Source organism: Microcaecilia unicolor, chromosome 10 (assembly GCF_901765095.1).
Source record: "Microcaecilia unicolor chromosome 10, aMicUni1.1, whole genome shotgun sequence".
Classification (NCBI taxonomy): Eukaryota; Metazoa; Chordata; class Amphibia; order Gymnophiona; family Siphonopidae; genus Microcaecilia; species Microcaecilia unicolor.
In genome coordinates this window covers 181,164,060-181,439,107 of record NC_044040.1, presented here as the reverse complement: position 1 = coordinate 181,439,107, position 275,048 = coordinate 181,164,060, and the positions used below count along the sequence as shown (strand labels likewise).

General features: G+C 42.5%; 5 protein-coding genes across 10 annotated transcripts; 4 read left to right on the top strand and 1 right to left on the bottom strand.

Moving 5' to 3' along the window:
* The first annotated feature begins 20,678 nt into the window (after positions 1-20,678).
* P2RY13 (purinergic receptor P2Y13) lies at positions 20,679-24,279 on the top strand. 2 transcript variants are annotated; one of them, XM_030216719.1, is made up of 3 exons: positions 20,679-20,775; positions 20,903-20,985; positions 22,892-24,279. In XM_030216719.1, the coding sequence occupies exons 2-3, from the start codon at positions 20,972-20,974 to the stop codon at positions 23,904-23,906; spliced, it is 1,029 nt and encodes a 342-aa protein (XP_030072579.1). In that variant the 5' UTR covers positions 20,679-20,775; positions 20,903-20,971; the 3' UTR covers positions 23,907-24,279. The 2 variants fall into 2 exon arrangements, with proteins under 2 accessions (XP_030072579.1, XP_030072578.1); XM_030216718.1 differs by having other exon boundaries at positions 20,679-20,805; positions 20,904-20,985.
* A 10,343-nt stretch (positions 24,280-34,622) lies between these two features.
* Positions 34,623-62,526, top strand: GPR87 (G protein-coupled receptor 87). Of its 2 annotated transcripts, none has more exons than XM_030216720.1 (3): positions 34,623-34,846; positions 44,383-44,498; positions 61,448-62,526. In XM_030216720.1, the coding sequence occupies exons 2-3, from the start codon at positions 44,468-44,470 to the stop codon at positions 62,482-62,484; spliced, it is 1,068 nt and encodes a 355-aa protein (XP_030072580.1). In that variant the 5' UTR covers positions 34,623-34,846; positions 44,383-44,467; the 3' UTR covers positions 62,485-62,526. The 2 variants fall into 2 exon arrangements, with proteins under 2 accessions (XP_030072580.1, XP_030072581.1); XM_030216721.1 differs by lacking the exon at positions 34,623-34,846 and adding an exon at positions 37,450-37,526.
* An 18,915-nt stretch (positions 62,527-81,441) lies between these two features.
* P2RY14 (purinergic receptor P2Y14) lies at positions 81,442-111,287 on the top strand. 2 transcript variants are annotated; one of them, XM_030216717.1, is made up of 3 exons: positions 81,645-81,727; positions 107,878-107,933; positions 109,961-111,287. In XM_030216717.1, the coding sequence occupies exon 3, from the start codon at positions 109,968-109,970 to the stop codon at positions 110,979-110,981; it is 1,014 nt and encodes a 337-aa protein (XP_030072577.1). In that variant the 5' UTR covers positions 81,645-81,727; positions 107,878-107,933; positions 109,961-109,967; the 3' UTR covers positions 110,982-111,287. The 2 variants fall into 2 exon arrangements, with proteins under 2 accessions (XP_030072576.1, XP_030072577.1); XM_030216716.1 differs by lacking the exon at positions 107,878-107,933 and having other exon boundaries at positions 81,442-81,727.
* A 1,776-nt stretch (positions 111,288-113,063) lies between these two features.
* Positions 113,064-137,902, top strand: GPR171 (G protein-coupled receptor 171). 3 transcript variants are annotated; one of them, XM_030216727.1, is made up of 3 exons: positions 113,064-113,185; positions 133,515-133,602; positions 136,763-137,902. In XM_030216727.1, the coding sequence occupies exon 3, from the start codon at positions 136,815-136,817 to the stop codon at positions 137,775-137,777; it is 963 nt and encodes a 320-aa protein (XP_030072587.1). In that variant the 5' UTR covers positions 113,064-113,185; positions 133,515-133,602; positions 136,763-136,814; the 3' UTR covers positions 137,778-137,902. The 3 variants fall into 3 exon arrangements, with proteins under 3 accessions (XP_030072587.1, XP_030072586.1, XP_030072588.1); XM_030216726.1 differs by lacking the exon at positions 113,064-113,185 and adding an exon at positions 126,793-126,940; XM_030216728.1 differs by lacking the exons at positions 113,064-113,185; positions 133,515-133,602 and adding an exon at positions 126,922-126,940.
* A 10,515-nt stretch (positions 137,903-148,417) lies between these two features.
* Positions 148,418-270,487, bottom strand: LOC115478360 (mediator of RNA polymerase II transcription subunit 12-like protein). The gene is made up of 15 exons (XM_030215662.1): positions 270,389-270,487; positions 252,187-252,291; positions 240,169-240,360; positions 238,948-239,107; positions 230,965-231,134; positions 228,188-228,298; positions 223,996-224,265; positions 219,263-219,412; positions 211,054-211,153; positions 209,043-209,179; positions 179,122-179,253; positions 163,050-163,176; positions 157,266-157,477; positions 150,609-150,713; positions 148,418-148,618 (listed from the first exon to the last, which is right to left on the bottom strand). Exons 1-15 carry the CDS (start codon positions 270,485-270,487, stop codon positions 148,418-148,420), a joined length of 2,271 nt encoding a protein of 756 aa, XP_030071522.1.
* Between the last annotated feature and the right edge of the window lie 4,561 nt (positions 270,488-275,048).

Sequence of the window (275,048 nt, the reverse complement as noted above, 5' to 3'; positions counted from 1 at the left end):
CAGTAATACCTGAGCAATCATCACCAGTGGACAGGTTATTTACAAGCAGCTATGTTGTGTCTAATAGGAAAGTTTTATTTTTTATGTATTATGTCTTATTAAAACTTGATATACCGCTAATTTTCACAGCGGTAAATCAAGTGTCTTGAATGACTGTCTTGAATGAGTATAGAAAAGATTCAACACTCATTCAAGACACAATCATACAAAACATTAAATATATGTACTATGGAGATACACACAGCCCCCCCTCCCAAAAAAAGTATATATTTTGACTGTAAATTAAATGTCTAGAGGAAAGTAATGCAATATCAAAAAAAAAATGTTATGATCCCTAGAGTGTTTTTTTTGTTTGTTTGTTTAACTTCTGAGATGTGTATCAACAACTTGGAAAGCTAAAGGTGGACAAAGCCATGGGGCCGGACGGGATCCACCCCAGAATACTGAGGGAGCTCAGAGAGGTTCTGGCGGATCCTCTTAAAGACTTGTTTAATAAATCCTTGGAGACAGGAGAGGTTCCGAGGGATTGGAGAATGGCGGAGGTGGTCCCTCTTCACAAAAGTGGGGATAGGGAAGAAGCTGGAAACTACAGGCCGGTAAGCCTCACTTCGGTCATTGGAAAAGTAATGGAAGCCATGCTGAAGGAAAGGATAGTGAATTTCCTGGAAGCCAATAAGTTGCAAGATCCGAGACAACATGGTTTCACCAAAGGGAAATCGTGCCAAACGAATCTCATTGAATTCTTTGACTGGGTGACAGGAGAATTAAATCAAGGACGTGCTATGGACGTCATCTACTTAGATTTCAGCAAGGCTTTCGACACGGTTCCCCACAGGAGGCTCTTAAATAAACTAGACGGCCTGAAGATAGGACCCAAAGTGGTGAACTGGATTAGGAACTGGTTGACGGACAGACGCCAGAGGGTGGTTGTGAATGGAGTTCGCTTGGAGGAAGGAAAGGTGAGTAGTGGAGTGCCTCAGGGATCGGTGCTGGGGCCGATTCTGTTCAATATATTTGTGAGTGACATTGCCGAAGGGTTACAAGGTAAAGTTTGCCTTTTTGCGGATGACACCAAGATTTCCAACAGAGTGGACACCCCGGAGGGTGTGGAAAACATGAAAAAAGATCTGAAGAAGCTAGAAGAATGGTCTAACGTTTGGCAATTAAAATTCAATGCGAAGAAATGCAAAGTGATGCACTTAGGGAGTAGAAATCCAAGGGAGACGTATGTGTTAGGCGGGGAGAGTCTGATAGGCACGGTCGGGGAGAGGGATCTTGGGGTGATAGTATCCGAGGACCTGAAGGCGATGAAACAGTGCGACAAGGCGGTGGCAGTAGCTAGAAGATTGCTAGGCTGTATAGAGAGAGGAGTGACCAGCAGAAGAAAGGAGGTTTTAATGCCCCTGTATAAGACGTTGGTGAGGCCCCACCTGGAGTATTGTGTTCAGTTTTGGAGGCTGTATCTTGCGAAGGATGTTAAAAAAATGGAAGCGGTGCGAAGAAAAGCTACGAGGATGGTATGGGATTTACATTCCAAGACGTATGAAGAGAGGCTTGCTGACCTGAACATGTACACCCTGGAGGAAAGGAGGAACAGGGGTGATATGATACAGACGTTCAAATATTTGAAAGGTATTAATCCGCAAACGAATCTTTTCCGGAGATGGGAAGGCGGTAGAACGAGAGGACATGAAATGAGATTGAAGGGGGGCAGACTCAGGAAAGATGTCAGGAAGTATTTTTTCACGGAGAGGGTGGTAGACGCTTGGAATGCCCTCCCGCGGGAGGTGGTGGAGATGAAAATGGTAACAGAGTTCAAACATGCGTGGGATATGCATAGAGGTATCCTGTGCAGAAGGAATGGATCCTCAGAAGCTTAGCTGAAATTGGGTGGCGGAGCAGGTGGGGGAAGAGGGGGTGGTGGTTGGGAGGGGAGGATAGGGGAGGGCAGACTTATACGGTCTGTACCAGAGCCGGTGATGGGAGGCGGGACTGGTGGTTGGGAGGCGGGAAATACTGCTGGGCAGACTTATATGGTCTGTGCCCTGAAAAGGACAGGTACAAATTCAAGGTAAGGTATACACATATGAGTTTGTCTTGAGCAGACTGGATGGACCATGCAGGTCTTTTTCTGCCGTCATCTACTATGTTACTATGAGATAATCTTGAAGAACTTGACAAACATTCTGGCCAGCAATTGCTGAGATACAACAACAGATGGCACTAAGAGACTAGAGAAGGTATGAACAGAAATATATTTGGAGCCATCAACTTAAAAAGATCATATCACAGTACAGTATGTCTACACTGAAAGATAGCAGGTAAGTTCTTTAAGATGGCCCATTAACATATATATACATGGATATGATTAATGACTGGAATTGCATTTTGTTGGACTGTTGTAATTTGTTATATTTTTGTGGTTTGTTAATTTGATTTTATGTATGCATGTTTATACTCCGCCCTGGATAAGAGTGGATTAGAAATAATAAATTCAAATTCAAATATGCAAATGACACAGGCACTTCTACAGATGGCTAAGTACATACATTAACATTAGCCCACTCAAAAATTGGCTGTCTGTCTGGCTGCCTAAGGAGGAGGAAATCTCCAGCTGGTGGGGTTTGGGGATCCCTGCTAGCTCAGGTACTTAATATTTTGGGCTTGCGGGTGGAAGGATGGATAGCGGAGTGGGTCTGCGGGTGGGATGAATTCTGTGCCCACCCAAAAATTGACTGTCTGGCTACGCCCCTGGTAAAAAACCTCCACACATTTGCAAAACCTGAATGATGGGAAAAGTACAATCCTAGAAGTCTTTGGGTCACTAGTGGGCTCATTATCGAAAGAGGACTTCCATCTTTCGATATAAATCGGAAGATGGACGTCCTTCTCCCAGGGACGTCCAAATCAGTATATTCGAAACCCGATTTTGGATGTCTCCAACTGCAGTCCGTCGCAAGGATGGCGAAAGTTCAAGGAGGTGTGTCGGAGGCGTAGCGAAGAAAGGACTTGGACGTGCCTAACACTTGGATGTCCATGACCCATAATCGAAAAAAAACACGGACATCCCTGACAAACACTTGGACATTTTCACCCGAATGTATTTTTATTACGACTAAGGCACAAAAAGGTGCCCGAAATGACCAGATGACTACCGGAGAGAATCGGGGATAACCTGCCGTTACTCCCCCAGTCGTCACTAACCCCCTCCCACCCTCAAAAAAACATCTGTAAAAATATGTCAGGCCAGCCTCTATGCCAGCCTCAAATGTCATACTCAGGTCCATCACAGCAGTATGCAGGTCCCTGGAGCAGTTTTAGTGGGTGCAGTGCACTTCAGGCAGGCGGACCCAGCCCCATCCCTCCCCCTACCTGTTACGTTTGCGAAGGAAACAGCGAGCCATCCAAAACCCACCAGAAACCCACTGTACCCATTATCTAGGTGCCCCCCTCACCCATAAGGGCTACGTTAGTAGTGTACAGTTGGAGGTAGTGGGTTTTGGGGGGGGCTCAGCACACAAGGTAAGGGAGCTAAGTACCTGGGAGCATTTTATGAAGTCCACTGCAGTGCCCCCTAGGGTGCCCGGCTGGTGTCCTGGCATGTCAGGGGGACCAGTGTACTACAAATGCTGGCTCCTCCCATGATCAAATGGCTTGCATTTGGCTGTTTTTGACATGGACGTCTTTGGTTTCAAAAATCGCCAAAAGTCAGAAATGTCCATGTCTAGGGACGTCCAAATTTAAGGCTTTGGACGTCTCTGACGGTATTTTCCAAAGGAAAGATGGACATCCATCTTTTTTCAAAAATACGGGTTTCCCCGCCCCTGGATTTCGCCGTTTTGCAAGGATGTCCAAATCGCAACTTGGATGTCCCTTTCGAAAATGCCCCTCTACCTAAGTTCATGGTAAGCATTTTATTTGAACACTAACTGTGACTTCTAAAAATACTCATGGATGTTCAGCGCCAGCCGCTATCTGGATACTAACTATGATATCCTATATAATAAAAAGCACCTCCAATGTTCTGAAGCTGACTCCAAGAAAGTGAAGCCTTGAAGCATTCATACTCCTGCTGTATCCATCTCCTGAAATTACATCACATACGTCCGGAACGTGACGTCAAACACATGAGGGTGTCGTCGTGCCTCCCTTCCTCCCTCCTTTCGAGTTCCAGGCCCCCTACCTCCAAATTTTAAAAGTCAAATTCACTTACAAAGTCGGCTTTACGGCAGCCAACAGCAGCAGTAGCGGTAACAGACATGCAGGCTTGGCCCTTCTACTACTACTACTACTATTTAGCATTTCTATAGCGCTACAAGGCGTATGCAGCGCTGCACAAACATAGAAGAAAGACAGTCCCTGCTCAAAGAGCTTACAATCTAATAGACAAAAAATAAATAAAGTAAGCAAATCAAATCAATTAATGTGAGCGGGAAGGAAGAGAGGAGGGTAGGTGGAGGCGAGTGGTTACAAGTGGTTATGAGTCAAAAGCAATGTTAAAGAGGTGGGCTTTCAGTCTAGATTTAAAGGTGGCCAAGGATGGGGCAAGACGTAGGGGCTCAGGAAGTTTATTCCAGGCATAGGGTGCAGCGAGACAGAAGGCATGAAGTCTGGAATTGGCAGTAGTGGAGAAGGGAACAGATAAGAAGGATTTATCCATGGAGCGGAGTGCACGGGAAGGGGTGTAGGGAAGGACGAGTGTGGAGAGATACTGGGGAGCAGCAGAGTGAGTACATTTATAGGTTAGTAGAAGAAGTTTGAACAGGATGCGAAAACAGATAGGGAGCCAGTGAAGGGTCTTGAGGAGAGGGGTAGTATGAGTAAGCGACCCTGGTGGAAGACGAGACGGGCAGCAGCTCTCAGCTCTGGCCCGCCCTTGCGGAAACAGGAAATGAGTGCGGAACCACAGCTGAGAGAGAGAGAAGGGCCAAGCCTGCACGCCTTTTACCACTGCTGCCGGCCGCCGTAAACTCGACTTCGTAAGTGAAGATGACTTTTAAAATTTGGAGGTAGGGGGCCTGGAACTGGAAGGGAGGGACGACGACACCCTCATGCGTGTGACATCGCGTTCTGAGGGGGGGATCCTGGACCTGGGAGGGAGGGGGGACCCAGAAACTCGGAAGGAGTGAGGGAGGGAGGGAGGGAGGGAGGGGGGAACCTGAAACTCAGTCCCCTCCCTCCTGAGGGAGGGGACGACCTGGAACTTGAAGGGAGGGGACAACCCTGGAACTCAGAGGGGGGGATGACCCTGGAACTCAGAGAGGGGGGGACGACCTTGGAACTCGGAGGGAAGGAGGGGGGATGACCCTGGAACTCAGAGGGAGGGGAGATTAACCTGGAACTCGGAGGGAGGGAGCGAGGGGGGACGACCCTGGAGCTGGGAGGGAGGGAAGGGAAGGACAACCCTGGAACTGGGAGGGAGGGGGGGAAGGACAACCCTGGAACTGGGAGGGAGGGGAAAGACAACCCTGGAACTCGGAGGGAGGGAGAGGACAGCCCTGGAACTCGGAGGGAGGGAGAGGACAGCCCTGGAACTCGGAGGGAGGGAGATAGGGGACGGACGACCCTGGAACTCGGAGGGAGGGAGGGGACGGACGACTCTGGAACTCAAAGGGAGAGGATGACCCTGGAACTCAGAGGGAGGGAGGGGATGGACGACCCTAGAACTCGGAGGGAGGGAGGGGACGGACGACTCTGGAACTCGAAGGGAGAGGATGACCCTGGAACTCAGAGGGAGAGAGGAGGGGATGACCCTGGAACTCGGAGGGGGGGATGACCCTGGAACTCAGAGGGAGGGAGGGGGGGCCCATGGCACACACTCTCATTCTCACACACACACTCTCTCTCTCACAGACACACTCGCACCCAGTCTCACTCTCTGTCACACACACACACTCTCACACACACTCTCTCTCTCTCTCACACAGTCACTCTCACACACACTCTCTCAAACAAACACACTCCGAGGAAAACCTTGCTAGCGCCCGTTTCGTTTGTGTCAGAAATGGGCCTTTTTTACTAGTTTAACATAAAATCCAGAGACACAATTGGAAGAGAAAAACAACAACCAATAGACGCATCACCCTGGAGCTCCAGTATGAAGACAAACAAAAGTACACGAAAGATTACTTAAATAAAACTCCAATGCCAAAAACAGGCAAGCAAAAACCACTCAAAAAGATTGCCTAACTAGCCTAAATAACCAAAAGCCTTGAACTACTCAAAGGACTGCCTAAATAGCCAAGTACACCTATTATCTTTCCAGCTCATCTGAGTAATTTACACTACTCGAAAAGAAAGAGAGCACTTCCAGCTGCTACACTACTCACACCCAGAACCAGGCAAGTTGAGCTTCAAGAAAAACCTGATCCACAATGCTCAAAGCATCACTTTCACCTTTCATCAAGCACTGTGCTCCTCATCCACTGTGGGCTCAGTGCAGCAAGCTGTACATTAGAGCCATGTGCCAATGGCTGAATGCACGACTTCTCATGCAAACGAGACAGTATTGCCTGCTGATACAGTAAGCTAATCATATGCAAAATCAAAGCACGCAGAACCTGTGCGCTTACGTTTCTGTGCCAAGAGCTGCTAGTACATGTCCATGCAAAACTAAAGTGTCCACACATCTATGCATGTGCTAGAATGTTATCCTACAAATAAATATCAGCCTCGCCAAAATTTCTTGCAGATAACATTTTGCAATGCCAATACTTAAGCACTGTTAAGAACGTTCTAGTACATACACGGTTACAATTTTTTTTTTCCTGCTCTGATCAGTGGCAGAACTGTCGCTGCCTGTTCTGTCTTAAACGTTGTGTGTGCTGTTTTGCTCATAGCAAAAAAGAAAAAAAAACTGGCATTAAAATCCTCTCAATTAACCCTTCTACACCTCCTCAGACCAGGTGTTCAAGTTCTAGCACTGTGTTTTCCTTAAAGCCTTCTATGTACTTCTCCGTACTGGGGCCAAATAGCTAATAGCCTTATTACAATTCCCTATAATATGCTGTATGCCAGTATCCTACACCCAGATTCATGCTTATCTTCTGTATGAAACAATTCTCTGCATCATGAGCCCATAAAATTGAAAGCAGATCTCTCACTTACCACACACTTCCAACTGTACATCAGCCCTTATGCTTTTGCCAGTGATATCAGCAAAATGCCTTGAATTAAGCAGTCAAGAAATCTGAAAACAATAACAATTCCTGGGTTCTCTCTTTCTCACTTTGTTTGTTGATAATGCTTCCTTATCTACAGCACCTGTGTGCAAGGTCAGCGCATCAAACCCTAGAACAGATTAAGATTACTAACAAACTTGCTGGCAATGTTTTGCCTGTAATCAAAGCTTCTGAGTGGCAGGGATTTTCCTAACTGTTTGGTGAAATCTACATTGCCACATGGTGGGTAAGCATCTTTAAACTGACAGGCCAAAGCTCAGAACCAAATGCAGGTGCAAGAGGTGATTAGCGTCAAACTAGAGCCTACATTAGTGAGCGCAGAATGCTCAGAGGCTCTAGCGCGGGAGATGAGCGCACCAAAGATTAGCATAAATAGCATGCTAATGTAGTCAAATGGATGTTAATGAGGTCATTTCCTATTTCCTACCAATGTTCAGAGAACAGCACACAAAACAAAGCCATCATACTGTACAAACAAATAGTGTCAGCTCAGAGCAGGCGTTAGGGTGTTTGAAGAGAGGATTTTTCATGATTGTTTCTTTAAAATCTGCCAGTTTTTATATAATTTAGAAGCAGAAGGAAGCCTGCGCAAGTCCCTAAGCAATGGTAGGCATGCCCAAGTTCAGCCTTCGCTACACCTCCAACACGCCCTCATGAACTTTGGTCGTCCCTGTGACGGAAAGCAGTAGGGGACGCCCAAAATCGGTTTTCAATTATACCGATTTGGGCAACCCTTTCAGAAGGATGCCCATCTTCCGATTTGTGTCGAAAGATGGGCGTCCAGCTCTTTCGAAAACGAGCCTGATAAGGTGCAGAAAACAGACACCAATGGGTGTTTCACGTTCGGGTTTGCCAGGCGCAAGCGCACAACAGCTAAACTTACTGCAAAACTCTTCTACACATGTGCCAAGCACTGCCCCCCCTTGCTTTCACTTTTACATAATTTGAATTTCATTTTACTGTGAGTATTGATGAGCTAGGTTTCTGTGCTGTTCTGGCAGTATGATTTCTGTGCTCTTGGCTTACTGCGGCAGCTCTGGGCATCGGCCTGTGAGTCAGTCTTGCCTTGTGTTTCTATCCCTCCCTGAGTCCAGCATTATCCCTCTGTCTCTCTATTCTCCCTTTTTCAGCATTGCCCCTCTATGTCCCTGCACCATGCCTCTTCACTGTCCAGCATCTCTTTTCTGTCTCCATCCTTCCCTGTATCCAGTTTCTCCCCTATCCCTTCCCCCCATACCCTGTATCCAGCTTCTCCCCTCTCCCTCCCGTACCAGCACCTCTCCCTCGCCACTCCCCCAAAGTCCAGTATCTCTCATCCTCCCTCTATCCATGGGTCCAGAGTCTCTCCCCCGTCCCGCACACATTCTGTCATCTCTCTCTCTCTCTCTTCTTCCCTTCATCCGTTTCCTCTGCCCTTTGTAGATCTGGCATCTATCCCAACTCCCTTAATCCACCACCCCTCCACAGTCCTCCAAACATCTGTGTCTTTGCTGGCAAAATTGGGGCAGAACCTAAGGGATATAATACTAACTTTTAGGTTTAGCTCTCTGGGAATTTAGAGTTCCGGGTCACAAACAGTTTAACTGGGAGGTCGTTGGCATCCAAATACACTCACTACATTTCACCTCTCCAGTTCTGATAACTCAGTTCAAACCAGGGTTTTTTTTCTGAACCATAATATTTAAAGTCTTTGCTAATATTGATTTGATCTTTAGAATACAAAAAAAAAAAAAAAAGCCCAGAAAAAAATGACATCTTCCTTCTGGCTAGGTCTTCCCTGAGTCAGGAGGACCTTCTCTTTTCCCCACAAGAGGATGCTAGACTCAGATGTGGTCACAAGTGCATCACTTTTGTAGAATCTAGCCTTCTGTCAGATCCCAGGGACGCTCATTAGATCCTCCTCATCAGGGTTTCTGGTTAATACAATGCTTCTTCCTTTTGCTACACCTTCTCCTTAGGAACAGGGCTGTGCTGACAGTCAACCAAAGCACACTTTCAAGGAACCACATCAGCCAAAGCAACCCCTGCCACCTCTCAACAATCCTCTGCTCCCTGTGGTGCAATGGTTGGGTTAGCCAAATACAATTAAGGGTGGAATTTATCAGCGTGGGCTACAGTTTTCAAAGATGGGCTATTTTGTGTTAAACACCCAGTTATTAGGAACTAGGTCTCAATGCATAAAATGACACCTGTGCTAAAATAGCATGAATTAAGGTAAAATAACCTGTCTTAATGGTAGCCCACTTTGATAACCCCTCCCCCCCCTCGAGCTGAGTATTTATACCTGTTCATATTGAGTAGCCTAGTGGTTAGTGCAGCGGACTTTGATCCTGGGGAAATGAGTTCGATTCCCACTGCAGCTCCTTATGACTCTGGGCAAGTCACTTAACCCTCCATTGCCCCTGGTACAAAATAAGTACCTGAATATATGTAAACCGCTTTGAATGTAGTTGCAAAAACCTCAGAAAGGCGGTATATCAAGTCCCATTTCCCTTTCCAAGTACACCAATTCCTACCATTACATCAATGGTGCAGAGAATACTTCCCCGTCCCAGAAACTGTAAGTGGTACAAAAGGTCACAATACAGTACTTTAGTAGAACCAACAGAGGTCTCTGCTACCTGATCAAGGCAGAATCTGATTTTGTACAATTGCTTTCCTGGTGAAGTAACATTCTTGGGAAACATATTGCTATACTTTAGAGAGTCGGCACAACATTTTCTTGAGTTGGGAACCCTACACAGTAGAACCCATGACATGCCGGCATATTCTCTTTCAGTACACCACCAGCTCTCTGGAGTTCAGAGTTTCCCATGATACGACATGGCAGCAGAAGAAACAGTAGTAAAACTTGAAACTTAATAAATGTAGTGAACAGGCCCACATGAGTCATGCCATGTGTCTGCCACCTAGCTATTTATTTAGGTTTTTTAATTTGGTATTTGTCTTATGCCTTTTTAGTAGTAGGTCAAGGAAAATACATTCAAGTATAGTACGTATTTCTCTGTCCCTGAGTGGGCTCAGAATCTTAAGGGCCCCTTTTATTAAGCCGAGTAGGCGCCTACGTGCCCCCATGTACCAAAATGGACTTACCACCCCACTACCGCGTGGCTCTTGTGGAAATTTCATTTTTGGTGCACGTCCGCTACGTAGTCTGAAAAATATTTTTAATTTTCTAGTGCGAATAGTGGACGTGCGCCAAGTGGCATCTGACGTGCGTAGTTCATTACCGCCCAAATTCTTTACCGCTAGGTCTATGGCTGGTAGTAAGGTCTGAGACGCAAAATGGATGCACGGCAATTTTGATTTTGCCACACGTCCATTTTGAGAGGGAAAAAAAAGAGGGCTATTTTACAGGTGCACTGGAAAATGATTCTGCGCGCGCCCAAAAACTGCACCTTCACTACCGCAAGCCTTTGTAAAAGGACCCCTACGTTTGTACTTGAGACAGTGGAGAGTTAAGTGACTTGCCCATGGTCACAAGGAGCCAGTGACATTTCAAACAAGATTCCCTGATTCTCAGCCTACTGTCCTAACCATTACAACACTACGCTTCCACTCCTTTCTTGGCCATAGCAAGCAACAAGGAGTGCTGGCCTTCATGCAGGGAGGAGTGGCCTAGTGGTTAGAGTGGTAGACTTTGGTCCTGGGGAACTGGGTTTGATTCCCACTGCAGGCACAGGCAGCTCCTTGTGACTCTGGGCAAGTCACTTAACCCTCCATTGCCCCAGGTACAAATAAGTACCTGTATATAATATGTAAGCCGCATTGAACCTGCTATGAGTGGGAAAGCGCGGGGTACAAATGTAAGGAAAATAAAAATAAATGAACTCTTACTAGCTAATGATCTGACCTCTTTAAAAAAAAAAAAAAGCAGGCTGGCTGAATACCATTCAGTTGGTAATTTTTAAGCAATAGAACAGTGCTTTTTTAAATATGATTATTTTTGTCCGTGATTTAATTTCAAACTAGCAGCAGATCTCATGTGACCAAATTCCAACTAATCCTTGGAATCACTGATCACATATCTTGGAGGAAGGGAGGGAGACATGGCGGTGAGATGCAAAGGAGCTGTTCCCTCCTGCTGGCAGTTCCAGCTCTACTTCTTTTCCATCTCCTCTCAAGGTAGTGTAGCACAATGCTGAGAGGTAACTCCAGCACAGGGCTGGGCAATCTTTCCACCAGGACAAGGCCAAAACATCTGGTTTCATAAAACTCTGGAGTCCTGCAACTAAATCCTGCAGAGAACGATATGGCAATGACTCAAACCAAATGCACGTTGGCCAAAGAGGCCAAATGTTCCAACTTTCCCTGGTATTTATTTTTGTTACATTTGTACCCCGTGCTTTCCCACTCATGGCAGGCTCAATGTGGCTTACATGGGGCAATGGAGGGTTAAGTGACTTGCCCAGAGTCACAAGGAGCTGCCTGTGCCTGGCCCTTGCAGATCATCAATGTGGCCGCGCAGGCTTCTGCTTCTGTGAGTCTGACGTCCTGCACGTACGTGCAGGACGTCAGACTCACAGAAACAGAAGCCTGCGCAGCCTTCCACATGGAATGTTGCTAGTGGAATAGCAACATTCCATGTAGAATCTCCAATAGTAGCAACATTCCATGTAGAATCTCCAATAGTATCTATTTTATTTTTGTTACATTTGTACCCTGCGCTTTCCCACTCATGGCAGGCTCAATGCGGCTTACATGGGGCAATGGAGGGTTAAGTGACTTGCCCAGAGTCACAAGGAGCTGCCTGTGCCTGAAGTGGGAATCGAAATCAGTTCCCCAGGACCAAAGTCCACCACCCTAACCACTAGGCCACTCCTCCACTCATGCAGGACCTTAAGTATTTTGTGATTGAAACATATTTTGCATTTTAAGATGATGCTTTATGATAAATCACCGAGTCTGATGTTCTACAGTAAGTTTTACTCACCCCATAGGCACAAAATAGAAAAATAAATGCTGTAGTCTATATGACTCTCCGTGACGTGCTGAATGAACTAGTATGAAGCATATAACAGCGCTGTCTATTTATCAAAGAATTAATGAGTCATGCATGAAATTTAAAAAATATAGCCATAAAAATATACTAACGGTAGATATATATAGGCTAAAGGTTTTCAACTCTGTTCACTAGATACACCCGGCCAGTTTGGTTTTCAGGTTATCCACAATGAAAAATGCATGAGATAGATCTGCATGCGTAGCCTACATTAAGGGGTAATTTATAAAAGATGTTTTGCCCATAAACCTTCTTGTATGCATATAGTCTCCTATGAAATTACCCACAAAGACAAGAAAGTGAGCACTTTTATGCAGTCCAAGAGCTGGCACGTTTCAAGGGAAGAGTTTGAACTAGTGCAGGTGGAGTCACAAAGTACACATGTAGGTTATAAAAAATTTTGCACATGTACTTCAGCCTGAGCTGATGCAAATGTACCAGCAGCATAGTCAGAAGTCCTTTTCTGGATGGGCCCACACTAGAGCTGTCCAATTCGCAATTCGAATTGATTCGTTTTGTTTTAAAAATTGATTTTTTTAATAACTACTAGCCAGTTCCTCTGCCACCAGCCACCTTCCCGCCTTTCTCTGCGATTTCTGTCTCTTCATGCAAGATGGATGTCCTGCCCCCCTCCATGCTGCCATGTTCCCACCTTCCCCCACGGCATCCCTCCTAAGATGCGGTGGCTCTCCGTGTGTAGAATTCTGAAACACCGCTTCTTCAAAAGCCTACAAATATCAATGAGTTTTTTTGGCAGATCACAGTTACGTTCCCCAAGCCTAAAAGACACACTCTGCTGGAGGGAAGAAGGGAAGAGTGAGGTTCACTGCACTCAGCTCTCAGTGTGTGGCCAAGATGTGGCAGTGAGCATATATATTGATTCGGTACAAGCACTTATAGTGTATTTCTGCTGCTGGAGGCACGAGTCTCATCAAAAATTGAACTGCAAATCTTGAACACAGCAGGACAAAAGAGATTAAGGGCAGTAACACTTATGGTGTTTAGGGCAGTAACACGAAGCCACTACAGAGGAGCTGAAGGAGCACTAATGGTGTATTTCTGTTGCTGGAGGCACGAGGCATCAATTTCTCAAGAAGGTAAGCGTGAGAGTGAGAACAAGGCATATTTTGGCTTTATTCAGATGTGGATGGCTAAACTTACTACTACTACTACTATTTAGCATTTCTATAGCGCTACAAGGCATACGCAGCGCTGCACAAAAACGTCCAAATCGGTAATTTTAAAATCCATTTTTCAGACATTTTTATATGCTGTTCTGCTGCAATGCATCCAAATCTCAAGGGACGTGTTAAGGGCGGGATATGGGTATTCTGTTTTTCAGCCATAATGGAACAAAATAAAACCATCCAGGAATAAAACTAAGACATTTTAACCTAGACCTGTTTTTATAACAAATAAGGCACAAAAAGGTGCCCTAAATGACCAGATGACCACTGGAGGGAATCAGGGGTGACCCCCCTCCCACCCCCCAAAAAATGTGAATAAAAATATGACTTACCAGTCTCAGACGTTAAAGTTAGGTCTACTAGAGCAGCATGCAGGTCCCTGGTGTAGTGTAGTGGTTGGTGCAGTGCACTATGGCGTGAGGGACTCAGGTCCCTAACTCCCTCCACCTGTCACATTTGTGGTGGAAACTGTAACCCCTCCCAAAGTAATGAAAACTCTACTGTACCCACTTATAGATGTCCCCTTCACCCATATAGGCTATTGTGGTGGTGTATGGTGCGTTTTAGAGGGCTCAGGGGACAAGATATGGGAGCAAAGTTGAGATATGTACCTAGGAGCATTTTTATGAAGTGCACAGAAGTGCCCTCTATGGTGTGCCATTCCTCTCCTGGGATGTCTGGGGGACCAGTCTACTAAATATGTTGGCTGCTCCTACATCCCAATGGCATGAATATCTACGTTTTACACTTATTCATTTTTTTAATGGATCAAAAAAACAAAACAGCCAAAGCACAAAACCTTGTTCGAAACAGTATTTTGGAAAAAAAAAAAAACAGACATTTTTATTTTTCGAAAATTAACTTCTTTCCTATTTGGATTTTGGACGTTTTGTGCAAAATGTCCAACGTCGGACTTAGACGTCATATCGAAAAGGCCCCTCCTAGGCATCTATGTCAAAATAAGCTTCTGACCTAGGTAACCTGTTATAAAGTTACCTTCTACAAACATATCCAGTGTACAGATACTGAAAACCAGACTGGGTTTGTCCCAGGAACTGGATAGAGAGTCACCGATGTATTTCTCCCTTTTTGTGTCTAAGAAAAATTATAACTATTCTGTCCTTAAATGCTCTGCATCTCTGATTTGAAGGGCCTGTTTTGCTAAGGCTTTTTCCTCTATTGAGATTGATTTTCAAAACCTGCTACTATTTGTTTCTCGTTGAACTATATATTAAGCTGTACTTACCCAGCTAATTGTGCAGCTAAAGCACCCACTCAAAATCCGAGCAGAAAAATCACAGCTTGCTATTTGTGCTGCTGGTATCACCCAGAAAACGTTAGCCATTATTGCTAAATGTTACCTTAACTGGCTAAGGGGCCCCTTTTACTAAAGCTTGACGTGTGCCAACTGCTAAGAAGCCCATAGATTTAAAAGCCCATGGCATTTAGCACATGCTAAGCTTTAGTAAAAGGGCCTCAAAGTTTGAAAACCCATCCCAGGAAATCCTCTGACCTGGTCCTTTTTGTACCCAGCTAAGGGGCTCTTTTATTAAAAGTATGCAGGGGGGGGGGCTTTTTTCACAAACCCTAATGCACAGTAAGTGCACAGGCCACAGGCTAATTGTAGGGGGTGTGCCCAGCATGTCCTCTGTAGTTCCTTTCTGCTCCCTTCTCCACCTCCGCTAACTCCAGACTCCGACCTTTCTGCCTCGCTTCACCCTTTGCTTGGAATAGACTTCCTGAACTGATACGTCTGGCCCCACCCCTACCCATCTTCAAATCCTTGCTCAAAGCCCATCTTTTCGACTCTGCTTTTGGCACTTAACCTAACCATTACTCCTCTATTCAATATCACTACCAATCTGTCTGTATTATGCATTTGCATACCTTAATTGGCTTTAGCTGTTTAGATCTATTAGTCTGTCCCTATGTACTATTGTGTAATCAGATGTACTATGCTGTCCTAATTTGATTGTCTCTTTTGTTATGTCCTTTAGATTGTAAGCTCTTTTGAGCCGGGACTGTCTCTCTTCTTGTTTGACTGTACAGCACTGCGTAAGTCTGGCAGCGCTTTAGAAATGTTGAGTAGTAGTAGTAGTTCCCATCCTGAAATGCTCTTTAGCATCTTTAAAACCTGTTTACAATTAGCACGGATGCACATACCACCTCCTCCTGAGTGCACGCGACAGTGCACTGTAAGTACTACATGCTAACTACAGTATGCTGTCTCCGCCCTTTCTCTGCCCGTGACCCACCTAATTCCCTCCCCCTAACACAACGTGCGTTTAATGCATGAATTAGCATGCTCTTATGCCAACATGGCAATAGTAATGTCCTTGTGCAGTAACAATTATCGTGCGCTAATTCACATCTACTGCTTACCACACCTTAATAAAAGGGCCCCTAAGTTTGTATGGATGCATAATATTTGATTATTTTACTATTAATTGCTACTGTGTGTAAATTGTATTTGATCTATTTTTGACACTGTTGATGTATTATTGTTTCATTGTTGCAAGCTGCTTCGAGTTTTTTGTTTTTGTTTTTTTTTTTTGTGGGAAAGGAGTGGGATATAAACCTCATTGTAATGGAACGTAATATTTTTATCCAGTTACACTTACCTGGCTACAACAATCAAGTTACAGCCTGGTACAACATTTCAATATCAGCCCCACCGACTGTATGAGAAAAAAAAACTGTGAATCAGGCCTTTGATGCCAAAGTTCAATTTCAGGCAAAAGCAGAACAACAAAAGGTTAAAAAGTGTGCTAGTCAGTTTCCTTCCACAATTTTGCAGCTGCAGGGAAAGGGAAAAAAATCCCACTACAAAAAATAATAGTGCAAGCAAAATGTTAAGCAAAATGCACCAAAGATAATTTTGTCTGAAAGTGCTGAATTATCAGTTAAACAGGAAACAATCACATGCTTAGATATTTCTAATTCTCCTTTTACACTAAGCAGAAAACTGGCAAAACTGCCTTGAAAACAACATCACTAAGTCATGTTGTCAAAAATAGAGAAATACTCTTTTGCACAATGCCTAGAACATGCACTTTTCAACTTGCTTTTTTTTGAGTGGGTGAGTGACTGGGGCAGGGGAGGGAGATATAGATGGCCAGCTGAGTGCAGAGTGCTAAGAGTAAGCAGGGGAGGGGGTGAGGCTGCAAGAGGGGTGGCTATGGATATCAAGCAAAACTGGGGTACATACGAGTGTTGGGTGTGACTCTAGGTGCAGGGAGAGGAAAAGTCAGTCAGCTCCTCTTTCAATCCCTTTTCAGGGCCACCGAGAGACTAAACAGGGCCCGGGACAAGGCTGCCCCCCCCCCCCAATCGCTACTACTGTCACCTCCCTCTCCTGCTCCCAGGCCACTGGCACCGCAGTCCCCAGTCTCCACCTGCCTACCCTCAGCTCCGTCGACAGCCCCCTTCTGTCTGCCACCGGGCCCCCTGCATTTAAAAAAAAAATCTCTAAATCGGCAGCGCAGCACCTCATGTGTGGAAGTGGCAGATTGCCTTGGGCCGTCCCTCAACTGTGCCCCGCCCTCACGGAAATAGTAAGTTACATCAGATGAGGGCGGGACACAATGAGGGAAGGCCCGAGACAATCTGCCGCTTTCACACAGACGTGAGGCGCTGCGCTGCCTATTTAGAGACTTTTTTTTAAATGCAGGGGGCCTGGTGGCACACAGAAGGGGACTGTCGACGGAGCTGTGGGTAGGCAGGTGGAGACTGGGGACTGCGGCACTGCCAGCCTGGGAGCAAGAGCAGGAGAGAGACCCCGGCGCCGGGCCCCCCTTGGAGGACTGGGCAAATTTGCCCCCCCCCCCTTCTCGGCAGCCCTGTCCCTTTTCCCTTGCTACATTTATTTGCAGCATTTGTATCCCCCATTTTCCCACACAATAGCAGGCTCAATGTGGCTTACAAGTCACCGTATTTGGGAGCTCCAATACGGTCGATGTTAAACAAATACAAATAGAATCAGGGTAAGGGAGAGGTAGAGGTAAATGAGAACAATAAATGACAAAGATATAAGAAATACCATTGTCTTTTAAATCAGTGTAGAGTTGAGGTTGCTAATCAGAAACAGCAGGGTAGGCCTTACAAAACAGATAGGTCTTCAAAGTTCGCCTGAATTGTAGATGGTCATGTATCGTTTTCACTGCTTTTGGTAATGCAATCCACATTTGGGTACTTAAATAGGTGAAATTGGACGCGTAGGTCGTCTTATATTTAAGGCCAATGCAATTAGGATAGTGAAGATTCATATAGGTACGAGATGAGCTGAAACTATTCCTGGCTGGTAGATCAATTAGGCCAATCATATAACCAGGGGATCACCATAGAGTATCTTGTGTACAAAGTTTGAAGGTAATGCGGGACATGATAGGGAACCAATGCAGCTCTTTCAGTTGTGCTGATACAAGTCAGCCAAATCTTCAGCCTGCAAGGTGTGGGAGCCCCCACCTGCTCTCAGTTTGGCCCAAGATGGGGGGGGGGGAGGTAGCCTTAACAGGTGCTATGTCTTTGTACAAAACGGGCTTTAAAAAAACTAAAGAAAGAAAGAAAAGCAACTTTTCAGTTTACAGTAGTAGCATTAACACAAAAGACATTTTGCTATGCTATTCCAGAACTCTGTCATGCATAATGAAAAAAATTCAGTTGATAGGAAATGATATGAATTTTGGAAAGAAAATGAAGACATGGCTTTTTCACTCATCTTTTAACTGGTTTTATTCTTATCGTGATTATTTTATTCTTTTCTTTTTATCTATTTTACCTGCTGTAGAGTTTACTTTCAAATTTAAAGGATTTTTAAATTTATTATGGTTTATGCTGTCAGCTTAGGGTTAACTATATTTGCTGTGAGAAAAAAAGAGAGGATACAAAATATCACCGCGCCGCATCCATCATACCCCGCCCCTGTCACTCCCCCGCCCCATCACACCCTTGCCCCACACCTAGAAAGCCAGATTCCCCTCTCTCTCCCCCCCATGTATATCCGCTCTCCAATCTTTTTTCCAGCCTCCCTCCACCCACATGACTCCATTCACATCCCCTCCCCCTCCTATACCAAGCAGTGACCTTTTAAGACTTCTACAGAAGTCTAGTGAGGACGCCACTTGAACTCTCAGCGCCAGGAACAAAGCAGGTCTGCAGCCACACCGGGCAGGAAAGAGGGGGCTCATTCCCACCCCAAAAAGGTCACTAGACCACTCGGCCACGATAATAAGGTAAAGAAAGGGAGGGGAGGATAGGACACTTTGAGGCCTGCCTGCCCATTCGTCCGCAAAGCCCACCCAGATGCCACACAGTGTCCTCAAAAAGAGGACATGTCCGAGTAAAACCAGACATATGGTAACCTATGTCAGCTGTGACCAGTTGTTTTACTTTTGGGCTTATTTTCGAAAAAGGACGCCCATCTTTCGACATAAATCGTAAGATGGACGTCCTTCTCACAGAAACATCCAAATCAGAATAATCGAAAGCTGGAAGCCACCAACTGCACTCCATCGCAGGGACAGCCAAAGTCCAAGGGGGCGTGTCAGAGGCGTAGCAAAGGCGGGACTTGGGCGTGCCTAACACTTAGACGTCCTTGACCCATAATCGAAAAAAAAGAAGGACGTCCCTGACGAGCACTTGGACGTTTTCACCCGGACCTGTTTTTCTTAAGACTAAGGCACAAAAAGGTGCCCGAAATGACCAGATGATCACCGGAGGGCATCAGGGATGAACTCCCGTTACTCCCCCAGTGGTCACCCTCAAAAAACATCTGTAAAAATATTTTGTGCCAGCTTCAGATGTCATACTCAGGTCCATGACAGCAGTATGCAGGCCCCTGGAGCAGTTTTAGTGGGTGAGTGCACTGCGGACCCAGCACCATCCCCCCCCCCCCTGTTACGTTTGCGCAGGAAACAGCGAGCCCTCCAAAACCCACCACAAACCCACTGTACCCACATCTATGTGCCCCCCTTCACCGTAAGGGCTATGGTAGTAGTGTACAGTTGGGGGTAGTGGGTTTTGGGGGAGTTTTGGGGGGCTCAGCACACAAGGTAAGGGAGCTATGTTCCTGGGAGCATTTTATGAAGTCCACTGCAGTGCCCTCTAGGGTGCCCGGCTGGTGTCCTGGCATGTCAGGGGGACCAGTGCATTACAAATGCTGGCTCCTCCCATGACCAAATGGCTTGCATTTGGTCGCTTCTGAGATAGACGTCCTTGGTTTCGAAAATTGCCAAAAATCAGAAACGTCCATGTCTAGGGACGTCCAAATCTAGGGATGGCGAAATTTAAGGATTTGGACCTCCCTGATGGTATTTTCGAAACGAAAGATGGATGTCCATCTTGATTCGAAAATACGGGTTTCCCTGCCCCTGGATTGGGAATTTTTGCAAGGACGTCCAAATCGAAACTTGGACGTCCCTTTCGAAAATGCCCCTCTTTGTGTCCTTTTTATATTTCTGAATTCCCTTAAATGGCAGACTAGCCCCAACCACTGCATTGGCCTCTCCAGTTGGTGGGCTAAATATCCCTGCTGGAACTGGTTCCACCCTGACACTAACCAATTTGTGCAGTGGCAGTCTGTGCTAATATTTAGAGTTAAGAGCATATCAGTGGCAGAGCCAGCCACTGGGTTTTAACAGATTGAAGCCTTCAAACAAAACAAATTCCAGCAGCAGTATGTCCCCTCCAAGTCTACCAGTTAAAGGCACAGGAACTCAGGGACTGGCAGGTACTCCTATTGCTGGCCTAAAAAAAAGATATTCTTTTTAAGACTCAGAGGGGGATGAAATGTTTGTTTACATCAGTGGACAATGGGGGGGAACATTTTCCAATATCCCCCCCCCCCCCCCCCACACACACACACAAAGAGAACAATCTGCCCAGGTAGGAAGGAAAAGAATGAAGAGACGGTTAAAGAAAGTATAAGCACAAATATATATATATATATTTTTAAAGGCAATATAAGCTAAACATAAAGTGAAAAGAAAAGGCAGGGAAGGGTAAACAAGAGCAAACAGGTAAATAGTAAAGAAATCATTTTTTTTCCCTGGCTCCAAAAAATTCTAGCTGCTGTCCAAGTTTTGAAAATGTATATACAGCTCCACATAAAAACAAACATAAAATGAACCTTGCTGGATTGCCAAACAGTGGTGGACAAGGGATCTGGGAAAGACATAAGAAAGCATTTCTCGAAAAAGAAAACAGGAAAAGAAAAATAAGAAGTGAATCTTCTTCTGTTTGTGAAACTTAGATTATTTTCTAATGCTTAACTAAACTAATGTAATCTCTCCGTTTCCATTACAGGCTTAAAGCATTTTCATCAAACCTCCAAGAACCTCTTCCTAGACATGAAAGACTGCTGACCACATACCACTGGGGTTTTAGACAAGAGGAGCCATTTCAAAACCATAAGTCTAGAAAGCGTTACGAATGCATGGTATGCAACCAACTTGAAAAATAAAGAAGGAATATATTTTAGAAAATCTTCTTAACGTGTATAAAAAGTCTTTTTCTACTCTCATTGGATTACAACAGGGGATGGAGTATCTCTGAAGGTGACAGTAAAGCTCGTTTCACATTTGGCAGATCGTCAGGATATTAACATGAACACAACTAGGTATGTACTCCTTGTAAAAACTGCTATTCATCAGAACGCATTATTGCTTATTAGAATTGTAAGTATTACCTTGACCCTGAGAGCTCACAATCTATTTATTAGGATTTATTAACCGCTTTTTGAACAAATTCACTCAAGGCGGTATACAGTAAGAATAAATCAAACATAAGCAATAAACAATTACAGCAGTAAAAATATTCAAATAACACTACAAAAGCATGGCAAATCTAAGTTTGTATATGAGGCAATGAAGGGTTAAGTAACTTGTCCAAGGTTATAAGGACCTGCTGTGGGATTTGAATTGGGCTTCATTGATTCTCAGCTGCTGCTTTAACCATTAGGCTACTCTTCCACTCAAGAACTGTAAACGTTTTACTATATAAATCATTGTTCTTGGACAAAGATTTGAAGCATTTTTTTTCAGTTTATACATATTATAGATAATATTTTTAGCTATAGCTACAAACACATCCTCCAGTACAAGGGTAAGATGTACAGCTAGTTGAAATGGTCTATGTTTAAATTTGTGTCTTTATTCCCGGATTCTACATAGGTCACTCAAATTTGGGCATGGATCCAAGATCCGTGTACAGACTAATTAGTTAACAAGCCTTTAACAATTATTGACACTATGCGCTATAATGCTGCACACCCTGAGTGTCTTGCATGCAGCCCAAAAGGGGGCATGGCCAAGGGAAAGGCATTGGTAGGTTTCAGCACAGTCTTATAGAATACTGGGGTTACGTGCCCAACTTGTGGGTCAGGATTTTCAGCAGGTTTCAGCAGGCGTTAAGTCCTCGCACCCAAAGGTGGCTGCAGGAAATCGGCGCTAAGCACTATTCTATAAAGAGCACTCAGCCCAAAGCACCCTTTATAGAATAGCACCTGGCACGGATTTTTCCTGGCGCCTAATTCTGAGTGAAGCAACAAAACCACCGAAGTGGACAAAGAACAAAGGTGTCCCACGAATAATCTCAGGAGGAAAAGAGGAGTTTGAACAGAACCAGGCTCTTCAATAAACAGACCGGAGATGGTCTGTTTATTGAACAGCCTGGTTCTGTTCCCACTCCTCTTTTGCGCCTACTTTTGAGTGCCATTTACTTGTAAATCTTTCTAGCTTATCTGCTTTGACATGCCCTGGATTTAATCTTATTTATTGATTTATTTATTGGAATTTATTAACTGCCTTTATGAAGAGAATCACACAAGGCAGTGTACAGCAGGTACAGTTTAATATAAAACTTACAATTTTGTTAACAGAAAAACAATAATAAAAATGACCAGCTATCAACATGAATCCAATAAATGAGGTAAACTTGAGAGCAGCAAATTAAAACCTAATAATAGCACAACCATGAAATAGTATCAAAAATACACACATTTAACAGCACTGAAATTCAAATCACAGAGATGTAATATGATGTCAGCATAATACTAATGAAATCTCTAATAAGCACGCATTAGAACATTCCTATCACATAGATACGATATTAATGCTTTTTCTACATCAAAGCTTACCATGCATTCGAGGGGCCAAGTGCAGATATATAAAAAGGGGACAAGATGGGTGGTACAGAGTCCGTTGGGATAAATAGATGGGTGGCTAAACTCTAGGCAAGTTCTTTGTACAGTTAAATAAGGCATAAGGAACTGGTTAAAGTTACAGTGTGTGTCGCAAGCTAGTCCAGATGCAGAGTGGTGGACAATCAGTCACCTTCTAATTCATATTTGGAAACAGATTTTTTTAAAAATAAGACATAGTAAGAAATTGTTCTACTCAACAGTGGTTATGAGCATACTTATACTGTTCACTTTCATGAAAAAAACAGCATCTCAATGCAATTGTTTCTGCTAAATACTGCCAAATAATATCATATCTGTAATCAGTTCCCTTCTCATATTTCAGTTACTTCCTTCAAACACTGAGCTCAGATATTTTCAATATCTCCAACGGATCGTCATCCAGAAACTGCCAGAGGGACGCCAGCGTTCAAAGGGTTGTATTTCCATGGATGTACACATTCCTATTCTTTGCCGGAATCACACTGAACATTTTATCAGGACTGATATTCTTCAGAATTCCCAGCACCACGATTTTCATTGTCTATTTAAAGAACATACTGATAGCTGACCTTATAATGACGCTCATGCTCCCTTTTAAGATTCTAACCGATTCAGGGCTCGGGCCATGGCAACTCAAAGCTTTTGTATGTCGTTTTTCAGCTGTTCTGTTTTACGAATCCATGTACATTAGTATCACACTGCTTGGACTCATCAGCTTGGACAGATTTCTTAAGATCGTCAAGCCATTTGGGAAGAAGTGGCTGCATAATGTTTCCTTTGCAAAAGTCCTCTCAGTACTTGTCTGGTTATTTCTGTTTGGCCTCTCATTGCCGAACATAATTTTATCAAACCGAACTCCAACACCATTATCTGTGAAGAAATGTGCCTCTCTTAAGAATCAGTTGGGCCTGAAATGGCACGAAGCTGTAAATTACATCTGCCAGTTTATATTCTGGACTGTTCTCATTCTAATGGTTCTGTTCTACACAATTATTACCAAGAAAATATACGACTCCTTTGCAAAATCCAAAAGCAGGAACGTTCAAAAGACGAAAAGAACCAAATGTCGGGTGTTCATTGTTGTAGCTGTGTTTTTCATCTGTTTTGCTCCCTTTCATTTCACTCGAGTGCCTTACACACTCAGTCAGACCGGCGGAGTGGCTGACTGCAAGAGACAAAACCAGTTATTCCTTGCTAAAGAAAGCACGCTGTGGTTAGCAACAACAAATATTTGCATGGATCCTTTGATATACATCTTCCTATGCAAGCCATTTAGAAAGATGCTCCTTACGTTTTCAACAGGAAGAGAGAAAAGTACAACTAAGGAAATCACACACAGTACCCAAACAACTGTGTAGACAACTTGCCAACAATGAGCTCAGAGTGTCTAATGTTTTTAGCCCACACGGGTACATTCTAGGAGAATCGTACTCTGAGGTGCATTCTCATGATTATGAGGAACCATGACAAATGGAGATACATCTACCTGGGCTGGATGGATAACTCAAGAAAGTGACTTGACAAATTATATTAACCTGCAATTTTATTAAAGAAAAAAAACTGCAGAACTGACATAAACGTATTTTAAAACTTCACCACCCGATATTCAGCCACGGTGGAATGTAGCTTCGGAACCGCTCACAGCTGCGGGCTGACCTGACCCTGGATATTCAATGCCGGGGCATGCACGGCTTCCATCACTGAATATCCGGGTATCAGCAGTCACCCAGAAGTTAAAAAGGCACCGGCCAATATTCAGACCAGAGCCCAGTAAACTTTAGCACACAAAGTTAGGACAGCATTATGTGTTTACTTAGTGGACTGAAAATCGCTACTAACTGGCTAAGTAGGTGCCCCACCCATGCTCTGCCCCGGCCTGCCCCTAACCTCACTGGTTAGGATATGGCCAGTTAGCAGCAATATTCAATGAAACTGACCGCCAGTGCAGGGCCCTTTTTCACACAGCTTGGTAAAAGGGTCCCTTTATAACACCAACATAAAAACAGTGGAGGAGACCAAAAACCCACACCAAGAGTGCCCAAAAGGTACTTTATTAAGATCTTTACCAAGACCCAACATGGCTTGTGTTTTAACCTATGTGGCCTGCATCAGGAGTCTAGAAGATCAGTTTGAAACACCAACTGTACCATCAAAACCCTCATTAGAAGACAAAAATTACAACTTCCAAAGAAGTCTGTGATAAAAGCTAAAACAAGAAAGCAAACTATTATCAAAAGGACACTATCAAGTTAACCAAAATGGAGGAGTGGCCTAGTGGTTAGGGTGGTGGACTTTGGTCCTGGGGAACTGAGGAACTGAGTTCATTCCCACTTCAGGCACAGGCAGTTCCTTGTGACTCTGGGCAAGTCACTTAACCCTCCATTGCCCCATGTAAGCCGCATAGAGCCTGCCATGAGTGGGAAAGCGCAGGGTACAAATGTAATAAAAATAAAAATTAAACCCAAGATACCACTAGAACTGAACATTTTGGTTAACTTGATAGTGTCCTTTTTTTTCAATAAGCATTTTGATTAACTTGACAGTTTGAGTTCATTATCCATTGTATTTTGTTTTAGCTTTTATTGCACACTTCTTTGGAAGTTGTCATTTTTGTCTTCTAATAAGGGTTTTGATTGTACAGTTGTTGTATCAAACTGATCTTCTAAACTTCTGATGCAGGCCGCACAGGCCGAAATACGAGTCATGTCGATTTTTGGTGAAGATATTAATAAAGTACCATTTGGACACCCTTGATATGGGTTTTTGGTCACCTCCACTGTTTTTGCGTTGGTGTACTGTATCCATGGAGGACAGTTCTCCTGTGTTTTGTCTTTGATAATTTTATAACTGCATGCATTAGCATAAAGCATGTATTTCACTATGTACATGTTACCAGACTTTCAAACTGAAAAAGTATTTTCAATTTGAAAATTATACCAAAAAAAAATTCCTGCTCACATTTACACCTATTAACCTCTGTGGAAATGTTTTGGGGTTTTTTTTGTTAGTAAAATATGTGCATCCAAGTGCAAATCCTCCCCAACCCTGGGAGCTTTTCTAACAACTATAACTAAACATTTTCACCTACAGGCCTACCCACATTAAGCACATAATTTTGCAGATTCCAGGTCCTCTGCATAAATACTGTTTTACTCATGGAAATGTTTTTTACAATTGCCTTACCTGTGCAATGATCTCCAAATCCATGCCAACATCTGCATGGTTTGCATATACCAGCCCATTTGGGAGGGGTTTTCAAGGCATATTGTACAAAATGTTCTATTATGTATTGTGTTGACATTGTAAGTAGTATACTATCAGGCTCATTTTCAAAAGAGATGGACGTCCAAAAAGTGACATAAATTGGCATTTGGACGTCCACCTCACAGAAATGTCCAAATCGGTATAATCAAAACCTCATTTTGGACGTCTTTCTCCAAAGTCCATAGAAAGGACGTGCAAATCTCAAGGAGGCATATCGGGGGCGTGTTCAAGGCGGGACTTGGGCGTCCCTAAGACTTGGATGTCTTTAAGCCATAATGGAAGAAAACAAAAACATCCAGCACTAAAACTAAGACGTTTTGAGCTAGACCTGTTTTTATTATGAATAAGGCACAAAAAGGTGCCCCAAATTACCAGAGGGAATCAGGGATCACCTCCCCTTACTCCCCCAGTGGTCACTAACCCCCTCCCACCCCCCAAAATTGTGTTGAACAACATTACTTGCCATCCTCAGATGTCATACTCAGGTCCATGACAGCAGCATGCAGGTCCCTGGAGTAGTTTACTGCACTTCAGACAGGTGGACCCAGGCCCATACCCCCACTACCTATTACACTTGTGCAGGAAACTGTGAGCCCTCCAAACCCCACCAGAAACCCACTGTATCCACTGTATAGCTGCCCACTTCACCCGTACGGGCTATGGTAGTGGTATACAGTTGGGGGTAGTGGGTTTTGGGGATTTGGGGGGGGGGGGCTCATCTCACAAGGTAAGGGAGAAGTGTATCAGGGAGCATTTTATGAAGTCCACTGCAGTGCCCCCTAGGGTGCCCGACTGCTGTCCTAGCATTTCAGGGGGACTAGTCTACTAGAAATGCTGGCTCCTCCTACATCCCAATGGCTTGACTTTGGACATTTAGACTTGGACGGGGGGGGGGGGGGTTCGAATATGGCCAAAAATCAAATACATCCAAATCACAAAACGTCCAAATCATAGGATGTTCATGGTATTTTCGAACACAAAAGATGGACATCCATCTTTTTCGAAAACGACCATCTCCCCACTTCGGAATTTGGACATCTTTGTAAAACGTCCAAATTCTGACGTTTCTTTTGAAAATGCTCCTCTATGCCATGCATTGTATTATTTGGATATTTTTACTGCTGTAATTGCTTATTGCTCATGTTTGATTTATTCTTACTGTACACTGCCTTGAGTGAATTCCTTCAAAAAGGCGGTAAATAAATACTAATAAATAAATAAATATTCACCCTCTCTAGAAGTTATAGGGAGTTACTGGAGTTAAGGAAGAGGTAGCAGAATGTTGGCCTACTTAGTGGCCACCAGAAGGAGAGAAAGAGGTGGCTGTCTCAATGTGCTGGGAGGACTCAGGGGGTCTACTAAACCAGTGACCTAGAAATTGTTATTTGGTATCTGCACTGTCTGAGAAGTCTACAGTTTTGAAGAGTGTCCATCTCAGAGTAGAAGCAGGAGCTAAACAATTGCAAAGATCAAGGAGAATCTGATAAATAGATGATCCCACACTTATTTCTGGAGAGGATACAGTGGGAGAGGGCCAAGAACTACCTTCCTGTCAGACTGAATGCTTCTGTATATTCTGTTGAACCATATTCTGTTCAGCTGGATGTTTCAAACAGGAGAATTGTGTTAATGCTTTCATCTCCACCATGTATTTCAATAAAAGTTCAGAGAAAACAACCAACCCAATCCTTAAAAAAATGGTTTTTCGCTGAACTGTACTCTGTGTCTCTAAGGCCCCGGAATGATAGGATTCTTTGAATGGTGTGGAGGGGCTAACAGGTACTGTTCCCTCTAAACTGAGCAAGAGTCCTCCAATCTACAGTCCTGCCAGTGGGGGGTGCTGTTCCACCATCACATTTTCAATAGTGAGGGACAGACAAGCTCTGCAGGAGTTGGGACTCTGCTTGTCCCCAACAACTGAAAACACAATATTGACACACTACCCCCTACTGGCAGCAATGCAGTTAGAGGCCTCCCACTCAGCTTAGAGGGCACAGTGCTACCAAGGTATGCACGTTTACTGAAAGACCACCCCAAATAGTGGGTTGCATGCATCTGAACAGGAACAGAAACTTTACAGGAAATAAAAACTATGAAATGCCTTTGCACTGACTTGCACTCGTTCAAGAAGAAATATGCCAAATAAACTATTGCTTATTGTGAGCTTTATGTACGATTCAAAAAGTTTTTCAAACCAATATATATGCCCATAGTCACTGAATAAAATTTAAAACATATCAAATATGAATGCAAACCTCTTTATTGAGTTTAATGTCAGAGAAGTTGATTGAATAGTTATGGGTTGATTAACAAAAATCAGAGGTACCGTGAGAGTTTTCCATAATTTTTTTTCAGATAATTACCGTCTCAGAAGAATTCACAGCATGAAAACCAGATTTCACAGCATGAATCATATTTTACAGTAAACAATAACATTCCATAATTTGGCTTAACATACTATTTCCATTAAACAAATGGGGAAAGTATACAGAACATGGCTCACTGAATTCTTTCCAACCTCTCTGCACATACACATGTGTGTGTCTGTTTTGTATGTTTAAAAGTAATGGGGCAGTTGTAGGGGAATAGTTAGGAGTTTGAGGGTGGTAAAGCAGTGGTGCTGGCATAGTTTGGGATGTGGACAATTGCAGGGGTCATTTTGGATAAGAATAGAGCACAGGGAGAGGCAGTTTGAAAGGAGCAATTGCTTAATTGCTGTGTTTCGCTTTAACTGGGCCTTTTTTGGGAAGGGGGAGGGGTATTTCTCCAGAATCCTCAGCTGATTTGGCTCATTTTCAAACTCAAAGTGCTTTTTTTTTTTTTAATTTGTCCTACATGCCAAGTTTCATCCCATTCTATTAAATTTGCAGAGAGTTATTTTGCGTCCAGACAGAAGGACAGACATTTCTCAACCCCTTTTGTATAATTCTTTCCAACAACCGTTGGGGTGGGAAGAATGGAGGAAAAAAAAAACATCAACTGGTGAATATTTTTAATATTCAGCTGCTGTGGTCAGAATTTTATTTTTTTTTAAACCAGAAGCAACAGTAAAAAAAAGATATCCAGATAATGAGGTCCTAGGTTATCCAGATAGCAGACTGAATATCGCTGCTTTCTGGGTAAGTTCTGGGACTGCCTTGCTCCACCGGTTACAGCTGCTAAGCAATATGTTCCATGGAATGAACAAAAACACCTCCACAAATTATACAGTTTATTGTGGCCTTATAAAAGTTGTATCTCACTAATCACAGCTATGTGCAATTTAAAAAAAAATTATTTATTAATCTGCTTATTATAACATACAGAAAATTATGTCCTATTACTTACATACCTCTACTCAAACATACTCCACTCACTCATAACTATACAACCTTACACCAATATAAAACATCCAACACAGCCAACAAATACTATAACATCACTTGGAATTCAACATCTCACTGGAGACACTCCTAAGGACTATTGCATATCTCTCAAACTCATTAATAGTAGAATAAATCCTTCTCACTCTCAAAAATTAGCTGATAGACAAACTAGATCATAAACTATAGGGGTGAAAACTCCTAAACTGAAGAATATTTTTAGCCACTGACTTCTGGATTTGGAAATTTGGATTTGTGCATGCATCTGCCCTTGGTGCTATTCTATAATATCTGTGCCCAAATTTTATATTGAATGACCTCAAAAGGACGCACCTATGGGAGGCGCATGGGTAGATCAGGGGCGTTCCCAGAAGTTAGGCACAATGTTATAGAATGCTATAAAATGTGCCCCCAACTGTCGTAAATTGAGTGACAGCATTTACTGCAGTAATCCACACTAAACTTGTATTCAGCAAAGGGTGTTCTGTGCTGAGCACCCTTTCCTGAATAATAGCTTAGCATGGATCTTTCCAGCACCTAACTTTGGGTGCTATTTAACTTTTCTAGGCTATACACATATCTGCAAACCAGTTGCATCTTACATTTCCTGTAAAAAAATAATAATAATAATAAAATAAATAAAATATAATAAAAATAAAATACAGCACTGTAGGGTTCTTTTACAAAGTGGCAGCAAGCCCACCAAGGGCTCACCGCTTACTAAAGGGAAGTACCGCCGGGCTACCGCAGCAGCCTGGTGGTAGTTTCCACCTCCAGCATATGTCATATCCGGTGCTACAAAAATATTTTTATTGTTGTAGCGCAGGTGTATATCCGGTGGTAATCGGGCAGTGCCAATGCTGCCCAGTTACTGCTGAGTTAGTTGCAGGAACCCTTACTGCCACCTCAATGGGTGGCGATTGAGGTGGCGGTAAGTGCTCGCCCCCCGAAATGGCAGCGCGGCAAGTGCTTCACGGCCATTTCCTGAAAAAAAAAGACCCGCCTTTTACCTGCTCCAGTCAAAGGGGGCCTTGGAGCACGGCAAAAACACACACGCCGATGCCAGCGCAGGCCCCCTTTTGCTGCAGCTTCGCAAAAAGGACTCCTGTATGAACCATTATCCTCCAGATTCTATGTATGGTGACTAAAGTTGCGTGTGCAAATCAGTACGCACTGCCAATTTGCGCATGCAACTTAATTGATTAATGAGCTAATCAGCGCCAATTGGCTGCTAACAAATTATTGGCATTAATTAGCCTTAATAGGGATGTCTTATACAATATGACCTACCCACACCTAATTTAGGCACAGGCAACTTAAATAAGGCAGGGATTAGGTGCTTAGGTGCTATTTTATAAAGTGAAGATGCCCTTCATAGAATTCCACTCGACACAATTTTTTTCCATGCCAATTTTTCAACACAATTTACTAATTCTAGTCCTATGTGTATATATCAGGATCATTAAATTTTACGCAGAGTTACAAACCCATTTGAACACAAGTTAATTCTCAACATAACCTGAATGGTACTTCCAATCTCATTTCCTACTGAGGCACTGTTCTGACTGTGCAGTTTTCATGTGAACAGATAGGAGTTACTCATCACTGCTTAAGGGTAATTGCTCTACATCCTATTCATTGACATACAGATGAGTACACATGCAATGTTAGGGGGGGGGAGGCTAATTTACATTAAATGTTCTGCTGAGAACCATGACACAGCTTTACAAGTCTAAGAACTTTTCTCACCAGCCTTCTACTGTTCCCCTTTTTCTTAGTTTGGGCGGGAGCAGCTTTAACAAGCTGCAACTTGAAAACTGGTGCACATTCCAAGATTACAAGAAAGAGACTATTAACTATTAACCTATTCAGGACGGCACAATTTCCTTTCAGGTCCTAAAGTATTAAATAAAGAACAGTGTGGTAAAGCAATGATTTACTGCTACCTCCATGTCCTGATCTATATATTCATACTAGTAAAAAAGGCCTGTTTCGTAAACAAATGAAACGGGCGCTAGCAAGGCTATAGAGAGAGTGAGAGTGTGTATATGTATGTGTGTCTGTGTGACACAGAGAAAGTGTGTGTGTGTCTCTGTGTGAAAGAGAGTGTGCACAGGTAGGGTGAAAATGAAGAGACAGCAGTGAAATTTTACATAGGACAGCTGAACCATTTGAGGCGTGTTTGTGTGTCTGTGTGAGTGTGTATATGTGTGTGGGTGCCTGTGTGTGTGAGATAGAGACAGTGTAAGTGTGTGTGTGTGCGTCTGTGTGAAAGAGAGTGTGAAAGGGTAGGGTCAAAATGAAGAGACAGCATTATAATTGTACATAGCACAGCACAAACATTTGAGGCAGTTATTGCCTTATCTCCCCTGCCGCCCCCTCCATACCCAACAATTCGTTCCTTGTCTTCCATCCCCTCTGTGTCCCGTGTGTATATGTGTGAGAGAGAGAGAGAGAGGGGTGCTAGCAGTCCCTGTGATAGTGGCAGGTCAGTTGCTCATTATAGCCAGTTAAGAGTGAGAGAGAATGTGTGTATGTGCTGTTTTTTTCCCTTCCCTCATATGCCCTCCGTGTCCGTTGTTTATGTGGAGAGCAGAGATCTATATGGTCCTTTTAGCGTTGCTGTTGACGTTGCTTAGCAACTGTGTGCTGCTGGTTTTCATTGTTCCGCGATGTGTCTTATGTCACGTTCCGTCGCTTAGTAACGGGTTCGCGATGCGATTGGTTGAGTGTCATTGGTCCGCCCTCGACGTCATGACGTTTTATGCGGGGGGCGGGGCCAGCACTCATGGGCGAATTCCTGGTTTCACCACCATGCATTTAGAACGTTGGGACTTGTGGAGGCTTCAGAACGTTGGAGGTGCGTTTTATATAGACAGAAGATAGTATAAAACACCCATAAATTGTTACTGAAAGGCTCTATGGCACAACCTTAAGCACCCCCAACTACTCTATCTGCTAGCAGTGATGGTCAGCATTGAAGTATCCATGCTAGACATGTAGATTTTCCTACAGCTGGGAGTGATGAGGCAAGGTCACCAAGCTGTCACAGGCAGAACACACATTTAGGTGAGGAAACATGTTGGCCTGATATAGTTTAATTCGTAACTTTCACACATAAATCTAGGAAGCACTGTAAGGCTTGTTTTTTTTTTATAATCTGACTTTCACTGATGCTGATCAATATTTATTTGCCTTGATATAATATTCTATTTCTAATAGATATTACTTTGTTTCTTTTTAATTGTATGATATGAGAATATGTTATCATTGTTGCACTTTCTAAATTTTGTAACTATGGTACATAACATTTTAATGTTGATAAGCTGTTATCAGCTCTGAGCTGATGGAGATGTGATACAGTGTAGTAAAGGAGTGACTATTTATGCAGCAACCCAGTAAAATTATTAGGATTCTTAGAGTAGATCACCTGGGGAATTGTTCCTCTAGTTCAATGGTAAAGATCCTGGTTTGAGGCCAAGATGCTGAAGTTTTCAAATTTTTGCCAGAAAAAAAACCAGCCAGTCAATATTCAGCCCGCGGCAGTCAGAGTTTTTTAAAATGCTGACTGCCACGGGCAAAATTAGCCCTGGATATTCAGTATAGGGTCATGTCTGGGTCCTGGCACTGAATATCTGGGGCTAAATCATCATAAGGTGACTTCTGGGTCTTATGCGAGTTCCTGGTCAATATTCTCAGCTGCAAGACTGCCATTAGAAGTTGTGGTATCCATTTTAAAGGCGTGGCCATGATGGGCAGAAGCGAGTGGGCATTGCTCCTGCCAATTCCTCCACTAGACCACCAGAAAACAGGCGGGTAGGCTCAGGGGGCTGCAAAGAGGGAGTTAGTAATGTTCCTGGAGGAAGGGGGATCGGGACAGGAGAGGGTTTGTGATGTTCTGGGAGGGAGGATCAGAAGGGGGTGTTGGTGATTTTCCAGGGGTGGGAAGGAGGAAGACCTGTTGGCATTCGGGGAGGGAGAGGGTATTGGAAAGCTTCAGGCTGGTATCCGGAAGTTATGCAGGTACTGGCCGATAGTCGGTGCTGGCACCCACATAGCTACGCAAGGCATATTTAGGACAAATTTTTATGCCGTCCTATACGCCTGCTTAGCTATGTGAGTACCAGCATTTAAATATTGCCAGCGCCCACATAACCAACGGCTCCTCCCCAACTCCACTCTTTGTACCACCCCTGGCCTTCCAATTTTCAAACCCAGCCAGTCACAGCAGATTCAGTGGGACCCCCCAATTCTCAACATGTGCTACTGAATATCGGCAGTTAGGCCTCTCCTGCCCGCTTAAATCATTGAATATTGACCAGTGTGTTTTTTTTTATAATAATATAAAATCAGTGGCTTAGCTAGGACTGAACAGGCCCCGGGCAGAAAAATCAAGATGGGCCCCTATAACACTATCTTGGGGACCAGGGGGAAACCCCCTTAGAGCTCCAGTAATAAAACCCTGTAAAAAAATAAATAAATAAAATCCCGCACATGAAAAATTACTAAAAAGACAGCACAAAAATTAAATGTGCCTGCAAATAATTCTTGGTCCCACCTATCATAATCATATTATTATTGAGGAAATCCAGGGAAAAAGTAACTCGTGAAGGCTAAGCGAAGGGTCCTGATGGCTACATAATTATAGACATCTCACAACTGCAATATGACAGACACCACAACAGGTGGGAAAAGAAAGGAAGGGACACCAAAGACGTGGCATATTCAAAGATGATCTTCAGTACCTGTAAGAGCTGGGAAAAGATGGAGAACTGCTGTGGCCAATCAAACAAGCTAGAGAACACTTAGGGGTAATTTTACAAAGCGGAGGTAAGCCCAACACAAGCTTACCATTCGCTAAAATGGAAGTACCGCTGGGCTACCGCAGCAGCCCGTCAGTAGTTCCCCCCCCCCCCCCCCAGCGTGCGCCATTTCTGGCGTTACAAAAAAAAATATTTATATTTTTGTAGCGCCGGTGTGTACCCGGCGGTAATCGAGCAGCACCACTCACTGCCCGGTTATCACCGGGTTAGCGTGGGAGCCCTTCCACCACCTCAATAAGTAGCGGTGTCCCCCTCCCCCTAATGGCCGTGCAAGTGCTTCACTTGCCATGTGGCCATTTCTTAAATAAATAAAGACCTGCCTTTTACCTGCTGCAGTAAAGGGGGGCCTCGGCACGCATCAAAAACACATGCCGATGCCAGCACAGGCCCCCTTTTCCCCCAGCTTCATAAAAGGACCCCTTACTACCCAATGTGTCCAATATAGAGGCAGTAAGTTCACCTCTCTATGTGCTAACAACTTGCTCTTTTTGAATCGTTGACCAAATCTCCAGCTAATTTAAGTCAAACCGTGTGCAGAGTTCCCTTAGATTTGTCAGTGAGTCATTCCTACTATTGAGAGATGCGGTTTGTCCTGGTTGGGAGTGTTCAGAACCTCTCCCAACAGGTATCTCAAAAAGCAAGCATGCTGAAACAGCAGCGTATTAACTTTCCAAAGTGCAATGGTTAACAAGATTTAGCCAGGTCTATGGCAGAGGAAATTAAGAAGCAAAAGATTCACTTATTAAAATTAGTAGAAAATGTTCTACTGGAAACTGCTTTTAGAGATAATACAAAGGAGTTTTTAATCTCAACATACTACAAAAGACAATGGATTGAACACTGTTACAGGTAAAGATCTTTTTAAATTCTTTGAAAAATCACTCATTGGATATCATAATGCAAATCTGGTAATTACTGTATGTTGGTCTTTATTATATCTCCAAATAGAAATCAAGATAAAGGTAAGCAAACAACGGAGACAAATGAGAGCTAATCACACCAAGAAAAAGTTTTGAATTCTTACTATGTAATTCTTTATTCTACTTTTCTTTGGAGTATTACAAAAAAGATAAACATTTAAAATATGTTTTGCTTTTCTGGCATTACTACTACTACTACTTAACATTTCTAAAGCGCTACTAGGGTTACGCAGCGCTGCACAATTTAACAGAGAAGGACAATCCCTGCTCAAAGGAATTTACAATCTAAAGGACAAAGTGTGCAGTCAGTCAAATTGGGGCAGTCTAGATTTCCTGAATAGGGTACAATGGTTAGGTGCCGAAAGCAACATGGAAGAGGTGGGCTTTGAGTAAGGATTTGAAGATGGGCAGGGAGGGGGCTTGGCGTATGGGCTCAGGAAGTTTATTCCACATTTTAACTGTCAGGCTTTAAGCACTGGATTGTTTTCTTTTAAGGCACTGCATTATGTATAGATTTCATACGTCGAAAATTATGCTTTTTGTGCATTGTACATTCTGTTTTGAATGAGTGCTTCAGTTTTGCAGTGAATTCTGCAGATCTGTTTGGTTATATTTACTCCTGTTGTTCAGGATTCATGTCAAAACCTGTTGAGGAGTAGTCACTGAAAATCATATTGCATGCATCCAGCTTTGCTCAGCTCTTTCACATGCCTTAACCATCCTATAAGTATGCAAAGCTCTGCCAGCAAAACATTCCCCACCCCACAAAAATAAAATACATATTTTTTTGTGTATTTTACAATTTACTACCCCTCTCCCCAAGTCACTTCACTAGCTCCCTATCCGTTTTCGCATCCTGTTCAAACTTCTTCTACTAACCTATAAATGTACTCACTCTGCTGCTCCCCAGTATCTCTCCACACTTGTCCTTCCCTACACCCCTTCCCGTGCACTCCATTCCCTGGATAAATCCTTCTTATCTGTTCCCTTCTCCACTACTGCCAACTCCAGACTTCGCTCCTTCTGTCTTGCTGCGCCCTACGCCTGGAATAGACTTCCTGAGCCCCTACGTCTTGCCCCATCCTTGACCATCTTTAAATCTAGATTGAAAGCTCACCTCTTTAACATTGCTTTTGACTCGTAACCACTTGTATCCACTCGCCTCCACCTACCCTCCTCTCCTCTTTCCTCTACACATTGATTTGTTTGCTTTATTTTTGTCTACTAGATTGTAAGCTCTTTGAGCAGGGACTGTCTTTCTTCTCTGTTTGTGAAGCGCTGCGTACGCTTTGTAGCGCTATAGAAATGCTAAATAGTAGTAGTAGTTATAGATCGCTATCAAAGTAAAGTACCGTTCATATCTGTGGATTAAAAGCTGGTTGAAGGATAGGAAACAGAGAGTGGGGTTAAATGGGCAGTATTCACAATGGAGAAGGATAGTTAGTGGGGTTCCTCAGGGGTCTGTGCTAGGACCGCTGCTTTTTAATATATTTATAAATGGGAGATGGGAGTAACTAGCAAGGTAATTAAATTTGCTGATTACACAAAGTTATTCAAAGTCGTTAACTCGCGACAGGATTGTGAAAAATTACAGAAGGACCTTACGAGACTGGGAGACTAAATGGCAGATGACGTTTAATGTGAGCAAGTGCAAGGTGATGCACGTGGGAAAAAAGAACCCGAATTATAGCCACGTCATGCAAGGCTCCACGTTAGGAGTTACGGACCAAGAAAGGGATCTGGGTGTCGTCATCGATAATATACTGAAACCTTCTGCTCAGTGTGCTGCTGCAGCTAGGAAAGCGAATAGAATGTTGGGTATTATTAGGAAAGGTATGGAAAACAGGTGTGAGGATGTCATAATGCTGTTATATCGCTCCATGGTGCGACCGCACCTTGAATATTGTGTTCAATTCTGGTCGCTGACATTGCAAGAAAGATATAGTAGAATTGGAAAAGGTGCAGCGAAGGGCGACTAAAATGATAGCGGGGGATGGGACGACTTCCCTATGAAGAAAGACTAAGGAGGCTAGGGCTATTCAGCTTGGAGAAGAGACGGCTGAGGGGAGACATGATAGAGGTATGTAAAATAATGAGTGGAGTGGAACAGGTGGATGTGAAGCGTCTGTTCACGCTTTCCAAAAATACTAGGACTAGGGGGCATGCGATGAAACTACAGTGTTGTAAATTTAAAACAAATCGGAGAAAATTTTTCTTCACCCAAAACACAATATTAAACTCTGGAATTCATTGCTGGAGAATGTGGTTAGCTTGACAGAGTTTAAAAAGGGGTCAGACGGTTTCCTAAAGGACAAGTCCATAAACCGCTACTAAATGGACTTGGGAAAAATCCTGAATTCCAGGAATAACATGTATAGAATGTTTGTACATTTGGGAAGCTTGCCAGGTGCCCTTGGCCTAGATTGGCCGCTGTCGTGGACAGCATGCTGGGCTCGATGGACCCTTGGTCTTTTCCCAGTGTGGCATTACTTATGTACTTATGTAATGTTTCTTGTTCCATTTATATCGTATTTGCAGCTCATAAGCTCAGTTGCATCTAAAGAAACATGTTAAGCAGGATTTGGGGACAAACATCCTCAGACTCTAAGGTATTCTAATTTTCTTCTGAAATCCACACAAAGGACTAGATTCTATTTATGGTGCCTAAAAAAACAAAACAGTGCCAAAAAAATGTCCACTTAAGCATATTCTATAAACTGTTTCCCAAGTCCAGTCCTGGAGTACCCCTTGCCAGTCAGGTTTTCAGGATATCTACAATGAATATGAATAAACTTGAATTGCATACACTACCTCCATTATATGCATATTCATTGTGGATATCCTGAAAACCCTACTGGCAAGGGGTACTCCAGGACCAGACTTGGGAAGCACTGGTGCAGACAAACCAAGGACGGAGTTACACTTTCAAACTTCTTCAAATGGAAAATCATTTTAGCCACTGTATTTTGCAAAAGCTATAATTCAGAATAAAGATTTACAGAGATGCTTGAATACAAGCTATTACAATTCTCTAAATGGGATAAGATAAAAGCCTGAACTAATAACTGTTTCTGACTGGTTAAATTGCATTGAATATGGACCCCAAGGTGTCTAACAATATCCTGATAATAACACTGTACATTCATAATGAACCTTGAGATTCATTAACATGACAGCAATATATTATATATATATATATATATATATATATACATACACACACACACCAACTAAGAAGCAACCGTAAAATGCATATCAAAACACTTTAATCTTTTAATCATTTTTTTGAATAGTGGCTAATGTATTTGATATATGTCCACCCTGCTATATGATGGGATTTTAAGCGAATGCTACATACCTGTAGAAGGTATTCTCCGAGGACAGCAGGCTGATTGTTCTCACTGATGGGTGACGTCCACGGCAGCCCCTCCAATCGGAATCTTCACTAGCAAAGTCCTTTGCTAGCCCTCGCGCGCCCGCGCGCACCGCGCATGCGCGGCCGTCTTCCCACCCGAAACCGGCTCGAGCCGGCCAGTCTCATATGTAGCAAAAGAGATACAAGGGAAGACACAACTCCAAAGGGGAGGCGGGCGGGTTTGTGAGAACAATCAGCCTGCTGTCCTCGGAGAATACCTTCTACAGGTATGTAGCATTCGCTTTCTCCGAGGACAAGCAGGCTGCTTGTTCTCACTGATGGGGTATCCCTAGCCCCCAGGCTCACTCAAAACAACAACCATGGTCAATTGGGCCTCGCAACGGCGAGGACATAACTGAGATTGACCTAAAAAATTTACCAACTAACTGAGAGTGCAGCCTGGAACAGAACAAACAGGGCCCTCGGGGGGTGGAGTTGGATCCTAAAGCCCAAACAGGTTCTGAAGAACTGACTGCCCGAACCGACTGTCGCGTCGGGTATCCTGCTGCAGGCAGTAATGAGATGTGAATGTGTGGACCGAAGACCACGTCGCAGCTTTGCAAATTTCTTCAATGGAGGCTGACTTCAAGTGGGCTACCGACGCAGCCATGGCTCTAACATTATGAGCCGTGACATGACCCTCAAGAGCCAGCCCCGCCTGGGCGTAAGTGAAGGAAATGCAATCTGCTAGTCAATTGGATATGGTGCGTTTCCCCACAGCCACTCCCCTCCTATTGGGATCAAAAGAAACAAACAATTGGGCGGACTGTCTGTTGGGCTGTGTCCACTCCAGATAGAAGGCCAATGCTCTCTTGCAGTCCAATGTGTGCAGCTGACGTTCAGCAGGGCAGGAATGAGGACGGGGAAAGAATGTTGGCAAGACAATTGACTGGTTCAGATGGAACTCCGACACGACCTTTGGCAAGAACTTAGGGTGAGTGCGGAGGACTACTCTGTTATGATGAAATGAAGGAAGACCCTCAGACTCCTCGTCAGAGAAATATCTGGGGTCTTCTTCCTCTTCCCACGAGGCCTCACCCTCGGTGTCAGACACAAGTTCACGGACCTGTGTCTGCAACCGTGCCCGACTCGACTCCGTGGAGCCACGTCCACGATGGGGGCGTCGAGAGGTAGACTCCCTCGCCCGCATCGGCGAAGCTCCCTCCGCCGACGTAGTCGGGGAGCCTTCCTGGGAGGCGACGGCAGCCGGCACCGCACGCGGCACCAACGCCGGAGACCTCACCTCGGGCGATGGACCAGCCGGCGCCACGCTCGACGGTACCGGTGGCGCAAGCACCGCCGGTACCGGAGAGGTAGGGCGCAACAGCTCTCCCAGGATCTCTGGGAGAACGGCCCGGAGGCTCTCGTTCAGAGCGGCTGCGGAGAAAGGCATGGAAGTCGATGCAGGCGTCGACGTCAGAACCTGTTCCGGGCGTGGAGGCTGTTCCGGGCTGTCCAGAGTGGAGCGCATCGACACCTCCTGAACAGAGGGTGAGCGGTCCTCTCGGTGCCGATGCCTACTGGGTGCCGACTCCCTCGGCGACCCAGAGCTCTCGGTACCGACACGGGAAGGGGACCGGTGACGATGCTTCTTCGATTTCTTGGAATGAAGCATGTCACCGGAGCTTCCCGGTACCGACGAGGAGGACGTAGAATCCAGTCGTCTCTTCCTCGGGGCCGAGGCCGAAGGAGGTCGGTCTCGGGGGGGCTGTACCGCAGGAGCCCTCAGGGTAGGGGGAGACCCACCCGAAGGCTCACCGCCACCAGCAGGGGAATGGACAGCCCTCACCTGCACTCCCGACGATGCACCACCGTCCGACGACATCAGCAGACGAGGTCCCGGTACCACCGACATCGATGCAGCTATCCGATGTGTCGGCGCCGATGCAGAGAGCCGATGCCTCAATGCACTCGATGCACTGGCGGCCGAGGATGAAGCTCTGGACGCTGAAGACGTCGATGCAGTCGATACCCCCGGTGCCGATGCCGACGAAGAGCCCGAGAACAAAACGTTCCACTGGGCCAATCTCGCTACCTGAGTCCGCTTTTGCAAAAGGGAACACAGACTACAGGCCTGAGGGCGGTGCTCGGCCCCCAGACACTGAAGACACGACGCGTGCCTGTCAGTGAGCGAGATAACCCGGGCGCACTGGGTGCACTTCTTGAAGCCGCTGGAAGGCTTCGATGTCATGGGCGGAAAAATCACGCCGGCGAAATCAAAATCCGAAATGACGAAAATGAGCACCAAAACTTTGAGGGAGAAAAATCTCGACCGAGGCCGAAAAGAGGCCTACCCCGACGACGAAAGAAAACTTACCGGGGCAAAGTCTGAAAATACGGGAAGGGGAAAACGAAACCCGAGGGGGCTTCCGGAGCACTTCCCAACAATTTTGAAAGATTTTCCGAAGAAAAAACAACACGTCGAAGACAAAGGACGCGCGAGGTCGACTTTCCGGGGCTCGACACGGCGAAAACACGACCGTACCGAGTGCGGACAAAAGAAGACTGGCCGGCTCGAGCCGGTTTCGGGCGGGAAGACGGCCGCGCATGCGCGGTGCACGCGGGCGCGTGAGGGCTAGCAAAGGACTTTGCTAGTGAAGATTCCGATTGGAGGGGCTGCCGTGGACGTCACCCATCAGTGAGAACAAGCAGCCTGCTTGTCCTCGGAGAATATAATGTACATGAGGTGTGAATGAGATTGAGTGCAAGTGAGAGGCTGCTAGAATTAAATCATATAATACTTTTGATATGTTAAACATTTGATAAAGATTAAAGTGTTTTGATATGCATTTTATGGTTGCTTCTTAGTTGGTGAGTTTCAGGTGCAACTAGTTGAATTGTTCAGACCTTGTTAGAACTGTGTGTATATATATATATATATATATATATATATATATACAGTGGGGGAAATAAGTATTTGATCCCTTGCTGATTTTGTAAGTTTGCCCACTGACAAAGACATGAGCAGCCCATAATTGAAGGGTAGGTTATTGGTAACAGTGAGAGATAGCACATCACAAATTAAATCCGGAAAATCACATTGTGGAAAGTATATGAATTTATTTGCATTCTGCAGAGGGAAATAAGTATTTGATCCCTCTGGCAAACAAGACCTAATACTTGGTGGCAAAACCCTTGTTGGCAAGCACAGCGGTCAGACGTCTTCTGTAGTTGATGATGAGGTTTGCACACATGTCAGGAGGAATTTTGGTCCACTCCTCTTTGCAGATCATCTCTAAATCATTAAGAGTTCTGGGCTGTCGCTTGGCAACTCGCAGCTTCAGCTCCCTCCATAAGTTTTCAATGGGATTAAGGTCTGGTGACTGGCTAGGCCACTCCATGACCCTAATGTGCTTCTTCCTGAGCCACTCCTTTGTTGCCTTGGCTGTATGTTTTGGGTCATTGTCGTGCTGGAAGACCCAGCCACGACCCATTTTTAAGGCCCTGGCGGAGGGAAGGAGGTTGTCACTCAGAATTGTACGGTACATGGCCCCATCCATTCTCCCATTGATGCGGTGAAGTAGTCCTGTGCCCTTAGCAGAGAAACACCCCCAAAACATAACATTTCCACCTCCATGCTTGACAGTGGGGACGGTGTTCTTTGGGTCATAGGCAGCATTTCTCTTCCTCCAAACACGGCAAGTCGAGTTCATGCCAAAGAGCTCAATTTTTGTCTCATCTGACCACAGCACCTTCTCCCAATCACTCTCGGCATCATCCAGGTGTTCACTGGCAAACTTCAGACGGGCCGTCACATGTGCCTTCCGGAGCAGGGGGACCTTGCGGGCACTGCAGGATTGCAATCCGTTATGTCGTAATGTGTTACCAATGGTTTTCGTGGTGACAGTGGTCCCAGCTGCCTTGAGATCATTGACAAGTTCCCCCCTTGTAGTTGTAGGCTGATTTCTAACCTTCCTCATGATCAAGGATACTCCACGAGGTGAGATTTTGCGTGGAGCCCCAGATCTTTGTCGATTGACAGTCATTTTGTACTTCTTCCATTTTCTTACTATGGCACCAACAGTTGTCTCCTTCTCGCCCAGCGTCTTACTGATGGTTTTGTAGCCCATTCCAGCCTTGTGCAGGTGTATGATCTTGTCCCTGACATCCTTAGACAGCTCCTTGCTCTTGGCCATTTTGTAGAGGTTAGAGTCTGACTGATTCACTGAGTCTGTGGACAGGTGTCTTTCATACAGGTGACCATTGCCGACAGCTGTCTGTCATGCAGGTAACGAGTTGATTTGGAGCATCTACCTGGTCTGTAGGGGCCAGATCTCTTACTGGTTGGTGGGGGATCAAATACTTATTTCCCTCTGCAGAATGCAAATAAATTCATATACTTTCCACAATGTGATTTTACGGATTTAATTTGTGATGTGCTATCTCTCACTGTTACCAATAACCTACCCTTCAATTATGGGCTGCTCATGTCTTTGTCAGTGGGCAAACTTACAAAATCAGCAAGGGATCAAATACTTATTTCCCCCACTGTATATATATATATATATATATATATATATATATATATATATATATATATATATATATATATATGAGACTAGTATTTTGAGAGTCAATTTTCTACACAAAATGTAGCACCTACCAGCTAAGTCATCAGCCTCTCCTTTATTGCCAGCTAAGGATCCCTTTTATTAAGGTATGCTAGTAGATTTAGCGTGCACTAACAATTAGAGCATGCTAAATGCTAAGATGCCTACATGAGTACAATGGGCGTCTTTGCGCACGCTAAATCCGCTAGTGTGCCTTAATAAAAGGGGCCCTAAATGTGGCTACTTCGTGAATTTGGGTGAAATTTAGTCAGTGGCACGATTTGTTTAAAAGCAGAGTTTTAACCAGCCAGCAAAGCTAATCAATTAAATCTTTTAAAAACTGACCTCCTAAGTCAAAGGTTATATCCAGCCACAGCCAATCTTTCAGACAAAGAGTCTAACTGGCACAGTGATATTCTGTCAGAGAGATTAAAGTGGGGGTCATGTCCTTCATTTTTAATTTGTATGTTTCAAAAATGGAAACTTGAGCTCAATTCCCAAGGACCTTACTCTTACTGCAACCAATCATTCTTATAGTGCTACCAAAGATTCCATTCTGTAGCACTGAGTCTCCAGGCCATACTGATTCTGGAGAAAATAATCAAGATAGGTTGTCTTTTATATGACCAATGTAGAACAATTCACAGGACTTGTAAAAATCAATGTGATAAGTTCATATATCAAAATATTTTTTGATTCGTCTTACCACCACGGTAAGACGAATCAAAAAATATTTTGATATATGAACTTATCACATTGATTTTTACAAGTCCTGTGAATTGTTCTACATTGGTCATATAAAAGACAACCTATCTTAAAATCTTCAAAAATCTAGCCTCTACAAAAACAAATTGATTTATTTAGAAGTGTGTATGTATGCTCAAAAAATATGAATTATGCAAATAAAAAAAAGGTCTGGTCAATTTTCAGAAGCATTTATGTGGTCAGCATGGGGTGCTAGCTACTAATATGTTTTGCTTTTCAAATCTGCAGCCAGGTAACAGATATGTTTTGCCCATATGTGTGAATTTCTGGCCAAAATTTATCCATGTAAGTTGATGAGGGGCCAGGGTCATTCAGGGCACTGGGCTAAAAATTGCATGTTTAGCGGCAATATTCAACTGCTACTTGCACAACCATATAAGAAATGCACAAATAAATTATTTATTTAAATTTAGGCCTGTTATCTGTTTTAAGTGTGAACTGCACATTCAGAGATCCTACTTATATGAATATAATGGATGATATTCTACATAACAGTATCCAGATAAGTTATTTTTATACAGCATATATTATCCCCATTATTTTAAGATAGTAACCAAAAATTTAATAAGGAATTTAAGAAAACATCAATACTGATAACTTGGCTTTTTGCACAATAATGTAGCTGCTGGTAATCGGCATCATAGGTTCAGATTCCATCTAAAATGTTGAAAGCTGTTCCTGGTTATGACCCTAACTAAGCATCTACTTATTCTCCCTTATGTGTTCTTGCCTCAGAGATTACTAGTGGTACAGTTTGCTCAGAGGCTGGATCTCAGACAAGGACATCTACAAAATTTCAACTTGAATCAACAAGGAAACAATGGAACTCAACAATGCAAACAAGTTGTCAGGTAAAAAAAAATGTTTTACAGTGCAATCTGCTTAAGTGCAAGGGTCTGGGACCAAAGAAATACATAAAGTTAACCAGAGCGTGCACTTAATCGTTGTGACCCAAAGATGCTTGACATCTGATAAACATATGTACAGTACTGTTTATTATACGTACAGTATACAGTCTCCGTTAACTGACATTATACAGTCTCCGTTAACTGACAATAGGCTTACTTGAAGTAATCAGTCATAGCCCTCTGTACACTCTTGTGTCTGTGAGTTCCATAGACTACGTCTGCCAGACGGTAAAAACTGTCATAGCACTGACATCCAGTGGCCTCCAGATAGGCCCACACGGTGTTGAGACTCTCCAGCGCTCTTACAAAAGTGACAGGAGGTTGTTGAATTTCGTCAGCATGTGCCTCGCTGCTCATTTCATCATCTGTTTCATCATCAGCAGTTGCCAGCATGTAGGCACATATCTGGACATCAGTGTTGTTGTCAGCTGTTTGCAGATCATAATCAACAGCTACGTAGTGATGAAACTCCTCTTCAGTAACACTGGCTGGGATGTCAATAGCCTGTTCATCTGATGCATTTGCAACAGCTGCATCTGTTTTGTCCCTCTCCACATCCTTAACAAAGCTTGCCCGCTTGTAGCAGTTCACAATGGTTGCCTGTGTAACATGATTCCAGGCTTCTTTCTGCATATGTAGGGAATCCAACAGTGATAGATTACAAGCCAGTTCAACAGCACGTTTATCCTTGCCAGTCTGGTCACCCATAATGCTCATCAGACGACATAGCACAAGAGCCCGATAATGTTGTTTGAAATTGGCTATTATGCCCTGATCCATAGGTTGGATCACAGAGGTAGTGTTTGGTGGTAGGAAGACCACCTCGACGTTAGACAGCCTGACATCATCACTGTGTGCAGCACAATTATCACAAAGCAACAAAATCTGACACTTTTGTGTCCGCATTCTAGTGTCTAACTTCTTTAGCCACTGCTTCCAAATTTCCCCAGTCATCCATGAACTTGCGTTAGCCTCGTATGACACAGGAAGTCGCTTACCATTCTTGAAGCAACAGGGTTGTTTGCTCTTTCCAATGACGAGTGGTTCCAACTTCTCACTCCCATCCATATTGCAGCAAAGGAGGATTGTCAGTCAGTCCTTTGACGTTTTACCTCCTGTAGTTTCAGCTTGTTTGAATTCAAGTGTTCCATCAGGAATCGCTCGCCAGTAGAGACCGTTTTCATCAGCATTGAAAATGTCACGAGGTGCAAACTTGTTCAAGATGGTAGGAAGAACTGAAACAACCCAAGTTTCAGCAACAAAGTCATCAGCGTCTTGTTTTTCACCATGCTGTTTCTTGAATTTTATGTTGCTCCTCTCCTTCCATCTTTCCAACCATTCAACGGTGGCTTTGAATTCAGTTAGTCCAAGACTTTCAGCTAGCTGATTAGCTTTCTCCATAAGCAGTGGGCCACTGACAGGAAACTGTCTGCTCCTGACTTGAGAAAACCACCGGAGCATCTTCTACCTCCTCAGCTTTTCCCGCCCGTTTTCGTTTCTGTTGTGGATTTGTATTGTTTTGCCAGTCTTCCAGAAGCTGGTCTTTCTGCTTCAAGATACGTGAAATTTGACTGGGATTGACACCATATTCTTTAGCAATAGATGTTTGACTTTGTTTTCTAATTTTTTAAGAACTTCTATTTGTTCAACCAGTGTTAAAGTCTTACAGTTGTGCGACGCCAAAGCCAGTGTACACTCTAACAACATTCTTTCACTTATTCTGCCTGTGGCAGTTAAAGGGGCGGTAAATTTGAAATCTCATTGGTTGCACTGTATTTTATTTATTTGTTTTCAGCACTTGATATACCGCAAGTGATCCCTGAGGCGACTATGAGATTTACAATTTCTATTACAGGTACTTTGCACTATCCCTAATGGGCTCACAATCTAAGTTATATATTGTACCTGGGGCAATGGAGGGCTAAGGCACTATCAGAAGTAAACGTGGACACTAGAGGCTATTAGCTCCTACCCCATGATCAGAGCCAGCAAGCGGGTGAAACAATGAGCTTGCCAGCTCTAACCACAACTAGCATGCAAATGCATGCTAAACAGGGCATTACATATTCCTCCCCAATGCTCAGCAGGCAGCGCACCAAACAAGGGCACTGCTGTGGAAGCAAACCCTACACAAGAGCTGGCTTTAGGGTTTGCAGAGCATTAGAGAGGAATACGGAGCCCTGCCCAGCATGCATCTGCATGCTAGCAGGCCTCTCCATCCCACCCCAGGCCAAAAAGCCCTCCCCCCCACAAGCCCCACAAGCCACCTGACATGGGGGGGGGGGGCTAGAGATCCGATAGACTTCCAGCCCCCAACCCCCCCCCTAACAGAGAGGGCTAGAGGGCTGGAGGGCTAGAGGGCTGGACCTCCAGCCCTCTCCTGCCAGTAGTCTAGCACCTCGGGAACCTCAACCCACTTGTACCTCGAAGAGACAGTGGAGGAAGTAGCAATCCCTCCCCTTCCAGAACCACCTCCAAAATGGTGGCACCCTGTCCAGTGCATCCTGGGATGCACTGGGCGGGCCTTCCCTACTCTATAAGAGAGAAACTTCTTTATATAGTAGGGAAGCCCATCCCAGGATGCACTGGCCAGGGTGCTGCCATTTTGGAGACAATGCTGGAAGGAGCTCAGTCTCTTCAATGTACCATCAGGTGGGAGGCAAGTGAGGGCTTTTTTTTTTTTACATCCCGGACCTGACAAACAACTCCTGCAGGAGGATCAAGACTAATAGGGTGCATAAATTTGCATGCTATTAGTTTTTATCATCAGGGCTTTAATTCCCCGCGCTGTTCAGAACAGTGTGGGGAAGTTGATCATAGGGGCCTTAGTGACTTGCCCAGGGTCACACGCAGTGGTGTGCTGGAGCCGGCTCGCAAGAGCCGGTTGTTAAATTTTTTAACATCTTGCGAGTTGGTTGTTCTGCAGGGCGAGCCGGCTCCGGTAAACGAGGTAAGCATGGCAGGAGGGCGCCACAAGCCATGCTTACCCTGTTTACCTCAGCTCCCACCACTGCCCTCGTTTGCCTGTGCTGCCCTGGGGGGGGGGGGGGGTTAAATCATTTTTATTACCTCCGTCAAAGCGGCCACATCATTGAAAGCCCTGCCAGTCTCTAGCCTTCCCTTCGTGAGTTCGTTCCCTCAGAGTCCCGCCTTCTAACATCATTTCCTCTTTCCACGAGGGCGGGACTCTAAGGGAACAAACTCATGAAGGGAAGACTAGAGACGGGCAGGGCTTTCAATGACGCGGCCGGACGGCGGTAATAAAAAATATTTAAACCAACTGTGGCAGGAAGAAAAAGGGGGATGTTGGGGGAGAAGAGGGCGGATAGGTGGATATGAATGGGAGGGGAGGGCAGGGGAGAGAAGAGAATCACTGGGTATGGATGGCTGGAGGGGGGGCAGGGGAGAGAAGAGAATCGCTGGGTATGGATGGCTGGAGGGGGGCCAGGGGAGAGAAGAGAATCGCTGGGTATGGATGGCTGGAGGGGGGCCAGGGAAGAGAAGAGAATCGCTGGGTATGGATGGCTGGAGGGGGCAGGGGAGAGAAGAGAATCGCTGGGTATGGATGGCTGGAGGGGGACCAGGGGAGAGAAGAGAATCGCTGGGTATGGATGGATGGAGGGAGGGCAGGGAAGATGAGAGTTGCTGGACATGGGTGGATGGAGGGGAGGGCAGGGGGGAGAGGAGGGTTGCTGGACATGGGTGGGTGGATGAAGGGGATAGGAGAGTTGCTGGACATGGGTGAATGGAGGGGAGGGCAGGGGAGAGGAGGGTTGGTTGACATGGGTGGATGGAAGGGAGGGCAGGGGAGAGGAGGGTTTCTGGACGGGTAGAGGAGAGGGAAGGGAGGCGGAAAGTAAAGAAATGGAAAAGAAGCCCTGAAAACGGAATTAAAAGGACAGATAGCAGCAGAATCAGATACTGGGCCAGAATGATCAGAAAAACAAAGTCACCAGACAACAAAGCTAGAAAAAAACATTTTATTTTCATTATAGTGTTTGGAATATGTCCACTTTGACAATCAGGTGCTCAAGTTTATATTTATTTACTTATTTATGGCATTTTATCCCACATTAAACATGAATTAGATTGGAACCTGGGATCATTTAATTTTTTTTTCCTGGAGAGAGTAAGGCATTGCCCCCCCCCCCCCCAGGCTCTCTCCCCGGCTATAGCCAGCTCTGCAATTTGGTGGGGGGGCGCAGAGGTGGACTGGGGAGAGAGCCTGTTGTTACCAGCACACCACTGGTCACACGTAGCTGCAGAGGGAATTGAACCTGGTTCCTCAGGATCTCAACCATTATGTCTGCATTCTATTTCACTAGCAAGAAAGGGAAAATTCACTATTTTTATAATTTCTGTCTACTATACCAAATAAGCAGCTAAAACATCAACCACAATTACGCACATTATGCCACAAGCAGGCTGGCACACGCAGATGAGCAATCCCATGCTCACCATACCAAAAAATTACATCTTGTCATTACGTGCAGAAAACATGAAATCAAAGTATTTTTCCTTAGTCTTCAGCTGTTAATGCCATTTGTGGTTACTTTTGTCTCATATTTATTACAATGAATAGTTTTTGTGGCCTTATTAGCCCTAGAGAAAACTGGATTCTTTGCAAACCCATTTACAGCTACAAGAATGGTATGGGATTTGCGATACAAGACGTATGAGGAGAGACTTGCTGACCTGAATATGTATACTCTGGAGGAAAACAGAAACAGGGGTGATATGATACAGACGTTCAAATATTTGAAAGGTATTCATCTGCAAACGAACCTTTTCCGAAGATGCGAAGGCGGTAGAACGAGAGGACATGAAATGAGATTCAAGGGGGGCAGACTCAAGAAAAATGTCAGGAAGTATTTTTTCACGGAGAGAGTAGTGGATGCTTGGAATGCTCTCCCACGGGAGGTGGAGATGAAAACGGTAACGGAATTCAAACATGCGTAGGATAAACATAAAGGAATCCTGTTCAGAAGGAATGGATCCTCAGGAGCTTTGCCGAGATTGGGTGGCAGAGCTGGTAGTGGGAGGCGGGGATAGTGCTGGGCAGACTTATACGGTCTGTGCCAGAGCCGGTGGTGGGAGGCGGGGCTGGTGGTTGGGAGGCGAGGATAGTGCTGGGCAGAGTTATAAGGTCTGTGCCCTGAAAAAGACAGGTACAAATCAAGGTAAGGTATGCACAAAAAGTGGCACATATGAGTTTATCTTGTTGGGCAGACTGGATGGACCATGCAGGTCTTTTTCTGCCGTCATCTACTATGTTACTAGCCCAACATCACATATCTAAAGAAGGAGCCTACATAATTTATTTATTTATTTGTTGCATTTGTACCCCACATTTTCCCACCTATTTCAAGGCTCAATGTGGCTTACATAGTACCGTCAAAGGCGTCTGCCCAGTCGGTGGATAACAAATACAAAGTTGTATAGTGATCGTATGAGGTATAAGTGGAGGGTCGGAATGGATGAAGATTGCGTGATGTCCTGTTCGATCATAGTCATGCTGTGTTGGTAGGTGAAGAGGGTTACGTGGGGTCGTTGGGGTGGGCCTTTTTGAAGAGGTAGGTTTTTAGTGATTTCCTGAAGTTCAAGTGGTCGTGGATTGTTTTCACAGCTTTGGGGAGCCCATTCCATAGTTGTGCGCTTATGTAGGAGAAGCCGGCTGCGTAAGTTGTTTTGTATTTCAGTCCTTTACAATTTGGGTAGTGTAGGTTTAGGTAGGATCTTGACGATTTGTGTTTCTTATTGGTAAGTCTATAAGGTCTGTCATGTATCCTGGGACTACACCGTACATGATTTTGTGGACTAAGGTGCAGATTTTGAAGATGATCCGTTCTTTGATTGGGAGCCAATGCAAAAATCTCAAAAACTTGTGTGAATCACCATCATCTAATATAAAGGGTATTTTTCAAGGTAACACTGAAGCCACTTTACTGGTTTAGTTTGGCTCACACAGGCTTCTCTCAAGAGGCTGAATAATTTTCAGCTCCCAATGAACAATGCACACAACATCACTGTACAACCTTAACTTCAACTTTCAGGAAATTAGAAAAAAGTAACTGAGCAGCTATTGGGCAAGGGTAAAACATTCTAAGGCCCATATAAATGAGCACTGATAAGAAACAAGTCTTAAAGTTTCCACCCAATGGAACTCATTCACATTTTGGCAGCAGCGCTGTTCACATCTATCATGCTGTAAGAACACAGGGTACTGAATTTACCCTAGATATTCAATGCCAAAAGCATGTCTGGCCTTCGGCACTGAATATCTGGGTTACGGTGACAACCTGAAACTCCACTGGGCACTGGCAGATATTCAGATTTTTTGCTGTCCTCACTATCTGAATATTTGGCTGGTATTTTATCAGAATACTTAGAGTGAATAACAACGCTAACTGGCTAAGTAGCAGCTCTACCCCAGGGCTGCTGAGATGGAGGGGCCGGGGGGGGGGGGGAATTCCCCGGGCCCAGGCCTCCAAGGGGGATCCAGCGCCTGGGTCTCTCTCTCTCCTGCGTCCCGACAGGAGCAGGAGAGAAAACCGGCGCCGGCCCCCCTTGGGGCTGGGGAGGACCCGGAGGAGCAGACACTGCAGGTCTTCTTCCAGAGCTGCTCTTCACTCTGCCCATTGTTTGCTAAGCGGCTGCTTTTCCTCTCACATGCATATGCTCGTTTTTGAAACCAAGCATGCCCTGAGAGAAAAAGCAGCCGCAGGGGCAGGCAATCGGCAGAGTGAAGTGTCAACACTGGAGGAAGACCTCTTCTGCCTCGAGATCCCTGCTAGCCAAGGTATTTAAATTGCAGTAGCAGCAGCGATCTGAGGGGCCAGGGGCGGCAGCGGCAACGATAGTGGTGAGAGGCAGCAGCGGTGATGATCGTGGGGGGGGTGGCGCCCCGGGCCCAGCAGTGGCCCTGACCCAGGCCCAGTTCAGTCTCTTGGCGGCCCTGCTCTACCCCTAACCTAGCTGGTTAGGGAATGGCAAGTTAGAGCCTATATTCAGCGACACTTCTTGTTAAGCATTACTGAATATCAGCAGCAGCCAGCTCGGTGGGGTTTAACCAGGCAGGAGCCTCTTCTGCATGGTTAAACCCCTGAGAATATTGGCCCAATAAGATTTTATCATTTTCTTCTAAAGCAAATTCAAAACAATGAATCTGTATAAAGACAGAGTTTCTCATTGCAATTAAAAAATTCAAAAGTCTATATTTTTGTACCTATCTTATCTGAATTAACTGTAACTACCAATTTAGACTCTCAAACATAAACATGGGGTCTTCTCTATGAAAACAAATCAATAAAATATCCATTATTGAATTTGATAAAGTAACTTTGATGCTATTTACTTCAAAATTCACTTTAGGCTATTGAATAAAACCTTGCCTCAGTAAACTGTTGGCTTCCACATGTCAGAGAAAATAAAATTAATTCAACTGACATACAATACAAGGATATGGTAAACACTAAAACAGACTAAACATCAAAAACTATGGGCCCTTTTTACTAAGGTGCATTAGTGTTTTTAACATTCCTACAATTAGCGCACGCGCTAACCGTGTAAGCGTCTATAGGGATATTGTAGGCGCATACACGGTTAATGCATGTACATGGTTAATGAACGTTAAAGACGCTAACGCACCGGGGAGAGTTCAAAATGGCCGCCATGTAGGTCGGACGCATTTTTAGAGCTCCTGCAAATTTTCCTTTTTTGCGGGTTTATCCTAGCAAACTTATAGAAATGCCGAAGAGGAGAGGGAAGGCAGCTGCCGTGGCCCACCAGCGCCCGATAACCCCTACCCGAAGCGGCCCACTTGATGTTTTTTTGCAGAGCGCTCAACAAGATGCGAGTACGCCGGTGAGCAGCTCGCTGGGATCATCCGCCGGTGGTGAAGGTGCGCGGGAATCCCTTGAGCTTGAAATATCTTTGAGCCCCGACACTCGAACACCTCCTCCCCCTCCAATACAACGCGGGTTTGCTCTTCCACAGGCGGCGTCAGTGAATCCTAACCCGGAAAGGGAAATGGACGAAGGTAGACCGAGGGCAAGAGAAGAACACGAAGGAGAGAGGACCGTGCTGACTGGGATACCAACGGAGGGAGAAATTAACCCCAATTGGGCTGGAAGTTCCCTGCAACAGGAGGTAGGAAGCTTTTCAATTGCTCGATTTCAGCATAAACCTCCCGAAGTTACACTTGACTGTTTATGGAATTTGATAGCAGATCTCGGCAAAGCTCTGCTTCCACAGATACATAAACTTAAACAAGATGTCGAAAATGTTGAGGATAAAGTTAAATGCTTAAACACACAGGTGGAAAATCAAGCCAAGGAAATACAGCAGATACAAGAGGCTCAAAATGTAATGTTGAAGGATTTAATTAGTTTAAGGAAAAAAGCTGAAAACATGGAAAATTTTACCAGAAATAATAACCTGCGGTTTGTGAATTTTCCGTATTTGCCTAATGTGGCCCCCAGAGAGATTTTAAAAAATTACCTTAAGGAAATTCTTCAAATTGAATAAGATAATATACCTCCTTTTACCCAAATATTCTATATTCCCTCTGGGACCATAAGGCAGCAACAACAACAACAAGAGAATCAACCCTTAGATGTGTCTGCATTATTAGAGACCTCCGATACTTTGGTGGCGACAGTAACTTTATTACCCGATAAGAACTGGATTTTGAGACTATTTTATAAACATCGTGATAAAGTATTTAAGGGATTAAAGATTAATATTTTCCCAGATGTGTCAAGAGAAACACAGCTACACCGACGGAAATTTCTGCAGAAGAAACAAGAAGTGATTAACATGGGAGCCACTTTTTTCCTAAAATTTCCATGCAAGTGTTTAGTAACCTACCAACAAGAAAAATTTATCTTTTTTGACCCATCCCAATTGGAGTTGTTTATTACAGCAAGAAAGACTGATGGAACAGCAGTTCCAATTAGAATTAAAGCGTCTTAAATGGGTCCGACCCACCATTTGTTAGAGTTTTTTCCTGTTAAGCTTCACTTATTGCACACTTTGAACTCCCAGTTTGTGGACTTTTGACTGAGACAAGAAATTATTATGTAAAATGTCTTGCTTTATGAAGTTTTTTTTCTTTCTTGATCAGTCTTTCCTGTTACAAGATTGATATGCTTATTTAATTAAAATTCAATAAATAAATAAAATTTTTTAAAAAAAAAGACGCTAACGCGCCTATAACGTGGCTTAGTAAACAGGGCCCTATAAGTTTTAAAACCAGAAGACTAAACCAGCATGATGGAATTAATTAAATAGGATTTCCCCACTACTAGATGATAGCTAAAAACAATCTGAGAGAAAAACTGATAAAGTGCCCAATTCTTCTTTAACAATGAGCTCATTCATGACATTCTGCAACCTTCTAAGATCAAGTTACTATCAAACATATAAACGGCGAGTGACCGTACTCACTCGCAAATGTGCAGTAGAGACTTCCCTCTCTGCCCCGCCCCGCTTCAATACGTGATGATGGGGGCGGGACAGAGAGGGAAGTCTCTACTGGCATGCTGCAGACATCTGAACCCCTCCCCCTCCCCCGGAGTCGCCGCCGCCCCTCCATCTGGCCCGAGCACTGTGAACTTACATCACCACACAGCAGCAGGCACATCAGCAAAGCTGCCATTGGGCTTCCTTCTCTGCCTTTGTCCCACCCTCGCCAACGTTATGTCACACGAGGGCGGGACACAGGCAGAGAAGGAAGCCCGCCCCGACGGCAGCTTTGCTGATGTGCCTGCTGCTGCGTGCTGATGTAAGTTTACAGTGCTGCTCGGGCCGGATGGAGGGGCGGCGGCGGCGACTCCGGGGGGGGGGCTCGGAAACCCCCCCATTTCAAAAGTAGCCCATTTTCATGGGCTCAACGGCTAGTCATCTTAGAAAACGTGTGATAAAAACATAACACGAAATTATTTTTAACCCTCCTCCAAGTGAGCAAAAGCTGACACAGGGCAGACAGAGACAAAAAAACTCTCAGACATTATCATTTGGCACACATTGGAAATAAAATACAATTCCTGACATCATTTAGGAGCCCTTTTACTCAATTATGGCAGCCCACCGTGGTCTTGCCGCATAACGATCCGGCACTACCACCAGGCTACCACAGGAGCCCAGCAGTAGTGCCTGCCCCCACCGTGCACCATTTCCGGCACATCAGAATTTTTTTTTTTGGGGGGGGTAGCACCAGGGGTTTACCTGGTGGTAATCGGGCAGCACCCGGTTAGCGTGAAATGCCTTAACACCTCCTAAATAGGTGACAGTAAGGGCTCCCCTCAAGAAATGGCTACACAGCAAGAGGTTAACTTACTGCAAGGGGGCCTCGGCACATGGCAAACCCATGCACTGACACCACTGCCAGAGTCCTCTTACTGCAGCTTAGTCCCAAAGCCCTCAGCTGAATTTTAGCAAAATACGTGTGGGAGTTTTCACGTTCCAACAAGAGTACCAATGGACAAATGGACTTGCCACCGACAATAAGCACTCTTACACCAGCAAAGCATGCCTAAAATCTAATTTGTAATCCAAAACTTAATAAGAGAAGTACAGATTTTAAATGGCTGCTATAATACTAAGTGATGCCATCTGACAACATTTGTTGATGACATCAAAAACACCATATCTGGGTTTAAAAAAGGTTTGGAGAAGTTCTTGGAGGAAAAGTCCATAGTCTGCTATTGAGATAGACATTGGGAAGAAACTGCTTGCCGTAGGATTGTTAGCATGGAATATTGCTACTATTTGGGGTTCCAGAACCTTATTGTTTGGGATTCCAGAATGTGGCTACTATTTGGGTTTCTGCCAAGTACTTGTGACACAGATTGGCCACTGCTTCAAATAAGATACTGGGCTAGATGGACCACTGGTCTGACCCAATATGGCTATTCTTATGCTCTCTTCCTTGTGACTCTGGGCAAGTCACTTAACCCTCCATTGCCCCTGGTACAAAATAAGTACCTGAATATATGTAAACCGCTTTGAATGTATTTGCAAAAACCTCAGAAAGGCGGTATAGCAAGTCCCATTTCCCTTTAAGACATCGAATGAAGAAATCTCTAAAATGGGAACCCGGTTTGAAATTTATGCTCTAGAACCAGACAAAATTTTGACTTATTTTTAAGTGTAGGGATGCATGATTTCTGGGTCAAAAATTGTTAGTATTCCTGATGTATGTAAGGTCTTCCAAGCAAGGCGTAGATTATTCCTGGCTAAGGACAGAACTGGTTGCCCTTAGTGCCACAATCAGTTTTAGGTATCCTTGTTTGTGTAAAACTGTATATCAAAGCAACAAGTATGGGTTCAACTACAGAATTTTATTTAATAGTAAGGCTGCTCCAGGTTAAGCAATACCTACAGCGATTAATGCAAAGTTAGACTGAGGGTCTATCTATAATATTTTGAATGTCTCTAGTCATCTCCTTTCTTGGTTATACTTTTTCCTCTCTTTAACTTCTCTTAATTACTCCTTTTGTGAAGTGGCCTCTCTCATCTGTGGTGTAACACAAATTACAATGTATTGCGGAGGAGTGGCCCAATGGTTAGTGCAGCAGGCTTTGAACCTGGCAACCTGGGTTCAATTCCCACTGCAGCTCCATATGACCTTGGCCAAGTCACTTAAACCTCCACTGCCCCAGGTACAAAAACTTAAATTGTGAGCTCTCTAGGGACAGAGAAAGTACCTGCATATAATGTGTACAGTGCTGCATATATCTAGTAGCACTATAGAAATGATTAATAGTAGTAGTATTTCATTTGAATTTTGGCTGATGCAGTTTCTCTACCATGTCATAGTTTTTCTTTCTAGCATTTCAGCTACTTAAAAAAAAAAAAACAGTAACCACTGGCTACAGTACTCAAAAAACAGAAGTTTTTTTTATCTTGTGGGAAAATGTTCTCTGTGCTAATGGTTAGAAAGCTGAACTGAAAGTCTGTCAGTCTCTGGAAATAAGTGTCTACGTGATCCAAGATTACAGCATATTCAACCATGGGAATGATTTACACAATATTTAATACAAATACCATTGAAAGTATTTCTTCAACATAGCCAAGTTAAAAGTCACCAAGGCTCAAAGGTCCCCTCTTCTTCCCCCTCCACCAAAACTGGTATATACAGCTACGTCATACAGCTAGAAAATGAAACCACCTATTAAATGAAATGCATGCCTTCCAAGAAAAGACCAAGTGCTACACAGCCACTGTCTCTTCAGAGTCATTCAGTAAAGCACATCATCCAGCTTTTTTCACAGGGTATACAAAGCCCCTAGTTAGCTAGTTAAAATTTTTATATCCTGCTATGGCAGTCCTAGGTGGGTAACATCTTTAACATGCATACATTTCAAAATAAAATTGTGCATGAATAAAAATACAAACATGACCACAAATGACATTCTAACATTTAATTAGATGCATGAAAATGTCTAAATGTTTGGACAATGGTCACAGATCACACCAGTGAAGGATGATGTATATTAGCTTATGCAGCACAAGTGCAATTCTTTTCTGTTGGGGAGGGGACACACCACATTCTTGCTTTACTCCACTCATTGCAGACACAGCCCCCAGCCAGGGGCAACGCACCACGGCACTTTCCAGAAAACTGCAATCATGGTCCCTACCTCTAGCCATTAGGTTTTGTCATTGCACAATGACAGCAACTTCCTCCTTTATGCAAAAGAAGAGATGGTAAACACTTCCTCCATGGAGATCCAGCTGATACAGAGAATGGAAAACCTGAGTTAGTTATTTTATTTATTTATTACATTTGTATCCCACATTTTCCCACCTATTTGCAGGCTCAATGTGGCTTACATAGTACCGGAGAGGCGTTTGCAGACTCCGGTGTGAACAAATACAATGTGATGTTGTGGTAAGATACAGCTCGTGTGGTACATCCACATTAGAAATCGTAGAGCAGTAGAGTTGTGTTATGTCCATTACATGCACTAGTTTTGTTGTGTGGCCGAGGTCAGGCATTTAAGTTGGATTGGTAGGGTATGCCTTTATAAAAACAGTTTCGTTTTTAGTGTTTTCCGTTTCTAGGGAAAACTCATAGAACAAACAGTCTGTGCTCAAGTTAATGAATGGCTAGAAAAGAGTAACTGGCTAGATCCATGTCAATCTAGATTGAGACCTGGTTATGGAACAGAAACGGTCCTCGTATCCCTGCTAGATGATCTTCACAGAAACCGAGACAAGGGATTTGCCTCGATGTTAGTACTGCTCGATTTTTCAGCAGCTTTTGACACTGTGGATCATGATATCTTGCTAACACGACTGACAGAAACAGGTATCAATGGAACAGTACTTGCCTGGTTCAGATCCTATCTATCAGACATGCAGCAATCCATAATGATTGGCAGCAACTTATCAGCACCATGGACACTGACCTGCCAGGTACCACAAGGATCAATACTGTCACCTATTATTAAATTCTGGTCCCTTACATAGTAGTACAAAGCACTACCATTGAGCCACCAAACTAGCCCAATGATTTAAACAATTAGGATGCTATTAATTTTCATCAAAACATTACACCAGTGCCTAAATATTTTAACAGGCTTATTCTTGCAAACAATTTACAGTACAAGCATAAACTCTGACACTATGAAGGGCACTTTAGAAAGGAAGTGCAGAGGGCAATTCCAACATCCAAGTCAGGGTGTATAATTCTCACGCTATTTTACAAGAAGCTCTGCAAACGTAAAGCCTCTTGTAAAACAGAAGCAGAGCTGCACATCCAAGCCCCTCCATATCCAGAAGCAGTGATTTTAGAAAGCTGGACACGGGGAGAAAAATAAAGGAACCTCTCCTCCCCACCAATGTGGGAGCAGTAATATGGGAGGGGTGGCCTCTCTTTGCTGGACCTGGGATTTAGAACTGAGCCTACAGCAGGCACTTAGTCGTGCCACGGAGCAGGTCTAAATCCCAATGACTGGGTTTCTCCATGCAGGCATGCATTCCCTATACAAAATAGGGAATGCACATCTCTTTTGGTGTCCCGCTCAGAACTTCTTCTCCCTGCCCTCCCCATGCCCCCTTGCCATTTAGACATAGTGAGCTTCCACTTGTCTGAATAGCCCCCGCTTTGAAATGCCACATCTCGACTACTGCAACATTCTATTTTTTGGCATTTAGTCACATTATTTATTTATTTATTGCACTTGTATCCCACATTTTCCCACCTATTTGCAGGCTCAATGTGGCTTACAAAGACCCGTTATGGCACCGCCATATCAGGGTAAAGAGTACATTCGGTGTTACAAAGAAATCAAGTAAAACAAGCGTATCTGGTCAAGCAGCTATAGAACAAGACATTCTGAATAAAGGTAGGTATTGTGTTATAGTTAGTTATGAGTTATCGTGGTAGGCCTTTTTAAAGAGATAGGTTTTCAGAGATTTGCGGAAGTTAGTTAATTCGTTGATCATTTTCAAGTGTGTTGGTAGACCATTCCAAAGCTGTGTGCTCATGTAGGAGAAGCTGGTCACATGTATTAGTTTGTATTTTAAACCTTTACAGCTAGGGAAGTGTAGGTTAAGAAAGGTGCGAGAAGATCTTTCATCTAAAGAAACTGCAAATAATACCAAACACCACAGCAAGACTAATTTTCAAATTAAATAAACACAACAGTGTTTCATTATATCTGACAAAACTACACTGGCTCCCTGTAACCGACAGAAATCAGGTTTAAAGTCGCCTGCATCAGTTTTCAAATTTTACACAGCAACACATCCGGCTTGCTGATGAAAATATCATCACTATATCTGGCCCAATCCAAGAGACTGAAAGACCAGATGTTCTCATCCTCTCGGTCTTCTTACAAGGGCATTAGATTTCAAAAGACCTTCAACTCGCTTTTCTCAATGGTTGGAACTTCCCTGCGGAACCTCTTGCCTATCGCTACCAGAACAGATAAAGTCTACCTTAGCTTTAGGAGGAAGCTAAAACATTTCTTTTCCCAAAAACGGTTGCCTGAACTTCCATTACCGCACTGTATTCATGAGTCTTCCTACCTAATTTATCTCCCACTCCTTCTGCCTGGTTTCTTCATGCCATGTTCTAACTAATGTGTTCTAATTGTTGTAAACCATACTGAACCCTGAAATGGGGATATTAGCAATATATAAGACCTAATTTGAATTGAATTGTGCTGATATCATATCACATTTTTTAATGTTCTTCCATGCTGCCTACTATTATATCATTCTTATTCTGATGGCATTTACAGATGGTTTTACAGTGCTGTTAAATGTGTATATTTTTGATATTGCATCATGTTAGTCCTATTAATAGTATTCAGTTTTCTGTCTCCAAGTTTGATTCATTGATTTAATTTATACTTACAATTTTTTTAAACATAACAATAGTAAAATGACCAAATATAAGTTTATGTCAAGCTTAGGTGAATCTCTTCATTAAAGGTGGTAAATAAATCCCAATAAACAAATATTTTATTGCAATATAGAACAGATGGCTAATAGTTTTATAACGCATACATGTTTTCTCTTTCCATATTCAAGATCCAATATTAAAATCTGTATTTACTAAAGTGAATTAAGCTTTTGCCATTAATGTGCTTTAACTTACCCAAGTTAAGGTGTGTTAGGTGCAGACATCTGAGGTAACTCCTGAGGACACTCCCAATATTTTGGGGAGGGTCGCCATGCAGTTAATGCAAAATTCACCTGCATGCATTAATTGCATGCCAGATAATACAGAATAAAGTTAATGTAGTGTAGTTAAGAGGGGTACTATCACCATGATAGAGGTTAATACATGGTAGTGACTGCCATGTTAACTGAAAGCAGGGGCGTATCTGCGTGGGGCCACAGGGGCCTGGGCCCCCGCAGATTTCGCCCTGGCCCCCCTCCCACCGCCAGCCCTCCCCCGCTGCCATTTCTTCAGCGTCTGAATCCAGTTCGGAGTCTGACGTCAGACTCCGAACTGGATTCAGACGCTTTCAACTCCAGCATGTTGGCCACGGCGGAGGAAGAACCTGCAAGTTGTCATCTCGGGTTGGCTGGCGGGGGTTGGGGTCCCCCGCCAGCTGAAGAAATATTTTTAAAGGCGCAGGAGGAAGCGGACGCAAAAGTAAGAAATGGCAGCGGGGGAGGGCTGGCGGCGGGAGGGGGGTGGAGAGAGTCGTTGGTGGGGGGGGGGGGTCCGGTAATGGCGGAGGGGGGGTCGGTGGCGGCGGGGGGGGGGGTAAAATGTGCCCCCTCCCTCTGGCTCTGGGCCCCCTACCGCCGGAGGCCAGATACGCCCCTGACTGAAAGAAGCAACTCTTGCACATTCCATGCCCCAAAATGGCATTTTCCATATCAGCATGAGCTATTTGTTGCAGCAATTAATTCAGTTAACATGCTTAGATAACTGTTAATGCACATTAGCTGTTTAGTAATTATAGGGACATATGTACAGTACAGTCTCGATTATCCGACCTTCACTAATCTGACCATCTAGCGTATCCGACAGACTCCCCTAACCCATCAGTGACATCATTGTGTGTCTTTCCTTTTTCCAGAATAGCACAGAGAGACGTTTTGCACCTGAGACAATTTGTTTCAGACCTGGGACCCTGCATTTACAGCAAAACAGCACCATTGTGACCCGCTATCCCGATTTTACAGCCTTTGTTTGTGTATTGTTTGAGGGGTTACCATTGTTTATCATATTATCTGACTTTTTACTTATCTGACAACGGGTCAGTTCCATTTACGTCAGATAATTGAGACTTTACTGTAATTAAGCCCACATATTTCTGAATAACTTATCAGGTTTGGAAAACTGCAAAGAGATGCTTTCATGCTCTTGCCAAACCAGTTATAACAGCTTATCTAAACAATTTATTTGTATCACCTCACAGAATACCAGCTGGATCAAGAGGACATATTACTGAATTCTACAACAAATCTACAAATTAATTCTACCCATGGCAGTGAACTCATAAGAATTGGCCTCCCAGTCCTTTATCTGATCATATTTCTGGGGAGCATCATACTAAATACCTTAGCTCTATGGATTTTCTTCCACATCAGAAGCACTACAAGCTTCATTTTCTACCTCAAAAACATTATGGTGGCAGATCTTCTAATGACGCTGACTTTCCCATTCAAAATCATCCAAGCTTCAGGACTTGGACCATGGAACTTTAACTTCTTCCTCTGTCGATACTCAATGGTTTTGTTTTATACTAATATGTACATTAGTATTGCATTTCTTGGATTAATTAGCATTGACCGATACCTCAAAGTGGTCAAACCATTTGGGAGTTCTAAAATGTACAGTATAAAATTTACGAAGAGTTTGTCCGCAGGAATATGGATTGGTATGGCCACGTTGGCCTTGCCTAATATAATTCTTACAAATGTTCAACCAACAAGAGACAATGTAGCGGAGTGCATAAAACTTAAAAACCCCTTGGGAGTAAAATGGCATGAAGCAGTCATTTATGCTGACATGTGTTTGTTTGTAGTTGTGTTGATTGTACTCATTGTATGTTACATTTCAATATCCAAGCACATATATAAATCCAGTAAACAATTTATTAGTCCATCAAGTAGAAGAAGAAAACATAATCAAAGTATACGTGCTGTTGTGGCTGTATTTTTCACCTGTTTTCTACCATATCATTTATGCAGAATCCCTTTTACGTTTATCCAGTTAGATAAGAACTTGAATGAGCCTGCAAACAGAGTTTTGTACTACTGCAAGGAGTCTACCCTCTTTCTCTCTGCATGCAATGTATGTCTTGATCCAATCATCTACTTTTTTATGTGTAAATCATTTTCACAAAGGCTGTTCAACAGATCAGGTATAAGATCTAGAAGTGAAAGTATTCGATCACTTCAGAGCATCAGAAAATCGGAGGTACGCATGTACTGTGAATACACGGAAGTATAAAGACCATTACATCCCCATTTTCTTTGTATGAATAAGTTTGTACAGCATATATATATATATATATATATATATATGTATATAAAATGTAAATATTAAATAAATATGTGTTACGTTTGATGGACTACATATTTAAACCAAACTCCACACTTATTTTGGGGTGAACTTATTTTTTCAAGACAGCCAAAGAAAACATTCTTATAAATAGTGCCTTTCATTTACAAGGAGATTAATGTATAAGAATTTAAAATCTATCAAACATCTTACTTTGTCTATTCAAAATCAGGCCCCCTTTTACTAAGGTGCACTCATGTTTTTAGCGCTAAAAACTGTAGGCACGCTAAATGTTAAAGATGCTAATACATTGCTATGGGCGTCTCTAACATTTAGCACGCCTACAATTTTAATGCATGCTAAAAACGTGAGCGCGCCTTAGTAAAAGGGGGCCTCAGTTAGCTAACCTCTGGAACCAACTTCCACTGTCTTTGAGGTCTTGTACTCGTTATCTTGAATTCAGAAAGTACCTAAAAACCTTTTTATTTTGTAAGGCAACTATAACTAAATGTTTAGTTTATGGTTTGTGAAGGCAGGTTTATTTAATGTTTAATATATGTTATTTGTTTGTTTTAATTACTTGTAGCTTCTGGACTGATTAGTCCAGCTGTTGTTTACTACAATCTGTCCTTGAACTGATGGAATACAAGAACTGGTATAACATTTCATCAAACAAATACAGCTGGTTTCTTAGCCATGTCATTTAATCATAAAACTCAACGGTTTCATCCACTTTATTAGAATTATCATATCATCAAATACCAAAAGCCAGAAAACCATTCATTAGTGGCTTAAAAATGACAGAGAAACATACAGCCATCCTCTAGATGGCAGCTTTGGCTAAATTCAATGCCTGAACATTACATGGTCACTTCCAAAAGGGCTTTCATTATAACACATCTGCTAAAAGGTAAACCCACATACACTAAGCTTTTTGCTCATAGACATAGGCGCCCCGTATAAGAGGCTTGGGGAGGCTAGCCCGCCACTGCCCCGCCCCGCCGTACCTTTAAATATTATAGTTTTGCTGGAGTCGCGGGCAGCCGGCATTGAAGACATGGGCAGGCTTACGCCGGTTCCAGCAGCCTTCCCTTCCCTCGTTGCTTGCAAGTCGGATGATGGCTCCGCCCTCTTCTGACGTATTTCCTGTTTCTACGAGGGCGGAGCCATCATCTAACTTGCAACGAGGGAAGGGAAGGCTGCTGGAAGCGGCGTAAGCCTGCCGATGTCTTCAATGCCGGCTGCCCGCGACTCCAGCAAAACTATAATATTTAAAGGTACGGGGGGGGCAGGAAGGAAACAGGGCAGACGGGAAAGGAGAGGAGGGTTGCTGCACATGGTGGAAGAAGGGGAGAGGAGAGGGCAGGGGAGAAGAGAGTTGCTGGATAGGGAAGGGGAGAGGAGGGTTGCTGGACATGGTGGAAGAAGGGGAGAGGAGGGTTGCTGGATGGAGGGAAGGGGAGAGGAGGGTTGCTGGACATGGTGGAAGAAGGGGAGAGGAGGGTTGCTGGATGGAGGGAAGGGGAGAGGAGGGTTGCTAGACATGGTGGAAGAAGGGGAGAGGAAGGTTGCTGGATGGAGGGAAGGGGAGAGGAGGGTTGCTGGACATGGTGGAAGAAGGGGAGAGGAGGGTTGCTGGATGGAGGGAAGGGGAGAGGAGGGTTGCTGGACATGGTGGAAGAAGGAGAGAGGAGGGTTGCTGGACATGGTGGAAGAAGGGGAGAGGAAGGTTGCTGGATGGAGGGAAGGGGAGAGGAGGGTTGCTGGACATGGTGGAAGAAGGGGAGAGGAGAGGGCAGGGGAGAGGAGAGTTGCTGGATATGGGTAGATGGAGGGGAGGGTAGGGGGGGAGAGGAGGGTTGCTGGACATGGAGGGGGAGGGAGGAGTGAGGAAGGAGATGAGATAACAGAAAAGGAAGAGAGTAGAAAAACTGCACATGGATGAAGAAAATAGGCAAAAGCTGGATCCACTGGACAGTCAAGTTTGCGGAGGACCCAGATTTTACTTACGGATGTAGGACAAGAAATGAAGAAGAAAGGCGGAAAGTAAACAAATAAATGGAAAGGAAGCCCTGGAAACGGAGTTAAGAGGACAGATAGCAGCAGAATCGGATACTGGGCCAGCACAATCAGAAAAAACAAAGTCACCAGACAACAAAGGTAGAAAAGATCATTTTATTTTCATTATAGTGTTTGGAATATGTCCACTTTGAGAATTAGGTGTTCAACATTAAAAGTTTATTTACTTATTTATGACATTTTATCCCACATTAAACATGAATTAGGATGTTTTGTGGCTCTACATGAGAATTGTGATATTATGATCCCTTGTTTCAATATTGTTGACGGTCTACATTTTCCGTATGGGTGGTATATTGGTGTATTAGGTTCTGCCCAGTGTAATATTTATGGTACAGTAAGGTTCTGAGTGTGTTTTTGCACAAAGTTGTGCATAGTGTTTTGCAGTTGAGCGATTGTGGTTAGTATATGCTTTGAGCAACCACTTTATTCTTTGACATATGATACATAGCTAATATCTAAATTTAATAAAAGGTATTAATTGAGACATTTATTTTTTTTTCTGTGTGTGATCAGACAATTATGGATTTAAGCTCCACCCCCTGGCTCCACCCTAACCCCGCCCCCTTTAGCCTCCCCAAACAGTTGGGCCACCGACCGCCTATGCTCATAGACTCATAACAGGAAAAGCGTTTCAATATATATAACCCTAAAACCCAAAGCACAGAAAGGGCCAGAGTCTCAAGTCTCAGGATCTCTCAATTTTAATTGTAATAGAGTGCAATATTCCCTGTAAATTGTGCGCGTGTCTTACACCCACATTCCTACCAGTGGAGGGTGCCGATTCAGATTCACATTTTCAATAGCCAGGAAGCTCTGCAGGGCTCCAGGGAACCTGCCCAGTGGTTCCCAAACCTGATCCTGGAGGCACCCCAGTCAGGTTTTCAGGATACCCACAATGAATATTCATGAGAGAGATTTGAATGCAATGGAGGCAGTGCATGCAAATCTCTCTCATGAATATTCATTGTGGATATCCCAAAAACCTGACTGGCTGAGGTGCCTCCAGGATCAGGTTTGGGAACCACTGAACCTGCCTGTCCCTAGCGATTTAAAACACGATATTGAAGCACCATCCTCCACTGGCAGGAAGGCGCATGGAGGACTCCCACACAATTTAGAGGGAACACTGGTACAAGCTCAAAACATACTGAAAGCAGAAAACAAGCTACTGTGTAACAGCATTTGCACCCCTGACCCAGTACCCTCAGGAAATAAATAGCATATTTGAATGTAGCTCATCTTTAGCTACTACTGAAAAGGTTTGGCTAAATCAAAATCCCTTTGGAGTAAATAGATTCATTAAAATTTCTTCTGGCTTTTGCTTGTTGGAACCTCAACTCTCAGTTATGTTGCGTATATGCAAAAAGCCAGAAAATACTGCATTTAAATTAAGGTAAAGCTAAACCACAGACTTTCACAACACTATGACAAACTGAGCATTCACCAGTTACAGTCCCCTATCCTACATGACCACAAACACTGTTGTTGTTGTTCCTCCTGCTCTCTTTGGTAGAAGAAAGATTAAGGTTGTAGCTTAGGTGACGTAATGCATCTTAACACCATAATATCTTCATGAAAGCTACAGCTTATGGTAATTACTACTCAAAACATCAAAGGTTTATGTTTAAAGTTTATTGCATCCATTTGACTTACTGCTTCTGTTAGCCAGGTCTAAGTGATTTACAAAGAGTAAAGCTATTCTGTACAAGTTATGATTACTTGACTTTGTTATCGTACAATTGCTTAGACATAAATGTTTTTTAAAAATCGAAGGTATTTTAGAAAATTATGCTTCCTTTCTACTGAAGTCCAGTAAAACATTTCCAGTTACTACATGGGAATTGCCAAAATGAACATGCTTTAAAAGTAACGCTTCTGTGTTAACTGTTGAAGCCACGCCCATTATCTGCCCATGCAGTTAACACAGAGACAATACACCCATCATGCATTAATGAGGTAATTCTATAAAGTAAGTGCTTATTTATGTATTTATTTATTTATTTGGATTTATTAACCGCCTTTATGAAGAGATTCGCCTAAGACGGTGTACAGCAGGTACAGTTTAACATAAAACTTACAATTTTTTTAACAACATAATAATAAAATAACCAAGAACGGACATAAACACAAAAAAAATGAGGTGAACTTGGAAACAGTAAATTGAAACCTAATAATAGAACTACCATGAAACAGTATAAAAACTGCACACATTTAACAGCACTGGAATTCAAATACCAGAGATATAATACAGTGTTTGCACAATACTAATAATACTAATTATAGACCGGTGAGTCTGACGTCGGTGCCGGGCAAGATGGTGGAGGCTATTAAGAATAAAATTGCAGAGCATATACAAAAACATGGACTGATGAGACAAAGTCAGCACGGATTTAGTGAAGGGAAGTCTTGCCTCACCAATCTAATGCATTTTTTTGAGGGGGTAAGCAAACATGTGGACAATGGGGAGCCGGTTGATATTGTATATCTGGATTTTCAGAAGGCGTTTGACAAAGTGCCGCACGAAAGACTCCTGAAGAAATTGCAGAGTCATGGAATCGGAGGTAGGGTATTATTATGGATTAAGAACTGGTTGAAAGATAGGAAGCAGAGAGTAGGATTGCGTGGCCAGTATTCTCAGTGGAGGAGGGTAGTTAGTGGGGTCCCGCAGGGGTCTGTGCTGGGTCCGTTGCTTTTTAATGTATTTATAAATGACCTAGAGATGGGAATAACTAGTGAGGTAATTAAATTCGCCGATGACACAAAATTATTCAGGGTCGTCAAGTCGCAGGAGGAATGTGAACGATTACAGGAGGACCTTGCGAGACTGGGAGAATGGGCGTGCAAGTGGCAGATGAAGTTCAATGTTGACAAGTGCAAAGTGATGCATGTGGGTAAGAGGAACCCGAATTATAGCTACGTCTTGCAAGGTTCCGCGTTAGGAGTTACGGATCAAGAAAGGGATCTGGGTGTCGTCGTCGATGATACGCTGAAACCTTCTGCTCAGTGTGCTGCTGCGGCTAGGAAAGCGAATAGAATGTTGGGTGTTATTAGGAAGGGTATGGAGTCCAGGTGTGCGGATGTTATAATGCCGTTGTATCGCTCCATGGTGCGACCGCACCTGGAGTATTGTGTTCAGTACTGGTCTCCGTATCTCAAAAAAGATATAGTAGAATTGGAAAAGGTACAGCGAAGGGCGACGAAAATGATAGTGGGGATGGGACGACTTTCCTATGAAGAGAGGCTGAGAAGGCTAGGGCTTTTCAGCTTGGAGAAGAGACGGCTGAGGGGAGATATGATAGAAGTGTATAAAATAATGAGTGGAATGGATCGGGTGGATGTGAAGCGACTGTTCACGCTATCCAAAAATACTAGGACTAGAGGGCATGAATTGAAGCTACAGTGTGGTAAATTTAAAACGAATCGGAGAAACTTTTTCTTCACCCAACGTGTAATTAGACTCTGGAATTCGTTGCCGGAGAACGTGGTACGGGCGGTTAGCTTGACGGAGTTTAAAAAGGGGTTAGATAGATTCCTAAAGGACAAGTCCATAGACCGCTATTAAATGGACTTGGAAAAATTCCGCATTTTTAGGTATAACTTGTCTGGAATGTTTTTACGTTTGGGGAGCGTGCCAGGTGCCCTTGACCTGGATTGGCCACTGTCGGTGACAGGATGCTGGGCTAGATGGACCTTTGGTCTTTCCCAGTATGGCACTACTTATGTACTTATGTACTTATGTACACCTAATAAGTATGTATTAGAATAGTGGTTCTCAAACCTGGTCCTGGAGGCACCCCAGCCAGTCAGGTTTTCAGGATGTCCTCTCAATGAATAGTCATAAGACATTCATTGTGGATATCCTGAAAACCTGACTGGCTGGGGTGCCTCCAGGACCAGGTTTGGGAACCACTGCATTAGAACATTCAACTAACAGATATGATGCTAAAGATTTTCTACAATATGGCTTTACCACATAGCTATGGGATCAACAGCAGATATATGATGGTAATAAGATGAGTGGTACAGAATCAGTTAGGATAATTTAATCAGAGGCGTATCTGAACTGCAGCGGTAGGGGGGCCAGAGCCAGAATGAGGGGGCACATTATAGCCCCCCCCCGCCGTTGCCGCCGTCGTCACCGACCCCCCCCCCCCCCCCGCCGCCGTCACCTACCTTTGCTGGCGGGGGAACCCAACCCCCGCCAGCCGAGGTCCGCTTCCTCCTGCCGCTGCCTTTAAAAATATTCTTTCAGCTGGCTGTTCAAAGCTGCATCCAGTTTCGGAGTCTGACGTCGCAGCACGTCGCAGCACCAAAGGTTGGTGATGGCAACGGCGGGGGAGGGTTGATGGCGGTAGGGAGGTCCAGGGCGAAATCTGCGGGGGCCCAGGCCCCTGTGGCCCCACACAGATACGCCCCTTATTTAGTGGTTAGCTAAAATTAAGGCAAGTTACAGTGTGTGTAGCAAGCTAGTCCAGGTGCTAACAGTTATCTGCTGAAAATGCATTCAATTCATTAGAAGAACGGCATATACACAGGTATGTGTGTACATATCATACACATGCCAAAATTCTGCCTAAGTTCTATTCTGTAAATATGTGCATATCTTACATAGTGTGTATTTTACAGGTGGGTGCACAAATAGGTGGAGTTTGGGCAGAGCATGGACGGGACTCACACGTGTGTAGCTTATAGAATAAGTTACATGCATATTTCTGGCACTTAGGTGCATACAAGTACACTAGCTCTATAGGCTACATTCCTTTATAGAATAGGCTCCAATCAGGCACCCTCTGAGTGTCTATTTATAGGCACCCAGTTATAGAATTGTCCCCTTGTGTACATGACAGATCATGGAGATGCACTTAATGCCACCAAAACACAAACAAATATTTGGAACAAAATCTAGAAAACACAAATACAAGCTTTGGTTCCAAGAAACCTCAAGTTCATCCACTGGTCACTGGACTATCATCAGCTATTTCTGTTTTAAAATCTTTGCACGTACTACTGATGCCAAAACATTTTGAATTGTGCTATAATTGCTTTCATCTCTGAAATCAAGTTATTCCTTTATTTTTGTAACAAAGATTTGTCCCTTTATCTGTTGGTCTTGTGCTTCTTTGGCTGATAGCAATATAAAAGGGTAAAGGGTAATAGATTTGATATACTTTTTTTCTGTGGTACAACCAAAGCACTTTACATATATTATATTCAGGTACTTTTTCTGTCCCTAGTGGGCTCATAATCTAAGTCTGTACTTGGGGCAAAGGAGGGTTAAGTAACTTGTACAGGGTCACAAGGAGCTGCAGTTGGAGTTGAATCCAGTTCTCCAGGTTCTGATCCCACTGAACTAACCATTAGTCTACTCTTCCAACAGGAAGACAAGTAACGTACATCTGCAGATGATCAAATTTCTGAAAACATTTTTGTCAGGACTGGTCCTGCTATTAGGTGAACTAGGCATCCAACGAGGGCAGGAGATTTTTTCTGGGGAGGGGCAGCATGACTCTGGAGCAGCAGGTAAGCAACTCTTCAGAGGTACCTACAGCACAGAGGGACTGATGCAGAAACCTACTGCAAGCTGCAGTGCGCCCTTAACAAGCATTTTACCTGCCCATTAATGGTTGCTGAATTCAAAAAATGTTTCTGCGCTGAAGTTTACTCCCATGGTAGACATCAGCATACAGCATATTAAAATGTATTCTAAAGAGCCTATTATTATGTACCCCACAGCAATGCAGGGCTGTACACTGTCTACCGTGGGGGCTCAATGCCAGACACGTACTGGATAGACCCCCTGCGGTCAACATTTGCCCCATCTCTCTCCCTCTCTTCTGACCTAATATTGCCCTGGTGTCTAGTGGCAGCACTCCCCACCCAATATGAATAAAAAAAAAAAAGTCCCTTGTGGTCTGATGGGCCCTCTTGCCTCCCCCAACTGTAAAACAAAACAAAAAACAAAAAAAAAACCACACTCCCTGGTGACTACTGGCATCCACCCACCTCCAACCCCTTTGCAAGGCCCCCAGACCCTCGGAGCTGACAATGCAGGAATGATGCTCACTCACCCCTGCCTCCAGCACCATAATCTAAGAAATGGCAGTGCTCTGCCCTGAGTGGTGCATTCTGGGATGCACCAGGTGGGGCCGGTCTACCATATAAGGGAATTTCTAACAGGAAGAATGACTGTCATGAAAGGTGTAATTTTGAGGCCTTTTCCAAACTGTGGTAAAAAAATATATATTCCTGTGCGCTAAGGCCATTTTTACTGCAGGTGGAAAATGGCTGATTTTTACATTTTTCTGTATTAATGGCCACACGCTAATTTTCCCATTAGCACGTAGCCATCAGTGTATGAGCACCTACCGCCACCTATTTTGTACGCAGTAAGGACTCACGTGCTAACGATGTGGTAATCGGTTAGCTCAGGGCAAGAAAGCTGTGCTAATCAATTAGTGCAGATCATACCCACTCTCCGCCCTCAGACCCATCCCCAGTGCTAACAAACAAATTTTATTTATTAGTGCATCAGTAGCATAAGCCGATCCCAAAATCACCGCAGGATGCCTGAGGAATAAGACCTAATGATGTGGTGTCAGTTCTATAGATAACCAGGTGACTTTAAGAGTTGAACTAGTACGGAAGTTCCTTTTAACAGAGATAGGCTACCACATTCTACTCTGCCAGACGACGACAAGCACGTGTTGGATAACACGTTCATCTGGAGGATACATTAAATGCTATAGCATAAAACTTCAGGTAATATAGTAACATAGTAAATGACGGCAGATAAAGACCTGAACAGGTCCATCCAGTCTGCCCAACAAGATAAACCCATTTTACATGGTATGTGTTACTTTATATGTATACCCGAGTTTGATTTGTCCCTGCCTTTCTCAGGACACACACCGTAAAAGTTTGCCCATCACTGTTCCTGTACTAAAAGTTCTGAAGCAAACGTCGAAGCCCCTTAAAATTTACATTCCAGTCCATCCATATCTATTCAGTCACGATCAGGGCACAGACCGTAGAAGTCCACCCTGCACCAGTTTTACTCTCCACATACCGGCGTCGCCACCCAATCTCCGCTAAGATTCCCTTGGCCTGGATTGGCCGCTGTCGTGGACAGGATGCTGGGCTCGATGGACCCTTGGTATTTTCCCAGTGTGGCATTACTTATGTACTTAGATCCATTCCTTCTAAACAGGATTCCTTTGCATTTATCCCACGCATGTTTGAATTCCATTACCATTTTCATCTCCACCACCTCCCACGGGAGGGCATTCCACGTATCTACCACCCTTTCTGTGAAAAAATACTTCCTGACATTACTCCTAAGTCTGCCCCCCTTCAACCTCAATTCACGTCCTCTAGTTCTACCACCTTCCCGTCTCTGGAAAAGGTTAATTTGCGGATTAATACCTTTCAAATATTTGAACGTCTGTATCAGATCACCCGTTTCTCCTGTCCTCCAAGGTATTTTAGCAACTCTTTATAGAAGATCTAGCACCATAGCTCCTATACTTCTATCCTGAAAAATAGAGCAGAAAGGATCTTTCTATAGGTTATGCTTACTTTACAAAAACCCAATAAATAAGGATTCCTTATATCCATGGAATTACAGGCACATATCTATCTTTAATGTAAGGTGTTTGCAAAGATTCTGGCAACTAGATTGTTCCTTATTTTTATCACCAAAACCAAACAGGTTTTATGAAAGGGAGATGTTCATAAGATTACACACAAATTCTTTGTAATGTCTTTCAATATGCCCTTATGGTGAATTACTGTCTGGCAACTCTCTCAGTAGATGCTGCAAAGGCTTTTGACACAGTAGAATGAAGTTATAGTTTATAGATTATTCCATTTACTATACTGGTTGGCTTATACAAGAACACAGCGATGAACAATATAAATAAATAAATAAAATTTAAAAAAAAGAACTACAATATCAATAAGAAAGAACAAACATACAAGATCAATCAATCCAACCCATACACACAAGAAGCAAAACACAAAGATTAAAAACCACAGACCCGCAGGTACCTAAACCCAGCCACCAGAAATGTGAAAACCAAAGCAGTCACAGAAAGCAGGCTTTAAGTAAGCAGTTAGGGTCCCTTTTACCAAGCTACAGCAAAAGGGGGCCTGCACTGGCATTAGCTCGAGGCTCCCCTTTTACCACAGCTGGTAAAAGGTAGCGCTGTGTATGCCTTGTAGCGCTATAGAAATGCTAAATAGTAGTAGTAGTAGTAGGTCTTTCTTTTTTTGAGGAAATGGCCATGCGGCAATTAGCGCACTTGACACACAGCCATTTTGGAGGGGAGCCCTTACCGCCACCCACTGAGTTGGCATAAGGGCTCTCGCACTAACCCAACGGTAACTGGGCAGCATGTGGCACTGCCCAATTACCACCAGGTACACACTGTCACTACAAAAATTAATATATTTTTGTAGCGTCGAATATGATGGCATGCTGGGGGTGGAAACTACCGTGGTAACCTGGCAGTACTTTCTTTTTAGCAAGCGGTAAGCCCGTGTTGGGCTTACCGCTGCTTTGTAAAAGGGGCCTTTAAAGCACTTCAACAACCCTTATGTATATACTAAAAACGGCAACACATTCCATAAGGTAAGACTCAAATTTACAAAAGTACCCTTTCTGGTTAACTACAAATGTGTGAAACTCAAAAAAGGTTTTCAACATAAAAGCATTCTGACTTCGCAAGGAATGAAGGGGAACATAGGGCACAACCAAAGCCGCCAAAGGAGCAGTGCTATGCGTCAGTACCAAAACCTTAAACAAAACCATATACTTATGTTCTAAAATAGGTGGGGATCAATTTATTCAATGCACATATATTACATACTTCCCTCCAAGCTTCCCTTTGGATAAATACCAGTAACACTTTTTCAGAGTAGTTTGCATGAGCCAGTGACACACATCAAACCTGACTCCCTTCATCACCCTCTTTTTAATACTACAATTGAACTTCAAGCCTTTGTCATTAAGTGTAACATTAAAGAAATGATGATTAGTGATTACAAATCTAAAACAACATTATATGCAGATGATACCTTGCTCTACATTAGAGACATTAGTTTTCTTCTGACCCTAATATACATGGACTTGCTGCTTTGGTTACAATAGATAAACTAGGACAAATCCAGCTTTCTTCCTCTAAATTTGTTCTGTGTCCGGGAGGCTCTTTCTGCCATCCCTTCTCAATGAACATAGTAACATAACATAGTAGATGATGGCATAGTAGATGATGACGTCAAGGGCTGAAGGGGATAAAGTACTTTGGTGGATTTTGTTTCAGGACAATTTGGAGTAATGGAGAAACATAATGCAGCTCAGCTGGTGATCCTCGTACAGAAGAGATGTCCCCTAAACATGTTTTGGAGGGGTAACATAGTAACATAGTAGATGACGGCAGAAAAAGACCTGCACGGTCCATCCAGTCTGCCCAACAAGATAACTCATATTTGTTGCTTTTTGTGTATACCCTACTTTGATTTGTACCTGTGCTCTTCAGGGCACAGACCGTATAAGTCTGCCCAGCACTATCCCTGCCTCCCAACCACCAGCCCCGCCTCCCGATCTTGACTAAGCTCCTGAGGATCCATTCCTTCGGCACAGGATTCCTTTATGCTTATCCCATGCATGTTTGAATTCCGTTACCGTTTTCATTTCCACCACCTCCCACGGGAGGGCATTCCAAGCATCCATTACTCTCTCCGTGAAAAAATACTTCCTGACATTTTTCTTGAGTCTGCCACCCTTCAATCTCATTTCATGTCCTTCAATCTCATTTCATGTCCTCTCGTTCTACCACCTTCCCATCTCCGGAAAAGGTTTGTTTGCGAATTAATACCTTTCAAATATTTGAACGTCTGTATCATATCACCCCTGTTTCTCCTTTCCTCCAGAGTATACATGTTTAGTTCAGCAAGTCTCTCCTCATACGTCTTGTAACGCAAATCCCATACCATTCTCGTAGCTTTTCTTTGCACTGCTTCAATTCTTTTTACATCCTTAACAAGATACGGCCTCCAAAACTGAACACAATACTCCAGGTGGGGCCTCACCAACGACTTATACAGGAGCATCAACACCCCCTTTCTTCTGCTGGTCACACCTCTCTCTATACAGCCTAACAACCTTCTAGCTACGGCCACCGCCTTGTCACACTGTTTCGTCGCCTTCAAATCCTCAGATACTATCACCCCAAGATCCCTTTCTCCGCCCGTACCTATCAGACTCTCCCTGCCTAACACATACGTCTCCCGTGGATTTCTATTCCCTAAGTGCATCACTTTGCATTTCTTCACATTGAATTTTAATTGCCAAACCTTAGACCATTCTTCTAGCTTCCTCAGATCCTTTTTCATGTATTCCACTCCCTCCTTGGTGTCCACTCTGTTACAGATCTTAGCATCATCCGCAAATAGGCAAACTTTACTGTGATAAAATATTATAGTGCTGTGATGACCAGGTATTTTCCCCAAACAATGGCATAAACACTGGAATTCTCCTTGGCAAAATTCTTCTGGAGGCAACCTAGGATAGCGCTGAAAAATTGAAACGCTCTACAGAGGACAATGGGGTTAACTTTCCTAGTTGTTATGAGGAGCACAAAGCCATGTGTGAGGTAATGTGGAAAAAGGCTCTTAGACTCCCCTGCTGAGGATTCCTCAGGGTAGATATTTCAGGGGAGAGTTCTTGTAGGGAAGCTTGATCTTAAATATCCACCTGGTACAGTACTTCTCCGAACAGTGATTGACCATTTGGTATTGGTCACTTATTTTACAGCCTTGGAAGTGGACAAACAATTGCAGAACCTTTGGAATTACTCTTTGTGGAGCAACTTGGCCTTCTTTGATATTAAGGGAGCGTACACACTAGGTTATGTTTGGAATACATTGGAAATTTCAATCATCAAGTCTGGCTACAAATGAAGCTTTCTATCAGCAAAAGTACACTAGATCTAATACAAGTGATCGACACCCCAGATCTAACTATTTGATCTCAGTAGCAACACTACTGAAATGAGCTTCTTGTATTCTGTACTACAGTGTGTGTTCTATTTTACTATGTACCTCACAGGGATGTATAATGTGCAATTGCCAAACTCAATAAAGAGAAGAGGCAAAATGATTTTGCTGTTTATGGTTAAATATGAATCAAATACAACAGCACCATCTTGTGGTAAAACCTATTCTCATTACTTTTCAGTAGCAGTAGCATGCATGTAGGCAAGGCTCTGTTCAGTTAAGTTCAAAAAAATGCTACAATTTGAGTAATTTTAAAACTATGTAGGTTGCTTGCAACAAATAATTTTCCCCTTGGACTTTTCTTCTGAAAATGTTAGTGGACCACAAAAAAAACCCCCACACACTGACAGCTGATGAAAATTGCATAGTAAAACATGGAATTTCCAAATGAAATCCCCACGAAAACTTCATTACCTCATACCTGCCCACACCTCCACCTCTATTATACAGTTAAAAATACTCAGGCCATTACAAAGTGCTTACCTGTTAAGCCACATATATGAGACAATTTTCTAAAAAGGTAAAGGGATACTAGTATGGAAACTCTGTTGCCACCCGCTAGATGATAAGGTGACCTCTAGCCAAACATATACACCAAGTTTAGCACAAGGAGAGGGCAACAGAGTAGGAGAAGACAAGAGAAAGAATCAACAAAGGTATCATATAAGGAATAAAAAGCAATTTTTGCAATTTCTGGGAATGAGAGATTACAACATTGGAGTTTGAAGTACATGAAACTACTCAAAGAAGACTAGAGCTTTAAGGACAATTTGTCTTTCACTTATTCTACTTTTGTACATAATTATTCATTACGGGAGTTCTTATTTTAAAGACAACTATTGCCTGCTTCCTTATTGTGCCTATTATTAATATTCTAGCCATAAAAGTAAGGGGGACCCTCTACAGTCTGTGTGCCATCAGTTTAAGTTAAAGGGGCAGAAGAGTAAATTTGGCCATAGATACCACATACTGATTATGTGCACACCTGAAGGGCAACCCTCAGCCTCAACTAACAAGGAGGCTGCTTCATTGTCAAAACAAGCATTTTCAGAGAGCTGGCAGGAAAGAAACAACCAATAAGACACTAAGGGGCCCTTTTACTAAGTTGCATAGGCGCCTACACGTGCTCAATTTGCAACAATTTGGAACTACCGCCTGGCTACCATGTGGCCCGGACAGTAATATTTTTTATGCACGCCCACTACACACGTAGGAACTTTTCTGGCACACGGTGCTAACCGGGCGGTAATCGGCATTGTATATGCGCTAACGATTACCGCCCGGTTAACGCACGAGACCTTACCGCTAAGTCAATGGGTGGCACTAAGGTCTCAGGCCCCAAAATGGACATGCACCAATTTTCATTTTGCAGCATCCTGCCAATAAAAGGGACAATTCTACCAATTGTTGGAAGCAATAAGAACATCCTGATGAAATTATTACTAGGACCTTCTGGAGACAAGTTGGGTTTAGCTCTTCAGTCCTCGAAGGATGCAAACAAGCCAAGTTTTCAGGATCTTGCTTATGAATATGCATGAATGCCCACTACATCCATTATTTGCAGATTCTCTCATGCATACTCATGAGCAATAGCCTGAAAATCTTGCAGCCCTTGAGGACTAAACTTGGAAAAGCCTGGACTATTTGGATACATTTTCATGTTTGCATACTTCTCAATTCTGTTTTAGACCAGGTCATAACACGGAATCTTTTTTTTGCTATTGACTTCTTTTGTTAAATAGCAATTACGTCTTGGGAAATAAATTATTTTACTTCCATTTGATATATCTGCTGCGTTTAACACAGTAGATCATAATTTGCTTTTAAAAGGACTGAGTGATATTGGCATTGGATGTTGCTTTGAAATGGTTTAAGGACTTTTTAGTAAACCAGTGTTACAGTGTTTGGCACAATAATATTTTCTCTGTTTTGGTCTCCAGAATGGGGAGTGCCACGAGGCTCTCCTTTATTTCCACTTTTTTTTAAATTTGTTTATGGCCTCATCAGGTAATATTCAACTGGAAGTAGGTGAGTTGTTGTTATTCTATGTCGATGACATTCTAATGTTGGTTCCAGTGTCCGATGATTTGAAGGACACTGTAGACCAACTCTCTCTTTTTATATGATAAGATTTATTTATTTGTTACATTTGTACCCCACATTTTTCCACCTATTTGCAGGCTCAATGTGGCTTACATAGTACCGTGAGGCGCTAACCACCTCCGGTGATGAAACAAATACAAACCAGCTTATAATCGAAAGACAAAAACGCCTATATTGCGACCTAAATCGGGAGATAGGCGTTTATCTCCCAAAAACGAATAACGCGGTATAATCGAAAGCCGAACTTGGACGTTTTCAACTGCACTGCATTGCGGAAGCGTACAAAGTTGACGGGGGCGTGTCGGAGGTGTGGTGAAGGCGGGACTGGGGCGTGGTTATCACCCGAACAGAGATGGGCGCCTTTCGCCGATAATGGAAAAATAGTATGCGTTTGTAGCTACAATTTAGGGCACTTTTCCTGGACCCTGTTTTTTCATGAATAAGGCCCCAAAAAGTGCCCTAAATGACCAGATTACCACCAGAGGGAATCGGGGATGACGTCCCCTTACTCCCCCCAGTGGTCACTAACCCCCTCCCACCACAAAACATGATGTTTCACAACTTTTTATTTTCACCCTCAAATGTCATACCCACCTCCCTGGCAGCAGTATGCAGGTCCCTGGAGCAGTTGTTAGGGGGTGCAGTGGACTTCAGGCAGGTGGACCCAGGCCCATCCCCCCCTACCTGTTACAATTGTGCTGCTTAATGCTTAGTCGTCCAACCCCCCAAACCCACTGTACCCACATGTAGGTGCCCCCCTTCACCCCTTAGGGCTATAGTAATGGTGTAGACTTGTGGGCAGTGGGTTTTGAGGGCAATTTGGGGGGCTCAACACACAAGGGAAGGGTGCTATGCACCTGGGAGCTCTTTTACCTTTTTTTTTTTGTTTTTGTAAAAGTGCCCCTAGGGTGCCCGGTTGGTGTCCTGGCCTGTGAGGGGGACAAGTGCACTACGACTCCTGGCCCCTCCCACGAACAAATGCCTTGGATTTATTGGTTTTTGAGCTGGGCGCTTTCATTTTCCATTATCACTGAAAAACAAAAACGCCCAGCTCACAAATTGTCGAATAAAACATGGACGTCTATTTTTTTCGAAAATACGGTTCGGTCCGCCCCTTCACGGACCCATTCTCGGAGATAAACGCCCATGGAGATAGACGTTTTCGTTCAATTATGCCCCTCAAAGTGATGTTATTGTCGAATAAGAATCATGTGTTAGAAAGAGATGTGTTTTGCGACTCTTCCTGAACAACAATAAACTGGCGCATTGTTGTAGACATAAAGGCAGTTTATTCAAATACTCGTGTGTGACAAACTAAGGGCCCTGTTTACTAAGCAGTATTATAGGCATATTAACATTTTTAATGCGCGTTAACCATGCATGTGCCTATCCCTATAAGCGCCTACATGGTTAGCGTGCACGTTAAGTGTAGGCGCACTAAAAACACTAATGCACCTTAGTAAACAGAGCCCTAAGGATTGTGAAAAGACTGTCCTTGAGAGTGCCAAGGGCAGTCTTTTCAAGGTGATAGTGGTAAAGGTTTGCTTTGATAATAAAGATAGATGCAGACTATTTTATTTATTTGAATTATTTAACATTTTATTACAAGTTAAACACTTGTGAAAAGAAAACACAGCTTAAGATAAAGAAAGACAAATGTTATTTAACATATATAAGAAAAAAAAAAAGATCAGCTTCCTTAGACCACTAATGTTAAGGGGACGCAGCAGGATTAAAAGGAGTCATTTAGGTATAGTCTAAACAATTCACCAAAAAGGCTTACATGTGATTACCCTCCCCAATTATCAATCTTTAACCCAACAAAATTACAGCTTTTTCAAATCCAAAAATGCCCTTAATTGTTCAGGTGAATAGAACATGTACTTTACATCCAAATATCTGATCAAACATTTACACGGATAGGCTAAGAAGAAAGTGCCCCCCAAGTCCAGAATCTCCTTTTTCATAATCAAAACATTTTTCCTTCTCTCTTGAGTGGACTTCGTGACATCTGGATATATCCAGATCCTATTTCTTCCAAAAGGAATTTTTGATTGTTTAAAGTATAATCTTAAAACGGTATTGAGGTCCTGTTCAAAAACAAATATCACCAAAAGAGTGGCTCTCTCTTGACAATTTTCTAGCGATTGTTCTGACTATTTTATTTATTTGTGACTTGACATACTGCCATTAACTGACAAGCAGAGCAAAGCAGTTTACATTACTTACAATAAATTTGAAATTAAAAGAACTACAATAATTTTGATACAATAATTTTGACAGGAAAGATAATACAAAAAGTCATAAAAGAGACATATTATATCAAAACACAGCAATACAATTAAGGGTATGTTTACTAAGGTGCATTAGTGTTTTTAATGTGCCTTTAATGTTAATGCGCGTTAAACGCTAAGGTGCCTATACATTTCTATGGGTGCATTAACATTTGACGAGCGTTAACCAAGCTAACGCGCCTATAGCGTACCTTAGTAAACATAGTGTTAATTTCTTTTTACTTTCTATCCCAGATACCACAATCCTAATGTGCCTCCTCAATCACCCATAAATGCCTGTTGAAAAAAGCATGTCTCCAGCAAGGATTTAAAGGTCTTTAAGTTGAATTCACCATGCAGGGATAAAGATCAAGAATTCCACAGATGAGGATCGGCAAAGAAAAAAGCACTCTGACAAGTAACTTCAAGATGTGCAAAGCAAGGTCCTGGCAGGACCATTCAATAATCAATTCCTGCTCAAAGAATCCTTACAGGCGAATATGGGATTGTGTCGACTGTGTCGAAACATGTCGAGCTGCTAATGATATAAAGAATTTTCCTTTGAATACACTTGCTTTAGAATGCCTTTTGGTGCCTTTTGCTTTTATATTTATTGACATTTTAAAATAAAATAGTGGTTTTCACAATCCCGCTAGTTTTGGTGCTGCTCCCATATTTTGCTTCTCAGTTTTTGCAGTACTTTTTCAGCATCTCCAATTTAGAGTTGCATCTAAACATAACTTTTACTGAAAAATACAGGGTCGGTTACAAACAGGTGGATCTGTCAAGCCCCAATTTAAAAAGAAATAACACCATAATTCCAATAGTGGGCCAAGGACTTATAGAAATATGATCCCTAAAGATGTAACAGTTCGGACCAGTAACACACAAGAATGTGTGAGCACTCTGGGAAATATCCATAAATGCAAATTGTTAAATAAAATATTAATTTGCTTATGAAATGCATGTACTAGAATGATAATCATTACATTTTTTTTTTTTATTTAATAGTACAGAAACCAGTGAAAATTCTCAGAACAAAATTTATATGTTGAAACACCCAGCACACCTCAGACTGTAATACATAATCATTAAGACTATATACTAACTAGCCCCTTCTCTAATACAGAAGCTATTAATACATCCTTAAGAAACAAGGTCACAGATTAGCATGGGAAAAGAGTTTGGTGTTTTTTCATTCTCTTTTTGACTCAGCTAAGGCTTTTTTGTTCTTTTGCCAAATATTACAGACCTTTAACTCCGAGAAGGCGTCAGACTGGACACTTGTGTACAGCAGAATAGTTCTGCACATCTGACATACTTAGCATCTGCCAAGGTTTAAACATTCTGCAAATGTGCTTCGAGTATTTAAGTTTTGGAGATGAAGTGGGAGATGCACTCTAATAGGCAATGCAGAAGTTCAGATGCTGTTATAGGGTTATTGTACATCAGCCACAGCTTCTGGAAACTATTCAGCACTTTACTGCCGGATACCACATCTGGAAGGGGGGACTTTTATGCTTTGAAGAATTCAAGATTTGTTTTTTTGTTGTTGTTGTTGTTGTTGTTTTATGTTTTTACTCTTTGAAAGGTGTGAAAACCTACACAGACTCCAGTTTTCTCCAGCACCAATGCTGCAACCAAAACTGCACATCAAAGGAAAAGATTTGCAGTATCTGGTAAGTAGCTATAATTGGATCACATATATATATAACAAATAATAAGAAGTTTCCCTAAGATGTACACAAATATTGGAGCCCAAGATTATTCCTAGAGTTTTCCCTCATTTTCTACCAAAAAAGCAAAATAATTGTAATGGCCTGATGATTGCTATAAGCTGTTGTAGCACTCTCTGTTTGGGGATTAGGATATTTGCTAGTTAGACACATATGTTGTAAAGCATAACAGTTTTTGCCAGGAAATAAGTGGTGGGTCTTTAAAAATTACTATTATATGTGGATGATCACATTGACTGACTAATATCTCATCCAGCTATACCGATCTCCTCAAAACAAGGTGGGGGTGGGAGGTAAGTAAACGATCAAGACCCTAAAGAGGTCCCCTAAAGAATCATTCTGTATTTCCACCTCGGTAAAAAATTACCGATTTGGAAATAAACATTCTCAAAGCGAATTGCATGCAAATGAGCTGTGCGCTGCTATTGTGATGAACTCATTTGCATGCAATAGGGGGGGGAGCCAGCCAGCCAGCTGAGCAAGTGCAGAACAGCCAATCGTTAAGCGTGGCTACTCTGTGCAATGCTACAGACGGCTTTCCTACACACAGACAAGCTGCCTGTAAGAAAGCCGGCATAGCTTTTTTTTTTTATTGCAGTCATGTTGCTGATGCCCGGGAGCATAGGCGCCCCGTATAAGAGGCTTGGGGAGGCAAAGAGGCATATTTTCAAAGCACTTAGTCAGTCCGCAGCTGTGACAGCTCTAGCCAGGCAATACCGGCAGCTCCTGACCACCCGTTAAATTTTCCAGGTAAAGGTAGGAGCTGCTTCTGTGCATCACTGGGAAAATGGCTGTGCATCGCTTTGCATGCACATTTGTATAGTAATTATCTCATTATAATATCTTTGCATACAATATTCGTTAGCTGCTATTCTGACAGGAAAAGAGCTCGGAGAAACCTTTTGTGCATGTCTTGTTTTACTCCTTGCTCGCTAAACCAGCTAGAACCAGTGTCAAAACCATGTTGCTGGCTCGTTAGATTTTGTGCATCTGGGCCCAAGTGATTCAATCACAATTTGAAAGACTAAGGGGTGTAGGCTACCACGAGAGCTGGGTGGTAATTCCATTTTTTACGTGCGTCCGATATGAATGGCAGAAAATATTTTTTTTATTTTCTACTGCGTAGCGCTAACCGGGCGATAATCAGCAGTGTACGTGCACTGATGATTAAAGCCCGGTTAATACGCGAGACCTTACCGCTAAGTCAATGCGTGGCAGTAAGGTCTGTGGCCCAAAATGGACATGCGCTAATTTTTATTTTGCCGCATGTCCATTTTTGCCCCCCCCCCCCCAAAAAAGGCCTTTTTTGCAGGTTGCTGAAAAATGGACCTGCGTGCGTCCAATACACGTCTACAACAGCACAAGCCATTTTTCAGCGCACCTTAGTAAAAGGACCCCTAAAAAGGGCAGAGCATCTCTTCCTTTGCAAAATGAAGTGTACCAGATAGCTATTTACAAAGAATGCCACAAAAGGTTATGGTACTTATAGTCTGCCAGTTCCCACATACAGGTTCAAAACAGATAGCATAAGATCTAAATACAATCTTGTAAAACAACAGAGTGAAGAAAGAAAATGATGCAAATTTATAACCTAATAAAAAAAATTTCAAACAAATAAGCTTTTAGATGCTTACACAAGAGCAAATATGAAGGGATTGTGCTAAATTTCATAGGTAAAGAGCACCACACTGAAACTGCTTGATAAGGAAAAAACACAGCTTTTTTATATATATAACGAGAATGGAGATAAAGGAAAAGAAAACAAATGCTCTGGGCATGTACCTCTAAACATCTTATAAACCCAACATGCTAATGTTTAAAAAATATGGGCATTAATAGGCAACCAAAAAAGTTCCATCAAGGTAGGAGTGACATTATCGGACCTCTTTTGTCCCACCATCATCCTAACTATACAGTGTTCTATGTCACCTGTAGTCTAAATTCTAGAGTAGCTGAAAAAAAGACAATATAAACCATTACAATAGTCTAGAAAATCACCACTTGAACCAAAACTAAAAAATGTTTTCTTTCAAAAAGAGAATGAATTTTTCTAAGACAGTATAATTTCTAAAATGTAGATTTAACAACCTAAATTTCCTACTTCAACAAGGCTCCTTCCCCTCTGAACACGGCAATATTCTACTCACGCCTATACCAAAAAATCCCCAAAAAACCAGGAAAGACATCACTAACTATCGACCTGTGGCCTCCATCCCTCTTATAACCAAACTAATGGAAAATAGAGTGACCTCCCAACTCAATGAATTCATACAAAAATTCTCCATACTACATGAGTCACAATCGGGTTTTGGACCTGCACACAGCACTGAAACAGTACTACTCACCCTAATATCCAAATTCAAACAAGAAATTTCATTTGGCAACAACATACTTCTTCTGTAGTTCAACCTATCCAGCGCATTTGACATGGTAAACCATGATATTCTTACAAAACTACTGGACAAACTAGGGATCGGCGGAAACATTATTAAATGGATAAAAAGTTTCATCACCACCAGATCCTATCAAGTCAAATCAACCTCATCTGTATCATCTGCGTGGTCCTCACAATGCGGAGTCCTCCAAGGATCGCCTCTATCCCCGATCCTCTTCAATCTTATAATCCCTATCCAAAGCTGGTCTAAACCCCTTCATCTATGCAGATGACGTCACCATATTTATCCCTTTCCAATCCAACCTCGCAGAAATCTCTGAAAAAATAATCACTGGAATGAACATCTTAGCCTCCTTGGCCAATGCCTTCAAAATGAAATTGAACAAAGAAAAAGCTCAATGCTTAATCCTCTCATCAAGACACTCCAATCTACTCCCAACCACCTTGACCACCCCCGACATTACTATCCCCATATCTGACAACCTAAAAATCCTAGGAGTAACGTTAGACAACCACCTAACTCATGCAAAAGCCATGATGAAGAAGATGTTCAACATGATGTGGGTACTGAAAAGAGTAAAACCATTCCTCCCCCAAAAACCTTTCCGCAATCTGGTGCAATCCACAGTACTCACCCACGCTGACTACTGCAACAGCATCTTTATTGGTTGCAAAGCCCAAATCCTAAAAAAAAACTCCAAACCGCCCAAAACACGGCAGCCAGACTTATTCTTTGTAAATCACGATTCGAAAGTGCAACACCAGTCCGTGAAAAACTCCACTGGCTCCCTATCAAGGAACAAATAAACTTCAAAGTCCACACTTTGATCCACAAGATACTCCACAGAGAATCTCCAAGTTACATGACCAATTTAATTGACCTTCCAGCCAGGAACAGGTCCATGTCTTCTCGTACTTATCTCAATCTTCACCTTCCAAATTGCAAAGGTCTCAAATACAAAACCTACTATGCATCCAACTTCTCCGTTCTAGGCAGCCAACTCTGGAACGCCATACCAAGATACATCCGTACAACCAACAAACATCTATCCTTCCAAAAGCTGCTGAAAACATACCTCTTCAAACAAGCCTATCCAAACGGCCCTACCTAAATTAAGAACATATCCACCAACTACATTAACCATATCTCAATCCTTTCCCCCTCATCTCTTCCTCTTATCCCTCTTTATACAATTGTGTTATCTCTGTGATACTTTTACCCAAACATTATGTTGCCTCTGTGATGTCTTGTACCCATACATTGTATTATCTCTGTAATACTTTATACCAATACATTGTAAGCCACACTGAACCTGCTATAGAGCGGGAAAGAGCAGGGTATAAATGCTACAAATAAATAAATAAATCAATATGGAACTTCAAGGATAAGGATGTATATAAACAGACACCAAGAGGCGTATTTTCAAAGCACTTAGACTTAAAGGTACACAGAGGTATATTTTCAAGTACTTAGACTTACAAAGAGGTGTATTTTCAAAGCAAAGTTACATTGTAATCTATGGAACTTTGTAAGTCTAAATCCTTTGAAAATACGCCTCTATGTAACTATTGGGTTCATTTTCAAAGCACACTCTAGTGTTATGTGGTCTTGATTACTACAATGCCATCTATGTAGACTTACAAAGTTCCATAGAAAATGAGCTCCCAAGTATATTAGATGCATTATCAACCTTTAACTTTAGTTCATCAGAAAGACGGGTCTCTCACAGAGAACCAAATATAACTAAAATCTGATTTAAAACACTCCACTCTACATATCAATAGCCTACTTGGTACCAGTTGAAAATACATTTCTCCAGTGATCTGTGAAATATATCTTCCAAATTACATCTGAAATTGTCATAATATGGCCTGATGATGATATTAACCTAATAAATCCCATTTGATCACAAAGAGGGGCATAATTGAACGGGGACACCTAAGTTTTCCTGAGGACGTCCTCGCAGGAATCTCAACATTTAGGTCGACCTTAGAGATGGTCGTCCCTAGTGATGGTCGTCCCCGATTTTCGTCGATAATGGAAACCGAGGACGCCCATCTCAGAAACGACCAAATCCAAGCCATTTGGTCGTGGGAGGAGCCAGCATTCATAGTGCACTGGTCCCCCTAACATGCCAGGACACCAACCGGGCACCCTAGGGGGCACTGCAGTGGGCTTCATAAAATGCTCCCAGGTGCATAGCTCCCTTACCTTGTGTGCTGAGCCTTCCCCCCCCCCCCAAAACCCACTCCCCACAACTGTACTCCACTACCATAACCCTTAGGGTTGAAGGGGGGCACACCTAGATGTGGATACAGTGGGTTTGTGGTGGGGTTTGGAGGGCTCACATTTACCACCACAAGTATAACAGGTAGGGGGAGGATGGGCCTGGGTCCGCCTGCCTGAAGTGCACTGCAGTACCCACTAAAACTGCTCCAGGGACCTGTATACTGCTGTCATGGAGCTGGGTATGATATTTGAGGCTGGCATAGAGGCTAGAAAAAATATTTTAAAAATGTTTTTTAGGGTGGGAGGGTGTTAGTGACCACTGGGGGAGTAGAGGGAGGTTATCCCCGATTCCCTCCAGTGGTCATCTGGTCATTTAGGGCACATTTTTGTGGCTTGGTCTTAAAAAAAAAAAAAAGGACCAAGTCGGCCGAGTCTTCGTCAGGGACGCCCTTCTTTTTTCCATTATCAGCTGAGGAAATCCATCTGTTAAGCACGCCCCAGTCCCGCCTACGCTATGCTTCCAACACGCCTCCATGAACTTTGGTCGTCCCCGCGACGGAAAGCAGTTCAGGACGCCCAAAAATGGCTTTCGATTATGCCGATTTGGGCGACCCTGGGAGAAGGACGCCCATCTCCAGATTTGCGTCGAAAGATGAGCACCCTTCTCTTTCGAAAATAAGCCTGAAAGTCTGAAATATGATTTTATAATCTCAAGGCTAATGCATTTGTCAAGACTCTCACATCAATATTGATTAATATGGGCCCATAAGAATATACATGAGGATTTGGGGGGGGGGGGATTCTTTGAATCAAAGCAATGATAGTTCAAATCCAGGAATGTGCTTTACCATTAAAAACCTTTCTTAACTAGGGAACTAATCACCTCACAGAGGGGAATAGTTACTAATGTGCACTAAGGGAACAATACTTGCTATTTAACATGAGTTAAAAGGCAAAACTATACATTATTTTACTATAATGAATTTTAGTTTACTGCAATATACGTTACCTAATAATGGGTTGCAAAGCAGGTAATTGTACGCAAAGCACCTCATTACTATACAAATGATGCCGCTTGTGTTGAACCTTGTAAGCGGCATTATTAATGGAAAAATAACACAGACTTTACGCAAGTTTTATTTTCTTACTACCCAGGGCGTCAGTCTGTCAGCACAGAGCCCGAACCTCCCAGGGGCATCTTATAACTGCTAATGAAAGTAGAATATGGTCCACCTCCCCCCCTCCCAAGGCTCTCCCACACCAGTTTTTACCAAAAAAAGGGCTTTTTTTTTTTAATGGGAAGGGAAAAGGGGCATAGAGTAAAACTGAAACCGGCGTGCATCAAAAACCGGCCTGAGCCCTTAACACCACCCGTTGATCTAGCAGTAAGGGCTCACGCACGACACAAGTGGTGATGGGTCAGCATGCGCCAACTGCCGATTACCACCAGAAATGACAAGCATGGGGGAAAATAAATAAATCATCCATCCAGGCGTGGGCGCACACCAAATCTAAAATTATCACCAAAGGGAAATAGAATGTAGAGGGGAGGGGAGGGGTGGGATAAATAGTTAAAAGATTGATGACGGACTGCAAGACCCTGTCATATGGAGTGTACTTTCAAGTTGGAATTTTTTTAAATAAGATTGTGGAATATGTTGTTTTTCTCTGATATGTCATCAATAAAAAAAATGTTGAACCATAAAATTATCACCAAAGGGGTGCGGTAGCCTAGCAATAGTCTCATTTAGGTGCGTGCTGCATGCGCATAGCAACTAACATGCCTTTGTAAAAGAGCCCCTGAATGTTTAGCTGTTGGTTAGATATTGAACATGCCACCCTGTTTCTGGACTACACAGCTCTTTAGTTCTTTGTTTACTGGATGCTATAAGGCTGCTCTTTGATGTTTTGATGTTAGTATATACATATTTACTTCTTTACCAGTTCTATTTGTTGGTTGGTTGGTTGTTTTTTTTCCCTTCATATGCCATCTTGATATAAAAAAAAAAACAAGGTTCTATGAGGATTAATCATTCTTCACCTGCCAACTTATAATAATTTAAAGCCTGATGTTTCTCTTCCCCTTTTCTCTGCCCTTTTGGTGTTTTTTTTTTCCCAATCTCAGCTTACATTTTGTGAACAAGTGGATGCAGAATGTACTTTAGCCGCATAGCTAATGGATTTACAGTTGAACTACACTCTAGTGTTATGTGGTCTTGATTACTACAATGCCATCTATGTAGACTTTCTCTGCTATAATGCTGAACATTTTACAGCTTATTCAAAATTTTGCAGTCTGCTCTATTGGTAATAGATACCACAATCAGATTTCTCCTAATTGGAAGGTGCATGGCCCAGATAATTAAATTTCAACTGTGTTCAATGGGTTTAGGGAACTTAAAGGAGAGGGGTCTACCTTCCTTAAAGAGATCATGGTACCTTATATAATGTCTTGCTTCCTGGATCTATAGGAAATTCATTCTTGCCCATTATGCTCTAATTCACAGTTGTACACATTCAATTGCTGTTCTTATGCTGTAGAATGCCCTTCCCATCTGTCTTAGGATGCAGAATAATTGTTCTAATGCCTCTGTTTCAGAGACCTGGGCTTGTGCTTTTAACTTGTATAGCAGGCTGCCAAAATGGACTTTCCTATGCAGTAGCAGGAAGAACATTCTAGACCCCTGCTCCAGAAAGGTGCCAATCAAATCTGAATAGTGGGTGGTCCATTCTGAAAGAGTGACTCAATAGTACTGAAGCTTAAGCTTTTCGAGTGAAAGATAAAACTCTTGAAGTCAGGGAGAAACCTTGTCTTCCTTCCCTGGATGGGGTCCACAGCAAAAATCATGTGGAGCTACAGAAGGTAGGATACCCCACTCTGGGGCTCACAGCAATGTTCCCTCTAAGCTGTGTGGAGTCCTCTACATTTCTGCCAATGGCAGTGCTCTCTCTAAATCACTTTTTTTAATATCACTTTTTATGAAGTGCCTTTTCTTTTTGTTTAATTTTTTGTATTGAATTGTAAACTGCTTAGAATTGCCTGGCAAAGAGAAGCGGGTATATTAAAACAAATGATACACGATAAACAGGCAAGTTCTGCAGGACTCTAGAGTCCTGCCTGTCCCTACCAGGGTTGCCAGGTGGAAAATTTTTTTCCCACCCAAACCAGCCTAAATCCAGCCCAAAACCCACCCAAACTCAAACCCCACCCCTGACACCCCCACCCCCGCGTCATCACCCCCGCCCCCGCCGTCATCAACCCCGCCTCCCCCATCATCGCCCCCGCCCAGAACGTCACTAACCCCGCCCAAAATGTCACTAACCCCGCCCCCCCGCAGCCGAAAAAAAACGCCTAAAAACCGCCCAAAAGACAAAAAAAAGAAGCCCAAAAAAACGCAACCCGCCGCTGGCAAAAATTTCCCGCGGCAGGTCGCAGAAAACCGCCCAATTGGGCAGTAAAACCGCCCACCTGGCAACACTGGTCCCTACTGATAAAAACACAATATTGTAGCATCACCCCCCCCCCCCCACACACACACACACAGTGGCAGGAATGCAGTTGGAGGAGTCACACACAGCGTAAAGGGTACATTGGCCCACAGGAATCTTAGCTCTAGAGGCTGAAGAGGATAGAGAAGCACAAGGGTTGCCAGCCAGGTCCACAGCTGACCCTGGTGCATAATGAAAGGAGAGAGACCTGTTCCCAGAAACACTGAATTAACCAGGTTTGCCAGTCTAATCTACAACTATCCCCTGAGACACACAGTGACACACTTAGGAAAAGGGATAGGGTTATAGTAGGGCAGGATTAGCCGTTTGGTGGGCCCCAGATATATATATATATATATATATATATATATATATATATATATACATACACATACACACACATTTTAAAACTTCTACAAATGGGCTCCTCGTGATTCTGGTTATAGAAGAAAGCAGTAGATGAGAAAGCAGCAGATGAGAAGTACTGGTGACTGACGACTTTGCCTTACTGGAACGCAGGGATAGTGTTCCCCTCCTCCCCCTCCCCCTCCCCCCCCCCCCCCCAGTCCCTGCTCTGCAACAAGACAAAAATCTGCCTTGATCTTGATTGTCTTTGAAGAGGGACCCTCCTAAATATGTGGGCTCTAGGCATGTGCCTATATTGCCTATGCCTTAATCTTGCTCATCTTGATCCTCTGAAAGAGAAAGAGCAACAGAGTGAAGCTGGTGACGAAAGAAAGTCCTATCAGGGAAAGGACCTCAAAGCTGGAAGCAGTGGAACTGGTGAGTGCTGATACCTTAAGGCAGGAAACAGAACCCACCCTTATTAACTTACCAGTCCTGATAGAAAAATAAGCCCTGTGGAACACAGAGAAATGACAGAGTAGATGCAAAAGTAATTGGAGCACAGAGGAACTAGTTGCTTATCAAGAGAGAGAGAGGGGGAAAAAATCACTGGGCTTAAACACTGCCCAAAAAAGATCATAGTAACTGATAAAGAAGAGGACTACTGACCAACATAGAGGAGGATAAAGGTGCTGGAAAGTAAATATTTGTTACAACTATTCAGTCTGCAAGGAGGTGAGAAAGATGCATGAGTTTGAAGCGAAGAGCACTGTTCACAGGAGACCAAGAATTACCAATCCATTGAGATTTTTTGATTCATTTGACTCATTCACTTTGATATATTTCATTCATTCACTTTGATTCATTTGGTTCACTCACTATGTTTTTATAGACTGTCTTTTCTATCCCTACTTTCCATAGACATGTACATTTTTGGAGAGTCTGGTAAAAAGGAATTCTATTGTACTGTAATTAAGAACATGTACTGCAATTAAGAACAATCTCCCTATTACCTTTTTTTGCCTTTGACTTTATTGTCTAGTTAATATTAAGTATTTGTTTTAAGCCTGTATTTTGCTTTGAGGGAGAATGTTATTAAGAGATTTGAGCAGTTTTGAACCACAGACACTAACTGAATTGGCACCAGCCTTAAGGGTAACCCTTAGCCCCTCTAAGAAGTTTGCTATACTTGTTAAGCTATCTATTGGTTTTAATTAGGAAAGGGTTTAAATTTTTTTTTTTTTGCTATTGCTGCGAATTCTTTTACTGTCATGTTTCATGCTCAATTAAAGTCCCTCTGTGAAGACTTTCACAGAACTGTCAAGTTACCCATTCCAGGAGGGAGACTTTTTGGCAGGGCTTTTTTTGAGGGGGTACTGAGTACCGGCACCTTTTCCATTGTGTGCTAAAATTGACCGATGGTCCCCAAGTTTTAACGAAAGAGCTCAGGCTCTAGACACAAATTCTGCCTTGTCATGGACTCTGTAAATGTTTGCAGAGGGCCTGGCTATTGTGGGGTGGGTCCCTCATTGATCACCCCACCCCTGAAGGGTGGCCTGCCATTTGAGTACCGGCACTTTTTGCGCTAGAAAAAAATCCACTGCTTTTTGGCCAGTCCTGGTTTTAAACTTGCATCCCAAAGCAGTGTAGTATTTGTAGTCCATGATTATATCCATAGAAACCAGTGCTGACGTTGCCAGAAATCTAGGACCGGGCAAAAAATCTCCCTCCTAGAATGGATAACTTGGCGGCTCTGCTTTAACACTTTATAATGTTCACTCAATGGTGCTCAATTCGCACTCTTTACTCCATAGTGTCCAGCGCTCCCAGAGGGTTCTAGAAAACTGTCACAAACACAGTTTGGCACCTCACAGTTAGAGAATGTTTCCTTAATCCACTTGGCAAGTTATAGCTCAAATCAGTTTCTTTATCCTTTTCACATGAAACACAGAGTTTTGTGTCTTACAGTTGATAGAATCCTAGTTCAAAGCCTTCTCTAGAAGCCTCTTCTCCAAAAATAAAACATCATCTTTCTAAGGATCTTCCTGACACCATACCACACAATTTAAGTGTGCTAGGATCTTTTACCCTCCTCCTTTTCAGAGGCCCCTTTCCCCAGGACTCCAAGACTTTTATCAACTGACTTCCTTCCCCAACTGGATGATGGGAAAATGAAGTTGCTCACCTGTAACAGTAGTTCTCCTTGGATAGTTGATCATCTAGCCATACAGCTGAAGCAACATCTGGGTGACATTACTGACCCGGACTTCTAATAACACAGAAAGCTCTAAAGAGCTCTCCATGCATGCCCTAACCTTCCCATCTCTGGAATACAGCATAAACATCGTACACATCCCCTGTCAACTCAGTTAATACTCAAGCTGGCAAAAAGTCAGGGTGAGAAAGTGAGTCTATGTGGCTAGATGATCAACTGTCCAAGGAAAATTACAGTTACAGGTAAGCAACTTCTTTTTCTCCATGGACAGTGTGATCTTCTAGCCACACAACTGAAGACTCCCAAGCTAAAGAAAATCACATAGTAACAGTTAAGTGCAGACATATATGTAAGCTATGAAACTGTTACCTGAGTTGGTGGAGGTGGTGGTGGTGACGAGTCAGCTGCTTTATCATGAAGGATCCATAAGTATGGAGAGTAATGGACTAGGGCTTATATCTCTCCTATCCTACATGTGGAACTGAATGTGATTAAAAAAAAAAAAAAGTCTTCCATTAAAGATACTTAAAAGTAGCTCTCTCTAAATATTCAAATGGAGGATTCATAAGAACAAAGTTGAGATCCCAAGCAGTTATTAGAGTTTGTATCGGTGGTCTACAATGCAGCAAACCTCTCATAAATCTTTTTGCTACTGGATGTCGAATAAGTGTAAAATCATCCACCGTATTCTGTAGGACAGACAATGCAGCCAGATGAACTTTGACAGAAGAATACGATAATCCTGTATTGGAAAGATGCAAGAGATAGTCGAGAATTCGAGACATGGAACACAGATTTGGCTAATAAAACTTCTTCATGCACCATAAAACAAAGCGGTGCCATGTAGAAGCATACAGCCATCATGTGGAATCTTTATGAGCCACCAGAAGCACTTGTAGAACAGCTGAAGAAAATGGATTAGAGCTGTCTACTTCTTTTAGATGAGCCATGCAGCAAAATGCCAGGAACGTAGATTTGGATGATAAAGGCTGCTATTGTTTTGAGAAATGAGGTCTGGTACAAGTGGTAAACTGACTGGGGGACTTTGGACGAGAGACAGAAGTATGGAGAACCACAGTTGACTTGGCCAATGAGGAGCAATAAGGATCATCCAAGCTGAGTCGGCTATCACTTTTTGCTTGCAATGAGAGGAAGAGGAGGATAAGCGTAAGGGAGTTCCTGATCATCTGATGAGGAAAGCATCTGATGTTAGCCTGTTGCAAATGAGCCACTTTGAGCAATATCTTTGACACTTCTTGTTCTGAGGGGATGCAAATAGGTCTAGTGCAGGGAAACCCCATGTCCTGAAAAGGTCTCATAATTGTGATCTTCAGAGACCATTCATGTGGCTATAATTTGTGACTGAATGAATCTGCCAGCAAATTTAAACAGCCCAGCAGATAAGTTGCTGTTATAGATGAGCCCACATTGAGAACCAGATGCTAGAGTTGGATCGCTTCTTGACACAAGAGCCGAGATCCCACTCCGCCTTGCTTGCTGGCATAGTACATAGCAACCTGGTTGTCCATCTGGACATGAATGATCTGATTAATAAGATGATGATAGAAAGCTATCATTGCTAGATGGATGGCTCTGAATTTGAGGAGATTGATACTGTGATTCTTCTCTGCCTGAATCCACACTCCTAGAGTCAATTGGTTCTGGCAATATGCACCCCATCCCATCCCATCTTGAAAGCATTCATTGTCAATACTACTGTTGGCTTTGGAGGCTGAAAAGGAGCCCCTTCGGTAAGGTAAGGTAGATGAGTCCAGAATTTTAAATATTCTCTGATGTAAGGAGTCACCGGTATTTTTGTGGAGAGTGATCAATGACCAATAAGTGACCAATGAGCTCTCAAACATCATTGGAGGGGGCGCATCCTTAACCTTGATTGGGGGCAGACATGCTCTAGTGCAGCCATGTGACCTAGTAAAACTAACATTGTCCTGGCTGTTGTTGCTCAGCGTCTCAACATATTCTTAGCCAAGTGAATGAGAGTGTGCACTCCGGGTAGGGACAAGCGTGCCAGAGCTAACAGAATGATCAATAATGCCCCTATATACTGTGTGGGTTGCAAAAGTGACTTTTCTGAGTTGATGTTGAACCCCAATGAATTTAGAAGAGCTACTGTCATCTGTAATGCTTGAAGGACCATTTGTGGAATGCAACCGATAAGCCAGTTGTCTAGATAAGAAAAAATGATATGACCTTTCTGACAAAAGAGGGGCTATCACAGCAATTACACATTTGGTGAAGACTCTGGGTGCAGAAGCGAGACAGAACAGGAGAACTTTGTACTGATAATGAACATTTTGCACTGTGAATCGAAGGTACTGGCATGAACTTGGACATATCGGAATATGTAGATAAGCTCCTTGATTTAAAAACAGCAGAATATTTGCTGTAGTACACATGCAGAATTTTTTTTGATGAATTTGTTGAGCAGTCTCGGGTCTAGGATGGCTTGAAATCCCTTCAGTTTTTTTTGGTAAGAGGAAATATTTGGAATAGAATCTGCTTCCTTTCTGATCTGGAGGTACCAATTCAATCACTTGAACTTGCAGCAACCTGTTCACCTCTACCTGTAGGAGGAGACAATGCATATCAAACTTTCCACATTTTGTCGGTCCATTGGTTGGTGGATAATGGTGAAAACTGAGCTGATAACCTTGTTCTATCACTTGTATCACCCAAGAGTCAGTTATAATCCTCCAAGCATTGCTGAAAAATGACAAACAACATCCGAATGAAGATTGGATTGGAACTGCAGATCAAAACTAGGATTTGACTTTTGCTGCTAAGAAGCGGTACAACAAGCTTGTTTTCTATCAGAACTGTATGGTTTTTGTCTAGACTGCTTATTGTGGTAAGCAGATTTCTGATAATGATAAGATCTCTTATTAGAAAGCCTTGATTTAGATTGATAGTATGGGAGACGCTTATAAGCAGTCTTGGAACTCTTTGACTGGTCTTCTTCCAAAGTGTCCAGTGGTAATCATCTCTGCCACTTTCGGTCTAAAAAGGCCATCTCCTAAACAGGGGAGATCCACCACATTATCAAACAGATCTTCAGCCAGAGCAGTAGAGTGTAACCAAGTAATACGTCTTGTACCTATGGCAATAGCTGAACACGCACAGCTGTCTCATAATGTCAAATGCTGCCCATATCATGAATTGAGAACAAAGTTCTAGATCCTGCATAATGGTAGGCAGCAAAGTGGTACTGTTTGGACCTGAAGTATCTTGTAGCTTAGCAATATTATCCATTACAGTATATAAACATTGCATGTAGTGGAATGAATGTACTGCAATCCTGGCCTGCAGCATGGTATTCTGATAAGATTTCTTGCCTAAAAGATCCATGCATTTGAGATCTTTATTTTGGGGATGGAATGCACTCTCCCTTCTCCGTCTTTTGCTTCCTCATCGTCAATTTGACTACTACAAACTGATGTGGAAGCTGGTGGTTGCCATGTCCTAAATACTCTGGACTCTGAATTTATTATCTAAAGAGTAACTTGTAGAGTGAATAGTAAAAGGAGTGGACCAAATCAGTTTGTGTTGTTCCTGCAATAAGTTGTCAATGGGAAGAAGCACTGTTTCTTTATTAGTAGTTAGGTATTTCAAGACAGGACGCTTCTCAGGTTCTATGAATGAAAAATGAGAAGTATCCTGTAATTGAAGGGCTTTGGTCTTCTTTAGCAGAGACTGAGGGTATGCATAATCCTCCTTGTGATGCTGACTAGCTGTACTTTCAGGAAGCCCATTGTTCAAGTCTGTGAGATATGATCTTTTCCCCAGAAACTCATATATGTCAAGAGAAGAATTTCTATAGCACGATCTGATAACTGTTTTTGAATGTGACTCAAGTGGTTTAGAGGTTGATGGAGAAACTGACCATGTTCTCTTTCTAGATGATTACATTGTGAAGTGTGATCTGACCGATGTCTGTTGATGAATAGGGGGTTGAGCAGTATCAACCATCAGTGAATTTACTGAAGCAGGTGGCATGTATTGCTTGAAAGATTGAGCCATTAACTGGAAAAAATTGGAAGGTACATGTTCAAGGCTTAAACTTGATGGCAAAGGGGCTGTCTGAATTGTTACAGACAGGTTCTGTAAATTGGGAGCATAGCTCTTATGTATGACATCTACCAATGTAGACTGTACCGATTTTGTGTGTCTGCTATGATCAGAACAGCACTGACAGCATCTACCTTGACTGTAGTGGCTCAAATGACTTCTTTTATAGGAGATTGATATATTGCTCTTGGAACAAGAAGAGCAGTGACTCTTTCGCTTCCTTTTAGGAGAGGGAGAGGGGCTCTGAGAAGTAGAAGAGGTTGACGACATGTTACTTACCCAATGTCGGATTGATGCGAAGAAGCGTTTATTAATCTGCACTGAGGCCTCCGCTGGTCTGAGCGTAGCAGTGACTTAATCAGCTGTCAGCTCCTCTCTCCCTTGATGTCCATCCTGCAGGGTCCCAACAGTACTGGAATCAGTGCTGTAAGAAGCAGTTTGGGAATACCCTGATCCTGTCCCCTGGTCACAGAAGCAGGGGGGGAAACAGAATCTGCAGGCGTAGGGTTTGGTGGAATGAATGATATCGCCATTGGCTTTACTGTATACTTTGTCTTTTTCTTTAACGTGGTAGAAGAGTCAGAAAAAGGCTTAGAGCGGCAAAGGTCTTTTAATTTGAGCAGCCGAATCTGTAAAGATTTTTCTGACATCTTTTGACAGTCGGGACAGTCTTCCAGTGTATGTAGCTACCCAAGATTGTGAAAACATTTTACATGAAGATCTGCGACTGACATTTTTTTAAATTACAGGAACTGCTGTCTTTAAACCCCGGCTTTTGAGACATAACTCAAAGAAAACATTTTTTTTTTTAACTAATTCGAACTAAAAGATCAAAGAAAATCTAAAATAATCTAAGTTTAACTAGACAACTAGTTGTGAAGAGAATGAGAAGTGCAGTGGGTCGTAACTAAAACACGAACAAAATAAAACTGAGTTGACAGGGGTTGTGTACAATATTTATACTGTATTCCAGCGGCGGGAAGGTTAGGGCATCCGCAGAGAGCTCTTTACAGTTTTTGGTGCTACTGGAAGGCCAGGTCAGTAACATCACCCAGATGTCACACTGTCCATGGAGAAATGCAGTTCCCTCTGATTTCCTGTTCTGGGAAACCTATAGGGCAGATATACCTCATCACAATGTTTTTATTGTTACTGCTTGCAGGTTTGCAGTCTACATACAACAATGGTGTACTGAAATAAAAATAAATACAGTTCTGTATTCTTTTCACATCAGATGGCAGCATTAGGCATTTCCTAGAATTTCCCTGTCCTAATCTGTTACATACTTCCTCTGAATAAGACAAGCATTGTTAAATTACTCTAAACTAGCAGAAGCAAAGATCAATTTAAGTATAACATACATGCCTTTCCAAATAACTTTCAATATAAAATATTGCCTTAATGACAAGTACAGCCCCAGGATATCATGTAGCATCTAGGAACAACTTATAAGATAAAGCTTATACAGATAACCAAGTAGCTCAGTGCATACATCCTTTTCCTTAGTTTGGTATGACAGATTGTAATCTAACCTCTTACTATAGCAGTTCAGTTTGTAAAACCTCCAGTCAAGAAAATGAAAGTTTGGTAGTGATGATGGAGCCCTCGCATTCCTAACCACACAAGGATTATTATTCTAAAAACGAAACGTAAGTTGGCTTTTAATGTCTTTTCTCTTACTTAAAAAGCTGTCCAATTAAACTGTTGTTATCAGAGATAAGTTCCCATCGCATGATCAAGAATAATTATATGCACTATTAAGATTATTCTCATTATTTTAGCTTATTCATCGTGTATTTCAAATTTAGTTAGACCTAGTCACATTTTAAAATGTGATGAAATTCATAACTTGGACTGCTCCCTAAAGCCCTGGTGCTTTGCAAAAATGGAATTACACCAGGACCAGATGCACTTATTAGATCTTTTCATAGGTTTGAAGACAGTGGAAAGGTGAAGAGAATAAGTCAAACTGTCTTTTAGCTGCGTTTTTAATAAGTAATTCATTCTGTAGCATTTCTGCACCTTGATTACATTTTTTTATATAAATATGTAACGGAAGTAATGGAAAGAACCAATGATCTTTTTTAAACACATTAAAAACACACACACACAAGAATTCCACATTTTCTTAGGTATGTGACCTTCCTTCTAGTTCTAAATGTTCACAAAAAAAATGCATTTATTAAAAAAAAAAAAATGTTATAGGAAATCTTCAACAATGTCAGCCATGTACTGCATCAATGGATGCCCCATAAGTGTATGCTACCATAATCTCTCTATATAAAACGCACCTCCAACGTTCTAATGAAGCCGGAAGGATGCCTGAAACCGGAAAATGTAGTTGTGTAGATCGCTTTTCCCCATGAGTGTCTGCCCCACCCTCGCGTCACAACGTGATGACGTCGAGGGCGGAGCACTGACCCTCACCGAAAGCTTCATTACAACGCTGGAGGTGCGAGGAGGAGTGGCGAAAGGGACAAGGCACAGGGGCGGAGGCGGAGCTAGACAGAAAAACAGAGCGTCACGACCAATACAACAACATGGGTACGGGCACAGGGGTGGAGGCGTAGCGTCAAAGAAAAACAGAGCATCGCGAACAATAGAAGAACCCGGGTAGGAACGCACGGCTAACGGGAACGTTTCACTGAAACTGGGAGAAAGCGAGGGAGGAAAGCAGCCTGAACGTGGGAGGGAGAGAGGGAGGGAGCCATGGGCGTAGACTGGGGGGGGCGAGGGGGGGAAATGCCCCCCCCCAAACGACGACGACGTGACGGCGCCAGTAGTAAAAAAAAAAAATTTTTTTAAAAGCAGGCACGCGCTCGTTTCCGTCCGCTTCGCTTCCCTGCCCCCTCTGTCTGCGTCCCGCCCGAAAGGAAATGTCATCAGAGGAAGGCGGAAGGCGGGACGCAGACAAAGAGGGCAGGGAAGCGAAGCGGACGGAGACGAGCACGTGTCTGTCTACTTCCTCTCTTCCTCCCTCCCTTCGGCGCAGGCAGCAGTCTTCTTCAGCTTTTCTGTGTTCATGGCAGCGGTAGCGACATACACGATGCCTTCGGCTCTGCCCCGAAGCCTTCTCTTCAAGTTCCTGTTCCCGCATAGGTGGGAACAGGAACTTGAAGAGAAGGCTTCCAGGGCAGACCGATGGCAGAGTGTACGTCGCTACAGCTGCCAGGAACACAGAAAAGCTGAAGAAGACTGTTGCCTGCGCCAGAGGGAGGAAGAGAGGGGGTAAACGGAGTCACGATCCTGGACCTCATGGGGGGGGCAGCAGAAGGAAGATGGATGGGACTGGGAGGGGTGGGGAGGAGCAAGAGATGGATGGGACTGGAAGGGGTGGGGAGCAGAGGGAAGGAGCAGGAGATGGATGGGACTGGGAGGGGTGGGGAGCAGAGGGAAGGAGCAGGAGATGGATGGGACTGGGAGGGGTGGGGAGCAGAGGGAAGGGAGCAGGAGATGGATGGGACTGGGAGGGGTGGGGAGCAGAGGGAAGGAGCAGGAGATGGATGGGACTGGGAGGGTGGGGAGCACAGAGAAGCCTACTGGAAAGAAGACACTGCATAAAACAGAAGACACTGGGACCAAAGCGAATAGAAAAACTAAATGATCGGACAACAAAGGTAGAAAAAAGTATTTTATTCAGAATTTATTAATTGAAATATGTCAGCTTTTGGAAATGTGCATCTGTGATATTTTGCATGTAAGTTTCAATTTTTCTGGTATTGCTGCATGCTGAGTCTAACTTCTTGAGTTAACTTTCCAATTCAGTATTTTGCCTTCATACTTTTTTATTTCTAGTTCCTTGTGTCATGTCTGTTGTGTCATGTGTTTTTCATGTGTGATTAAGGTGCAGTATTCTGCTAGCGTGTAGTATTTGCAGCCCTTTTTGTTTTGCTTTTTTTCACGAGGTAGTGTATTGGTGTTTTAGAGCCTGGTGTAATTACAGTCCTGCCTTTTCACGCATAAGGTTGTAGCTCAACCTGTCCTTGGAATTAGTGTTATGGTTTAGTAAGGATATGAGTGTGTTTTTGCACAAGTTTGTGTATAGCGTTTTGCAGTGAAGAGATTGTGTGTTGGCCTTACTGAGGTGGCACCAAAACATCAGAAAGGGTGTAGAGCCTAAATCATGACACACTACCTCTTGAAGGATCTACATAAAGAGCCTATGCATTTCTAAGGTCAACACTGGTATGGTATGGGAAAGGGGGTGGGGAACTACTACTGGAGATGAAGAGGGAGTGCTGGGTAAGGAGGAAAGAAGGAAGGAAGGGAGAAAGAGCTGGCTTGATATCTCATACATATTCATTATGGTTATTCCTCAAAAAAGCCAGCTCTTTTTCCCTTCCTTCCTCCATATTAGCATATTCATTTGCATATGTATATATGCAAATGAATATGCTAATATGCTCCGCCCCATCCTTTGCCCCCCCCCCAAATGAAACAGTCAAACTACGCCTATGGAGGGAGCCAGCCTGAACTTGGGAGTGGGAGGGAGGGGGAGCCACGACCCTGAAAGGCGGAGGGGGGGCCATGACCCTGAAGCTGGGAGGGGGGAGGGGAAGGAAGGGGGGAGGGAAGACAGGGGGGAGGGAGAAGGAGGGCGGGAGACGGAGGGGGGCCCCTGCGGCACACTCTCATTCTTTCTCACACACACACTGACATACGGCGTCAGAAACAGCTGATCACACCAGGAACTGCATTGAATGAAGGCGCTACTCCGGCGCCGAAGAACTAGATTCTCTTTGGCGGGGCCAGCAAACAACAAGGTATTTGAAGCGGCGGGGCGGGTGGCGACGGCAGGGGGAGGGTTGGTGGCGGGAGGGGGGTTCAAGGGGATCGTCGGGGGGGGGTTCGCGGCGGGAGGGGGCTAAACAGTGCCCTCCCCCACCTAGGGCTGTGGCCCCCGCTCCTGGTGAAGTCTGGCTACGCCCCTGCTGGAAACGGAGTTAAGAGGACAGATAGCAGCAGAATCAGATACTGGGCCAGCATGATCAGAAAAACAAAGTCACCAGACAACAAAGGTAGAAAAAATCATCCTATTTTCATTACAGTGTTTGGAATATGTTCACTTTAAGAATCAGGTGCTCAACATTAAAAGTTTTTAAATAATAAATTTATTTATTTATTTATGGCATTTTATCCCACATTAAACATGAATTAGATTGGAACCTGGTGGAGAGAGTAATGCATTGCCCCCCCCCCCCCCCAGGCTCTCTCCCCGGCTATAGCCAGCTCTGCAATTTTGAGGGGGGGGGCGCAGAAGTGGACAAGGGGCGCAGAGGTGGACCGGTTAGAGAGCCTGTTGTTAAACATTTACCAGCACACCACTGGGAGTAGGTGATAGTGGATGGTGTGGATTGGACTGCCAGACTGAATGGGCCATTTGGCCTTTATCTGCCATAATGTATCTATATTTCTATAACCAAAATAATTCCTTCTCCAGAACACAAACAACTCTTAAGCTTAAAAAATTCCTTAAAATATTTTCCTCTTTATAATTTGGTATTCCTCCACCATCTCTCTCCTACTTCACTCACTCGGGGGATTATCTACAGGGACAAATGAGGCGGAGGAACCTTGCACCCTTTTAAAAATCAGCATTGGTACTGAGCAGATTGCTTGTTTTCAAGTCCTATCTACAATTTTGAAACAGAGAAAAGCATATCCTTTAGAATTTGGTATTAAGGAATTTAAGCTTAAAATATTTTTGGTGAAGTGATTATTTTGGTCACCATACTGTAACCCGGCACTATGCCATATTCAAAAGAACCAATACATTTTTTTTCCAAAAACTTTTATTGTAAAACATGGCAGAAATACAAAACGAAAAAGAGACCACAACAACAATATGCAATCAAATCTTCTACCACATCCAACCCCTGCCCCAAATCTCTCCCTTGTTCTTCCCCCCCCCCCCCCCCCCACCCTCAACAGAGCATGTGAACTTCACAAACTCTTCCTCCCCAACACTCTCCAGCAAAGTGTTAAATGAATAGCTTTATTTTGATGAATCTTCTAACACTTTTCCTCAGTTGTGCCTTCCTGTTTTTCACTTGAACTGTCTTAATATTCTGGGATTTGTCCTGCTAACTTGCCAATAAGTTAAGAAAAATTAGACTCTTACTAGTAAAAGTTTCAGAGAATAACAGTTTCTTAAATTGCTTCCTGAACTACAGGAAGTCCAGTGTAAAGCAGACTTACACAACAGACTGTTGCACAAAATGGAACTCATGCAAGAGGAGGTCTGGTTCCTTGAATAAGATAACCTTATCTGAGAAAAAGCAGGAACTGTTAGAAAACAAGCAATCCTCGAGTTAGTTGGTAATACACAAAGGAGTGGAGGAATGGCCTAGTGCAGGGGTAGGCAACTCCGGTCCTCGTGAGCCGCAGGCAGGTCAGGTTTTCAGGATATCCACAATGAATATGCAGGAGATAGATTTGCATACCATGGAGGCAGTGTATGCAAATCAAGTTCATGCATATTCATTGTGGATATCCTGAAAACCTGACCTGCCTGCAGCTCTCAAGGACCGGAGTTGCCTACCCCTGGCCTAGTGGTTAGAGCATTGGTCTTGACATCCAGAGGTGCCCGGTTCAAATCCTGCTGCTGCTCCTTGTGATCTTGGGCAAGTCACTTAACCCTCCATTGCCTCAGGTGAAAACTATTGTGAGCCCTCTTGCGACAGGGAAATACCCAGTGTACATGAATTTTGAGCTACTACTGAAAAAGGTGTGGGCAAAATCCAAATCTAATATAATAAAACGCACCGTGAACGTTCTGAAGACAACGTTCTGAAGTCACTCAAACACTCCCTGAAGGGTTCGTGGATTTATGTGGTGAAGCCAGCCAGCCGTCTCTGCCCCGCCCTCGCGTCAAACGTCATGACGTCGAGGGCGGAAAAAAAAAACAAACGGATCGCACCCACGCACGGGGAGGAGTACTACTCCTCCCCCTGCTGACCCACCCGCGGAAAGGAAAAACACCTCCAAAGCTCCGGAGTCCACAGTCCCGACATCCAACACCCCCCCCCCCCCCCGCCCGCCAAACGTCAAAAACTAGAAGCCCCACCCATATAATGGTAGATCCGTCCACCTCCGCCCCGACCCGACCCCCCCCAAAGCTGCAGGTCAAAGGGAGGAGGTCCAACACCCCCCCCCCCCCCCGCAACAACCCCCTACTAAGCCACCCACCTTCGCGTTGCTTTGTCGGCGGGGGACCCGAAACCCCGCCAGCACAAGTCATGTCTGCTGACTACGGCGTCATCTTCAGCGTTGCTAGCCTGTGCAGGCAGACAGGGCTTCTGTGCATCTGATGTCCTGCACGTGCAGGACGTCAGATGCAAAGAACCCCGCCCTGCACAGGCTAGCAACGCCGAAGATCGCTGGAGGAGTCTGACTCACTCAGCACACACACAAGACTTCTGCTGGCGGGATTTTGGGTCCCCCCGCCAGCAAAACTATGCGATGGTGGGTGCGATGGCCACGGTGGGTGGGATGGCAGCGACCGGGTGCATCGCTGTGGGTGGGATGGCGGCGGGAGGGGGGGGGGCATCGCACGGAGGACACGCTTCATTACTTCTTCTTCTAAAAAGCAGGATCCTCCCTCCCCCCCAAAAACTGAACCATACAACACACACACACACACACACACACACAAACACATCCTCATCTGGCACCGCTTCCTTACCCCCCCCCCCCCCCCCCCACACACACACTTACTCACTCACTCTCATTTGGCCACACTTCCTCAACGCCCCCCCCCCCCCCAACACACACACACTCTCATCTGCCAGCGCTTCCTGAAACCCCTGCCCCCCCCACACTCACTCATCTGGCTGTGTTTCCTGACCCCCCCCCCCAAACACACACACTCACTCTCATTTGGCCACACTTCAACGCCCCCGCCCCCAACACACACACACTCAGTCTCTCTCTCTCTCATCTGGCAGCGCTTCCTGAAATCCCTGCCCCCCACATACACACTCATTCACTCATATGGCAACCCCCCCCCCCCCACCACACACACACACACACACACACACTCAGTCTCTCATATCGCAGCGCTTCCTGAACCCCCCCCCCCACACACACACACATACTCTCGCTCATCTGGCAGCGCTTCCTGAAGCCCCCCCCACCACACACACACACTCATGTGGAAACACTTGATAAACCGCCCCCCCACACACTCACTCACTCATCTCGCAGCACTTACAGACACCCCCACACACCCCTCCTCTTCCAAGCTGAAACCCCCAACACACACCCCCCACACAAACCCTCCAACACACACACACACACACTCTTTCTCACTCTCATCTGCCAGCACTTCCGGAAACCCCGTACACACACACACACAGACACTCACTCTCTCTCATCTGGCAGCGCTTCCTGAACCCCCCCACCCCCCCACACACTCTCTCACTCATCTTGCAGCGCTTCCTGAAACCCCATACACACACACTCACTCTCTCTCTCATTTGCCAGCGCTTCCTGAACCCACTGCCCTCCCCCCCCCCACACACACTCAGTCATCTGGCATCGCTTCCTGAACCCCCCCCACACACACACACACACACTCTCTCACTCGCATCTGGTAGCGCTTCCTGAACCCCCCCGCACCCCTCTTCTTCCAACCTGAAACCCCCCCAACACATCCCCCCTCCCCCTCCTCCAGCACACCAATTGCTTGGGTGCAGTGGCGGGAATCTCAGACACCACAGACAGAGGGGAGGGGGCCTGACACCAGAGAGACACAGGAAGGGAGGTATCTCTGTCACACACACACTCTCTCTCTCATATACAATGTCTTTCTGACTCTCACTCTCACACACTCTGTCTCACACTGATCACATTCACTCTCTATGTGCCACACAGTCACTCACACACTCGCTTGGTCTCATAAATCTGTGTCTCACACACACTCTCTCTCACACTGTGTCTCACATACACACTTGCACACACTCTCATTCTCACACACACACTCTCACAAACACACTCACACCCAGACTCACTCTCTCTCTCACACACACACACTCACACTTTCACTCTGTCTCTCACACAGTCACTCTCACATACACTCTCCCAAACATACACACTCCGAGGAAAACCTTGCTAGCGCCCGTTTCATTTGTGTCAGAAACGGGCCTTTTTTACTAGTACATAAATAAACTTGAGATTTCAAGTATAGCGGGGTTTTGCAAGTGACAAGTGTTTTAAAAACTGAAACAAGAATCCTAAACATAGCATATATTGAGGCCAAAATTCAAAAGCAGTTTTGCAGTCAGCAGTGGTGCAGATCACATAAGTGGTTTTTTTTTTTTTTTTAATCTCCAGCAGCTCTACATAAAACTTTTGACTGTTTTACTCACAAAATGGCCAAAGTTATACATCAGAAAAGGGGAGTAGTTTAGGCAGAGAAAGGAAGGGGGAAAAAAATCGTACACATTTTAGAGGAGTAGTTATTAAGAAATAGTAACGTCAGGCTTTTACTGCACCTTAGTTTTTTTTTGTTTTTTTTTATTTGTACCCCGCGCTTTCCCACTCATGGCAGGCTCAATGCGGCTTAGGTACTTATTTGTACCTGGGGCAATGGCGGGTTAAGTGACTTGCCCAGAGTCACAAGGAGCTGCCTGTGCCTGCAGTGGGAATCGAACCCAGTTCCCCAGGACCAAAGTCCACCACTCTAACCACTAGGCCACTCCTCCACTCAGCATGGGAGTTACTAACCTGCTTGTGAAAAACCATATGGCAGCTTGACCCCTTATAAGACTACTGCTAGGGAGTGCCAGAAGGAGCAGGAGCAACTGAGGATCGCTCCTGCCCTGTACCCTCTAGACTCCTACAGAGGTAGGCCGGGGGGGGGGGGGGGGAGTCATCTTCGGAGGAGAGGGGTTTTCATGGGAGGCTTCAGAGGAAGGGAAATATTATTTATTAGTGCCTAGCCCACTGGTCCTAGAGGCACCACAGCTAGTTAGGTTTTCAGGATAACTACAATGAATAGCCATAAGATAGATTTGCATGCAGTGGAAGCAACACATGAAAATCTCTCACATGGATATTCGTTGTGGATATCCTTAAACCCTGACTAGCTGGGATGCCTCCAGGACCAGATTTGGTCTAGCCCCTTTAGAATGCAGCTCAGGAGCATTTGTGGCCTGATGCTCCCAGCCAAGAAAAATAAGGCCAGCATTATTTTTCCAGGAATACAGCTTGTGGGGTTCACCACAAGCTGCACTATTCAATTACATAATAATGAAATGCTTTGCATCTAATTACTATGTAGCCCACAGTAGCAAATAATATAATGTGCATTATGGTAATATAATAGATGTTATTGCCATTTAATGAATGTTAGGGGGCAAATAACATGAGTTATGGTCATAATGCATCTTAATAACTACCTCACGTAGTGACAAAATGCATAAGTAGTGACAGAAAAATAGCTGATTGAACTTTAAGCATATCTGTTTAAAATTATACGTAGATTTTCAATGGTAGCACTTGCATATATTTAAAGCAGAACTATTTGTATAACTTTAAATGAATTTTATATACATTTGTGACCATCTCTGGGAAAAGGTGACTAGATCCAAAATGTTTGAGAATGGCTGACTTTTTATGGCACAGGTCCAAAAGAAGTCTGCAAAAGTTTTATGCTTGAATTTCTCTAACTTTTTTTTATTTTTTTTCACATAAAAGAATGGGGATTGAACTGTGTCTGGTAGTGTAGCTCAGAGGTTGAAACTTGAAGGCTGATATTTAGTGCTGTGGCAAGTATCAGATAACTTTAACAGAATGTGTCTAGATACATAGCGGCAGTAACTGGATCAAGTTGACTGGATAAACATCCCCACTACTTTAAAGCAGCTGGTTAACCCAACCAAACTTGTCCCATGAATTTTATGGACAGTACTACATGTCAGAGCTGTCTGAGAGAAGTTGAACTGTGCCCTTATTGGGACTAGCATTGCTTCTTTGGCACAGCCTATGTTTTGTTGGGCTAACTCTTTAAATCCTGAGTAGGAGACTAAAGTTCAGTCCTTCTACTTACAGGTCACTGTGTGTCTGTGAATAAAATCTAAATATTTGTGTCCTCAAGCTGAGACTAAGCTCTTTTGAAAAACATACACTATAACTGTATGAAATATTTTATATAATGGTTTACTTTTATAATGTCATAAACAACCAATATGTGGTTACCATAATTAATCATTAAGCATAACTGAGGGAAAGTTATAGCAGGGCCACCCACATGATACTGAAGTAGGTTATACCACACAAAAACTTGACTCATGAACTATTACTCAGCCTCATTCTCCATTCTTACATTGTAGGTTTGCTAAACTGTGAAGATAAGCCTAAATCCACAAGTATCAACCAGTTAACTGAGGTAAGATCATGATTCTTGACGAACAAAAAAAACCAAAACCCTGAAACTTGGCCTAACAAAAAAATAATTCCCCTGGGGAACATTTCCTCTTGGGTGTTCCAACCAGTCATGTTCTTTCCTGGTATCCTGTATGACATTTTCATTTGCACAGTGCTAAGATGTTTGAGGAAGTCATCAGCCTCTATTCTACAAGGAATCTTAGCAGACACAAAACTTATATAACAATAGTAAAATTGCCAAATATAAACATCAATTCAATCAATGAGGTAAACTTGGAGGTGGCAAACTGAATCTTACTGATAGGACTAACATGATGTGGTATCAGAAATATACACATTTAACAGCACTATAAAACAATCATATAACAGAAATTTGATAAATGTCAGTACAATACAAATGATACCACAATAGGCACCATGGAAAAATATTCATATAACAGATATGATACTCACGATGGCAGCACAATATAAATGAAACACCTTAATAGGTACCCATTAAAATATTCAAATAACATAAGATACCAATGCTGTTTGTACAATATAATGAAACATCTTAACACGTAGCAGAGGGAGCAAATGCAGATCAGATATATATAGAAGAGCGGAATAGACAAGATGGGTAGTACAAATAAATAGATAAGTGACGAAACCGAAGGCAAATTATATGTACAGTTGAAAAAGATATGAGGAACTGGTCTAAGTTACAGGGTATGCAGTAAGCCAGTCCAGGTGTGGAGTGACTGGATAGTCAGTCACCACGTGTATTAAACGCTTGGGAGAAGAGACAGGCTTTCACCTGCTTCCTTAAGTACACAGTCTGGAGTTCAGCGTAGCCCCTCTGGGAGCAAGTTCCAGTGTGGGGGATACTCCTAAGAAGGCTCACTGGCAGGTATCATATCATTACTAAACCAATACACTTAAGCAGTGCATTTTTTCTAGTGAAAAAGGTGCCGGTACTCAAACGGTAGGCCATTCTTTAAGGGTGGGGTGATCACTGAGGGACCCACCCCACAATAGCCAGGCCCCCTGCAACCAGTCACAGAATCTATGACAAGGCAGAATTGTTGTGTAGAGCCTGAGCTCTTTCATTAAAACTTGGGGACCATGAGTCAATTTTAGCAGACAATAGAAAAGGTGCCGGTATCAGTACCCCCTCAAAAAAAGCCCTGCACTTAAGTATCTTAAGTTTCACTGAAACAATTCTGAGTATATGGCTACTCCCATTCTTGTGTTATTTTAAATGACTATTTTAAATGTGGTGGGGGGAAGACCAGTAAAACAGTTGCCTATTTAATTTAAAAGCTCAACTGTGATTACCATCATCAGTCTCAAAAACCTCCACCTCCTTCATTTCACAAGTCTTTAAAACTCTACTCTTTTTATTATTTTTACTTTATATCTTCTCATCTACCCCTCGTCTAGAAAACAGCACAAAACGGCATAAAAATAGCAACTTAGCTTCACCGGGCTGAGCTCTACGGAGTTTCTCCATTTCACTCAGAATTGTTTCAGTGAAAGTTAAGAGACTTATATGGATTGTTTTAATAGTGAATACAGGTAATAAATCTATTAGCCAAGTAAGTGTGAGTAGGTATCGCATCATGCAATTTCTTTTGAGAAGGATACACATAATGATACTCCTTGAGAGAACCTTAGAGAATCCAAAGGTGTGCAGAGAGCTAGCTTGTTCTTTAGGTACTCTAGTTCCAATTCAGGCTCAGGTTTTACATTGCAGTATTCCTTTCACAATAGTATTAATGCCCCTTAAAGTGTAAACAACTGAAGTATACAAAAGAAACCTGAAATATCTTATTTCCTGCAATGTCCTCATTGCTTGTCTCTTCTAAGTAATAGCACTTTCCTACTAGTCAGAGTACATATATATTGGTCTCAACTGGAGTCCTAAGTAAGAGAGAATGTAGTGTCTAGTAGCACTAATCTCAGCTACTGTAGGATACAAATAGCGCTAGTTTATGGTGTTAAAAGTTGCATTCCTATGTTAACTTTCATTTTTATTATCTGTTTTAGGAACAAAATGAATTTTTCAGAAAACAACTCTAGCACAAACCACTGTGACCCCAATCCTACCATAACCCAGTTAATCTTACCAGGATCATATTGCATCATCTTCATCGTAGGAATCCTGCTCAATGTTCCAACTGCATGGATTTTCCTCCACATTTCTAGCAATAGAAGCTTTGTTGTCTATCTCAAGAATGTCATCATTGCTGACCTCCTAATGAGTTTCACGTTCCCCTTCAAGATCATTAATGATTTTGCCATTGGGCCATGGCAAATGCGAGTGGTCATATGTCGGTATTCTGCTGTGATTTTTTATCTGAATATGTACATTGGAATCATATTCTTGGGGCTAATAAGTTTCGACAGGTACTATAAAATTGTAAAACCTTTACTTGCCTCATTCTTACAAAGTATTACTTACACAAAGATTCTTTCTGGAGCTGTATGGGTTACTGTGATCATTCTATTCATTCCAAACATGATTTTAACCAATAAAACTCCTACAGAGGAAAATTCATCTAAATGCACAAACCTCAAGAGTAAGCTTGGTATAAAGTGGCATGAAGCCTCAAGTTACATCGCTGTAAGTATTTTTTGGATCGTGTTCTTTTTGCTCATCTTCTTTTATAGCGCCATAGCAAGAAAAATATATAACTCCTACCGGAAGTTCCGCAAAAACTCAAAGGAAGCCAAGAAAAAATCCAGCCGCAACATTTTCAGCATTATGCTTGTATTCTGCGTTTCCTTCGTGCCTTATCACATCTGCAGAATTCCATATACTACAAGTCAGACTGGAGCCCAGTTCAACTGCCAGGCAAAAATGGTGCTTTACTACTTCAAAGAATTCACGTTGCTGCTGTCTGCCATAAACGTGTGTCTTGACCCTATTATTTATTTCCTCTTATGCAAGCCGTTTCGGAGAATGTTATTTAAGAAACTGTCCATTAGATATGGAAAAGCAAATATTAAAGAGGATTCTAAATCCAAAAGATCACCCACACCTGAGGGAAGTGTGTACAGTTCATGAACTATGTCGTTTATCATTGTTCATTAATTGTTGACTGAGAAAGCCAAATTAAGACCATCCCTTTTTCATCATGCTCCCAAAGGTATGGAGAAATAAAGTGAATTGTGCGATGTCATTCAGTAGCAAAGAGGACTCAGACTCATGAAACAGGATTTCTCTGTAATCCAATGAGATTAAGGGGCTCAATTTCGAAACAGAAAAATGTACAAAAAGCGGCTTTTGTCCAAAACGACCAGATCGCTAATTTTGAAACCCATTTTTAAGATGTTTTTTATGCAGTTCATTTGCAGTGTTTCCAAATCACAAGGGGGCTTATGTTGAGGATGGGATCTGGGCATTCCCAAAACGGCGTTCTTCTGCCATAATGGAACAAAGCAAAAACATCCAGGGCTAGAAGTTAGACGGTTTGGTCTAGACCTGTTTCAATCACAGCTAAGTCATAAACAAGGTGTCCTAAATGACCAGATGACCACTGGAGGGATTAAAGCATGACCCCCCCTTACTCCCACAGTGTTCACTGATCCCCCCCTACCCCCTAAAGAAAAGTACACACCAGCCTCTCTGAAAGCTTCAGATATAGCCAGTCCTATTAAAGCAGCAAGCAGGGCCATGGAGTGGCCTAGCGGTTGGTGCAATGCACTGTACAGAAGGTGGACCCAGGCCTATATCCCACTCTGTAATAGCTGAGCCCTCCAAAACCCACCAAAAACCTACTCTACCCACATATAGGTGACACCTGCAGATATAAGGGTTATAGCAGAGGTGTATAGTGGGGTAAAGTAAGACTCCCCATACAATATAAGGGAGTAATGGTGAGATGTGTACCTAGGACCTTTTATGTGAGGTCCACTGCAATGCACCCTAGGGTATCCCACTGCTCTGCTGAGATGTCTGTGTGGCCAGTCTACTAAGAATGCTGGTCCCAACCCCCGCCCCCACCCCATATGTCCCAATGCCTTCTTTCTGTGCATTTTCCCCTTGGATTTTTTTTCTTTTTTTTTTTTTAATGGTCACAAGAGAAAAACGCACTGAGTACAAAACATCTAGAAAATGGTCATTTTTGAAATAAAAAGATAGCAATTTTTGAACCAGAAAAATGGCTATGTTCACCACTTGATTTAGGCCATTTTCAGCAAAACATCCAAAATCGGATTTTGAAGTCATATCAAAAATGGCCCTCTAATATCTCTTCACTTTATTGACATTATTTAAAAATATGAACCAACCAATAGCCCTTGGCACTAAGCTGCAAAGAAGATTATTTATTGGGCATTATATTTCATAATAGAAACAATCTACTGTATTTTAAAGTACCTTTAATCCATGAACAACAAACTCAGCCACCAACTTCACATGCATCAGAAAATGTATTGCTATCCGAACCCCATGCGCTGGAGTGGAGGAGTAGCCTAATGGTTAGTGCAGTGGCCTGAGAACTACATGGTCTTTATCGGCCTTCATGTTTTTCTGTTTTCTATTTTTCTTGCTTGTGTGGGGAGTTTCTCAATGACTGATTTCAATATCACTGCTTTCCTCATCAGTAAACCTATTGCTGCACTATTTCACGTTGCAATGTGTAATAAGGTCTTATTGGGGTGTGCCGTACAACTGCAGCGGCAAAACAATTTTCTGCGCCTGGGTGTGGCAATAATTCATGAGACCTGATAGCATATGGAGCATCTGTTGGGAAAGATTGCAGAGCATATAGCTCCAGCTAAGCACTTCTTTTCTCTCCCCCTTCTGCCACCCCCGAAGCTCCCCAGCAAAGGAAAAAAATAAGCTGCTCGTGTTTCCCAACTTTGCAGCAGGTACCAGCTGGCTGCTTCCTTGTTCCTGTCTGGGGGCTGAGGCTCAAGCCCCTTAGGAAGCAGTGGTGGTGGGCAAGGCTGGCAGGTATAGCCAGAATTGCCGTGGGGAATCCTGGGCTGGCCGAGCAAAGGCTTGAAAGAATTCTGTGGAGAGAAGAGGCATGTTGAAGTGAAGAATGTGTACGCGGTGCTTTCTGATGCAGAAGCCATCCCCTGGCGATATACCATTCTCAAAATAATCACGTATGCCAGTCTGTGACAGAATATAGGCCTCCTGACAGCAGACTGGGAAGCAAGAGCACATATCACTTATGACAGCTGTGCCACTACAAACCACATGTCTGTTGAGGAAGTAAAAGGCGTTTTGGTTTCTGTAGATGTCCTCACTCACCACAGGTAACAGAGTGCAATGTGTTTGTGCAATATGAAACAGATGGAAAGTGAGCCAGCTCATAAAAGTTTGTGATGGTCTGATGTGCCTACAGTTCCTCCTCATGGGAAGCAATATATTGGTTGGCTATTCTGAAATAAAGTACTCAAATTTAGTGATGCAGAATGAGAGACTGATCAGCTTATGTCCACTGGGTCACCTAAAGCGTACCTGGAAGCTTCCAGTATTGAGGGAGGCAAGGGCTATCATGACCTTCAGATCCAATTTTGCAGTTTCCTTTTCTTTCCAAAATGACTGAAAAACTAGTGTCTGAACGATTAACTTCATTCCTTATCAAATACTTCTGCACTGTATCCACATCAAACTAGTTTCAGAGAACATTTGCTTACAGAACATGCTCTCCTAAGTATTACAGATTTCATACATACCTCCCTAGGCAGGGGTGAGTTTTATTATTTTATTTATTGCATTTGTATCCCGCATTTTCCCACCCATTGGTAGTTTCGATGTGGCATACGTGATTCAAGAGTAAAATGGTTAAATTTGTTGTCAGACATGGTTACAATTTGAATAAAACAATGAGAGATTGTGCTATCGAACAAGGCTTCAGTTTGAATAAAACAGTGAGAGATTGTGTAGGATTGAATACAGGATTGAAGTACTCCTTTTCCCTGGATCTGAGAGCTGCTTTTTTATCTTGTCCATCATTTCTTATTGCTTCAACTTTTAGGAAAACTCTAACAATACCTGGAGAACTCAAGCTCTCAATAAATAATTACAAACTACTAAGTGGAGCTTGAAATAGAAATAGAAATGTAGCAAGTTTTGAAGTGTCCCTTAAACAGGAGGAAAAATCAAACCTCTACAAACTTTATCTAACCAATGGAACCTCAAAACTCCAACAAGGGACCATACCACGGTATTTATAAATCCTTGTATATACTGGAGTAAATTCCTATCATTGGTTCCCCTTAAGAAAGGAGAACAGAAAAAAAGCCCAAACGAAAAAACTCATCCTAAATGAGAAAACCGTATGGGTTAAAAAACTGTCCTCCCCTCTTATATATGTACACACTGTAAAAGGAACACCCAAAACCTAACCTACCTCAACTATCCCCCACCCAGAACCAGACTATTTATTAGGAAACCCCTCGAGGTAAAAGAGCCCCAAGTAAACTAATATAGCACTAGAGCAGTGGGAAAAAAACCCCGAACCTGCCCACTATTGCAAACACCTGGAGGTGTTTGCAATAGTGGGCAGGTTCGGGGTTTTTTTCCCACTGCTCTAGTGCTATATTAGTTTACTTGGGGCTCTTTTACCTCGAGGGGTTTCCTAATAAATAGTCTGGTTCTGGGTGGGGGATAGTTGAGGTAGGTTAGGTTTTGGGTGTTCCTTTTACAGTGTGTACATATATAAGAGGGGAGGACAGTTTTTTAACCCATACGGTTTTCTCATTTAGGATGAGTTTTTTCGTTTGGGCTTTTTTTCTGTTCTCCTTTCTTAAGGGGAACCAATGATAGGAATTTACTCCAGTATATACAAGGATTTATAAATACCGTGGTATGGTCCCTTGTTGGAGTTTTGAGGTTCCATTGGTTAGATAAAGTTTGTAGAGGTTTGATTTTTCCTCCTGTTTAAGGGACACTTCAAAACTTGCTACATTTCTATTTCTATTTCAAGCTCCACTTAGTAGTTTTCAACTTTTAGGAGAAATAAGGTCTCAGGCATAGGAGACAACTTTTCAAAATTATTGGGGGGGTGCTAAGCCCAGTGGAAATAACCCTTCCTTGGACACATACAAGGATCTTTCTCAATACTGGGGGTGCTCAAGCACCCATAGCACCCACAGAGTCGGCTCCTATGGTCTCAGGGACAGTTCTTTCTTGGTTGCAGTCTTGCTTGCATGACATGATGCTTCAAGTTCATTGGTCAGATTCTATCTCTCCCCTGCTGTGTTTCATGTGGTGTACCACAGGGTTTAGTGCTCGGACCTACATTGTTTAATATATTTGTAGCACCACTTGCTCTTTTCATTAGGAATAAGTTTCTATTTCTATGCAGGTGACATTCAATTACTGTGCTGGGACCACTGCTTTTTAACATATTTATAAATGATCTAGATATGGGAATAACTAGTGAGATAATTAAATTTGCTGATGACACAAAGTTATTCAAAGTTGTTAAATCGCAAGAGGATTGTCAAAAATTGTAAGAGGACCTTAAGATATTGGGCATCCAAATGGCAGATGACGTTTAATGTGAGCAAGTGCAAAGTTATGCATATGGGAAAGAGGAACCCGAACTATAGCTATGTGATGCAGGGTTCCACATTAGGAGTCACCGACCAGGAAAGGGATCTAGGTGTCATCGTTGGCGATACACTGAAACCCTCTGCTCAGTGTGAAGAGGTGGCAAAGAAAGCAAATAGAATGTTAGGTATTATTAGGAAAGGAATGGAAAATTAGGATGTTATAATGCCTTTGTATCATTCCATGGTGCAACCGCACCTCAAATAATGTGTGCAATTCTGGCCACCACATCTCAAAAAAGATATAGTAGAATTAGAAAAGGTACAGAGAAAGGTGTCAAAAATGATAAAAGAGATGGGACGACTTCCCTATGAGGAAAGGCTGAAGTGGCTAGAGCTCTTCAGCTTGGAGAAAAGACAGCTGAGGTGAGATATGATAGAGGTCTATAAAATAAGTGGAATGGAATGGGTAGACATGAATCAATGTTTACTCTTTCCAAAGATATTAGGACTAGTATCTTTCCAAAAATACTGAAGGGCACGCAATGAAGCTACAAAGTAGTAAATTTAAAACAAATCAGATAAAATATTTCTTCATTCAATGTGTAATTAAACTCTGGAATTCGTTACCAGAGAATGTGGTGAAAGCAGTTAGCTTAGCAGGGTTTAAGAAAGGGTTGGATAAGATGGACTTGGGAAAATCCACTGCTTTTTCTAGGATAAGCAACATAAAATGTATTGCATTGTTTTGGGATCTTACCAGATACTTGTGACCTGGATTGGCCACTGTTGTAAAGAGGATACTGGGCTTGATGAACCTTTGGTCTGTCCCAGTATGCCAACTCTTCCCTCTTTACCCACAATACATTGGGTCCAAATCCCACTGAATGATTCTATTAAGATTTAAGGGCAACTTTGAACAATCATTTAAACTTTTACCAGTCACATCTCCACACTAGTGCAGAAATCTTTCTATACCTTGTGACTAATTCGATCAGCTTGCTCACTTTTTTATATCTCAGCCCTTCAATTATTGATTCACTCCTTGGTGATATCTCGAATCAATTACTGCAATTTACTGCTCAGGGGTCTTCCCCAGAGCCAACTAAGGAGACTGCATATCATACAAAACACTGCAGTAAAAGTGATGATTCATGGCACAAAGAAATGTGAGTTATACTACTTCTCATTGCCGAGTCATGGTTCCTAATTTTTTTTGTATAGCCTTTAAAATTCTAGCATAAGCCTATCATATTATACATACTTGCGCACCTTCTTTTCTATATTCCCTGCCACAAATTCTTAGTTCTGCCCATCAACACCTATTTGTTACCCTTACATTTCTCCAAATCCAATAACATTCTGCCAGATCGTCTGCTTTTAGTGTCATCGCCCCCAAAACCTTTGTAATTCTATTCCTCTAAAGCTCAGATTGGAAATGTAAAGCCCTGCTCAAAACTTGCTACTATTCCCAAGAATTTCTCCCTAATATATTTAACCTGAGCCCCACTCGCCCAGCTCAGTTCATTCGGACCAGGGCCACAGGGACAAACACTATTCCTCACAGTACTTTTACCTTTCTCCACTCAACTCACCAATCACACATTCACTGCCATCCAATACGAGCTTGGGAATAGGACAATGGTCCAGAATAGCGATCCAGGAGGGTTGGATTTTGAGAGCCTTCAGTAGGGGTCCCTTTCTCAGTCTCAGAGCAAGCGCTCTCGCTCTCTTGCAAAAGAACCACTCCACACTCCAGGAATTTCTCAGAATGCAAAACAACTTTACTGGAACTTCTGCAACCAGTAGTTGAACACTTTAGAACTTTTTAGATATATTATACATCTAAGACCATCCGTGGTAATCTGGACTATTTCCCTTCTCTATTTACTTAACTCGATGCTGTACATATTTACATAGACTCCTGTCCTTCACCCCTCCCATTGTGTCAGGGCTGCTCCTGTTAATATCAATCCAACTCCTCCAGGCACAGACCCTTTAGGTTGTCCTTCTTCCAGCAGTGCACCTCGCAGGGCTACACTCCAGCCTTAGACAGGATTCCCCTGCCCTAGTCCCAATTTCAGGCTGGATTCCCCTATCCCCCCTGAAGCTCTGTCTCCTTCTCAGTTGCCACTTAGAGGGAGCAGCAACCACTCCTTTGCTCAGCCTGCATTTCTCTCACTCCACGATCTCCCAATGTTCCCAAGGGTCCTAGCAGGGGTACATGCAACCAAAGACCTTGTGCACCTCCTTGCAAGTCCTTTGTTATTTCCCAAACTCTATCCCTGCTATCATTCACTACAGGGGAACCACTTTATTTCCTCAACTACTCTCCAACCCCTCCCCTGGGCAAGTTTCAACACCTAGCCCACTGGCAGGGGATCTCCCTCCTCCCAAGGCTTCTGGAAACAACCAACACTACTGTCTTAGTAATACCCATATCATGGAGTATTACATATAGATTAATTTTAGTTTGACTTGATTGCCACCATTGTGGTCCCACCACAGCATCTCCACCTATGTTGTGTTTCTCTATCACTCCCTTTCTTCCTACTGTATCTTATACCAATAGTTGTTCATTTCAAACTCATTTTTTTAACTTTCTATATTATTTTTAATATGAATTTTAATGTAAATTAGCCATCTTTATGTGCCTTCCTTTTTATCCCCCTTCTACTTAATTGAGAATGTTAAACCGCATAGATGTTTTATTATATGTAATATATCAAATAAAGATAAAATGTGAAATGTGCTCTGGCATGGCGTATTCTCCCCATGCAGCACATTGGAGCTGAGTCTCTAGGTGGTCATGTAGGTAGAGAATGGTATCCTTGCCAAACCTAAATCAGCATATACATTGCTCCTCAGACAAATCAAGGAACAGAATTCCAGGGCCTGAAGATCCTGTATCTACATGCACTACTTCGATTGTATGCAAATTTGTCATGCATATTCATTGAGGTTATCCTAAATACCTGACTGGCTAGTTGCACCCCAAGGACTGGGTTAAAAATCATGGTTTTAGACAGATCATTCTAAGAAAAGACGAGTATTTTTTGTTTGTTTTTTTAAATGAGAAATGTGACCCTCCATGTTTGGTCAGAATCTACAAATTTTGTGTTATCAAATGAGACCGAGTGCTTCGGTAGCAGGCCATCATAGCCCCTTTCCCCCTAATTATGCAGGTTCTCCATCTCGGCCAAAATAAGGGACATCCTCTGATTTGATCTCAGCCAAAAAGAAGCTTTGGGGGAGGGAGTTATCAACGTGGGCTACAGTTAAGACATAAGTACATAAGTATTGCCATACCGGGAAAGACCAAAGGTCCATCAAGCCCAGCATCCTGTTCCAACAGTGGCCAATCCAGATCACAAATATCTGGCAAGATCCCAAAACAGTACAAAACATTTTATACTGCTTATCCCAGAAATAGTGGATTTTCCCCAAGTCCATTTAATAATGCTCTATGGACTTTTCCTTTAGGAAGCCGTCCAAACCTTTTTTAAACTCCGCTAAACTAACCACCTTTACCACATTCTCTGGCAACGAATTCCAGTTTAAGAAGAGTGAAGAAAAATTTTCTACGATTCGTTTTAAATTTACTACATTGTAGCTTCATCGCATGCCCCCTAGTCCTAGTATTTTTGGAAAGCGTGAACAGACGCTTCACATCTACCCGTTCAACTCCACTCATTATTTTATAGACCTCTATCATATCTCCCCTCAGCCGCCTTTTCTCCAAGCTGAAGAGCCCTAGCCACTTTAGCCTTTCCTCATAGGGAAGTTGTCCCATCCCCTTTATCATTTTCGTCGCCCTTCTCTGCACCTTTTCTAATTCCACTATATCTTTTTTGAGATACGGCGACCAGAACTGAACACAATATTCGAGGTGTGGTCGCACCATGGAGCGATACATGTTATTTTACTATTAACCCCAGTTATTAGTAACTAGGATTCATTGTATAAAATGGGACCTTTGCTAAAATAGCACAAGTTAGTGCTAAAATAACCCATCATAACAGTAGCCCAAGTTGATAACTTCCCCCAAGTGATACTTTTCAGATTTTTTTTTTTTTTAAAGCAGGTGGTTAATCTTCTCCACTGGGGGTTGGATGGCAGGAAGTTTAATCACCCATATTGTGCAGATTCTGCATCTCAGTCAAAGGGCTATAAAAGGGCCATCCTCACTTCATCTCCCGGATCCTGAACTTAGATCTTTGCCGAAAGACCAGTAACTGAAGTTAATATCCCAGAGACTCATAAGCACATTATGATGGGATCTTTTATACCTTTTTAAACAAAACAGGCCAAAAAGAGAGAGACAGAGAAAGTAATACTGTGTGTGTGGGGGGGGGGGGGGGGGTTAATGTTAGTCCACTTAAATATGTAGCAACAAATCAATACACTATGGAAGATATATTGTTTGTCGTCTAACTAAAAAGTATCAGTGAAAGAAATATTCCCTGCTCCTAGCTCTCTAGCATCCACCTCATCAGAAACACGAACACTAGAAAAGGAGAAAAGGGCACAAAAAGTTGCAAGATACCATGATGTAAACTATACTAGCACAGTGCACAGGACACCCCAAATACCCACATGAGGAAGAGAGTCAGCATAAAGGATTGACATTAAAGCTCCTCTATGAACCTAATACTGATGATCCAAAGCAAAAATAATAGGAAGAGAGATGAAACATCCATGAAATAAACCAAAAATTAAGGACAAAAATAAACTTCCATAAACACTACGGGGGTAGTTTTATAGAGGTTTTTGCAACATGTAAAGGCTATTTTACATGTACCAAAAGCCTTTTATAAAATCATCCACAGTGTGACTGCAGATGCCTAAACACATCAAGGATGTGTGTAACTTATAGAATATTATAAGTTAAGGGGGGAAATTCAATAAATTGTGTCCAAAGTTAGGCACTGGGATGATCTGTGCTAACATGCTGTTCTGCAAAAGGCAGAGCTACTACTGAAAAAGGTGTGAGCAAAATAATCTAAATAAATGGACTTGGGAAAAATCCACAATTCCAGGAATAACATGTATAGAATGTTTGTACGTTTGGGAAGCTCACCAGGTGCCCTTGGCCTGGATTGGCCGCTGTCGTGGACAGGATGCTGGGCTCGATGGACCCTTGGTCTTTTCCCAGTGTGGCATTACTTATGTACTAATAACCTTTACAGAATGCTACCGTGTTTCCACGAAAATAAGACACTGTCTTATATTAATTTTTGCCCCCCAAAATGCGCTAGGTCTTATTTTCAGGGGCTGTCTTATTTTTCGGGGAAACATCGGGGTTGGATCGGGGTTGGCCCGCCTGCCCTCCATCGCTCCCGGAACTAACCTTAAACACCCCCTTTCACCTTTGCAGCAAGCAGCAGCAGGGCAGGCCACTCCTTCCTTCCGTGTCCCACCCTCGCCTGACATAACGTCCGTGAGGGCGGGGCACGGAAGGAAGGAGAGGTCTGCCCTGCTGCTGCTTGCTGCGAAGATGAAAGGAGGCGTTTAAGGTTAGTTCCGGGAGCGACAGAGGGTGGGTGGAGGGAGGCCCGGCGACCTCGGGTGGGGGGGCGGCCTTGTCCGGCTCTCGGCGGCCCTACTTTCAAACAAAAATTTGCTAGGTCTTAATTTCGGGGGAGGCCTTATATCTACCAATTCAGGAAAACCTCTAGTAGGTCTTATTTTGGGGGGGATGTCTTACTTTCGGGGAAACAGGGTAGTTTAGCTTGCATTTCCCGTCTAACTTTGAGAGCAAGCAAATACCCCTGCCAAAGGCTGGTCTAAATGCTGGCACCCAAATAATCACAAAAAAAAAAAACCTAAAGGGAAAGGTATTAACTAAACCCTGCGCCACAAAACCAAACTATATAAAAATGGTGTCCACAACTGGCATAAACCAACAATGCTAGAATCAACTACTAAACCAAAAGTAGGGTGAGAACTCACTTGCTACTTACAACTATAAATAACAAAATTATTCTCAAAATGAGCAAAATAATTATGCAGCAATCATTAAGCACTGAAAGAAAAAAACCTAAATGAGCTCCATGGGTATATTTTGAAACTTTATTCAAGACTGGCTTACTGGTAGTGCAACTGGAAAGTTAAGTAAAAATGTTTAAGTTGGCATAAAAATATTGGGGGTTGCTGCTGCATTGATCATATTTTCAAGTTTTGCGCACTGAAAGATGTTTTATGCCGATGAACAACTCTTAGGCAGTCTTTCACTAAAGCTTAGCTCGAGTCATCTGCAGCAAGGCCCAGAGGAATAAAATGGGCTCTGCTGCATATAACTCGAGCTAAGCTTTAGTAAAAGACCCCCTTAGTTCCATAGTGTGCTATTGCCTGGAGCTCGTTCAGGATTTTTCCTTTCAGTGCTTAATGTATGATTGCTGCATGATTATTTTGCTCATTTTGAGATCAATTTTGCTATGTATAGCTGTGATAAATGAATAATGCCCAATAAGGAACAGATAAATAAATCCTAATAATAATAACTGTGCTTGTTTTGGGAAGTATGAACTCCTCCTAAAATCACAGGTCAGGAATATTGGGATACTGCTAGACTCATCATTCACTCTAATCCCACAAATTCAAACAATCATCAAAAACTGTCTCTATCAACTAAGGCAGCTATGGAATCTCTCTCCATATATTGAAAAGACAAGTCTGACCATAGTGGTCCAAGCCATGATAAAATCATTAACTTCCTTGTGTACTGGCCAAACCAAAAAGAGATTGTATCAGCTCCAACTAATTCAGAATGCTGCAGCATAGGAGCCAACTTTTCAAAATTATTGGGGGTGCTAAGCCCAATGGAAATAATCCCTCCCTGGACACATACAAGGAATGTTTCCAATATTGGGGGTGCTCAAGCACCCACAGCACCCACAGAGTCGGCTCCAATGTGCTGCAGCATGACATTTTGAAGGCAGCGCAGGAAGAACAGCAAGTGTGCTACTCCCTGCTATATTATTCTACATTATCCGATAACATCGCTCCTAAATTCTGGAAACCCCTCTAACCCGCTCATGTGGAGTAGCACATATGAAATTTAAGTATGCATGTTACAGAACAGGGCATAGAGCAGATCTGCATGAAACTCCTAATTACTGCCAATTAAGTGCCTAACACCAATTATTGACTGTCAATACCTAATTAGCTAATTAGTTTATGGGCGGATCTGCCATTCCCACCCAAATTTGCACACTCAACTTTGGGCCACCTATACAGAATCCAGTGGAAGGCGGGGTTCCCACTTACTCGCATGTGTCCCACCCATGCTCTGCCCTTTTGTACGTCCCCTTGCAAGTACACGCTAAGATAAGCAGGTATTTGCAGAATAGTGCTTTAGCATGCCCACCTACATGCATATATGCTAGAATTCTAAACATTTACGCATGCAATGGGTGCGTGAATGTTAGCACCTAGTTTATAGAATTTCGCTTATAAGATGCCCACACACATTTCCACCTGCACGAATAAGACTTCTGCGTTGGCGTTCATATGCTACAGCAGCTGGTTCTGGGAAGCCTATATTGCCTTTATAGAAATGGCTTCAAATAGGCACCTTCTGGGCTACACATAGGCATCCTCTTATAAAATGTGGCCCAAAATACCATACTGAAGAGAAAAGCAAAGCTACACCTTCTAAGAGGAACATTTCTTAAGGGAAGATCATACCCATAATGGCCTCACACTTAGGGTATTATGAAGAATACTGTGGGGAAAATTCTACCTTAGAAACATACTTATTAATGTAGTATTAGTATTCAGTCTAGGATTCGAGAATTTAGTAAGCTCATGTGTATAACCCCTTTGCTAGATGTGCATTACTTCACCATCTTAAACATGAATAGCAGGTTATACTGTTATTTGACGTGGAGGGGAATAATCGAAGGTCGCCGGCGAAATAGGTCGCCGGCGATCTATTTTGGCGGCGGCGCAACAGCTGGCCGGAACCGTATTTTCAAAAAAGATGGCCGGCCATCTTTTTTTTCGATAATACGGTGTGGGCCCGCCGGGTTTGAGAGCGCCAGTTTTGTTTTTCCGCGATAATGGAAAAAACTGCCGGTGATCTCAAACCCGATGAAATCCAAGGCATTTCGCCGTGGGAGGAGCCAGCATTTGTAGTGCAATGGTCCCCCTCACATGCCAGGACACCAACCGGGCACCCTAGGGGGCACTTCAAACATCTTTTATAAACAACCAAATTAGCTTCCAGGTGCATAGCACCCTTCCCTTGTGTGCTGAGTCCCCCAAATCCCCCCCAAAACCCACTGCCCACAAGTGTGCACCATTACCCTAGCCCTAAGGGCTGAAGGGGGGCACCTACATATGGGTACAGTGGGTTTTGGGGGGGTTTGGGAGGGCTCAACATTACCCACCACAAGTGGAACAGGTAGGGGGGGGATGGGCCTGGCTCTGCCTTTCTGCAGTCCACTGCAACCAACAACAACTGTTCCAGGGACCTGCATACTGCTGTCAGGGTGCTGGGTATGACATTTGAGGCTGGCATACAGGCTGGCAAAAAAGGTTTGTATTTTAATAATTTTAGTGTGGGAGGGGGTTGGCGACCACTGGGGGAGTAAGGGAAGGTCATCCCCCATTCCCTCCAGTGGTCATCTGGTCAGTTGGGGCACCTTTTTGAGGCTTGGTCGTGAAAATAAAAGGACCAAGTAAACCCGGCAAAATACTGCTTATCGCCGGGTTTTATTTTTCCATTATCCGCGAAAGTCGGCCATCTGGTAGCCACGCCCAAGCCTGCCCATATCCCACCTTCGCTTCGCCGCCAACACGCCCCTTTGAACTTTCGCCAGCAAGGCGAAGGGAAAGCGGCAAAGCTATCACAAATGTAGCTTTCGATTATACGCTTTTCGCCGCTTTTGCGAAATCGCCGGCCATATCCCGATTTGTGTCAGGAAATAGCCGGCGATTACTTTCGATTATAAGCTGGATAGAGACCTTCAGGAAAGAAAAACATTGTAAGTCATGGAAAGACAAACATTGCAAAAGTCATTCGTATTTTGATTAGTAACCAATTTAACATTCCAATAAATACTGGGTAATCAGATGGTCAAGGGGTGAAGAAGACTATCATGGAAAGTATGAAGTCATTAGTAAACTAACCTGTGCACCTGTAATAATGAAACTTTTTATTATTTTAATCCTTTGTCATCAAGAAACCAAATTCCCTATATAAGGAGTTGGCCTATGTTCAGAATTTAGAACATACCTTGTCTGAAATTAAGACTTGTCTGTCCTCATATATCGATATATTAATAAACAAATGTTGATTTTGAGAAAAGGCTAGTGTTTCTTTTTTTAATTTTTATTTACAACTCTACAATGCCAGATGCATAAGAACACACAAAACATTGAAAGTTAAGATGATCAAATACACTGCAACTAACAAACAGCATGCCTTAATGTTTGCCCCTCAGAAGTGTAACGTTTTGCTGCCTTCATCACCTCTGTTAAGCCCTCTTCCCCATCCCATCCCCTTACTAAGCTGCAAATGTAGCATAACCAGCAACTTCCTGCTGTGTGCAGACTAATTCATGCCTAACTACACTGTTTAAACTAGAGAATGACATGGGGACGAGGACCTGCAGTAACTGTGGGGACAGGGACAGAGACAGAGCCTGTGGGGATGGGGACAAACTTTGTCCCCGTGTCAATTTCTACTTTGAAGCCTGTTAATGAACTGGACAGTTATTTTTGAGTGATGCAGACTACACTATTCAGATCCTGTACATGCCTGATACCAGCACATCTTCTAAGAAGACAAGTTGCTTGTTTTTATTATTTCTTTGTGATTTATAAACAACAGCTGAACAGCATATTGTTCCTTTTTATACTTTAATAAAAAGATTTAAATATAAAATCATAAGTGTTCCGAGGCTTCTGCAGATGATAACAGAGACAGGTCCCACGGGGATGGAGACAGAACCTGTGGGGATGGGGTGGAAGTGGTCGTTTGTGAGAAATAGTGGAGAGTTGCTGAGTGCTTTGTTATTTTGCGTGTTTGCCCCAGTCTGAACCTTTTGACCCTCACATTTCCTGCCTTGCCTATTCTCTCTCTCACCTCCCTCAACACCTTGCCCACACCTTACAACCACCCAGCCACAACCATCCCTTCCTCAGTATCTTGCCCACTTCCCTCGCCAAACCCTCATTGTCCCCAAACAACCACATCTCACATTATACCTCCCTACACCTACTTGTCCTCTGTCTGTCCATTCCTAGTTTGTCATTGTGCTCTGTGCTGCGGCTAAGTGTGTGTGACCACTATTTGCTGGTGGTGAAAGAGTGAGTGCTTAGTGCTGCAGCTGTGCGTGTCTGGACTGTTTGTTGGTGGTGGGAGAGGGAGTATTTTGGGCAGCTGATGCATGTGTCACAACTGTGTGCTGGTGCAGATCTTCCTGCTCTCACGGAGACATTTTGGAGGGGGGGGTGGCAGGTGGTGGTTGTGCTTAAAAATGTCTCTCCAGTGCCTGAGGCACAGGAGGACTAGGAACTCTGTCTCTGGAACACTGGAATTTTGCTCCCTGTGCAGAGAAACGACTATGTACATTGATGAACATTCGTCCGTGTGCATTTTGCATGTGCAGGGCGTCCTGCAGTTGCCGTGGACATTTTCTTGACCGCTACCATCATTGCATATTTTGCATAGTGCATTTTCGATTGGCACAGATGTTTTTCTCCAAACGTCTATGACGTTTGCAGTGTCTTCTTTCTAAACTTTTTTTTCTGTATTTTCAAACATCAGAAAACATTTACTGCATCTTTTACTAAGGTGCACTCACGCTTTTAACCTGCCTACAATTTTAGCGCGCACTAAAAATGTGAGCGCGCCTTAGTTCTTTCATTTATTTTGCCATTTGAACATCATATCGAAAATGTCCCTCTAAACCAACAAAGAGCAGAATACTGGTCCAGACTGTCATTAGTATGCAAATTAATATGGTTATAGACCAGATGTGTAGAAAATATCTGATGCATATTAATTGTAGATACTGTGGAACTGAAAAGGACTGGCTTATAGCGATGTGTATATTTCCCATAGTGAAAACATGTTTTGGTATTTCATACAAAATGGTGATATTAATTGTAAAAAGTCTTCTTTACCATAGGTTATAGCAACCTATGACAAACCCATGCAATAACACTAAAGCTAAAGCCAGACTTGATACTATTAATGGCTGTTTCCTGCCATTAATCTTCTGTTATGACAAATATAGTGTCATTGTATTTTTTTCTGTAGTAACATTTGGTATATATTTTTTTAAAAGGTATTTAGTTTCATTTTTAGGAGACTTTCCAGTCAGTAATGTTCCTAGCTCTGGTTTCAAATGCGTCACTCTGCTCAAAGAAAAACCACTCACACCACCACCACTTGTAAAAGAAGGAGGTGCAAGCAACATCATCAGAAATTAAACAGTGAAGAACAAGACTAAAAATATTTTTTTTCAGAGCGCCGTGAAGAAGCCAAGGACATCGCAGGTACAGTACTGGAGGCTTTACTTGTTCAGTTGTTTAAATTTATATGCTTAAATATAAGTTTATAGCTCTACAAACAAGAAGGTGTGATACTGATCACCAAAACATAATTGAGAGGCACAATAACAAATGAAAGTATGATAGCCTTCCGTCCAAAAAAAAATAAAGCCCAGTAAATCAAAGTCGTCTTTGCTGCACAGAAAGACAGAATTTGGGGCTTTATAAAAATATTTTAAAATATAGGTAGGACAGTAAATATACATTTGCAGTTCAAGCGTTTACTTATTGTTGTGTTAACCATGGAGGTTTCATGTGTAACTAGCCAGACATGGGTTTCTTAGCATTATGAAAAAAAAAAAAAGTACCTGCAAAGGGGGAAAAAAAATAAAATGACATTAACAGAATCAGAACAATGCATGAAATTAGTAAAAGGTACATGCAGAAACATTACATATAAAAACAACAACAAAAAAAACACCATAGCAATGTCAAGGAACTACTACCAATAAAAAAAGACTTGAGGCTTATAAGAATATCAAAACTGTATGAAGCACTTCACCACATGTCACCACATCAGATCCAGTTCACATTGGTACTAGAAACTTTAAAAAGTGGTTTATGATATACAAAATGATAGCCCAATTCAGAGAGACAGGTACTCACATCACTAAAATCACTATCACAGTTTGTCACTGGCCTTTTCAACAGAAAGATCAAAGATGACACAGTCATGGAGATTAATCTTTTGCTATGAGAGAGACTCTAGCACAGGCTTTAGTTATGTTGGAAGGCCTTATGGAGAAACCTATATTGTTGCTGCCCATGCTGTACCTCTGATGGATAAATGGAGGAACTTGGGGATCTTTTATTAAGCCGCAGTAGCGTTTTTAGATCGTGGTAGGAATCAGCTGGCGGTAAACACCGAGACGCCCATAGGAATATAATGGGCATCTCGGTATTTACCGCCAGCTGATTTCTACTGCAAGCTAAAAACGCTACCGCGGCTTAGAAAAAGACCCACTTAATTTCCAGTGATGCAGTTTGGAGCCTTCTACATTAAATTCACTTCAAAAACATTTTAAAAACATACACAAACAAATTTTATGCATTTGTTAAACAAAAGATTTTGTCGCATTTGCCGCATGGGAATTGCTGGTGCAGTTTAGTAAAAGGGGCCTTTTACTTGATTAGTATTTCATATAAAAAAAAGCCACCAGAAAAAATGTCATCTTAAAAATTGCAAAACCTTTTTCATTTGTGAACGACGAATATATTTCTCTTCCTCATAATCAGTACACTTTACAACTCAGTTGGTTACTTTTGAACATCTGTTGCCTTGTGAAGGAGTAAGGAAAAGGTCTAACAGAAAACCAATATGCAATCCAGTTAATTGTTTTTTTAAGACAGTGAAATTAACACATGCAAAGGGTTAATAGTTAGATATTATTTCAAGCAAGTTTTTTGTGTCTAACTTTCAGAATGCTTTTGTGATGTCATCAATTGCTGTAAACTGCTTACTGATGTTCATCACACCTCACTTGTCAGTTTACAACATTTTACAATATTATGGCCTAATTCAAGAACACTGCTTAAAGTGCTAAAAACAAAATTAGTACTTTCGATCATTCCTGCAAGAAAATGTAATGGTTGAAAAATGTAAGTGGTTATATTGTAGTTACTGGTAACTATCATTATACATATCCACACTATGGGACAATTCTGTGAAGCTTTTTCCATGTATGAAGCATATAGATGGTTTATAAAACTACATAGGGTGTGCATGCATGAAAAGTGGTGCACTGAACTGAAAGGACTGGCTTATCGTGATGTGTATATTTCCCATAGTGAAAACATGGTTTGGTATTTCATACAAAATGCTGATATTATTGTAAGAAGACTTCTTTACCATAGGTTATAGCAACCTATGACAAACCCATGCAATCACACTAAAGCTAATGCCAGACTTGATACTATTAATGGCTATTTCCTGCCATTAATCTTCTGTTATGGCAAATATAGTGTCGTATTTTTTCTGTAGTAACATTTGGTATATTTTATTTTTAAAGGTAGTTAGTTTCATTTTTAGGAGACTCATATCTGCCTGTAGATGCTTCCAGGAGTGTGTTTTGGGCAGAGTTGCATTATGCATGCATATTTTATAATGGAGCATGCAGAGAATACATGCACACATTTACACCTTTGGAACAGGTGTAAACTTATATCCCACTGGGGGTATGAAGCAGGTACTACACCTTTGAAAAAGTTTTAGGTGGCCCTCTTATAACTATACGAGTTTCATATGCAAGCAGATTAAAAAAAAAACAAGTATTTCCTGTCGAAGTTTCAGAGAGAGGAAATGGGTCTTTTAAACGGTTGCTTGGTTATTGGCAGACAACTTCATTGTTTGTACAATGTTTGCTTTAGTATCTGTGGGTTATTTTATGAAAAAAAATTCATGCTTCGTGATCAAATGCTTTCTATCTGCAGCATCTCTACTGCACTCAAAGGCCTTTTGTTTCACTTTAACTGCAAACAGGCTCAGTTAATATAGAACAATATATATTACAGTGCTCACCATTATTTGATCTCTATGCAAGAGCAGAATCGCCAGAGAACTCCATGTCATCTAAAACAAACTAAGCCATTTCTGGTTTTTACTCCACTACTTTTAAAGATGATAACAGAACTTAAAAAATCTGGTTTCCCAATCCTTGTAATGCCATCTGTAAGACACATACGCAGTGCTTTAGGTGCCAATAACCTTGTCTTAGGAAAATTTTAAAGTCTTGGATTCTCACGTCTAGTCATGTTCTCAAGAGCCTCCATTTCTAAATGTAAAGCCAGATTGTCTTTTTTTTTTAATTATTTATGATTTTTCAAAATATATGACAAGTTTCAGTATACATTGTCAAAGCAATACAGCAGTAACAAACTTAAAAAGAAAATATAGGGACTACTTCCTATAATATCAGAATAAGGAAAATTTATAAGAATTATTTCCCTTAACAACAAGAAAATATGAAATGCTTCCCCAGACCACTAACAAAGGAGGGGGGTGCTCATACATATTAGAGAAGATTTCCATTTATCATATAAATCGTACAAAACAAGCTTAATGCTACCCCCCTCCCCCAATCTTATTCTTTTAGCTTCACTTGTTTAGGATCTATGAAGGATTTTAAATGGTCTGGGGAGAAGAAAACATATTTTGTTAACCCTAAACGGACTATACATTTGCAAGGGTAGGCCAAAAAAGAGTTCCACCCACTTCTAGGGTTTTCTGTTTCATTTCAAGAAAAAGTTTCCTTCTCATCTGTGTGGATTTAGTAACATCGGGGAAGATCCAGATCTTTGCCCCCGCAAATAGCATAGATGAATTTCTGAAGTATAATTTTAACACTGCATTTAAGTCTTGTTCAAATACGAACGACACTAAAAGCATCGCTCTCTCAGAAATATTTTCCATAGATTGTTCCAGTATTGCAGATAAATCATTAAGATCCAAACTCTTATCTTCTATAATTCCTTCAACTCCCTTCTCCCTGCCTTTTCGTTGAGGCAAATAGAAAATCTTATTTATCGGAGGGAAAGCTTCTGATGGCATCTTTAAAATGTCCTTCAGATATCTTTTGAACATCTCTAGAGGCAGAGTTCCGGGAGATTTGGGGAAATTTAGGATTCTTAAATTTAAGCGTCTATTAAAATTTTCCATTTGTTCTTATGAAGAAAAATTTTGTCTTAACAGCAGCTACTTTAAATTCACACAGATTATCCACTTCTTGCTGCAAAGTTTTAACTTTTGTGGAAAACTCTTCTTTCACAGTTTCGACCAAACCTTGCACTTCTCCAAATCTAGAGGCTAGAACTTTTATCTCACCTCGGGATTCCTGTATTGAGGTATCCATTTTCTTCAGCATTAACCATATCCTTTCCAGGTTCACCTCTGTAGATTTTCCTGAGTCTCCCGAATCTGGGGACTCTAGTTCCAGAGATTTATACAGCATGTTTTTTTTTTTGTTACATTTGTACCCCGCACTTTCCCACTCATGGCAGGCTCAATGCGGCTTACATGGGACAATGGAGGGTTAAGTGACTTGCCCAGAGTCACAAGGAGCTGCCTGTGCCGGGAATCAAACTCAGTTCCTCAGTTCCCCAGGACCAAAGTCCACCACCCTAACCACTAGGCCACTCCTCCACTCCCGACCTGGGGGCTCACTCAGCGCTTCTGGAGGAGCTCGCCACTCCCTTCCTTAGTGCTGTCTCTGCTGGACACGGAGGCACTTTCAAAGCCGATGGAGGAGATAAAGATATTTCATTTTCCCGTAGAGACTCCTCTTCTCCGGTTGACTCTACTGCGGGAGCCCTCACCCTCATTCCCAATTGGGGGCCTCCGGTCAGGAAACTTTCCAGAGTTGGCTGTAACAGTGACGAGGATGAGGTAGGCGGGATTCCCACTCTCGTCGATCCTTTCCTTTTCGTGTGTGGCATCTGGACATCAAAATACTAACTTTCTGGAGGTAAAAGTGCACGAAAAGGGATCAGCGTTCTCGAAGCGTCTCGCAACACGACCGAGTGCACCGCCATCTTGACACGCCCCCCCCCCACTCCCAGATTGTCTTTTATAAAGGTAGGTCCAGCCTTCTGAATCATAGCCAGTCATGTGCCCAAATTCCCAACCCTGCCTTCTAGCTCTTACAGCTTCGCATTATGCTCACTAGGGCTTATTTTTAGTTTGTTTTGCACACTCTGAAGTCCCAAGCATACAATTAAGAATAGTGGCTTCTGTTCTAATTATTCCTATTCAAATGTCCTCCAAAATTACTTTCCTTTTTTCTAAGCTCTTCTGGTTTATGACCACCCTGACCGGACATCACCTTGGGAAGAGGAACTGAAACTCTAAGTGAAGAAACAGCACTAGTTAAAGATTCCCATACTTAACTGCCCACTCACCTCAGGAATGCCTTGCTCACCAACAAATCCCGTATAAAGATCCATGCTGGCAGGCAAATCATTCTGAGTCATCCATGTTCGGCATCTCCCATCCTATAACTGACCTGACCTTCAATCTCTCCCAAGGTCAGAATCCAAGAATTGTCCAGACTGAAGAGGGATATAATGACCAATTAAATGTAACAATATTTCCTGCTCCATAGGGGTGTGCTCTGCTCCTCCTCATTAGGCCCTAATGGCCAATGTGCAGGGGATCACATACCCTAATCCATCAGTCCCTGAGCTATCGGCGGAGGTACCAAAAGAAACCTGAAAATGTTTGACCTTCCTTTTCCCTATCTCTGGAACTGCACGTATAGACAAGATGGAAACAAGTGGAGGAAATTAAAAAATGATCCCATTGACACAGAGCAACTTCTCACATGTCCTCATGCAACACCATCTGGGCATCTGGGATCTCCATAAATGCTAAATTTGTCTTAAAAATTGATCTAACAGTTGAGCTTCATCCTTAAAATTTTAAAAACTACAGGTCACAACTTTCAATAACATATTTGGGAACATTAAGGCCTTTGTTTTAGATAGATTTCAGAGACTGGAATCAAGACATCCAGATCAGGACATTCCCAACTTCTTTTACAAAAAAGGCTCTGCCGAACATGAAGCCTTTTGTAAAATATGTATAAGGATGTGCAAGAGTGAATGTGTATTTGCTGGTGCATGAAAAAAGCAGCATCACTTACATGATTTTGCAACCTCCTTATGTAAGTGCCTGTATATAAGTGCCACTAGTTAAATAACGAGGCCACAATTTTTTGGAGGCAGAAATAAACAAGAGAGGGATAAAGGAGAACTACTCCTTTAATTCCTCATTTCAAACCATGGCCAAAATGAGCACATTTTAAAAATCTGTGCAAGCCTCTGAGCTGGCACAAAATACAATAAGGATATTTTTTTTTAAGACAAGTATTCTCTATTTAGGATGCAGAATAGATCGTAAATTTTTGGGTCACCCAAACCATACCCACCTGAACTTTACGCATCATGTGGATCTCTGTATAAATACTAGATTTCCAAAATTAACATTCACATGTGCATGCTATCTACTAATTATCTCAGGGGCCCTTTTACAGAGCAGAAGTAAGCCCAATGCAGGCTTACCGCTTGCTCTTCCGTGACTAACGCCAGCCCAACTTGGCTGCCGGCAGTAGTCCCATCCCGACTGTGCACCATTTCCAGGGGAAAAAGAAAACCCCCGGAAATGGCTTGCATAGCGGTAACCCAGTGGTATTCAGGCAATTCCGAGTGCTGCCTGGTTGGCGAGGGAATCCTTATTGCCACCTCAATGGGTGGCGTAAGGGCTCCCTGTCACATGGCCATGCGGTAAGAGTTCTCTTACCGCATGGCCATGTGTCTCTGGGGGCTTTTTTACCCACTGCAGTAAAAAGGGCCTGGTGCGCAGGAAAAAAAAACGGGCCCTGCCACTAGCACAGGCCCTTTTTCCCGCAACTTGGTAAAAGGATCCCTCAATGTGGTATATTTATTCAAAATTATTTTGTATTCATCATTCAAAGCGTTATTTGTGACTTACAACAGAACAGGTCTGTGTCAAACTTGTGTTTTCCAGGTGAAGAAGCAAAAGCAAAAAGTAACATTCATGCCTATATAAATCAAGTCAGCCTATCATTTCCAACCCATCCTTAACCTGACACAAGGTGAGCTATACAGAAAAGACCTGGTCAAACAACATCATCTCCAGCCTCTTCCTGAATATCTGCCTATTTTTCTTTATAAAATACTAGTACATGTTGCATAACCTGTGCCTACATTGCAAGTGCATGCATTTACACCAGCTGGTGTAAATGCCTGCCCCTAGATTTCAAAAGAATGCACATAAATTTTGTGTAATTGAACACCCCACCTATGCTTTGCCCAAACTCCTATATGCTACTACTACTACTACTTAGCATTTCTATAGCGCTGCCAGGGTTACGCAGCGCTGTACAAGTTTAAACATGGGGAAGGACAGTCCCTGCTCAAGAGAGCTTACAATCTAAAGGTAAAAACTATGTAGTCAGTGTAGGTATCAGGAATGGGAAGGTGGTTAGGCACCAAAAGCAAGGGAGAAGAGATGGGCCTTGAGTAAGGACTTGAAAATGGGCAGGGAGGGCACATGGCGTATGGGCTCAGGAAGTCTGTTCCAGGCATAAGGTGATGCGAGGAAGAAGGGGCGGAGTCTGGAGTTAGCGATGGTGGAGAAGGGTACAGAAAGGCCACCCACTAGCAAAGTATGCACCATTATTTCTGTTTTTACAAAGATTTATAATCAACCACCAAGTGGAAGAACGTTGAACACTACGAAAGGTGGTCAGGACAGGAGTAGTGTAGTCAACAGGACACTTTCAGAAAAAAACAAGTGGGAGATGAGGATGTATCAAACACAAGTTTATTTCATGAAAAGGACTCAACATGGTACCATGTTTCGGCTAGTGTGCCTACCTCAGGAGTCTCATGAAATTGTTGATGGTTATGAAAGTAACTTAAAGTTTGAAGATTAAGTTGTATAACGCAGTCTTAAAAAAAAGACTTTTAAATGCTTTTGCATGCAGCTCTAGTTATTTCTGTTTGACAGAATTTCATACTGCTTTGTCAGCGTGTTTCTACAACTTCAGTATTCTGGCATTTAAAAGTCTTTTTTAAGACTAGTTTACACAACTTGATTTTCAAACATCAAGTTACTTTCAAAACCATCAATGGTGCCATATTGAGTCCCTTTCATGAAATAAATTTGTGTTTGATACATCCTCATCTCCACATGTTTCTGTTGGAAGTGTCTGTTGAGTACACTACTCCTTCTGTCCTTACTAAGATTTATGGCAATTCTATTGAAGACACCTATTCCTCAACAGATATAAACAACTCTGATTAAGGGGATCTTGCTCCAACAGATTTAAACAAGCCTGATTAAGGGGATCTTTTAGAAAGGTGCGCTAACATTTTTAGTGAGCACTAGAGACACCCATATATTCCTATGGGTATCTCTAGCGTTTTACCGCATGCTTATTTTTAGCACACATTAAAAATACTAGTGTGTCTTTGTAACAGGGGTGTGTAGCCAGACAACAGATTTTGGGTGGGCCTAGGCAAGAATTGGGTGGGCACCAAGTGTTCCCCCATCTCAGCTGGTGGGAAAACACTTACTTCCACCTTGGCAGCAGGCATGCACTGAAAACTGAGCATGCGCAGGTCCCTGTGTCATGGAGAGTAGCGTTTTCATTACCATCAGGGGAAAATCTTCAGCTGGTGGAGCTTGGGATTCCCACCAGTTACCACTAAACATGTGCTACTGTTGGATGGGCCTGAGCCATAAATGGGTGGGCCCTGGCTCACCCAAGCCCACCTGTGGCTACGCCACTGCTTTGTAAAAAGACCCCTAAGTGAATCCAACACTGGAAAAAGCAGTTGAATGCCCATTATCACTTATATGCTGATGAAAATCAAGTGGAAAGCAGGCTATATATTGGTGTTAAACATAAAACAAAAAGCACAACCAAAAGTGCAGAACCCTGAGATTCCCCTGTCAGTCATAGTTGACATGAAAAAAAAAAGACATTGCTTGCTTGCTAAGTACTACCTACATAATTCATGAATATGCATTGAATAGATTTTATATAATGGAAGCAGTGCATGCAAATCTCTCTCATGCATACTCATTATGAATATATTGAAAATCTAAACAGCAGGGGGTCTTCCAGAACAGGTTTAGGAACAACGGGTATAGAAACAAAAAGGTCAAACAAGTTGTAGGTGATTGCCCATTTTACTGAACTTAGTACATCTGTGACCTAGTATATGAGATTAGTACAAAGTGATCACATATACAATAATCCAGTGGTTCCCAAACCTGGTCCTGGAGGCACCCCAGCCAGTCAGGTTTTCTGGATATCCATAATGAATATCACGAGAGAGATTTACATGCACCGCTTCCTTGGTATGCAAATTTCTCTCATGAATATTCATTGTGGATATCATGAAAATCAGAATGGCTGGGGTGCCTCGACCAGGACCAGATTTGGGAACCACTGCAATAATCCATAGAGCAGATTACAGCATTAGTATTTGAAACAGAGGCTTTGGTTTTCCATGTTTCTTACCAGATGTACAGCTTTGCTCAAAAAGGACTTTGCCTGTTGTGTGGCAACAGAAAAATATTTATTGAATGACCGGTTTTGTCTGTCACCCTCAACTTTATCACCTTTTTAAAATTTATATTTATTGATACAAATTTTAAAAAATCTTTCAAAGAAAAAACACCTAGGTATATACATAAACAATACAAGAAAATATTAAAGAAATAAAAGTTACAAGCATATAAAAGCCCTGTCCCCTCAGTTTTACTTTACAACTCTTCACAAAGCTAGGTCACAAATGTATTGTAAATCTAAGAATAAAGCTATCACTTGCAGCTTGATGACCTGTATTTCTCTACATATACATAAACAAGGAACCCATATCACATTAGTCAAACTACACTTTCCTGCACCAAGAGGAGAAGCCGTACTACAAAAATGGCCACAAAGCACAAAAGACAACACAACATAACTAATTTCACACTGGTTCAAGCACCCCATGATATTTCTGATTCATGTCAAAAGTATGCATTAATTGTTGCCAATGACAATTTGAAAGTCCCTTTTATGGGTTCAAGAACTTTAAACAAATAAATAAAAAGCAAACCTTCCACTAGCATCCTGCAAGTATTGCTGCCTGCCCTCTAATTTCCAAATACTGCACAGTTTATAGTTTTTGTCTCAAGAACATAAATGCTATCTTTCTTCAGAAAGCTAAAATTTCCCCCCTTTCAATCTTTTATAGGTCTCGCTTATCAAAAATATCTCTCTCACATCTTTCCTATGTTTTCAACAAGATGATGCCAGCACCTTCAAGCAACGTTTCACAATGCTCAGTCTATGGCCAAATGGAACCATTTACATATTTTTACTACTTAGTTTTCCTGGTTGGATTTATTGGAAGTTGTGTTGCACTCTGGGCTTTCACTCGAGGAGACACGAGCCGAAAGTGCATAAGCATCTACCTTATTAACCTACTAACTGCCGACTTCTTATTGACGCTAGCCTTGCCATTTAAGATTGCTGTTGACTTGGGCATTGCTCCTTGGAAACTGAAGATATTTCACTGCCAGGTCACGGCCTGCATCATCTACATTAATATGTATTTATCAATCACGTTTCTGGCTTTTGTCAGCATGGACCGCTGCCTTCAGATAATAAATAGTTCCAAGTTTTATCAAATACAAAAGCATGGGTTCGCCAAAATGATATCTACAGTAGTGTGGGCGCTCATTCTTCTTATCATGGTTCCAAACATGTTAATTCCTATCAAAAGTATTACAGAAAAACCAACTGTGGGTTGCATGGAATTCAAACAGAAGCTTGGACGAGACTGGCATGTGTTGACTAACTTCATAAGCATTGCAATATTCTTTAACTTCTCAGCAATTATTTTAGCTTCAAATTTTCTAGCTATCAAACAACTGTACAAACACAAAGATACAGATGATTATCAAAATACAAAACAAGCTCTGGTGAATATCCTGTTAGTGACTGCAGGGTACATCATATGTTTCCTACCTTACCACATTGTTCGCATTCCATATACTTTAAGCCAGAATGATGTGATTACAGACTGTGCTTTGAAACAATACCTCTTTAAAGCAAAGGAGTCTACCTTGCTGCTGTCTGTGTCAAACTTGTGTTTTGATCCGATTTTATATTTTTACCTCTCTAAACCTTTCAGATCAAATGTAACTAGGACATTCACAGCACAGAAGAAAGTAAGACAGAAGGACACGGAAGAACTAAATTTATAAAGCATGATGGGCAAGATATACTGTATGTAAATACTGTGCTGCATTCACTGTAAATTAAAATAAACACAGAAATGTTCTAGTGAAGCTCTTTTTGCCAGGCATTTGAAACTACCACATGCAAAAAAATTACAAAACCAAAACCTCATAACTGAAGCATGGTCAATAGAAAAAAAAATGCTTATCATTCCACAATCATATATACAGGAAGCCAGGGATAAACCATCAGACTTATTCAGCTGCAGCAATTGCACATTGCACGGAAGACCATCTCTCTATATAAAACGCACCTCCAACGTTCGAATGAAGCCTCTGTTAGCCAAAAGTGAAGGGGGTGAGATCGCATTGTGTCTGCCCCGCCCAAGCGTCAAACGTGATGACGTCGAGAGCGGAGCAATGACACTCATCCAATCGCAACGCTCGGCAGCGAAGCGTCAGGGAAGGAGGCGGCGCTCTCAACGTCTAGCCTTCCCTTCGCTGTGTTCCGCCTTCTTCTGACGTCAAGGATGACGTCAAAAGAAGGCGGAACACAGCGAGCGAAGGGAAACCTAGACGTCGGGAGCACCGCCTCCTTCCCTGACGCTTCGCTGCCGGAACCACGGAGGTACATTTAAAAACAAGAAAAAAAAATAAAAACCATGTTGGGGGGAGCGAAGAGGGTGGCCACAAAACAAAAACAATGGGAGCGGGAGGGCAGGGGAGAAACGACACCATGGATGCGAAGGGGTGGGGGGGAGAAGAGGGCGGCCCAGGCTGGGACATGGGAGAGAGAGGAGCATGGATGCAAGGGGGGGTCATGGAAGGGAGACAGGGGACTTGCTGGAAAAGGATGAATGGAGGCGGCAGGGGACAGAGGAGCATGGATGGGCATGGATTGGGAGGGCAGGGCTCAGGGAGAGAGGGCAATTGCTGGAAAGGGATGAATGGAGGGGGCAGGGGACAGAGGAGCATGGATGGGCATGGATTGGGAGGGCAGGACTCAGGGAGAGAGGGAAATTGCTGGATAGGGATGAATAGAGGGGACAGATGGGCATGGATGGATATGGATTGCAGGGCAGGCCTCAGGGAGACAGGGCAATTGCTGGATAGGGAAAATGGAGGGGCCAGGTGACAGATGAGCATGGATGGGCATGGATTGTAGGGCAGGACTCAGGGAGACGGAATTGCTGAATAGGGATGAATGGAGGGGACAGATGGCCATGGATGGATATTGGATTGCAGGGCAGGCTCAGGCAGAGAGGGGAAATGCTGGATAGGGAAAAATGGAGGGGCCAGGTGACAGACGAGCATGGATGGGCATGGATGGAAGGCAGGACTCAGGGAGAGGGGAATTGCTGGATAGGATGAATGGAGGGCACAGATGGCATGGATGCATATGGATTGCAGGGCAGACCTCAGGCAGAGAGGGGAATTGCTGGATAGGGATGAATGGAGGGGCCAGGTGAAAGAGGAGCATGGATTGGAAGGGCAGGACTCAGGGAGAGGGGAATTGCTGGATAGGGATGAATGGAGGGGACAGATGGCCATGGATGGATATGGATTGCAGGGCAGGCCTCAGGCAGAGAGGGGAAATGCTGGATAGGGAAAAATGGAGGGGCCAGGTGACAAAGGAGCATGGATTGGAAGGGCAGGACTCATGAGAGGGAATTGCTGGATACGGATGAATGGAAGGGACAGATGGCCATGGATGCATATGGATTGCAGGGCAGGCCTCAGGGAGACAGCGGAATGCTGGATAGGGATGAATGGAGGGGCCAGGTGACAGAGGAGCATGGATTGGACTCACACTTTCACTCTGACTCTCAAACACTCACTCTCACATACACTCTCCCAAACACACACACTCCGAGGAAAACCTTGCTAGCGCCCGTTTCATTTGTGTCAGAAAACGGGCCTTTTTTACTAGTTTTAAATAAAACATTCCACAGTGATTCAGCTCTACAGGAAATGAAGCCACGGCCAGCAAGGTTCACAGCATGTTACTGCGTAACGTGCAAAACATCCAATAAAATAACCTAAATTCCACTCTGTGACCAGTGGCCAAGTCACTTCTAAATGAGATGTTCTATGAGAATTGGTAAAGGCCACCAATAAGGTAAATACAGAGGCAACATCCATTATGTACATAGCTTCACGGAAAACATATCAGACTGTAGAGATTTATGATGGGAAACCATAAGAATAGCCATACAGGGTCCATCTAGCCCAGTATCCTGTTTCCAACAGTGGCCAATCCAGGTCATAAGTACCTGGCAGAAACCCAAATAATAGCAATGTTCCATGCTACCAATCCCGCAAGCAGTGACTTCCCCATATCTGTCTCAATAACAGCCTATGGACTTTTCCTCCAGGAACTTTTCCAAGTTTTTTTAGATCCAAATACTACATTTTCCGGAAAAGAGTTCCAAAGCTTAACTATTCGTTGAGTGAAAACATATTTCCTCCTATTTTCCATGTAACTTCATTGAATGTCCCCTAGTCTTTATACTTTTTGAAAGAATAAAAAAAATTGATTTACTTCTACTCATTCTACACCACACAGGATTGTGTAGACTCAATCATATCCCCCCCCCCCCCCAAAGCCGTCTCTTTTCCAAATTGAAGAGCCCTAACCTCTTTAGCCTTTCCTCATATGCAAGGAGTTCCATCCCCTTTATCATTTTGATGATCTTCTTTGAACCTTTTCTAATTCCACTATATCTTTTTTGAGATAAGGTGACTAGAACTGAATGCAATACACAAGGTGAGGTCACACCATTGAGTGATAGAGGCATTATAGTATTCTCAGTCTTATTTACTATCCTTTTCCCAATAATTCCTAGCATCCTGTTTGCTTTTTTGGCCACCATCGCACACTGGGCAGAAGATTTCAGTGTATTGTCTATTTTCTTGGATGTTGACCCCCCCCCCCCCCCCCCCCCCCCCCCCCCCAAGCTGTACCTTAGCATCAGGAGCTATGATTTAGATTATTCTTCCCAATGTGCATCACTTTGCATTTGTCAACGTAAATTTCATCTGCCATTTGGATGCCCAGTCTTCCAATTTCCTAAGGTCTTGCTGCAATTTTTCACAGTCCACATGTGTTTTAACAACCATGAATAGTTTTGTGTCATCTGCAATTTAATCATCTCACCCATTGTTCCGATTTCCAGATCATTTATCAACATGTTAAATAGCACCAGTCCCAGTACAGATTCCTGTGGCACTCCACTAGTCACCCTCCTCCATTGAGAGAAATGGCCATTTAACCCTACCTTCTGCTTTCTGTCCAATAACTAATTCCTAATCCACAACAGAACACTGCCTCCTATCCCACAACTCTTTAATTTTCTCAAGAGTCTCTCATGAGGAAATTTGTCAAAAATCTTGCTGAAAATCTAGATATACTACATCAACTGGGCTCACCTTTAGCCACATGTTTAGTCACGTCTTCATAAGTACATATAAGTACATAAGTAATGCAACACTGGGAAAAGACCAAAGGTCCATCGAGCCCAGCATCCTGTCCACAACAGCGGCCAATCCAGGCCAAGGGCACCTGGCGAGCTTCCCAAACGTAAAAATATTCTATACGTGTTATTCCTGGAATTGTGGATTTTTCCCCAAGTCCATTTAGTAGTAGTTTATGGACTTGTCCTTTAGGAAACCGTCTAAACCCTTTATAAACTCTGCTAAGCTAACTGCCTTCACCACGTTCTCCGGCAACGAATTCCAGAGTTTAATTATGCGTTGGGCAAAAACTTTTCTCCGATTTGTTTTAAATTTACTACACTGTAGTTTCATCACATGACCCCTAGTCCTAGTATTTTTGGAAAGCGTGAACAGACGCTTCACAACCACCTGTTGCAGTAGATCCTGGGGAACTGAGTTCGATTCCCACTGCAGCTCCTTGTGACTCTGGGCAAGTCACTTAACCCTCCATTGCCCCTGGTACAAAATAAGTACCTGGATATATGTAAACCGCTTTGAATGTAGTTGCAAAAACCTCAGAAAGGCGGTATATCAAGTCCCATTTCCCTTTCCCCCTTTACCTGTTGTGACAATCCCATACTATTTTGTGCTTTGCGTTTTTCAGTAGAAGATTAAGCCAGAAAGCTCCTTTGTCCCTCCTGTTGGATGTGGAATACATATTCTGGACTGCACATATATCGTTTCCAGTCCGCCCTCCTATGCTTCATGTTTGATAACTATCACACACAGAATGAGGTTGGGGAGGAACCCTTGTACCAGTGGCGTAGCTAGGTGGAACCCAGGGGGAGCGGTTGCTCCCCCAAACAGACTTTTAGAAAAAATGGCGCCTATGCGCCGCTGCCACATGCCAATATCGTTCTCTACCTCTGTCCTCTTCCCTCCCTTGCGAGCTTCTCCTGTCTCTTCTGCCTCTTTCATCTGCGAGGCCATTTTTACAGCCCTGAAGCGTTCTCCGTCCAGCACCGGCAATTCAGATAGTCAGCCTTCTTGCCAGCGCCGGGGCCTCTCCTCAGGCGCGTCCCACCTCTACGGAAAACAGGACGTTGCATTACAGTAGGCGGGACGTGCTTGAGGAGAGGCCCCGACGCTGGCAAGAAGGCTGACTATCTGAATCACCGGTGCCGGACGGACAACGCTTCAGGGCACTGAACATGACCACGCGGACTGTAGAGAGGCTGTGGGCAAAACGCGAAAGATGTAAGACTCAGGGAGGGGGTGGAGAAGGGAGAAAGAGCTGCCCAAGGAGGTTTTAATAGGAGTGGAAATGAGCCTATCTAGTCCATTGTAAGCAAGGAAGCCGGTTTGGTTAATCTGTTTCCACTCCCCCGCGCAGCCGTAATTGCCGTTCACTCGAAACAAAGCAAGCAAACATGAGCTGCTGCCTCTACCTTGTCATTTTTTATTGTTGGTCCATCTGTAGCAAGTCTAAAGCTGTTTCAGTTAGATAGGCAGTGCCTTAAAAGCGGGCGGAGAAAAGAAATAACAATTGAATATCACTAAAACAGCTTCAAAAAATATTGTAGCCGGTAGAAACCGCAATTATAAACTCTATAGGTTGAGCTCATTTTTCTTTACTGTTCTTGTTCTATACAATACAGATGTCCAGATTTCAGTGAGGATATCCTGTTTCCTGATGGGTTCACCTTAACTGTTGTTGTAATCTGCCTTGGGAAGCCTGGTGTTTTAAAGGTGATAGAATATATTGAAATTAAATGGAAGTAGAATTAAACTCTCCTTTCATTGGGGCACATGGAATCATATCATCTATTTTGTAGAACTTTCTTTTAGATACACAAATGGATTATTCTGTTTTGAACGTGTTTCAAGGGCAAGTGGTTTTATAAGTCAAAATAAAAAGAAATAGTTTGTTTCATCAGATCTCTTTTGTTTAAACATAAATGGGCTAAAAGCCCCTAATGCAGTCAATTGGTTTTCTTATATTTTTTGCTTGTGATGACTGTGCCAAAACTGAAAACTCTTATCTCTATCTGGTCGATAATAAAAGGAACACTATCCACCCTTAAAAGTTGCTTTGTGGCTCTGCATGAGGACTTGTGATATTGAATAAATAAATGTATATTTGTGTCCCTAGTCTTGCATCTTTTGTTTATATAATCCTTTCAAGAAATCCAGTTAATCATTTAACATTAGTGGAACATAGCCAAAGAGGCATAGTATGGTCGCGTTTTAATAATGGTAATCCTAGGGCCCATAAGGAACAGGTTATTTTGAGTTAGTCTTCACTAGACCAAACTTGCTTTCCTTGTGCCATCACTATCCAGCAGGATAGGCAGTGTCTTAAAAAGTGGAGGATAAAGGATTTTTTTTTACACATTTATATCACACATTATCCCAAGCAAAGTCGGATTAAATATGGCTTACATTTGAAAATACAAATACCTGTTTTGTAAAAGGTACATTTTTTTTTCAATTTTTATTTTGCAAAGTACAGGAGAAAATGCATTTCTGTTTCTTTTTTACCAATATTGCACTGTTTATAGAGTCTGGCTTCCTTGAGCAGAGAGGAGGGGGTCTCTATTTCAATTTTTTTTTCTTTTGTAGCTCCTTATTTTGTATTTGATTGTTATCGTGGAATGTTGTCACAATTTGGGTTTCTGCCAGGTGCTTGTGACCTGGGTTGGCCATTGTTGGAAACAGGGTAATGGGCTAGATGGACCATTGGTCTGACCAAGTATGGCTACTCTAATGTTAACAAGGTATCTAGCAGTGGAATAAATGTGTGTGCTAGGTAGTTAAGAAGACAGGTTGCCTGCTCTGGACAGTCCAGGGACCTCTTCTGCATCCTGCCTCCTGATGTAACTTACTGTTTCCTTGTAGGCAGGACACAACAGAGACAGCCTGTATTAATCAGTGCCCGCAACAGCCCTTGAGCAACAACACAGGCACTGCTGTCTAGCTGACCCCAACCGGCGCCTATTTTATAAAAGTCTGCTCCCCCTGAGATCAAAACCTGGCTACGCCTCTGCCTTGTACCCATATTTTCTTGTACCCTTGTACCCATATGCTGCTGTAGTCCTCATGTACAGCTTCTTAATGTGGGAGAGTATACCGCTGAATTCTAGTTACTGCTTCTCCTGGCAGGGTAATGAACTCCTTACCATTACTGCAGCTACAGTTAAGAAAAGTGATGCATTCTTTTCCCTAAACAGTGACAGTCACTGCTTGAGGCACCCAGTGTGCCCTGCTGCAGTTTCACTGCTGTTGGACTAAGGACGAGAAACTCTAAGAAAAGTCAGGAACCATGCTGCAGTTGCTGCCCTATGTCTGGATGTGTGCCAGGAAAAGGTCAATCTTCTGCATCTCTAGAACACTGAGCAGCTTCCAAAGATCTTCATCACCAGCCTCCAGCACCGATTTCCTCCCTACAGCAGTAGCTCAGGGGCAGCCCACTTTCCAGATTCTGGAGTTTGGGCTAGTGCTCTGTTTCTGGCTGCCCCACAACGGCCTGGGCATTAACACCCAAAAACATGTGGTTTGGAGAGCTTGGGAAGACAAATAGGGTCTTCTTTGCATAAGAGATCCCAAGCCCCATCAACCTACTACTACTACTTAACATTTCTAAGCGCTACTAGGGTTACGCAGCGCTGTACAATTTAACATAGAAGGACAGTCCCTGCTCAAGGAGCTTACAATCTAAAGGACAAATGTACAGACAATCAAATAGGGGCAGTCAAATTGGGGCAGTCTAGATTTCCTGAATAGGTATAAAGGTGCAACATTGAAGCGGTGGGCTTTGAGCAAGGATTTGAAGATGGGTAGGAGGGGGGCTTGGCGTAAGGGCTCAGGAAGTTTATTCCAAGCCTAGGGTGAGGCGAGGCAGAAAGGGCGGAGCCTGGAGTTGGCGATGGTGGAGAAGGGTACTGAGAGGAGGGATTTGTCCTGTGAGCGGAGGTTACGGGTGTCAGTTTGACTTCAGGTGTCAGCAGCTCAGAAGCTGTTGAGAGAGGGCTGGGACTTGTAGTGAAAGTGGTGCTGCAGGGTGCGAGCAGGGTATACTCATCCAGTGGCAAAGGGACAATGATCACACAGCTGGCGGCAGCAAAACAGCAGCAGTATTTTTTTTCAAAAAGGAAAGGGGATTAGACCAAAAACTTCTTTTAAAAAAACACTAGGTTTACTGTTCATTATTCATCGCTAAGCTTTAGAACAGTGATAGTTCAATCATTTTGTTCTGAGAAGGCTTAGCTTCCCTAAGCCTCTTATACACACACACACCAAGACTTGCAGTAAGTTTGCTTTTCATAATTACCATGTCCCTGATATTCAAAACTATTTAACCGGCCAGAAACAGCTCCTGGCTGGTTAAATAGCATTTAAGCACCCAACCACAGATATTCAGCGGGAGATAACCAGTTATCTCCCGTTGAATGTCCCACGTGGCGGCTAACCGGAATTGAATATCTGGGGGTCCAGCGGCCGATCATGGCACTTATGAGGGCTGCCTTCTGTAGGCTGAATATAGGCCCTCATATGTTCCCTGTACTATAAATGAAAGGAAAGGGGAAACGATCATTTAACATCAATATGACCAAAACCGAGCTTCTCATTTTCCCCCCAAACCCACCTCCCCGCTCCCCCCGTTTTCTATTTCTGTTGATGGCTCTCTCATTCTCCCTGTCTCCTCAGCTCAAAACCTTGGGGTCATCTTTGACTCTTCTCTCTCCTTCTCTGCTCATATCCAGCAGATTGCCAAGACCTGTCGTTTCTTTCTTTACAACATCCGTAAAATCCGCCCCTTTCTTTCCGAGCACTCTACCAAAAACCCTCATCCACACCCTTGTCACCTCTCGTTTAGACTACTGCAATCTGCTTTTTGCTGGCCTCCCACTTAGTCACCTCTCCCCTCTCCAGTCGGTTCAAAACTCTGCTGCCCGTCTCATCTTCCGCCAGGGTCGCTTTACTCATATTACCCCTCTCCTCAAGACCCTTCACTGGCTCCCTATCCATTTTCGCATCCTGTTCAAACTTCTTTTACTAACCTATAAATGTACTCACTCTGCTGCTCCCCAGTATCTCTCCACACTCGTCCTTCCCTACACCCCTTCCCGTGCACTCCGCTCCATGGATAAATCCTTCTTATCTGTTCCCTTCTCCACTACTGCCAACTCCAGACTTCGCGCCTTCTGTCTCGCTGCACCCTACACCTTCCTGAGCCCCTACATCTTGCCCCATCCTTGGCCACCTTTAAATCTAGACTGAAAGCCCACCTCTTTAACATTGCTTTTGACTCGTAACCACTTGTAACCACTCGCCTCCACCTACCCTCCTCTCTTCCTTCCCGTTCACATTAATTGATTGATTTGCTTACTTTATTTATTTTTTGTCTATTAGATTGTAAGCTCTTTGAGCAGGGACTGTCTTTCTTCTATGTTTGTGCAGCGCTGCGTATGCTTTGTAGCGCTATAGAAATGCTAAATAGTAGTAGTAGTAGTAGTAGTAATATCAGCAAAGATACTGGCCCCAGCCCACTATCACTGTTTTACAATAGAAAAACACCACTTAATATATGAAGAGAATGTAAAATGTATTTATATGGTACAAGCCATAGAACTTCCTAAATTTCAGCAAAAAATAGAAGCGTACACTTTCTGTGTAGTCCTTGAAATACTCTTACTTCTGTGGCACAATGACTTAATACATCTCCTTCCCCTTCTTTAACAAAAAAAAACATTTTTGAGACAAATTCTTTAGAATTGTACAGTTCATATTCATCAACTCTCACAGGGTGGCTGAAAGACTTGCTCATGCTGTTTCATTATTTTTAACCACTGTTTGAAGTCACAGCTAATGCTGGATCATTCATCAACCACTGACTGAAGCCGACATTGCTTATGAAGGTCTAAAGTGGTTTACATCTGCAGATTAAAGCAATGGTGAATTTATTGATTCTAACATGGTGAAATGCCCTATTTTTAACTCTACTGAAAAGGTCGTTTCCTATAAAAGCAATGAGATATAGCAAGTGACAAGCTGTATCCCAGAAAATGTTACACTAAAATAGAAAAATGCTGTAGATAGATGAGAAGTAATTCACAGGCTGATGGGAAACTGTGGGATTTGCAAACAGTGATACTGAAACCTGGTGATGCACGGAACAGTAAGGCTTGAATAGGTCAGTGAGATATTCTGATACAAACACCAGATGTGACCTCATTTACTTTAAGTAGATACACACTGAATGCAACAACTGGCTCGAGATTTGGAAAACCAAAGACCAAACATATATTTAACATTAACCTTCTGTATTAGTCACCCAACAAGCACATTTTCAAAATAAGTCAAACTTTGTCCCAATGCAATAACTATAATCGATTGTGCACTACAGTTACCCCCAGCCCTCAAAAAATTAGGATGTGCTTCCTTTGCACAACAGAATATTAATGGAATTTTGGAAATGAATCAAAAGAATAACAATTTAAATTTGTTTTTCATTCCTAAATCCATGATCCCCCTCTTCCTGCTCCCCACCCCTGCACTGCCGCCTAAGTATCCCAATTTTCTTTTTTAAAGAAAAGCTCCTCCAGTGATTGTTCCCCTGCTTACTAACTGTCCCCTAGGGGTCCTTCATAAGACAGAAGCAACTCTCAATCATTCCTGCCTAAGTAGTCCACACACTGAGAAAACTGTTAGTAATATTCAGCCCGAATTGGTCAGCTTTTGAGGGTTTTTTTTTTAAACACAATCCATCATGAGCTTTTTATACCCACATATTTAATATCTGGCTGTTTACAAATACTGATTATTCAGGTATGATGTGGCCGCCGGAACTTATTCGGGTACCAATGATATTCAGACTGGAACCCGGATGAAGTTGACAAATGTCGTTGTCCTAACCTTTAACTGGATATACAGTTAGTGGACAGAATACTTGCCACTAACCTGGTAACGTACAGTTCCACCCAGACTCTACCTCCAGATTGTCCCTGGCACTCCCAGAATAATGCCAAGGCTGTCTGACTGGATTTTCAGCAACACTATTCCACTGAAAATCCAGGTATGACCCAGTGAAGAGGGCTTATTTGGGCAGAAGCCATGCTTTCCCAGGAAAGTCTTGCTGAATATCCAGCCTTATGAATTCAATAAAGTATATCACTGGAGAAAAAGATATGATTTTTAAGAACCAAATAAAACAGCAGCACAGTATGTGAAAGCTAAGCAAGTTTACTCACCAGCGGTAAAGGGAAGTGCGCTGCATACTGTAAGTGACGCAGGAGGTCATAATTAGATGGAAATATTAATTCTTTCTGCTTTTCCCTTTTAACTGATTTTTCACCATTGGTGGAGATCCCGCTATCCAGAGCGAGGCTCACATTCTCACATGGAAGACAATCCCCAGGCACTGGAGAAAAAATCTGAAACAGAACAGAATGCGCATGTAAAAATCACCTTACTTCCTAAGCCAGTGCTTCTCAACCCTCACCTAGCCAGTCGGGTTTTCAGGATTACCACAAAGAATATACAAGAGATTGGAGGCCCGTTGTAGTCAAACCTACTTAAGCTAATTTATCTCATGCATATTTATTCTGGTGATCCTGAAAACCTGACCGGTTTGAAATGCCTCCAGGGGAGGGTTCAGAAGCACTGTCCTAAGCCACACACACACACTACACAAAAACTAAGTCCTAAAGGTCCAAGCAAATATATCATAATTAGCAGCAGGAGGAAAAAAGGAGAGACTGACAGGGAGTGTTGTATGCAACACACGCAGCTTGAATGGATACATCACTGGAGATCATGATTTGGTATTGTGGAAGTTTTTCAGATGCAAACAGGAACTGTTTTGTAATATTAAGGTTTGGGTTTTCTAAGATGTGGCCAGGGTCACACAGACACGGCGTAGAAAGATCTTGTTACTTAGACAAAATTTTTGCAAATTGGGGCTCAGTATCTTTTGACATTTTCCTGCAAATGTACAGTATGATATAATATGAAATATATATATTTTTGAGTCATCACAAATATTTTTGAGCCTTCAAAAGCGGTCTTCAGTTCACTAGGCTTGGGGATACGTATTTATATTTTGAGTTGGGGATGCTGGGAGAGGGGAAACAGAGAGAATTTTGTGCCCACACTTTTTGGGCTCAAGCCCATCCAAACTTAGCTGTTTTGCTATGCCACCAACCCCAGCATAAAAATATGAAACAGAACAGAAGAGACTAGGCCTAGAAAGCCTACTAGTGGAGGTAACAGATTCAAATATTCATAATGAAATCTAGACATGCTTAGATCAGATATGAAAGGCAATGATAGGAAAAGCATTGAAGTGTCAAGTAAACCTGAAGATGTAAGTAAGTCATGGGGGCTCCAAGGATGACACTGGCAGTTCTCATCTCTTCTGACTCCAACCTGGTCAGTGAAAGCTGGGTATTGCTGCCCAGATGTTGACCAGTAGGGTGAAGGAAAGAATAAGGAGCAAATATAGAAAATATGGGCTGGCAATATCATGGTTAATGGGGTAACTAGGCTGCTACTAGCAGGTTACCTCTCCTCAGAGGCCAGCTGGGTCAGTGTTTGTGGGGTTGTGGTGACAGACTGCCATCCAGCAAGCACCTGGGTGCCGGGATATTTGTATAGCAGCCTTGCTGGATTAGGAGGCTACATGATTATGATAAGGCTCACTAGTGAGATTGGGGCGAAAGCAGGCTACCAGGCTCCTGCATTCAGGCATGATCTACTATGCTATTAAGAGAGACATGTCTAACCTGATCTTAAAAACCTCCAGTAAGTTCTCAGCATCCCTAGGTAATATTCAAGTACATCCCAACTCTACCTAATTTCAGTTTGTTATTCATTACCACACATTAGCCATCACCCTGTTATCCAATAAGCAAAAATGTGAGGTGCTTTATATGAGGGGGAAAGAGACACAATGGAAAATGCAATGATTCCTTTAGCCACCAAGTATCCTTAATGCTCCGTTCCCTTTCTACTGAACAGGAAGAAGAACCCTTACCACTATTAGCCCACAGCAGTACCACCACCACCAAAACCATTCTCTTCCTGGTTATTCTCAAGCCAAATGAAAAGCAACCTCTCTCATAAGAGTCAAGATCTATCTTTATCTTCAAAACACACCAAACTACATATTTCAGCTGGTATCCTAATTCTTCCTCATGTTAAGGCATGGGATGAGTTTTCTTCACATTTCGTTATGTTCTAGCTACATTAGCTTGATGTTCACAGATGAAACCTTTTACGGAACTTGACAGTGTGATTTTCATAGTAACCTGTTTAAACAAATGGTTGTTTAACATTGAATAAAACAGGAGGGATTGATCGATAAAATTGGGTTTAAATTAAAAAAAAAAAAAACCTCCTCCCAAAACAGAAATTCGAACTTACTGGAAATTCAGAACTGAAGTCTGTTTTGAAGTCATTCTTGTCTACATCATCAAAAATATTAGTAGTTCCTGAGTCAATGTCTAGGTGTTCTCCAATACCATGTTCCTAGTAACAAGAAGAAAAAAAAAAAGTAAACCAGTGCCACAGTCCAGAAAGAGAAACTGCATCTTCCAATACAGAACACAGAATCAAAAATCTCACAAATCCACCATGGTAGAAAGCACGATATTTGGAATTCCAAATACAGAAAAGACTATGGGGGTCCTTTTAGTAAGCTGCACTAATAGATTTAACTCACACTAATGATTAGCATGCGCTAAATGATAAGATGACCATTATGGGTGTCCTATCATTTAGCAAATGCTAATCATTAGTGTGCACTTAAAACCATTAGCGCACCTAAGTAATAGAACCCCTATATAACTCCCTCTTCTACCAGAAGATCCTTCAAAAGTAAAAGACCATTCAACCCCAGAGTTCATAAGACTGACAGCAGTTAGCCAGACACAGTCAATTAAAATTTAAAAAAAAAAAAGAAGATTAGGGCCCAATTAAACATATTATTTAAAAAAAAATTTAATATGGTACCAGACAAGTTTTACACACCTTCATTTTCTGTAGGAGTGAAAGAAAATAGAGATGGAAACAAGAGGGTGCCAAAAAAAAGGCATCAGGAATTAAAAGCCCCAGTTCCTTTGTGTCAGCCTCTGGTCCGAATTCTTCCCAATCTTTTTGTCATCCAAGTAAGATACTTAAGATTGGTGCTCAGCAAATAAAATGAGGCAGCAATATTACAGTGAAATACCAGTGAAATACCAGAGCAAAGCCTCCAGTAAAAAGATTTCTTTAAAATAACTAAGGGGTCCTTTTAATAAGCTGCGGTAAAAAGTGGCCTTAGCACACCCTTATGTGGGTTTTCCCATGCTAAGGCCATTTTTACAGCACCAGAAAAAAGGCCGATTTTCCATTTTTTCCATTAATGGCCTTGCGCTAATATTGTCATTAGCATTCCATCATTTAAAAAATTACCATGTTAGCACTTATCAACACCTATTTTGTCAGCAGCAATGTCTCACAGGCAATCCTGTGCTAATCAGTTAACACACGGTAATGTACCTGTGCTGATTAGAGCACCCTTATCTGCACCCTTCTCTTCCACCGCTAACTCCAGACTCCGTTCCTTTTATCTTGCTGCACCATATGCCTGGAATAGACTTCCTGAGCCGGTACATCAAGCTCCATCTCTGACCGTCTTCAAATCTAAGCTAAAAGCCCACCTTTTTGATGCTGCTTTTAACTCCTAACCCTTATTCAATTGTTCAGAACCCTTATTTTATTATGCTCACTTTAATATTCCCTTATCTCTTGTTTGTCCTGTTTGTCTGTCCTAATTAGATTGTAAGCTCTGTTGAGCAGAGCTATGTTCTTATACAGTGTTTTAAGATCTTAACAAACGTTCTCTAGAGCGTAGGCTATATGGTTCAGATGCCATGTGCAATGAAATACATTGTCTGATACTCAATTGTTGCATACTTTGCAATTCTGGACATAAGGTCTTACTTCCTTTCAGCAATTTTCTTTCATGGCTATGCGTTCTCTTTGGCATAGCAGATGACAGCTGCATAGGCTACATGGTTCAGATGGGGCCCAAGAACATCCAGAGAAAACAGAAAGTGGGACGCTTGTAGAGAAGACAAAAACAGTCTGCGCCAACTTGACTAAACAATGAGAGAAAAAATAGAAACATGCTATGAAATCTAATGAGATCACACGAGAGCTCAAAAGAGATCTCAAATGAGAGACCTGGCTACATGCACCCCATAACCTAGGGTGTGCCCGAAATGCACCACCCGTTGCTTGACCTGACAACTCTGCCAATAAGACTGTCTGTAATGAACCAGACATCTATGGAAAGGATGAAACGACGAGACGTAGTTTCATGAGCGCCGCTGCTACTACGACCATAACTTAAGAAAAAAGTGCGCGGAGCCGACGCGAGACCGAAGAGCAGGGCAAGAAAACTGGTAATGAGGACCTTATCATCCTCGTATCACGGACATTACTCCTCCCCAACTGAGCTGCACTTTAATTGAACTTCATGTTCAAGTGTACAGTGCTGCGTACATCTAGTAGCGCATTAGAAATGATAAGTAGTAGTAGTAGAAGAAGAAACGCCCACTTACTGCTCCTCCCAGGCATGCCCCTTCCACACAAAAATAAAACAATTTTTTTAACACATGAAAGTTACTGTAGGATATCCGAGCACGTCCCAGGTAAGTCCTTTTAAGCTGCGGTAAGCATACACTAGCGCTTATTGCATCTAGTAAAAGGACCCCATAAAGCTTCTATTCTTAGGCTTTATAAATTATACATTAAGTAAGTTTACTTTCCAGCTAATTAGTAGTTCTTTGAAGATACAAAAGAATTAGTATTTATCAGTCATTTCATGCCTCAGGTACTACCATCAATACCTTTTCTGGTGGAACTAAATATGTACATTTGTGTCACTTAGAAGTAATCAGTACAAAAAAGGCACTGAAACCAAGTGGAGGATACAAGACCAACCAGGGTAGGGGTAAGAGTACTAGGGGAAGTGGTATTTTCCAGTGTTTATATCTATTTTAAGTTTTTTTATCATTGCGAGCATTTCAGTTAAAATCAAAAATCAAAAGCCTTAAATTAGCCCAGAGACATCACTCAGCTATAATTTCAGCCTGTCACACTGCCCTTCAGATCCAGAATAGCCCATGACTATATATGCTGAATACACGTCTCTTGCCTATCAAATACTCTACCCCCCCCCCCCAGACAATATAATTTAGGATACATTTTTCAGAATACAAAATTGCTTGATTATTTTGTAATTGTAATTTTCTATAACTGTTTTATGTTTCTTTTTAGATGATTATTGTTGCACTGTAAGCCAGATTGTTTACTGAAAGTTTTTTTTTTAATCTAACAAATGCCAGGTCACTACAATCCAAAATATTCAATATGTTAATGCATGCTCCCCAACACGACCTAACACATTTAAACAATACACCTAGGTTTGAAAATAATAAAAGCAATAGATTAACTGTTAAAATTTGGCTGTAACGTTTAGTCTTCCACCTTCCTTGAACATCAAATTAAGCCCATTAAAGGGGGAGGGGGAGGGTGTTATCAAGAAGCAGTAAAAGGAGAGCTTTTACCATAAGAACATAAGAATAGCCATAATGGGTCAGACCAATGGTCTATCTAACCTAGTATCTTGCTTAAAACAACAGTGACCAATTCAGGCCACAAGTACCTGGCAGAAACCCAATTAGTAGCAACATTCCATACTGCCAATCCCAGTGGATTACCCCATGTCCATCTCAATAAGAAACCATGGGCGTTTCCACCAGGTACTTGTCCAAACCTTTTTTTAAACCTAGATATGCTAACCACTGTTACCACATCCTCTGGCAGCGAGTTCCATAGCTTAACTATTCTTTGAGTGAAAAAATATTTCCAACTATTTGTTTTAAAAGTATTTCCATGTAATTTCATTGTGTCCCCTGGTCTTTGTACTTTTTTGAAAGAGTGAAAAATCAATTCATTTTTACCTGCTCTACACTACTCAGGATTTTATAGACCTCAATCATATCCCACCCCCCCCCCCCCTCCCAATCAGCCAACTCTTTTCCAAGCTGAAGAGCCCTAACCTCTTTAGCGCTTCCTGATATGGGAGGAGTTCCATCTCCTTTATCAATTTGGTTGCTCTTCTTTGAACCTTTTCTAATTCCGCTATATCTTTTTTGAGATATGGCAACCAGAACTGAACGCAAGACTCAAGGTCAGGTCACATCATGGAGTGATACAGAGGCATTATAATATTCTTGGTCTTATTTTGCATCCCCGTTCTAATAATTCCTAGCATCCTGTTTGCTTTTTTGGCCGCAACACACTGCAGAAGATTTCAGCATATTTTCTACAAATGACACCTAGATCTTTTTCTTGAGTGTCGACTCCTAAGGTGGACCCTAACATCAGGTAACTATGATTCTTCCCAATGTGCATCACTTTGCATTTCTCCACATTAAATTTCATCTGCCTTTTGGATGCCCAGTCTTCCAGTTTCCTAAGGTCTTCCTGCAGTTTTTCACAATCCACATATGTTTTGACACCTTTGAATAGTTTTGTGTCAACTGTAAATTCATTCCGATTTGTTAAATAGCACCAGTCCCAGTACAGATCCCTGTGGCACTCCACTATTCACCCTTCTCCATTAAGAAAAATGGCCATTTAACCCTAACCTCTGTTTTCTGTCCAATAACCAATTCCTAATCCATAGAAGGACATTGCCTCCTTTCCCATGACTTTTTAATTTTCTCAGGGGTCTCGTGAGGAACTTTGTCAAAAGGTTTCGGAAAATCTAAATACACTACATTAACCGGCTCACCTTTATCCACATGTTTATTCAAGCCTTCAAAGAAATGAAGCAAATTGGTGAGGCAAGGCTTCTGTTGGCTGAACCTATGCTAACTCTCTCCCATTAAACCATGTATGTCTATGTGTTCCATAATTTTATTCTTTATAATAGTTTCCACTATTTTACCTGGCACTGAAATCAGGTTCATAGGTCTGTAATTTCCCAGATCACTCCTGGAACCCTTTTTAAAAATCAGAATTACATTGGCCACCCTCCAACCTTAAGATAATATAGATGATTTTAACAGCAGATTACAGATCACTAAGCAAATCTGCAATTTCATATTTGAGTTCTTTCAGTACCACACCTTGAATGACCAAGAGGGGCATAATCGACCAGAAACGCCTATCTCCATGGGCGTTAATCTCCGAGAACGGGTCCGTGAAGGGGCGGAGTGAACCGTATTTTTTAAAAAAAATAGACGCCCATGCTTTATTCGCCAAGGTGTGAGCTGGGCGTTTTTGCTTTTCACCGATAATGGAAAATGAAATCGCCCAGCTCAAAAACGAATAAATGCAAGGCATTTGTTCGTGGGAGGGGCCAGGATTCATAGTGCACTGGTCCCCCTCACATGCCAGGACACCAACCGGGCACCCTAGGGGGCACTTTTACAAATAGAAAAAAAAAGGTAAAAGAGCTCCCAGGTGCATAGCACCCTTCCCTTGGGTGTTGAGCCCCCCAAATCCCCCTCAAAACCCACTGCCCACAAGTCTACACCAGTACTATAGCCCTAAGCGGTGAAGGGGGGCACCTACATGTGGGTACAGGGGGTTTGGGGGGGTTGGACGACTAGTAGCATTAAGCAGCACAATTGTAACAGGTAGGGGGGGGATGGGCCTGGGTCCACCTGCCTGACGTCCACTGCACCCCCTAACAACTGTTCCAGGGACCTGCATACTGCTGCTTGGGAGGAGGGTATGACATTTGAGGGTGAAAGTAAAAAGTTGTGAAACATCATTTGTTGTGGTGGGAGGGGGTTAGTGACCACTGGGGGAGTCAGGGGAGGTCATCCCCGACTCCCTCTGGGGGTCATCTGGTCATTTAGGGCACTTTTTGGGGCCTTATTCGTCAAAAAACAGGGTCCAGGAAAAGTGCCCTAAATTCTAGCTACAAACGCATCCATTATCGGCGAAGGGCGCCCATCTCTGTTCGGGTGATAACCACGCCCCAGTTCCGCCTTCACCACGCCTCCGACACTCCCCCGTCAACTTTGTCCGCATCCGCGACGGAGTGCAGTTGAAAGCGTCCAAAGTTCGGCTTTCGATTATGCCGCTTTATTTGTTTTTGTGAGAAGAACGCCCATCTCCCGATTTAGGTCGGAACTTGGGCGTTATTCTCGTTCGATTATAAGCTGGCAAGAGTATCAACAACCTGTGGTATTTCAATACTGCAAGTTGCTGACTCTCATGGCAAATAAATAACACTGCTTGCGAGCCACCTCACAAACAGCATTATTTCAGCAGCCAAGGAGCGTTGGACCGCAAAGACATGGTCCGATGCTCTTGGACCGCTGTGTAAGAGCCATTTAGCTGGCAACCACCACCCCTCTGATCCTTAAATCTGATCTTTACTAACACTGCCATCCCCAAGGCTCCCCCAGCCCTGGAAGTCCTATGGCCCTCTTAAGTTGGGGGGGGCCGGGAAGGATTGAGGATTGGGTGGGACTGCCAACTGAATGGCCCTTTAAGCAGTGGCCCCAGAAGAGAGCATCAGGCCACAGCTTTGAGTTCCACTGCCCCCAGGCAATAAAATAACCCCCGTTTATTTTACAGGCTATATCACTGCTTGCAGTGTGCACTTGGTGCACACCATAAGCCACAGAGTAGTATTTACATAGTAAGGAGCTGCTTTACACGCATTTGCATGTTTTGCCCCTCATTATTATGTAACCTGCAGTGACCTAAATATCCTTGCAATAGTCCAAGACAAGCTGCATTAGAACCCTTTAAGTCACATTTAGGGGCAAATAACATGACTTAAGGCCCTAACAGCTTGATAACTTCCCCCTCCCCCCCAGAACAGGAAGTGAATGGCATGTACAGTAGTATATTCTTTGAGATACCAAAGTCCCAGAAATATTGAGGCAGAACTCCTTGCCAATTTATCATCACTGTTCTGCATGCCCACACAGTCTATAGATTTGACTAATCACCTATCATTAACAAACCCAACCTGAAAAGACAGCTGAATATCATTCGCCCTACCTCCAGTTTAATATCATGGTCCTTTGCAAAGTCCTCCAGGTTTTCCCCACTGGGTGAGCGAGCTCTAGTAGTGGTGTTGACTGACAGATCCCCACGTGATATCAAGGTGCACATGTAAGCATCATGTGAGAAAACATCATGTCGAATAAACTCACTAAATAGCAACACCAGATTCACAAACTCCGTCTTCTCATATTCACTGCTGGGGTCAGCTAGCAACAAAACAAAATAACCAGCTATTAATTATACATTTTCAGCAGTAAATCACATTTAGGACAATTCTACAACTTGGCGCCTCAATGCCACGTGCAGAGCACCAATTCAATAACATCATCTTGGCGCCAAGATTCCATTGTAGAACACTGGTGCAAGTCGGCATCGACACTCCTATATTTAAGCTCAACTCCTTACACCAGGTCTAAGTCTGGCACAAGTCTGTGTGCCTAAGTGTGCATAAACTTATAGCATTCAATAAGTTGGCGCCACATTGTTAGCACCACCCATTATCTGCTCGTGTGTACACCCCCTCAAATGCTACCTTACAGAATAGTGCATACTGCATTCATGAGCGGAAAATTTTATTTTATTGAAAAACATTTTGGTAATTTCATGTTGTCTGATTCAGATAAGTACAAGGTTTTATAAGAACCTATTCTCTTTCTCGCTCTGTTGGGTGCTGTTGATGCCGCATGGTGACTCCATGGGAGCACTTGTCGCTCAGCAATAGGTTGTGTGGGCACATTTGTATAATGTAGTGCCAGGCAGGAGATGCAAAGGGAGAGGAATCACCAGTAGAAAAAAAGGAGGTGACAAAACCCCTGTATAGGACCCTGGTGAGGCCTCATTTAGAATACAGTGAAATCTAGGTTTTCGTTGACGTCGGTTTTCATTGATTTTTCGACTAGAAATTTGTCTCGGTTTTCGTCAGTTGCCTCGGATTTCGTTGAAAAAGAAGGACGTCCATCTCCCAATTTGTAGCGGAAGATAGACGTCTTTCTCCCGATTTTGGGCGTCCTCGTTAATTGCCCCGGTTTTCGTTGGTTTCGGATTTCGCCGATTGTTTTCGGACGGATTATCGACGAAAACCTTCACTGTATTGTGTACAAATCTGGAGACTGCACCTTCAAAAAGATATAAACAGGATGGAGTCAGTCCAGAAGGCGGGTACTAAAATGGTCTGTGGTCTTTCTCATAAAGAGTATGGGGATGAACTTAAAGATCCTCAATATGTATTCTTTGGAAGAAAGGCAGGAGATAGATATGACAGACATTTAAATGCCTATGCGGCATAAATGCACACAAGGCAGGTCTTTTTCTACTGAAAAGAAGCTCTGGAACAAGGGGGCATAGGAGAATGAAACTATCCCTTTTCACCTTCTCCTATGCCACCTTGTTCCAGAACTTCCTTTCAATTGAAAATTAACATGAGGAAAGGGTAGTGAATTTGTGGAACGGCCACCCGATACAAGTGGTGGACACAAAAACAGTGTCTGAATTCAAAAGAGCATGGGACAAGTACATAGGAGTGATAGGGAAAGTAGATGGCATGGATAGGCAGACTGGATAGGCCATATGGTCTTTATCTGCCAACATTTTTCTATGTGTCAGTTAAAGAATTGCCTTTATTGTGTATACCCCCTGATGCTTATATTGGAGCCTGGATAGAAAAATCTTATTCCCAAGATTTTTCTATCCAGGCTGCAATATAAGCATCAATTAAAAAAAAATTAAGAGAGATTCTACAGGATGTTAAGTTGGAAACTATTAATGTGGAATCTGCCAAACAAAGCCAAAGAAACAGGCTTAAATTTCAGGTTATTAGAAAGCAAAATTTATATTACTTGCACAGTTTAGAAACAGCACATTTTTCCAGGAATTATTTTCCTGCAACTTCACCCACGGTAAAGTAAAATACTGGGCTCAACCACTGCCCAAAATTACAAATGTAACTAGTAAAGAAGGGAGGCTATCGACTTGGAGGATAAAGGCACCATTCAGGAAAGTAAAAATAGTTACAACTATACAGTCTGCAGGGAGGTGAGAAAGAAGTAGAGAGTACTGTTCAGAGGAGTCACCAATCCGTTGAGACTTTTTGATTCTTTTTCAACTACTTTTTTTCATTGTTTTCTTATCCTTTCTTTTGTATATACTTTGAGAGCCCAATAGATGTGAATGTTATTATAATGAAGAAACAGTCTCACATTTACCTTTTTGCTTTTGATTTTACTGTGCCTGTCTAATTGAAGAGCTTAGTTCCAAAACCTGTTAAGAACAATCTATTCAGAAATGAGTTTATACCGGAACCAGACTGTCTTCATAGATAGACATTAAAAATGAGTAAAAATTGTAATAAAAGAGGCCTTTATCTGTAAGGAATATGATACTCAGTGAAAACATTTTTATGTCGACTAAAATTCTTGAAAATAAAAATGTTCATTTATCCAGGAAACAGGTTTTGGAACTAAGCTCTTCAAATACTAAATTTTAGCCAGTCATTAGTTTAATTTATTTAAGCTTAATACACTGCCTTTCATAAAATCAAAGCAGTTTATAATCCACTATAAAAACAACACGAGTGAAAGGAAATAGGAACTCCAACTTAAATAGGAAAGGAAATAAGAAAAGCCAAGAAAAGAGCAAGGATCATATAAAATAAAATATGAGCACACACAGCTGCTCATACGCCAGACAGTACATCACAAGTCAAAAGCTAAAGGGAAAGGCAACAGTAAATAAGTGTGTCTTTAAGGCAATCTTAAAACACCAGTAAGCTTGTTCAGTGCGAAGGGCAAAAGGTCAAGCATTCCATAAAGATAGACTCAAAGAGGAGAAAGCTGAATGGTGATATGATTGAAGTCTGGTACAAGCCACTGCAGGGTTAACGAATTGATTTTGTGTTGACGAGCGAAGAGAGCGTAATAGGTCTACATGGGATGATTCAAGGCGATATATATAAGGTGGGATCTGCGTGTAAAGTATTTTCTGGGTAAGGAAAAGTGAATGGAAGCCAGTGATGTTGATTACGCACAGGACAGATATGATAAAAACACCTAAAACCTAAGATGATGCGCATGAAAGTGTTCTGAACTACCTAATCTTTTTTTTTCTTCATTTAAATTTTTATTGAAACTTTTTCCAGCAAAGGGTCACAAAGTGAAAACAATAAGAACCAACAATAAAACCACTATCAACAGCAAAAAACAACAGTTCAAGCAGCATCCCCTTGCCTAAACCCACCTTCCCTCTCCCGTCCTCCCCCATCATCCGCAAAACTAAGATAAGCATCATACACTGTGAAGGCTACCACAAATCATCAATAATATCAACAACTTGTAGTGAAATAGGAGTGCAATGGTGCCCACAAGCAGTCAAATTGCTTTTCCTTATCATGTTTAATAGCCATTAATTTTTTTCATCAAGTACAGATATCGCAAACAAGTCCTCCAGTCCACCAAAGTAGGAGTGTGAGGTGCCTTCCACAGCCTAGCAATTGCACATCTGGCAGCTGCTAAACAGTAAAAGAGGATCCAAATGTGAAGAAGCATTATTTTTAAAAGACATACATCTGGGGTAAAGGACCAGGACGATTCAGTTTAGAAATAATCTCCTTTCCGACTGCTGACCAGAATAGCGCACTCTCATCACATATGAAGATCTAACTGTAATCTTTTAAGGTGGATAGATGGTAGACCTGCATAAATGGTATTACAGTAGTCAAGTTTTGAAATTATTAATGCATCGAGGAGTATGGAAGAAACTGGGAAGAGAATGCAAATTGAAAAACTGGATTCTCCCCTCAAATTTCATCTGTTGGTCAAAGAGAGATGGGAATCAATAATGACTCCCAAGTACCTAAAGGAGTCAACCAGTTTAAGAGGGAAGCCTCAAATAGTAGGGGCTAAATTAGGTCCTGTGTATGCTTGGAAACCCAGAGAGATAGAGGTCTGGAGGGATTCAGAACCAAATGGTTCGAAGATAACCAATGATCCATAGAATCAATCTTGCAAATCAAAATAATTAGGAGAACCAACATCATAAAAGGAAACCAAAAGTATATCAGTAGCGTAAATGTAATATTTCAGTCCAGAAGTCTGAATCGGTAGAGCTAGAAGGGTCAGGAAGATATTAAAAAGAAGAAGTGAAACGATAGAACCTTGTAGACCACACTGTGTTATAGTGGACAAGGAGCAGAAATTCCTTGAGGAGTGTAACCACAAACTGGTGATCAGAGAAAAAAGATGTAATCTTTGGGGGATCTTTATTAGTCTGTGTGCGCATGGTGAGAGATGTTTCGGGAGACCTACAAGCTCATTTTCAAAGCACTTAGCCTCCCAAAGTTCCATAGAAACCTATAGAACTTAGCCTCCCAAAGTGCTTTGAAAATATGCCTCTTTGTGTGAATTTTGAACACAGACCTTAAATAAATTGTTTGTGCAATGGCCTTAATATTTGTGTATAGTGTGTTAATAAATTTATAACCATGTGAAAAAGGCAAAATGTTACAATAAAAACCATTGTAATAGCTGAAGGAAATCACAGGCCTATGTTTTCTGTTATTATAAATTGTGCAGTCAGTCATTGACGGAAAGCGGAGGAGTACGGTAGAAAGTACTCAGTGATACACACCGAAGGCCGTGGCAAGCATATAGAAGGGGAGTGATCTGCTCAGAAATTAAGTAATATGATCACGTAGAAGTTATGTAAATAAAAGGGCTGTGTCTTACGTAAAATCCCTGGCACATAGTATAGCCCTTTCATACAGGTAGAAACTGGTTTTGGGCAGAATTTGTTTTCATCAAGAGTGTGTAAAGACGTGAGAGGTCAGACATTGACCTCTTCAAGCTATCTCTTGACCACCTTTTGCTAAATACGCATGTCTGGACTGTATCCTTTTATGCAACTTCTGCCAAAATAGGTAGTGCTAAAAGGCATTACTCATTAAGTGAGGGGCAGTTAACAAGATTACTGTTATGTTACTAATCAGTATTACGTGTATGCCCTAACAAGCTTTGTATGTATTATCCTGGTTTGTACTTATGGAAATCACAATATTAGAACGCTACATAAGGTGCAGCACAAAGCTTTGTAATTCAGACAGAGAATCTGATTGTTGAATCCCGGTCTCTCAGCGCTGATACAATAAACACTTTCTTATAATGCTATGGGAACTCGTTATTTAGTTCTCTACCAGTGTTGAATGGGAATCTGTAGATTTTGAATTGAACTGTTTTGGATTGCTTGGGGATACCAGTTACCGCCAGGCAAGAGAATTTATTCTTGCTACAGTGCTGGGTTTTCTCTGTGGTCCCTTCAATGCCTCTTGATCTCTCACTTTTCTTTCTTCCTACCAGTATAAAGCCAATATAGCGTTATAGAACCTTTGAAGGTAGTTTAAGTGAATAATTTGGCCAAATATTTCAGCTTGCACTTTTGTTTCTTCCATCTCACAGCTGGGAATTTTTCTGTTCTTATCTCAGTGTTTCACTCTCAGGGTTGGTTTCAGGGATACTCTTCTTTTCAGTTTTGAAGGATCCTTGAACCCCTTCTGGGTGATGCCCCTCTTTCCTGGTTGAGGGGCTCCCATGTCTGTCCCATCATAGCCAGCGAGATTCATATTAAATCAAGCATACATTTCTGCTATTTTTCCAACATAAGATTAAATCTATGTAACTACGCTGGTACAAAGTACTTGACTTAGATCCCTACTATTTCTATCCGTTTCCTGCTCATTAACAGTCTTGTATCATCTACTCTGAAGCAAAGCTGAAGGAACACAATACTTACTTAATGAAGGGGCCTGCGAATTCAAAAACCTCAGAAGAACATTCTGAAAAACAGGAAGGTTGGATCCAGGAAGGGATGCAGATGAAATTGACTCCTTTTCATCTAGAACTTCTAATTCACCACATCTCTATGAACAGAGCAAATGAAAAATAAAATTAGTGCACCAGACAATCGTACTTTTTTTCATTAGTTTTCTTTTTCAGTTGTAAGTACCATCAAGAACTCTGGACTCCACCACGAACAACAGATAAAGAGCATGAAAAACCTCTTTTCACAAATTATTTTACAAGAATTCATTAATTTTCAGCAAAGCTTTCACATGTTTTTGTATCACAAATTTATATGAAAAGCAGTGAAATCATGCAAAGTTAGAGGCCCTTCTACTAAAATGCATTGCTTTGGGCTCAATGCGATATAGCAAAGAATTTGAACATGCTGCAAGCCCAGAACTAATGCTGCATCAAGGAGCATTGACACTATTTTTTTTTTTGTATTGCAAGTCGTGTGTTAACACTCAAATTATTGCATGGTACCTACTCCAGGTTAATGCGAAAGCACTTAACGCCTCCTAAATAGTAGGCAGTAAGTAATCTTATGCTAATGCTGCATTAGTTAGTTAGCACCTGGTAAGTTAACATGCTAGGTAACGCTCCAACAATGCCATACCCCATGATGGAGATTCTGAAAAGTTTTGATAAAACATAGTTAAACACACAAACTGGCAAACTACAGCAAAACCCCTTAATGCCATTGCGCAGTAGCCAGTTTCTGCATGTTAACTGTGTGTTAAGCGTTTAACACCCTGTTAGTAAAAGGGTCCATTAATGTGAAATCAGTGGCATATTCTTCCAAAAATAATGTATAAAATAGTATGGTAGTTGTGTTAGTCCACTTTTAAAGGTAATAAACAGAAATAAAACAAAACAAGACAATAGATAAAGATGATAAGTTTATCCAATAAAAATACTTTTTTAATGCATTTTTTTTTGACTAGCTAGTCCAAAATGTATAAAGTTAATACAATACAAAAAAGGTATCAACAAAGACTATGCAAAAATCAAAAATTGATGCATCATTAATAAATGCTTTTTTGGATATGAAGAAAATCAAACTTTTGTATCATAAAATGCTTATTAAAAAGGTTAAAAATGCACATTTATAAATATAAGCCACAGTGGTATGGCACAGCAGAGGCACTGAGAGCAATACAACGTAGACATGAAAGCAGCTACAATATCATCTACTGCTTAAACACTTTCAGAAGAATGTGTAGGACAAACTTTGCAGGCTATATTGGGCCTTGAAAAAAAGACAGCAGAAGTCAATACAGGGGAAACCAAGAAGTTATTTTGGACCTCATACAATCAGAAGGGATCTTTATTTCCTTTACCAGATACTTATGCATCCCCACTGTAAAGCGTATGGAATGTCCAATAATACAGACTGAGATCAGGAGGGACTAAACCGGGTGTTCTGCCCCTACTGCATGGGGCAGCTTGTGCTGTCTGTATGTGACAGATTATATGTTTCTATATTGATTAGGTTAGGTATATGAATCAGATCCTGCATTTCTGCGGTCCTCTGTGATTAGCTCTCATGAACACCTGTGTTTTGCTCTTTTGGAGCTTTGTAGTTACTGCTTGCCTCAGGTAATGCAGGGAGAACCAGAATTTTCCCCTCCCTCAGATTTCTCTCTTGAGAGAATTGAGAGAGATGAAAGCTTTATCTAGGTCTTAGATCCAGTGTGTAGAGAACATGAACCCTACACAACGAGGCAGTAAACTACTTCTTGATTTCTTCCTCTCAGGGTAGCAATTCATAGTGATTTTTTTTACATTATTTATTGCATTTGTATCCCACATTTTCCCACCTTTTTGCGGGTTCAGTGTGGCTTACAATATGAGTTGAATATTGGAAATACAATTGTTACAGATAGTTGTGGATAATATTATGCAGGGTTATGCGAAACAATTGGGGTGTCGTTAAGGGATGTAATAATGGAACATAGGCATTGCAACTTTGGAAGGAAACAATGGGAGCTTAGAGGCGATAGAAAGGCATGAAGTCATATGGTATATAACTTTCTGTGAGAAAAGGTATGAGTGATGTGATAATACGGGGATTGGAGTTCCGAGGTGAATGTACGATGCATTAGTGAACAGTAAGTGTGGACTTTATGTGTTTTGTTTCTTTCCGTAGACTTGTTCGAAAAGATGAGTCTTCAATAATCTGCGGAAGGAAGCTTGCTCGTTGGTTGTTCTTAGGTTGCGCGGCAGTGTATTCCAATACTGCGTGCTCATGTGAGAAAAGGTTGACGCGTGTAATGTTTTGTATTTCACGCCTTTGCTATTGGGGAAGTGGAGGTTAAGGAAGGTTCGGGATGATCTTTTGGCATTTCTGGTTGTGGTTGTGCAGTTACCTGTGCTTGTGGTATTATTAGTGCTGTGTTTCAGTATTTCAAGCACCTGTTACTGACAGTTCTCCCTACTGGAGAGGGGCTGATCACAGACTCAGACTTAATCTGTACGTACAGCATCCTAATCCATCTCAGCGCAACTGTAAGTGATTGAGTTGTTTATCTCATCATCAATTGTATTAAATAAAGAATGGAATTGAGAGGATTGGATACAATTCTTGGTAACAAGCAGTCCAGGTTTGCACCTCTGGGATATACAGAGCTAAAGTTAATGCTTTGTAGAAACCAGAAGAGTAAAAATTCAATTCATTATAGTGTTTGAGAGGATTCTTCATCATAAACCCTCAGTATTCAGATTGGCTTCAGTGAGAGCTAACTGCTACAGACATCAGTCAATTTGTGGAAGATTACTTGCTGATTAACTATGATAACTGTGTGGGAACTGTCAGGATTGAAATGTGATCAGTATAAATTAATCTGATGGTTCAAAATTGGGAAAATAAGCGTGTGATCAGAAGATGACAGGAAAGCTTTAGACTGCAGAAGCTGAACAGTGTTAATAGCTAAGTGTGCCATATAAGGAAATCTGTGAGCAACCCACTGCACTACGTTGGAAGCAAACGTACCAATTCTGACACAGCTAAGCTAGGTCAGTGCTCAGAGCTTGTAAGGAAAAAAAAAAAGGTTTACTTTTGTCAGTGTGATTGTATATAATGGAACAGCTCAGCAAAAAGGCAGAAAGTGAGCTGGCTGAACAGCAAGTTCAGAGTGAAATGGATGAGGCCTCACACACAATAAAAGAAACCCATGGGAGTAAAAAGGAGTGTTTCTAGACCTCACATACTATATAAACTCACAGAAAATATGTGGGAAATATACACTTCAGACACGATGTGACATCTGACTGAATTAAGTAGACAATGGCTCAAGGTACAGCAACTTACAAAGAAAGTGTCTGAATCTCCTGTGAACATTAGTTACCATTATAAAACAATTACAGTCTACTTTTAAGGCCTATCTTAAATTCTTAGTAAAGGCTAACAGTGCAGAAAGCCTGCATGAGTACAGTCTTCAAGAGAGCCTGCATTAAATGAATCACAGAGTAGTAACACGCAATTCAAAAGGCAGAATCAAATAGAGAGACTGTCAGAGATGACACATCAATATTCTGGTACTTCAAGGCATACCTCCAGTCACTCTTTAAGGTCACATAGATCAAGTCACTCAGTTTAGTTCACAGCCAACTCAACTGCCATTCAGGTATGGGCAAAAGAAGAGGCCGCTAAATTCTATGCACTCTACAGCAACAGGAAATAGCCATGAAGCTGCAGAAGATTAGAATAGCTAGTGGCACGTAAAAAGACCAATCTGGATGTTAATTTGGAGATACGATGCAGCAAGAAATGGAAGTCATTCTGGAAATACTGAAACAAGAGAAAGAAGCAGCTACAATTGAGGCCGAAGCTAAGGCGCTTAAGCAGCTACAAGACAGTATGGCAGGAACAGCCAGCTTAGCCCCATTACCTCTGTAGATCCTGCTCAGTGAACCGAAGCCTATGTGACAACCCATGTCTCAGCATGCAATAACGCACAGTCCAAGCCGACTCAGAGGGGTCCTCAGATTCTGAGGAAGCATGGCCCCTTTCTCCAGGGGCTATCTTCCCTGCAAGAAGCAAGCCTATGGTGCAACATGCCATGGAAACTAACCGCCAGCATAGAGATCCACACACTCAGACACATTACACTGGCTCACACTCTAGGTATACGCAACAAGAAAGATGCTTCACTTCAGCCACTGAGTCCAGTGCGAGTACAGTGCTACATGGCAACTAGGCACAAAAGAGAGTCAGGAAGTTGCTCTGAGAGACAGCACCAGATAAATGCCCTTTGCTCAAGCAGGAGGCACCTGAGCAGCCACACCCCACTGTTCAGAGAAACCCAAGCAAATAACCAGTCAAACAGCAAGTCTCCACCTGAAACTTCAGAAAGTGAAGATCTAGTAAGGTATCTGCCTTGCAAAGACTTGGGAGGTACAAAAGCTTACGCAATTCAAAAACGGTCCCAAGCTCTACAGGAGGTGGAAATCTGACTTCTACTACTACTTAACATTTCTAGAGCGCTACTAGGGTTACGCAGCGCTGTACAAAATAAACAAAGAAGGACGGTCCCTGCTCAAAGGAGCTTACAATCTAAAGAACGAAATGTCAAGTTGGGCAGTCTAGATTTCCTGGGTAGAGGTGTAGAGGTTAGGTGCCGAAGGCGACGTTGAAGAGGTGGGCTTTAAGCAGAGATTTGAAGATGGGCAGGGAGGGGGCCTGGCGTATGGCCTCGGGGAGTTTGTTCCACACGTTGGGTGAGGCGAGACAGAAAGGGCGGAGCCTGGAGTTGGCGGTGGTGGAGAAGGGTACTGAAAGGAGGGATTTGTCTTGAGAGCGGAGGTTACGGGTAGGAACGTAAGGGGAGATGAGGGTTGAGAGGTAAGGAGGGGCTGCAGATCGAGTACATTTGTAGGTTAGTAGCAGAAGCTTGAATTGAATGCGGTACCTGATCGGAAGCCAATGAAGTGACTTGAGGAGAGGGGTGATATGAGTGCATCGGTTCAGGCGGAAGATAAGACGTGCAGCAAGAGTTCTGAACGGATTAAAGGGGGGATAGGTGGCTAAGTGGGAGACCAGTGAGGAGTAGGTTGCAGTAGTCAAGGCGAGAGGTAACGAGAGTGTGGATGAGAGTTCGGGTGGTGTGCTCAGAGAGGAAAGGGCGGATTTTGCTAATGTTATAGAGGAAGAAGCGACAGGTCTTGGCTATCTGTTGGATATGCGCAGAGAAGGAGAGGGAGGAGTCAAAGATGACACCGAGGTTGCGGGCAGATGAGACGGGAACGATGAGGGTGTTATCAACCGAAATAGAGAGTGGAGGTAGAGGGGAAGTGGGTTTGGGTGGGAAGACAAGAAGTTCGGTCTTGGCCATGTTCAGTTTCAGGTGGCGGTTGGACATCCATGCAGCAATGTCGGATAAGCAGGCCGAAACATTGGCCTGGGTTTCCGCAGTGATGTCAGGTGTGGAGAGATAAAGCTGGGTGTCGTCAGCATAGAGATGATACTGGAAGCCATGAGACGAGATCAGGGAGCCCAGGGAAGAGGTGTAGATAGAGAAAAGAAGGGGTCCAAGGACAGAACCCTGAGGGACTCCAACAGAGAGCGGGATAGGTGTGGAGGAAGAACCATGAGAGTATACTCTGAAGGTACGATGAGAGAGATAAGAGGAGAACCAGGAGAGGACAGAGCCCTGGAACCCAAAAGAGGACAGTGTGTCAAGAAGTAAGTTGTGATTGACAGTGTCAAAAGCGGCGGATAGGTCGAGGAGAATGAGGATGGAGTAATGACCTTTGGATTTGGCAAGGAACAGGTCATTACAGACTTTGGATAATGCCGTTTCTGTCGAGTGAAGTGGGCGAAAGCCAGATTGAAGCGGATCGAGGATGGTATGATAGGCGAGAAAATCAATGCAACGGCTGTGAATGGCGCGTTCAAGTATTTTGGAGAGGAAGGGTAAGAGGTAGATGGAGCGGTAGTTGGAGGGACAAGTAGGGTCAAGTGAACGTTTTTTGAGGAGAGGTGTGACAACAGCATGCTTGAAGGTGTCAGGGACAGTTGCGGTGGCGAGAGAGAGAGGTTGAGGATATGACAGATGGGAGGGGTGATAGTGGGAGAGATGGTGGTAAGTAAGTTGGTGGGGATGGGGTCTGAGGAACAGGTGGTGCATTTCGAGGAGGAGAGAAGATGGGCAGTTTCCTCTTCGGTGATATCGGGAAAAGAGGAGAAGGAGGCCTTGGTTGATTTGTTGAGGGAGTGGGAGATAGGATGAAGGGGAGGAGAAGGTTTAGTGGTGAATTCGAGGTTGATCTTCTGGACCTTGTCGCGGAAGTAGTCAGCCAGTGATTGAGGAGAGAGTGAAGGGGGGGTGGGAGCGGAGGGCACTTTGAGGAGGGAGTTGAGGGTGGCGAAGAGACGACGAGGGTTAGAGCTGAGGGAATTAGTCAAGTGAGTGTAGTAGTCCTGTTTGGCGAGGAATAGGGAGGACTGAAAGGAGGATAGCATGAATTTGTAGTGAATGAAGTCAGTATGGGTGCGAGATTTCCTCCATAGGCGTTCAGCCGATCGGGAGCAGGAGCGAAGGTAACGGGTGCAAGGGTTAAGCCAGGGCTGGGGATTAGTGCGCCTAGTGGGACGGGAAACAGACGGTGCAAGGGTTTCAAGGGCGGAGGAGAGAGTGGCATTGTAGTTGGAGACAGCCTTGTTGACGGACTCGGAGGACGTGATGGACGGGAGGAGGCCAGAGATACTAGCGGATAAGGTGGGGGGGTCAACTGCCTGGAGATTCCTGGAAGTAGTAGTTAGGGTTGGGCGGGACTGAGGGGGAGGGTGATGAAGTGTGAATGTGATCAGGTGATGGTCAGAAATGGGAAGAGCGGAGACGCAGAGATTAGAGGGCGTGCAGGTAGAAGAGAGGACGAGATCAAGACAGTGACCAGATTTGTGAGTAGGGGTGGTGGAGCTCAGTTGGAGGTTGAAGGAGGAGGTTAGGGTGAGGAATTGAGAAGTGTATGAGTCAGAGGGGTTATCAGTGTGTATGTTGAAGTCACCAAGAATGAGGGATGGGGATGAGGGCTCGAGGAAAACGGAGAGCCAGGCATCGAAGTCAGTAAGGAAGGAAGGGAGGGACTTATCAGGGGGACGGTAGATGACTGCAACACGGAGTGGCAGCGGGTAGAATAGACGAATGGAATGGACTTCAAAGGATGAGAAGCAGTGAGACTGTGGTAGGAGGAGGGGTTGAAAACTGCAGGAGGGCGAAAGTAGTATGCCAACGCCGCCGCCGCGGCTAGCTGTGCAGGGCGAATGGGAGAAAAGGTAGCCTCTGTGGCAAAGGGCTGCGACTGAGGCAGAGTTGTCGGGGGTGAGCCAGGTTTCGGTTAGGGCGAGCAGATGGAGGGAATGGGAGATGAAGAGATCATGGGTGAAGGTAAGTTTGTTGCAGATTGAGTGGGCATTCCACAGGGCACACGAGAAGGGGAGGGAGGAAGGGGGGGAGGAGGGGAATGGAGATGAGATTGGAGATATCGTGGGAATGCTTGCATAGATGAGACTTCTAGGATGCTACCGCAGTTATGAAGCTTATTCCAAAGCAATAAACGAATATGATACTGAATTGGCTAGGAAAGGAATCAGCTAAACATGTGAAAGGGTTGAAACATGTATATCTGAATGACCCTGCAAAGGATTAAGAGATATGTGAGGAAGACTTGAACAGTACTATGTCAGCCCAGATGCTACAGAAGACTCACTGTTCAAAAGAATGGACAACTTTCCAAAAATATCTGGTAAGGACAACCATAAGCTGCTGGAGTTAGGAGACCTCCTTCAAGAGCTAGAAGCAGTCAAAGCAGAACAGAGCTTCCCAGGCCTTGATCAATTGGAATCAGCTTGAGGCACAAAGTCCATCTTAGAAAAGCTACCATATGACATGAGAGAGAAATGTTCAGCAGTGGATGTGCAGTTACCTGTGCTGTGCTATGGTAGTGTTAGTGATGTGTTTCAGTATTTCAAGCACCAGTCGCTAACAGTTCTCCCTGCTGAAGAGGGGCTGATCACAGACTCGGACTCAATCTGTATGTACAGAATCCTAACCCATCTCAGCACAACTGTAAGTAACTGAGATGTTTATCTTGTCATCAACTGTATTAAAAAAAGAATGGAATTGAGAGGACTGTACTCAATTCTTGGTAATAAGCAGCCCCGGGTTTAAGTCTACGAATAGACTCAGTATTTAAAACTAACTTGAGGTCATAAGACCACAGGTGTCCAACCTCGGTTCTCGAGGGCTGAACCCAGTCGGGTTTTTAGGATTTCCCCAATGAATATGCATGAGATTTATTTGCCAGCACTACCTCCACTATATGCGAACAGATCTCATGCATATTTATTTTGGAAATCCTGAGAAACCAACCAGGCAAGGGCCAAGGTTGGATACCCCTAGATTAAAATGCTTGCTAAGCTGCACCCCACAGAAATCACTACTACAAAGTTTTAGTCTGTTTGACAAAGTCTGAGAAAGGCGTGGGAAGGAGCAGGGGTGTGTCCTGTACATTCTGCCTTGAGCGGTCAGTTGGGAGGGGCTGTAATCTACAGGCCTGCTCCAAGTTCTCCCCAAATAGACCAGCAATGAAGCCAGGGAAGAATGGAGCTGGTCTTTGGTTTTGAGTCCCTGTGGTGGTGGAAGCAGAGAACTCGATAGAGGAGTTTTCAGGAGCAATTCTGACTTTTGGATTAGTCTAAAGCTGAATTTCTAAAGGTGTCTAATAAAAGAGGAGAAGGGAAAAAGCTGCCCACATGGTTCTGCATCCAGAGATCCAAGGGATTCTAGGAAAAGTAAAGGACAGGAGTTTCTAAGGAAAAATATTCAAACACAGGACCCCGTTTAGGGTCCTTAAACTTTAGGAAGTCCAACGAGGAAAGAGAACCTCAGATACACAGAGGGGTTTGCTACAGTAACAAAAGAGTAAAGGAGACTAAATCTAACACCAATTCTACTTTACAGCACTAATACCAGATTTCATGTTATTAAATTTTGGTCAGAGACTCTGGGCTTGATATTTCTCCCACCATCAAAGAATCCGTGAAGGTTTCGAAAGCTCACAGAGTGTAGACCTGGAACCTAGTAAACCCTCCAAGTAAATGCACACCCAGAAACGGGGCTACAATTATTTGAAATTCTAATCCACTAACAGTTCTTGTGCACCAGTATTGACCATTCCCTGAAGTCTAAAAGTATGCATTGTGCAAGATGATGCATATTTATACAGTAGGCATGCAAAGGGGCAGAGTTTGGACATAGCATGGGATGTCACACTTTACCTGTGTATTTTATAAAATACACATGTAAAGTACATGGTAACATTTGCATCTACTCTCAAGCAGGCATAATGTCTGTGTCTTGAACGTAGGTGTTATTGTGGCTGGATTTGCACTAGTATTTTTTAAAGTCATAAGTGCTTATGTTTCTTTATAAAACACAGCCAAAATAGGTGCCTTCCTACTCACTTAACCAAGGCACCACATTATAAAATTACTCACTTTGCCCATGCTGAAATCAATATATCTTGTGTTCACTTCTGGCAGTTAGCATAGAAAGGGCCTCATCTATATTAAAGGTGCATGATAATATTTTCTCCATTATAAAAGAGTAGCCTAATGGTTAGTAGAGCAGCTACTAACCCAAGGAAGCCAGGGGTTCAAATCCTAATGGTACTCCCTCCTCCCCCACTTTTCACCCTGGTATGTTATACCCAAGTTCTTTCCCTTCCCTTTTCACTTAAGGTTACCAAATTGAAAGAGGGCCTTATGAGAATGGGAAACTGGGCATCCAAATGGCAGATGACATTTAATGTGAGCAAGTGATGCATGTAGGAAAAGAGAAACCCAACTTTAGATACATGATGCAAGTTTCCACATTAGGAGTCACTGCCCAGAAAAAGGATCTAGGTGTCATCGTTAATGATGTATTGAAACCCTCCACTCAAAAGACAGAAAGGAATTGATAACAGAACTGAGATTATAATAATTCCTTTGTATCACTACTACTACTACTACTATTTAGCATTTCTATAGCGCTACAAGGCGTACGCAGCGCTGCACAAACATAGAAGAAAGACAGTCCCTGCTCAAAGAGCTTACAATCTAATAGACAAAAAATAAAGTAAGCAAATCAAATCAATTAATGTGTACAGGAAGGAGGCGAGGAGGGTAGGTGGAGGCGAGTGGTTACAAGCGATTGCACCTCGATTACTGTGTGCAATCCTGGTTACCACATCTCAGAAAAAATATAGTTCAATTAGTGGAGAAGTGGCCTAGTGGTTAGGGTGGTGGACTTTGATCCTGAGGAACTGAGTTCGATTCCCACTTCAGGCACAGGCAGCTCCTTGTGACTCTGGGCAAGTCACTTAACCCTCCATTGCCCCATGTAAGCCGCATTGAGCCTGCCATGAGTGGAAAAGCACGAGGTACAAATGTAACAAAATAAATAAAAATAAATAAAAGGTACAGAAAATGGCAACAAAAATGATAAAGAGGATAAGATGACTACTCTATCAGGAATAGCTAAAAAGGCTCGGGCTCTTCAGTCTGGAGAAGAGACAGCTAAGGAGAGATAATATAGAGATCTATAAAATACTGAGTGGACTGGAATGGGTAGACATGAATTGCTTGTTTAGGAGGTCTTTTACTAAGCCACTGTAGTGTTTTTAGACCACAGTAGAAATCAGCTGGCGGAAAACGCCGAGATGCCCATAGGGATATAATGGACGTCTCAGTGTTTACTGCCAGATGATTTCTACCAAGTCTTAGTAAAAGACCTCCCCCTTACTATTTCTAAAAATACAAGGACTAGGGGGCATGCAATGAAGGCACTAAAGTAGTGCATTTAAAACAAATCAAAGAAAATATTTCTTCTCTCAACCTGCAATTAAACTCTGGAATCTGTTGCCAGAGAATGTGGTAAAAGCAGTTAGCATGGCAAGGTTTAAAAATGGTTTAGGCAATTTCCTAAACCAAAAATCTAAAAGCCATTATTAAGATGGACTTGGGAAAATCCACTGCTTATTTCCGAGTGTCTTTATGCAGAGTTCTGTGTTATTTTACAAAGTGTCTGGCAGTGGAAGGAGATCATTACTGTTCCAGAGGCAACCTCAAAATTTGAATATTATTTGTATAGTGAGTTGTGAGGGGAATCCTAGTTCCATTGCTGGGGGAATGTGTATTACTGAACTGAAGGTTCAGATTTTGTGATTCTGTGTAATCCTGTATAGATTCTAGACTACTCCCATAAAGAATAATTGGTTGAATTTATTTTATTTATTTGTAACATTTGTATCCCACATTTTCCCACATATTAGCAGGCTCAATGTGGCTTACAAAATACCGTAATGGTGAATGCCAAATGATGCTATAAACTAGGAGTGGGCTTTCTCATAAACAAGAAATTTGCCAAAGCCATTTGAAAGTTATCAGACACTGGGTGACCGAATAATGGCCATCCGAATCAAAGGAAAGCCCCATAACGTCACAGTCCTGCAAATATGTGCCCCAACAGCAGATGCACCTGAGGAAGAAATGGAAGAGTTCTATGGTGAACTTCAGGATGCTTTAAGCCAAACACCCAATAAGGACATTATCTACATTACTGGTGATTTCAGCTCCAAAGTGGAAACTATGCAGAACCCAAAATTGTTGAAAGATTTGGTTTTAGGAGAGCGGAATGAGGCAGATTGACTGGTTCAGTTCTGCCAAAAACATCAGCTAATGATCACCAACACTTGGTTTGAACAACCCAAACAGCAGTTATACACCTGAACATCATCAAGTGGAGAGCATAGAAACCAAATCAACTATATCCTTTGTTAGGAAAGGTGGCAGAGTTCAATCTTGACAGTGAAGACATACCTTGGTGCTGATTGTGGATCAGATCACCAGTTACCGGCACCCACAGTTAAACTCAGATTCTGCAATACCAATCGGCAGCTGCGTGCATCTGGTAGCGCTATATAAATGCTATTAGTAGTAGTAAAGAGACTTGATACAGACAAGAACAGCGCCAGCTACACAGTTGAAATAAGGAACAGATTTGACCATCTCCCCATGGAAGAAACACACCCAAATAAACTGTGAGAAGAAGTGAAAATGCACATCCTCGAAACAGCATTAGAACATATATCATACAAGAAACCAGTGGATTTCTGACTCAACCATCAGCACTGCAGAAGAGAGAAGGAATGTCAAAGCTACTGGGAACAGAAAAGATTTCAGAAGGTTAAATGCAGAATTCCAAAGAGAGGCCAGAAAGGGCAAAGAGCACTATTGGAATGGATCGTGTCAGAAGATGGAGGAAGCGAATAGGAAAGGTCACATGCGACAAATCTACACCCATGTGAAGAGGGCATGGTCAACATTCATGGCCCACAAGGCAACAGTTTGTGGGACAAATGGCCAGGAACTGTATGACCAACTAGCAAAATGTGATCGGTGGAAATAATATACAAAGAAGTTACATGAAGATGAACAACAGAATCATCTGATAGACAAGGATGAGACACTGGAGCAGAACCAAATATTCTGGAGGAAGAAGTCATGTGGGCAATGAAGCAATTAGCCAACTAAAAAGCCCATAAATTAATGGTATATCAACAGAATTGTTCAAGCCCATACGATTGGCAGCATTAACAGCATTATGCTAATGTATATGGAACACATGTGAGTGGCCAAAAGAATGGAAAAGATCAGTTTTCATCCGAATTCCAAAGAAGGGGGATACAAAGGACTGCACAAATTACTGCACCACAGCTCTGATACCACATGCAAGCAAAATCCTGCTGAAGATCATTCAACAGTGGTTCAATATAACCATCGACAGGGAGTTGTCAGACGTGCAAGCTGGCTTCAAGAAAGGCAGAGGCACTTGTGATCATATTGCAAACCTTCGATGGATTATGGAAAAAGCTAGGGAGTACCAGGATGATCTCTACATGTGTTTTATTGATTATTCGAAGGCATTTGATGTGATTGAGCACAGCAAGCTCTGGACCTGTCTGAAGGAGATGGGCACACCACCACACCTGATTGAACTCATAAGATCACTCTATCAAGATCAACAAGCTACAGTCCAAATGCCATATACAGACACAGATTGGTTCAAGATTGGAAAGGGCACATGACAAGGATGCATCCTGTCACCAGCTGCTTTCAACATATATGCTGAAACGGTCATGCGACAAGCAAGCCTGGATGAGTCCAAGATTGGCTTGAAAATAGATGGCAGAAACATCAACAATCTCCGATATGCTGATAATAACACCCTGCTGGCTGAAAATACGAAGGATCCTGAACATCTGATCAGGAAAGTCAAAGAAGAAAGTGAGAAGTTTGGACTGCACCTAAACATCAAAAAAAACAAAGATCATGACATTAGCAAAAAAAGTGAATGTTGACATCAAGATCAACAATGAAGAAATTGAAGTTGTCAAAAGATTTCATCTTTCTTGGCTCCAAAATTAATCACGATGGTGAGTGCACCTCTGAGATCAAGAGACGGCTGACACTTGGAAGAAGTGCTATAGTCAGCGTGAACAACATCTGGAAGAGCAAGGGCATCAGCCTGGCAACCAAATGTAGATTGTAGATAGGTCAGTGCAATAATCTTCCCAACTGCAACATATGGCTGTGAATCTTGGACGCTGAGAAAGGTAGACAGGCAAAAATTTCATACATTTGAATTATGGTGCTGGAGACGACTGTTACACATCCCATGGACAGCCAAAATAACAGACCAAGTAGTTCTGGAACATATCAAACCAAAAATCTCGCTGAAGGCCAAGGTAGCAAAACAAAAGCTCTCCTATTTTGGTCATATCATGCAAAGCAAGTCCCTTGAAAAAGACATCATGCTTGGAATGGTTAGTGGCAAAAGAAAAAGAGGCCGCCCAAGAATTTGCTGGATAGATACTATCAAGGAAGATACTGGAATGAACACAGCAGAACTGAAAGAAGCTGTGAGAGATCAGAAGGCATGGCAAACACTGATCCATTGAGTGACAGAGTCGTACTCAACTGACTGGATAAGGAAAGAAGGCTATAAGCTAGAATGGTAGGTTTTACTGGATGGACAATACTGGCTGGAGGGGGGGGGGGGTTCTTTACACATAGAAGTCCCTTAGTACTTTTTCATGTACTGTCTTTTACAACTAAGGAGAGAAGGGACTGTGATGCAGTCTGTGTGATGTATGGAAACGTCACTTTGACCTGTGAGCCTATTGCAAACCCAAATACTTCTGACTAGAGATGCCACTTTCTTGCTGGCTTCTCCGTTTCCACCCTGAGAAAATCATGCAGTTCCAGAAAGTGCTGAAGAGCACCAATGCCAGTACTCCTGAAGACCCTGATAACATTTATGAGAATAGGATCCCCCTATCTAGAGAGGAGTATCAAGGATTAAGAATGTAAGCAGAAAATAGAAAAGAATGGCCTAAGCAGCTTGTAAGGTTGCCTGTGATAAACATATCCAGTACAGTTGTTAGGGACAAGAACACTGAGCCAAGTATGTGATAAGCCCATCCTTGTATTAAGTACAAATCCTTCTACGCATCCAATTTTTCCTTTTCAGGTACCCAGCTTTGGAATGCTCTACCAAGACCCATCCGTACCATTAACGGCCGTTTGCCCTTCAGAAAAGCACTGAAGACCCATTTCTTCAAGATAGCCTACCCTAACGATTCAAACTAACCAAATCCTGCCCACATGATTCTTATTGACGATTGTTATACATTGACCATGTTTCCCATTATCCTTATTGCTATCCCATATCCATTCCTCTCCCTCTTCCTACGCCTACCTCCCAACGCTCATTTCCTTCTGCACCCTGTTCCTCCCATGTTCAATTTACTTATCCGTTAACCCCATTAATGTTGCGTTTACCACAAATTGTATATTCTTCTTATGACTTTGTAATTATTTATATTGTTACTATGTAAGCCGCATTGAGCCTGCCATGCGTGGGAAAGCGCAGGGTATAAATGTAATAAATAAATAATATAATTTTTTGCTTAGCCTTGACCTAATGCAATAAATGTACAGGTAATCAGTATCTATTTCCTGTTATTGCTTGCTTGCCTCACAATAACAATAGCTGAACTGCAAATGTATGTGGAACAAATGTCACAGATGTTCAAATAAAAGGAACAGAAGCGAAGTAGAGGGCTGAAGAGCTCAGGTGAATGTCTCTAGTTGGGAGAATACCATGAACCTCTTCCCAAAAGCTTTTGCCAATTAACCAACAGTTGTCTCTATGTGTGATATTCTCTCTCTTGGCCTGGGAGGCAAAGAGCTGAGCAGGGATCACAAGCAAACATTCCATGTGATCCTTCTCTACCCTTATAACTAAAGTGAGTTCAAATTTTTTGAAAAAAGAAAAAAAAAAAGTAGAGGGCAGAGGGTGTTATTCTGAATATCCACTCTGGGTGCAGAAACAGTCAGTCCCAGCTCTGCTGTTAAGTTTAAACTGTACAGAATGTTCAATATGCTACTTCCTGCCATCTAGGTGGACAGGACCAGACAGCTGTTCACATACAAGACACCGTCCTTTTGGAATGATATTAGCAATAGAAACACTTTCCTTGCTGTGGTTTTTAAGCACTAAAACCCTCTTCACTAACAGTTTAGACAGAAGATTGTAAGACCAAGGTTCCGTGCATACAGTCTACTATTTTTAACTTTTAAGTACAATGACTTAAATAAATAAAGAGTCAGCAAACACTAAACAGGTGTCAAAAATGCTCCGGGATTCAACTTTGCACAGTGCCAGGTGACACAGCTGCTTTAACACGATTGCAATTGGTATATGAAAATACCATGACACCTAAACCGTGGAAAGAATGACAAAGTAATTTGCTGTCTAGTTTTCAGTACAAACTTACTAGGAATCCAATGGGCCACTTATTGATCCAGCAGTATAGATGCTGTTACATTAACAGAAAAGACATTTTGGGGTTTGTTCAGACTGGAGATCACGGCTCTGAATATTGCTCCAAGGCTAGACAATGACAGTACGTACTTCTGCCTCGATTTCTGCTTGCCTCTTCTCCAGGAGTTTTGCCACAGCCATTGCTCTGTGCTTGCCAGAGCGTTTGCAGCTGACAGCCCACTCACAAAGCAGGGTTACCACAGCCTCATCGTTGGGGGCAACCTGTTGAAGAAGAAGAAAAGAAACTTGTGATTACCAACCAAATGCAATTATGCAAATGAAAATTGGCACCTACTATGAATAGCAGCTCTCACAGGCTACTATAGTGATTCACAGGCAGAGTACTGGAGTTTTCGTTTGCAGAAATGCACCACAGTTTCTTGTTACTCCTAAAATACCATTTCCATTTATGAAAAACAGCACGTCCTGATAATCTACTCACTACCAACATGCTTAGTTTTCTATTAAACCATACACCACCGTTTCTTCAAGTATATTAAATGTTACCCAAAAAACAACAAGGCAAACGATCTGCAAAATCCAATATGGGAAAGAAAGCCAGCAGATCAATTTCACAACAAAAAGATTTTAATGAAGATACCGTGTATGAACAAATCGGCCGACACAGGCCGTGTTTCGCCCACCTAGGGCTGCGTCAGGGGCTACAATGAACAAATATATAATAATTATCATAGATCATAATAAATAAATTATAACACACATACGAGCATAATATATCAAATATATAAATTGACAAAAAACAAATAATAAAATATGGAATATTATTAAATATATATAGAGAGTATACTAGAATAATTACATGAATAAGCATATCGCTACACACTGTCCAATATAATATATATATATATATATATATATATATATATATATATATATATATATATATATATATATATACACATGTACATAAAAGAGCATATATATAAGAAAATATATATATATATATTATATATATGTTTATATGCACTGTCACACAATTGTTGCATTACATACACTTCTTTTATATATATATTTTCTTATATATGCTCTTTTATGTACATGTGTGTATATATATATATATATATATATATATATATATATATTATTTATATTGGACAGTGCGTAGCGATATGCTTATTCATGTAATTATTCTAGTATACTCTCTATGTATATTTAGTAATATTCCATATTTTATTATGTTTTTTGTCAATTTATATATTTGATATATTATGCTCGTATGTGTGTTATATTTTATTTATTATGATCTATGATAATTATTATATATTTGTTCATTGTAGCCCCTGAAGCAGCCCAAGGTGGGTGAAACACGGCCTGTGTCGGGCGATTTGTTCATACACGGTATCTTCAATAAAATCTTTTTGTTGTGAAATTGATCTGCTGGCTTTCTTTCCCATATTAAATGTTACCGCAATAAATGGCTTTTGGGCTAAGCATGTTCAATAATTGCATCCTTAACCACTGGTTGGCATATCTTTATTAATTTTTTTGTTTTGGACTTGGCAGTTTCTTTCTGCTCCTTACGACCTCCAGCTAGGATCCTAGCACTACAAAGCCTTTATTGGTAACTAGCCAGTGATTCCCTCCCCTATCTCATTTTACAATTCTTCTCACCTTCCACCAGTTTAACCTGTAGCCAGTCATCAAAACAAAATTATCTAGATATTGCAGAAGCAGTCCTCCAGAAGGGACACACACTGGAATCCTGCAACCCTAAGTTTTAATTCCAGCCACTAGATGTCACTACTGAGCGATGACCATGACTCAGTAGTATCTCCTCACCTATAACCAGGCTTTTGCAGTACCCATAACCCTCAGCCAATCTGTGGAATGGAAGGCGTGATTTGAGGATCAAACCAAGGATCTTCTGCATGATGTGAGCTAATGATGAAACTACTTCACATCTGAAGCACACCAGTGTTTGAGGCGGAACAGAACAGTCTTTCCTTTAAAAACTAGAAATAGGAAATGGGCTAGTACCAGTCATTCCTCCTCTGATGACTAATTTAGATATATATGGGCTACCATAAAAAGGTACCCAAAAAGGTAATCTCAGATTTTTTTTAAATAATTTTATAATTATAATTTATAAAGATAATTCATTACAGCATAATGGAACAATAATGATTAGAGAAGACGGCTGTGAACCAAGGAAACCAGGGTTCAAATAGCATATTTGTTAGTTGCTGAGGTTGATAGGTTATACATTTTTAAAATAAATATCTTCCACTGACCTGGGTGGTGGGGGAGGGAATGGAAGGGAGAGGGTACATTAAAATAAAAAGTCCCCATGTAGGTGTGATTAAAGGCTTATGGTTTTAGCATATTGGGTTTCTGCCAGGTACTTGTGACCTGTTTTAGCCACTGTTGGAAACAAGATACTGGGATAGATGGACCATTGATCTGACCCAATATGGCTATTCTTATATTCTAAGGGGAAGGAATCCCCAACAACATAATTATCATTAAAATAATAAACTTTGGATAAGAAATGTCCATGAAAACAAGACCTCCAATGGGGAAAAAGAACAAAAAAAAACCCATCAGCATAGAAAAGTTAATGTGGGCAAACCACTTCAATCTCCATTGCCTCAGGTATGACTAGACTGTAAGCCAATTTGGGCAGGGGAAAAATGTGTGTAACTATAATTCAGCTTGTGTTTGGAAAGACAAGAAATAAATCTAAAATCCCCTACCCATTCATCCATTAGAGATTTCAATGGTAGTGCACACGTCATCTGATTCTGGGGCAGCAAACCCCTAAATCAAGCTGCATTTGTATTATACCACATACAATAGTACAATGCAACTGTTTTGCTGGGTTTTTTGTTTTGTTTTTTGGTTGTTCTTTTTTTTAATGTTGTGGGATAGGTGAAATCATACCAAACCATTTTATACTGCACTGTTACACAAATGGCATTCTCCCTACCTCAATCATCCTTCACTACTTTTTCCCCAAATAGATTCAGTTTCCATAACAGACAAAATATGTATGAGATACATCTGCAACATGAACCACCAAAAATTTACATTCACTGGGCACCCTGAAAACCAGACCTGATTGGGGGCCACATGGACCAGGGCAAATGAGAATTGGTCCTTGGAACTGTTCCCTGTGGGTTGTAAGGAGTGACAAGGCAAATGGTAAAAGAAATACAAAGGAAGCCTTGCAATAAGGAAGGAGATTCATGTTTTTCCTTGCAAGTTAATTTTTCCATCTTTGGGTAAGGATGCATAGCTCTGTGACAAAGCTGTATCCAGAACAAAAAGGGGAAGGAAGGAGAGTCAGTCCTCAACAAGTGTGACTTCTGGATTTAATGCCTATGATATGACAACTAATAAAAGTCCACACAACACCAAAAACAGAAGACCCATTCCAAACAATCCAAGTGGGCTACGTCAACACCAGATCCGCTGTAAATAAAACAGCAATACAAACAGACTGGATCATGTCAGAAAACCTTGACCTACTCTTCATCTATGAAACCTGGATCCATGACCAACAGGACTCTATAATCCTAGACCTGTGCCCTCCAGGATACAAAATCACACACTGGACCAGAAAAGAAAAGAGAGGCAGAGGCACAGCACTAATCTATCGATCCCACTTTACCACCGAAACCACTGCCGAATCCATAACACCTCAACTTGAAATTGCCTCAATCAGAATCCACAACAAAATCCTACGCGATCATTTGAATTATGTCTTGTTTTACAGACCTTCAGGTAATTGGAACGAAGGCCAGACTAACTTCATGGACTTCATTTCAAACACATGTGTAACCAACTTCAATATACTAGTAATAGGAGACATCAACCTTCACTTAGAAGACCCAAACTCTATCAACGCACGAGAATATAAGGAATTCCTCCGTTTATGGGATCTCAAATCGTCACAAAAGCAAGCAACCCACGTCAAAGGGCACACACTCGATCTCATCTCACATAAACTTTCAACAGACCAGAACCTAACAACAACCACTACAAACTAAACTTATCCCTACATTGGTGGAAGAAGGGTTTACAACGAATACAAGAACACACATCCTACAGCACAAGAGGTCAAGTAGACAAGAAAAATATTCTGGCAACTGATATACAATAACGAATGGACAGCACAGCAGACTCCATATACTACCTCATAGAATGGGATAAAAGATGCAAAAGCATACTAGATGAAATTGCACCCTTACGAACAAGAACCTCACGCAAGCATAACTCAACACCATGGTTCAACGATAAACTGAAAAAGCTAAAAACACAATCCAGGAAGCTCAAACGAGCATGGAGTAAAACAAAAGATAAGCATACACTCAACACATGGAAACAAATACAAAGAAAATACAAATACGCAATAAGACAGACCAAAAGATCATACTATAACACTAAAATAGGGACAGATTACAAAGACACGAAGAAATTATAACAACTCGTGAACAAACTCCTAGACACCAACTTGGTCACTACCACAAATACAGACATCCCATCTGCAGATAAACTTGCTAAGTATTTCAATGAAAAAATTGTAAACCTACACAACTCGCTACCTCAGAACAACACTGACATTGAAAACTTCCTTATACCCGGCAGACCGGACCTGGTTAAACTTCGCCCTCCTTACCGTCGAAACAGTTACTCAGGCGATTAGTAGGTTCTTCAACACTCACTGCAAACTAGATACCTGTCCCAGCTACCTAATGAAATCCACCCCTGACCGCTTCATAGCAGACCTCACATCCCACCTAAATTACATGCTTCAGCAAGGCCTCTTCCCTAAGGAAAATGGCAATATCCTACTCACCCTGATACCAAAAAGATACCAAGAAAAAAAACAAACGAAATCACTAACTACCGTCCAGTAGCATCTATCCCGTTGGTGGTCAAACTAATGGAAAGCATGGTAACCAAACAACTTACAGATTATATAAACAAATTTTCAATATTACACGAATCACAGTCAGGTTTTCACCACCTCCACAGCACTAAAACAGTATTACTCACTCTTCTAGCCAAATTCAAGCAGGAAATAGCAATAGGCAAAAACATCCTTCTCCTCCAATTCGACATGGTAAACCATAATATATTAATAAGATTACTAGATAAGTTCGGGATTGGTGGAAACATACTTAGCTGGATCAAGGGCTTCCTAACCACAAGAACATATCAAGTAAAATCAAATTCAAACATATCATCACCATGGAAAGCAGACTGTGAAGTACCACAAGGATCACCGCTATCACCAATCCTATTCAACTTAATGATGACCCCACTTGCCAAGTCCTTATCCACCCAAGGCCTTAACCCTTTCATATATGCAGACAATGTCACAATATACATTCATTACAAAACCAAACTGACAGAAATCACCAACGAAATCAAGCTCAGCTTGAACATCATGGACTCATGGGTAAATGCATTTCAACTAAAACTCAACAAAGAAAAAACACATTGACTCATCCTCTCATCCCAACACAACGAGGACAACCCCACAAGTATCAACACCCCAGATCACACCCTTCCTCTCAGACCGCCTGAAAATCCTTGGCGTTTCAATGGACAGTAATTTAAACACTAGAGAGTCAAGTGGCATCCACAACAAAGAAAATGTTCCATTCAATGTGGAAACTCAAACGCGTGAAACAATTCTTCCCGAGGGAAACATTTCACAACCTGATACAATCAATGGTACTAAGCCATGTAGACTACTGCAATGGAATTTATGCGGGATGTAAAGAACAAACCTTAAAGAAACTTCAGACCGCTCAAAACACGGCAGCTAGGCTTATATTTGGAAAAACGCGATTTGAAAGCGCAAAACCTCTCCGTGAAAAACTACACTGGCTCCCAATTAAAGAACGCATTGCCTTCAAAATCTGCACCCTGGTTCACAAAATCATCTATGGTGAAGCCTCGAGATACTTGTTCGACTTACCAATTAGAAACAAATTCGAATCAACATGAACTTATCTAAATCTGCACTACCCAAGCTGCAAAGGACTTAAACACAAATCAACTTACGCATCCAGTTTTTCCTGCATAAGCACACAACTGTGGAATGCATTGCCAAAAGCCTTGAAAACGATGTACGACCACCTAAACGTCCGGAAATCACTCAAAACTAACCTGTTTAAAAAGGCATATCCTACCGATCCAACTTAAATGCCTGATCTCTGCAACACAACCAAACTAAAACACCTAATGGACATAACACAACTCTTCCGTTCTACAATTCCCTAATGTGGCTGTGCCACATGAACTTTATCTTACCACAACATCACTTTGTATTTGTTCACACCGGAGTCTGCAAGTGCCTCTCCAGTACTATGTAAGCCACATTGAGCCTACAAATAGGTGGGAAAATATGGGATACAAATGTAACAAATAAATAAAAATAAATAAAGATTCTGAAGAAGCTCCTGTGCCAGGCTCTTGCCTCAGGGTTGTTAAAGAAATGACCAGGCTAGGGACGATGGTGGCAGGGCCAATGCTAAACATGATGGGGCCCAAGGCAGATGCTACGGAGAGGGGCCCAAAGCTTACTTGCAGAATGTCCCTCTTTCAACTTCAGGCAGATTTGTGGCCCCCAGTGACATGGGGGCCCATGGCAGTTGCCCTATTTGCCCACCCCTAACACCAGCCCTGGGAGGTGGTGGTGGAAGGGAGAGGGTATATTAAAATAAAAAGTCCCCATGTAGGTGCAGATAAAGGCTTATGGTTTTACATATTGAGTTTCTGCCAGGTACTTGTGACCTGTTTTGGTCACTGTTGGAACCAGGATACTGGGCTAGATGGACTATTGGTTTGACCCAGTATGGCTATTCTTATATTCTAAGCAGAAGGAATTCCCAACATACAACATAATTTTCATTAAGAATAATAAACTTTGGATATGAAAATCAAGCCACTAAAGTCTGATTTCAAAATGTCCATGAAAACAAGACCTCCAATGGGGAAAAAGAACAAAAGAAAACCATTGGCACAGAAAAGTTTTCCAAGTCAATGTGCACAGCATAGACAACAAATTAAAGATAATTAGAACACTTTCCCACTCCAGCTGTGGAGCTTCATGTGGTTTCTTATTACAAACAGCAGCATTTCCTGTAAAGAGCTCAATACTCAGGAATGTTTCAATGGGGGGGGGGGGGAGTCATTCCTATCAAAATTCAGTGTTTTTTCATATCAAAGCTATTTGCGTAGGAAATAGCTTGCTTTTTCCTTGCAAATGAATTAATAGAAACGTATACAACTGAATAACACAATGAGCAGCCAATAAAAACAAAATCTTCTAAAGAAATTCAGCGTCAACTAGTAGAAAGCCTGTTGTGTTGCAATGGATGAAGAACGACACTAAGGACCCTGTTTACTAAGTCACATTATCGGCGCATTAGTGTTTTTAACGCGCATTAACCAAATATGCACGTTAACAGTGTATGCGCCTACAATATCCTTATAGGCATCTACACAGTTAACACACGCGCCAATTGTAGGCAAGTTAAAAATGCTAACATGCCTTAGTAAACAGGGCCCTAAGAGTAGTGGGCCATGTGGATGCTGATGTGGAAAGAAACTGTAGGAAATTTTAAACCCCATTCCAGAGGAGGAGGGAGAAGATTTGATGAAACATTAGTGAACCAAAGACTGAGTGATTATTTCAATCAACCCTCAAGCTTTGGAGGATGTGTTTAATAAGACCAGGCTCATAGTTAGACATAGGCCACTAGTGCAAAATTCTGAGAGGTGCTGGAGCATTGCTGCTGTTCTCACACCTTGATCTGAATCTAGTACCACAGTACCTTAGGATCACACCACTGCAGCCAGCATTGCTGTAACTCACTCTCCAGTAACAGGCCCTGTGATGCCCCCACCTCTTCTCCTGACTGGATTCCTTTCACCATAAGAACTCATGCCAGAGGCGAGGTACCACAGGACCTGTCAATGTGTGAGTGTTTGAAGACCCCACACTGGAGAGACACTTAGAGAAGTGTTGCTGGCTTCTGCATGGTAATCTGAGATATAGTTGCAGAGGTAAGAGGGCACCATGAAAAAAGGGAGGACCTGATCAAACGTGAAGGGGACCCTTCCAGTAATTTAAGAAGGGGAATCATTCTCCACCCCACCCCTTTACCCTTTGGGTGCCAGTAAGTAAAATCCAGGCCTGGATAAGATATGGTTGCTACGAAAAGTACAACCACAGGAGCCAGGTTTAAAAAAAAAAAAAAAAAAAAAGCAGAAGTGCTAAATTCAACACAAATTATACCTCTCTGGACATAGAGGAGACTGCTCAACATCAGACAGCTGGTAAATATGATGTTCATGACAGACTTAATCATCAGCAGCAGAGACACCAAACAATCTTATAGATATGACTATTTCTATACAGAAAGAAGGGAAGAGAAGGGATAAATCTGAAGAAATAATTCAAATATAATTAAAGCAGACTGGTTTCCCCAAGGTCAGGGCCAAGTTAACATTGTATTGAGTCCTCAGCAAACATAATTTATGGGCTCCTACCATGCACTCCTATTTACTTCTCTTCTCAAGCCTTCCCTCCTCTTCCCCCCTCCCCCCGTCACATTCACCCTTTTCATCCCACCCTAGGATCTTCATTCATGGCCTTCTCCATCCACCTATAATTCGCCTCTCCAGAAATAGTGCAAGAAAATCTGCAAAGCCTAGTTCTGTAGCAATACTAGCAGGATAAACAAGAATGACATCTGTTCAAGCACATGCTTCAAGAGGCCTAGTGGTTACAGCATGGGCTGAAAACCAGGGAAGATGGGCAAGTCATTTTCACCTTCTAATGCCTTTGGTACATTTATTTATTTATTTATTACATTTGTATCCCGCACTTTCCCACTAAAAGCAGACTCAATGCGGCTTACATAGTAATAGGTAACACAGAATTTTGTTATATAAAGTAGGAAATTAAGTATAACACAATAGAAGGATGGATGGGTAGTAAATGGATGGGTAGGTAGGTAGAGACAGGTGATAGAGAGAGGAGGGTAAGGTGGGAGATAGATTCTGGGTCAATGTCGTTTTCTCTTCAGTATATGTAAGGTAGATGGGTTCATGAGATTAATCTGGGTCTTTTGGGTAGGCTTCTTTGAATAGATGGCAAGGATGGACCACCCAAAGGAGTAAGATCAAAGGCCAAAGTGTGAGATTTATAGGCATCATATCCAAGGTACAAACCTAGAAAGACTTAAGAACCAAAAGGGCTTCAAAACTGTTAAAAAACAATAGAAAATCATATTTAGCATTCTTTGGCACTTCTGAAAGGTTATGCCAAATGCAAGCACAATATACCTATAGCACCAAAAACAATGAAATAATTTGTTTTGAAATTATTTGCATACTTAAGTCCCTGCAATATGATAAACAGGAGATGTCGGAAACAAAGAGTTTCACTCTCAGCTAAACAACGTGCTGTCTATCAGCAGATCTCCATTTTAATTATCAGTTTTATACAACAGTTTATCTTTATTTTTAGTTTTTTGTATACAATAAATTTTACCTAAACGTTCTGTGTCAAAGAGCATTTATTGATAAGCTGTAGCAAAAATAAATCAAAGCACTGCATGTTACATTGCAGCATACTAAAAGAACATTTCCAAAGAAAAATATTCTGCTCTTCAGTTAAAACTCAACTGCAACAACTCAACTGCAACATGCTATAATTTTTTTTATTTAAGTATTCATTGATTGGGATTTATTAACTGCCTTTATGAAGACATTCGCCCAAGGCAGTATACAACAGCTATAGTTTAAGATAAAGTTTACATTATACTGTTAACAAAATTGTAGCACCCCCTTGTGGTGGAGTATGATATTATACTTTTTAAATCACTACTTATGTCATGGTAGGTGACGTTAGGGTTTCCCAACTAAACTCAACGCCAAATCAGAGGATGTCTTCGGGGGGTTCGGGGAACATAACCTCTTGAGGGCAGTGCCCACAACAGGATCAGTCTTGTGGGGGGAAGGGGTGGGAAGTGCATGGAAGACTATCAATTTACCAGGTGCTGGCCCCTTTAAGCGGCAGCCTAGAAGCATGAGGCCATGGCTTGATGGCTCAATGTTAACCCCAGCTTTTAGCTGTGTGTATTTTACATGCTATGCTGCAGCTTGCGTTGTGCACCCGGTACACAGTGCAAGCCACAGTATGATATTTACATAGTAAAGAACTGCTTTATATGCATTTGCATATTTTGCATCTCATTACTATGTAGCTTGAGTGCCTTAAGTCATTGTTGCATTAGGGCACTGCACCCAGTGCTAGTGCCCTGTAAGTTTCAAGTTTATTATAGGTTTACTATTCCGCCCTTTGGGGTGCCTTCAGGGCAGCTTACAATCTAAAAGATCATTGAAAAGGAACAAAGAAAACAAAACAAAAGGAATTTTAGACAAGACTATTAGGGTAGGGAGAGAACTACAAAAGGACATGACAGAGAGGGGAGGAAGAATGAGAGGGATAGCTACAGGTGTCTTCCAGGTACCTCCTGGTCTGCTCGCTGCAGATAGAGACTCATTTATATGCATCCTTGAAAAGGTGCATTTTAAGGTCAGTTTTAAACTGATCTAGTGATTTCTGAAGGAGAAGAGAAGCTGGGAGTGAATTCTAGAGACACAGCCCCTGCACATTAAATATGACATGGCTTGTGTGCTCATGGTTTCTCGATAGCTTATTAAGGAGCAAATAACACAAGTTAGCAGTTTGATAACGTCCCCCCTAAATAAGATGCAGAAAACATATACAAATGATCATTCTTACATAGATTTCAATTACAACTATATAATTTCAGATTCTAGGCGAGAACTGTCACAGATCAACTTGTCTCCGATTTACAGCAACAATGTATACAAATTCAAGATCTCTCAAAAAAAAGTAGGACAGCTTGTTAATCGCGATCATTCAGGAAAGGAAGGTTGGATCACATGGAAAGGCGTTGTGCAGGCCATGGCTGCCACTGGCACTTCAGGGCAGAAGACTTGCCTGTATTTGGAAAAGGTACTGAATGTACAGGTGCAGAGGGGACCTAGGAGAGAGCTGCCCATGTGGGAGAAGGGAGAGGGAACTGAACGAGGATCACAGTCAGGGTCAGGAGGGACAGCTGGTGGACTTTGTGGGGGGAGGGGATGAAGAGGAGAGATGCTGGAATTTGGTGGGTGGGAGGAAGGGATTTTAAGAGAGAACTGCAGGGCCAAGGGTGGGGAACGGGGAGAGAGAGAGAGAAAACGGACCTGGGGTGAAAAGGGTGGAAGAAAGGAAGAAAAAGAGAGAGGTGTTGAACTCGGGGTGGGGTGTGAGAAAGGGAAGAGAGAGATAATGGGCATAGGGGTACAGGAAAGGGAGAGAGAGTTGGACCTGGGGGCAGGAAAAAGGCACATACTGAGCCTTTAAATCAGTGGCCTAGCCACGGGAGGGGGGGACTTTGGAGACCTGGGCCCACACTTTGGGCTCTGGCTGTCTCCAAAGTTGCAGAACCTGTTCATTGGCTGGTAGAGTAGCTGAATCCCTGCCAGCCAAAGAAATCTGCTGCCTGAGTTGCCCCTTTCTTCCTCGTACTGCCTCAAGAGGGAGGAAGTTAGCAGTATGCCTCTAGCCACTGATGCTTGTATTCCCCAAGCATGCTCAGGGAGAGCTGGCATCAGCAGCTGAAGACACCCCATTGACTTCCTCGCTCCTGAGGCAGTATAAGGAAGAAGGGGTTGGCTTTGGCAGTGGATTTCTTCGACTGTCAGGGCTTAGGCATCCCCATCAGCAAAGTTATGACACCTAATGTGGTTGGGGGGGAGGGAGAGGAAGCACGTGGGCCCCCCAATGAATTGTTGGCTATGCCCTAACTTTAATCACGTGATTAAAAATTTTAATCAAAATGCAGCACCAGAAAAAAGAACTTTGGATAAATATTTACATTCTTACACAAATTTATTTACTTGAATTAGTTCTGTTAAAACTAGACATTTTAAATTTTTATTTACTTTGGTTTTACAGGTTCTACAGAATATCTCTCTCAAAAGCTCTTAATCAGGTAAGTACTTCTTACATTTGCTTCCTTCCTTCTTTTCTATTCTCTATCTCTTTTTTCCTCCCTCTCTCTCTCTCTCTGTTCTGTGTGCACGCTCTTGTTTATTCACTCCGTCATTTATCTTTTATTTTGTTTCCTCTTCCCAGGTCTTTCTTGCATTAGCTAGCTGAAGAACAACTTTACAAAGGATGTCTCCTAGGTAGGTATCTTCTTTCTTCTTCTCTGCACCTACTCCCTGTCTTTATTAAATAGATAAGAGAACCTATTTCCCTATAGCATGAATTCTTTTTCTGTTAAGTGTGTCATCCTTCATGTTTCTATTTGTTTTTCTATCTACCCCTTTAAAAGTAAAGCATAATCAGTTTTGCCTTTACTATCACAAAAGAATGAGGCCTTGGTCCCAACAAGCTTTTGGGCCTCGCAGCTTCAACAGGTGCTCACAGAAATAGCAGCCAGTGCCACCAAAACACACATTCAGATCCCCATTCCAGCCACAACACCACAGCTTTGCCCCAGGTGAACACCTCTTTTTTTTTTTAACCATATTTACAATAACAAAAGTAAAATGACCAAATATAAGCAGAAATACAATCAATGAGAAAGTTGGAGGTTGGACCTGCCTGTCAGGCACAGGGTAAGTGGAGTTCCTTCTCCAAATTGGAAGAAACTGTAAAAAGGCCTTGCCTAAAAGAACCCATGTCTTCTTTCTAGCAAAAAGGTAGGACAGGCTAGGGGGGGGTCTATCTGGTACTGAACAATCTGGGGTGCTGCATCTAATGTGAACTACTCACACAAAGATAGTTGGCTAGGCTTAATCCATCTAAACAGAACAGAAGCAAAAAGGGAACAAGGGAAGTCCAAGAGGATGAGAGAAACCAGCAACACAAGAAACTGTTTGATCTTGAGTTGCATTTGGTGGTTATGTGACTGACAGAGCCTCCCGAACAGTGATGAATGTATATTATATTGTTGGTATTTCTACTGTTTATAACTGCTTTTATGTAATTCACTCAGGATTTAATTGATACAGTATTAAAATTAAGTTTAATAAAATAAATTTTTTGGTGCCTGCAGAGAAAAGAAAACAAAAAAACATTTGAAACTGCAGCTATCTCTGGCCTTTACAAGGTGGTCTTACCAAGTATGTCCAGATAGGTAAACCTGTGACTGTACTGAAGCTGTTTTCTATCAAATAAGGGAGACTTCAGTCCTTTATCCAAATTTACATTGAATGTAACTGATGACAAATGAATAAATCAAATGAACCGCTTTTTAAGATGGATTAGGATTCTACCCATACAGAACTTCAATCTGGCTTTCGCCCCCTTCATTCAACTGAAACAGCACTTGCTAAAGTCTCCAATGATCTGTTCCTGGCCAGATCCAAAGGTCTCTATTCTATCCTCATCCTTCTCAATCTATCTGCTGCTTTTGACAATGTTGATCACAGCCTACTCCTTGAGACGCTGTCCTCACTTGGATTTCAGGGCTCTGTTCATTCCTGGTTTTCTTCTTATCTCTCCAAACGTACCTTTAGTGTATACGCTAATGGATCCTCCTCTACTTCTATCCCACTGTCAGTTGGTGTACCTCAGGGATCTGTCCTGGGACCTCTTCTTTTCTCCATCTATACTTCTTCCCTTGGTACTCTGATCTCATCCCATGGTTTTAGTATCATCTTTATGCTGATGACTCCCAGATCTACCTCTCCACACCAGAAATCTCAGCCAAAATCCTGGCCAAAGTATCAGCCTGCCTGTCTGACATTGCTGCCTGAATGTCTCAGTGCCATCTGAAACTAAGCATGACCAAGACTGAGCTTCTTATCTTTCCCCCTAACCCAACCTCTCCTCTTCCCCCATTCTCGATTTCTATAGATAACACTCTCATCCTTCCTGTCTCATCAGCTCATAACCTTGGGGTCATCTTCGACTCCTCCCTCTCCTTCTCTGCACATATTCAGCAGACTGCTAAAACCTGTTGTTTCTTTCTCTATAATATCAGCAAAATTCACCCTTTCCTTTCCAGAACCCTCATCCACGCTCTTACCACTTCTCGCTTAGACTATTGCAACTTGCGTCTCACAGGTCTCCCACTTAGCCATCTCTCTCCTCTTCAATCTGTTCAAAATTCTGCTGCACGACTAATATTCCACCAGTGTCGTTATGCTCATATTAGCCCTCTCCTCAAGTCACTTCACTGGCTTCCTATCCGTTTCCGCATATTGACTTATAAGTGCATTCACTCTGCAGCTCCTCAGTACCTCTCCACTCTCATCTCTCCCCGGGAACTCCGTTCACTGGGTAAATCTCTCTTATCTGCACCCTTCTCCTCCACCGCTAACTCCAGACTCCGTTCCTTTTATCTTGCTGCACCATATGCCTGGAATAGACTTCCTGAGCCAGTACGTCAAGCTCCATCTCTGGCCATCTTCAAATCTAAGCTACAAGCCCTACTTTTTGATGTAGCTTTTAACTCCTAACCCTTATTCACTTGTTCAGAACCCTTATTTTATCATCCTCACATTAATATTCCCTTATCTCTTGTTTGTCCTGTTTGTCTGTCCTAATTAGATTGTAAACTCTGTCGAGCAGGGACTCTCTCTTCATGTTCAAGTGTACAGCGCTGCGTACGTCTAGTAGCGCTATAGAAATGATAATTAGTAGTAGTAGTCTAACTTAATCCTCTCCCAGAGAGAACTGTCAAATGGCAGATCAGAACCAAACAACAGGTTAAAAAAAAACATTCTGGCTTTCTATGTCTGAGATGAAAATAAACAGCTGTGGCTGCCTCAGTGTAGCAAGTGCCGGCTCTCTACACACTGGATTATTACTTAAGGGACAGCTCTAACATGTCCATCTACTTTTCAGAGATCACTCAGAGGGAGTGAGGCAAACCCTGCTCTTCCCAGCATGCCCAGAGGCAAGCATCAACAATGAACTGCAAGTACTGAAAACAGCACAGGTGCTTATAAAGGCTAATCACTGAGGACCACCGAAATGCATGGACCTGGTCCATTTTACACAAATCAAACATACAGACCTGAAGTCCATCACACATATATACAGCAAAGGCTGCCCCATGCAATATAATATACAGTGGGGGAAATAAGTATTTGATCCCTTGCTGATTTTGTAAGTTTGCCCACTGACAAAGACATGAGCAGCCCATAATTGAAGGGTAGGTTATTGGTAACAGTGAGAGATAGCACATCACAAATTAAATCCGGAAAATCACATTGTGGAAAGCATATGAATTTATTTGCATTCTGCAGAGGGAAATAAGTATTTGATCCCCCACCAACCAGTAAGAGATCTGGCCCCTACAGACCAGGTAGATGCTCCAAATCAACTCGTTACCTGCATGACAGACAGCTGTCGGCAATGGTCACCTGTATGAAAGACACCTGTCCACAGACTCAGTGAATCAGTCAGACTCTAACCTCTACAAAATGGCCAAGAACAAGGAGCTGTCTAAGGATGTCAGGGACAAGATCATACACCTGCACAAGGCTGGAATGGGCTACAAAACCATCAGTAAGACGCTGGGCGAGAAGGAGACAACTGTTGGTGCCATAGTAAGAAAATGGAAGAAGTACAAAATGACTGTCAATCGACAAAGATCTGGGGCTCCACGCAAAATCTCACCTCGTGGGGTATCCTTGATCATGAGGAAGGTTAGAAATCAGCCTACAACTACAAGGGGGGAACTTGTCAATGATCTCAAGGCAGCTGGGACCGCTGTCACCACGAAAACCATTGGTAACACATTACGACATAACGGATTGCAATCCTGCAGTGCCCGCAAGGTCCCCCTGCTCCGGAAGGCACATGTGACGGCCCGTCTGAAGTTTGCCAGTGAACACCTGGATGATGCCGAGAGTGATTGGGAGAAGGTGCTGTGGTCAGATGAGACAAAAATTGAGCTCTTTGGCATGAACTCAACTCGCCGTGTTTGGAGGAAGAGAAATGCTGCCTATGACCCAAAGAACACCGTCCCCACTGTCAAGCATGGAGGTGGAAATGTTATGTTTTGGGGGTGTTTCTCTGCTAAGGGCACAGGACTACTTCACCGCATCAATGGGAGAATGGATGGGGCCATGTACCGTACAATTCTGAGTGACAACCTCCTTCCCTCCGCCAGGGCCTTAAAAATGGGTCGTGGCTGGGTCTTCCAGCACGACAATGACCCAAAACATACAGCCAAGGCAACAAAGGAGTGGCTCAGGAAGAAGCACATTAGGGTCGTGGAGTGGCCTAGCCAGTCACCAGACCTTAATCCCATTGAAAACTTATGGAGGGAGCTGAAGCTGCGAGTTGCCAAGCGACAGCCCAGAACTCTTAATGATTTAGAGATGATCTGCAAAGAGGAGTGGACCAAAATTCCTCCTGACATGTGTGCAAACCTCATCATCAACTACAGAAGACGTCTGACCGCTGTGCTTGCCAACAAGGGTTTTGCCACCAAGTATTAGGTCTTGTTTGCCAGAGGGATTAAATACTTATTTCCCTCTGCAGAATGCAAATAAATTCATATACTTTCCACAATGTGATTTTCCGGATTTAATTTGTGATGTGCTATCTCTCACTGTTACCAATAACCTACCCTTCAATTATGGGCTGCTCATGTCTTTGTCAGTGGGCAAACTTACAAAATCAGCAAGGGATCAAATACTTATTTCCCCCACTGTATATTAAATAACTAAATAAATAAAGCAGCACAAAAGAAAAGTAATACAACTCGCTAAACATATTCTCCAACTACTTGTCAAACATTTACAAGGCACAAATAAAGAACTTCCTGAGTCACAGACTTCAGTTAAAATGATGTAACTACAGTACTAAGAAATATCAAAAGAAGGAAACCAATCAATTACCACAAAGGAACAAGATGATAGGCTGTAGCATCCTCTCTCGGACAATATCAAGACAACCCCCCCCCCCCACCCCCCCACACACACACACATACTTGCATTTTCTATTTGGGAAGCAAAACTATCCAGATGTGTGGCAAATCCTTCCTAAAGCAATCAAATACTGTCTCACATACTTCTAACACAGAAGACTAGGCCATGAGCTACAGCACTTTGTCAGAACTACCTAAGGCAGTGCTGACCAATCTTTCTCGTGGCTGTAACCCCATGATTGTGGCCAAATAAAATTGTGCGACACCCTTGGTTCCCTCCAAGTGCAGAATAATGATGCATCTATGGAGAGACTACTGAGGTCATGATCCCAAATACAGGTTTTGTGATCCCATTTGGGGTCCTGACCCACAGTTCGGGAAGTTCTGACCTAAGGGCATCCACATCAGAGGAGTTAGGACTTATAAGACTTCACATGAAGGTGGATTTTTGACAGAATGTAAAATCAGAATGGAGACATCCAGATCAGGATGTCTCAAATTCTGGTAGTACTTTAGAAAAGGAGCTGTCAACATACAGCCTTTTCTAAAGTACACGGAGGAATAGATGTGTAAATGTCAGCTATGTCCAGTAACACTCATTTTTTAACTGTCAATGTCTGCAATATCAATGGAGGCAACTCGGCAACATATACATCTAAGTGTCGGCACTTACACTTGTACGTTGGTATTTCAGAAAATGCAAGAGTTAAGTAACAACACTTGGAGCCATATGTCTGCCATTTTAGAAAAACAACATGACTATCGTTATGAGCGACAGAGCCCAAAACCATTTAGCAATATCGCATTGGTGGGGGGGAGGAATTCACTGAGGGATAACGGGGATAACCTCCCCTAATCCCTCCTGAAAAAAACAACAAAAAATCCTTGATGTCCCCGGGAGTAGGTATAAATCCCAACATGGACTTCTCAAGTCAGATGTATCTTCTCCTTCCAAAATGGGGAATACACAATTTTTTAGCCTCATCCAAAACACACCAAGACCACATACCCTTGCCATATGCACATATTGAAGGTTTGCAGGTATAAAATTAGTTTTTCTAGATTTATTTGGCATAGAGGTATATATGCTGGTATTTATATGTGCAAATCCTGATTAGAGCTCATCAATATATATAATTTTTATTTTATATATTATGATGGTTATTTTTAGAATTGCTTTTCAAATAATGTTCAAGACAGCTTGCATTATTTAGCAGCTGGGTCCAATAAGTCCTTTCCCCCATGCAATCTAAGCACCTGAGGCAACTGTGTTTTTGTGCATGCACGGGCATGGGTCTATATTTTTGCATGTTTCTATGTCTTTCTCCCTATGCATAAAGACATACAGACCAACACAGACTCTCTAGCAGGCACCACTGCTTGCACACACATTTTCGAAAGAGATGGACATCCAAAAAGTGACATAAATCGGCACTTGGACGTCCAAATCTCAAGGGGGCGTATCAGAGGCGTGTTCAAGGCGGGACTTCGGCGTTCCTAAGACTCGGACGTCTTTGAGCCATAATGGTACAAAGCAAAAACGTCCAGCACTAAAATTTGGACGTTTTGAGCTAGACCTGTTTTTATTACGAATAAGGCACAAAAAGGTGCCCCAAATGACTAGATGATCACTGGAGAAAATCAGGGATGACCTCCCCTTACTCCCCCTCCCCAGTGGTCACTAACCCCCTCCCACCCCCAAAAAGTGTGGTGCAGAACATTACGTGCCAGCTTCTATGCCAGCCTCAGATGTCATATTGAGGTCCATAACAGCAGCATGCAGGTCCCTAGAGTAGTTTAGTGGACTTCAGACAGGTGGACCAGGCCCATCCCCCTACCTGTTACACTTGTGGTGGAAACTGAGTCTCCAAAACCCACCAGAAACCCACATATAGGTGCCCCCTTCATCCGTAACGACTATGGTAGTGGTGTACAGTTGGGGGTGGTGGGTTTGGGGGGGCTCAGCACACAAGGTAAGGGAGCTGTGTATCTGGAAGCATTTTATGAAGTTCAATGCAGTGCCCCCTAGGGTGCCAGAGTGCTGTCCTGGCATGTCAGGGGGACCAGTCTACTAAAAGTGCTGGCTCCTCCCACGTCCAAATAGCTTGACTTTGGACATCTTAGACTTGGACGTCTTTGTTTCGAAAATGGCCAAAAATCAAAGACGTCCAAATCGCAAAACGTCCAAATCCAAGGATGTCCATGGTATTTTTGAACACAAAAGATAGATGTCCATCTTTTTCGAAAATGACCTTCTCCCTGCCTCGGAATTTGGACGTCTTCGTAAAACGTCCAAATTCCAACTTAGACGTTTCTTTTGAAAATGCCCCTCGATGCAACTAAAAATTAAAAGTACTGCATACATCACAGGTATTCTATGAAAAAGCAGTGCCACACATATCAAAACACATGCAGTCTGGTAATAAGATGATGTGTTCATGAAAGAAGTTATCTATAATATATCTCACTGCCATCTAGCAGCCAAGATAACTGCATAACACATACTGATTCAAGGCAGCAGTACTCCAGGAACATACACTCCCCAAAATATCAACTTATTATTTTTTAATGCCACTCTTCTGTTTGTCCTGTCTCCCCCCCCCCCCCCCCCCCTTTCCTTTTTTTGTCTAGAGACATGCCATTTCTGAGAATTGCACATTTGTATTGAATAAAACTTATGTATTCTCTATTAAATAAAATCCCCTCCCATAAGGTAACTCCTCAACTGTTGATCCTGAATTTATATATTTTTGAAGTTGAAGGTGACATCAGTACAGGTTTCTGAAAACAGGCAAGACATCAATGCCTCCCAATCTACTTCAATCCACACTGATGGTTACACCTGGGGGAGGGGTGAAAAACATAATGCAACAGATCTGTGATACTTCAGTGTTAATTAAGATTATGAAATTTAAGTCACAGTGACGCGAAGGTGTATTTTCAAAACACGTTTACAAAATTCCATAGATTACTACAAGTGCTTTGAAAACGAGCCCCTTAACATACTACTGATTTTCAGACCAAAGTTTAATTTGGGCTGTGCTTAAGGACAAGGACAAAGTTGAAGAGGAAGAGAGAAGGGTTCAGAAGAAATGTGAGAAAATACTTTTTTTTTAATACTAACAGGGAAACCAGTGGCGTAGCAAGGAGGGCTGCCACCTGGGGCGGTTCGCCGTTGCACCCCCCCCCCCCCCGGGTGCAGCACGATGACACTCCCCCTCGGTGCATCAACACCCCCCCCCCCCGACCCAGTGCCTACCCTCATCAGCACCCTACCTTTAAAAAAAATTTCGGAAGCCATGAAGAGGCGAGGTGCAGCACCTCGCGCCTGCATGTAAAAGAAGCGTGGATCCTCATCGGGCCTTCCCTCACGCTGTCTGTCCTGCCCTTGCGGAAATAGGAAGTTGCGTCAGCGGAAGGCGGGACAAACAGCGTGAGGGAAGGCCCGATGAGGATCCACGCTTCTTTTACATGCAGGCGCGAGGCACTGCACCTCGCCTCTCCACGGATTCCGAAATTTCTTTAAAGGTGGGTGCGGGAGCTGGTTGGAGCCGGAGGGAGCTGAGGAGGATAGGCACTGGTCGGGGGGGGGGGGGGTCATCGTGCTGCACCCGGGGGGGGAGCTGGCAGGGAGCACACACCCCCCCCCCCCCCGCGAGCTGACACCCGGGGCGGACCGGCCACCCGCCCCCCCCCCCTTGCTATGCCACTGAGGGAAACAGATGAACCAGCACCATGACAAAATTCAAGCTCGCCTGCTACAGACAGGAGAATAGTAGTAGGAACAAGGTTTGGAGGTTGCAAAATTGGAAAGAATTTGTTGCCTTGAAAATAGATGCAAAGGAAGGGGTGACCACAAGATAAGGCAAGACAAAGAAAGCATGGTCTACCAGTACTACAGGTCAAAAGATATCCATATTGAAGTCAGCAGGGTAAAGCTCACCAGAAAGCAACCTGATCAATGCCTGCAAGGTGCTGGTGCCTGTATACCATCCAGAAAGGTGACAAGAAAAAAAATAAGAGAAATCAAGCACAATCTAGCAACATCACAGATCCTAGAGTGGCTGGGTTGGAACTAGCAGGCTAATTAGGTCAATGTCAGATGGCAAGTGGTGGCTGGCTGCCATCCAGCAAGATGACAGGTACCCAGGCTGGCTAGATATCCAGGCAACAGCCTCATTCGCTGTCACAGCTATTTGGATTATTAGAAAGCTTAGTGGAGTGGCGAGATGTGAAATAGCATGATTGTTGGTAAAATAAAGGAAGCCCCGGGAATAATTCAATGGAAATCAAGATTGGATGTGATGGTGTTGATGGAGAAATGAACAACTATGTGTTATAAAGTTAAATAAATTTGATGAAGACAGGGAACCTCTTTCTTCCAATGTGAAGACTGAAAGAGGGCAGATAGAGAGGATGTACAAGGGAGGAGATGATGACAGAGGCAGGGAGAACTGAGAAGCAGATTTTGTGTCTGGTAAGGGGGGACATCTGGGGATGGTATTATCTAAAAACATCTGTATCAATGGTTAATGTATTTGAGGCTAGTACACTGAAGAAACAACTGGATACCAGCAGTACTTTGCTATGTTGTCAAAAACGTCTTAAAGTACTAAAAAAAAATGCTTAGTGGTAAAACACTGGCAGCAGGGGTGAGATGTTGGATTAAGTATGGAAACCTGTATGCTAATTTACTAAGAATGGTAAAGTATTAAAAATAAAGAAAAGAAAATAACACAAATTAACTTGAATAAGGTCTGTCCTATAAATAGTTAAGTTGCTACAACTGGCAGCTGGGATATATTCTTAGCATTGTACATCAAAATAAATAAGCAGACCAGATGAGCCAATTGCTCTTTATCTCCCACCAGCTGCTATGTTACGATTTTTGTCTTTCTTACGCAGATGGAACCAAGAGGGAGAAAGATGTCTTTTCAGGCTGACTGAGGTCACCCTAGCTCAATGTGCCTATAGATCTTTGCCATTAGGATATTTTTGTTCTCATTCGTTCTGCAATTTTGATATGTTGTCCTCACTTTCTGATCGATCAGATGTTACATAGTAACATAGTAGATGACGGCAGAAAAAGACCTGCACGGTCCATCCAGTCTGCCCAACAAGATAAACTCATATGTGTATACCTTACCTTGATTTGTACCTGCCTTTTTCAGGGCACAGCCCGTACAAGTCTGCCCAGCAGTATTTCCCGCCTCCCAACCACCAGTCCCGCCTCCCATCTCCGGCTCTGGCACAGACCGTATAAGTCTGCCCTCCACTATCCTCGCCTCCCAACTACCTACCTCTCTTCCCCCACCTGCTCCACCACCCAATTTTGGCTAAGCTTCTGAAGATCCATTCCTACTGCACAGGATTCCTTTATGCACATCCCACGCATGTTTGAATTCCGTTACCGTTTTCATCTCCACCACCTCCCGCGGGAGAGCATTCCAAGCATCCACCACCCTCTCCATGAAAAAATACTTCCTGACATCTTTTTTGAGTCTGCCCCCCTTCAATCTCATTTCATGTCCTCTCGTTCTACCGCCTTCCCATCTCCGGAAAAGAATTGTTTTGCGGATTAATACCTTTCAAGTATTTGAACGTCTGTATCATATCACCCCTGTTCCTCCTTTCCTCCAGGGTTCAATCTTATTCCTAAGAAAGCATATTCTGGTACTGAAGAGAGAAAAAACAGCAGCTGTTGTAAGTACAGTAGAGTCGCGGTTATCCAACCTTCGGTTCTGCGATTTTCTAGATTATCCAATGTCCAGTAATATGGGCTTTGTCCCCTCCCTCCTGAACAGGATTAGATCCCTCTCCTGGAAATCATTAAGGAATGTTTAAGGACATGTGAGCTACATAACAGAATCCCTACTGATTACATTGTTGAATTGGCTAGTATAGACCTGAAAGAAAATTGTTTTACATTCCAAAGTAAATTTTATAAGAAAATCAAGGGCACAGCCAAGGGTGCATCTATGGCAGCATCAATTTATACATATCTAGTTTTGAAGAGAAATTTTTATCCGACAATGCTTTTAAAGAGCAGTTGTTTATTTGGAAGAGATATATTGATTACATTTTTATAATTTGGAAAAGAACTGTGGATGAGTTGCAAGCATTTCATAAACCTTAACTTAAAGTTTCAGATGAGTTTTGATAGAAAGGAGATCCCTTATTTAGATATCTTGATTAAAATTAATATTAGAATTTTTTAACCAGTATATATACGAAACCAACAGATGTAAATACGTTTCTACATTACACTAGATGTCATAGTAGAGCCTTGAAAGACAACTTACTATATACCCAATTTTTAAGGTTGAAAAGGTTATGTTCCACTAATGACTTTATCGAAAAGTTTAGACATGAAGAGACTTTTTTTTTAGAAAGAGGCTATCCTAACAAGCATGTTTCAAAATGTTTTTCAAGGACAGTGGATTTAGAGAAGAAGAAGCTATTGCAGAAGAAAAATAAGGAAAGAGAAAACAGAATTGTGTGTATACACGATTTCAATCATTTATCAAAAGATATTGTTGCCATTCTTTAAAAACATTGGCACATAATACAGAGGTATTGATGCATTCAGTAGTAAAGATCTCCTAATTGCTTATAAAAGGAATCACAATCTGGAGGAATCTATTAGCTCCTTCTGCATTCCCACAACCAAAACTATTATTGAGAAATAGTTTACACGGACATTTTCCTTATGGGAGTTGCTCGATTTGTAGCATGAATCGTAAAACTAAATATTCTTGTCATCCTAAAACAAATAAACGCTATGAACTGAGACATTTCTCAAACTGTAGGACAGAGAAGGTAGCTTAATTGGCACTTGGTCTCTGTAATATGATTTATATTGGGAAAAACTAGGAGACCTCTTAACAAGAGGCTAATTGAGCATAGAAGTGCAATCCGTAGAAAAGTGATGGATAAACCTCTAGTGGAACATTCAGTAGAAACACATCATTGTTTTGAAGATTATAAATTTTTAGTTACCTCAAAACCATCTATTCCTTGAAGTGGGGAGATATTGGTTTTACTCCAGATTGAACAACGGTTAATTTTTAGATATTGTACACTAATCCCCATGGTCTTAATCAAGATATTGATTTCCCTTTTTCCTGTAATTATAATTTACTGTGTTACTTTTCTTACAGTGGTTTTTACATTATGTATGTATACGTATTTATTATTTCTATGGATGTGATTTATTTTTATTTTTAATAACAATATCGCGGTTGGTTATCTATTATTAACCCTATCCCCTCTTTAAGGGTTTTATGATTTTATGGAATTGTTTTTTGTTGACTAACGTTATTTTAGTGAGTAAATATATTTTTAACATGCTTTTATACTTTCTTTTAGTTGGTTTATATTATTGCTTTTGTTATTCTTTTTTTTCTCAGCGATTTCTCTATTTGCTTACATGCAAAGAATACCTTAAAATGCTATGTGGTGCCCCTTCTATTGAGGTGTATTGTAAGTGACATCGTTGAAACCCATGTGCAGGTGATTAACACGTGTCCAGTGTGGAACATGTCGCATTTCAGCATTTTTTGGTTGTTTTTAAGTGAATTTCAATGCGATCTTTATACATTTTAGTTGGGCTATGCTAGTTAGCTAGTGTTCTTTTTGTAGTTTCAAATGTTTAAGTTTGACCAATAAAGTTGTTGGTCTTGTGAGTCATTTCCTGTAGTCTTTTATTGATTATTTTTTCTTTTAAACATTTTTTTTATTTATGCCTATTTTGTTCTGATATACATTCAGGGCAAGATTCTATATATGGCACCTAAAAAATCCGCACAGTAAAGATGTCCACCTAAGCACAGGCTATTTAAGTGGCACCTAGATTTAGGCACGGTATACAGAATACATTTAGGCGGAAATTCTAGCGCCTAAAACAATGTGCATCCATTTAGGCCAGCAAAAATGTGGCCCAAATACCTGCACGTAGATTTACATCCACTAGGTCATATTCTATAACCGTACGTGTAAATTTTGGGTCACCCACAAAACGCTCATTTCCCCACTCATAGCTATGCCCCTTTGGAACTGCGCGCATTAGAATTTAGGCGCAATTCATTACAGAATACGCTTACTGAGTTGTGTGCGTAAATTCTAATTATTGCCAATTAGTGGTCATTATTGCTTGTAAAGCACTATTATCAACACTGATTAGCCTGTTAAGCCAATTAAGTTACATGAATTATAGAATACTCCTAGATTTTGATGCAGATCTCTAGGCACGCTATACAGAATAAGGTGGAGGGGGTCAGTTTTTAGTTTTTATTTATTTATGTTTGTTCTTTAACTTTTATTCTTTGACCCTAAAAGAGGATGTGTATAAAAGCATGTTCCTTGAAGACTATCCATAATTTTCTGTGATTACTGAGGGGATGCTGCCACCTGTATGCCATTCTGGAGTGTTACTTGGTGAATTTAGTTTGGTCTCCGTTTACTTACGTTAATAATATGATTTAATGTTACCCTTATATAATTTGTATGTTAATTTACTTACTCTGTTTATTCATAATATTGACTCTATGAGATTTGTTTTTTAAAAAATTGTTCTTACTGGGTTGCTATAGTTCAAGACTAAACAATTATTTGTTGTTTATTTGGGGCCCTGTTTACCAAAGCGTGTTATCGTTTTTGGCGCATGCTAAAATTTAGTGCCTGCTTATGCTAGAGACACCCATATATTCCTATGGGTGTTTCTAGTGTTAGCGTGCGCTAATTTTTAGAGTGCGCTAAAAATGTTAGTGCGCCTACAACGCAGCTTAGCAAACAGCGCCCTTAGTTTGTTGTATAGTTGCTGTTTATAATTTTTAGATATTTATAACATATTTTCTTTTTAATTGGTTTGAACTTTTTGCTGTTCTTTTATGTGACTGATTCTTTGTAAATATGTTTTTACTCATATTACAGATTTTTGGTTTTTGTTTAATTTAAAACAAAATAATAAATAACTCATAATATGCAATAGTTGCCACTGATGCAACCTGTTGCCAGGGCGAAATGTGATCCACATTGGGCTATCTGTATAATGTGAGATCTACAGTGCTGAATAAAGTTTTTATTATCTGATCTGCTCCATCTGTTCACTTTTTCAATGCCTGAAGAGACCCCCACAATTTTGAGTGTGTTCCAATTGGATTCTAAGGTGGCCCTTTTCCTAAAGCTTAGCATGCAAAAATGAATATTAGTGTGCACTAAGTGGGGGGTTGTTTTTGCTACAGCAGGTTAAAAAAAAAAGGCTGAAAATAGCCACGGCCATGTGGTAAGATTGCTTTCACCTTGTGGCCATGCGGGGGGAGAATTTACCGCCACCCACTGAGCTGAAGGTAAGGGCTCCCGCGCTAACCTGACAGTAATCAAGTAGCGTGCGGTGCTGTCCAATTACCGCCAGGTTAGAGCTGCACTAAAAAAGCATGGGCCGATTTTCCCTAGCGCAGAAAATGGCACATGCTGGGGCTAAAACTGCCGCCTGCGCCCATGTTGAGCCGGCGGTAGTTCCAGAATAGCATGCGGTAAACCTGCGTTGGGCTTACTGCCATTTTGTAAAAGGACCCCTAAGTGCTGCACATCCTATTTTATACCTATGAGCCATGTGGCACTTAGCGTACGAAGTCTGTCAGCGCAGTAAAAGGGGGCCTAAACTTTTTTTTTTCTGCTGACAGATATGTTTGGCTTGGCTCTTCAACCAGGCTTTTAATGGAAGAAGTAACTAACTCGTTGTGTACACACAAGGAGTAACTCAGGCTGCATATACTGCAGCAGGACATGTTTATCCACTTCTACCCTAGCTGAGATAATATTTAACCATTTCTCTGACCTCATGTGCAACTTTCTTTAAATCAATCACCTTACTTTCTAACTCTTCCTACTTTCTTACCTATCTATATGTTACAACTTTGCTTTACCATTCGCTATCAATTATGATCTATTACGTACTGTGTTGACGTTGTAAGTAGTATACTATGCCATACTTTGTATTGTTTTTTAATATTTTTACTGCTGTAATTGTCTATTGCTCATGATTGACCTATTCTTACTGTACACTGCCTTGAGTGAATTCCTTCAAAAAGGCGGTAAATAAATCCTAATAAATAAATAAAATAAACAAAATGTTGAATGTGCTTGAAATTAAGGGAGAAACAGAACCTTTACCAAGTTTTCACAATCAGGACAGTGAAAGAAAGCAGGGTTTTATGAAGCTAAGAGAAGTGATAATGTAAATAAGTTTGGGAGCTGTGCACTAAAACATCCTCTGCTGCTACTGTTCTAAGAAATTAAAGGCCCTTTTACTAAAGCTTACTATCTGCTAACAGACATTAGCATGCACTAAGAGCCATGTGGCCCATAGGTATAATAGGACACACAGCATTTACCACATACTAATGTCTATTAGCACGCACTAAGCTTTAACAAAAGGACCTGCGAGGGAGTGAGTGGTATGGGATAGAGACCTGCATGGGAATGGGGTTCGTGGGGTTCCCGTGGGGATGGAAGCGGTTCTGTGGGGTTCCCGTGGGGATGGAAGCGGTTCTGCGGGATTCCCATGGGGATGGAAGTAGTTCTGCGGGGTTCCCATGGGGATGGAAGCAGTTCTGCGGGGTTCCCATGGGGATGGAAGCAATTCCTGTGGGATTCCTATGGAAGTGTAAGCTGCACCTGCACCAGCCTCTCATCTACCGAGCATCAAGTTCTTTGAGTGCTGTCTCCTCCTACTTGCTTTAACAGCACAAATGCGGAAAGTCTTCCGTTTATGAGGTGGTAAAGACACAAATGATGACGGAATTCAAAAAGGAAAGGGATGAACACAGAGGATCTCTAAATAAAAAATGAAAGTTATAAAAAAATCTAACCTTAAATGGCTGCATGTGTATGGATGTGTCAAGTGACGCTTAGATGGCGACTTTGGCTGTGATGAACTAGGGCCGATACCGGGCAGACTTGTATGGCCTGTGTCTCATATATGGCAAACTGGTTTAGGATAGAGTGGAAAGGGCTTAGACAGCAACTTCAGTGGCTGGAACATGAGGACAGTGCTAGACAGACTTTTACGGTCTGTGTCCCATAAATGAGAAGGAGAAAAGACTGGAGCGTGCTTCGACGGCAACTCCAGCAGTCGGAACATAAGGATAGGGCGGACAGACTTCTATAGTCTATGGTCTTTCTTTGGTGTTTCTAGGACATAATCGAGTACATAATATCGTACTCGTTGATTTAATCATGAATTGATATTGAGTGTGACTACTGAGCAGATTGGATGGACTGTCACTATGTTACTATTAATCCTCTTTGCTCCCGGGCTGATGCGCAGACCTCAGCTCTGACACAGGCACGAGCATCAGATGTCACCTGACCTTCTGGCGCATGCACGTGGCGATCTCTCAGCCTACAGTGCCAGTGAATCAGAGACAAATCTTACATGTGCGCACCAGAGTATTCCAAGTTCCAAAATCCATTCCTTCCTTGCCTGAAGTGCTGTTGCTCAAATCCAGAGACAGGCTGAGACAGCTAACCGGAATTTTCTTTTATGAACCATAAATTCTTGTGGAGATGGATGGGGATGGGTTAAATTCTTGCGGGAATGGGTAGAGACAGTTTGGGACAGGTTAAATTCTTGAGGGGATAGGTAAGATTCCACTGAGGATGGGTAAGATTCCAGCAGGGAAAGGTGGGGATGGGTAAGATTTCTGTCCCCATGCAACTCTCTAGTATGGCGTCAGGTGTCCCTAGGAACACTCCTTCACTGAGGTTGCAGTTTAGCCACCTTACAGTAGGGTAGCGCTAAACCTGTCATGTCAGAGGGGTGGGGCTCAGTCAAAGAGGTGGTTAAATTCCCTGAGCCAGAACAGTTCAGAGAGATCCCAAAGCAAGAGGCTTCTCAGGTTGAGACTCTTAGGCAAGAGGTCTTTGGAAGGGAAGGTCCTGAGGGCAATGATCCTTCCAGAATATCCTGTTCGCTATAGTACCTGGGAAAGGTCTGGGGAAGTGGAGTGGTTTTCAGTGGACGTTGTTACCCTGAGTGTGTGAAGAGGTTCTAGTATGGCAGCATAAATTCCTTGGAACCTAAGTTAAGAGGCTCTGAGAAGTGGCTGTTCAACCTGAGAGAGTTGTGTCTGCGACAAGCTAAGGGGCCCTGATTCATGAGGGAAAACAGTGCATGGTGAAGTATGAAACCTACTGGGGCAAAGTACAAGGATTGTATTTGAGAGACTTTTTTTGATAATGCAGAACGTGCGGAGAAACAAGCCTGCTTATTTTTCCCTTGTACAGAAATAAAGCTTTCCTTTTGACCTTTTCACTACCCGCTGTCTGTAGTTTATGAGTCCAAGCTTTCCGCTTGCTCAGGCAACCACAGGGCCCCTAAGTGACAAAGAATTTCAGTAAATGCTGTTTGGGTCAGAGTACATCCCACAGTGTAGTCTGCATTATTGAAAAAAGAGCACATGGTATATGTGTGATAATCAAATCCAGAGCCCTGGTCCCAAATTAAGAATTTCATTGTGTACTGGGAGAAAAGATCTGACCTCAAGCTTAATTAGGCAGCCGGCTAGGCAAACTGTGCATCCTGCTAAGACATTTAGAATACACAATTAGGCTCTGAAAAATGCCTATGACCTACCAGTACAAGGCCACCGTATTTATGTTGTCATGTTTTTAAATTACTATCAAACGTACGATCCACCTACTGTTTAAGCATAAGTGGAAAGGAAATATAGAAAAACACAAGGGTTCCTGCAATTGGTACGACTTAAAAGATAGACTTCCCCCACAGCTAGAAACAGTTACCAGCATGATGACCATATTAAAACATTTATCAATGCCTGAATGTTTGAGCCTGTGCATATGCCACAATGATACTTCAACATTGCCATAGTGGTGTATACTTTAATAACAGTGCCCACTAGTGGCTGCCATTGTGTGAATAACTGCAGTAGATAAAGCAAAAGGTGGGAAAAGGCGAGGACCTGAATATCAGAGGAAAATATTGTTACCAAAATAAATGGTCCCTGCTGCCTCTGTCATCTGTGCATTCATTACCTCCTGGCTATCCTTAGTTTGGTTTGGCCAGAAAATCTTGTGATACAGCGTCTCCATCGAATTGCTGGAATCCGATCTGTCAAAGCAGTGTCGATCCAAGACTTCCAATGTGTGCAAAACTCTACTGATAGTAACACCTAGAAGAAGTGAGATCCAGTTACCCCAAACAGCCACAGAAAATTCTTTGAACATCGTGCAAATAAAACACAATCAGTATGAACATGGTTTAATATTTAAAAATAAAAATTTCCCCAAATTCATTGGAAGAAAATGCTTAAGAGCCTGGTATACAGTGACAAAAACAAAAGTAATGGTCAAGCTACCTGTGGTCTGACAAATCCTCCCGGTCTGGCCACAATAAACAAAAGCAAACTATGTGGGTAGGTTTGCTTTCATTATTGCAGAAGGAAAAAAAATTACCTGCCAAGATCTGCACCTACTTTCTCTGTGGTTAATTTTTCCAAACTGGGATCAATCCCTCTGTTTACTTCAAGCATCAACTGCCACATTTAAATTTATAACCAGATATTCAGTGTCAGGCCATACTCAGATACTGGTGCTGAATATCCAGAACAAGGTGACTGCTAGAAGTTATACAGGTATAGTTGACATTCAGTACCGCTATCTAGAAAACTTGTGGCTCTGGCCCCAGCCTATCCCAATACTATGGTGTCAATTCAAGAAAGCTCATCTGGAGAAGCACCAAATCTATAATAGCAATTATGTGCATAATTGCTGTTCTAGAATACTAGCGTGTTGGCCTTTACGCGCCTAACTTTAGGTGCAAACACGCCAACTCACTGGCTGGTGTAAATGCGCATGACTAAATATTGGCAGTTGTGCATGTGATAGTACTCTATAACTTAAGCGCCCAACTGCAAGACTCCCCGACCCACGCACATGCATGCCCCCATTGGAGTTGGGTGCTATAGCATTTAGGCACTACCCCCTAATTCTATAAAAGACAGGCGCCTAAGGCGAAAATCGGCAATTTAGGCACCAAAACCGCTAAGCATGATTCTATAAAAGGCCAAGGAGCTAACTTCAGTGCATTACTTGGCAATTGAGGGCAGTTTTACGTGCCCCCCAAAAAAAGGATATGGAGAATGGGAAGTGTGGGCATTCCTAGAATTTCCATGGGGAAAGCATATTCCACAAATGGCACAGATGCTGATGACGCCAAAGATCCACGCCAAGTTTTTCACCTGCTATAAATAGTACTCAAATGCAGCCGTGGCTGTCTTTTGGGACTCAAGAGTGTGCTGGCATGTTCTACTGTATTTCCGGTGATATCTTGCGATATTGGTGTATGCCTTGATCCTACCTTAAATCCTACTCACCTGCATTTTGTCCTTTCTACTCCTATGTCCTCCTTCCTACTCTTTTTCCCACTCACATGCTGTCCCTTACCCTCCATGAGCAGTCATTTTACTGATGGCTGCCCAGGCTACTCCACTTGACTATGAGGATCATACAGTAGGCTCGTGGGGGAGGGGAGGTCCTGATCTATGGCATGAGTTTGAGAAAGGGATTGAAAAATCAGCAGGAGGGGGGAACTGAGATCTACTTATGCAGGTCCCAGTTGACATTCAGCCGGGACATACATAATTCCAGTCAGGCCTAGATTTTTAACGCCTGTGTCCAGACATGACCCAGTATCAAATATCAAAGTGCAACTTAGCCAGCTACAGTCAGCGTTTTAAAAAACGCCAACTATTGCCTGCTGAATATTGACTGGTCAGTGGTTAGCAAAATTATCTTCCAAGGAATTCCTATACCAACACAAGGTGAAAAAAGGAAAAGTGTCATCCTCTCCCTCAAGTATACACAACAGAATTACTACCAGCACAAAAAAAAAAGTCTTCTTCCATTAAAACACTTTTGAGAGGTTACCTGAAAAGAGAATTTAAGCTGCACTGATTAGACCAAGAGAGGCTTTCAAGCTTGCTTAAAATCAACAGGAAAGAAAACTGCCACCGATACATTTGCTTTACATTTTTACTGTCTTTACCTGCAGTTGTCTCCTGGCATTTATCAAAAGACCATCGCACTTCCACGGCCTGCCCTCTTTGTTTTATTTGCTGTTCCACCTCATAAATCTTTCCACGAACCTTGAAATTACATAAATTATTAAAAAATAAAAATAAAAAAAGTTAAAACTCTTTAGTTACATACAAGGAAAAGCAATTATATCATCAGAAGAAATACCAACCCCAAAACCTTTTTTTTTTGTTAAATCTCAGGCACTTAAAAGGATAATTTTGGCCATTCAATGGGCCCTTTAACAACGCCGAAGTAGAGCTACCACAGTGTTGGCGCATGACAATCCGGCACTACTGCCAGCCTACCACAGGAGCCGGCGGTAGCACTGCCTCCAGCACGCACCATTTTTGGCATGACAGAAAATATATTTTCTTTTTGCACCGGAGGCTTACACAGTGGTAACTGGGTGGCACCATGCACTGCCTAGTTACCACGGGAGCCCTTATTGCCTTCCGGAAATGGCCACACGACAAGTGTGCACTTACAGCACAGCCATTTCCCTTTTTTGCCTTTTACACGCTGCAGTAAAAGCACCATCTGCATGTGGCAAATCCACGTGCCAACGCTACCACAGGGTCTCTTTTACTGCAGCTTTATAATAGGGGCCCTAAGTTATTATACAGCCAAAGCTATCCTAGAATCGTGGTATAACAAATATATGGAGTCTAGCAAAATTCCGTCAAACACAAAAATATCAGATACAACTTTAAATGCCCAAGAGACAGGCAGAGCTCCGGAGTCTCAATGCGTGGATGAAACAATGGTGCAGGGAGGAGGGTTTTAGATTTGTTAGGAACTGGGCAACATTCTGGGGAAGGGGGAGCATATTCTGAAAGGATGGGCTCCACCTTAACCAACTTGGGACCAGGCTGCTGGCATCGGCATTTAAAAAGGAGATAGAGCAGCTTTTAAACTAGAAACGGTGGGAAGGCCGACAGTCGCTCAAAAGCGCATGGTTCGGGATAAGGTATCTTTCAAAGATATCACTAAAACAGGGAAGATAGGGTATCCTGATAGTGAGGTTGCAAAAGAGACCGTAGTAGATCAGGTGACCTTAAATAAAAAATAAAAATCAGACAAAAGATTACAAATTAATACTGTCAAGTACTAAGCATCATGTAAATAGGAACAACAAACATACTTTGAAATGTCTATATGCGAATGCCAGGAGCCTAAGAAATAAGATGGGAGAGTTAGAATATATTGCACTAAATGAAAAATTTGATAATAGGCATCTCTGAGACCTGGTGGAAGGAGGATAATCAGTGGGACACTGTCATACCGGGGTACAAATTATATCGTAGTGATAGGGTGGGTCGAATTGGTGGAGGGGTAGCATTGTATATTAACGAGAGCCTTGAATCAAATAGATTGAAAATTCTACAGGAAACAAAACACTTCTTGGAATCACTGTGGATTGAAATTCCATGTGTAAAGGAGAAAAGGATAGAAGTGTACTACCGTCCGCCTGGCCAGGATGAACAGACGGATGCAGAAATGTTAAAGGAAATTAGGGACACAAACAAACTGGGCAACACAATAATAATGGGTGATTTCAATTACTCCAATATTGACTGGGTAAATGTAACATCGGGGCACGCTAGGGAGGTAAACTTCCTTGATGAAATCAAGGACTGCTTTATGGAGAAGCTGGTACAGGAGCCGATGAGAGAAGGAAAAATTCTAGACCTAGTCCTTAGTGGAGTGCATGATCTGGTGCGGGAGGTAATGGTGCTGGGGCCGCTTGATAACAGTGATAATATGATCGGATTTGATATTAGCTTTAAAGTAAGTATACATAGGAAATCAATACTTTAGCGTTTAACTTTAAAAAAGGAGACTCTGATAAAATGAGAAGATCAGTGAAAAGAAAACATAGAGGAGCGACTGTGAGGGTCAAAACTTATATCAGGCGTGATTGCTGTTCAAAAACACCATCCTGGAAGCCTAGGCCAAATATATTCCGCATATTAAAAAAGGAAGACGGAAGACCAAACGACAGCCGGCGTGGTTAAAAAGTGAGGTGAAGGAAGCTATTAGAGCTAAAAGAAAATCCTTCAGAAAATGGAAGAAGGAACAGACTGAAAATAATAAGAAACAGCATAAGGAATGTCAAGTCAAATGCAAAGCACTGATAAGGAAGGCTAAGAGGGACTTCGAAAAAAAGATTGCGTTGGAGGCAAAAATACATAGTAAAAATATTTTTAGGTATATTAAAAGCAGGAAGCTGGCAAAAGAATCGGTTGGACTGCTAGATGACCGAGGAGTAAAAGGGGCGATCAGGGAAGACAAAGCCATAGCGGAGAGATTAAATGAATTCTTTGCTTCGGTCTTCACCGAGGAAAATTTGGGTGGGATACCGGTGCCAGAAATGGTATTCGAAGCTGACGAGTCACAGAAACTTAATGAATTCTCTGTAAACCTGGAGGATGTAATGGGGCAGTTCTACAAACTGAAGAGTAGCAAATCTCCTGGACCGGATGGTATTCATCCCAGAGTACTGATAGAACTGAAAAATGAGCTTGCGAAGCTATTGTTAGTAATATGTAATTTATCCTTAAAAATCGAGCGTGGTACCGGAAGATTGGAGGGTGGTCAATGTAACGCCAATTTTTAAAAAAGGTTCCAGAGGAGATCCGGGAAATTATAGACTGGTGAGAGTTTGATGTCTGTGCCGGGCAAAATGGTAGAGACTATTATTAACAACAAAATTACAGAGCATATTCAAAAGCATGGATGAGACAAAGTCAACATAGATTTAGTGAAGGGAAATCCTATCTCACCAATCTACTACATTTTTTTGAAGGGGTGAATAAACATGGATAAAGGTGAGCCAGTTGATATTGTGTATCTGGATTTTCAGAAGGCGTTGACAAAGTACCTCATGAAAGACTCCAGAAGAAATTGGAGAGTCATGGGATAGGAGGTAGTGTTCTATTGTGGATTAAAAACTGGTTAAAAGATAGAAAACAGAGTGTAGAGTTAAATGGTCAGTATTCTCAATGGAGAAGGGTAGTTAGTGGGGTTCCCCAGGGGTCTGTGCTGGGACTGCTGCTTTTTAACATATTTATAAATAACCTAGAGATGGGAGTAATTAGTGAGGTAATTAAATTTGCTGATGACACAAAGTTATTCAATGTCGTTAAATCGCGGGAGGATTATGAAAAATTACAAGAGGACCTTACAAGACTGGGAGTCTAAATGGCAGATGACATTTAATGTGAGCAAGTGCAAAGTGATGCATGTGGGAAAGAGGAATCCGAATAGCTACGTCATGCAAGGTTCCATGTTAGGAGTCACGGACCAAGAAAGGGATCTAGGTGTCATCATTGATGATACGTTGAAACCTTCTGCTCAGTGTGCTGCTGCAGCTAAGAAAGCTGAGGGGAAATATGATAGAGGTCTACATAAGTACATATGTATTGCCATACTGGAAAAGACCAAAGGTCCATCGAGCCTAGCATCCTGTTTCCAACAGTGGCCAATCCAGGTCACAAATACCTGGCAAGATCCCAAAAATGTAGAAAACATTTTATACTGCTTATCCCAGAAATAGTGAATTTTCCCCAAGTCCATTCAATAACGGTCTATGGACTTTTCCTTTAGGAAGCCGTCCAAACCTTTTTTAAACTCCACTAAGCTAACCGCCTTTACAACATTCTCTGGCAACGAATTCCAGAGTTTAATTACACATTGAATGAAGAAACATTTTCTCCGATTTGTTTTAAATTTACTACATTGTAGCTTCATCGCATGCCCCCTAGTCCCAGTATTTTTGGAAAGCGTGAACAGATGCTTCACATCTACCCGTTCAACTCCACTCATTATTTTATAGACCTCTATCATATCTCCCCTCAGCCACCTTTTCTCCAAGCTGAAAAGCCCTAGTCGCTTTAGCCTTTCCTCATAGGGAAGTCGTCCCATCCCCTTTATCATTTTCGTCGCCCTTCTCTGCACCTTTTCTAATTCCACTATATCTTTATTGAGATGCGGCGACCAGAATTGAACACAGTATTCGAGGTGCGGTCGCACCATGGAGCAATACAAAACATTCTATTTGCTTTCTTAGCTGCAGCAGCACACTGAGCAGAAGGTTTCAACGCATCATCATCGACAACACCTAGATCCCTTTCTTGGTCCATGACTCCTAACGCGGAACCTTGCATGACATAGCCATAATTCGGGTTCCTCTTTCCCACATGCATCACTTTGCACTTGCTCACATTAAACGTCATCTGCCATTTAGACGCCCAGTCTCGTAAGGTCCTCTTGTAATGAGTGGAGTTGAACGGGTTAATGTGAAGTGTCTGTTTACACCTTCCAAAAATACTAGGACTAGGGGGCATGCGATGAAGCTATAATGTAGTAAATTTAAAATGAATCTGAGAAACTTTTTCTTCACTCAATGTGTAAATAAACTCTGGAACTCATAGCTGGAGAATGTGGTAAAGGCGGTTAGCTTAGCGGAGTTTAAAAAAAGGTTTGGCCGGCTTCCTAAAGGAAAAGTCCATAGACCATTATTAAATGGACTTGGGGAAAATCCACTATTTCTGGGATAAGCAGTATAAAATGTTTTGTACGTGGGATCTTGCCAGGTATTTGTGACCTGGATTGGCCAATGTTGGAAACAGGATGCTGGGCTTGATGGACCTTTGGTCTTTCCCAGTATGGCAATACTTATGTAATTATGAAGAGATTCACCCAAAGTGGTGTACAACAGGTATAGCATGACAAACAACTCACATTGTATTAACAGAACAATAGTAAAATGTCAGTAGTACCACACTTTGAACAATGAGGTAAACTTGAAGATAGACAAATTAAATCCTATTAAGAGCAATACCCATATCAGACAGGCCTCTGAGGAGAAACCAGACAAAGAGTGTCCCAAACTGGAGGATCCAAGATGGTGTCAAGGGAGGATGTACGTTAGTTGAGTTCCCGTTTTACACCAGAATACCTGAAGAAGTAGGCGCGCTCCCCAGAGAATGGGGAAGAAGAAAGGCAAAGCCGTGGTGTTGCCCTCCTCGAACACAGCTGGGGTTCCCACCACTTCTCAGTCTACTTTGGAGAGATTCGGGGTCATAACGTCGGGGATATCGGTTCCTGCTTCGGGGAACAGCAAGGCTTTATTGCTGAATCTCAGTGGAAAAGGAGTGACTTTGAGTCCCCCTGTTGGCATGACCTCTCCAAGACCCGGAAACAGTAACGCTTCGCTATGGAGGTCAACAGTGGAAACACGCCCAAAGTGGGTTAGGATTTTCACGCGATCCGAGGAGGTCCTGGCGCAGCACTGACTCCGGATAATAAACCAACTGGGGGATTGGAGAGTGAGCTCTTCCCCCCGAAGATATCTGGAGCAGTTTCTGTGGAGAAATTGGACCTGGTGAAGCCAAACAATGTCACAATGGACGCACTATGGGAAGTGCTGCAGAGTGTGAATAACTCTCTTCTTCAGATGTCAAAAATTTTTTAGGAATAAATATGTGATTATATCAATACTTATCTAAGAAAGTGGAAGTCCAAGATAAAAAAAATAAAGACTTTGATTTCGGAAATGATTTCTCTATGAAAATCAGTTAATCTGGTAATGAAGGACAATTTATGTTTCTTGTAAAAAATTGGAACTTCTGGAGAACCAATTAAGGAAAAATAACTTGAGAAAGATAAATTTTCCTAAAATACCCTGTATATAGAGTTATATTATTAGTGACTTTTGCCTTTGATTTAGATAGGAACAATGTTTTGAAATTGTATTTCCGACATATGGCTGATAGTTTTTTTGGGTTCAAAGATAAATATATTTCCTGACATATCAAGGGAATTGCAGACTAGGAGGTGTGAACTCTTGGCTTTTAAGCCAAGAATCATTGCCCTGGGTGGGACCTTCCTAGAGCGATTCCCTTGTAAGTGTTTTATTTCCTGATTACTTATTTGTTGAACCCAGGAAATTACAAGAGTTTGTGGAGTTAAAAGAACAGATGAAGAATCCTCTGCAGCAACTTCCTTTAAGTTACCACTGTACCGGCTGCAATTACCGATTAACCTTCCTCCCTCAGAAAATATGAATTGTAAGATTAACCATTCCGTGTTTTTCTTATTTTCTTTCAGATTGTTTTTCCTGATCTTGGATCCCCCAATTGTGGACTAACAAAGATGATATTTTCCTTAATGTTTGTTTTAATTGATATTTTCTCTTTTCTTTCCCATTTATGTATTGGACATAAATGTAATATAAAATGAATAAATAAAATAATTTAACAAGAGCAATAACATGATACGGTGTCAATAACGTGCACATTAAAACAGCACAGAACAGAAATTTGATAATTGTATCATGTATTCTATGGATACCATAATAGGTAATATGACAAAACATTCATGAATTATCAGTGATCCTACTTGCCCTGAAAAAGAGTAAATTATCTTGGATTCTCCTTGGCTCAATAATCATGTATACAGAAATACTGCTTCAACAAGAACTGTAAACAAAATGCATACTTACAACGTGACACAGTGGCTTGTTCCCCTTTTTTCTTTTCTCACACTCGGGCAATTCTATGTGGTGGGGGGGAAATGAGTGGGACACACAAGCTGGCGATGGTTGTATATTAGGACAGGGGAGGTATGAGGAATGTGTATTTACTTGTATTTATGGGAAGATTGTAGGTTTGTGTCTGTGTGAATGTATGTTGTGAGAAGGTGTGCATGGAATGTGTTTGGGAAGGGAAGTCGGTGGTTTTGGGGGCATTAAGGTATATGTGGGGGTGGAGGGGGTAAGTATAGATGTGCAGAAGGAAAGGTCTCTCCTTCCTCTCCCATGTTCTTTTTCTTGCTCTTCCTTCCTTTCCTCCAAGTTCAACCCCTTCCCCAAGACTCCCTCCTCCACTCTATAGAGGTCAATAAAATAATGAGTGGAGTGGAACGAACAGATGTGAATCGCTTGTTTACTCTTTCCAAAAATGCTAGGACTAGGAGGCACGCAATCAAGCTACAAAAGTAGTACAATTTAAAACGAGTAGAAGAGAGTATTTATTCACTCAATGTGTAATTAAACTCTAGAATTCGCTACCAGAGAATGCAGTAAAAGCAGTTAGCTTAGCTGGGTTTAAAAAGGTTTGAGTGGCTTCCTAAAAGTCCATAAGCCATTATTAAAATTACTTAGGGAAAATCCACTGCTTATTTCTAGGATAAGCAGCATAAAATGAATTTAACTGTTTTGGGATCTTGCCAGCCTCATGTGACCTGGATTGGTCACTGTTGGAAACAGGATGCTAGGCTTGATGGACCTTTGGTCTGTCCCAGTATGGCAATACTTATGTACTTATGCCATGCACCCTTTTTCTTCTCACTCTCAGTTGCATGCAGTCCCTACCCATTCCCTCTCTGGTACTTTTTCTACTACTTAACATTCCTACAGTGGTATTAGACGTACAAAGCAAGCGCTGTACACTCGAAAGAGCTTATAATCTAATCAGGACAGACAAACAGGAGAAATAAGGGATAAGAGAATTAATAAGGTGGGAAGGATAAAACATACAAGGGTACTGTACAAGTGAATAGGGATTAGGAGTTAAAAGCAGAATCAAAAAGGTGGGCTTTTAGCCTAGATTTGAAGATGGCCAGAGATGAAGCTTGACGTTACTGGCTCCGGAAGTCTATTCCAGACATATGGTGCAGCAAGATAAAAGGAAAGGAGTCTGGAGTTGGCAGTGGAAGAGAAGGGTACAGATAAGAGAGATTTACCTAATGAACAGAGTTCACGTGGAGGATAGTATGGAGAGATAAGAGTGGAGAATACTGAGGAGCAACAGAGTGAATGAACTTGTAAGTCAATAAGAGGAGTTTGAACTGTATGCGGAAATGGATAGGGAATCAGTGAAGTGACTTGAGGAGAGGGCTAATATGAGCACAGCGACACTGGCAGAATACAAGTCGTGCAGCAAAATTCTGAACAGATTGTAGGGTTGTCTGCTCTACCCCCATAGCCCGGGCAGCATTTTCTTCATCTTCCGGTGGTAAGGCTCAGATACCCTGCTACCATGCCACTTCTTCCAGCCCAATCAGATGCATACTAACACTCAGATGCGTATAGACATAAAAACTTACTATCAACAGGCATCACACTTACGTGAAACGTGCCAATTTTTTAAAGGCTTTTAAGTGGTACTACCTACCTGTTGATTGAATGCTGAATTTCCACCTGGCATTGGTAAACTAGATGGAGCTATCTGAAGTAAATCCAAAGGAGATCCTGGATTGATACTCTTATTTTCATTTGTGGAATAATTCCACACCAAGGCACTTGGACAGCAAAGAGTTACAGTCTGCAAAAAAAACACAATATGAATAAAAAAAAGTTAAATATCTTTTTCTCAGGAAGAGATGCAACAGAACACAAACACCATTCACTGGGCAATGCCTGAACAAATGAGCATGGTTTCATTAATGCAAATTAAATCATTTCACCTATCAGCAACAAAATCCAATGAGCAATGCTGGACAATACACAAAAATCACTGGAAGGGAAGGAAAGGGAATGGGACTTGATAGATATACCACCTTTCTGTGGTTTTTGCAACTACATTCAAAGTGGTTTACATACATCCTGATGGGAGTAAATAAAAAATACTGTAATAAAAAATTCAAGAACAAGATGGCGTCCGAGGAGGATGTTGGTCTCTGAGCTCCTGACTCTCGTTAAGCTCTAGGTTGAGATTACCCTACCCGACGGACATCATGGGTAAGAGGAAAGGGAAGACGGCGATGCTAACCTCCTCAGCTCCCGTAAGCTCTACTCCCCGGCAGCTGACACTTGAGAGTTGCGGAGTACAGAGAATCGAGCTGCAGACACACACGAAGGCCAGCTCCGACGTTGGATCGCCGGACTGCAGTATCGAGGGGGCATCGTTAAGCCCGCCATTACTCTCTGCCCCTCCACGACCCGGAAGCAGTTTGCTTGCAGCGGGATTCCAACCTGTTGAGCCGTCCGAAGAGGCAGGCCGACAGACTGTGAGAGGAGGGCCCTCTACAATGGCGACCCCAGTTGTGACTACTACCTGGAAAGAAGGGGTAGTAAACCCTTTCTACACCAGCGAAACGGGAAGTGCCTCCGGAGGTATTCGTGGACCAGTAAAACCTGCAGTGATTACTCTTGAGAGCCTATGGGACGCCATTCAGGCTATGAACAACAACCTACTCCAGGTAACTGATGTTATGAAAGACGATATAAATTCCCTTAAAATTTTTCAGAATCTTACTGCTTCTCAAGCACAGAAAAATGAAGAACAAATTGGGACAATGAGCGGTGAAATTAAATTTCTCCATAATTTAACAACTACAATGCTTAAGGATAAGGAGATACTGGTTAAAAAAGTTGAATACCTTGACAACCAAGCAAGAAGGAATAACCTTAGACTTCTTAATTTTCCTAAAATACCGTTAATTCCGCCAGTTGACATGTTTAAAAGATATTTGGAAGAAGTCTTAAATATTCCTAAGGAAGCTTTACCACCAGTTGCCAAGGCGCAGTATATTTTTGGAGTTAAATCTGGTTCACCAGAACCTCCACCTGACTTAAATATAACTGCTTTTTTGGAGAACTCTCTAGAGATAGTGACACAAAGATTGACTCTTATAGTTTCTTTTGCTTTTGAAGTAGATAGAAATAATATTTTCCGTTTGTATTTCAAGCATATGCAAGCCAAATTTTTTGGGGATAAAATTCAGATTTATCCAGACCTCAACAGGGACACTCAGAAAAGACGTCGTGATTTTTTAATTTTAAAGCCAAGGATTACTGCCTTAGGCGGATTGTATATGCTGAAGTTTCCCTGCAGATGCCTGGTTACACTTGAAAATGTGAGTTACGTTTTCTTAGACCCTCAAAAAATGGCGGTATTTATAAAAGCCAAGGAAGAGGGGAAGGTTCAACCCTGAATGACAACATAGGAAACGATACTGTTAATGCCTGCTTGTGTGTGGACAAAGCTTTCCACCTTGGTTGATTGAATTTATTTCCTTTCTAATTTTCTGATATCTTGTTCTCCCAAATATGGTGGTCATTATGTATATGATTTAATTTCCATTTTCATTGATATGACAAAACTGTTTAATTTAATCTTAAACCTTGCATTTATAGTGATATGAATGTATTATTTTCAAAAGCTATAAATAAAAAAATAAAAAAAAATAAAAAAAAAAAAATTCAAAAATGATACATGTTCATTAACAAATGGTTGTATAGTTTGATCGAGGTTTGATGAATGTTATATGCAGTGTCTTATATGACAATGTTTCTGTTGCTGCAATATCAATAAAAACCGTTTAAACATAAAGTGGTTTACATAGTATATACAGATGCTTATTTGTACCTGGGGCATTGGAGGGTTAAGTGACTTGCCCAGAGTCACAAGGAGCTGCAGTGGGAATTGAACCCAGTTCCACAGGATCAAAGTCCACTGCACTAACCACTAGGCTACTCCTGGATTTTGCCAGTAATGCAGTAATTAAGAAAAAAAGGTGTTAATTGTTCTATTCTATTTTCTAAGCAACCTGCCCCCCCCCCCCCCCCCCCCCATGTAGGATCTACCACCAAAAACACTGCTTAAGATTCTATAATAAATGCCCTTGACTGCCCCCTTGAGGTACACAACCTCTGGAACAGGCAAGTCACAGCTAGAAGGGACCCTTACGTGGATAACCTCAGACGTTTAGATTTTCACTGGATTTCAGTAGTATAGTTGGCAAATGGCTGTAGAAAAACATTCCCTATAATATTACAGTTATCTAATCTACTTTAGGAAACAACTGTCACTTCCTCACAAAGCTTATGGACCTGTGTGTATTTTATGCATGCAGGCCTGAATACCAATTCTTAAAAGAGAAATCCGTGCAGATATTCCCTTTGGAAAAAAAAAACACTTTCTCTATCTTTCTTTACCCATGAGAATCCCCTTTAAAAAGTACTCACTTATTTTTTGGTTTTGTGCTATGTTGTCAGTAATGACTGAACACTAAAAAGTGTCCTCTTAACTGCTAGTACATTACAGTTGGCATCTGTAAACAAAAATCATATACTGCCGAGAAAATCCATCAGCCGCATAATGCCGAGAAATACAAATGGTTGCTCTGTTCTCACAGTAAAAGAAACTTAATTTTCCCATGTGCCACGCACTTAATGCTATGTATTACTGAGAAACTATTTCATCAACAATCTACCTCCATCTGTGCCTTTGGTGAAATATTCTCAATGTGGCCCGCAGACAAATCTTTACACTACCACAATGTGCTGTGTGCGTATATTACCCCCAAGAATTAGTCAATTCAATAGCTTGATTCAAGGCTTTCTGTCAAGGAAAAAATTAGGTATGAAATGTTCTTCCAGCTAATAAAAATATCACTTTATTAATAACATCCCATTATAAAAATAGACAATACACCAAATATGATTTTAAAGGAGTTAGTTAAGGAAGCCAAGATGTCCAGAAGCCACGAGACAGTTTCAAGCTCCTCACAGGTATGCTACACAAAAAAAAAAAAAAAAAAACACAACACAGGCAGATGTATAAATGCCCTGGAATGTCTATAAAATAATGAGTGGAGTTGAACGGATAGATGTGAAGCGTCTGTTTACGCTTTCCAAAAATATTAGGACTAGGGGGCGTGCGATGAAGCTACAATGTAGTAAATTTAAAACGAACTGGAGAAAATGTTTCTTCACTCAACGTGTAATTAAACTCTGGAATTCTTTGCCAGAGAATGTGGTAAAGGCGGTTAGCTTAGCGGAGTTTTTAAAAGGTTTGGACGGCTTCCTAAAGGAAAAGTCCATAGACCATTATTAAATGGACTTGGGGAAAATCCACTATTTCTGGGATAAGCAGTATAAAATGTTTTGTACTTTTTTGGGATCTTGCCAGGTATTTGTGACCTGGATTGGCCACTGTTGGAAACAGGATGCTGGGCTTGATGGACCTTTGGTCTTTCCCAGTACGGCGATACTTATGTACCATTTCCAATTTGATTCTCCAATTACAATAATCCAACCTCCAAGAAACTCAGAAGATCCTTAGGGCCTTGTTTACTAAGCCGACCTGTAGGCACGCCAACACGTGCTAACACTAGAGACACCCACAGGAATTAGCGCGCCTTAGTAAACAGGGCCCTTATTTTGCAGCCAGATTCTCTCTCACATTGCTCCAAAAAAACAACTATTTTATATAATAAAAAAATACTATATATAAATATATTTTTTAAAAACTTTGTTTTCAATTTAACCCATTTTACATCTTAAAGGAAGCAAAACATAATCAACTGTTAAAATACTGTGCAGTCCATTTTTAACTGAGGCCCCTTACTAATCTGCATTAGGGCCCTGCTTACTAAGGTGCGGTAGCATTTTTATCACATGCTAAAAATTAGCACGCGCTAACCGTATAGATGCCTATAGGAATATTATGGGCGTCTATATAGTTAGAAAACGCTAACGCACCTCTAGTGCAGCTTAGTAAACAGGGCCCTAGGTGTTTAACAGAGAATTACTACATGCTAGCAAGTAAACTCTGAAGATTTTTACCAAAAAATGCTGAAAATTAACAAGCATTTTCCCAACTTCTCAACATGTAATTAAATTTTTTTTGTACCTTTACAATCACAAAATGAGGAATATCAAATGAACATAAATAAGCCTTTTAAATCATAAGATACTTAGACCACACATATTCTGTACAAAATTCAAATGAAAAGATGCTTACAAGGTAGAATATTGCCCCTCTAAAATATTTTAATAGAAATGGAAAAGGAAAAAGAACGTAACTGAACAAATCACTCAGTCAAGACAAAATTCTGAAAATACCACCATCAGAAATCTGTTTTCTTTTTATATACAGAACATTTAAAACATTTTATTTACCTGAAGCATACAACTAAGTCCATAAACCAATGGACGGTGTTGAGGGCAGGAATGGAAATCTGAGCAGGCCAGCTGCACTGGACTTACTACAGGACCACTGGTAGTGGGGCTGGGGGTGGCTAGAGCTGGATTATTTGATCCCATGATCATATGAGGTGAATGTGCAGGCAAAAGGTTAGGACTATCACTGAGCAATAAGGAAAGGCGTCTGGCACAAAAGTAAGCAAGGCGGCGAGACAGGTAGGTGGACTGGACAAACTCTTCTGAATGCTGAAACACATAATTATGAGTCAAGGTCAGCCATCAAACATTTCAAACACATAATTGTACAACTATTATTAGTCAAGGTCAGCCATCAAACATTTCAGATTGTTACCAACTTGATATGTAGCAGAGCAGGGAGCAGGGATGTAAAAGCACAACAGCTAAAGAAAGCAGCATTCGTGCTGACATATAGCCAGGATCAGAGGTGAAATGTGCTAATGAGTGTCTGCTCTCTACCTTATGGACAGGGGTGTAGAGCACACTGATCCATCATACATAGAATGAGTGGGCATGGTAGGGAGCCTCCACTCAAGAAAAGCCAAACAATGGAATGCCTCTCACATAGGAGGAAAAAGAAGTTCTCTGGGGTCAAGGCACATGAGGTAAATTGCTTTTGCAACTGCTCTTCTACTTACGGGATGCAAATTTAGAAATAAAATGTCTTCAGCTTCAGCACTGCTCTGCCCTAGCCACTGACCTCACTGTGCACAACTATTCCTAACAACACCAGCAGACACAAGGATTAAGTACTGCTCTGAAGTGATTTAGTCTAATGATACAAGCAGAGGATTAGTGAAATGAAGGGGTAGAAGGAGTGGAAAGAAGCCTCAAGAGTTCCTTTCAAAGCAACTTCTCTCTCGCCTGCTGATCTCCACTGTGCTGGGACCAGTGGGACAAGGAAAAGACTGCAGCTCAGAGATCAGAGCCTCTAGCAACCGAGAACAGAAACAGAATGTGCACAATGAGTCCAGTAATTCTCAGCTGGCATTTGCCAATCATTTTAAAATTAAGCAACTCAAAAAATAGCAAAAGCATCTTTTTTTTATAACAAGGTAAGTGGTAGAACTGAAGAATCTAAAAAGGTCATTGTTAAGTTTTTTGGGGTTTTTTTTTTTTTTTTACATACTCTTTTAAGATAATACTCTTAGAAATGTCACTTCCCCCATACGGCACACAGGAAAACAAAATCCCAGGATGAAGCGGAAAGGTTTATTCCATTCATCATATGCCTTCTGGGGACTAAACAATTTCAAAACAGGTTTTTGAATACTTTTTTCTGAGAGCATCTCCTACCTCTTATACACTGCATAAAAAAAGGTACAAAAGGAAATTAGCAAAAGGCAAAACCATACTAATCTGACTCTCCTCCCATCCCCACACATGGAATCATTAGAAATGGCATCATCGGGAGGGGGAGGGCTTTATACAGGGTGTCCTTATATAATGAAGGTTTTCACATTTCTATACTGATTTTTGTTGTTAATCTATCCTATCACCGTATTTGTTGTTTCAGGGGCTATATTGCATATGGATTTGTACAAATATAATAGACAATAAAAGAAATTTGGGCACCTCAGGTCATTAGCGACATCAGGTCACAGCCAATGTGTGTCAGAAATTCATTCACTCCCTTGGCATTCACTCCCAGTTCTTGAGGGCCACCAATGGATAAGTTTTTCAGAATGTCCCTTAATGAGTGTGCATATGAGAGATTTCTGTACAATGGAGGTAGTAGGCATAGTCAGAAAAATTGACCCTTTGGTGGCACTTGAAGACTGGCACTGAATACCACAGACATAATCCCTTTTTTAAAAAAATTAAGGAAGTCCTTTACTAAAGTTTGCTAAGTTTTTGAAGTTACAACGCCTTAACAGCAAAAAAAATTAAAACGCACTAAGTGAAAAGGCTGTGTGATAACTATTGGGTAGTCAAAATAAAAAAGGATAAGATCCCCATGGGAAAACAAAGAACCACAACAGTGGATCAACACTCTTGAAGAACCAAAATCATTTTATTCCAACCAGCATCTGTGGCACATACAAAAAGGACCCAACACGGCCGAGTTTTGACAAACAATGCCTGCGTCAGGGGTCAATAACATCACAAAAGCCTGGTCGTCTGACCAGTGGCGTAGCTATCATGCGCCCACGGGGGCATGGGCCCCCGTAGATTTTGCCCTGGACCCCCCTGCCACGACCCTCTTGACCCCCCCTTCCCGCCGCCAACCCTCCCCCGCCGCGTACCTTTGCTGGCAGGGGACCCCAACCCCCACCAGCCGAAGTCCTCTTCTCGGCCGCGCGGCGTTGCTTGTTGAATGATCTGATCAAGTTTCTGTGCATGTGTCTGATGTTCTGCACGTTGTACGTGCAGGACACCAGACGCACGCACAGAAACAGATTCAAACTTGATCAGATCATTCAGCAACGCCGCAAGGCTGAGAAGAGGACTTCGGCTGGTGGGGGTTGGGGTCCCCCGCCTGCAAAGGTACGCGGCGGGAGAGGGTTGGCGGCGGGAAGGGGGGAGTCAGCAACGCTGCACGGCCGAGAAGAGGACTTCGGCTGGCAGGGGTTGGGGTCCCCCACCAGCAAACGTACGGGGCGGGAGAGGGTTGGTAGCGGGAAGGGGGGGGGGGGTCGAGAGGGTTGTGGCAGCGGGGTGAAAGTTGGCGGCAGGCGGGGGGGTTCGGTGGTGCCGGGGAGGGCTAAAATGTGCCCCCTCACCTCGGGCTCTGGACCCCCCTCTCGTCGAAGTCTGGCTACGACCCTGCGTCTGACACAGAGTGTATTGGTAGTGTTGCAATAAACGATGTCAAAAACTAGCTCTTCTTGCTGTGCTCATTGTTGGCATTTGTTTATTGCTGGTTGGAATAAAATGATTTTGTTTCTTCAAGGGTGTCGATCCACTGTTGTGTTGCCTTTCTCTGATAACTGTTGGGAACAGGCCCAGCATGTCCTCAGCAATTAAGACACTGAAAATTGCACTAGCGCACGTAAACCTGGTTCACTTAGCACCTCCTACTGAAGAGGCACTAGCAGGCAGATGATCAAAAGCAAACGCCGGCGCTAGAGGCTGTTAGCGCCATACTAGCGCCGGCGTTTGCTACCACAAAACAGGGCTCTTAGCGCAAGTAGCTTGCAAATACATGCTAATCAGCGCTTAACACATTCATCCCCAATGATCAGCGGCCAGTGCGCCAAAGATTTTGGACGTCCTTAACTGCCCATTGCAGAAATGTCCAAAATTTGGACGTCCTCAACTGCCCCGTCACAGAACCATCCAAATTTTGGACGTCCTCAACTGCCCCGTCGCTATACCTCCGAAACCCCCTTGAAATTTGGCCGTCCCTGCAACAGGGCAGTTGAGGACATCCATCTTCTGATTTATAGATGGGCGTCCTTCTCTTTTCACTGGTCTCCAGCCCAGACCTGTCAAACAAGTGTGGGAGGATTGTTCTGAGCGCATGCTCAGGCACAATTCTCCCATACTTCTACCCCATGATCAGAGATAATTGCGCTGCTTAAATTTACATGCATTATCTCTGATCATAGGTCTAATAGCACCCTGCTTTTGATCATCTGCCTGTAGGCGAAACAGCACTAACTGCAAAAGTGACAATTAGCACGCGGTATGAACAGCATGCTAACTGCAGTATACAGTCCATGCCCATTCTCCTTCCCATGACCCACCTAGGGGCCCTTTTACTAAGCTGCGTAGGTGCCTACGCATGCCCAACACTCTCCAATTTGGAACTACCAACTGGTTACCGCGTGGCCCGAGTGGTAATTTTATTTTTTTACGTGCGCCAGAAAATGTCTGGTGCACGGCGCGAACCAGGCAATAATCAGCATTGTATGCATGCTGATGATTACCGCCCAGTTAATGCATAAGACCTTACCGCTAAGTCAATGGGTGCAATACATGCATCTACACCGGCGCAGGCCACTTTTCGGTGCACCTTAGTAAAAGGACCCCTTAGTTCTCACCCCTAACCCAACATGCAGTTAATGTGCAAATTAGTGCATGCAACCCACCATGATAACAGCTGGTGCAGCTGTTAACATGCACTAATTCGCACGTTAACTGCTTAGCACACTTTAGTAAATTGATTTATGGTAACTGCAAAATCAGAAAATTCTGAATGGTGTACCTGCAGCATGAGTGGTAACAAGAGTTTCAGCAGCTCATCATCAGCTGGTCGGAGTTTTTCCAAAACATCAAGAATCCAGGTCAAGTATTCATGCCTTTCCAGCATTCCTTCCTAGGGCAAATATCAAGCAAAGTATGAACACAACTGCAATTACACCACAAATCACAACCGGAAACAGAGAATCTCTAAAGCCAAGCAATAATTTTAGAGTCATTCTGACACCTACATCAGCACATGCAGTTTCACATTTTTTCATATGCATATCAGCGCTTTTGAATATTATACATATGCACACTGACGCACATTTTCACAGCACTTAGACTTACGAAGTTATGTGGAGGCATATTTTCAAACCACTTAGGCTTACACAGTTACAGACTAACCTATGGAACTTTGCAAGTCTAAGGGTCCTGTTTACTAAGGTGTGCTAGCGTTTTTAGCGTGCACTAAAAATTAGTGAATGCCAACTCTAGAGACACTTTGAAAATGAGCCCCATTACATAATTAAGACAAATTTGTCTCAAAAATAATTTCTATTTTCCAAGTAGCACTTTTTACATTACATGCAATTTTACTGTTTTTTTTTTGTATTCTTATATTCAAGATAATTAAGTTGATGTACTCATACCTTGTGTTTGATGTGCAGGGGCAGTTTCGATACGATATCTAAATTTGATTTTGGAGCTTTCATGTCCTATATATTGTCACGAAGGATACTGGGCAACCCGCTACAGCTCGTGTTAGATTGTCCGGGTGCTTTTGCTGGGATGTCAGAGGCGGACACTCTATTGAGTCGCAAACTTACTTTGGTAGCACGGAAGTGCATATTACAGGTTTGGACCTCTGCAAGTCCACCCGAGTATTGGCACTGGCGCAATCAGATACATCAGCTGATGGCATGGGAGGCAAGAGAAGCAAAAGGCTCATACCGCGGAAAACAAAAATTCTTAAAAATCTGGGGATGTCTGCTAGAGACATTAACACAGAGAGGCAGAAGCCTTATCTTAAACACTTTATGACTTGGACATTGAATGGATTTTACAGGGAAATCACACAGAGGAGTATGTATGGAAACACGCACACATACACAATAATGAACATTGTCTCGAGGCGGGGAGGGAGGGAGGGAGGTGGGCTTGGGGGGGGGGGAGGGAACGAGGATACCGGGGGGGGGGGGAATATGAAAATAAACAAATGGACATATAATGTTATGGGATACTACTGTTATATGGTTGTATTATGCTATTTGTAACATGTGAGACATGTTAACCTTTGGATACCTTGTTTGGATGTGTTTATTTGTTAATAAAAAACTTTTAAACATAAAATTTGATTTTGGACATTTTGCTGAAAACATCCAAAAATGAAGTGGTGAACATCCGAGTTCTGAGAGCGCCCAAATCCCATCCCCGACATGCCCCCTTTTGATTTGGATACACTGCAGATGAACTGAATAGAAAACAAATGGGGTTCGAAAATAGCAATTTGGACATTTTGGCATAAAAAAAATTCATCTGCCGCTTTTTGGACGTTTTTCCGTTTCAAAAATGAGCCCCTTATTGTCACTTATTCCACGTTTGGCCTATATGTTTAACATATGTTTATGTTGATGAATCATGTAAAATAACTTTTTCATTTTTAATCCAGTATGGTATTTGAATCAATTCTTTCAGCAAGATTTTCCTGTTTCACAGAATTATATTGATATATATGTATATTATATATATGTTTGTTGCAGATTTGTCATTCCCCTGTTATACACATTCACCAAAAAATGGCCCTGTCAGGTTTTTATATAAGAAGTTTTACCAATAAAGCTGATTTTACCATACTGATGTACTTCTTTGATTTTGGTTGGGACCCATTCCCTCTGATCCACCTCCCTATCTCGGGTACAGTCTCCTTCTCCTCAACCCCACCATAGGGCTACAGGTTATCTGGAATAGGTTGAGTCAAACCTGAAGTAAAGCCAGGACTGGCTTAACCTTTCACCAGTGTGCTGCAGTTCATTTCTGTACCAATGGTGTGAGCAAATGGCTTTCTTAATTCTTCACTCTCTTTGGTTTTTTTTTTACTGTACTTCTTTTTCAAGCTACTGGTTTGGAATTAGTTGAAGCTTAAGTTTTTGTAATTTTGATACCATAGCTTTAAATAAGGCATTTCAGGAAGTGGCTGAAACAGTGCAATTGCCAGTACTCAGTGGCGTACCAAGGGGGGGGGTGAGGGCGGTCCGCCCCGGGTGCACGCCGCTGGGGGGTGCCACAGCGCGCGCCTGTGGGCTCCGATTTCACGAACTTCGCTCGTTCGCTGCAGCTCCCTCTGCCCCGGAACAGGTTACTTCCTGTTCCAGGGCAGAGGGAGCTGCAGTGAACGAGCGAAGTTCGCAAAGTCAGAGCCCACAGGCGCGCGCCGCAGCACCCCCCCCCCAGCGGCGTGCACCCGGAGGGGGGGTGTCATTTCACAGGCGGGGGGGGCGTGCTGCACCCGGGGGGGGGGCGCATCGGCGATCCGCCCAAGGTGCCATCCACGCTAGGAACGCCACTGCCAGTACTTAGTTCCGTGTTTGATTATATCATGCTGGAGCATTGTAAAGCTACATGAGGGCTAGCATTCATGCTTTTCCTACATCTTCAACAGTCTTTTTAAGAAATGCAGAGCAAAATCATTTCAGTCCTGTTAAGATATTGCTTTCAAATGCATGATAAGAGTTTTATGCTTTGTTGATTCCAATGATTAAGCTCCATGCCAAGTCAAAAATGCGCCTGGGGAAAGTTTACCTGAAACATATAGAAAGCCAGTTTTTCATTGTACTCCCATTCCTTCATGGCTTGCTCTACCTCCTGAGGCACGGTTGCACCACTGCTGCCCTGGTTCGAGGTTGCATGGTAAAACTCTGCTATCTTTGCCAGTTGCTCTCGAAGGTACCTCGTTAAAATCTGTGTCCATTCTGTGAAATATGTTCAGAAACACACACACAAAGAGCATTTTAGAAGTCATGGCCACTCCTGTATAAATGTATGGATCTTACTAGCTATGTTTCAAAATAACAAGAAAACAGTGGAAAACGAGGTTCATTGGGTCCTGTGCATTTGTTAAATCCAACAGTTAACTCCTGACAAGGGATTTTCTGTTTCTGACAGATAGAGGGTAGAAAAGTGGAGGGAAGGTGGCATATACATTAATGCATGCTCTCAATCTTAGATGGCTGTATTCTTGTCGGTGCATATTATATATTGAGTATAAGTTCCACAGTGGGATATATAAATTCTCGTCAACTAAACTGTTGACACTAATGCATGTTACTATAAAATGTGTTAAGAGCAAGGTGGGCTGTTACTATGGAAATGTAAGTACACTCCCAAAATGTGTCATTAACTGCTTCCATGGTAATAGCCACTGCACTAATGCCCATGCCATGGCTTCTCTCCATACCCTTTAACGAGTAAAAGATTATTGCAGAAGTGTGTTAGACTTCTATACTGAGATGCATTAATAGCAAAACCTTACTGTATGACAAATGGATATGAACAATAAGGAGTTAATTTTGTAAAGTAATTCCCGTGCATACAAGGCCACATATGTGCAGAAATGACCTTTTACACAACACAGAATGGCATAAGAAGACATGCCATGACATGGTAGTGCATATTCTACCAGTAGGCATGCACAGGAATGGATTCTGGCTGGATTTAAGCACGTACACACATAGATTTTGAAACATCTTAGTCTACACACACATGTAAACAAAGGTCCACACTTTATATGCGCAACTGCTCTCAAGTGGGTTTAAATGATTGCGCCAGCATTACAGACATGATCTCTGCCACATATGATAGTATTTTATAAAGACAAATAAGTGCCTGCATGTTGACAACACACCTGCTCGTGGAGCCCTGGAGAGGAGTAATCTGAAAAAGACTCCTAAAGACAGGCGTCGGGATGATATCCGTTAAGCATTAATTCTATATTGGCAATTGCACACACAAGTGCCATTATAGAATACTAATGTAAGGCTGCTGTCACGACTGTGGTCGGGATCCCTCTCTGACTCACCTTATGTCCCGATTGTCAGCTGCTGTGCTGGCTACTGTCTGTAGGGTTTCTTTTCTGTGTGTTTCAAGCCTCACTTTGGGTTCTGTGTACTGCCTGCCTCTGTCCTGTAGGGTTTCCACTTCCTCTGTGTTTCAAGCCTCACTTTGGTGTTCAGTGTGTATTTCCTGCCTCTGTCCTGTTTATAAGGAAGTGGTGCACTTTCATTCAGTGCCTTTGCAATGTCAAAGGTCTCCAGGTTAGTCGGTGTGCAGGGTAGCACTTCTGCCTTGATTTCTTGTTGCTTTGTTCATAGCCTGTGTGCCCGTGGGCACTTCTGTCTTGATTCATTGTTTAGGGTGCCTGTGTGCACTTCTGCTTCTGTTCTTCTCAGTCTGTTTGTGTACTAAGTTCAGCCTTCAGCCATAGTTCTGTTCTTTGTCTGTGTGGGTCAGCTTTGTGTCCTGCCTAGTCTGCCTTGCTTGTTCTAGTCCCCTCTACCTTTTCAGCCTTAGTTCTGTTGTTTGTCTGTGTGGGTCAGCTTTGTATCCTGCTTGTGTCTGCCATGTTTGTCTTCAGCTCCAGTCCCCTTCCTGCTTGTCTCTGCCCTGTTTGCTTTCAGTCCCAGTCCCCTTCCTGCTTGTCTCTGCCCTGCTTGCTTTCAGCTTCTGTTCCTGCCAAGCTTGTTTGAAAATCCTGAATCCTGCTTGAGTATCCTGAAACCTGTTCCTGCCAAGCTTGTTTGAAAATCCTGAATCCTGCTTGAGTATCCGGAAACCTGTTCCTGCCAAGCTTGTTTGAAAATCCTGAATCCTGCTTGAGTATCCTGAATCCTGTTCCTGCCAAGCTTGTTCCAGTATCCAGAATCCTGTTCCTGCCAAGCTTGTTCCAGTCAAGCCAAGTCCATCCCAGCATCCGGTTCCAGCCAAGCCAAGCTTCTTAGTCTAGTTCTGCATGGGAGGTTTTGCCTCCTGCTGCCGCTCGACGACAGTAGGCCAAGGGCTCACGTTGTTCCAGAGTTCGTGACTGTTGTTTAAAGCCTAGGACCATGACACCTGCATTTACGTGCGCAACTTTAGGAGTGAGCATTTATACTACTTCAGTAGCTGGTGTGAATGCTCACACCAAAATACAGGCAGTTAAACACATAACTGCAAGTATTCTATCATTTGAGCATGAAAGAGCTGGACACGCCCCTAACATGCCCATGCCCCTCCCCAGTCCACGCCCCCTTGCATTTATGTGCTTTGGATTTTGTGCGCACAGTTTATAGAATACCAACTCAGGGCAGTTACACTAATAAGTAGTAATTAGTGCCAGTTAGCACCAATTAGTTAATACCAATTAGCAGCTAAGTTATGCATGTAACTAACACTTCTATAATTTATGCATGCAAATTTGGGCACTAACCCCTGGATTCTATATAGTGCAACTTAAGTCACACACAAAAATACAGTAGTAATTCACTGCATTCTTGAAACTATATATATATATATATATAACATTTATGCAGCACCATTTAGCAGCTGAAATATTATCATTTAATAAAGATGTGCACATGACAAAATGTTTCAATTCATTTATGGTCTGCTTGGGCTTTTTTTCACCCCAGGTTTTGGACTTTTCAAGTTCATTTGACACATTAATTTTAATTTAAAAAATGTAAAAATGATTAAGGGGTCCTTTTACGAAGCTGAGGCAAAAGGGGGCCTGCGTTGGCATGTGTGTTTGACGCACACCAAGGTCCCCTTTTACCGCAGCGGGTAAAAGGTGGGGTCCTTTTACGAAGCTGAGGCAAAAGGGGGCCTGCGTTGGCGTGCGTGTTTGATGCACACCAAGGCCCCCTTTTACCGCAGCAGGTACAAGGTAGGTATTTGGGGGTTTTTCAGGAAATGGCCGCGGCCATTTCGGGGGGGGGGGGGGGGGGGGGGAAGAGAGCCAGATATGACATGTGATGGGGTTGGGAACCATCGCCGGGCTGCTGCAGTAGCCCGGAGGTACTTCCCTTTTAGCGAGTGGTAAGCCCGCGTTGGGCTTACTGCCATTTTGTAAAAGGACTCCTAAATTTGCAGATGACACAAAACTATTCAAGGTTGTTAAAACACATACAGACTGTGAAAAATTGCAGGAAGACCTTAGGAAACAGGAAGACTGGGCATCCAAATGGCAGATGAAATTTAATGTGGACAAATGCAAAGTGATGCACATTGGAAAGAATAATCCGAACCATAGTTACCTGATGCTAGGGTCCACCTTGGGGGTCAGCATTCAAGAAAAAGATCTAGGTGTCATCGTAGATAATACGTGAAATCTTAAGCTCAGCGTGCAGCAGCATCCAAAAAAGCAAACCGGATGCTAGGAATTATTAGGAATGGGAAGGTGAATAAGATCTATAATACCTTTGTATCGCTCCATGGTGCAACCACACTTGAGTACTGCGTTCAGTTCTGGTCGCCGTATCTCAAAAAAGATATAGTGGAATTAGAAAAGGTTCAAAGAAGAGCGACCAAAATGATAAAGAGGATGGAACTCCTCTCATATGAGGAAAAGCTAAAGAGCCCTAACCACTTTAGCCTGGAAAAGAGCCGACAATGATCCTCACAGGCTTGCTCCAGGACCCGGCAGAGAGAAGGTCCTGGAGCAAGCCTGTGAGGATCATTGTTGGCTCTACTGGCCTAGCTGCATAAGACATCATAGGAGACTTGGCTGCAATCTAATTGTTCTAGGAATATATACTGTTTGACGAATTCCTAGACCCCTGATGCAGGCCGATAGGGCCGAAACACGACTCGCGTCGGGTCGCTTTTTTTTACTGATTTGAATAAAGAATTTGCTGCGGACACCATCTGAGGGAGGTCTTTTATGCTCCATCTTCTTTGCTTGGCGTTTCAAAATGGCCACCATGCCACATTTTTTTGCAACGTTCCCGCACTAATCTCCCCATTAGCACGTGGCCATTACCATAGGAGCCATTACTGCCACCTATTTAGGAGGCAGCAAGGGTTCCTGAGCTAATCGGGTAGTGCGCAGTAATGTGCTCAATTAGAGCAGGTATGCCAATTAGAGCAGGTACGCCTACTCTCTGCCCATAGGCACACCATCCCACGCTGAAAAGTAAAAAAATATATTTTCCAGTGTGGGATTAGCACTCGGTGATCAAGAAACTTCTGTGGGACGCCACGGCACCTAACATGGTAGTGACCTAGCAAAAAGGCCCCTTAGTTGCATATGTAAATGAAATCTGCATGTCCAACTGCACATCCAATTTTAGTGCCCTTTAAAGAATTTGAGGGATAGTGTATGGAAGATGTATTAATTTTGTGCTGTCAGCAGATGGCAGTACATAGAAACAGATTGATGCCGTATTGAGGATTCATCTTCCTGCTCTTCTGGAGGATGAAGGGGAAGGGACCTGGCCACAAAGTTACCCCCTTGCTACTTCCAGGAAGGAGCAGAAACAACAGAGAACCAGAAATCTGTAAAGACTACACAGCAAAAGGTGACAACTCAAGGTTTATATCAAGAAGTGGTATAGAGATCTGTTCTCACACAATATTTTATTGCTTCCTTGAGATAACTGAGGAATCAAGGAGTGAAAGAGCAAGTGAATGAAGAAACTTAGTTGGAGAGATCAAGAAACTTCAGCTTGTCTTCTGAAGTCATGAGTAATGTTTGCCAGGTTCCCTTGTGAAAGGAAGAATCCTTGGGAGACTCAAGAACCTTCCTGCAAGCTTCAGGGACAGCTGCGTGAGTCTTTTCCAAAGAAAACTACAGAGTATGAGTTGGAATGTTGACATTTAAGACAGTAAATAGTTATGTTCTGGACACATATCAAAGACATTTTCTGGAAGACCTAATTACTTGTCTGAAACTTCAAGTGAAGCTTCAATTTTTCCTGGGAACCATAAAAGTATCTAAGTTGCCCTATTACTGGATTTTGGGAAATTGCACAGATACTAGGGGACCGAACAGAGAATTCTGTACCCTCAGAAAGAACCCCTGCTTGAAATGTGAGTGTTTGCACGGCCTGGGTAACTGAGGAGCGGAGTGAGGAGCTACAAAAAGTATCTGGTGAAAAGGAAGGAAGGGCTGTTAATGACTTTACATTTGATTTTCCACAATTAGCTTCAAAAGTGGAAAGGCTCAGAGAGAAATTATCAAACTACTTGTTACACCATAAACTGCCCTATATACCAAAAAATACGACTACTAAAGTTTGTTCAGTTTTGGATTCCTGACTGTGGTATAGAATACAGCTACCAGAAAGCATTGGTTTTATAGATGTAGTAATGCACAAATGTTTGACTCAGCAGAATTCAATCTTGTACTGTACATTATGGGATTTATTAAAATGCACTACTGCATTAAAGTGTTATCTCTCTATATAAAACGCACCTCCAACGTTCTATGAGGCCAAGTTTCCCAGCATTCCAAGCAGTTGGTCATGGTGTAGATCAGTTTTCCACCATGAGTGCCTGCCCCGCCCTCGCGTCACAACGTGATGATATAGAGGGCGGAGCACATACACTCTGCAAAACAAAAAGCACACCCGCTCCCATACCACACATGATGACGTCACATGCAACGCAAATGCAAACAACAACCAAGAAAGAGAGCGAGGGACCGAGCCAGCCACACTGACCGTCACAGAAGGGAGAGACACAACCAAAACGTAAGAGGGACGGAGGGAAGCAGGCAGGCACGCAAGCAGGCAGGCAGCCTGAACGTCGGAGGGAGGGAAGGAGGGAGGGAGGGAGGGAGGAAACGAACGAACCAGCCAGCCAGCCAGCCACAACGTGGTGGGAGACAGGGAGCCAGCCAGCCACCCTGCTTCATCATGGCAGTGGGAGGGATGCAGCCAGCTACAACAACACAGTGGGAGGGAGGGAGCCAGCTTCAACAACACACTGGGAGGGAGGGAGGGGGACTCCCCTAAATTCGGAGGGAGGGGGACTCAGGACCCTGAAGCAGGGAAGGGGAGGGAGAGAAAAGAAAAAAGAAAAGGGGAAAGGACAGGGGAAGGAATACAGGGGGGAGAAGGAAAGAGGGCGGGAGGCGGAGGGGGGCACCTGCCACACACACTCCCTCTAACACACACACAAACTCTCTCTCATTCTGACACACACAGCCTCACTCTATGGCAAACAAACACACATAATTGCACATTCACTCTGTCTCTCTCTCACACACACTCACTCACACACACACACATGAAGAAAACCTTGCTAGCGCCCGTTTCATTGGTCTCAGAAATGGGCCATTTTTACTAGTTTACCATAAAGCCCTATTTACATTAACTGCATCAGCATGCACCAACATAGTACTGCTTAAATCTAGCCCCATACTAGAAGCAAACAGGATGATAGGAATTATTAGGAAAGTGATGCAAAATAAGACCAAGAATATTACAATGCCTCTGTATTGCTCCATGGTGTGACCTCACCTTGGGCATTACGTTCAATTCTGGTACCCGTATCTCAAAAGAACATAAAGCAGAATTAGATAAAGGTTCAAAGAAAAGTGACCAAAATGATACAGGGGATGGAACTCCTGCCTTATGAGGAAAGGCTAAAGAGGTTAAGGCTCTTTAGCATGGAAAAGACAGCTGAGGGGGGGGATATGATTAAGGTCTATAAAATCCTGAATGGTGTAGAATGGGTAAAAGTGAATCAATTTTTCACTCTTTCAAAAAGTACAAGGACCAGGGGACACTCAATGAAGTTATATGGAAATACCTTTAAAACAAATAGAAGGAAATATTTTTTCACTCAAAACATATTGGAGGTGACCAGCAGCATAATTCAGCTTTAGGCCCATTTACTCATGGTCTTGGAAAATGTGTCAAAGCTGCAATGCCACACCCCAAAATAGGTGGTTCTCTAGTCCACCACCTCCTATTTTACCCAACGGTAAAGCCAGCCCTGTGTACCAGATTGCCTAGATGCTTAAAAATTGGCAGCTGGCACTGGCCAAAAGGATCTGCCTTCATTGCCACTACCTTCTGCTGCAATCAGCCCTAGGTCTTAAAAGCTGATTCTATGGGCCTAGCAAACAGCTGCTTGTGTTGCAGCAAGTCTAAGAGGACACACTACCATTGGGTTTCTGTGCCCTGAGCTGGCTCAACTTATGGACCAGGTGAGAACTGGCTGAGGGCGCCGGTGATAAAGGGTACCAAAATCCCAGTCCAGCATCTCTTCCTCTATTTTCCCTCCCCTGCACCCCCAGTCTGGCATCACCCCAGGAAACCTTCATACTCCTAAAAGGCACCAGCAGCAACCCACACACACTGTCTGCATCTCACTTGGAACCTTCCCTCTTCCAGGTTCAGCCCTCTGACATAACTTCATGCTTCCAGCACACGGCAGACGGAAGGCTCCAGGCAGCCTCAGGCAGTGTGTGGATTGCTGCTGCTTATGGTACACGATAAGAATGTACCGTAAGACTGTATGGGGAGTAGAGGGGATGGATCATAGGCAGGACGGGAGCACAGCCATGGGAGGTTGAGGGAGAGGGAGGGGAAAACGAATCAATTTCTGCCCCCATCCCCCAAGTTTTGCAGTTGTTAATGCTGTGTGCGTGCAAAAAGTTGATTGGGCCATGGCCCCTGTAGCCTATCCCATTTCACTGCTTATATTTTGAACAGTTATTTTCATGGATAATAAAAGATTATCACAGCCTAACTTTTTCCAGGACCAGACACATCTCCATATGATGTAAACAATACACATTACCAATATTTGGATCTGCTGCTTGACGTTTCTTGATTTTTGCTTCCGAAATGGCAGAATAGTATGCGCAGGTCATCTTGATCAGCCATGCTGCTCGCAGTAGTGGCACCGAGTACTTGGCCAAATAAGCAAACGCGTCTTCTTTTTTACTTAGGATAGGAACCTGGAAATGCAAGAACAGCAACACTCACCATGCATATAAATTTAAGAAACGGCTTCATTTCTGGCAATTAGCAATGCCATAATTCTCTCTGCAATCAACAATAAGATGCAAGGACCCAAGACTGGAAGACTGCTCTATAGGATCCTCCTCTCCTCTTCCAGTCTATGCACCGACTGCATAGTTTATAGGGCAAGGATATAGCTGACAAAAGAAACCTATATAAAACAAATACTCTGCCTTTATGAGACCAAAGAAAAGAGCTACTGCAGAAACAGGAAATATTCATCCACAGATCTCTCCTTTGCAGAGAGACTATAGCAGCATAAAGCTTAGCACAAGCATAAAGAAAAAACAAACTTAAATGGAAGAAAACAGCCTCTCAGCTTGTAAATCACAGGCTGTTAAACTGGATTCTTTGCTTGGGTTATTCATTTAAAAAGGACAGCAAGAATTAAAGGTACTGTGTGCTTTAAGCCATATGTAGGATCTTGTCAAATCACGTCCCCTACCAGAAATCCTGAAATGTTCACCATCTGACTCCTTCCTAGCCCTGTGAATGCAATGCATTCACGCAGGGGTGGGGATGGGAGATTTGGTGGGCCTTCCACTTATAAGTCTCTGCCATAGTCTAATGGGCGAGAACAGCTTTGGCCAAGGAGTTGAACTGGAAGGCTCCATATCATTGGGACAGAATTAACCCAAGCCTGCTTTTAAGTTGTAGTCACGTTTCAATTAGAAAAACCAGAATACCAAAGCCAAGTCCGTCTCAGCCTGCTTAAAGTGCCGATATAGTGGTATCATTTATGTGAGGCAGCTTCATATCCAGGCAAAAGAGCCTCATTCATAGTTTACATAGAGTGATACACTAGCAGTGGAATAGGAGTTTACTAGCTAAAATACAGTCAGCCTGTCGATTTTAATTCTTCCCCTCTAAAAACAAAGGTCACGATACGAAGCTGCCTTGAATGTTTCAACCGTGACAAAACCTGGCTTGAAAAAAAAAGGACTGCAAATGTTTGCACGGAAGTGAAATACAACACGATGCGTGGACACTGCAATACCTTTTTAACCAGCGCAGTCAATGGCTTGTTCCCTGCTAAATCCATAAACCAGTTGTGTATTGCACTCTGAGAGCGAGCCGTGACCAGCCAGTAGTTGTCTTTGGCATTGACTTGTGGCTTCTTTTTCCCTGTATCCTGGAAAGTGTTGAGTTTAAGCTTTTCTGCCAAAATGCTGCTAAAATAGGCACCAATCTGGGGAAAGAAAATGAGGAAACATGTGAATGCTCACACACCGGATGCAATTTAAAGGGGCTGGGATTTAAAAACAGTAAAATCAAAATCCTAAAAAAAAAACCACCCCCTCATTGTATAACTTGACACCAACTTGACACCTATATTTACATTGTTTTTTCCAATTACACCAGAATATCCTATGTATGATCAAATCAATCACAATACATATTTTTTCTATTTTAATTTGCAGTACTCAGTAGTGCTGTAGTGCCTTTTTAACCATAAATATTTATTTATTACATTTGTATCCCACATTTTCCCACCTATTTGCAGGCTCAATGTGGCTTACAGAGTTTGGTTATGACATAATCATTCCATAATATCAGATACAATTAGTGATGTATAAAGATTGAGTAAGGGAAGAGAGAAGAAAGGTGTTAGGCAGGATAGAAGGTGGACTTTAATGATTGGGTGGATTGGTGGGTTAGTTGTGTAAGGCTAGTTGTGTAAGGCTAAGACATCATTTGCCAAACATCACAGCACTTATCCTTCCTTCCTCTCCTCGTTATTCAATTGAAATAAATCTTGTGCTGACCCAGAAAGATTTCTATTAGCTAACAGTCCATAAAAATGTCTTTAAAACTTCTTCACTTATCTTTTCTGGGTGGATGAATGGGCTGAGGTTTCGCCATATTTCCCCGTGAATTGTGTTTTGTGTTTTAAAATCCTCTTCTCCTGTCTCTATTCTATATTTACATGCCAAGTGCGCATATAAGTTATAGAATACGAACACTCACATACGTAACTGTTACAATTATGCATGTCAGTGTTACTTAGGCACTAAGCAGTATTCTAGAACTCTAGCACATAACTAGGTAATTACCTCAATTAGATTACTGTACTCATTATATTTCCAGATCTCGAGTAAACTGCATAACCATTTGCGCCGTTAGGTTGGTTTGTGGGCTGGGTTGTTTTGATAGCGTGTCATCTTCTAGGTGTGATCTCTATTGGTTGCCAATACATCAACCTATACATTTTAAAGTGATTTGTTTAATTTTTAAATTGGTATTTGGATTGAATTCAGAAGGGTTAGGAAAATTGCTTATTATTCCATCTTTTAACAGAAACTTGGGATTTGTAACAGCTCTGAAACTGGGATTTTCCTCGTTGAAGAGCATTCGTTTTAAGACAATTATTGAAAATTCTTTTCCTTTTTCCAATTATGGAATATGTTGCCAACTGATCTAAGTTCAACCTGAGGAGAAGCTCACCTGTGTATTGCTTTTTTATCATCCTTCAAAATGATTTGTTCAAAGTATGAAGGTTCACTGGCATGTCATGACATTATTCCCCTGTTTTGAAGAATTTCCAGTGGTAGCGTTCATGCGAGGTAAAACTTTAGGTGAGTATTTGGCCCCGCAGCAGTATAAAAAGGGAAGATGTATAAAGATGGAAGGCACTCATACCCCTTTTGGTAACTGCCAGTGGTGCCATTGTATCATATCAGGGCCAGTGTGGGTAACCCCAGATCAAAACTATGAACTTAGGGCAAATCAATCTACCATATGTGTTAGTAAGAATGTTATTTATTGTATAGTGTGCCCATGTGATCTGATATACGCTGGACGGAGTAGCCGTCAGATTAAGATTAGATTAAATGAACATAAATCTCGAGTACATACAGAGTCCTTTTAGGCCCCTTCAGTGTAACATTGGGTGTAGAAAGGGCACTCGCTGCAGGATTTTAGGTGGCGGGTTATTGATCAGATAAATGTAGGGTGGGAGGGAGGAGATATAGAGAGGGTGCTTAACTATTGGAAACAGAACTGAATTTTTAAATTGAAAACAGTGACTCCTGCGAGGCTTAACCTAGAGATCGAGTGGCTGACGATGTTGTGATCAGGAGCTCTGTGACTGGTCTCTCGTCTGTATCACATGATCAGTTTGAGGGCGTTAAAAACTACAGGGAAAAAAACACCACCGCCATTGCAAAGCAGTATGTATAAGGGGCTGAGAAATGCCAGATCTGTTTAAATCAGGAAACTTTAAGATTACCTTTTGATGATGATAATAGGGTGGGGATATATATTAATCTCCGTCTTTATTATTGTAGGAGGTGTTCCTTGAAACAGCTCCAGGGTCAAACATAGTCTACATCGGAATAAAATAATCCCCCAATTGACTGATAATGCAACTTGAGAGATGTATTCTAACTATTCTAATACTTTACTGTAATTGAATTGTTTAAAAGAATTTTGAAAAAATGTTATACGAAGGGCCGATGAGGAGGTGGGTGCATAAATCTTACTGGTTTAAACTCAATATTCATTAAGTGGCACCGCTGAGGTCCATGGTATATTTGAACTATATTGGAGGTAGTGTATATACTGGGCCAACTGATCTAAGACATATCTTCTTATTTTTCTTTTAGGAAGGTTTTAAAGACTTCCTCGTTCAATCAATAGTTGGAATTTTGTTGTTTCTGTTTTATGTTTGAATTAATTTTTTATTAGGATGTCACAAAACGCCTAGCCACATGCCTGGGGTTACCCCACGGCCACTTAGAGGGTCTATCCCCAGCACAGCTCAGGTCAGCCAGCATCTGCCTCCCACCGACTAGGTCACAACCACTTCTGGGCGAGTCTCCTGCTCTCAAATTATTCCCAGTGATGTCTAGGTTACTGAAGCCACACTCCCAGTGGTCCCACAGTTCCCAGAAAGCACTCACAGACCCAACACACAAACCACCAGGATTCTTTATCAGTCCAGACAGGCAGAGTCAACAAACTAAACAGGTTTATTGTCAAACTTGAACAAAAAAAAAAATGAGCAATCGGCAAAACAATAACACGTAACTGAAATATGGATCAATTATAACAGTAACTAACAATTTGGTTTCTCTGTCTCTCTCTCTCCTTTCACTCCCCCCCCCCAAACTGAAGCAACAGCCAGCAACTGCTACATAATTTCAAACTCCAGGCCAATCAGAGTCCAGAATAGTCAAGTTTCAAATAAAAACTGGTTACATCATTACAGGTATTTCCTTTATCTGTGTGCTAACTAAGGCCCAGATGCACTAAACCTAATAAGCCAGCAACATGTTTTTTTAAACCAATTCTAGCCTGTATGTCAGGAAGCACTCAATAACAAAATCCGACAACCACGTCCTCTCTCCAGTCACTGAAACACTCAAAGTGAGCGAGAAGGAATAACATATGGAACAAGAAAAAAACACAACAAAAAAACATACAATACCCTGGCACTTTTAGTACTTCTGTCACAATTCGTTTCTACTTAATCAGAACAAGCATAATCTTTTAGCACAATTTAAGTTTTTCTTAAAATAGTCTAGTGAATTATTTTTAAGCAGTAAACAATTTTTCTCTTCCCAGTGTTCCGTTAAGTAACACATTTACTAGCGCACAGTTAAGGATTCCAGGAACCCACTGTAGAGCACAGCTAAAAATTACTTATGGTTGTTTAACAGTAAATAGTGCCACAAAATGATTAATGTATTCATTTTGGTTGAATAACTCTAAATAAAATTTAGTTTGGTAAAATTGGTGAAATACCATTACACCACTGCTGCCTTCGTCAAGTAACATATCCTGCTGAATAACTGATAGCTAAGTGCTGTGAACTCTGACTTTGGATACATTGCAACGTTTGCCTTGCTATATTGTCATTTGATTTTATTATTTTTTACATTTTCTATTTCTTAAACTGTAACCCCTTGCTGCCGTGCAAGCAGGTTCTAATCCCTGCCTGGGTTACTAGGATCTTGGGTTGAGTACATAGGGCGGAGGACCTCTTAAGGTGATTCTCTGGTTTGGATAGGGTTGACTAGTCTCTCTCTGAATGGTACAGTGTTCAGTCACTGCATCTCAAAAAAAAGATATAGCAGAATTAGAAAAGGTGCAGAGAAGGGCAACGAAAATGATAAAGGGGATGGGACGACTTTCCTATTATTATTATTACATTTGTACCCCGCGCTTTCCCACTCAAAGCAGGTTCAATGCGGCTCACATAGTAATGGGGATTACATAATATTGGTAGAGAAAAATATAAGTATAACAGAATAAAAAGAGATAGGCAAGTAGAGATGGGCAAGGGAGTAGTAAGGTGAGAGATATAGGAATATGAGGAAAGGCTGAAGCAGCTAGGGCTCTTCAGCTTGGAGAAAAGATGGCTGAGGGGAGATATAATAGGGGTCTATAAAATAATGAGTGGAGTGGAACAGGTAGACCTGAAGGACTAGGGGGAGAACACTTAACTATGCAAGATCTCTCCTTGACCCAGATAAAGCCATGTAAACTGTTCAAGAACACACAAAACCCACCTCACACTTCATTGCAATTCACAAGCAACACTTCTCCACAACTAACAAAAATCAGAACAGTATTCTTCAAGTGTCTTCCGAGACCTCCAAAACTCAAACAAAATAACTACCATTCCCAATCTGTCCTCTACTTTCAGCTTAAAGTATTACATTTTAATAGAGGTTAAAAGAGACTAATAACACTACTGACTACACTCTTTCAAAATATAGCTTCCAGTACTTATATGTATATCAAACAACCAACCACTAGAGTACAAAAAGCTCGAAGGGAAAAAGCCTCAGAGCCCTCCCCCCACTTCTGTAAATCAGAAAATACTTTGTGGTAGGATTAGTGAGGGTCAGTTTGCTTCACAGGCATTAAAAAAAACCTTTGATAAATAATTGTTATACCACTAGAGTTTTAACAATTATTATGTCTGTGAAGTAAAAACTGACCCTTGCTAATCCTACCACAAATAATTTTCTGATTTACATAAGTGGGAGGGAGGGCTCTGCGGCTTTTTGTACTCTAGTCGTTGTTTGATATGCATACAAGTAATACAAGCTATAGTTCAAAAGTTGTACACATCCTTAAATTAAAGCCAGACTACGGTATTTCAAACTGAGGGCAATGAGATTCTCTATGGATGAACATTCCTCCTTGGCCATTTGCATGGCTCTCCTAGGGATTTTTTTGGGGGGTTTCTTGTTTATTTCCCTCAGTGACCTCCAGTGGCTCCACAAGAATACTGAAATTTTATTTCCACCTTAACAGTTTCCAGAAAGGAGCAGTTCCTTGACCAGTATTATAAAAGAAAGATTAGTTTAGAGGAATCTTGAGTACAATTCAAGTATTTGTGTTTGGCTCCTGCCTCCCCGGTCACTGACCTGCATATGAGGCGAGAGCCCATCCAGCCCCAAAGCCCTAGCCAACTAGCTACAGCAGAAGAGTTCTGGCTGCCTTAGCCAAAACATCTAATTAGGAGAATCCTTGGAGCCTTCAACAATAACAGCAGCAGCTTAAGCTTTGTGCTGTGTCAGACAGTGGGAACAGGGAATTCAATGGGCCCACTCTAGGGGCAAAGGAGAACGGGAGAAGCTTGGTAGAGCTGTGTATATTTAGCAGGGCACCCAGGACTACCTTTCATCTGCACAACATCCTGGACAGCATCAGAAGCTGGGGAAATCAGAACCACATACAGCTACATGTTTCCTGAGGACCATCTCACCTCCAACCAGGACCAAGTGATCCACAGTGCTGCTTTGGAGCCTCAGAATCCTCAAGTCTCTCAGCACATCTAATACAGACTGTAAGTGGAAATCTTTTGAAACCAATTATATCATCTATATCCCTTACCAGAGAAAGTTAAGGGAAGAGTAATTACAGATAGAAAAAAAAAGAAAGGAGTAGAGAAAACTAGAGAGACTTTATGAATACTGCTTCTAACAAATTAATTGCTTCACCTGTTATTATTGTCCCTGCTAATTGCCTAAAGAGACTTATAAGTAAATTTGCTGGTTCAGAACACCAACTCCCCCTGTTTACTAAGCCGAGCAGCAGTGCGGACACAACCCATTCAAAGTGGTCTGGGGACGGCAACACTCTTCACTCTAGGTTGAGCAGAATCCTCCAACTGCATTGCTCCCAGTAGGGCATATGCTTCAATACTGTGCTTTCAATTGCTAGAGACAGGCAGGTTCCCTGGAGTCCTGCACAGCTTGCCTGCCCCTCACTATTGAAAAAAGCAAGGCGTAGTGCCCCGCGGGTGCACGGAGCCGAATATAACATGGCGCCGTGCCCCGACAGGCATGCGTGCCGAGGACAGTGAGAGCATGCGAGGCGCAAGGGGCAGGAGCCCGGCGCATGGTGTACCCCACGCTGACCAATTGGAAGCGTGCGAGCGGGGTTTAAAAGCCCCTGGAAGGAACCGGACAACCTCTTCAGGTGTCTGGGCAAGCAGACCTCACCCGGCCCTCCCTCCCCAACATATGTGTGAGGTATACATGTATATATTTGTCGCAGCTTTGGCGGGGTACCCAAGCCGAATGGTTATTAGCATAGGCAGCTGGTAGCTGCGCTTATGGTACAGCCCCCTTGCTGTGCGGCGGGGAGCGCTGTTTACAACTGACAAGTCTTGCTAGGGCAGCGGACTTGGAGGAGGTAATGAGCCAGAGGCTGGAGCGGCTTGGGTATGGCCCAGGGTTTTGAGATTTTTGTATCTAAAATAAAGCTGCAGCCTAGTTATGCCACATTAAAAATTATAATATGTGTAGTGTCTTTATTAAAGGATGGTAAGAATTAGTAATTGCTAGGCCCGAGGGGTCTCGGGTGCCTATGTTATGTTATAGTGAAATAGCACTCTCCACTGGGACTGTAGGTGAAGGACTCCTGCTCAGCTCAGAGGGAACAGTGGGTGGCAATGCATTCCCTCTTCCCCCTCCTTCTCCCCCCTCCCTCACCGGGGCACCAAATATAATACCTTCCCCAGCAGGGATGCCAAAGCCCTGCCAGCCAAGCCTTGCCCTCAGGCTGCTGTAGTACAGAAGAAAAAGTCCACGGTGTGACGCCAGGACTCCCCAAGCATGCTCAGTTCTTGTGCTAACTGAGCATTTGGGGAGGATTTCCAGCGTCAGCAGCTAGACACTTGCCACCAACTTCTTCTGTACTGCATCAGTGTGAGGAGGAGGGGAGCAGCTTGGCAATGAATTTCTTTGGCTGGCAGGTCTTCGGCAACCCCGCCAGCCACTTAATGGGAGCTGCTTGTTTGGAAGGGGCCTGATCCAAAGTAGGGGGCCCAGGCTCTTAAGGCCCTTACCCTAGTGGCTACACCACTGCTGGGAGCCCAGTTTCCAAGGCTCTCCTGCAACGTTTCACAATACATAAGAACATAATAGTCATACTGGGTCAGCCCAATGGTCCATCAAGCCCAGTATCCTGTTTCCAGCAGTTGCGAAGCCAGGTCACACGTACCTGACAGAAAACCAAACAGTGGCAATCTGCATTCAAATTTAACACCTTTGATCACTTCACTTGTTGTTCCTATTCTAAATCATTTGTAGGAGTTGCTGGGGGGGGGTGGGCACTGTCTTTCAAGCCTTACAATGAACACTGATGCAGAGTGCCAAGAATAATTAAAATGTAGCTCAAAAGACTTTCTACGCAAAAAAAATATCCTGGTTTTGAACTACACTTCCCATGACCACTTTCTTAGAGAATGAATTGATCATTTAATCTGGCAAGAGTAGTGGTTCTGAACACATACAGCCAATCAGGTTTTCAGGTTATGTGCCCTGACTATACATGAGATAAATTTGCATGCAATGGAAGTAGTGAATGCAAATCTCTCATATACACATTTACTGCGGATATCCTGAAAAGCTGGACTTTCTGGGTGTGTCCCAAGGACCTAGAGTGAATGCATATGAAAAGGAGATATTGAGACTCATTTTCAAAGCACATAACCTATGTAACTTTGTAATTCTATTTATTTGTTAAATAATTATAATTTGTTTTTAAAGTTTGTGCATTATCTTCTGATCGAGTTAGGTTTTCCTACCAAAAATGTTTGGTGTTCCTAATTTTATTTTTTTTAGTGTTTTTATTTGTATTGTAAACCGCTTGGTACTGTATTGTTATGCAGTATATTAAAATTGAATAAACATTTGAAAATGAGCACCAATGTACTGCAGCCTGATTATTATCTCTCTATATAAAACGCACCTCCAACGTTCTAATGAAGCCTCTCTTAGCAAAGTGAAGGGGGTGAGATCGCATTGTGTCTGCCCCGCCAACGCGTCAAACGTGATGACGTCGAGGGCGGAGCAATGACACAACCAATCGCATCGCTCGGCAGCGAAGCGTCAGGGAAGGAGGCGGCGCTCTCGACGTCTAGCCTTCCCTTCGCTGTGTTCCGCCTTCTTCTGACGTCAAGGATGACGTCAAAAGGCGGCGGAACACAGCGAAGGAAAACCTAGACGTCGGGAGCACCGCCTCCTTCCCTGACGCTTCGCTGCCGGAACCGCCACGGAGGTAAATTTAAAAACAAGAAAAAAAAATAAACACGCATGTTGGGGGGAGAGAAGAGGGTGGCCAGTAAAGTACAACAATGGGAGCAGGAGGGCAGGGGAGAAACGACAGCATGGATGCGAAGGGGGGGGGGAGAAGAGGGCGGCCCAGGCTGGCACATGGGAGAGAGAGGAGCATGGATGCGAGGGGGGGTCATGGAAGGGAGACAGGGGACTTGCTGGAAAAGGATGAATGGAGGCGGCAGGGGACAGAGGAGCATGGATGGCCATGGATTGGGAGGACAGGGCTCAGGGAGAGAGGGCAATTGCTGGAAAGGGATGAATGGAGGGGGCAGGGGACAGAGGAGCATGGATGGGCATGGATTGGGAGGACAGGACTCAGGGAGAGAGGGGAATTGCTGGATAGGGATGAATGGAGGGGACAGATGGGCATGGATGGATATGGATTGCAGGGCAGGCCTCAGGGAGAGAGGGGTATTGCTGGATAGGGATGAATGAAGGGGCCAGGTGACAAAGGAGCATGGATGGCCATGGATTGGAAGGGCAGGACTCAGGGAGAGGGGAATTGCTGGATAGGGATGAATGGAGGGGACAGATGGCCATGGATGCATATGGATTGCAGGGCAGGCCTCAGGGAGAGAGCGGAATTGCTGGATAGGGATGAATGGAGGGGCCAGGTGACAGAGGAGCATGGATTGGACTCACACTTTCACTCTGACTCTCAAACAGTCACTCTCACATTCACTCTCCCAAACATACACACTCCGAGGAAAACCTTGCTAGCGCCCGTTTCATTTGTGTCAAAAACGATCCTTTTTTACTAGTATATATATATTATAGAAAGCCCGTTTTCATAATCTAAGCCATTTGCCAGCAAAAGATTAGAGAAAATATAATCATAATACCATATTCTGAGCAAACTAAGTCTCATCCTATACTCCTGAGTGAGCATGCTTAGAAAAACAAAGAACTTCATTTACAAAGCTGTGCTAGCGATTCCCACGTGGGAAACGAGAGGAAGCCCACAAGGATTGAATGGGCTTCCTCCTCTTTAACGCACAGGAATTGCTAGTGCGGCTTTGTAAAAGAGGCACAAAGTTAATACAGAAGGTGATACCACTGTAAAAAAAACAGCAGCTGTCCTCTACCTGACTACGATATAGACCTCCCTATGGTTACAGTATATTTCAAGTGTCATCATCAATATGAATATATTGTAATTATGCCAAATTGCTCTTCAAGTGCATGGTAGAAATTATAATCCAGCACCTGCAGTTAATGTAATTTTTTTTTTCATTAAGGCACTTAGAACAATGCATCTTTTTAAAAAATGGATGCCCTCTTTATATCCATTTTTAGCTTAGCCATGATGGAATAAATAATCAAACTACCTTGTCTTATAAACCAAGGTAATTTTTACCTATGGGGTTGGCCACAGTAACAGATGTCAAAACTACACAAGTGTTTTTGCTTTCATTACTGAAGGAAGAAAAATTAGTTGCAGGGATCTGCAACCGCTTTTTTTTGAAAGTGAATGTGTACATCTGAAATGATTACATGGCAATATGCTTAGTTTAGTATAATCAAAACTACCTTAACCAAACAAAACTCCATCCTCAGAAATGCCTCAATACAATGTAGGTAAAAGATATAAACAAACCACATCTTTTTACATTGCGCACACGTCATAATCAGAGAGCTCCTTTCTGCCAGTAAAACAGGTTTTATCCAAGGAAACGTCTGGGATAAGCAGTATAAAATGTTTTGTACTTTTTGGGGATCTTGCCAGGTATATTGTGACCTGGATTGGCCACTGTTGGAAACAGGATGCTGGGCTTGATGGACCTTTGGTCTTTCCCAGTATGGCAATACTTATGTACTTATGTCTTTTCCTGGAGGAAAAGTCCATAGTCTGTTATTGAGATGGACATGGGGGAAGCCACTGCTTGCCCTGGGATTGGTAGCATGGAATTGGTGCTACTAATTGGGTTTCTGCCAGATATTTGTGACCTGGATTGGCCACTGCTGGAAGCAGAATAGTGGGCTAGATGGACCACTGGTCTGACCCAGTATGGTTGTTCTTATGTTCTTAAAAATAGCCATACTGGGTCTAGCCATACTGGGTCAGACCAATGGTCCATCTAGCCCACTATTCTGCTTCCAGCAGTGGCCAATCCAGGTCACAAGTACCTGGCAGAAATCCAAATAGTAGCAACATTCCATGTAGAATCTCCAACAGTAGCAACATTCCATTCAGAATCTCAAATAATAGCAACATTCCATGCTACAAATCCCAGGGCAAGCAGTGGCTTCCCCCCATGTCCATCTAAAAACCGGACTATGGACTTTTTTCTTCAGGAACTTGTCCAACCCCTTTTTTATTAAACACAGATACACTAAACGCTGTTACCACATCCTCTGGCCAGTCTTGAGGTCTGCCAAGCAAAGGTTGAAAATGTTCCAATGGGTTCCCAAGCTCAACAATTCTTTGAGTGAAAAACTATTTTCTCCTATTTGTTTTAAAAGGGTTTCCATGTAATTTCATTGAGTGTCTCTACATATTTTTCCTAACACTTGACTACATGTCTCAACTTTCACCCTGCTCTCCATCTCTAATCTATTTTTCTATCAAACTTTCTCAGAACTTCTGCTCTAAGCAGTTGTAGAATATATTTGACATATCAAAGTCTCCAACGGTAGCGGTCTTGAGGTCTGCTAAACAAAGGGTGAAACTGTTCACCTAGGAATCAGTACTGATGACATTGTATCTGACAGAAACTCATATCATCTTTGTGGAAAATATATCTGACACGCGCAAAGAAACATGGATTCTTCATAACTGCATTTCCTCCACTGAAAAACAGGCAGTCACCCTTCTGGCTGTCCTTTATTGATCCACTGCAAAAACTATCAACTCATCCAGCTTCTCATTCCTCAGGAAATAGACTTCCATGACCTTTACATATCTTTAGTACGTCTTTCACAGCTAGTACTTCATGCCCCTGATGCAGCCTATGTTTTAGGAGATACGTGGCCATGTCAGGCATTTAAGAGTGTGAATCCTTGGAACATTAATACGATTTATTAAAGACTGAATTTTCTTCATCAAGGTCTGCCCCTTATTTTTTGTTCTACTGTAGATATTGTGGACAGATTGCCTTTTTGTTTCCCTACCCAAATAGAAAAAAGGTCAACAGTTGAGTGACCCCATGGGGCACAGCCTAGTACCCAAAAGAAACCCAAAACCATATTTTACCAGCCCACAGAAGAACAGCACTGCAAGAAAGGATCTCCAGAAGGCATTATTTCCTCAAAGCTGACTTAATATACTTTTGTTATATGGTAATTAACACACTGTCACAAACATAACATCTATCTACCTGCTGATAGTAACGCTTACTGGTTTATTTAACTCTCACCTTTCCTTGAATCACATCAAGAAGAGGTACAACTTATTTTGGAGGAGCAGACACAAAGTAGCAGCGCTATAGCCTTACCTTTGATGGGTTAATGACAATGTTTCTGGCTGATCCATGCTCATCTCCAGAAAAAGCTGGCTGATTGCTGAAGCCCTGCTTCACATTCACTGCAGTCAGTTCATCCTACACACAGGTCGTAAGAACAGGCTTTGAATGGAGCAGTTTAAATCAAAATATTCTATTCAATTTTAAAACAGCACAGCATTTATAAAATCTTGTCTGAAAACAATTGACCCAATATTGAAAGAATTTATGCTACTAATTTGGGGGCCTTTTTAGTAAACTATGTTAAGCGCAAATGCATGCAGATATACCGCAAAATGTGTTAAAGCGTCTTGTAGTAATCTGCCCAACAGCCTGCGCTAATCTCGCACTATTTATTAGTTTTACATATTTTTGGGAGGGGGCATGTCATAAGCGGGGAATGGGCATGGAAGTACAATCCAGCTAGCGTGTTCACATCAGCATGCATTAATTGAATCACATTAACTTACCACAGGAGTACTTTAGCACATCCTAAATAGGAGGCAGAAAGTGCTCTTGTATTAATATTTTTGCACGCCCTGCACACTAATGGAAACGTTAGCACGGGACCTGCAAAAAGGAAAAAGCTCCGTTTTAAAGATGCGCTAGAAACGCGCTTAGTGCATGAGAAAGTCCAGAGTTAAAATGCACTAAGCACATTTCTTAGTGCACTTTAGTAAATGGGTCCCCTTGAGTTATGCTCATAAATTAGCCTCTTTGAAAAATGTATTAATTAATTTAATTTAATTTATTGCATTTGTATCCCACATTATCCCACCTCTTTGCAGGCTCAATTTGGGTGCATAAAAAAAGAGGGTGGCAACAAGGGCAGACCTAAAGTGGAGAAAAGAAGTTAGGAGTTTAGAACTAGGCTCCTAAATCTAGTAAAATAAATATAAACCTACCATTCAGAAGCATAACTTCTAAATCAAGATGAATTTTCAGCTGAGAAGTTATGGGGCTCATTTTCAGGACAGAAAAACATTCAAACCGCTATTTTTAAAACTCATTTATAAGACATTTTTCTACGCAGTTGATCTAAATGTCAAGGGGGCAAGTTGGAGGTGTGTTTTGGGTGGGACTAGGGCGGCCTTACGATTTGGATGTTTTTCTGCAATAAGGAAACATTGTAAAAACATCCAGGACAAAAAATAGAACTTTTTGGCTAGACCTGTTTCAATAACAACTAAGTAACAAAAAGTGCCCAAACTGAGCAAATAACCCCTGGAGGGATAAAGGCATGACCCTCCCCCCCCCCTTTAGTCCCCCAGTGGTCACTGACCCCTCCCACCCCCAAAGTTATGAAAGAAACAGTACGTACCAACCTCCTAACAGCTTCAGGTGTTATGGCTAGTCCTATTACAGCAGCAAGCAAGTCCCTTGAGTAGCTTAGTGGTTGGTGCAGTGCACTGTAGAGAAGGGGACTCAGGCCTACATCCCACTCTAACTGGTACACTTGTGGTGGAAAGTGTGAGCGCCCCCAAAACTACAAAATACCTACTGAACCCACATATAGGTGACACCTGCAATCATAAGTGCTATTGCAGTGGTGTACAGTACATTTTTTTGCTCTTCCTGAAGGGCTCACCATACAATATAAAGGGGTTATGATGTGATGTCTACCCGGGACCTTTTATGTGAAGTTTACTGCAGTGCCCTCTGGCCTGCCCCACTGCTCTGCTGGGATATCTGTGTGGCCAGTCTAGTAAGACTGCTGGCTCACATCCCAACGGCTTGTTTTTGTGCCTTTTCCCTTGGACGTCTGTTCTTTGAAAACAGCCCTTAAAGGAAGGCACACTGAGCATAAAAACTTCTAATATAGGGAGATTTTCGAGCCAAAAAGATTGAATCAGAAAAAGGTCTAAAATGATCATGTTTGGCACTGGGATTTTGCACGTTTTCTTTGCAAAACATCCAAAATCAGATTTGGATGTCATATCGGTAATAAATAGAAATAAATCAAAACATAGAAAAGAAAATAAGATGATACTGGACTAACTTAATACATCTTTTGATTAGCTTTCGAAGGTAACCCTTCTTCAGATCGCAAATAAGCAAATCATTTGCTCAGTGGCGTACCAAGGGGGGCGGTGGGGGAGGTCCGCCCCGGGTGCACGACGCTGGGGGGTGCCGCGGTGCACGCCTGCTCCGAGTTCGCTAACTTTGCTCGTTCGCTGCAGCTCCCTCTGCCCTGGAACAGGTTACTTCCTGTTCCGGGGTAGAGGGAGCTGCAGCGAACGAGCGAAGTTAGCGAAGTCGGAGCCGACAGGCGCGCACTGCGGCACCCCCCCCCCCAGCGGCATGCACCCGGGGGGGTGTCATTTCACCGGGGGGGGGGGGCACATCGGCGATCCGCCCTGGGTGCCATCCAGGCTAGGAACGCCACTGCATTTGCTTATCTCCGATCTGAAGAAGAAGGGTTACCTTCGAAAGCTAATCAAAAGATGTATTAAGTTAGTCGAATAAAAAAGGTTGCCATCTTATTTTCTTTTCTATGTTTTGATTTATTTCCATTTATTACCTATAAAAGTGAACTACTACCACACCACTTTACTCAAGATGTCATATCAAAAATGCTCCTCCACACTCCTAAGTTTGGCTGAAAAAAAATTTACGAGCCTAACTTAGGAGCATAAACTTAGGAGCTCAGCCCAGTAAGTATACACAAGCAAGGGGTGCAAATGTATGACTCTATTATCCAAGTGGGAAACACTTTGTTGAGGACCCAGCAAAACAAAAAGGACAGACGAACATGTCTAACATGGTTTTGATGACAAAGTAGCATATAACAAAGAGTTCATTCAAATAAAGTGTTTCCAGACATCTCCCTTATAGGTCACCATAGTTGATACTCTTTTTGCTGTGCTTTTCTAGACAAACAAAGCTATATTCAAAGCGGATCAGTGGCGGATGAGCGAATTCTGACATGGAAGAAGCACTCATTTTAGGAGTCCCATACAAGAAAATCTAGGCTAAAAACACCACATCATCCATGTCCAACACTGAAGCCTACAAGTTTCTGAGTTGCCAACTAATGGGGAAAGTCATTTTCCAGAATGATTGTTTTCGACAGACACAAAGCTGTTAAGCTCGTCACATTTAAGATACACAGAGGCCTCATACCATGGAGCTCATTTTCAAAAGAGACAAACATCCTAAAAGATGGCATAAATCTGCATTTGGACGTTTGTCTCACAAAAACGTCCTAACAGGTAATTTCAAAACAATTTTTAGACGTTTTTCTATGAAGTCCATCAAAAGTGCATTCAAATCTCAAGGGTGTGTGTTAAAGGTGGGTTCTGGGCGTTCCTAACACTAGGATGTTTTTCAACCATAATGGAACAAAATAAAACCATTAAGGGCTAAAACTAAGACCCTTTGAGCTAGATCTGTTTTTATAACAAATAAGACACAAAAGGATGCCCTAAATGACCAAATGACCAGTGGAACTGTAGGCGGATTTCCCAGATAATAAATTACCTGAAACAAGGTTTCCCAACAGAACTATCCGCAAGCAAAATATTCTGTTCTCTGTCTAGGGGAAGTGGGAAAACCTTGGCTATGGCCCTACATGCCACTATTTCCCAAGGTCTCTTCCACAGCTTTTTTTTCTGTTCCATCTGTTTCTGTCTCTTGCTCCACTCGGCTTATGTGAATTTTTCATTATGTACATTTGTCCTTTAGATTGTAAGCTCCTTTGAGCAGGGACTGTCCTTCTATGTTAAATTGTACAGCGCTGCGTAACCCTAGTAGTGCTTTAGAAATGTCAAGTAGTAGTAGTAGTAGCACTATTTCGGTCAGAGAGAGAGAGCTGAGAAATCAGGCTGATATATATATATTAGCTTTATTATGGATAATATAAAAAAAAGATATACAAAATAGAAATTTGGCAAAGCTTTGGCTGAACAAAAATACTGGCAGTAATTCTTACAACTATATTCTCACACTACACACATTTCTTACTGGTTGCTAGGTAAACTTGCACAACTGATTAGAATGCAATAACTATGTTACGAGGTAGTATGGTAATTAGCAGCTTCTTTCCCGACCAAGGTTATGACTAACACCAGCCTTATGCTCAGGTAATCACCACTCGCTAACCCAGACTAATAGGAGATAGATCACTGTGTCTCTCACCAGGCAACCTCCAGGGACGCCTCTCAGGAGTAGCACAGGTTACTTCCCAGACTCAAGCTGAGATATCAGCGAGTCTTCGTCAGAGCCACGACAGGCACTCTGCAGCAGTCAGCAAAGGCACAGGTCACACCTTGTAGGTAGCTGAATCACACGGTACTCTTCCAGATACACAGTTCATCAGTTGGTGGACCTTCTTAGGTCACTGGTCTTCTTTCCACCTCCACCTTCTTCCAAGGATTCCGACTCACTAACTCCCCAACTCTTCCCGCTCTTCCAGCGCCTCTCGGTCAGGTGATACCAATTATCCTCTTGTACCATCCTGTGCATGGGCAAGAAGAGTTCTTGTTTTTTCTTAGTGACCTTGGAAATGGTAACTTCTGGTGCCATGCCTGCCTCCCTTCTCATCATCTCCGAGATAGAAGGGGAATAATTGGAGCACAGAGTGTCCTTGGCTTCAGCAAGCCTGTCAGTGATGTTCCACAAACTGAAGCTGACTCTGACACAGAGATGTGCAGGTCAGAGGTTTGCAGCAGCCATCTTCTAGTAACAAGATGTCATAGGCTTGTATAGGCCAAGACCAGCAAGGGAGACACAGGGACATACCCCTACAGAACGAATGAGGGATGACCTCTCTTTACTGCCCATGCCCCAAAAATGTGATTTAAAACATTACTTGCCAGCCTCAGATGTTATACTCAGGTCCATTAGATCACAGCATGCAGGCCTCTAGAGTTGACTAGTCGTGGGTGCAGTGCACTGCAGACAGGTGGACCCAGGCCCATACCTCCCCCTACCTGTTACACTTGTGGAGGAAACTGTGAGCCATCCAAAACTCACCAGAAACCCTCTGTACCCACATATAGGTGCCTCCTTCACCCATAAGGGCTATGGTAGTCGGGAGTAGTGAGTTTTGGGGAGCTCAGCAGACAAGATAAGGGAGCAATGGTGAGATGTGTACCTAGAAGCATTTTATGAAGTCCACTGCAGTGCCCCCTAGGGTGTCCTATTGCTTTCCTGGGATGTCTGGGGGAGCTGTCTACTAAAAATGCAGGTTCCTCCTACATCCCAATGGCTTGATTTTGTGCATTTTGCACTTGGACTTTTTTTTTTTTTTTCAAAAATGGACCAAAAAACAAAACGTCCAAATCACAAAAGCTTTTTCAAAACAGTATTTTCAAAAAAAAAAAAAAAAAAAAAGACATTTTACTTTTTTGAAAATGACCTTCTTTCCTATTCAGATTTTGGACATTTTCTGCCAAAACGCCCAAAGCCGGACTTAGATGTCATATTGAAAATGCCCTTCCCTGTAACTTTGTAAGTTTAAGCGCTTTGAAAATGAGCACCAAAATGATCAGAAAAGTAACAAAATTAAGTCTACTTCAGCAATGCAAAAAAACAAAATCACTTTGTTTCATGAACAGTAAATCCATCCATACGCTAACTCCTGAATTCTATAAAGGTCACCCAAATTTGGGCGCCCAAAATAATTAAATCATTGGAGCCCGTCAGCTAATTTTTGGAGCTAACAAACATTTGGGCGCTGATCTAGCTGCAAACTACTCTGTAATGATGGGCGCCTAAATTGGATCATACATGGCTCAAAAGGGGTCTTTCACAAAAGATGCATGCAGTGCTACAGAATAAAGGGGATCCACACCCAATCTGCCCACCAGGATTTAAACCAGGTTTCAGCTGGCTTAAGTCCTCACACGCAAAACTGGGCACCGAATTCAATGATTCTTACCAACGATTGTTACACATTGACCATGTTTCCTATTATCCTTATTGATATCACATATCTATTCCTTTCCATCTTCCTACGCCTACCTCCTAACGCTCTTTTCCTTCTGCACCCAATTCCTCCTATGTTCAATTTACTTATCTGATAACCCCATTAATATTATGTTTACTACAAATTGTATATTCTTCTTATGACTTTGTAATTCTTTATATTGGTACTATGTAAGTCGCACTGAGCCTGCCATGTGTGGGAAAGCGTGGGGTACAAATGTAATGAATAAATAAATACTATTCTATAAAAAGTGCTATCTTGAAGCACCCTTCATAGAATAGCGTTGAGCGCCGAATTTTATCACCACCCAATATTTGATGCCACTTATAGGATCCAGCCCTGAACCTATAAAACCACTGTACTGTACACCATGCTGGGAAGGAGAATCGGCCTTTTCCCACAGGATACAGTTTTCCATCATCTATCAAAGACTGGGAAATGGACAGGCTTATTTTCTAAAGGAATCGCCGGCGATCTTCCAATACAAATCTGGAGATCGCCGGCGATCTCCTGATCCCGGCCAAATCGGTATTATCGAAAGCCAATTTTGGCCGGCCCAACTGCTTTTTCGTTGCAGCGTCGGCCAACCTTCAAGGGGGCGTGTTGGTAGGGTAGCGAAGGTGGGACGGGGGGTGTGGGTACGGGATGGCCGGCTTCACCTTATAATGAAAACAAATGGCCGGCTTGAACAAGCATTTCGCCAGCCGGACTTGGTCCATTTATTTTTAGGACCAAGTCTGAAAAAAGTGCCCCAACTGACCAGATGACCACCGGAGGGAAGTGGGGATCACCTCCCCTTACTCCCCCAGTGGTCACCAACCCCCTCCCACCCAAAAATAAATAAATAAAACTTTTTTGGCCGGCCTGTATGCCAGCCTGAAATGTCATACCCAGCTCCTTGACAACAGTATGCAGGTCTCTGGAGCAGTTTTTAGAGGGTGCAGTGCACTTCAGGCAGGTGGACCCAGGCCCATCCCCCCCCCCCCACCTGTTCCACTTGTGGTGGTTAATGTTGAGCCCTCCAAAAAACCCCAAAACCCACTGTACCGACATGTAGGTGCCCCTCTTCACCCCTTAGGGCTATGGTAATTGTGTAGAGTTGTGGCGAGTGGGTTTTGGGGGGGATTTGGGGGGCTCAGCACCCAAGGTAAGGGTGCAATGCTCCTGGAAGCTATTTTTGTTTTGTTTTTTTTAATTTTTTTAAGTGCCCCCTAGGTGTCCTGGCATGTGAGGGGGACCAGTGCACTACAAATGCTGATTCCTCCCACGCCCAAATGCCTTGCATTTCGCCGGGTTTGAGATGGCCGGGCCCGGTTTCCATTATGGCTGAAAAACGAAGCTGGCCATCTCATATAAACCTGGCGATCCTGCTCTAAACCCAGCGAGTGATTTGGCCGGCACCAAGCGTATTTCGAAAATACGCTTGGCTCCGTCCCGTCGCAGAACCGTCCCCGAAGATGGCCAGCCATTGATTTGGCCAGCACCGTTTGATTATGCCCCTCTTAGACACCCACGATCAAATCATACATGTTAATGAATCCCTAAGTAAACAGATCCTACCACATTCTCTATGTGGTACAAAGTAAAAATCTGCACAAAAATATTGTGTTTAAATGCACAAATTACTATTTTCTGTTAACACAATGAAAATAAAAACATTTGGACACCCTTACAACTGGTTCATTACCACTATGTGTGCCTTTACATTGTTAATAAAATCTAAAAAGCTGAATGACTCTCTAGGCTTTCAGTTAGGTGAAGACAAGTTGCACAACTTAACAAGCTCTCTAATGCTTCTAAACTCTTAGCTTGTGACTGCTGCTCTGTCAACATTCAACAGCCGCGGACGTCTCTAAGCAGCTATTTCCATGCAGAACTGCCGTCGTAGAATTTGTGCTCTGAATGCATCATCTTGGCACCTAGATTTTACTACTACTACTTCTCATTTCTATAGCACTACTAGACGTACGCAGAGCTGTACACTTGAACATGAAGAGACAGTCCCTACTCGACAGAGCTTACAATCTAATTAGGACAGACAAACAGGACAAATAAAGGATAAGGACAAAGGGTAGCAAGATTCCGGAATCCCAAAGAGTAGCAAGATTCCGTGCAGAACCCCAAAGAGCAGCAAGATTCCGGAATCACAAAGACTACTACTACTTATCATTTCTATAGCGCTACTAGACGTATGCAGCGCTGTACACTTGAACATGAAGAGACAGTCCCTGCTCGACAGAGCTTACGATCTAATTATTGGCACCATTTATTGAATTCACCCCAAGTGTCAGCTATTGCTTCGAATACGTGGTTTACACTGTACACAACATGGCATAAGTAATGCCACACTGGGAAAAGACCAAAGGTCCATCGAGCCCAGCATCCTGTCCACGACAGCGGCCAATCCAGGCCAAGGGCACCTGGTGAGCTTCCCAAACATACAAACATTCTATACATGTTATTCCTGGAATTGTGGATTTCTCCCAAGTCCATTTAGTAGCGGTTTATGGACTTGTCCTTTAGGAAACCGTCTAACCCCTTTTTAAACTCTGCTAAGCTAACCGCCTTCACCACGTTCTCTGGCAATGAATTCCAGAGTTTAATTATGCGTTGGGTGAAAAAAAAATTTCTTCGATTTGTTTTAAATTTACTACACTGTAGTTTCATCACATGCCCACTAGTCCTAGTATTTTTGGAAAGCATGAACAGACGCTTCACATCCGCCTGTTCCACTCCACTCATTATTTTATATGCCTCTATCATGTCTCCCCTCAGCCGTCTCTTCTCCAAGCTGAAAAGCCCTAGCCTCCTTAGTCTTTCTTCATAGGGAAGTCGTCCCATTCCCGCTATCATTTTAGTCGCCCTTCGCTGCACCTTTTCCAATTCTACTATATCTTTCTTGAGATGCGGCGAACAGAATTGAACACAGTACTCAAGGTGCGGTCGCACTATGGAGCAATACAACGGCATTATAACATCCTCACACCTGTTTTCCATACCTTTCCTAATAATACCCAACATTCTATTCGCTTTCTGAGCCGCAGCAGCACACTGAGCAGAAGGTTTCAGTGTATTATCGACGACGACACCCAGATCCCTTTCGTGGTCCGTAACTCCTAACGTGGAACCTTGCATGACGTAGCTATAATTTGGGTTCTTTTTTCCCATATGCATCACCTTGCACTTGCTCACATTAAACGTCATCTGCCATTTAGCCGCCCAGTCTCCCAGTCTCGTAAGGTCCTTCTGTAATTTTTCACAATCCTGTCGCGAGTTAACGACTTTGAATAACTTTGTGTCATCAGCAAATTTAATTACCTTGCTAGTTACTCCCATCTCTAAATCATTTATAAATACATTAAAAAGCAGCGGTCCTAGCACAGACCCCTGAGGAACCCCACTAACTACCCTTCTCCATTGTGAATACTGCCCATTTAACCCCACTCTCTGTTTCCTATCCTTCAACCAGTTTTTAATCCACAATAGGACATTTCCTCCTATCCCATGACCCTCCAATTTCCTCTATAGCCTTTCATGAGGTACCTTGTCAAACGCATGGCAGTTACATGCTTACCTCCACCCACCAGATTTCACCAGTGATGCAGTCACTAAGCCTTAGTCATCCAAACTAATGAAATGCTTTTATATTGGGCTTCCTTAAAAGATCATGGAAAAGCTACAGAGGGTACAAAATTTCAGGACCGCTGAGAGATGGGGCAGAGACCAGGGCAAATAATCTTAAGGGCCCCAAGCCCCACCAGGTCCCCCCCCCCCCCCCCATGTTTGACCATCACTTACTGCATCTATTCCCTTGGTGTTAAGGATTATTTGAACTACCGCACGCTATAGTTATCACAAGAAGCACTGTAATCTTGATGTACATTAAACTTTCACTTGGAATCCATAAGCATTATCCAGGCATCCAAAGAAAAAATATTTATATTCTTTTGGAATTTAAGCTTCTTTCTTCCATCAACCCTCCTTTCCTTTTGTCCCAAGTATTCCTATGGGATTAAGAAACAGATGCAATATGGTAGAAATAGATATTATTTCTGTAGTATAGTGAAATTTTATTATGTTGAAGTTTAGTAGCCTCCAAAATTCCATCCTGCAATTAAGTAATTAAATTCTAAAATGAGATTACATTTTAAAAAGTGAAAAAAAGAAGGATTAGACCATTAAAAGGCACTTAGCGCTCCTTTTACTAAGCTGTGGAAAGCGCTAGCGTGCACTTAGTGCAGGACTCACCCAGACATTCTGCAGTAAGCTCCAAATTGACATCTTATTTTTTGGTTACTGGGGCGTGTCTGGTGGGCAGAGAGTAGGTGTGTCTGCACTAATAAGTTATCACATCTAAAAAACAGACCGCCCAAAACACAGCAGCCAGGCTCATATTTGGAAAGACGAGATTTGAAAGCGCAAAACCCTACATGAAAAACTGCACTGGGTACCAATCAAAAAACGAATTACTTTCAAAATCTGTACCATGGTTCACAAAATTATCTACGGCGAAGCCCCGGGATACATGACAGACCTCATTGACCTAAGAACTAGAAAACACATCCAGTTCAACACGAACATACCTAAACCTCCATTACCCAAGCTGCAAAGGACTGAAATACAATATGCATCCAGCTTTTCCTACTTGAGCACACAACTGTGGAACGCACTACCAAAAAACCATGAAAACAACGTACGACCACCTAAACTTCCGGAAATTACTAAAAACTAACCTGATCAAAAAGGCATACCCCACCGAACCAACATATATGCCTGAACACTGCTACACAACTCAACCAAAACACATAATGGCGTCACATAACTCTTCTGTTCGACATTTCCCTATGTGTCTGTTGCAATGATCCTTTTTCTACCACAATATCACATTGTAACTGTTCATACCGAAGTCGGCATACGCCTCTCTGGTACTATGTGAGCCACATTGAAGCTGCAAATAGGCGGGATAATGTGGGATACAAATGTAACAAATAAATAAATAAAATAAATAATGGCCAACAGTTAATGACAACATTAGCACATGGCCATTAATACGAAAAACAGAAAATTCACCATTTTACTACTGCAATATAAATGGCCTTTGTGTGCGGGAAAAATCGGCATAAGGGCATGCTAAGGCCACTTTCTACCACAGCTTAGTGAAGACCCCATATTCGGTAAGGATGTTTCCGGATGTATTACGAAGGACTCAGAATAGACAGTTTTTGCTGACATTGCCTGGGATTCTCCAATCAGAGTTTGTTTTCCTAAAATTTCCATGTAAAAGCATTGATATACTATATACAAGGCAGTATAACAAACACTGCAAATAAATAAATAAAATCTATGAAATATGTGGTGTTTGACTCTTAACAATTAGCAACTTACATTAAGGCCAAGTGCTGCTGCTCCTGTTTGAGTCAGTTGCTGAATATGAGTAAGGCTTTATTTGGCACCAGAGTACAGTATTTTCTTTGTATTAATTGGAATACCTTTTCCATTTTTCACTTCATTTCTAATTCCCCCTCATTGTGTGCTGCAAGTAAATATAAAAGGTAGTGGGAAAATGTTTTCCTTGATTTTTTTTTCTTTGTAATGGTTATTGAATACTCAATGTTTAATTTTTCTGTATAAGTTTAATTTATTGTTATTTGGAAATTTCAAAAAAAAAATTTTTGTAAAGTCCAGTTATATTATGGGGCTCATTTCAAAGCACTTAGACTTACAAAGTTCCATAGGTTACTATAAGGGGCATTTTCGATATGATGTCTAGGTCCAACTTTGAATGTTTTGCACAAAACGTCCAAAATCAGAATAGGAAAGAATGTCATTTTCGAAAAAGAAAATACTGTTTCGAACAAGGTTTTGTGTTTTGGATGTTTTGGGTTTTTTGATCCATTTTCGAAAAAAAAAAAAAAAAAAAGCAAATAAGTGAAAAACGTACAGATTCATGCCATTGGGATGGAGGAGCCAGCATTTTTTAGTAGACTGGTTTCCCAGACCTCCCTGGAGAACAATGGGGAACCCTAGAGGGCAAAATGATCCCAGGTACACATCTCACCTTTCTTCCCTTATCTTGTCCCCTAAGCCCTCCAAAACCAACTATCCCACTGTATACCACTACAATTGCCCTTATGGGTGAAGGGGGCACCTACATATGGGTACAGTAGGGTTTTGATGACTTTGGGAGGGGTCACAGTTTCCACCACAAGTGTGACAGAAAGAGGGAGATAGGGACCGAGTCCCCCACTCCATAGTGCACTGCACCGACCACTACACTACTCCAGGGACCTGCATTCTGCTCTAATAAACCTGACTTTAACATCTGAGGCCGTCACAGAGGCTGGTCATATTTTTATTCACATTTGGGGGGGGAGGTCACCCCTGATTCTCTCCAGTGGTCATCTGGTCACTTAGTGCCTTATTCGTTATAAAAACAGGTATAGCTCAAAAGATCTTAGTTTTATTCCTGACAGTTTTTTTGTTTTGTTCATTATGACTGATAAACGTCTAAGTCTTAGGAACATCCACATCCCGCCCTCAACACACCTCCGACACGCGCCCTTGAGATTTGGATGCACTACAGAAGGACAGCACAAAACAAATGTCTGTTAATTGGTTTTGAAAATAATGATTTGGACGTTTTTGTTTTGGCGTACTGTGGTAAAAGCCCAGTGTATGTTAATTGATCGTTAACTAATTTGCACACGCATCTCAGGATTGTGCCCAAATTTGGGTAACTATTGCAGAATCCACGGGTTAGGCCAACTACAAAGTCTATTATGGTGCAGAACATGGGCTTGGGCTACATATCACAATTAGTATACTCTCACTTAAGAGGTGGCATGTGCATCTGCAGCGTCAGTATACTTACCATGCAGTGAAGACTTTTTCTATGTGGTACCTATAAAGGGAGTGTGCTGGGAACAGTGAGCACACAGACATTGGATTCTACATAGCGCAACTTAAGTTGCGTGCACAAATCCAGTTGTATTCTGGATTTGCAAGCACAACTTTATTAGTTAATGAGCAAATCAGTGCCAATAATTGCCAATTAAGCAATTGACACTAATTGGCATTAATTAGAATTTTATACACACAACTGTCTAACATAATGCATGTAAATTCTAAGTCACATAGTTGAAAAATGGGCGTGGTCATGGGCATTTCTAAAATCTATGCGCAGTTACAGAACACACCCAGTCCGTGCCTAATTCAGGCGTCAGAATTTACACCGAGTTTTACTTGGCGTAACTGCCCGTGACTAAATTTAGTTGCATGGACGAGAGCTCAGCATATTCTATACACCACGTGGAAATTTAAGAATATTCTATAAAGTACGCCTAAATTTAGGCGTAGTTTACAGAATACGCCTAGGCGTATTTTTTTTCAGAGCTGAGTTTTTAAGCGTGATATATAGAATCTATCCCATTGTGTGGTAAGTACAAAATTTTACTACATTTATTAAATGTTTTTAACATCTTAAAATATGGCTAACACTATACACCACTACAAAGCTTTTATGTAATCACAGCTCTTAATTGTTATGTAGCATTACCTATTTATTACAGTACACTGAATATGAAGAAAAACGATCTAAATTACTGTATAGAAACCAAGTACATTGTAACAGAGTGCTGCCACTAGAATATCCATTTTCTCCTGGGCTTATTTGATTACCTTCAAAGCTACAGTATAATAGTTAACAGGCTGTAACACTCCATTAGCAAAACCAAATCTTCATTTGCTTATAAGCACAGGTAAGGTTTACTGTGCAATGTTCATCTTAAAAGAGATCCACACTCCTAAGCTTTGCTCTGCCTCTGCAGAAAAGAGACATTTAGGGTTCCTTTTACCAAACTACTTACCGCAGCTTAAAAGGGCTTTCTGCAGGACACGCTGAGGTGTTCTGTGGTAAAAGCCCAATATATGTGTGCAAGCCACGTGCTAAAAAAAGGTTTCTTAATTTTTCCTCCGAGAGGCGTGTCTGGGGAGAGAGAGGGGGTGCGGCAGCGTGAATCGGTTAGTGTGGACACATTACCGCATGCTAACTGATTAGCACATGAGCCCTTACAGCCTGCAAAGGGATCACATGCTAATTTTATCCTCTGATCCCTCCCCACCTCAAGAGTGCCGTAAATCTCCACTGGTTTTGTTAAGGAGATGGCTTCAGCCATCCCATTTAAGTTGGAGAAGGAAGAAGAGCCTAGGGCAGAACTTAACCCTCCATTGCCCCAGGTACAAATAAGTACCTGTATACAATATGTAAGCCGCGTTGAGCCTGCCATGAGTGGGAGGGCGCGGGCTACAAATGTAACAAAAAAAATGTTAACTGTCTTGGACTACGAGTTTCCTCCACAGTACTATTACACCCTATCCTATAGTATGCCCCCCAATCTATCTGCCCTATCAGATTGACTCTACACTTGTCTTTTAGATTGTACACTTGTCTTTAGAATGTACACCTGTCTTTTAGATTGTAAGCTCCTTGAGCAGGGACTGTCCTTCCATGTTAAATTGTACAGCGCTGCGTAACCCTAGTAGCGCTTTAGAAATGTTAAGTAGTAGTAGTAATTTCTGGTAATGGCCACGCGCCAATGGCAACATTAACACATGGCCATTCACTGAGAAAAATGGAAAAATCAGCCATTTTCCAGCTATGGTAAAATGGCCTTAGTGCACAGGAAAAAATCTGCATAAGGGCATGCTAAAGCCACTTTCTACCGCAGTTTGGTAAAAGGGCTCCTTGGAGTTCAAAAACAATATGAGAATAAAGCTTATGTAGAAACTGTGTCCAAGCACATCAAATAAATTAAATATTCAAATTAAATTTTACACTTAAACAGGCTTCTAGCCCAGAATAAAGGTCTAATTTCCTTATTTATTTATTTATTTATTTATTGTGAACACTTATATCCCACAAAATCCCACTGAGGCAGGCTCCATGTGGCTTACAACATTCAAGGAAAAGAATAACATAGTAATTCTAGAACAACACAGAATAAGGCACCCAAATGATTCAATAACAGGTATATCCTACTAGATTAACACTTCATCCCAATATAATAAATGTGTACTATAGCATAAATCAGGCACCAATACAAGTTACATAGAAACATAGAAAAACGTAGGCAGATAAAGACCACATGGCCTATCCAGTCTGCCCATCCATGCTGTCTCCTCTCCCTATCACTCCCTTACAGATCCTATGTACTTGTCCAAAGCTCTCTTGAATTCAGATACTGTTTTTGTCTCGACCACTTCCACCAGGAGGCCATTCCATAAATTCACCACCCTTTCCATGAAGAAGTTATTTCCACAGGTTACTTCTGAGTCTATCCCCTTTCACCTTCATCCTATGCCCCCTCGTTCCAGAGCGTCCTTTCAACTGAGACTCGCCGCCTCCTGTGCATTTATGCCACATGGGTATTTAGTGTCTCTATCATATCTTCCACCTTTCTTCCAAACTATACATATTGAGATCTTTAAGTCTGTCCCCATACGCTTTATGATGAAGACCACTGACCATTTTACTAGCCACATCTGGACCGACTCCATCCTGTTTATATCTTTTTGAAGGTGTGGTCTCCAGAGTTGTACACAATATTCTAAATGAAGTCTCACCAGAATCTTATACAGGGGGGTATCATCACCTCCTATTTCCTACTGACCATATCACAGGTTCCATTTTAAGCAACAGGGCCTGCAATACATATCACATGTTGGCATGCAATAACGCATGCCTATTACATCAGGCTGTTTATCATGTAACACACAAGGAGTGGGAAATAGACCAGGCGATCCAGAAACAAACGTGGAGACTTCAATCACTAGTAGAAAGTTTATTGGTGAAGACTCGACACAGTACCGTGTTTCGGCCACTGGCCTGCCTCAGCAGTCTTATTATGAAATATGTAAAAATCATCAGATGGTCAATTAACGTTGACACAAGAAGACGGTAAAATATGGTCTTGAAAAATATTTTTTGGTGCTGCTCCACTTGGAGTCTCATACTGTGACCTCTGGTTCTAGACGTATTCTTTCCTCTGAAAAAGGTTTCCTTTTTTGTGCATTTATAATGTTGACGTACTTGAACATCTCAATCATACCCTCCCCTCAATTTCTTCTCTGGGGCAGTGGTGTACCAATATAGGAGGTGGGAAGGGAAAAGGCCAGAGCCCCCAGGCATCAGCTTGGGAAGGAGTTGAAACTTGGAAGGGCAAAAGCTCATGGCACCTTTGTGATGTGGTGTGTGTTGGGGTGGGGGAAAGTAAATGTGAATACCAGCCTCTGGGCACTGGACGGTCAAGGTATGCCAGTATTCTAGGACACATGGAGGCGTATTTTCAAAGCACTTAGACTTACAAAGTTACATTGTAATCTATGGAACTTTGTAAAGCTAAGTGCTTTGAAAATGAGCCCCAGAGTCATTAAAGGGGTGAGGAGGTTACTAAGCTGTGGGGGGGGGAAAAAAGGACTTTACCACAGATTAGTTTACTATGGGACTCACTAACCAGCAGTACTACAAGCTGAGTTGTTCTGCTCCTGGGGAGCCTCTCTTAACAGAGCTGACATGGTCAAAAAGACAAAAAGTCCAGAGTATTCCTCCCTCCCCAGTATTTGAGCTGTGCTTCCACCCCGTTGGCCTCCCCAGACCCCTACCCCCGCAAGACTACTGCTAGGGGTTAATGCCAGGGCAGAAGCAACTGGGAATCACTCAAGTGTTGCGATAGGCCTGGGGGAAGGGTGCTGGGAGAGAGGGACCTCCAGACCAGGTCTGTTTGACAGCATTGGCCCCTTTAAGAAGGCACTCAGGAGAATTGGGTCACATGTTAGCAGCCCAATGCTGGCATTATTTTTCTTACACAAGAGTTTTGAGCTGGTGTTACTTTTCCCAGAATTATACCGCTTCCAAATGTCAATACAAGCTGCATTATTTGATTTGCATAAGGTATTTTGCATGAATTGGATCTCATTATTACATTGCCCACAGTAGTTTGCTGTTTAATTCACATTAAGGGGTAAAAAGTGTGCATTGCTGCCTTAATGCATGTAACTATGCCCCTATGTCTTTTAGTGTAGACTCTGTACCACATCTGCCCTATTTAAATGTACTTAGCTCATTCCCTGTTTCCATTCATTTGAAGGTGGTCTAACCAATGCCTCTTTTTCTCTACCAGTTCTGCCTCTCCCTATGCACTCTAAAATCCCTCTTACTCTGGTCATCATCACCTCAATCGCGCACACACTTTCATTACCTCGTGATCACATATAAATATTCAGTCTCTCCCCTGGTTAGTACCCATCAGTATCTCACCCCTCAGATTTCTATTCCCCAAATGCATGACTGGACGCTTTTGCTTTAAAAGTTTAAAAACCTGTCAAACTGCTATCTTATATCTTACTTCATTTTTGTCTATTCCATGCAAATATTCGTATCACCAGCACAACCAATTTCTAGATCTCATTAGAAAAAAAAAACTTTACAGTTTGGGTGACTAACATTCAACAGTTAAAATATGGACTAGACTGATTGCTAAAAGCCAAGTGAGACTTTAACATTTCAGTAAAAATAGAAAAGCAGGCTGAGAATGCTGTATGAAGCTTGAACCCTATTAAAAGGGTACAGATGGGGGCTCAGGTGACTTAAAAAAAAAGTCCCATGACAAATTGCAGCAAACTATAATTACATGTTTTTAATTGCTGCCTATGGTGATGATTCCATGTGCAGGCTATAGTTACTGTAATTTACTTTACCTCCTAAATCTGTGGGGACAAGAAAAATGAGGCAAAGACAATTGCAATTAAACGGCTATTGACGATCAATGAGAATCCTGTTAGCTCAAAACTGAATGTATTTGGATAAGCTAGAGTGAAAAAAACCACACACATAAATTTAAAAAATGGCTGACCAGACACCCATCTATAGTACTTAAAAAAATACAAAAAAAAATAATTAACAAAGCATGGACAAAATGCAAAAGTCTGTTTCTAAAAGGGATGACAGGCTGAATAATTCAATTTCAGTTCGAGGGGGAGGGGGAAAGAGAAAGCAGTGCAATGCACTATAGGATGCCTTTTTTGTCAGAGTCAGAGGATTTGATGCAGTGTAAAATAAAGTAAAATGAGGGAGGGATCAGGCCCAGACTAATCGGCTCTCCAGGCTGAATTCTTTACACTGATTGACATCAGTCCTGCCTGCTGCATCCCTCCGCTCTGTCAGCCCCCCACACAGAGCACCCGGCCACGCTAGCCAAGGTACGATCTTACCTCCTTCTGTTTTGGGTCCTGGGGATAGACGTCGGGCGGCCCCAACCGGGGGCGTTTGAGAGGTCTCTGCTCATAACTCAGAAGCCCGAAGGCGGCCATGATCTTTCATGTTCGCCGGCAAAATGAATGAGAGCGAGAGATGGAGCAACTGAGCAGCAGGGAGCAGCACTCTCCAGCCTGGGAACAGAGAGCACACACACACAGGGCGAAGAGTTAACTGCAAGCTGTGAGATCTCATCGCGCCAGCTCTAATGAGCTCTTATATTATCGGATACTATAATGCCCACAAGTGAAAGAGCAATGAGCATCAACTTCCGGAAGTGCCAAACTGAAATCTGCCAATTTAGCTGCGATGGATGCATGTTGTTTGGGGATCCTTTTTACTCGGACCCACTTTAAGATCATCATCACCAGTGTCTGCAATCTTAACATAGTAACATACATAGTAACATAGTAGATGACGGCAGAAAAAGACCTGCATGGTCCATCCAGTCTGCCCAATCTTGATCACGACCTAGCATCCTTAGTGTCTTGCCTAATTTCCCATCCCTTATCAATTCTGTTTCTATCTTCACTTCTTAGCCTTGGTTAATTTTATTTTAGATTGTAAACCGCTTATATGTTTTTAATGACTTGAGGTATAGCAAATAAAACAGCAATGTGAAATTGTGAAAGCAAATTGCAAGAGAAAACCCTGAGAACCCACATGAAAGCATATGGAGCAGTGCGGGTGCCTATGCCTCAGGGCTCTGATATTCGGGAATTTCCTGACAGCTTGGCCCCCGAGTAAGGGACAGATCCCTTCACTCCGCCTTATAATTAGGCGTAGAATGACTGAAGCAGACACCCCGCCCCAACCAACGGTGAGTTTTGCAATGCAGACAAAAAGTGCTCATGCAAAGATATCATTCACCTGCAACGTGCAATTTACAAAATTCAGAGACTAAGGTATTTTGGGTGGGAGGGCGAGCAGTTGCTAAGCGCTAGCTTAAGCCACTGTCGCCTCGCTTTCCGGGTCAGGCGTCCCCTGCCCCCCTCTTTCCCCCATCACAGACCGGCTCGCGCAAGGGGGCGCGTGTGCACAGCTCTGACCCGGGCAGCAACAGTTTACCTGGGGTGTCGCCGCTTACCTGAGCCGCGCCGCTGCGGCACGCGCTCCGCCTCCCGGGAGCTTCCATTGCTCGTCCTGCGTGTCAACGAGCCCGGGCGCTCTCCTTTCTCGCGGTTTTTCAACTATAAAACAAAATAAAACCCGGTTTCAAATTGGGGGGGGGAATTACCTTAAGTTCGGCACTGGCAGGAGGTGGGCGCGCGACCACCCTTCCAGCCCTCTACTGCTGGGCCGGACGTACGCTGCAGAACCGGCTCTGCTTCGCCTGACAGTGACACCGACCCTATCGCCGGCTACGTCAGAGCAATTAAAAACGAAAGGGAGGGGAGAGGAGGAGGAGGAGGGCGCCGGCTTCTCCGCCGCTACCTCGGTGCGGTGTGTGGAAAGGGGTGGGGGTTTCTCTGGGACTCAGGTCGCGCGCCGAACTCATCCCCTGGGAAAGGAACCTTCACGCGCCCCCTGAGTGCACTGCTGTCTGCAAGTGATGGGGTCGATCTTATCTGGAGTTTTACTTTAAATTGTATTGGAAATGGGGAGGTAACGTGCGTGCAGAAATTCATCAGTCATCAACCTTTTCACCAGTGGGAGCCGAAGCAGCAGCACCAGCATCTCGGCCTCTTATCTTATTGTGCTATATAAAGGAAGCACGCTCAAAACGGTAAAAATGCAATCCTTTAGGCAAATATGATGCCTGGCTCGTGGTTTACCCGTGGGGGGATGCAATCTTCTTTGCATGAAAAACAGGGCTTTGTATAAAAAGCACAGATGCTCATTGGTAGGGCTTGTCTTTTTGTGTGTGTGTAATTTTTTTGTAATTTTGCATGAATAATACAGAAAAAAAACAACAGAATAGGTGCTAACAGATGTATTCAGGAACAGCATATTTAAAACAATGAAGGTGTAAGTGTCAAATAATAATCTTAACAATTTCCACTTACGTAATCGAGATGGTTATGGATTGTTTGTATTTTTTATACAATAAAGGCCAATTCCACCACATGTTTATGTTGATTACTGAGTTGTCTTTCCAGTGAGATATCAGTTTTAATGCTACTGTGAGCAGAAAGTCCAGCAGTGATTTAGCATTATCAGAAAGGTTAGAAGAGATGGATAAGGATTTGCACAATATGTTTCGGAAGGAGTGGTGTTTGAAAGTGAAGAATGTCTTGAATCTTGGACCATGGTAGGGCTTGTCTTTTATGATTTTTTTTTCTCCAAAGGCTATTGGCATTTGAAGTTGACATATGGAATGTATATTAATTGTCTTATGGACATTAACTTTATAACTTTCTAGTTGGACGGATGCTCACCTTCTGCTTCTCAGCTCTTCCAAGTCCAAAGCAGAACACAAGAGGAAATGCAGGCCATGCTGATACAGAGATTCCCACAGCAGTTGCTGCTTCTCCTCTAACTACAGAAATGCCTGGGTAGAGGGTGAGCAGTTTTAAGGACAGAGCACAGCGTTCTGTGTCCCTGTGGCCCGTTCATCTAGGTGGACATAGCTCTGTGTTCACTATTACTGGTATATGAGCTTTCAGAAACAACTTTTTCCATCTGCTTGTTGTCTTCTACTCCCTCCATTGCCCCTCGCTTATGAACTACATTCTCAAAATGTCTAGAGGAACTTGTTCCAATCAATCCACTGTTCAACAGAATGTTAAGTCGTTAAAAGGAAGACTTCACACAACAGTCTATAGGTGTCAGATTTAAAAAATGAATGAGAGTCATTGCAAAAAAAAAAAAAAAAAAATTTACAGTAAACATTTTAGGTGAACACCCAGAGCCAGCTCAACCTGTGGTCCAGGTGAGGCACTGGCTCAGGGCACCAGTGATTAAAGGGCACCAAAATCCTGGTGTGGCATGTCTCTCCAGGGCGGGAGAAATGTTGGACCCCAGGATGTGGGATTTTGGCAGCAGCCTGAAAGGAAATATGATTGTTCATAATTTCTCTCTGATACTAAACATTGAGCCAGAGGATAAGGAAGAAAATTTTTATTCTCAAATCTAAATGTTAACTTGGAAAGATCAAAAAAAGTACATAAGTATTGCCACACTGGGACAGACCAAAGGTCCATCAAGACGAGCATCCTGTTTCCAACAGTGGCCAATCCAGGTCACCAATACCTGGCAAGATGCTGAAAAAGTTCAATACATTTTATGCTGCTTATCCCAGAAATAAGCAGTGAATTTTCCCAAGTCAACTTAATAAGGGTCTATCGACTTTTCCTTTAGGAAGCCGTCCAGACCTTTTCTAAACCCCGCTAAGCTAACCACCTTTACCACATTCTCTGGCAACAAATTCCATAGTTTAATTACACGTTGAGTGAAGAAAAATTTTCTCTAATTCATTTTAAATTTACTACTTTGTAGCTTCATCACATGCCCCCTAGTCCCAGTATTTTTGGAAAGAGTAAACAAACGATTCACATCTACCCATTCGACTCCACTCATTATTTTATAGACCTCTATCATATCTCCCCTCAGCCACCTTTTCTCCAAGCTGAAGAGCCCTAGCCGCTTTAACCTTTCCTCATAGGGAAGTTGTCCCATCCCCTTTATCATTTTCGTCGCCTCTCTCTGCACCTTTTCTAATTCCACTATATCTTTTTTGAGATGCAGCGAGCAGAATTGAACACAATATTTGAGGTGCGGTCGCACCATGGAGTGATACAAAGGCATTATAACATCCTCATTTTTGTTTTCCATTCCTTTTCTAATAATACCTAACATTCTATTTGCTTTCTTAGCCGCAGCAGCACACTGAGCAGAAGGTTTCAGCGTATCATCAACGACAACACCTAGATCCCTTTCTTGGTCCGTGACTCCTAACATGGAACCTTGCATGACGTAGCTATAATTTGGGTTCCTCTTTCCCACGTGCATCACTTTGCACTTGCTCACATTAAACGTCATTCACCATTTAGACGCCCAGTCTCCCAGTCTCGTAAGGTCCGCTTGTAATTTTTCACAATCCTCCCGCGATTTAACAACTTTGAATAACTTTGTGTCATCAGCAAATTTAATTACCTCACTAGTTACTCCCATCTCTAGGTCATTTATAAATATGTTAAAAAGCAGCGGTCCCAGCACAGAGCCCTGGGGAACCCCACTAACTACCCTTCTCCATTGAGAATACTGACCATTTAACCCTACTCTCTGTTTTCTATCTTTTAACCAGTTTTTAATCCACAATAGAACACTACCTCCTATCCCATGACTCTCCAATTTCCTCTAGAGTCTTTCATGAGGTACTTTGTCAAACGCCTTCTGAAAATCCAGATATACAATATCAACCGGCTCCCCTTTATCCACATGTTTGTTCACCCCTTCAAAGAAATGTAGTAGATTGGTGAGGCAAGATTTCCCTTCACTAAATCCATGTTGACTTTGTCTCATTAATCTATGCTTTTGAATATGCTCTGTAATTTTGTTCTTAATAATAGTCTCTAGTGGTGTACATTTGGGGGTAGTAGGTTTTGCAGGGCTCAGCACAAGGTAAAGGAGCAATGGTGGAATATGTCCCTGGGAGCATTTTATGAAGTCTACTGC

What these genes read in the sequence shown, in the direction of transcription:
- GPR171 (XM_030216727.1), top strand. Translation starts at nt 136,815, where the DNA reads ATGATGCCAGCACCTTCAAGCAACGTTTCACAATGCTCAGTCTATGGC.
- LOC115478360 (XM_030215662.1), bottom strand. Translation starts at nt 270,487, where the DNA reads ATGGCCGCCTTCGGGCTTCTGAGTTATGAGCAGAGACCTCTCAAACGC. An exon ending in TTGTCATTAACCCATCAAAG is followed by an intron (nt 240,361 to 252,186) that starts GTAAGGCTATAG and finishes TTCTTTCCCCAG; the next exon opens with ATTGGTGCCTATTTTAGCAG. An exon ending in TGACTGCGCTGGTTAAAAAG is followed by an intron (nt 239,108 to 240,168) that starts GTATTGCAGTGT and finishes TTGCATTTCCAG; the next exon opens with GTTCCTATCCTAAGTAAAAA.
- GPR87 (XM_030216720.1), top strand. Translation starts at nt 44,468, where the DNA reads ATGGAACTCAACAATGCAAACAAGTTGTCAG. An exon ending in CAATGCAAACAAGTTGTCAG is followed by an intron (nt 44,499 to 61,447) that starts GTAAAAAAAAAT and finishes ATCACCTCACAG; the next exon opens with AATACCAGCTGGATCAAGAG.
- P2RY13 (XM_030216718.1), top strand. An exon ending in ATTAACATGAACACAACTAG is followed by an intron (nt 20,986 to 22,891) that starts GTATGTACTCCT and finishes CTCATATTTCAG; the next exon opens with TTACTTCCTTCAAACACTGA.
- P2RY14 (XM_030216716.1), top strand. Translation starts at nt 81,459, where the DNA reads ATGCAGAAGTTCAGATGCTGTTATAGGGTTATTGTACATCAGCCACAG. An exon ending in GAAAAGATTTGCAGTATCTG is followed by an intron (nt 81,728 to 109,960) that starts GTAAGTAGCTAT and finishes TATCTGTTTTAG; the next exon opens with GAACAAAATGAATTTTTCAG.